The sequence below is a fragment of the Oncorhynchus tshawytscha genome, unplaced genomic scaffold (genome assembly GCF_018296145.1).
Source record: "Oncorhynchus tshawytscha isolate Ot180627B unplaced genomic scaffold, Otsh_v2.0 Un_contig_7015_pilon_pilon, whole genome shotgun sequence".
Taxonomy (NCBI): domain Eukaryota; kingdom Metazoa; phylum Chordata; class Actinopteri; order Salmoniformes; family Salmonidae; genus Oncorhynchus; species Oncorhynchus tshawytscha.
This window is the reverse complement of record NW_024609765.1, coordinates 1-287,284: the sequence shown is the minus strand read 5'-3', so window position 1 is coordinate 287,284 and position 287,284 is coordinate 1. Positions and strand designations below refer to the sequence as shown.

General features: G+C 44.4%; 17 protein-coding genes and 2 non-coding genes across 28 annotated transcripts in view; 12 read left to right on the top strand and 7 right to left on the bottom strand.

Annotated features, from left to right (window-relative positions):
• Window positions 1-29,480, bottom strand: part of srebf1 (sterol regulatory element binding transcription factor 1) — a 31,263-nt gene extending 1,783 nt beyond the window's left edge. The window contains 21 exon segments of the mRNA XM_042317752.1: window positions 1-644; window positions 833-944; window positions 3,071-3,253; window positions 3,618-3,783; window positions 3,956-4,088; window positions 7,534-7,643; window positions 9,229-9,337; window positions 9,658-9,826; window positions 9,989-10,155; window positions 12,046-12,304; window positions 15,595-15,779; window positions 16,001-16,217; window positions 19,302-19,462; window positions 19,924-20,038; window positions 20,702-20,920; window positions 23,139-23,282; window positions 23,529-23,692; window positions 25,030-25,167; window positions 25,170-25,211; window positions 25,214-25,612; window positions 29,149-29,480. The exon segment at window positions 1-644 is cut by the window's left edge and continues 1,783 nt beyond it. Of these exon segments, the coding sequence (XP_042173686.1) occupies window positions 424-644; window positions 833-944; window positions 3,071-3,253; window positions 3,618-3,783; window positions 3,956-4,088; window positions 7,534-7,643; window positions 9,229-9,337; window positions 9,658-9,826; window positions 9,989-10,155; window positions 12,046-12,304; window positions 15,595-15,779; window positions 16,001-16,217; window positions 19,302-19,462; window positions 19,924-20,038; window positions 20,702-20,920; window positions 23,139-23,282; window positions 23,529-23,692; window positions 25,030-25,167; window positions 25,170-25,211; window positions 25,214-25,612; window positions 29,149-29,251 (3,516 nt within the window). The 5' untranslated portion in view covers window positions 29,252-29,480 and the 3' untranslated portion in view covers window positions 1-423.
• Window positions 29,481-34,759: 5,279 nt separating this feature from the next.
• On the bottom strand, window positions 34,760-86,680 carry LOC112226329 (TOM1-like protein 2). Of its 4 annotated transcripts, none has more exons than XM_042317742.1 (16): window positions 86,572-86,680; window positions 73,122-73,206; window positions 60,195-60,273; window positions 59,168-59,317; window positions 58,568-58,702; window positions 56,309-56,500; window positions 55,453-55,569; window positions 50,561-50,694; window positions 50,188-50,230; window positions 47,126-47,333; window positions 45,781-45,898; window positions 45,309-45,387; window positions 44,114-44,185; window positions 39,201-39,260; window positions 38,244-38,286; window positions 34,760-37,724 (listed from the first exon to the last, which is right to left on the bottom strand). In XM_042317742.1, the coding sequence occupies exons 2-16, from the start codon at window positions 73,157-73,159 to the stop codon at window positions 37,579-37,581; spliced, it is 1,614 nt and encodes a 537-aa protein (XP_042173676.1). In that variant the 5' UTR covers window positions 73,160-73,206; window positions 86,572-86,680; the 3' UTR covers window positions 34,760-37,578. The 4 variants fall into 4 exon arrangements, with proteins under 4 accessions (XP_042173676.1, XP_042173677.1, XP_042173675.1 ...); XM_042317743.1 differs by lacking the exon at window positions 86,572-86,680 and adding an exon at window positions 86,046-86,065; XM_042317741.1 differs by lacking the exon at window positions 86,572-86,680 and adding an exon at window positions 85,279-85,404.
• On the top strand, window positions 86,074-101,077 carry drc3 (dynein regulatory complex subunit 3). Its single transcript, XM_042317745.1, has 13 exons — window positions 86,074-86,207; window positions 86,701-86,906; window positions 87,064-87,180; window positions 87,383-87,549; window positions 87,732-87,878; window positions 88,495-88,614; window positions 88,750-88,862; window positions 89,099-89,273; window positions 90,543-90,674; window positions 94,157-94,227; window positions 94,496-94,619; window positions 100,458-100,589; window positions 100,794-101,077. The coding sequence occupies exons 2-13, from the start codon at window positions 86,747-86,749 to the stop codon at window positions 100,899-100,901; spliced, it is 1,566 nt and encodes a 521-aa protein (XP_042173679.1). The 5' UTR covers window positions 86,074-86,207; window positions 86,701-86,746; the 3' UTR covers window positions 100,902-101,077.
• Window positions 101,078-101,524: 447 nt separating this feature from the next.
• Window positions 101,525-107,812, top strand: gid4 (GID complex subunit 4 homolog). The gene is made up of 6 exons (XM_024390742.2): window positions 101,525-101,908; window positions 102,505-102,564; window positions 104,900-105,007; window positions 105,176-105,277; window positions 105,413-105,543; window positions 105,887-107,812. Exons 1-6 carry the CDS (start codon window positions 101,684-101,686, stop codon window positions 105,948-105,950), a joined length of 690 nt encoding a protein of 229 aa, XP_024246510.1. The 5' UTR covers window positions 101,525-101,683; the 3' UTR covers window positions 105,951-107,812.
• Window positions 107,813-130,928: 23,116 nt separating this feature from the next.
• On the top strand, window positions 130,929-135,385 carry noxo1a (NADPH oxidase organizer 1a). The gene is made up of 8 exons (XM_042317748.1): window positions 130,929-131,067; window positions 131,306-131,386; window positions 131,505-131,577; window positions 131,690-131,873; window positions 132,049-132,236; window positions 132,429-132,539; window positions 132,794-132,911; window positions 134,007-135,385. Exons 1-8 carry the CDS (start codon window positions 130,993-130,995, stop codon window positions 134,743-134,745), a joined length of 1,569 nt encoding a protein of 522 aa, XP_042173682.1. The 5' UTR covers window positions 130,929-130,992; the 3' UTR covers window positions 134,746-135,385.
• A 1,603-nt stretch (window positions 135,386-136,988) lies between these two features.
• Window positions 136,989-166,335, bottom strand: tbl3 (transducin beta like 3). The gene is made up of 23 exons (XM_042317749.1): window positions 166,149-166,335; window positions 165,987-166,038; window positions 165,755-165,850; window positions 165,606-165,653; window positions 164,900-165,041; window positions 162,272-162,356; window positions 161,619-161,789; window positions 160,589-160,664; window positions 160,377-160,473; window positions 159,655-159,878; window positions 159,213-159,354; window positions 157,656-157,714; window positions 157,081-157,187; window positions 156,762-156,897; window positions 154,216-154,458; window positions 153,018-153,088; window positions 152,241-152,397; window positions 145,122-145,180; window positions 142,789-142,892; window positions 140,268-140,339; window positions 139,582-139,740; window positions 139,067-139,160; window positions 136,989-137,881 (listed from the first exon to the last, which is right to left on the bottom strand). The coding sequence occupies exons 1-23, from the start codon at window positions 166,178-166,180 to the stop codon at window positions 137,473-137,475; spliced, it is 2,835 nt and encodes a 944-aa protein (XP_042173683.1). The 5' UTR covers window positions 166,181-166,335; the 3' UTR covers window positions 136,989-137,472.
• Window positions 166,336-166,365: 30 nt separating this feature from the next.
• On the top strand, window positions 166,366-171,476 carry LOC112226334 (RING finger protein 151). 2 transcript variants are annotated; one of them, XM_042317751.1, is made up of 5 exons: window positions 166,366-166,453; window positions 166,810-166,914; window positions 167,840-168,009; window positions 169,427-169,523; window positions 170,702-171,476. In XM_042317751.1, the coding sequence occupies exons 2-5, from the start codon at window positions 166,912-166,914 to the stop codon at window positions 171,158-171,160; spliced, it is 729 nt and encodes a 242-aa protein (XP_042173685.1). In that variant the 5' UTR covers window positions 166,366-166,453; window positions 166,810-166,911; the 3' UTR covers window positions 171,161-171,476. The 2 variants fall into 2 exon arrangements, with proteins under 2 accessions (XP_042173685.1, XP_042173684.1); XM_042317750.1 differs by having other exon boundaries at window positions 169,421-169,523.
• A 763-nt stretch (window positions 171,477-172,239) lies between these two features.
• Window positions 172,240-174,462, top strand: rps2 (ribosomal protein S2). The gene is made up of 5 exons (XM_024390747.2): window positions 172,240-172,415; window positions 172,895-172,984; window positions 173,124-173,565; window positions 173,846-173,937; window positions 174,342-174,462. The coding sequence occupies exons 1-5, from the start codon at window positions 172,272-172,274 to the stop codon at window positions 174,420-174,422; spliced, it is 849 nt and encodes a 282-aa protein (XP_024246515.2). The 5' UTR covers window positions 172,240-172,271; the 3' UTR covers window positions 174,423-174,462.
• LOC112226351 lies at window positions 172,583-172,719 on the top strand. The gene has a single exon (XR_002949720.2). It is a non-coding gene; the product is annotated as a small nucleolar RNA SNORA9 (small nucleolar RNA).
• Window positions 174,463-176,621: 2,159 nt separating the features above from the next.
• ndufb10 (NADH:ubiquinone oxidoreductase subunit B10) lies at window positions 176,622-182,069 on the bottom strand. The gene is made up of 4 exons (XM_042317755.1): window positions 181,837-182,069; window positions 181,146-181,284; window positions 179,750-179,889; window positions 176,622-177,213 (listed from the first exon to the last, which is right to left on the bottom strand). The coding sequence occupies exons 1-4, from the start codon at window positions 181,982-181,984 to the stop codon at window positions 177,128-177,130; spliced, it is 513 nt and encodes a 170-aa protein (XP_042173689.1). The 5' UTR covers window positions 181,985-182,069; the 3' UTR covers window positions 176,622-177,127.
• Window positions 182,070-182,418: 349 nt separating this feature from the next.
• Window positions 182,419-193,058, top strand: LOC112226336 (60S ribosomal protein L3-like). Its single transcript, XM_042317754.1, has 11 exons — window positions 182,419-182,515; window positions 183,954-184,182; window positions 186,309-186,501; window positions 186,875-187,043; window positions 187,218-187,353; window positions 188,644-188,830; window positions 189,325-189,485; window positions 190,496-190,597; window positions 191,377-191,472; window positions 191,681-191,800; window positions 192,910-193,058. Exons 2-11 carry the CDS (start codon window positions 184,180-184,182, stop codon window positions 192,970-192,972), a joined length of 1,230 nt encoding a protein of 409 aa, XP_042173688.1. The 5' UTR covers window positions 182,419-182,515; window positions 183,954-184,179; the 3' UTR covers window positions 192,973-193,058.
• LOC112226356 lies at window positions 192,395-192,520 on the top strand. Its single transcript, XR_002949726.2, has one exon. It is a non-coding gene; the product is annotated as a small nucleolar RNA SNORA71 (small nucleolar RNA).
• Window positions 193,059-193,201: 143 nt separating the features above from the next.
• LOC112225806 (testis-expressed protein 2-like) lies at window positions 193,202-232,939 on the bottom strand. Its single transcript, XM_042317753.1, has 12 exons — window positions 232,295-232,939; window positions 206,268-207,911; window positions 201,651-201,851; window positions 201,213-201,528; window positions 200,700-200,890; window positions 199,930-200,091; window positions 197,453-197,552; window positions 196,397-196,538; window positions 196,004-196,156; window positions 195,526-195,735; window positions 195,212-195,332; window positions 193,202-194,807 (listed from the first exon to the last, which is right to left on the bottom strand). Exons 2-12 carry the CDS (start codon window positions 207,624-207,626, stop codon window positions 194,664-194,666), a joined length of 3,099 nt encoding a protein of 1,032 aa, XP_042173687.1. The 5' UTR covers window positions 207,627-207,911; window positions 232,295-232,939; the 3' UTR covers window positions 193,202-194,663.
• Window positions 232,940-236,815: 3,876 nt separating this feature from the next.
• Window positions 236,816-243,553, top strand: slc25a19 (solute carrier family 25 member 19). The gene is made up of 7 exons (XM_042317738.1): window positions 236,816-236,972; window positions 237,734-237,902; window positions 239,826-239,981; window positions 240,367-240,537; window positions 240,945-241,125; window positions 241,392-241,522; window positions 241,662-243,553. The coding sequence occupies exons 2-7, from the start codon at window positions 237,771-237,773 to the stop codon at window positions 241,839-241,841; spliced, it is 951 nt and encodes a 316-aa protein (XP_042173672.1). The 5' UTR covers window positions 236,816-236,972; window positions 237,734-237,770; the 3' UTR covers window positions 241,842-243,553.
• A 43-nt stretch (window positions 243,554-243,596) lies between these two features.
• Window positions 243,597-249,386, top strand: mif4gdb (MIF4G domain containing b). 5 transcript variants are annotated; one of them, XM_024410794.2, is made up of 6 exons: window positions 243,597-243,721; window positions 244,536-244,629; window positions 244,934-245,043; window positions 245,454-245,609; window positions 246,121-246,213; window positions 246,521-249,386. In XM_024410794.2, exons 2-6 carry the CDS (start codon window positions 244,551-244,553, stop codon window positions 246,746-246,748), a joined length of 666 nt encoding a protein of 221 aa, XP_024266562.1. In that variant the 5' UTR covers window positions 243,597-243,721; window positions 244,536-244,550; the 3' UTR covers window positions 246,749-249,386. The 5 variants fall into 5 exon arrangements, with proteins under 5 accessions (XP_024266562.1, XP_024266559.1, XP_042173673.1 ...); XM_024410791.2 differs by having other exon boundaries at window positions 244,916-245,043; XM_042317739.1 differs by having other exon boundaries at window positions 243,605-243,678.
• Window positions 249,382-251,589, bottom strand: mrps7 (mitochondrial ribosomal protein S7). The gene is made up of 5 exons (XM_024390734.2): window positions 251,433-251,589; window positions 250,754-250,945; window positions 250,561-250,624; window positions 250,310-250,477; window positions 249,382-250,012 (listed from the first exon to the last, which is right to left on the bottom strand). The coding sequence occupies exons 1-5, from the start codon at window positions 251,474-251,476 to the stop codon at window positions 249,791-249,793; spliced, it is 690 nt and encodes a 229-aa protein (XP_024246502.1). The 5' UTR covers window positions 251,477-251,589; the 3' UTR covers window positions 249,382-249,790.
• A 75-nt stretch (window positions 251,590-251,664) lies between these two features.
• gga3b (golgi associated, gamma adaptin ear containing, ARF binding protein 3b) lies at window positions 251,665-261,503 on the top strand. The gene is made up of 17 exons (XM_042317736.1): window positions 251,665-251,756; window positions 252,366-252,450; window positions 252,590-252,665; window positions 252,821-252,919; window positions 253,027-253,150; window positions 253,815-253,918; window positions 254,229-254,309; window positions 254,982-255,119; window positions 256,016-256,097; window positions 256,190-256,306; window positions 256,469-256,738; window positions 257,254-257,336; window positions 257,497-257,654; window positions 257,958-258,262; window positions 258,443-258,612; window positions 258,976-259,086; window positions 259,455-261,503. The coding sequence occupies exons 1-17, from the start codon at window positions 251,690-251,692 to the stop codon at window positions 259,563-259,565; spliced, it is 2,181 nt and encodes a 726-aa protein (XP_042173670.1). The 5' UTR covers window positions 251,665-251,689; the 3' UTR covers window positions 259,566-261,503.
• A 230-nt stretch (window positions 261,504-261,733) lies between these two features.
• On the bottom strand, window positions 261,734-275,367 carry nup85 (nucleoporin 85). Its single transcript, XM_042317737.1, has 19 exons — window positions 275,180-275,367; window positions 274,803-274,896; window positions 274,537-274,693; window positions 274,270-274,340; window positions 274,133-274,176; window positions 273,852-273,921; window positions 272,822-272,943; window positions 269,017-269,151; window positions 268,751-268,873; window positions 267,136-267,267; window positions 266,925-267,031; window positions 266,601-266,684; window positions 266,234-266,299; window positions 265,799-265,950; window positions 265,433-265,550; window positions 264,428-264,528; window positions 263,192-263,343; window positions 262,779-262,874; window positions 261,734-261,938 (listed from the first exon to the last, which is right to left on the bottom strand). Exons 1-19 carry the CDS (start codon window positions 275,210-275,212, stop codon window positions 261,840-261,842), a joined length of 1,956 nt encoding a protein of 651 aa, XP_042173671.1. The 5' UTR covers window positions 275,213-275,367; the 3' UTR covers window positions 261,734-261,839.
• A 796-nt stretch (window positions 275,368-276,163) lies between these two features.
• On the top strand, window positions 276,164-281,642 carry LOC112226326 (small ubiquitin like modifier 2). Of its 2 annotated transcripts, XM_042317740.1 has the most exons (4): window positions 276,165-276,319; window positions 278,444-278,575; window positions 280,644-280,715; window positions 281,000-281,642. In XM_042317740.1, exons 1-4 carry the CDS (start codon window positions 276,299-276,301, stop codon window positions 281,060-281,062), a joined length of 288 nt encoding a protein of 95 aa, XP_042173674.1. In that variant the 5' UTR covers window positions 276,165-276,298; the 3' UTR covers window positions 281,063-281,642. The 2 variants fall into 2 exon arrangements, with proteins under 2 accessions (XP_024246508.2, XP_042173674.1); XM_024390740.2 differs by lacking the exon at window positions 280,644-280,715 and having other exon boundaries at window positions 276,164-276,319.
• Window positions 281,643-287,284: the final 5,642 nt, after the last annotated feature.

Genomic DNA, 287,284 nt, shown 5'->3' with positions numbered 1-287,284 from the left:
TCCTGCAGAGGGCGCCAGAACCCCACCCAGTGGACACACTCCGCCACTACAGTGCATTTCACGCAGGGGAATAGAAAATAACCAGAAACGTGAACCTATATATCCTGGTGGATGATGACTAGCTTACATGACAGATCATGTCAACAATGTCAACAGCAACACTTTACTGGGGTGAAGTCCTCCCCTGCTAAACTGTCACTCTGAGAGCTGTCTACTGACAGGTGATATGAAACTAATGGCAGGTAACTGTCAGGTATGTTCATTCGTCTGTCTGTATGCCTGATATGATTCTCAAAGTCTAGTTAGACTGTCTGTACGTCTGTTCGTCAGCTGCAGGCCAAATGCCAAAAACCTCCTTCATCCATTTGTGTGTGTGTGTGTGTGTGTGTGTGGGGCTGGTCTCTCTGCCTCGCTCTGTATCGTCTAGGCAGAGGTGACAGTGGTGCCGCTGCCCAGCTTAATGATCATCTGCTGGCAGTCGTGGAGGGTGCGCTTGTCCCCCAGCTTCTCCAGTGTCCGGGCTGCGTCCGCCAGCATGCCCACCCGCTGGCCCGGTGCCGACAGGAAGGAGGGGGGCAGGTAGCGACACGCCAACATCACCGCCTCAGCCTGCTCCCTCTGGCCAGGACGCATCTCACACTCCTCTGTAGGATCACACACACACACACGTGAGTTGTGGGGATACAGAGAGGGATACTACACAGATAACACTCATATCGCGCCGTGTCCCTTTCGACCTCATTATGAAAGGCTTAAAAAAGGCACAAAAAACCCACAGAACTTCCAACCTTTCTCACACACGCAAACTACAAAAAACCCTCCCTGCAGTTACCCGTCTTGGCTCCGGGGGTGGCTCTGCGTCTGAGCGAGCGGTCCAGGAGCTGATGTGTTCGCGTGGGACTGGCCCCAGCCATCAGCCTGGCGGTTGCCTCATGAAGAAACAACTGAGAGGGAGAGAGAGAACAGTGTTTGATGAGTGAGAAGTCAGAAATCTACCTAGATCAACCTGTGTCCATATACATGTATGTGCCCGTGTCTACATGTGTATGTATGTCTTCCTCCACGTCCTACCCTGTGTCCATATACATGTATGTGCCCGTGTCTACATGTGTATGTATGTCTTCCTCCACGTCCTACCCTGTGTCCATATACATGTATGTGCCCGTGTCTACATGTGTATGTATGTCTTCCTCCACGTCCTACCCTGTGTCCATATACATGTATGTGCCCGTGTCTACATGTGTATGTGTCTTCCTCCACGTCCTACCCTGTGTCCATATACATGTATGTGCCCGTGTCTACATGTGTATGCATGTCTTCCTCCACGTCCTACCCTGTGTCCATATGTATGTGCCCGTGTCTACATGTGTATGTGTCTTCCTCCACGTCCTACCCTGTGTCCATACATGTATGTGCCCGTGTCTACATGTGTATGCATGTCTTCCTCCACGTCCTACCCTGTGTCCATATACATGTATGTGCCCGTGTCTACATGTGTATGTATGTCTTCCTCCACACCCTGTGTCCATATACATGTATGCCCGTGTCTACATGTGTATGTATGTCTTCCTCCACGTCCTACCCTGTGTCCATATACATGTATGCCCGTGTCTACATGTGTATGCATGTCTTCCTCCACGTCCTACCCTGTGTCCATATACATGTGTGCCCGTGTCTACATGTGTATGTGTCTTCCTCCACGTCCTACGTCCTACCCTGTGTCCATATACATGTATGTGCCCGTGTCTATGTATGTGCCCGTGTCCATACATGTGTATGTGTATGTCTGTACCCTGTGTCCCATGTGTGTCTACATGTGTATGTATGTCTTCCTCCACGTCCTACCCTGTGTCCATATACATGTATGTGCCCGTGTCTACATGTGTATGTATGTCTTCCTCCACGTCCTACCCTGTGTCCATATACATGTATGTGCCCGTGTCTACATGTGTATGTATGTCTTCCTCCACGTCCTACCCTGTGTCCATATACATGTATGTGCCCGTGTCTACATGTGTATGTATGTCTTCCTCCACGTCCTACCCTGTGTCCATATACATGTATGTGCCCGTGTCTACATGTGTATGTATGTCTTCCTCCACGTCCTACCCTGTGTCCATATACATGTATGTGCCCGTGTCTACATGTGTCTACATGTGTATGTATGTCTTCCTCCACGTCCTACCCTGTGTCCATATACATGTATGTGCCCGTGTCTACATGTGTATGTATGTCTTCCTCCACCCTGTGTCCATATACATGTATGTGCCCGTGTCTACATGTGTATGTATGTCTTCCTCCACGTACCCTGTGTCCATATACATGTATGTGCCCGTGTCTACATGTGTATGTGTCTTCCTCCACGTCCTACCCTGTGTCCATATACATGTATGTGCCCGTGTCTACATGTGTATGTATTTCCTCCACGTCCTACCCTGTGTCCATATACATGTATGTGCCCGTGTCTACATGTGTATGTATGTCTTCCTCCACGTCCTACCCTGTGTCCATATACATGTATGTGCCCGTGTCTACATGTGTCTTCCTCCACGTCCTACCCTGTGTCCATATACATGTATGTGCCCGTGTCTACATGTGTATGTATGTCTTCCTCCACGTCCTACCCTGTGTCCATATACATGTATGTGCCCGTGTCTACATGTGTATGTATGTCTTCCTCCACGTCCTACCCTGTGTCCATATACATGTATGTGCCCGTGTCTACATGTGTATGCATGTCTTCCTCCACGTCCTACCCTGTGTCCATATACATGTATGTGCCCGTGTCTACATGTCCTTCCTCCACGTCCTACCCTGTGTCCACATGTATGTGCCCGTGTCTACATGTGTATGTCTTCCCTCCACGTCCTACCCTGTGTCCATATACATGTATGTGCCCGTGTCTACATGTGTATGCATGTCTTCCTCCACGTCCTACCCTGTGTCCATATACATGTATGTGCCCGTGTCTACATGTGTATGTATGTCTTCCTCCACGTCCTACCCTGTGTCCATATACATGTATGTGCCCGTGTCTACATGTGTATGCATGTCTTCCTCCACGTCCTACCCTGCGCATGGCGGGCCTGAAGCTCTGGGCCAGCTTCCTGAGGGAGGAGAGGTCCTGCTGGAAGCCGTGCAGCTCGGCTGGGGAGGCCTGCAAGGAGAGACCCCCGGGACTGGAGCTCTGCTGCAGACGCCACACGTTAGTCCGCATCACCAGCAGCAGGTCACACAGCAGCAACTGGACCACCTGGGGAGAGAGAAAGAGAGAGAGAGAGAGAAAGACAGAGAGAGAGATCGAGACAGAGAGACAGAGAGACCGAGAGAGATCAAGAGAGACCGCGAGAGAGAGAGAGACAGAGAGAAGCAAACCTTATGGTGTGCGTATTGAAAATGACATTAGTTTGAAAGGCAGTAACAGTGTGTCAGGGTGTTTTGATGTCTCCTGCCCATTGTGCTGTATGGGGCCCAGCTCTGTCTTGCACTGCAGGAACATTGCACCCAGCTGAGAGACACATGCAATGCAACTACAATGCACCACAGCTCTGGCCATAGCTGCTGTGTTTGTGTGTGTGTGTGTATATATGTGTGGGTGTATATATGTGTGTGTGTACCTTGTCTAGGCTGCTGCTGTGACAGTGTGGTCCCAGGTTGAGGCTGTCTCTCAGCAGGCCGCTGGCCCTCTCACTGTGGCTCAGACTCAGCTGACAGTTCTCTGGTTTGGTCAGCATGGCGCGCACCGCCCGGAACGTGTTCAAAGACGCCTTGGGCAACGGACTCCTGAGGACACATGAACAACTCTTTTCAGAAAGGTGGTGGAGAAGAACTGGGGAAGTGTGTGTGTGTGTGTGGGGGGGGGTAATCTGTATGTCACTCCGGAATGTTCTACTACAGCTTGGTACAGTCCCTCGGCTGTGTGTGTGCGCGCTTGCGTGCGTGCGTGTACACTCACTCTGCAGTCTGTAGACTACGGGGCAGGTGCTCGGCGGCGGGGTACAGTCTCTCAGCCGCTGCGTCGTCTCCTTGAAGCCAGTTAATGATCACCACGGCAACCGACGACCACCATTTGGAATGAAGGTCACAGCCTGGAGGTCCCAGACAAGGTTTACACACAGTCAATAAAGAAAATACACACAGAGACAGGTTATTATTGGGATAGTTCCTGTAGCTGATCTAGAGATATCAACTGTAACTCTGTTGATACACAACAGCTTGCTGGGGTTAAGTTCAGGGTTATGTTTAGGGTTAGGTTTAGGATAAGGGCACGGGTTATGTTTTGGGTGAGGCCTGGGGTTAAGTTTAGGGAAGAGTTTAGGGCTAGGTTTAAATGTATGTTGAAGGTTAGAGGATAGTTAGTTGACATGATGTTGACAGGTTTAGAACATCTATGTGGGACTATGCAGACATGCTGAAACACAGACACATCCCTTCCTTTATCTCTCTCCGTTTCACACATGATCAAATCCAGCTGTTCTCTGGCATGTTCCCCTCTGGCATGGTCACACCCTGCTAATACTGCAGCTATACTGATAGCCACATCTCTCCAAGGGAGAAGACCTCCTTTGCTTAACATTGGGCCAACTCCGCATTCATCAAATCAGATGGCTGATTCATCACAAAACCATTTGATGTTGACAATTATTTCAATGATTACTTCATTGGCAAAGTGGGCAAACTTAGGCAGGAAATGCCAACAACGAACAGTGAGCCATCGTACTCATGCAGAACAAAAACAATACTGAAAGAAAAGCATTGTAAGTTTGAATTTTGTAAAGTTAGTGTGGGAGAGGTGGAAAAATTATTGTCATCGATCAATAATGACCAACCTCTTGGCATTGACAACTTAGATGGTAGGCTGTCATTATAAATGAGAATTTGTTCTTAACTGACTTGCCTAGTTAAATAAGGGTTAAATAAAAAATACAAATGGAAAGCTACTGAGGATGGTAGCTGACTCTATAGCCACTATCTTTCATATCTTTAATCTGAGCAGAGGAAAGTCTTTCTACTCAGGCCTGTAGGGAAGACAAAGTCATTCAGCTACCCAAGAGTGGTAAAGCGGCCTTTAATGGTTCTAACAGCAGACCTATCAGCTTGCTGCCAGCACTTAGCAAACTGTTGAAAAAAATAGTGTTTGACCAAATAAACAAATTAACAACAGACTTTCGGCATGCTTATAGAGAATGGCACTCAACATGTACTCCACTGGCACAAAATAAATATATAAGAAGATTGTGGGAGCTTTACTGTTAGATTTCAGTGCAGCCTTTGATATTATTAACCATAACCTGTTGAGAAAATGTATGCGTTATGGCTTTTCACCCTCTGCCATATCATGAATTCAGAGCTATATCTCTAATAGAACTCAGAGGGTTTTCTTTAATGGAAGCTTCTCTAATGTCAAACATGTAACGTGTGGTGTACCGCAGGGCAGCTCTCTAGGCCCTCTACTCTTTTCTATTTTTCCAATGACCTGCCACTGGCATTAAACAAAGCATGTGTGTCCATGTATGCTGACGATTCAACCATATACGCATCAGCAACCACAGCTAATTAAGTCACTGAAACTCTTAACAAAGAATTGCAGTCTGTTTTGGAATGGGTGGCCAGTAATAAACTGGTCCTGAACATCTCTAAAACTAAGAGCACTGTATTTAGTACAAATTATTCCCTAAGTTCTAGACCTCGGCTGAATCTGGTAATGAATGGTGTGACTGTTGAACAAGTTGAGGAGAGTAAATTACTTGGCATTTCCTTAGATTGTAAACTGTCATGATCAAAACATATAGATTCAATGGTTGTAAAGCTGGGGAGAGGTCTGTCTGTAATAAAAGAGATGCTGTGATTTTTTGACACCACACTCCAAAAAGAAAGTCCTGCAGGCTCTAGTTTTGTCTTATCTTGATTATTGTCCAGACATGTGGTCAAGTGCTGCAAGGAGAGACCTAGTTAAACTGCAGCTGGTCCATAACAGAGCAGCATGTCTTGCTCTTCATTGTAATCAGAGGGCTGATATAAATACTATGCATGCCAGTCTCTCTTGGCTAAGAGTTGTTATAATAAATATTAATGTGTTGGAAATTCCAAATCGTTTGCATAGTCAACTTAGACACAGCACTGACAGACACACACACTTACCCCACCAGACATGACACCAGGGGTATTTTAAGTCCCCAGGTCCAGAACAAATTCTAGGAAACGTACAGTATTATACAGAGCCATGAGTGCATGGAACTCCCTTCCATCTCATATAGCACAACAGCAAACCTGGTTTCAAAAAACAGATAAAGCAACACTTCACGGCACAACAAATAGCTTACAATACTCTACTCAGCAAACTGGATGCAGTCTATTATAAGCCCCTTATACCACCCACCACTGCGACCTGTATGCTCTAGTCGGCTGGCCCTCGCTACATATTCATCGCCAGACCCACTGGCTCCAGGTCATCTATAAGTCTATGCTAGGTAAAGCTCCGCCTTATCTCAGCTCACTGGTCACGATAACAACACCCACCCGTAGCACGCGCTCCAGCAGGTACCTCTCACTGGTCATCCCCAAAGCCCACACCTCCTACCTCCCCACGCCATTTGCACACACTGTATATAGACTCTTTTTTCCCCTTTTTTTTCTTCTACTGTATTATTCACTGTACGCTTGTTTATTCCATGTGTAACTCTGTGTTGTTGTTTGTGTCACACTGCTTTGCTTTATCTTGGCCAGGTCACAGTTGTAAATGAGAACTTGTTCACAACTGGCCTACCTGGTTAAATAAAAAGTTGAAATACATTTTTACAAATAATAATAAAAAAACGCCTCTCCCCCATGTGACCTACTTGTTGTGTGTATGTACTGACGTATGTGTAACTGATAGATGCGCGTACACACACACACACACTTTAAAATGTCAAGTATTTTGTCTGTAATGTATTTTTGGTTGTGTGTCATACCCCAGTAAGAATAGCTCCCATTGGCGTCGGCTAATGGAGATCCTAATAAATCACATCCAATCAAACGCACACTCACACAAAGAGACAGCTATGCTGACTGGGCAATCTAACACCATGACAAGAAAAGTCTCCTTTGAAACGCTCTTCCTTCTCTAGCTACTTCTTCAAGATGATTAGAGGCTTGACAGGACTGGTAGATGGAGCGATGCAGAGGACCATGCCTTTTAACCTCCCATCTCCTCTCAGAGAAAATGAGCAAGAGAGAGAGAGAGAGGTGCTGAAAGGAGCAAGGATATCTGAGGGGGCATCTCAACAGTCTAGAGTGGCTTCCTCTCCTTGTCTTTGATTGCACTGATCTGACAACACAGGGATCAGTGGAAGCAATGTCAGAAGATAGAGACATGTTACTGAAGATCAGTGTGACTGAAGGAAAGGAGATAAGAAGAGGAAGTCACTTTAGACTACAGACACACTGTCAAGTACACCCTAAATGAGAGACACCCAGTATTGTGCCTGAACTGCAGAGGTGAAACTCGGACCACAGCATATAGACACATAAATATAAGGCCAGGAGTCATACCAGTGACGGTGGCCATGTTGGATCCGATGGCGAAGGACTGGGTGTTGGCTCCGGCGGCGTCTGATGCACTAGCCAACAGCTGAAGGTACTCCAGAGCATCCGCATACTCCCTGGGGAATACACACACAGCTTAGTTAGTTAAAAGTATTTAAAAGACTATTAGTTCTCCCTGGGGAACACACACACAGCTTAGTTAGTTAAAAGTATTTAAAAGACTATTAGTTCTAAAAGTATCTATATCCACAGAAAAACGAGTCCTATATTGACATAACCTGAAAGGCCGCTCAGCAAGGAAGAAGCCACTGCTCCAAAACCGCCATAAAAAATCCAGACTATGGTTTGCAAATGAGCATGGGAACAAAGATCGTACTTTTTGGAGAAATGTCCTCTGGTCTGATGAAAAAAATAGAACTGTTTGCCAATAATGACCATCGTAATGTTTGGAGGAAAAAGGGAGAGGCTTGCAAGCCGAAGAACGCCATCCCAACCGTGAAGCACGGGGGTGGCAGCATCATGTTGTGGGGGTGCTTTGCTGCAGGAGGGACTGGTGTACTTCATAAAATAGATGGCATCATGAGGAGGAAAATGATGTGAATATATTGAAGCAACAACTCAAGACATCATTCAGGAAGTTAAAACGTGATTGCAAATGGGTCTTCCAAATGGGACAATGACCCCAAGCATACTTCCAAAGTTGTGGCAAAATGGCCTTAGGACAACAAAGTCAAGGTATTGGAGTGACCATCACAAAGCCCTGACCCCATCCTATAGAAAATTTGAGGACAGAACTGAAAAAGCGTGTGCGAGCAAGGAGGCCTACAATCCGCGGCAGGTAGCCTAGTGGTTAGAGCGTTCGTCTATTAACCGAAAGGTTGCACTATTGAATCCCTGAGCTGACAAGGTTAAAAAATCTGTCTTTCTGCCCCTGAACAAGGCAGTTTACCCACTGTTCCTAGGCAGTCATTGAAAATCAGAATTGGTTCTTAACTGACTTGCCTAATTAAATAAAAGGTAAGAAATAAATAAATAAATAAATGACTCAGTTACACCAGCTCTGTCAGGAGGAATGGGCCAAAATTCACCCAAGTTATTGTGGGAAGTTTGTGGAAGGCTACCTGAAACGTTTGACCCAAGTTAAACCATTTAAAGGCAATGCTACCAAATACTAATTGAGTGTATGTGAACTTCTGACCCACTGGGAATGTGATGAAAGAAATAAATCACTCTACTATTATTCTGACATTTCACATTCTTAAAATAAAGTGGTGATCCTATCTGACCTAAGGCAGGGAATTTTTACTAGGATTAAATGTCAGGAATTGTGAAAAACTGAGTTTAAATGTTTTTGTCTAAGGTGTATGTAAACTTTCGACTTCAACTGTAGATAGTTAAAAGTATTTAAAAGACGTAAAAGGCTTGTTCAAAAAGGGATTGTAGACAATTTAAGACAAAATAAGGCCTAAAATATGAATAAGTCAACATTCTGTATTTTACAACTCAATGTTAGATGGTTCTCCACGCCCTGAAAGTAGACTATGGGCCTTTTTAAAATGTTTTTTTTTTTTTTTTACAGCCACTAGAAACGTCAGCTAACTTTAGCCACCACTGGCTAAAATTCTGTGGGATTGATAAAGGCAACTTTTAAGACTTCTGCAGATAACCTGAGAACACTATTTGGCTGTGTGTTGCACCTACCCCTCTCCATCACTGGGGATCTTCTCCCCCCGGGGCTGGGCCACACAGTATAAAGCCTTCTCCAAAAGGTGTTCCCTAAAGGCCTGGGTCACCTGGGCCAGAGGGTCCACTACAGAGAGAGAGAGAAGAATTAGGGTTAGCATAGTCATGGCAACCAATTTAGACAATGAAAACTTGTTGCCCATATTGCTTTCATCATAACCAGTTTCCATGACAGGTGTTTCCTTTCATAAAGACACAAGCTGTCCACCTGTAGAGCCTCTCAAAGCTCATTCTTCTGAGGGGCTCTTGTCAATAGTTGTACACCATATACCAGGGAATAAGGTGTTATTGGTCACATACACGTGTTTAGCAGATGTTGTTGCGGGTGTAGTGAAATGCTTGTGTTTCTAGTTCCAACAGTGCAGCAGGTTTGTCTACAGTACTGACCTGTGTTCCCTGCCTGGCTGTAGATGCTATCTTTGGGGGTGCTGCGGACGGCCCAGTCCCCATCCACAAAGAAGCGGTGGCCCAGAGGGTGACAGAGCCACTGCATGGCCGGGGGGACACTGCCACTGGAGGAGAGACACGCCTGGCGGGCACTGCTCAGGAACACACGCTGGGGATGGAGAGAGACATGGAGATACAGGAGTGAGTAACGAGTTGAGACACAGAGACAGACACACACGATATACTGAGCAACAAACCACACATTATAGCCAACGCCTCCCCCTCTCTCACAAACACCCACACCACTTGGTAACCTAACTCGGTTACTCACAGAGGAGAAGTGAAGGAGTCTGGGTAGGCTGGCTTTGACTCGTAGGGCTGCAGAGACGTAGATCTCTCCTAGCGTGGCCACGGGGAGACAGGAGCCTGAACACTCTGCCAGGTTTACAGCACTCAGAGCCATGTGAACCGCAGACAGGTGGCTACCGCCCAGCTTACCTGCACACACACACACATTGATTATAGACAGCTTGGCTGAACAAACACAGAAAACACACAGGATTTTCAGACAAAGACTCCTGAAAACACGCATCATTCCTCTCAGGTCTACATAAAGTGTGTAGGAGTAGGGAGCTAGTGGATAACTCTGTATTGGACAGTAGTACTGCAGAGGAGAGAAGGTACCTACTGTGTGATCTTGGGGAAATCTGAATCCATTTAGTGTTTATTTTATTTCCCACTGTATGAGGATCTGAGACATGTTGGTGACAACCCTGAGGTATTCTGGTTACGGGACGAGCAGGGACACGTTGGTGACAACCCTGAGGTATTCTGGTTACGGGACGAGCAGGGACACGTTGGTGATAACGGGACGAGCAGGGACACGTTGGTGATAACGGGACGAGCAGGGACACGTTGGTGATAACGGGACGAGCAGGGACACGTTGGTGATAACGGGACGAGCAGGGACACGTTGGTGATAACGGGACGAGCAGGGACACGTTGGTGATAACGGGACGAGCAGGGACACGTTGGTGATAACGGGACGAGCAGGGACACGTTGGTGATAACGGGACGAGCAGGGACACGTTGGTGATAACGGGACGAGCAGGGACACGTTGGTGATAACGGGACGAGCAGGGACACGTTGGTGATAACGGGACGAGCAGGGACACGTTGGTGATAACGGGACGAGCAGGGACACGTTGGTGATAACGGGACGAGCAGGGACACGTTGGTGATAACGGGACGAGCAGGGACACGTTGGTGACAACCCTGAGGTATTCTGGTTACGGGACGAGCAGGGACACGTTGGTGATAACGGGACAGGCAGGGACACGTTGGTGATAACGGGACGAGCAGGGACACGTTGGTGATAACGGGACGAGCGGAGCTTAACAGGGCATGTTTGAGATTGCTCAGTTTGTTCATAATGCCTGGAGGAGAAGGAGAAATGTATTGTTGGTGTAGCGCGGCTAGATGGTAGCCGGTTGTGTAGCGCGGCTAGATGGTAGCCGGTTGTGTAGCGCGGCTAGATGGTAGCCAGTTGTGTAGCGCGGCTAGATGGTAGCCGGTTGTGTAGCGCGGCTAGATGGTAGCCGGTTGTGTAGCGCGGCTAGATGGTAGCCGGTTGTGTAGCGCGGCTAGATGGTAGCCGGTTGTGTAGCGCGGCTAGATGGTAGCCGGTTGTGTAGGGCGGCTAGATGGTAGCCGGTTGTGTAGGGCGGCTAGATGGTAGCCGGTTGTGTAGGGCGGCTAGATGGTAGCCGGTTGTGTAGGGCGGCTAGATGGTAGCCGGTTGTGTAGGGCGGCTAGATGGTAGCCGGTTGTGTAGGGCGGCTAGATGGTAGCCGGTTGTGTAGGGCGGCTAGATGGTAGCCGGTTGTGTAGGGCGGCTGGTAGATGGTAGCCGGGTAGCCGGTTGTGTAGGGCGGCTAGATGGTAGCCGGTTGTGTAGGGCGGCTAGATGGTAGCCGGTTGTGTAGGGCGGCTAGATGGTAGCCGGTAGCCGGTTGTGGTAGGGCGGCTAGATGGTAGCCGGTTGTGTAGGGCGGCTAGATGGTAGCCGGTTGTGTAGCGGCTAGATGGTAGCCGGTTGTGTAGCGCGGCTAGATGGTAGCCGGTTGTGTAGCGCGGCTAGATGGTAGCCGGTTGTGTAGCGCGGCTAGATGGTAGCTGTACCGGCAATGATCACTGTATGCATATCATTTGTAAAATGTTATTTTGTTCTGTAGTGTCTTGTAAGCCCATGTGGGCTGGGTACCGGTAGGTGTATGACACTTAAATCATATCAATCAACTAGCTGATAACATTGACAAGGTAGACAAGGTTAGCCTTACCCTTAGCATTTGAGCCACAGGTCAAGTCCCATTTCCAATTTCCACCTACCGGTCATGTGCAGCTGGTGCAGGCGGTGGTAGACCAGGGCAGCGTCGCGGCTGCTCATGCGAGCATCCTCCCGGAGCCCCCTGGCGCGGAGCCCCCCAGCCCTGGCAGCCAACCAGCGACCCACCCCTAGTCGCTGGAGGCAGAGGCGGAGCAGGGCCCACAGGGCGGCACAGGCCAGGTCCAACTGAGAGGTGGGTAAGGGGCGACCCAGAGCCTTGAGGCAGGTCCATAGGTTCTGACTGGCCTGGGCAAAGTCTCCCTATTGGGGGAGGGAGAGAGGTGGGTAAGTAACTCTCACAACACCAAATTTGAAAGAGATACAACCTACAGCGGTGTAGTCTAAATGGTCACAGCAAATTAACATTACATTTGTCAACCGTGTAAAGTACAAGTTTATTAAGGTTATAATATTGTAGAGAACAATCTAATGATTCATTCTGTGTAATTTATAATGACATAGGGCAAAGAAAACTGTTTTGACATTCATTTTATAGCAACCTCTTGGATTGCCCCGTTTCTATCTACATTATAGAGTGGTTCTTCCTAAAAGTTGCGTTGCACTGCAGCACAGCTTGCGGGCTGCCGCAGAATTCTATGACACGTTATTTAAGTGTCAGCCATTGTTGCCATTAATGCTAGTTACTGCTAGTTTGACCACCAGAGGGCATCTTTGAGAAGCATTTGACTGTTTTTAATAATGGTCTGTACTACCGAATTTAAAACCGTTTTGTAAGAACATAGTACACGGGATTGAATAAGAAATGTAGCTTAATTCATTTGATTAATATTATGGTGTGTCTATTCCAAGGAAAACAAAAGCCTCTGCGTTTCCATGAGGAAAATATGGCACTGTACAACGTGACCAGTGAATTAAGCTACATTTCTTATTCAATCCCGTGTACTATGTTCTTACAAAACGGTTTTAAATTCGGTATTTACTGTATGCTGCACATTTTGACATTGTATTCCATTTCCAGTGAGACTATTCAAGCCATCGACTCACTGATGGTTGAAGATGATGAGCGATCGGCAAAGGCAGTCTGGAATGTGCTGGCATCATGGCACAACATCAACATCGCTCTAATCACAGTCAGAAGACAGTTGAAGAAACTGGAGTGAACTTACGGAAAGGCTCTGTAAGACACTATTATTATTTATTTTTTTCTTCCTCAGAACATTAACCATGTGTGTTCTCTTGTTTTGACCCAATGATTCGTCTGACAAACAAAGAACTTTGCGTGCTGCAGGCCAGGCATGGATCAAAGCTGGCGAGACATTCAATGACATCAAGAGATATGTTGGACCCTATGTCAGAGAGGTGTTTTTGGGACCACATCATGTCTATTGTCCTGCTAATAGCCCTTGTGAAAAACAAGTGTTGGAAAACATGTTATCTAAGGGGCTTTTATAGAACTATAATGCAGGGTTAATAGTAACAATAATAATCGTTGGATAACAGATGGGCTCTCGGTACTCATTAAGAGGCGGCTTCTATCTTCAATATAATCATTAATTCAGAAGGTTAAACCCTTAGGTTTCAGGCCTGCAGTAGGTTATGGAAACATTGTTTTCAAGTCCTCTGGTGGTTACAGTCCTAACCCTGGAACGTGTGGCACCATTGAAAGAAGCTGGTTTGATGAAAACTGTCAATTTCGTCTGTTCTCTCTGGTCACTATGTCATAGTTTTTTTATGAACACAGTTACCATTAAAAAAACACTATGTTTATCTCTTCCCAACTATTTTACAATCTATATGGCACAGCTGGCATTTTTTTGGTCCTTAAATGAAACCGGTATATATTTTTATTTATCACAATTTTCTTTTACCAATTTTGGTCTTTAAATTGTGACTAGGGGGCAGTATTTTCATTTTTGGAAAAATAATGTTCCCGTAGTAAACGGGATATTTTATCAGGACAAGATGCTAGAATATGCATATAATTGACAGCTGTTGCAGGCGAAAGCCTGAGAAAAATCCAAACAGGAAGGGACTCTTATTTAGAAGGCTCTGCGTTCCTATGCGTCCCTATTGAGCAGTGAATGGGCTATCAACCAGATTACTTTTTCTATGGCTTCCCTAATGTGTCTAGTGTCACAATACATAGTTTCAGGCTTTTATTTTGAAAAATGAGCCTGAACGTCAACATTGCGTCAGTGGTCAGCTGAAGTCTCTCATAGTGTTTGGTGCGTAAAGGACAAATGCGGCCATTGTTTCTCTCTCTCCTACTAAGAAGCCACCAGTCCCAGTTGATATATTATCGAATAGATATTTGAAAAACATCTTGAGGATTGATTATAAACAACCTTTGCCATGTTTCTGTCGATATTATGGAGCTAATTTGGAATATTTTTCGCCGTTTTCCTGACTGCAATTTCCGGGCGATTTCTCAGCCAAACGTGAAGAAAAAAACGGAGCTATTTCGCCTACAAAAATAATATAAAGTATAAAAAATATTTTTTTAAATATATACTATAAAGAACATTGGCTATCTAACTGGGAGTCTCGTGAGTGAAAACATCCGAAGCTCAAAGGTAAACGATTTAATTTGATTGCTTTTCTGATTTCCGTGACCAAGTTACCTGCTGCTAGCTGGACAAAATGCTATGCTATCGATAAACTTACACAAATGCTTGTCTTGCTTTGGCTGTAAAGTATATTTTGAAAATCTGAGATGACAGGGTGATTAAAAGGGCTAAGCTGTGTCTCAATATATTTCATTTGTGATTTTCATGAATAGAAATATTTTCTAGGAATATTGATGTCCGTTGCGTTATGCTAATTACTGTCAGATGATGATAACGGTCCCGTTCACGGGATGGGGTGTCACTTGAGGTTAATGCAGGGCCGACAGACATGTTCCTTACTTTTACCCACTTCCACTTGATAAAAGTTCCAATTAATAAAGTTTTTTTTTTTCTATTAGAATATTTGAGTTTAACCACAATATGATATTTTAGAGATGATTTTGTTTTCAAATAATTGAAAGTGAGAGGTTATAATCTGAATAAAGGGAAAAAGGCCATTCTTGAACATGGGGTGAGACATTCTTAATAATTTGTAAATAAAGCCAGTTTTGTTATTTAGAATGATTTATTTCTGTTTTTAGTGTGAGAGAAACCAAAAGCCCAGCGTGCCTATTTTTGGGAAAATCGTCAGTCCACATGTCAAGTGTAATTCCCTCATTTACCCAAGTTCTCGCTTAACTCCAGGCACACAGCGACAGTTTTTTTGTTGTTGCCTGATGCAGGACTCTAGTGCCAGAGGAGACTCTGACTGAAAACACTTCCATTAATTTAAGAAAAGACAGTCAATTTGTGCCACAGTTTAGACTATCGATAGATCAGCGTTCTAACTCCGCCTTGTGATAGTGTGGCGCAATGACAGAATGCCACCATCTAGCACTAATGGTCGCAGCATAAGCTTGTAACTTTTAAAGGAAGAACCACTGTACAGCAGTGAGTGAACACCATACACCCTATTCCCTACATAGTGCACTATATAGGGAATAGGATGCCATTTTGACGAAATCACATTCTCCATATTCTCACCCGTGCCAGGTCGAGGTCTGCCTGCTTGCGGTGCCTCCAGAACAGCACGGAGGATCCAGAGTGGGGCCTGGTGACTGGCTCTCCATAGACCAACACTCTGACCAGAACCCCAGCCACCAGCACACCATTCAGCAGCCACACCAACAGAGTGGGTAGCACCCAGTCCATCCAGCCCCACGAGTCAGCTAGGAGGAGAACACAGAGAGAGGATGACTTTTGGAGACACCCATACAGAATGACTTTTGGAGATACAACAACACATAACGAGTTTGAGACGTGCAAACACACACACAGACAAAGAGGAGATGGACTTACAAGAAAATACACATGGGAGTATTAGATGAACTCACTAGGAGTAAGATACACACCTCCGCCACCCTCCCTCTTTCCCTCCCTCCCTCCATACCTGCGTTGTCTAGGCCCAGCATGATCCTGCCTGTCCCAGGATGCACTGCTTGGTTGTTAGCGGTGGTGCTGGAGCCCATCCCTCCACACAGCATGGCAGCCAGGGGATTGAGGGAGAGGAAGAGGAAGGTGAATGTGCACAGCGCCATGCGGGAGCGGTCCAGCATGCCAGCACTGCCCGGAGTGGACGAGGACGTCTCCATCAGATTGACCGCCGGCTGGACGGGAGAGGACAGAACACAAGGAGTCAGGGTTAGAAATAGAACTAAAGCAAGAGGCAGAGATGGAACTGGAACTAGAATTGTAATCAGGGAGTTAGAACTAAGAACTGTAACTTATTATCGTAAGTTTACCTTCCATGATAATTGGAGACACCAATGGTTAGCCATTGAACAAAACAACGGTTTAGCTTCTCTGTTTAAGTTTGTCTCCAGCCTTGTTGCTACAGGATGTATGTTGCTAGAGAATTTCCTTTCATAGCGTTCTATTCTAGGTAACTATAGCTGAGAAGTCCAACATCTTTCAAGCTCCTTTCTTAAAGTCACGAGAAGCATTAGTTATGGGTTGGGTTGCAATGGGTCTGAAACTTTCCGGGAAATTTACGGAAATTTTCCATGGGAAGTTAAGCCCTGAAATTTGGGGAATTCTGCTTAAATTCATCAAAAATGTTAGCTTATAACAGTGAACCTTTTTTGTGGTACAAACAAGGCAATTCTAGGTCTGTGGCATATTTTGGATAAACTATCCCCAATTCAATGGAATTCCAACCCTCTGCATGGACAGTGAATTCATCCATCACATGTGCAGTGCACTCTTCCATCAGATATACAGCTAATTCTCAAGATCTTGCACTCTAATGAGATGCTATTGAGCCCACACTACTACACTGTCTGAGCCAAGGACTACATGCTTTCTGGTTAACTAGTAAATAGTAGCCTACAGCAAAGTGTGTTTAAATAATTTATAACTTGTTAACAATTTATGCTAGTTAGTTTCTGCTACCATGTTGGTTTTAATTGCTTGAGCATGCTAACTGAGGAGTGTTATTTCACCTGTTTCCATTCATGTTTCATTTTAAAACATTTATCTTACAAAGGAGTTGTTTAATCTAACTGCTTAACCATTGACCTTTACATGGAATTGTATTTTTTCTCATCTTTACAGGAAAATGCCACGGGCACTATCTGATGTGTGGAGACATTTCCCTGCAGCTAATGTAGAAGGAAAAGCTGTGTACATTTGCAAATACTGTGTCAAATCATACGTGCAGAATGCAACAACGATGCAGAATCATCTGGCCAAGTGCATAAAGTTCCCTCAGCGCTCACAACAAGCAACCTCTGACAAAAGTCCCTCTACTTCTATTCAAGGTGAAAATGATGAATCAGACATCTTATCGATAGCAATAGCTCATGGTCCTCCTGGAATCAGAAGTTTTTTTAACTCAATGGAGGAACGTAGTCAAAGAAATGCTGATGAATGTCTTGCTCGAGCTGTGTATGCAACTGGTTCACCTATGATGCTCACAGGCAATGTGTATTGGAAGAGATTTCGCCCAGTATACACCCCTCCAACCAGATATGCTTTATCTACTCATTTGCTGGATGCAGAGTTCACCAGAGTTCAAGTGAAGGTCAAGCAAATCATAGAGAAAGCAGTCTGTATTGCAATCAACTCTGATGGGTTGTCAAATGTTCGTGGGCAAGGAATAATTAACTACATCATCTCCACCCCTCAACCAGTATTCTACAAGAGCACAGACACAAGGGACAACAGACACACCGGTCTCTTCATTGCAGATAAACTGAAGACAGTCAATGACCTTGGACCACAGAAGGTATTTGTACTGGTAACAGACAATGCTGCGAACATGAAGGTTGCTTGGTCTAAAGTGGAGGAGTCCTACCCTCACATCACACCCATTGGCTGTGCTGCTCATGCATTGAATCTGCTCCTCAAGGACATCATGGAACTGAAAACAATGGATACACTCTACAAGAGAGCCAAGGAAATGATTAGGTATGTGAAGGGTCATCAAGTTATAGCAGCAATCTACCTCACCAAGCAAAGTGAGAAGAATAAGAGCACCACATTGAAGCTGCCCAGCAACACCTGGTGGGTTGGTGTTGTCATCATGTTTGACAGTGTCCTGGAGGGGAAGGAGTCTCTCCAAGAAACAGTCTGCCGATATGGACAGACCCATCATCCTCGTGGATGATGTATTTTGGGAGAGAGTGGTAAGCAGCCTGAAACCTATAGCAGTAGCCATTGCACTGATTGAGGGAGACAATGCCATCCTGTCTGATGTTCAGACTCGCAGATGCAGATGTAAGAGAAGAAATCCGTATTGCAATGCCCACTTCACTGTTGCTCCAAGCAGAGGAAACTGTAGTTTTGAAATACATCAAAAAACATGAAGACTTCTTCCTGAAGCCCATACACGCTGCAGTGTACATGTTGGACCCCAAGTATGCTGGCAAGAGCATCCTGTCTGGTGCAGAGATCAACAAGGCCTATGGTGTCATCACTACCGTGTCTCGCCACCTTGGCCTGGATGTGGGCAAGGTTCTTGGCAGTCTGTCGAAGTACACTTCCAAGCAAGAGCTTTGGGATGGAGATGCAATATGGCAGTCGTGCCAACATATCTCATCAGCCACCTGGTGGAAGGCACTTTGTGGATCTGAGGTTCTTTTCCCCTTTTTGAGTCTGACAACGAGCCATCCTCAACAAGGTTAGAAAGTGATAGTGAAGATGAGGCCTCAGAGTCTGATGTTCAAGAGGTGGACATTGAGGAGGTCCAGGGAGAAGACATGGAAGCTTGAGAGGAAGACAACCAAGGCTTTAGTTTCTAGACTATCATTTTACAGATGTATGTTGAAAACATTTTTGGGAGATGCCATGGATCATTGGGAATCATTCAATATTCCCTTTTTGTTGTTCAGTGAAATCATCCCATGTGAAGAGTCAACTAATTTAATTAAAGTTAAATTAGTAACTAAATCGTTGTTGTTTTTTCTATTGGAAGGATTTAATCATTTGCAATTATGTCTACTTATGATAAGGTAAAAGGTTTATGTTTATGTCTCCATATGATATGGTAAATATATCCAATGCAAAAAACATCTACATTTAAATGGTATTAATATTAATTCCCATATATTCCCGTTAACTCCCACAGAAAGTTCCCACCTCTGAATATTCCCCAAAAAGTTCAACCCTAGTTACGGGTAACATCCAGTATCCTGACTGGCTCCACTCAATGCTTTTCAGTGAGGTTTCACGTCTCAGGTTGTGAAACCCACCTTGCTGTCCTCCCCCATGGGGCTGTCGGGTTCTGAGTCGCTGCCACAGTGGGAGTAGGAGGTGGGAGAGCCCACGTCGGATGGTGGCGGGGTGGGTAGCTCGCTCTTTACGTCCGTCTGTGGGCCATCCACCTCCATGGCAACCAGGTCCTTCAGAGACTCTGGAGAGGAGGGAGAGAGGAGGAGAAAAGAGAGGAGGGAGGTAGAGAAAGAAAGGATCAACCTCACAATAGTTCAGGCCAACCTCATCACTGTTATGACAACTATATCTGTATCCATAAAGTGTCTCAGAGTGCTGATCTAGAATCAGTTTAGCCTTTAAATCATAATGAATACAATTATATGGACAGGGGGAACCTGATCCTAGATCAGCCATCCTACTCTGAGAAGCTTTATGAATACGGGCCCAGCTCTTGATCCGAGCACAACCAGCACTAGCTATCAGACAATGACTGCATTTCACAAAGCACTTCTTTAAGCAATTAAAAGCTTTAGCCATGAAGAATCCTTCTTCTTCATAAAGAATAACAATAGGATCATGATAAAGGGAGGATGGAAGAGAGGAAAGGGCAGGCATAGAAGGAGAAGAAGAGCCAGGGCAGGGAGGAGAATAACCACTCACTGTTCTTCTGGGCAGACATCTTCAGGGCCATGTTCTCTTTTTTCAGTTTCTGGTTGGACTGCTGCAGGTAGCGGATGTAGTCTATTGCCTTCTTCAGAATTGCTGACTTGTTGAGCTGCTTAGCAGATGAAAAAGGTAAATACAACAACTTGTTGAGATGCTTAGCAGAAGAAAAAGGTGAATAAAACAACTTGAGCTGCTTAGCAGATGGAAAAAGGTGAATACAAATTTAATGCAAGATTTTAAGAGCCTCTGATAAACAGTATGCATTTGAATGCAACCAATGAGCTTTTCTTCGATATAATACGAACACAGCATTAACGTCTTGACATTGGAATCCACAAACAAAACAGTGGCCGTGTCCCAATACCCATACTAGCGTACTAAACAGTACGCAAAAAAATATATAATGTATAGTATTTTGATTTTTTTTTAATAGTACTCCAAATGAGTCATCTAATATGCGATTGCGTGGACTCCTGCTATTCGTTCGTTTTGGTACAGCGTGTCAATTTATCTAATTATCAGCTGTTGTCAAACACTCGAGTCGGAAAAGACGAGTGACTTAAACTAGATCAGCCTAAATGAGTATGCAGAATGTAGTACGCTAGTATGGGTATTTGGACACAGCCAGTTACTTTTCTCTGTCAGATGATTCAGTTTTTGAAAGCTCTACTGTATCTCAATGGGAATCTCCTTCTTAATGTATGTTGCAAATAATATTATGCAAATATATATATTTTTTTTTTATATACGTATATATTTCCAATATTAATACCTTGGCCTCAGTCCCGGCCACCAGGTCTTTAAGCTCAAGGATCTTGTCGTTGATGGATGAGCGGTAGCGCTTCTCGATGGCGTTGTGGGCGGTGCGCTTCTCGCCCTTGGGGGGCAGGCCCATAGGTTTACTGCTGATTGTGATACGGTTGATGGGCAGCTTGTCAGAGTCCATCATCACTGGCACTGTGGTCAGGAAGGTGCCACCACTCATCAGAGCCTAGAGGGAGAGAGAGAGAGAGAGAGGGAGGGATTGAGAAAGAAAGGAGGGACAGAAAGAGAGGGAGGGATTGAGAAAGAAAGGAGGGACAGAAAGAGAGGGAGGGATTGAGAAAGAAAGGAGGGACAGAAAGAGAGGGAGGGATTGAGAAAGAAAGGAGGGACAGAAAGAGAGGGAGGGATTGAGAAAGAAAGGAGGGACAGAAAGAGAGGGAGGGATTGAGAAAGAAAGGAGGGACAGAAAGAGAGGGAGGGATTGAGAAAGAAAGGAGGGACAGAAAGAGAGGGAGGGATTGAGAAAGAAAGGAGGGACAGAAAGAGAGGGAGGGATTGAGAAAGAAAGGAGGGACAGAAAGAGAGGGAGGGATTGAGAAAGAAAGGAGGGACAGAAAGAGAGGGAGGGATTGAGAAAGAAAGGAGGGACAGAAAGAGAGGGAGGGATTGAGAAAGAAAGGAGGGACAGAAAGAGAGGGAGGGATTGAGAAAGAAAGGAGGGACAGAAAGAGAGGGAGGGATTGAGAAAGAAAGGAGGGACAGAAAGAGAGGGAGGGATTGAGAAAGAAAGGAGGGACAGAAAGAGAGGGAGGGAGAAAGAAAGAGGGAGAGAAAGAGAGAGAGGGAGAAAGAAAGAGGGAGAGAAAGAGAGAAAGGGAGAAAGAAAGAGGGAGGAGAGACATTGTTTCTAAGAAGACAATCACTAAAGTAGCATCTAGATCAGGGGTGTCAAACTCATTCGGGCTTCAACGACGTCCAGAGGGCCGCAATGAAAATGTGGTAGATACCATTGCCGTCAAAATTTGCAAGAAATTGTTCTCTATCCATCGTTTTTGGAAGTTTGCATTAGTGAGCTGGACAGAGGAAACTGTATGAATGTAGGTCCAAGACCATTTCTACACAGTTTCCATTCAGTTTTAGTCATCATCAAGTATATTAAGTTTGTTTCCCCCTCAAACAGGCAGTATGTTTGACACAATGTCCTATACACCACAATACTTTCTATTCTTCCACTACCATAAAAATACTTTTAGACAATTTTTCATCGGGAAAATGACCATTTATAAATGCTGTTACTACTTTATGACATTACTATTCCTACCATCTCGTTCCTACCTGGAGTGAGTGGGTGGTCTGGGCTGTGGTGGTGGTTCCTACCTGGAGTGAGTGGGTGGTCTGGGCTGTGGTGGTGGTTCCTACCTGGAGTGAGTGGGTGGTCTGGGCTGTGGTGGTGGTTCCTACCTGGAGTGAATGGGTGGTCTGGGCTGTGGTGGTGGTTCCTACCTGCAGTGAGTGGGTGCTCTGGGCTGTGGTGGTGGTTCCTACCTGGAGTGAGTGGGTGCTCTGGGCTGTGGTGGTGGTTCCTACCTACAGTGAGTGGGTGCTCTGGGCTGTGGTGGTGGTTCCTACCTACAGTGAGTGGGTGCTCTGGGCTGTGGTGGTGGTTCCTACCTACAGTGAGTGGGTGCTCTGGGCTGTGGTGGTGGTTCCTACCTACAGTGAGTGGGTGCTCTGGGCTGTGGTGGTGGTTCCTACCTGCAGTGAGTGGGTGCTCTGGGCTGTGGTTCCTACCTGCAGTGAGTGGGTGCTCTGGGCTGTGGTTCCTACCTGCAGTGAGTGGGTGCTCTGGGCTGTGGTTCCTACCTGCAGTGAGTGGGTGCTCTGGGCTGTGGTTCCTACCTGCAGTGAGTGGGTTCTCTGGGCTGTGGTTCCTACCTGCAGTGAGTGGGTGCTCTGGGCTGTGGTGATGGTTCCTACCTGCAGTGAATGGGTGCTCTGGATGTGGTTCCTACCTGGTGAATGGGTGCTCTGGGATGTGGTTCCTACCTGCAGTGAGTGGGTGCTCTGGGATGTGGTTCCTACCTGCAGTGAGTGGGTGCTCTGGGATGTGGTTCCTACCTGCAGTGAGTGGGTGCTCTGGGATGTGGTTCCTACCTGCAGTGAGTGGGTGCTCTCTAGGATGTGGTTCCTACCTGCAGTGAGTGGGTGCTCTAGGATGTGGTTCCTACCTGCAGTGAGTGGGTGCTCTGGGATGTGGTTCCTACCTGCAGTGAGTGGGTGCTCTGGGATGTGGTTCCTACCTGCAGTGAGTGGGTGCTCTGGGATGTGGTTCCTACCTGCAGTGAGTGGGTGTTCTAGGATGTGGTTCCTACCTGCAGTGAGTGGGTTCTCTAGGATGTGGTTCCTACCTGCAGTGAGTGGGTTCTCTAGGATGTGGGTCCTACCTGCAGTGAGTGGGTGCTCTGGGATGTGGTGGTGGCCAGGGAGGTGATGCATGGAGAGGCCACAGTAGTGACCATACAGGGGTCACGGTTCAGGGTGGTCAGCAGCAGAGACTCAGCCTTGATAAACTGGGGCTGGAGCAATACCTGAGAGGAGGAGGAGCGAGAGAGAGTGAGGGAGAGGCAGAGAGAGAGATGGAGGGTTAGACTATAAGCCTGAGGGAGCAGTTCTGTTCCAGTGAAATAACTTAGAAATGAAACAAATACTAGGACAATAATAGGTTTGAATGCAAAGAATAACATTTTTTTTTCTGGTGTGTTGATATTCTTAGGGTTAATGAGTCTCATCAAACATAACACACACGCGCACTCACTCCAGGTGAACAAACTAACTTGTTGAATGTGATGTGATGCGATGGTCTGAGCTGGGGGGCTTGCTGAGGTGGTCAGGAGGGGGGCCGTGGTGGTCAGAGCCTGGATGGTCATTGGCTGAACCCCGGAAGGGGACGACGACAGGCTGACCATGGGCTGGACGGGGCCTCCTTGATGATTGACAGCTAGAAAAATAATCAGGGTCATATTCATTAGGCACCAAACGGAAGAAAACTGCCTGAAACAAGGAGGGAGTACTTAAATATTTGTTTCTGGGTTCAAAACATCCTGCTAGTATGGACTCAATTGTGTTTGAAATAGTTCAAGCTGTAAAACTAAAACTCCATATAAACTGTCGTCACCATAAGTCTTTGGCGAGGCCAAAGTTCACATACATTTTTTGCGTGGCTTAGTAGTGTATGACCTTTCCCCTGGTGAGTGATATCATTATGGGATACTGGCTGAAGCGGGGAGTGTACACTAAGTTTGGTAGCTATAAAGACACTTGAGTCACTGACCGATAACAGTATGGATTATCATTGTAGGAATTACCTTTGACCTCTAGAAAACATACGATATGATGACTGTAGCAGGCAGTGTGTAACATAACAGTACAGGTGGCTGTAAAGACATTGGTCTACACAGAGTCAGTAGGTTTGTAATGCTGGGGCATGGCTGCATGGGGCAGATATCTTACTGTAGTTTCAAATCAAATTCTATTTGTCACATACACATGGTTAGCAGATGTTAATGCGAGTGTAGCGAGACACTGTTGCACAGGTATGCGACGTGGGCAAGGTGTGTATATCTGAATATGGCTCAGAGAGTGTAGACAAAAACCCTCTCTCAGCCTCAGAGACGGTCCTTCACTTTGACCAACAGGTATTAGATTGGGATTTTGACTGATAGTCAGCGGAGGTTGTTGTGTAACCCACTGACTCTCCTTTGGAAACATGCTGAACTACTACTGTTACTGCACCATAGAACACAACTCTACCTCCTCATAACATAACACCAAGTGGGCTTTCTTCAGGGAGTGAGTGTTTGTGCTTTGTATACCAGTTTCCATTGTCAGTCCCTACCTTTCGCCTTGAGAGAGAGACAGAGAGAGAGTGTGTGTGAGAGTGGGTGAGACAGTAGGAGTGTGAGCATGTGTAAACTGTTCCTCCAGTCATGCTCTGCTCTCATCCAGACACAACAGCATGGCCCTGCTCTGCATCATAAATAAGACATCTTAACGACCATGTGGCTCTACTACTAGCAACACATGGTGGGGTCCCTCCTTCCCTCCCATTACCTGGCAGGACAGGGCTGAGCAGGGAGGGCCATGGGGAAACCCCTACAACCATTAAAATAGCTATGTTTCATCTCCACGTGGAAGCGGTTAGGATTAGGGGGAGTGACTCAGTTTTACATTTCCTTGCATTCGTTTGCTCCCTTGGCCTTATTTTCTGACTCTCATCCATCTACTACCAGCATTTCAACTATTAATACAGAGGAATGGAGACAATCTGTTCCTCACCTTTGTAGCCATTTTGGGTGCTGTAGTTAATCCGTATCTGCTGGGTGTGGGCCTGGGACTGCTGGGGGGCAGGAGAGGTGAACAGGGCTTGGGGGGCGGCGCTGAACACGGGGCTCTGGCCGGGTACAGTATGGGGGAGGAGGCTGGGGGAGGAAGCTGGACTGGAACAGGGGCTGGGGGGAGAGGACCGGCAGGGGCAGGTCCACCTTGGGCTGCCTGAGACCCTGAGCAGCCTGGGCTGATGGAGAGCCCTGCTGGGGAGCTGGCTGCGGCCTAGGTAGTGGTACAGGGGTGGAGGTGGTGACTTGGGCCAGGGGCGACTGCTGGAAGGTGGTGGGGTGGAAGGCCTTGTCTGGGGGGGAGGAACTGCGGATGATGGGGGGCCCCAGGAGAGCATCAAGGTGGGGGCTGCTGCTCAGGATTGAGGAGGTGGTGGATGGAGGAGAGGTGGTGGAGTGGGGCAGGCTGAGGGCAGGGAGGTCCTGGGTAGGGGTGACCCCTGTGAACTGAGGGGGGTCAAAGAGACCCGCCATGTCCTGGTTGAACTCCACCATGTCCTGGTTGTTGATGAGCTGCAGCATGTCTGAAGAGAGATGGGGATATAGTCAGAGTACTCCATAGATTGAGAGAAGCAGAGACAGAGAGAGACAGGGGATGCCTTGTTAACCATGACATTGCCACAGAAATCAGGAGAAGAGGGTCAAATAAGGCAAAACTAAAACAAAGTAATCTAAGTTGAAGACTGTGATTAGTTGAATCATGTGTTAAAGCTAGACTGGAACAAACAGCTGTACACACACACACAGCAGAGCCTTTTGTTCACTCCATACTGCACTCATTTTGAACATCTTAAAAACCTCTTGCGTGTAGGGGGCAGTATTTTGATTTTGGATGAAAAACATACCCAAATTTAACTGCCTATTTCTCAGGCCCAGATTCTAGAATATGCATATAATTGTAAGATTAGGATAGAAAACACTCTAAAGTTTCCAAAACTGTCAAAATATTGTCTGTGAGTATAACAGAACTGATATTACAGGCGAAAACCTGGGGAAAATCAAACCAGGAAGTGGCTTCTATTTTGAAAGCTCCATGTTCCCATAGCCTGCCTTCGCTCCATTTAAAGGGATATCAACCAGATTCCTTTTCCTACGGCTTCCCCATGGTGTGAACAGTCTTTAGACATAGTTTCAGGCTTTTATTTTGAAAAATGAGCGAGAAAGATCACATCGCGTCAGCTGGGTGTCCCCAGAATTTCGCTTGCACAAAAGTTTGGAGCAGCCATTGTGTCTCTCCTATTGACGAAGCTAAAGTACCGGTTGATATATTATCGATTATATATTGAAAAAACAACCTGAGGATTGATTATAAAAAATACGTTTGACATGTTTCTGTGGACATTACGGATACTATTTGGAATTTGTCTGCGATGTCGTGACCGCTCGCGCCTGTGGATTTCTGAACATAACGCGCCAAACAAATGGAGGTATTTTGGATATAAAAATAATCTTTATGGAACAAAAGGAACATTTATTGTGTAACTGTGAGTCTTGTGAGTGCAAACATCCGAAGATCAAAGGTAAGCGATTTAATTTATTGCTTTTCTGACTTTCGTGACCAATCTACTTGGCGGCTAGCTGTTTGTAACATTTTGCCGACAGAGAGATGTTCTTACATAAACGCTTGGATAGCTTTCGCCGAAAAGCTTTATTGAAATCTGACACGCCAGGTGGATTAACAACAAGCTAAGCTGTGTTTTGCTATATTGCACTTATGATTTCATGAAAATGTAATATTTTTAGTAATTTAATTTGAATTTGGTGCGCTGCAATCCAGCTGATGTTGGCGTAAATGATCTCACTAACGGGATGGGTGCATCAGCGTGCCTCCCAATGACCAAACCACGTTTCTGGGCCTCTGAATGGAGCAGAGATAAAAACCCTGTAACCCAATCGGAGCGTTTCATGATTGTCAACTAAAGGCTTAAATTAAGACTTGAACCACTGGGTGACTGACTGACAGAGCATTTCTCCCATCTCTCTCGCCACACCACATGGTAATGTGTCACTTAATCTCTGCCCTAACTCCACTAGAAAAACCAAGAACTGGGCTCAAAGTGTCCCAGAGTAGGTGCTGATCTAAGATCAGTTTTGATAATAATGAATCAGATTATCATGAACACAAAAGATCTGATAATAGAACAGCACTCATACTCAGATACTTTGTGGATATGGGCCCTGATCTGAGAAGTAGAGCAGGGCAGTAAATGGGGCCAGCTCAGTTCAGTCCTGGTCAGTAATGCAGTTATTATGGGGCCACTGCAGCAGAGCAGACTGGCTCTATGCCACTCTAATGGGCTTCAAAAGGGCCACAGCGAGACAGGCAACACAATAGACACTATGATCAGTCACACCATCCCAGACCTGCAGCTACTTCACTACTATTCACAGCATTATGATGCACACGGTCTGTCAAAAGGACAACAACCCTGAGTAGGTGAGGATGGAGACGCAAGAAGAATTGAGTGTTGATGAAAAGGGTGATGTTTACTATGCTATGCTGCACCCTCCACGTAAACATGGCATGGTAGCACTTTACATTAGAACATGGAACTGAGTAATAGCAGCAAAGTTAATTACTCACACTGAAAACGTTATTCTCTAATAATACAACAGGCCTTGTTTTAGGGTAATACACTGTATAGCATACTTGTTTTATCAGCTAGAGATGCTCACAAATATTGTCTATAGCTTCTGGATTTCCAATAGAAATAGGCTGTAGGTTAGGCTATCCCAAATGACTTTCAGGCAGCACAGTGAGGAGGCTGTTCCCTGGCAAGGAGAAAGACCATTTTGTTTAATCTTAGACCAAATCATCAAGCTAATAGTCATATGTTATAAGGACTAGGTCCAGTAATAACGGAACACACTTCATGCTTCTGCCTTTGCTCTCTGTCTGCACTGGCACACCAGTCTGACTAGCCTGGATTTGTAAACCAATGTTTTGTATGAGGTGATCGCTGCCGACCAATCAGAAAGTGCCTCAGACACTTGCAATGCAGACCAGCCCCCAAGATAGAAAGAGAGGAAGCACTTGTGGTTTCAATGAGAAGGGGTTACTATGGGACAATTTAGTGCTGGGTTACTCTCGGTCAATTTTTAGGGTAGTGGGTGGAATCAATGAAGGGTGAGATGCTGCAGCAGAGCAGTTGTTGGCAAACAACCAACCATTGATTATACTGACAAATAACATTAGTTAATATCACCAACGAATCTAATAGCCACCATTCAATTTAATACACTGATGCATTAACGTAACTAGGTTCGATATAACTTAACTAATTTAAATATAAACGATTAACATTTTATTAATAAGACTGCAACATATGATTCATTCATACATAAATATGAATTATATATGGATGGGAAAAAAGCAACCATCAGATCATGATTCATGTTATAGACTTATTTCACCTCTTGAAATGAACCCGACAGGGAACGCTCGACATTAACCTCGTCGTGATGTCAGTAGGACAAGTTGGAGGGGGCGGGGCACATGAACTAGCGTCTGTTCCGTTCATCACACACAAGCTAGCAGTCAACTATCAGCTCGTGTAGTATGCACATTGTTTTAACTTATCAATAACATGCAAAATAGCAGATATAAATGTGTCTAGAGTTAGATAAGAACCAAAACGCAAAAACGAGAGCAGCAACAACAGAAAAAGAAGCACCGAACTCAGACAGTAGCTAGCTAGCTAGTTCCATAAGGTTAGCTAGGATTCTCCTCGACCCTGAGAGAAGGAAGCCTTCTCCTACCACATAACGTTACTGTTTGAGTCAAATATATAGCTCGTTAATTTGATTTAAGGTCATAACTAATGTAAGTTAGCTAACTTGCTAACTAAGCTGTACATCATTCTAAATTACTCACTGGGTGCCTATACGTAGTTAATGATACCTCACTCAGTAACGCAGTGTGTACAAGCTGTTTCATGTATGTGTTGCTGCTATTGCTGTCACTTGCTAGCTAACATTCGCAACAACAATAGCTAACGCGTTACCAAGTTCAAGTTGTCCGTTTTGCTAGCTAGTTTACTAGTAAGCTTAACGTTCTTACCATCAATGTCATTGAGCAGAGCCGTGTCAATATCGCTGGGGTCATTTAGGGATATAGTTGGATCCAGATTATCCAGTGACTGATCGTCAAAAGACAAGTTCATTTTTGCTGTCTCGTTATGGTTAGCTAACTCACTGTGGCTAAAAACTTACGATTTCCACTTAAATCGATGTTTGTGTATCTAGCTACATTTGCAATTATTCCAGTGAGATAAACTCTGTTATTGATCTGTCAAATAGTGCCTTCTTCTGTCTTCATATTGATGCCCAAGAGGCACACTTCTCACGCTAAACAGTGCTCATTGAGGATCCACATGCTTAGCCAGCTAGTTACAGAGCGCTTAATGAGTGACACTTGTTCTAGCCAACCCCCGACCACTTGTGAATTCTGACTCCCCCTTCATGGTCTCATACCTTTTTTTTGACTGGCAACTCCAGGACGATATACAGTGTCCATGGTATTTACATTTGTGCATGGCTATTGCAAAGAATAAAAAGCAGTGTTTCTTGAAAACTACTATAATGTAGGATGAACACTGTGGGGAAATACATATCCAAAGTTAATAAGCTTCTTCAAGTGCCAAATACATCAATTGAACGTGGAAATGTCATGTTTTTAATATTTGTTTTGTTTCGTGGTCTGTACTTATATAATGCATTAATGACGTTTTATAATCGAGAAAACAACAGCATGGGTGTTTATTATGGGCTTGTCCTTAACAGCCAATCAACGCCAAGCAGGGGTGGGCTAACAACTGTTCAAGCTTGTGTGGCCCGTAGTGATGACTCTGTCTGTAGAACCAGAGAATTCGACCAATGGGGAACTCGGAAACCGAGTGGGGTGATCTGACATCACGACTTTGGCTCCCGTGGTTACATCATGTATTTCTCCTGGAGTGGTGGAGGGGAAGGGGGAGCAGGCTAAATATATGGAGGGACATAGTACAGTGCCCAGTGCGGCTTCAAAACTTTTAGGGCAAAACGAGATTAACAGGGTTGATTTAACAAAGCTCATGGAAGTCCCCTTTGGTTGGACAATGACATGTAGCATAAAGTCAACGCAAATATTTTCTTCAAAGAATAAATAACAAAAACACATTATTCAAACCATGGTAATTAAGCAATTAACACAAAGTAATGGCTCTCTAAAAAGACCATTCAATAATCAACAATAATAACCTTGATCAAATTATCCGATATGTGGATTGTAGTAGGACATGTGAGCAGTGTGTGAGCTCACCAAAACACAAGCACACACAAAGGGGGCACAACAAAGGTGTGGTACTGGAAAGAAATGGGTCAACGACCGACAGTAGCACAGCTGCAAACTAGTTGTTGAATAGCAAGCAGTGGAGCAGGAGAGATATAGTATATAGGGGCCCGGCCTGCTGTCAGCAGGTCTGCCTTTGTTGCCTGGGGCGATTGTTGTCCTGACTGACATGATGCTCTTTTGAATCTGGTAACACACCAGGAGATCAGTGTGATGCTCAACAGGCAGCCAAAGGAACAGTCAGTTATCAGCATAGATCCAATAGAGAGGTCTATGGGTGTGCACTGTATTCAGTCAGGGAGATCCAGGCAGATCTAAACTGAACAAAAATCTAAAATGTTGGTCTCATGTTTCATGAGCTGAAAAAATAAAAAAACAGAAAATGTACATACAACACAAAAAGCTTATTTCTCTCAAATTGTGCACACATTTGTTTACGTCCCTGTTAGTGAGCATTTCTCATTTGCCAAGATAATCCATCTACCTGACAGGTGTGGCATATCAAGATTAAACAGCATGATCATTACACAGGTGCAACTTATGCTGGGGACAATAAATGGCCAGTCTAAAATGTGCAGTTTTATCACACAACACAATGCCACAGATATCTCAAGTTTTGAGGGAGTGTGCAATTGGCATGCTGACTGCAGGAATGTCCACCAGAACTGTTGCCAGAGAATTTAATGTTAATTTCTCTACCATAAACCACGTTAATGTCGTTTTAGAGAATTTGGCAATATGTCCAACCGGCCTCACAACCGCAGGCCACGTGTAACCATGCCAGCCCAGGACCTCCACATCCGGCTTCTTCTCCTGCGGGATGGTCTGAGACTAACCACCCGGACAGCTGCTGGAACTGGGTTTGCACAGCTGAAGAAGTTCTGCGCAAACTGTCAGAAATCGTCTCAGGGAAGATCATCTGTGTGCTCGTCATTCTCACCAGGGTCTTGACCTGACTGTAGCTCTGCATCGTAACTGACTTCAGTGGGCAAACGCTCACCCCCGATGGACCCTGGCCCGCTGGAGAAGTGCACTCTTCACAGATGAATCCCGGTTGCAACTTTACCAGGCAGATGGCAGACAGAGGGTATGGCGTCATGTGGGCGAGGGGTTTGCTGATGTCAACGTTGTGAACAGTGCCCCATGGTGGCAGTGGGGGTATGGGCAGGCATAAGGTAGACAACAAACACAATTGCATTTTAATCAATGGCAATTTGAATGCAGAGATACCGTGATGAGATCCTGAGGCCATTTATCCGCCGTGTACAACAGCGTGTTCCAGTTCCCACCAATATCCAGCAACTTCGCACAGCAATTAAAGAGTGGGACAACATTCCACAGGCCAAAATCAACAGCCTGATCAACTCTATGCGAAGGAGATGTGTCTTGGTGCATGAGGCAAATGATGGTCACACCAGATACTGACTGGTTTTCTGATCCACGCTCCTACTTTAAGGTATCTCTATTCCCAGTCATGTGAAATCCATCGATTAGGCCTAATTTATTTACTTAAAAATTGACAGATTTTCTTTTGGGAACTGTAACTCAGTAAAATCGTTGAAATTGTTGCATGTTGCGTGAATACATCTGGAGTGTCTGCATGGACATCAACAGGAAACGATTACCTTGGCATGGGAGGGGAGGTATACAGTGGGGGAAAAAGTATTTAGTCAGCCACCAATTGTGCAAGTTCTCCCCCTTAAAAAGATGAGGGAGGCCTGTAATTTTCATCATAGGTACACTTCAACTATGAAAGACAAAATGAGAAAAAAAATCCAGAAAATCACATTGTAGGATTTTTAATTAATTTATTTGCAAATTATGGTGGAAAATAAGTATTTGGTCACCTACAAACAAGCAAGATTTCTGTCTCTCACAGACCTGTAACTTCTTCTTTGAGAGGCTCCTCTGTCCTCCACTCGTTACCTGTATTAATGGCACCTGTTTGAACTTGTTATCAGTATAAAAGACACCTGTCCACAACCTCAAACGGTCACACTCCAAACTCCACTATGGCCAAGAACAAAGAGCTGTCAAAGGACACCAAAAAGAGCTGTCAAAGGACACCAGAAGTTTGCTAGAGAGCATTTGGATGATCCAGAAGAAGAATGGGAGAATGTCATGTGGTCAGATGAAACCACAATATAACTTTTTGGTAAAAACTCAACTCGTTGTGTTTGGAGGACAAAGAATGCCGAGTTGCATCCAAAGAACACCATACCTACTGTGAAGCTTGGGGGTGGAAACATCATGCTTTTGGGCTGTTTTTCTGCAAAGGGACCAGGACTACTAATCCGTGTAAAGGAAAGAATGAATGGGGCCATGTATCGTGAGATTTTGAGTGAAAACCTCCTTCCATCAGCAAGGGCATTGAAGATGAAACGTGGCTGGGTCTTTCAGCATGACAATGATCCCAAACACACCGCCCGGGCAACGAAGGAGTGGCTTCGTAAGAAGCATTTCAAGGTCCTGGAGTGGCCTAGCCAGTCTCCAGATCTCAACCCCATAGAAAATCTTTGGAGGGAGTTGAAAATCCGTGTTGCCCAGCAACAGCCCCAAAACATCACTGCTCTAGAGGAGATCTGCATGGAGGAATGGGTCAAAATACCAGCAACAGTGTGTGAAAACCTTGTGAAGACTTACAGAAAACGTTTGACCTCTGTCATTGCCAACAAAGGGTATATAACAAAGTATTGAGAAACTTTTGTTATTGACCAAATACTTATTTTCCACCATAATTTGCAAATAAATTCATTAAAAATCCTACAATGTGATTTTCTGGATTTTTTTCTTCTCATTTTGTCGTCATAGTTGAAGTGTACCTATAATGAAAATTACAGGCCTCTCATCTTTTTAAGTTGGAGAACTTGCACAATTGGTGGCTGACTAAATACTTTTTTGCACCACTGTATAAGGGGAAAGATTCAGGGCAGGGGAAACATGCAGTGCTATGAATAACATGGTGCAAGAAGTGAGTCTGTTGCATCACTCAGTGGGCCACTACGCCAGGTTGAACTATGAGCTTGTCTTTGCCTGAATTTACCATGTGTGTTCACTATCATATTTCATATACCAACGCCATCGCAAGGACAAATGTAATACACACAAGAAAATAACCATAAACAAAGTGTTGGTAGAGGTCACACGTTGCGAGTGTTTTATTGGTTAATATGTGCATAATCAGGTCACACAATAGAAAGCTGAAACCAAAGTAATGAATTGCAGAACAGCACAGCCATAGAACACCCACATCATCATACAGGACGGACAAGAGTTCTCCTGACCATTTAGTCTAGACCGGAACATTTCCTACTCAGGAAAAACAGCTGTTCCTCAACAGAACACCGGAGAACACAATTTCCAGCTCCCCCATGTCCATACTCAGTGAGCAAAACTGGTTGAAAAAACATTTAACTAGTTTTGCTGTTGAAATTACATATTTCAACCAGTTTGCAGGTAGTGAAGAGATAATGTCCAATGGCTCATTCCTGTTGCAACCCAACAGGTCCACATGTTCCATAGCAACCCAACAGGTCCACATGTTCCATAGCAACCCAACAGGTTCACATGATCCATAGCAAACCAACAGATTCACATGTTCCATAGCAACCCAACAGGTCCACATGTTCCATAGCAACCCAACAGGTCCACATGTTCCATAGCAACCCAACAGGTCCACATGTTCCATAGCAACCCAACAGGTCCACATGTTCCATAGCAACCCAACAGGTCCACATGTTCCATAGCAACCCAACAGGTCCACATGTTCCATAGCAACCCAACAGGTCCACATGTTCCATAACAACCCAACAGGTCCACATGTTCCATAGCAACCCAACAGGTCCACATGTTCCATAGCAACCCAACAGGTTCACATGTTCCATAGCAACCCAACAGGTTCACATGATCCATAGCAACCCAACAGATTCACATGATCCATAGCAAACCAACAGATTCACATGATCCATAGCAAACCAACAGGTTCACATGATCCATAGCAACCCAACAGGTTCACATGATCCATAGCAACCCAACAGGTTCACATGATCCATAGCAAACCAACAGGTTCACACAACCATCTGATCGGAGGACAGCGTAAAAGAGTAAGCATATACATAATGCTTTCTGGTTATAAAAAATAAAAAGTGACACACATAGAAATCAACTGTTTAAAGTGACATGTTATATTTGTTCAGTAACAAAGAATCTTAGTTCAAACATCTCTATGCTTTGTCCAGCCTTAAGAGGAACAGCAACTGTTGATTGTAAAATGTATGCTACTATTTCATAAGAGGTGGAATTAAAGCAACAGAAGACCAACTAGGACAAGAATGAAACAGAGTTAAAGCGCATTAATAACAGTTTATTCTGTTACAGTATTCTAAAACACATTCAAACATTAATGCCCAAGACAAATCATACAAATAATGTACTTGTTTGTAATATCACCCTCTAACATTTATAAATGATTGTTACAAATAATGTTTGATCTGGAAGCAGATGTTTTTAAATAAAATACAGTAAGGTCTTTTTTTACTTATTTGAGTATCTCATTTACAGTATAATACACAACTTTGATAAGTATATAAGGATACTTGTAAGTAAACACATAGTTCCTATTGAAGTGAAACGTCATGGCGTTTTGTAGTTATTCATTTGGTGTTAATTGTAGAAGCTTTATAAGCATTAACTTTGAAAAGTACTGGCAAAAGAGTTGAAATGAAGAACGAACCTCTTTTGCCTCAAAGGTCTGTAGCCCATGTTTTCCTGACAACAGGAAGAGAATGTTATGCCCTCATCTAACTCCATTACCTACTGTAGGTAAGCAAAGTAAAATAGAATGTTAACAGGTTAAAAGGGGCAGTCCCACTAGCAGAGTCACAGCCCACAGCTACCACCCACTGTAATCCTCAAAAATAAAAGACAGGAAGCTTTACCAGACAATTTAGACCACAGTAAAAACACATAAAACACGGTAAAAATAACGTTTTTGGTCATCCTCCCGAAGCACATCCGAACCTATTTCTGTTCCACACATGTATTTGTAAAGAGAGGAGAGCAGGGGAGCTTCCCCAAAGTAGAAAGGATCTGGGAGGAATTCATTTTCCTGCATGACATTACTGTACATATACAACCAGGAGACCAAACAATACATTAATGAGTTAGCCTTTCGACTTAGCGACCTACACAAAAGCTAATAATTCAGTTGGACTTTTAAACATGTACTGCAGGTAATACTCACATATTTCTGATGTATATACACATATTTATGTAAACATACGTACATGCATGTTTGCAATAACTATTTTCTGTGAAGTATGCTACCAATACGCCATCATACATTTACAATTTGATTCGATTTTCAGTGCCATATTTCACCTGCACTATTCCTTTAATTTCCATATCAGGAAAAAGAGTCCGTTTTTCTATTTCCGACTGTCTGTAAAGTCTGCTTTGTAGAGCAGAAAAGGGCTGAAATTTCAGAAAGATATAAAATCATATGCAAATTAGTCGAAGAAAATGTCATGTCCTATAAAAACAGTTCCCATCTTATGAACACAAGGACAAACATACCGAAACGGTCAAGGGTCCAAAAGTGCATGAAGTTCATTAAATTGGTCTCATGGTAGAAGGGGAAGGAAAACATTGAAGAATAGCCCAATATCAGAAGACACCAGTGGAGGCTGCTGAGGGGCTGGAAAGGGGCTGGAACGGAGCGAATGGAAGGGCATTAAACACATGGAAACCATGCGTTTGATGTTGTTGATACCTTTCCACTGATTCCGCTCCAGCCATTACCACGTTCCCGCCCTTCCCAATTAAGGTGCCACCAACCTCCTCTGATAAACAATTACTAAATGAGTTTGTCATTAAAAAGTCTTTGGAAGAACTCAAAATCGCTACACTTACATAGTGTACAGGTAGTCCCAGAGCGGAACGTCAATGCTGCAACTCATACGGCTGTTGTCGTGGTAGTATTAATCACATTCCATTTGTCACATGCGCAGAATACAACAGGTGTAGACCTTACTGTGAAACGCTTATTTACAAGCCCTTAACCAACAATGCAGTTTTATGAAAAATAAGAGAGTTAAGAAAAATATTTACTAAATGAACTAAAGTAAAAAAATAAAAGAGCAACAATAAAGGAACAATAACGAGGCTATATACAGGGGGTAACGGTAACGAGTCAATGTATGGTACCGGTACCCCCTGTATAATATCGATCAGAAATATTTGGTGGGTGTTACTTAGGTTCTGATTGAAAAGACTATTTTGGACCCTTTCCTTCCCTACAGTATGTACACACCACACAGATAACATGGAGGGAAGTTGACAACAGCTTTTCAAAGAGGAAAGCAAATATAAAAGCTGTGTGACAGATGTTTGCTGTGGTGCCATAGGGCTTGAACCTTGACATGGCTGCTTGCAGCTATATTTTTTTTTTCCTTCTCCCTTTTGAAATATGGAGACAGGCAGATACAGGTAAGTAATGTTTGCTATTTGGCCCTGCAGAACTATTGTGCCATAATTGAGTAACACTAGCATGGAGTCTGTCAAACAGTAGTCTTTCCTCATGCATTGCCTTTCCCTGTACCAACATTTCACAACTGTAGAATGGGTAATGAAAGGGTTAAGGAAACCTAAAAAGGAACATGAGTAAATAATAAAAAAGAGACAACTACAGAGTGCAGCGCTAGTACATAGTACAGTACAAACCGTTAAAAGAATAAATGCATAAATTATTCATAAGCTACATTTATTAAAATAACACTGTCCTCTGTTTGTATAGACTATATGCCTCGGTCTGCTTTTTCAGAAGGATTTTTTCGGTTAACCTTCACACCTTCAGAGGAACATAAAGACGAGGTTTTGTCATGTTATCCTCATCCTCACAATGTTAGGTTATATCCTCCTTAGGGTAGCTAGCTGCAGATGAGATACAAGACGACAGACACATCCCACACTGACAGACGGATCAAAACCTCAATAGTAATACATGATGCAACGCGGCTGGGCAGGCAGACAGCAGCATGGTCCTCTGCAGGAGGAGGATTGGTGTTCAGTTCAGTAGCTACACTGCTGCTTGGCAGGAGTGGCGGATAGGGGATACCTAGGTACTGCAGATGCCTCAGAGAGAGAGGTTTCCTGGGGGAGAGTCTACAAGGCAAAGAGGGCATCCTCCGTCCGTTCAGCCTTCTTGCGGGTGCCGCTGGGGGCGCTGAGAGGGGGACCAGGCTCATCACCAGGGAGCGATGGTAAGGAATCGACCACCTTCGCTCGATCCTCCAGAAACTTATCAAACTCTAGAGGAAGAGGAGAGAAAACCCCTGTTAACAGCAGGACATATACAAATGGTTAGTCAGTTGTTGACTTTTTGCGTAGTGATCCTCATTGCTGCACCTTCTGGAGAGGCACAGTACTGCATGTTTTTGCCCCACATATCAGCAGTGAAACACCTGATTCAGCCAATCAATGTGTTGAAGATCAGTAGATTGGTTGAATCAGGTGTGATGGTACTAAGCTGAGACAAAAGCCTGCAGTACTGTGGCTCTCCAGGAGCAGGATTGAGAATAACAGCACAAAGGCTGCGTTTAAACAGACAGCCGGATTCTGATCTGATTGGATTCGTCAAAAGACCAATTAAGTGGCAAAAGATCAGAATTAGGCTGCCTGTGTAAACGCAGCCTAATATATCAAGTACTAAAGAGCTGATCAGAGAATTTTGACACAAATTAGGAAACTGAATCTATGCCACATTTAATGAGAGCTTCTACATGAGACATGCACAGTATCAAGTGTTAGTGCCCTGAATCCATCCATACCTTCACTCGTCACCCCTTCCTCACCATCTAAACCATCGCCTTTCTATTCAGAGGAGAAGAAATGGAAATCAGTGAATCCATAACATTTGTGGGCAAGTCTGCCAGGAGGAGCACACAACCATTAACTCACCAAGATGCCTTACAGTAAATGGACATTGTTAGGCGTCAAAGTCGAAACATTAGTCTTCCCTTCGGTATTGAATAAGTATGGGTTGCAAAATTCTTTCCCAAAATCCACCTGGTTCTCCTTAAATCTCGGAGTAGAATTCACAGATTTCCTGCTTATTCCCTCTTGATTCCAGGAATCTTCCAACAAGGATTTCTTGAAAACCAGGGGATTTTGGGAAAGTTACGGACATGTTACAACCCTACGTACAAGTTGACTAAGCTACTTACCTCCCTGACCTCTACACGACACCATTCACAACTCAGGGAGGTCACTCTCACGCAGTGCTTTTGTACTGACATTGAGGTACTTCAATAACATGTACTTTCCACCACTGTGACGGACCCATGCTTCCACCATACTTCAATAGACCCATCCACTCGTCCATCCAACTTTTCAGAACCTGTTTACTCTGCTATATCCCTTTAAGGACCTGTGAGTACCTTTCACATTCATCAGGGAGAACCACTGTAGCATCACCTGGTGTGATATGATACAATACCAATGTCATCTTTAGACAGGCAGGTTTTATTCTTCACTCCAATAGATTCTCTAGATTTGCATTATGGTAGCATGTGAGAGATAGGTCACAGTTATATCACTCATCATTGGTGGAAAACCATTAGTCAGATAATGAATGGATGGAAGATGGTCAACTAAAGTTTAGAACACTACATGTGATCTACCTGGTTACGTGAGATGGATAGAAATGTGACTAAAGAAAAAGAAACGAGAGAGAAAAGAGAGGAGAGAGAGAAGAGAGCGAGAGAAATCAAGGTAAAGAAGCTCACCACATCAGCACAGAGCCACTCCTCTATGTCATCCATGACAGAGGACTGCGATACGGGGATCTATGGAGCAAAGCCATGGACAAACCCAGCGGACGGCACAAAGCCACACAATAATAAACCCACCGCCACACCGACCCGACAACAGAACAAAGAAATGACAAAAACAAAAGAAAAACAACAAGAAAAGATTCACCGGAGGCTCTGAGAGGAAAATGGCAAATAACAAAAACAAAGCCATCAAACCAAAACCAAGATCAGAGGAAGAGAACACCATGGCAGTAGTCCTCAGACAGTCTGTGTGTGCAGGTTCCTCTTTCATGTTCAACTCATTGATTTATTATGCATAGGGACAGGATTTCTAGCTGACTACATAACCTGACCAGGAAAAAATAAATAAGAAGAATTGGGTCCCTGGGCATAGGCTATTACCAGTTCATAGGCAGTAACCAGTTCATAGGCTATTACCAGTTCATAGGCTATTACCAGTTCATAGGCAGTAACCAGTTCATAGGCTATTACCAGTTCATAGGCAGTAACCAGTTCATAGGCTATTACCAGTTCATAGGCTATTACCAGTTCATAGGTTATTACCAGTTCATAGGCAGTAACCAGTTCATAGGCTATTACCAGTTCATAGGCTATTACCAGTTCATAGGCAGTAACCAGTTCATAGGCTATTACCAGTTCATAGGCAGTAACCAGTTCATAGGCAGTAACCAGTTCATAGGCTATTACCAGTTCATAGGCTATTACCAGTTCATAGGCTATTACCAGTTCATAGGCTATTACCAGTTCATAGGCTATTACCAGTTCATAGGCTATTACCAGTTCATAGGTTATTACCAGTTCATAGGCTATTACCAGTTCATAGGCAGTAACCAGTTCATAGGCAGTAACCAGTTCATAGGCAGTAACCAGTTCATAGGCAGTAACCAGTTCATAGGCATTAACCAGTTCATAGGCAGTAACCAGTTCATAGGCTATTACCAGTTCATAGGCTATTACCAGTTCATAGGCAGTAACCAGTTCATAGGCTATTACCAGTTCATAGGCAGTAACCAGTTCATAGGCTATTACCAGTTCATAGGCTATTACCAGTTCATAGGCTATTACCAGTTCATAGGCTATTACCAGTTCATAGGCAGTAACCAGTTCATAGGCTATTACCAGTTCATAGGCAGTAACCAGTTCATAGGCAGTAACCAGTTCATAGGCAGTAACCAGTTCATAGGCAGTAACCAGTTCATAGGCAGTAACCAGTTCATAGGCAGTAACCAGTTCATAGGCTATTACCAGTTCATAGGCTATTACCAGTTCATAGGCAATAACCAGGGCCCAGAGATTTACCTGGGTCAAATCACATGGTCAGGATTCTGGGAAAACTCTTGTCCCAGACCACTTCCAAGGTATTTATTTTGTCCTCGTTAGTTCTAATGAGTAGGCATGAAACTACCAGCTGATTTGATAGCTACAGTTATGTAACACTGTTAATTAGTCCAGGTCATTAGTCAATTAGCAGATCAGCCAATTCACATGAGTCAATAATTTATTGGAAGGACAACCAGCAAATCACAGGGACCACCGAAGACTGGGAATGAGGACTAATGTCATAATGACACAAGCACACACAGAGCATGAGCAACGCTGGCTGCATGACATCATGCAGTGATAGTGAGAATGGAAAGGAGAAGGTGAGAGGGTGGATGCCATGGTTTGTGTGTCATGTGGAGGTCGGAGTGACTCAGGGTACAGTACCAGCAATCGGGACTGATAGGAGAGGGGTCAATGGTCATGAAGGCTGCCCTAACATTTGCATATATGCACAGGTCTAGGATCAGCTTACACTCCTGGTTTAATGGTTCTGGGTGAAAGTATACCCATATGCACAGATCTAGGATCAGTTTACCTTCCCCAGATCCTAACCTGAACCATTCATTAAAACATCCGTATTACGATGTAACTGAATCCTAGCCGATCTCTTTCAATCTCCTTTTAGTTGCCGATCACAAAGATCCAAGAGACGGAGATACTGAGAAGTTACACAGAAGTACACAAACTAGTGGTGTTGAGAGCAGAACACTATGATGGAGAAGAGATCATGTTCAAGCTGCCAGGCATCTGCATTCACTGATGTCATGTCGACAATCTAGTCTTTAGAATCTAGATTATCTAACAGATCAAATTCCACTGTTGTGTACCGATATAAGAAGGACATAAACGTATCGTGCTCTTAAAGATTCTATTAGCTCTTTTGGGACTTTGACGAGAGATGTTGAAACAAAGAATCAAGGAAAACATCAACAGGTACTGTTGTGTAGGATGCTCCATACACTAGGTCACTAGCGGTAGATAGAAAACTCACTCAAAGGTAAAACAGAGGGTGAGTTACTGTAAGGGAATTCCCCACAGAGTCACGTGATCTGCATAATGATATGAAAGTTAGATCATATGGATTTGGCTGTCTAGCTAGCTAAACTCCTTTCCAGCAACTTCACAATGTATTGTTTTTAAGCCTTATTCACAGATTCCGGTTGTTGAACATTACGCAAAGTCAACTTTGCCAACAGGGTTGACATAGCATGGTCAACAAAGTTGACATACAAAAGTATGTGTACATCCCTTCAAATTAGTGGATTCTGCTATTTCAGCCATACCCATTGCTGACAGGTGTATAAAATCAAGCTCACAGCCATGCAATCTCCAGACAAACATTGGCAGTAGAATGAACTCACTGAAGAGCTGAGTGACTCAACGTGGCACCGTCATAGGATGCCACCTTTCCAACAAGTCAGTTTGTCAAATTTCTTCCCTGATAGAGCTACGCCGGGTCAACTGTAAGTGTCGATATTGTGAAGTGGAAACGTCTAGGAGCAAAAACAGCCCCGTGCACAAAGAAGGGTCCATACAGAAATGGTTTGTCGAGATCGGTGTAGAAGAACTTGACTGGCCTGCACAGAGCCTTGACTTAAACCCCATTGAACACATTTGGGATGAATTGAAATGCCGACAGAGCCAGGCCTAATCGCATGACATCAGTGCCTGATCTCACTAATGTTCGTGGCTGAATGGAAACAAATCCCTGCAGCAATGTTCCAAAATCTAGTGGAAAGCCTTCCCAGAAGAGTCAAGGCTGTTATAGCAGCAAAGGGGGGACCAAGTCCATAATAATGCCCATGATTTCAGAACAAGATGTTCGACAAGCAGCTGTCGACACACCATGGTCAACAGGGTTGACATAGAAGGACCATAATTAAAATAAATAAAAGTATGGTACAATATTGAAGAGTTTTATACCAATCACAACAGCAACCAATGCGTCAGATCATCAACAGTATTGTAGCTAATAGGTGTAATATGTTAAATGGGTTAATGCACTAGTGTTAAAACAGGACTTCTATGCTAGTTGTCTTTAAATATGTATAGTATATTATCTCCACTGAACAAAAATATAAACACAACATGTAAATTGTTTGTCCCATATGTTGGTCCCAAGCTGATTACACGGCATGATCATTACACAGGTGCACCTTGTGCTGGGAACAATAAAAGGCCACTCTAAAATGTGCAGTTTTGTCATACAACACAATGCCACAGATGTCTCAAGTTGAGGGATCGTGCAAGTGGCATGCTTGACTGCAGGAATGTCCACCAGAACTTTTGCCAGAGAATTTTATGTTAATTTCTTTACCATAAGCCACCTTAATGTCTTACTAGAGAATTTGGCAGTACGTCCAACCGGCCTCACAATCGCAGACCACGTGTATGGCGTTGTGTGGACGAGTGGTTTGCTGATGTCAACGTTGCGAACAGAGTGCCCCATGGTGGCGGTGGGGTTATTGTACGGGCAGGCATAAGCTACAGACAACGAACACAATTGCATTTTATCGATGGTAATTTGAATGCACAGAAATACTGTGAAGAGATCCTGAGGCCCATTTCTAAAAAAGGTATCTGTGACCAACAGATGCATATCTGTATTCCCAGTCATGTGAAATCCATGGATTAGGGCCTAATTTATTTATTTAAGTGGACTAATTTCCTCATATGAACTGTAACTCAGTAACATCTTTGCAATTGTTGCATGTTGCGTTTCTATTTTTGTTCAGTGTAGTTCAATAAAAATGTATCTATAGACCGTTAGCTTGACAATGCATCTGACAGAGATGATGATACTTATCGCTACACAGACGTTTGAACCAGGTAAAATCAGCAATAATGATACTGTTGACAACAAATCTGATGTCAACCATAGAAATAGAATCCCTTTTAAAATGGCCACCGGTCTATCCATTCTAGACCGACTGACTTGAATGGGGATTCCCGTTCCAGTGATTATATTTCTATAATGTCAACAGCCATGGCAACATAACACCTGTTGTGCAGCAGTAAAGTATCTGTACCTCTCCTGGGTTTAGTGTGTGACTGTTAGACATTAACTGTTTGTGACTGATGAAAACCCACACCTGGCCCTGGGGACCAAGCAGACCTTTCACGTCATCCATGAAGGGAGGATGAGAGGACCAGGACCAACAGTAGGAGGGACAGAGTGAAGGGAGTCCACATTTGTAACAGTAGGTAGGTGTGTGTTTGTATTCAGAATATGCATAACTCAGATTCACCAGCTCAGAGGTCCTAGGAGTTTAGATTCCTTTCAGAGCACACAAGGACAAATTAAGATTCTAACAGCTTATTTATTCATCATTGTGTGGGTATTGTACAATTGGAGGAGTCGTCTGGCTTTTTCTGACGTGTCTCCATTCTACTGTTGGCGCTAGCTGGTTTAGCAGTGCTGGGATATGGATTGTCAGGGGGATGGATGGGGGGGATGGTGATGAGGGTGCCAGCGGTGTAGGGGGATATGGATGATGGCGTGATTGGACATAGGGGGAGGACACTGAGGATGGAGTCCTCACCATTCCTTGGGTAATAAGCCAGCTGTCTATGGGCAGCTCCAACTCTGGGTTATCATCCCCTATGACCCTCAGCTGAATCAACAACAGAACAACACCTTACACAAGATAGAGGAAGCCCCAGACCAGAGCAACAGAGCACAGAGAGGAAACAGAGAAATCAAATGCAATGCAACAACATAGACTGAAGAAAATATAGGGAGAGGAAAGGATGGGGGGGAACAAACGAGAGGAAAATACCAGAATCATTCCAATTAAAAGGTGATGGGGCAATGTGCATGGGGAAAGGGGGAAGAAAATAAGGATAGTTTGAACTTTGAACCCTCAGCTGATCACTAAGCCCCAGACTGGCAGATACATTCCATCTGAGGCAATCTCAACTGGCACTGGAGGGTGAAGGGTGTGTGTAATCGGTTTGTGTAATCGGTGTGTGTGTGAGAGGGAGTTTAGATTTCATAATACTTTATGTCTGGCCTTACAGGTGTAGAACCTGATTACAAAGTGCTTTGTTAGTACTGACTGACTGTGGTACAAGAAGTGGAATGAAAAAAATAAATACAAGAGTTTTGACAATTTGAAGGAGAAAAGGTGACATGCAAAAAGTGGAATTCAATAGCATGGTTTCCTATGACCTTTGACACCCATAACGTGACAAAATACTGTCTTACAGAGAGCAATGACCAAGACAAGAGGAAAAAAACAACACCAAACACTACTGAGGAATGACAGAATGACCAAGTAATGAGAGTTTATAGTTTAAAATGTCTAGAGAGAGTATTACATGTAGCTCTTTAGAATACCTAGTTATACTAGACTACAAGCCATGTGGTAGTATGTGCTTGTTACTCCAACAGTGTAGTTCACCATACAGAGCTGGCTAGCCATGGTCTACTACTGTATTCATCTGGTATTACTCCTGGAAAGTCAGAGGCCTGTGTCCCAAAGGGCAACCTATTCCCTATATAGTTCACTACCTTTTGACCAGGGCACTATATAGGGAATAGGGTGCCATTAGTGGTACAGAGAGCAGAGGTCAACTAACATCACACTACAGGCCATCACATGCAGAGAGAGGAGACAATGAGCTGAGAGATTAACCTTATCAGCCATTTTAACAGCACGTCAACCACACTCTACACTTCATTGTGGTGGGATGTGAATCTAAACTACATCCTCCAGCATGCCTTGGTGCACTCACCCCTCCAGTGGCGTTCTGTTGTCTGACGTCCAGAGCTGAGGCAAGCCCACCCAGGGCTCGAGGGTCCTCGTACTTCACACTGACAACACACACACACACACACAGAGAGAACACGTTAGAGGTCGTCCCACTATGTGGCATGGAGATGGTTCTGGAAGGCTGAGAGTGGCTTTAGAACAGGAATGGACAACACCACATTCACAACTCTGGTCCTGGGGGACAGCATATTGCAGGCTTTTGTTCCAGCCCAGTTCTAACATACCAGATTACATTGATGTTAGTCTAACTAGAAGACTATGATAAATAGATTTTATAAATCAGGTGTGCCATTGCGGGACTGTGACCAAAAGCCTGCACACACAGCAGTCCGAGTCCGACAGGATCAAAGCTGCAAATCCATAGTAACAGGGTTCTAGAAGTTTGGAAGGGGTTCTAGAAGCCAAGGGGAGAGCTAAGTTTGAGGAAGCCATACTTTTTGCGTTGATCTGCCAGAGAGCTGGTCCTGGTCTGAGCAAACATGTCAAAGTCATCTCCAGGGTTGTGGCCCGACAGAGAGGACAGGGTACCACTGACACTAACCCCACCCACATCTGAGAGAGAGAGAGAGAAGGAAGGTGAGGAGGGAGGGCAGAGAGAGAGAAGGAAGGGGAGGAGGAAGGGCAGAGAGAGAGGCAGAGACGCACAGAGAGAGAGAGGCAGACGAGAGAAAAGAAAGGAAGAGTTGAGAGAGGGTGTAAAGGGGGGTGTGGGGAAGAGAGAAAAATAAATAGATGAGATCTAAATGTCCATAATGACCGTCATCATCCTGCACCAGTCCTCTAGTATCAATGACAGTCATCATCTTGCACCAGTCCTCTAGAATCAATGACAGTCATCATCCTGCACCAGTCCTCTAGAATCAATGACAGTCATCATCCCGCGCCAGTCCTCTAGAATCAATGACAGTCATCATCCCGCACCAGTCCTCTAGAATCAATGAGTCATCATCCCGCGCCAGTCCTCTAGAATCAATGACGGTCATCCTGCGCCATCCTCTAGAATCAATGACAGTCATCATCCCGCGCCAGTCCTCTAGAATCAATGACAGTCATCATCCCGCGCCAGTCCTCTAGAATCAATGACAGTCATCATCCCGCGCCAGTCCTCTAGAATCAATGACAGTCATCATCCTGCGCCAGTCCTCTAAAATCAATGACAGTCATCATCCTTCACCTGTCATCATCCTGGGTTCTGGTCAAAAGTAGTGCACTATAGAGGCAATAGGGTGCCATTTGAGACGCAAGCGCTGTAGAGCAAAGGAGCATATTCTCCCCCTTTCTCTGTCTCAGGCCTCAGCCAGAGCATAGTGCCACGGAGTGCAGCAACATCATTTAGGCTAACAGGCAAGTCATTTACAGAGACGTATAGAGCAGGGCTTATTTCCCATTAGAGCTCTGATTAGAAACCTTCTTACACTCCACTGCCCTTGTGTGTGTGTGTGTGTGTGTGTGTGTGTGTGTGTGTGTGTGTGTGTGTGTGTGTATATATGTGTGTGTGTGTGTGTGTGTGTGTGTGTGTGTGTGTGTGTGTGTGTGTGTGGCTGCATGTATGGGCTATGCATCATTACAGTATAGCGTACCTAGCATCTGGTGCATTTGTATATAGTACACAGAGTATAATTTGTATATAGTACACAGAGTATAATTTGTATATAGTACACAGAGTATCATTTGTATATAGTACACAGAGTATAATTTGTATATAGTACACAGAGTATCATTTGTATATAGTACACAGAGTATCATTTGCGTTCCTAGTGAACCATTCCCCATCCTTACCCAGGCCGGCAAGCTGAGTGGACAGAGTTGAGGGACCAGAGGTAGGGTCTTGGATCAGGGTCCGGGCAGGGGAGGCTGTAGCCCCAGCCCTAGGGGCGGTCACAGGGGGGATGCTGGACGGGGGTGTGGAGGTGGCTCGGAGGCTGACCACAGCGGGCGAGCCTGGCGTTAGGTCTATCAGGTTGTCCTCTGTGGCTTCACTCAGCATCTGGAGGGAGACAACAGAACACAGTCAACACACACAGCGGTGGCTCTTGTAGAGAAAATTAACAGAGGTAGGAGGATGGAGGTAATGGAGATGTCTACTAGTCCAACACATCACTGTCCTCTACGTTAGACTACGGACATCAGAGGGCTTTATGAGAGAGAGGGAGAGAATATTCTAGTTCTCTGGAACAACACCACTATATAAAAGGTTCCATGTGAACATGTCATATGGTCCAATAAGGAGGTCCATACATTACAGTAGTAAGACATGTTTCAACATTCTCCTCATTGACTCTATTCATCTCAAGACAGAGCTGGGATAGAATGGAGTGCTGCCATACTTGCCTCCATTAGCTGACCACGACACAGAGAAACAGAGAAACACACAAAGACATAAAACTGCTGTACACATGCAGCAAATTAACCACAAACATTGACAAATCTAAATCATATCGCATTTCAGAAAATACATTGAGAATGGACTGAAACAAATTACACAATCAAATCAAATGTAATTTGTCACATGCTTCGTAAATAACAGTTGGAGACTAACAGTGAAATGCTTACTTACCTTCCAAACAACACAGAATACAATAACAAATTCTTAGTATAATATAACAAAAAAAATATTCATATACCAAAACTGTAGCACGAGGAATAAATACACAATGAGTGGTAGCTTGGCTATTGGCTACATACATGGGCTACCAGTACCAATCTGATAGGCAGGGGTACGAGGTAATTGAGATAGATATGTACATATCGGTAGGTGTAAAGTGACTAGACTACAGGATAATAAACAGTAGCAGCAGTGTATGTGATGTGGAAGTGTGTGTGTGTGTGTGTGTGTGTGTGTGTGCGGCAACAGTGTGCCTGTGTGTACGTGTGATGTCTGTGAGTGTGTGTGATGTGTGTGTGTGTGTGTGTTGGAGTGTCAGCGTAAAGTAAGCATGCGTGAGTAGAGTGCTATGGTGATCACAACAAACTGACAGATGGTAACATTAATATCCACTCCTGTTGAGTTGTTCATAGATGTACAGTGCCTTGCGAAAGTATTCGGCCCCCTTGAACTTTGCGACCTTTTGCCACATTTCAGGCTTCAAACATAAAGATATAAAACTGTATTTTTTTGTGAAGAATCAACAACAAGTTGGACAAATCAAATCATGAAGTGGACGACAGTTTTTGATTTGTTAAAAAGTTTGAAATATCCAATAAATGTCGATATTTCAAACTTTTTTGAACAAAAAATCAAAAACTGAAAAATTGTGGCAAAAGGTGCAAAATTATTCAGCCCCTGTATAGATCAGTGAGATAATACTTTGTGAGCCGCCACCTTTTCATACCTGCGACACACAGCCTGTAGTTCCATGTAAAGAACACGGGGCATGTCTCATCAGTTTTTCTGCATCATAAAGAACTGAAATTGTTTTGAGACCATTGCTCCTTGCAAAAGTGTAGCTCGAGCTCAGTGAGGTTGGATGGAGTAGGGCATTTGTGAACAGCAGTTTTCAGTTCTTTCCACAGATTCTCGATTGGATTCAGGTCTGGACTTTGACTTGGCCATTCTAACACCTGGATATGTTTATTTTTTAACCATTCCATTGTAGATTTTTCTTTATGTTTTGGATCATTGTCTTGTTGGAAGACAAATCTCCGTCCCAGTCTCAGGTCTTTTGCAGACTCCATCAGGTTTTCTTCCAGAATGGTCCTGTATTTGGCTCCATCCATCTTCCCATCAATTTTAACCATCTTCCCTGTCAGCACTACAGGGGTGAGGACACAGACAGCATGGCTGCTGAAGAAAAGCAGGCCCAAACCATGATGCTGCCACCACCATGTTTGACAGTGGGGATGGTGTGTTCAGGGTGATGAGCTGTGTTGCTTTTACGCCAAACATAACGTTTTGCATTGTTGCCAAAAAGTTCAATTTTGGTTTCATCTGACCAGAGCACCTTCTTCCACATGTTTGGTGTGTCTCCCAGGTGGCTTGTGGCAAACTTTAAACACACACTTTTTGATGGATATCTTTAAGAAATGGCTTTCTTCTTGCCACTCTTCCATAAAGGCCAGATTTGTGCAATATACAACTGATTGTTGTCCTATGGACAGAGTCTCCCACCTCAGCTGTAGATCTCTGTTCAGTTCATCCAGAGTGATCATGGGCCTCTTGGCTGCATCTCTGATCAGTCTTCTCCTTGTAAAGCTGAAAGTTTAGAGGGACGGCCAGGTCTTGGTAGATTTGCAGTGGTCTGATACTCCTTCCATTTCAATATTATCGCTTGCACAGTGCTCTTGGGACGTCCTGTTCAGCTCCTACACACACAAACACACACAGTTTAAAGCAGCATGGCCCTGGGAAATCTTTTTGTATCCAAATCCGGCTTTAAACTTCTTCACAACAAACACGGACCTGCCTGGTGTGTTCCTTGTTCTTCATGATGCTCTCCTGTTCGCTTTTAACGGACTTCTGAGACTATCACAGTGCAGGTGCATTTATACGGAGACAGATTACACACAGGTGGATTGTATTTATCATCATTAGTCATTTAGGTCAACATTGGATCATTCAGAGATCCTCACTGAACTTCTAGAGAGAGTTTGCTGCACTGAAAGTAAAGGGGCTGAATAATTTTGCACGCCCAATTTTTCAGTTTTTGATTTGTTAAAAACGTTTGAAATATCAATAAATGTCGTTCCACTTCATGATTGTGTCCCACTTGTTGTTGATTCTTCACAAAAAAATACAGTTTTATATCTTTATGTTTGAAGCCTGAAATGTGGCAAAAGGTCGCAAAGTTCAAGGGGGCCGAATACTTTCGCAAGGCACTGTATAGATCAGTGAGATAACTCACCCCGTTATTCTGAGCCGCTCTACCCGACCGGTACCTCTCATACCTGCAACACACCACAAGTCCTCGGAGTTCCATGTAAAGAACACGTGGGCATTGGCATCAATCATACATTTACATTTCTGTCATCTATAAAACAACATGAAAGGAACGCTTTGACTTTTTGAGACCATGGAATCTTCAATAGAAGTGTATGCTTCAGACATGTCCCCCGGGGCCCAAGATGATTAACTGTGTTCTTGTAGGGCCTGCTGAAAAAATGTGCTCCACATGCAACATCATGTCACAGCAGATATCCTTGTTCACCAGTGGACTTTGTGTAGCTGTAAGCCTATGAAGTCAAGTAAGCCTAATTGTGTGTGTGTGTGTGTGTTACCTCTCGTATCGTAGGAAGATGTTGTTGAGGTCGTCGTTGACGTGCAGCAGCTCCTCTGTCACCTCCTCGTTGGAGACCCGGGAGATCAGCTCCACCACCCGCTGCTGCATGGCCCTGCACGTCCTGTTCAGCTCCTACACACACAAACACACACAGGGTGAGGACACAGACAGCATGGCCCTGCACGTCCTGTTCAGCTCCTACACACACAAACACACACAGGGTGAGGACACAGACAGCATGGCCCTGCACGTCCTGTTCAGCTCCTACACACACAAACACACACAGGGTGAGGACACCGACAGCATGGCCCTGCACGTCCTGTTCAGCTCCTACACACACAAACACACACAGGGTGAGGACACCGACAGCATGGCCCTGCACGTCCTGTTCAGCTCCTACACACACAAACACACACAGGGTGAGGACACCGACAGCATGGCCCTGCACGTCCTGTTCAGCTCCTACACACACAAACACACACAGGGTGAGGACACAGACAGCATGGCCCTGCACGTCCTGTTCAGCTCCTACACACACAAACACACAGGGGTGAGGACACCGACAGCATGGCCCTGCACGTCCTGTTCAGCTCCTACACACACAAACACACACAGGGTGAGGACACAGACAGCATGGCCCTGCACGTCCTGTTCAGCTCCTACACACACAAACACACACAGGGTGAGGACACAGACAGCATGGCCCTGCACGTCCTGTTCAGCTCCTACACACACAAACACACACAGGGTGAGGACACAGACAGCATGGCCCTGCACGTCCTGTTCAGCTCCTACACACACAAACACACACAGGGTGAGGACACAGACAGCATGGCCCTGCACGTCCTGTTCAGCTCCTACACACACAAACACACACAGGGTGAGGACACAGACAGCATGGCCCTGCACGTCCTGTTCAGCTCCTACACACACAAACACACACAGGGTGAGGACACAGACAGCATGGCCCTGCACGTCCTGTTCAGCTCCTACACACACAAACACACACAGGTTGAGGACACCGACAGCATGGCCCTGCACGTCCTGTTCAGCTCCTACACACACAGGGTGAGGACACCGACAGCATGGCCCTGCACGTCCTGTTCAGCTCCTACACACACAAACACACACAGGGTGAGGACACCGACAGTATGGCCCTGCACGTCCTGTTCAGCTCCTACACACACAAACACACACAGGGTGAGGACACCGACATCATGGCCCTGCACGTCCTGTTCAGCTCCTACACACACAAACACACACAGGGTGAGGACACAGACAGCATGGCCCTGCACGTCCTGTTCAGCTCCTACACACACAAACACACACAGGGTGAGGACACTGACATCATGGCCCTGCACGTCCTGTTCAGCTCCTACACACACAAACACACACAGGGTGAGGACACCGACAGCATGGCCCTGCACGTCCTGTTCAGCTCCTACACACACAAACACGCACAGGGTGAGGAGACAGACACAAGGTGAGGATAGGGCATCACTGATGGATAGGGCATCACTGATGGAAAGGTGAGTCTCTTAGAAGGTGGATGACTAGAATTCTCTAAAATGGGTCTCTAGCCAGCAGGTAGCCATACATGTCCATCATTAGACTCAGTTGTGTTACTTAGTAAGAGAAATCACAACACCTACATTTCATTTATTGAATCACAGTTTAACTGTATTACCTAAAGTCACCTCATAAAACAGTGGAAAGGTCACCTGATTCAACTACCTATCTATCACACCCTCAGTCACTGCCTGGTATGGCAACTGCTCAGCCTCCGACCGCAAAGCACTACAGAGGGTAGTGCGAACGGCCCAGAGCATCACTGGGACCAAGCTTCCTGCCATCCAGGACCTCAAAATCAGGTGGTGTCAGAGGAAGGCCCTAAAAATGGTCAAAGACTCCAGCCACGCTAGTCATAGACTATTCTCTCTGCTACCGCAAGGCAAGTGGTATCGGAGGACCAAGTCTAGGTCCAAGAGGCTTCTAAACAGCTTCTATCCCCCCAAGCCATAAGACTCCTGAACAGCAAATCAAATGGCTTCACAGACTATTTGTGTTGCTCCTCCCCCTCTTTTACACCGCTGCTACTCTTTTGTTATCATCTATGCAAAGTCACTGTAATAACTCTACCTACATGTACATATTACCTCAACTACCCGGTGCCCCTGCACACTGACTCTGTACCGGTACCTCCCTGTATATAGTCTCGCTATTGTTATTTTGCTGCTGCTCTTTAAAAACGTGTTACTTTTAATTACTTGTTACTTTTAACAAGATCAGCATCTAGGGACAACTTCACCCTACACCAACTGTCACTTAAACAAGTACAGGAATATTTGTTGTTCCCCTCTCCTCACCCCTAGAGTGGTGGAACTACTCCCCCTAGAGCGGTGGTACTATGGTGGTACTACTCCCCCTAGAGTGGTGGTACTACTCCCCCTAGAGTGGTGGAACTACTCCCCCTAGAGCAGTGGTACTACTCCCCTAGAGTGGTGGTACTGGTACTACTCCCCCTAGAGTGGTGGTACTGGTGGTGGTACTACTCCCCCTAGAGTGGTGGTACTACTCCCCCTAGGTACTACTCCCCTAGAGTGGTGGTAACTACTCCCCCTAGAGTGGTGGTACTACTCCCCCTAGAGCGGTGGTACTATGGTGGTACTACTCCCCCTAGAGCGGTGGTACTACTCCCCCTAGAGTGGTGGAACTACTCCCCCTAGAGCAGTGGTACTATGGTGGTACTACTGGTGGTGGTACTACTCCCCTAGAGCAGTGGTACTACTCCCCCCTAGAGCAGTGGTAGAGAGGTGGTACTACTCCCCTAGAGTGGTGGTACTACTCCCCCTAGAGTGGTGGTACTACTCCCCTCCCCCTAGAGTGGTGGTACTACTCCCCTAGAGTGGTGGTACTACTCCCCTAGAGTGGTGGTACTACTCCCCCTAGAGTGGTGGTACTACTCCCCCCCTAGAGTGGTGGTACTACTCCCCCTAGAGTGGTACTATCCCCTAGAGTGGTGGTACTGGTGGTACTACTCCCCTAGAGCAGGTGGTACTACTCCCCTAGAGTGGTGGAACTACTCCCCCTAGAGTGGTACTACTACTCCCCCTAGAGCGGGTGGTGGTACTACTCCCCCTAGAGCGGTGGTACTATGGTGGTACTACTCCCCCTAGAGCGGTGGTACTACTCCCCCTAGAGTGGTGGAACTACTCCCCCTAGAGCAGTGGTACTATTGTGGTACTACTCCCCCTAGAGTGGTGGTACTACTCCCCTTAGAGTGGTGGTACTACTCCCCCTAGAGCGGTGGTACTATGGTGGTACTACTCCCCCTAGAGTGGTGGTACTACTCCCCCTAGAGTGGTGGAACTACTCCCCCTAGAGCTACTCCCCTAGAGTGGTGGTACTATCCCCCTAGAGTGGTGGTACTACTCCCCTCTACCCCCTAGAGTGGTGGTACTATGGTGGTACTACTCCCCTAGAGTGGTGGTACTACTCCCCTAGAGCGGTGGTACTATGAGTGGTACTACTACCCCCTAGAGCGGTGGTACTACTCCCCCTAGAGTGGTGGACTACTACTCCCCCCTAGAGCAGGGTGGTGGAGTGGTGGTACTACTCCCCTCCCCCCCTAGAGCAGTGGTACTATTGGTACTACTCCCCTAGAGTGGTGGAACTACTCCCCCTAGAGTGGTACTATGGTGGTACTACTCCCCTAGAGCGGTGGTACTACTCCCCCTACTAGAGTGGTGGAACTACTCCCCCTAGAGCAGTGGTACTACTCTCCCCTAGAGTGGTGGTACTACTCCCCTCCCCTAGAGTGGTACTACTCCCCTAGAGTGGTGGTACTAGAGTGGTGGTACTACTCCCCCTAGAGTGGTGGTACTACTCCCCTAGGTGGTACTACTCCCCTAGAGTGGTGGTAACTACTCCCCTAGAGTGGTGGTACTACTCCCCTAGAGTGGTGGTACTACTCCCCCTAGAGTGGTGGTACTAGAGTGGTGGTACTACTCCCCCTAGAGTGGTGGTACTACTCCCCTAGAGTGGTGGTACTACTCCCCCTAGAGTGGTGGTACTACTCCCCCTAGAGTGAGTGGTGGTACTACTCCCCCCCTAGAGTGGTGGTACTACTCCCCTAGAGTGGTGGTACTACTCCCCCCTGAGTGGTGGTACTACTCCCCCTAGAGTGGTGGTACTACTCCCCTCCCCCTAGAGTGGTGGTACTACTCCCCTAGAGTGGTGGTACTAGAGTGGTGGTGGTGGTACTACTCCCCCTAGAGTGGTGGTACTACTCCCCCTAGTGGGCTAAATGAGTTCCAACACATTTCAGTTGAGCAGCAGGGTGACTACCGCAGGGAAGGTTTAAACTTGTATTTTTAAAACTAAACAGATGGAGCGCTGTGTGTGAATTCCTTTTTTTATGTTGCGTGCAATACACAGCTGTCTCAAATTCTCAATGATGAAAAGCTTCCACAGTTAGGACCAGTGACATATTTTTAGTAGGATGAGGCTGAGGGGGTGTCAGAGAAATAGAATTACTAGACTGAACGCCCCCATTCAAGTCAATGTTATGGAATTCTGAGGGCCTCCCAAGTGGCGCAGTGGTCTAAGGCACTGCATCGCAGTGCTAGCTGTGCCACTAGAGATTCTGGGTTCGAGTCCAGACGACTCTGTCGCAGCCGACCGGGAGACCCATGGGGCGGTGCACAATTAATTGGCCAAGCGTCATCCAGGATTTTTCAAAAATGTTTTAAAATTGTGTGTAATTATATTTCTATGGGGATGTAGTATCTGACCCGGAGTTATAGAAATATAATTACTAGAATGGGCATCCCCATTCAAGTCAATGTTCTATAATTGTATTTCTATGCTGGATGTAGTCCATTTTCTGACCTGAAGGAGTTCCAGGTCCGAGGAGTCCTCCTGTCCAGGCACCATCTCTGTCAGCATCTCTGACATCACTTTGGTGTTTCCCCTCACAATGTCCAGTTCACTGCGCAGCCGGGCGATCTGAGGAGGACACACAGGGGTCAGGGGTCAGAGAGAGAAAGTATTCCCTGATCTGATCAAAGCTAAGTGGAGGCAGCTAAGGTAGTTGTTGTGAAATTGTTAGATTACTTGTTAGATATTACTGCACGGTCGCAACTAGGAGAACAAGCATTTCGCTACACTCGCATTAACATCTGCTAACCATGAAAATCTTGGGCCCTGTTTGAAAACTGTCAAAATACATCCTTCCTTCCTCCCCTCCTGGGTGTTATCAATAAAATGTGACTAATAAAATTTGATTTGATAACACCCAGGAGGGGAGGAAGGAAAGATGTATGTTGACAGTTTTCAAACAGGGCCCAAGATTGTGCATAAAGGCCTACAGGATGCGTCTCAATTCTTTTAATATCCTTTCCTTCATCCTCACTAAACTATTAGAACTTGATAGGTGAAAACAAGTGAGAACCATACTGTATGGCACATATCATGTCATACCAGTGCAGTTGAAGAAGAGTAGGGGAAGAGAGGAGAAGAAGGGAAGAGAGGAAGGGAAGAGAGGAGAGGAGAGGGGATGCCACTTAACATTAGTGAGATGCACTCCCGTATTATGCATATCAAGTTCTTTGACGCAACCCTGAGGACAGGAGAAACTTTTTTTTTATTGGGCAACGTCCAGTCAGTTCTTTTCCGTTTTTGACCTAATGAACATGACTCTGGCAGTAGTTTAACATTAGCCGTCAGAGGCCATCTTTATCCTCACCTGTTCAGGGTTGGCGGTGATGGGGCCCTGTACGTTGGGGATGTGTGGTATCTGTAGGATGGGGGTGAGGGGGGCGGGGGCCGGGGCCGGAGCCGGGGCGGCTGCAGGCTTGGGGAGGGTGGCTGTGGCTGCAGCGTGGGGCTGGATGGGGGCTTTGTACTTTAGTACAGCTGGGTCCACCTCTGGTAGACCCTGTAGAGAGAACACGACATGTAGTTAGTTAGGAGAGCTCTGTAGAGAACACAACATGTAGTTAGTTAGTAGAGCTCTGTAGAGAGAACACAACATGTAGTTAGTTAGTAGAGCTCTGTAGAGAACACAACATGTAGTTAGTTAGTAGAGCTCTGTAGAGAGAACACAACATGTAGTTAGTTAGTAGAGCTCTGTAGAGAACACAACATGTAGTTAGTTAGTAGAGCTCTGTAGAGAGAACACAACATGTAGTTAGTTAGTAGAGCTCTGTAGAGAACACAACATGTAGTTAGTTAGTAGAGCTCTGTAGAGAGAACACAACATGTAGTTAGTTAGGAGAGCTCTGTAGAGAACACAACATGTAGTTAGTTAGTAGAGCTCTGTAGAGAGAACACAACATGTAGTTAGTTAGTAGAGCTCTGTAGAGAGAACACAACATGTAGTTAGTTAGTAGAGCTCTGTAGAGAGAACACAACATGTAGTTAGTTAGTAGAGCTCTGTAGAGAGAACACAACATGTAGTTAGTTAGAGAGCTCTGTAGTTAGTTAGAGAGAGAGAACACAACATGTAGTTAGTTAGTCTGTAGAGCATGTAGTTAGTAGAGCTCTGAAGAACACAACATGTAGTTAGTTAGTAGAGCTCTGTAGAGCTCAACATGTAGTTAGTTAGTAGACTCTGTAGAGAACATGTAGTTAGTTAGTAGAGCTCTGTAGAGAGAACACAACATGTAGTTAGTTAGTAGAGCTCTGTAGAGAGAACACAACATGTAGTTAGTTAGTAGAGCTCTGTAGAGAGAACACAACATGTAGTTAGTTAGTAGAGCTCTGTAGAGAGAACACAACATGTAGTTAGTAGAGCTCTGTAGAGAGAACACAACATGTAGTTAGTTAGAGCTCTGTAGAGAACACAACATGTAGTTAGTTAGAGCTCTGTAGAGAACACAACATGTAGTTAGTTAGTAGAGCTCTGTAGAGAACACAACATGTAGTTAGTTAGTAGAGCTCTGTAGAGAACACAACATGTAGTTAGTTAGTAGAGCTCTGTAGAGAACACAACATGTAGTTAGTTAGTAGAGCTCTGTAGAGAACACAACATGTAGTTAGTTAGTAGAGCTCTGTAGAGAACACAACATGTAGTTAGTTAGTAGAGCTCTGTAGAGAACACAACATGTAGTTAGTTAGTAGAGCTCTATAGAGAACACAACATGTAGATAGTACAGCTCTGCTACTACAGCAGTATAGTCACTGCTTCAGATGATTCTACCTCATTAGCATGGGTTCATGTACGCCTGTGTGTGCGTGTTGGGTCTCGCCCCCTGTGGTGTGTGGATGCGTGTTGGGTCTCGCCCCCTGTGGTGTGGGGGCTGTGCTTTGGCAAAGTGGGTGGGGTTATATCCTTCCTGTTTGGCCCTGTCCGGGGGTGTCCTCGGATGGGGCCACAGTGTCTCCTGACCCCTCCTGTCTCAGCCTCCAGTATTTATGCTGCAGTAGTTTATGTGTCAGGGGGCTAGGGTCAGTTTGTTATATCTGGAGTACTTCTCCTGTCCTATTCGGTGTCCTGTGTGAATTTAAGTGTGCTCTCTCTAATTCTCTCTTTCTCTCTTTCTTTTCTCTCTCTCGGAGGACCTGAGCCCTAGGACCATGCCTTAGGACTACCTGACATGATGACTCCTTGCTGTCCCCAGTCCACCTGGCCGTGCTGCTGCTCCAGTTCTGCATTATTATTATTGGACCATGCTGGTCATTTATGAACATTTGAACATCTTGGCCATGTTCTGTTATAATCTCCACCCGGCACAGCCAGAAGAGGACTGGCCACCCCACAAAGCCTGGTTCCTCTCTAGGTTTCTTCCTAGGTTTTGGCCTTTCTAGGGAGTTTTTCCTAGCCACCGTGCTTCTACACCTGCATTGCTTGCTGTTTGGGGTTTTAGGCTAGGTTTCTGTACAGCACTTTGAGATATCAGCTGATGTACGAAGGGCTATATAAATACATTTGATTTGATTTGTGGTGTGTGGATGGGTGTTGGGTCTCGCCCCCTGTGGTGTGTGGATGCGTGTTGGGTCTCACCCTCTGTGGTGTGTGGATGGGTGACAGAGTGTCCAGGTCAGCCATGGGGAACTCTATGCCTTTCCTCTTCAGCTCCTCATAAATATGGACCACCCCCGTCAGGTCAGGACTACTCCTGAATGCATCTGCCCAGGCCTGGCAACACACAGACAAACACAGAATAAGGGCTGGAAACAATCCCGTTACATCCTGGTGGACATCTGAGAGGAGTGGATAGATGAAGGCCAAATAGTGAGAGCCCAGGTGTTGTGTTGCCGACTTCAGTCCTGTGTGTGTGTGTGTGTGTGTTCAGTCTCTGGTTACCTGCCTGGAGCTGCTCAGGTACAAGGTGTCCTCTCTCCTTCTCTCACTGTATTTAGAGAGATTTGTTTGAGGTGTCTGAACTAATTTTGGATGTAGAATTTTCCTAACTGCTGCAGCCTGGCCTCTTACAGCTCTCTGTCAATTGCCTTAGAGATTTGAGGTTGGAGCTCCACCTTGCGCCCTGACTGGCTTGGTGAAATGTTCACCATGTTGCTTATACCTATCCACGTATCTCAGATGTAAAAGTACCTAGGGATTTCTTATCATGTGCCATGTGATTATTATCATGTGCTGTACCTGGATCAGAGCCAGGACTTTGTCCTGTACGATGGTGGGGGGGTTGGTTTTGGGGGAGATGATTTTGACGAGGACACCATCAATGAAGTCCCGGTTAGCCACGAGGACATGAAACCGGTGGCCGCAGTTCTTTACACACGTCTCCAGCACCTAGAAATGGAAAGACAGAGGTAAAACATCAGAAAGAAAGGTTTACATATATCCTGTTTCCCATGCCAATAAAGCCCCTTAACTTGAAAGAGGAGAGGAGAGAAAACATCAGGAAGTAAGAAAGTATGATAGAGAGCGAGAAACTCCCTGGAAGAAGAGAAGTGTGCTCAGATATTGATAAAGAGCTGACTTCTGTCATCTGACATGGAATAAAGGAGCTTTGATGCAGCTAAAAAAAAAAATCAAGATCCACATAAACAAAATAAAATATGAAGACAGAAAAAAACATAGCAGTTGAGAAATCGCCTGAGGGAGAAGTCACAGTGAGACACAGCAGACAGCTAATTCATGAACGTGTGTTGGTGGCTTTTTGAAGCTCAGGCGTGAAGAACAAGTGTAACGGATAATAGCACTGTCCTAGTTAAGCATGCAGGCGTGTTTGCAAGTGTGGTAAGTGTGCTCTAAATGTGAAAGGTCTATTTGTCTGTTTCTCTTCCCAGAGACCGGTTGTTGTTGAGGGTGAGTTCAGACAATAAGCATCACTTAGATCTAGGCCTAGCTCTGGACGGATTCGCTCCGTCCCTGCTGGTGTGCTCATCCAGTGTTTTCCAAATGTGGGTCTTCAGCGCTTTGTGACAACTGCCGACGTATAATGGGCTTTAGAAAATGCATCCGATTGATTTGATTGGTCACGTTCTACCGCTTGGTAGCAGATTGTGGGCTCAAGACATTCCAAAACATCTCCAGATGCCCTTGGACACATGATCAGTGATGTGACCTGTATGTTCCAGGCTTTTCAACATCACACACCCTCTATTGTTCATCTGAAAAGATTTAGGTGGGTCAACATTGGGAACCCAAGTAGAGCCTGTCTCACCGTCAATCCTAGCATCACCTCCCGGTAGTTCCTGTTCCCACTCAGTCTCTTCTTCAGCGCCCGGATGGCATCTTTAGGCCTGCAGGAACACAACACATAGAAACTTAGCTAAGCACACAAATATCCTGTTAGCGTTCTGTAAGTCATTCTATGAAGCTAATCTTAAAATGTAAAGTAAAAGTATGCCTGGCATTCTTGGATTAACATAGGGCTTTGGTCATGCTATCAACTCAACCCGTTGTTTTTATTGACCGAAACCATCTTAGCCGTGGCGTTGTTGATTTTGTATGAAGCCGTGCACAGGTCTCAGGAGTGTTACCTACCTGGCAGTCTAAACACACACACTCCACTAAAGGCTCAGTGCAGTCAAAACTCAGTTTTTTGTATATTGTACAACAGCTGTTAAAACTAACACTGTAAAAGTTTGCAATAATGTGATCAGTGTTATTTCCTTATAATTGCTGGTTAAAAATATAATTTACACAGGACCTTCTAATCAGCAGGTTTTGCATGGATGGAGTTTTGGCTTGCCTGGTGACATCACTAAGCAGTATACAATAATAGACCAATAACAAAAGAGAGTTCCAAACCAATAACAGATCATTTTGAGGTTACATATCCCTCCCATTAAGCCCCTCCCATTAGGCCCTTTCACAGACCAGCTCCCAGACGATCCTAGCAAAATTCTTGCTTGAGAAATAGTTTTGCTAAAAAAGCTATAGATTTTTTTCTTTCTTACCCTTTTAATTAACAACTTAATTTTTACTCATAAATTATTTGACATTGAGATCAAAATCAGCTGCATTGGGCATTTAAAAACAAATCACCACATAGATCGGAGCTTGTAAGCTCAGCAAAAAAATAAACGTCCTCTCGTGTCAACTGCGTTCATTTTCAGCAAACATAACATGTAAATATTTGTATGAACATAACAAGATTCAACAACTGAGACAAACTGAAAAAGTTCCACAAACACGTGACTAACAGAAATGGAATAATGTGTCCCTGAACAAAGTGGGGGGAGGGGGTCAAAATCAAAAGTAACAGTCAGTATCTGGTGTGGCCACCAGCTGCATTGTGTACTGCAGTTCACCTCCTCCTCATGGACTGCACCATTTTTGCCTGTTCTTGTTGCGAGATGTTACCCCACTCTTCCACCAAGGCACATGCAAGTTCCCAGACATTTTTGGGGGAGAATGGCCCTAGCCCTTATCCTCCAATCCAACAGGTCCCAGACGTACTCAATGGGATTGAGATCTGGGCTCTTCGCTGGCCATGGCAGAACACTAACATTCCTGTCTAGCAGGAAATCAGCCATACTGCTTGTTCTGTGCGTGGTGGCATTGTCATGCTGGAGGGTCATGTCAGGATGAGCCTGCAGGAAGGGTACCACATGAAGGAGGAGGATGTCTTCCCTGTAATGCACAGCGTTGAGATTTCCTGCAATGACAACAAGCGCAGTCCAATGATGCTGTGACACACCGCCCCAGACCATGACGGACCTTCCACCTCCAAATCGATCCTGCTCCAGAGTACAGGCCTCAGTGTAACGCTCATTCCTTCGACGATAAACACGAATCCGACCATCACCCCTGGTGAGACAAAACCGCAACTCGTCAGTGAAGAGCACTTTTTACCAGTCCTGTCTGGTCCAGCGATGGTGGGTTTGTGCCAGGTAGGACGATCAACGTTATTGCCGGTGATGTCTGTTGAGGACCTGCCTTACAACAGGCCTACAAGCTCTAAGTCCAGCCTCTCTCAGCCTATTGAGGACAGTCTGAGCACTGATGGAGGGATTGTGCGTTCCTGGTGTAACTTGGGCAGTTGTTGTTGCCATCCTGTACCTGTCCGCAGGTGTGATGTTCGGATGTAGCAATCCTGTGCAGGTGTTGTTAGACGTGGTCTGCCACTGTGAGGACGATCAGCTCTCCGTCCTGTCTCGCTGTAGCGCTGTCACAGTACGGACATTGCAATTTATTGCCCTGGCCACATCTGCAGTCCTCATGCCTCCTTGCAGCATGCCTAAGGCATGTTCACGCAGAAGAGCAGGGATCCTGGGCATCTTTCTTTTGGTGTTTTTCAGAGTCTGTAGAAAGGCCTCTTTAGTGTCCTAAGTTTTCATAACTGTGACCTTAATTGCCTACCGTCTGTAAGCTGTTAGCGTCTTAACGACCGTTCCACAGGTGAGTGTTCATTAATTGTTTATGGTTCATTGAACAAGCATGTTTAAACCCTTTACAAAGAAGATCTGTGAAGTTATTTGGATTTTTACGTCCAAAAAAAAGGGACGTTTCTTTTTTTGCTGAGTTTATATCTGTCTTTCTGCCTGCCTGTCTGTTTGCCCTATAGAAAGATCAAAGCTCATCTTAATAGAGAACGCTCTCTGTTACAGATGAGGTAATGACCTTCCAGGAACCTCACTCTGGAGCTCTGTGAAGTTTCAGAGGAGAGATGAGTGTGTATATCACTGTCTGACAGCCACGGCTGAGTCTATGCAGTGCATAAAACATTAACGGAGTAGTGCTCAGGCAGTAGTGTCACTGACACTAGTGGATCCTATGGGAGGGAGTTGAGGCCTTCAGACTTCAAGAGAGGAGCTCAGGGAATACTGGTGTGCATGGGTGTTACATCATCTCAAAAGTTCCACTTCCAGAAGTTTCAGGTAGGCAGTCTATGTTTATCTGTCTGATAAGTGGCATTAGTGCAGCTAGCTGGCATTTCTTCCACATCTATGTCCTTGTCTGAACCTAAAGAGGATTGCCTGCATGCCATTCAGTTGTCACCATGTCTGACTTCCTACACTAACACAATACACAAAGCCAATAGTAATTTGCTACTTGGTAGCCTTTACACTCAAATTACACAACACTTCAAGTAGGAGGTGGAAGTTGTAATGGAGGCAAGGGACTGATATATCTCAAAAGACATGGGTCATTTTTTTTCCTGAATTGCACTGAAATAGTGTTCTCCCAGGACTTCAGACAGCTAGCCAGTAGACAGTCATACCTGTTAACCACAAGACACTCCAGTGTTCAGTCAAGCAGAATAGAGTGACTGGGGCTGCGAGTGAGAGTCTGAGTGTCTATGCCAAAGCCTGAGGAGTGTGAGTGAGTGAGTGAGTGAGTGAGTGAGTGAGTGAGTGAGTGAGTGAGTGAGTGAGTGAGTGAGTGAGTGAGTGAGTGAGTGAGTGAAAAGATAGATAAAGGGGAAGCAGAAGAATGATTCGGGGAAGAGGAAAGAATTGTATGTTTGAATCCCTCCAGTTTTTCCTAAAGGTCACAGCACTCAACCAATTTCAGGAGTCAACAACTTATCAAATTAAACTCAAAGAAAAGTTAACACTAATTAGTAAAAAAGGATATTCTCATTCCATTCTATCTGCACTGCAGCTTGACCCTGTGCTTGTCTCAACTGCATGTGTGATGTGTAGAGAGTTTGAGAGCAGAACAGAAGACAAATGTCTGTTGTAAAGTTGTATTGTATTTGTGCACATCATTTGTATGTTATTTTTGAGTGTGTTAAGAGGTTTTTGTTTGTGCGATTGACTTGTTCAGTCAATCAGTAAGGCCAGCCAGCCAGCCAGTCTTTCAGCCAGCCAGCTCGTCTTTCAGTCAGTCAGTCAGTCTTTCAGCCAGCCAGTCAATCAGTCAGTCTTTCTGCCAGCCAGTAAGTCCATCTTTCAGTCCGTCTTACAGTCAGTCAGTCCGTCTTTCAGTCAGTCAGCCAATCAGTCTTTCAGTCAGTCAGCCAATCAGTCTTTCAGTCAGTCAGCCTTTTAGTCAGTCAGTCAGCCAGTCAGTCAGTCCGGCCGTCTTTCAGCCAGTCAGTCAATCCGGCCGTCTTTCAGCCAGTCAGTCCGGCCGTCTTTCAGCCAGTCAGTCAGTCAGTCAGTCAGTCAGTCAGTCCTTCCGTCTTTCAGTCAGTCAGTCAGTCCGTCCGTCTTTTAGCCCGTCTTTCAGTCAGTCAATCAGTCCGTCTTTCAGTCTTTCAGTCCGCCAGTCAGTCAGTCAGTCCGTCTTTCAGTCTTTCAGTCAGTCAGTCCGTCTTTCAGTCAGTCAGTCCGTCTTTCAGTCAGTCAGTCCGTCTTTCAGTCAGTCAGTCCGTCTTTCAGTCAGTCAGTCCGTCTTTCAGTCAGTCAGTCCGTCTTTCAGTCAGTCAGTCCGTCTTTCAGTCAGTCAGTCCGTCTTTCAGTCAGTCAGTCCGTCTTTCAGTCAGTCCGTCCGTCTTTCAGTCAGTCAGTCCGTCTTTCAGTCAGTCAGTCCGTCTTTCAGTCAGTCCGTCCGTCTTTCAGTCAGTCCGTCTTTCAGTCCGTCAGTCAGTCTTTCCAGTCTTTCAGTCAGTCAGTCAGTCAGTCAGTCCGTCTCAGTCTTTCAGTCAGTCAGTCTTTCAGTCAGTCAGTCAGTCCGTTCTTTCAGTCCGTCAGTCAGTCAGTCAGTCAGTCCGTCTTCTTTCAGTCTTTCAGTCAGTCAGTCTTTCAGTCAGTCCGTCTTTCAGTCAGTCAGTCAGTCTTTCAGTCAGTCAGTCAGTCAGTCAGTCCGTCTTTCAGTCAGTCAGTCCGTCTTTCAGTCCGTCAGTCAGTCCGTCAGTTCAGTCTGTCAGTCCGTCCGTCTTTCAGTCAGTCCGTCCGTCCGTCTTTCAGTCAGTCCGTCCGTCCGTCTTTTCAGTCAGTCCGTCCGTCCGTCTTTCAGTCAGTCCGTCCGTCCGTCTTTCAGTCAGTCCGTCCGTCCGTCTTTCAGTCCGTCCGTCCGTCCGTCTTTCAGTCAGTCCGTCCGTCCGTCTTTCAGTCAGTCCGTCCGTCCGTCTTTCAGTCAGTCCGTCCGTCCGTCTTTCAGTCCGTCCGTCCGTCCGTCTTTCAGTCCGTCCGTCCGTCCGTCTTTCAGTCAGTCCGTCCGTCCGTCTTTCAGTCAGTCCGTCCGTCCGTCTTTCAGTCAGTCCGTCCGTCCGTCTTTCAGTCAGTCCGTCCGTCCGTCTTTTTCAGTCAGTCCGTCCGTCCGTCTTTCAGTCAGTCCGTCCGTCCGTCTTTCAGTCAGTCCGTCCGTCCGTCTTTTTCAGTCAGTCCCGTCCGTCTTTCAGTCCGTCCGTCTTTCAGTCAGTCCGTCCGTCCGTCTTTCAGTCAGTCCGTCCGTCCGTCCGTCTTTCAGTCAGTCCGTCCGTCCGTCTCCGTTCTTTCAGTCAGTCCGTCCGTCCGTCTTTCAGTCAGTCCGTCCGTCCGTCTTTCAGTCAGTCCGTCCGTCCGTCTTTCAGTCAGTCAGTCCGTCCGTCTTTCGTCCGTCCGTCCGTCTTTCAGTCAGTCCCGTCCGTCCGTCTTTCAGTCAGTCCGTCCGTCCGTCTTTCAGTCCGTCCGTCTTTCTTTCAGTCAGTCCGTCCGTCTTCTTTCAGTCAGTCCGTCCGTCCGTCTTTCTTTCAGTCCGTCCGTCCGTCTTTCAGTCAGTCTTTCCAGTCCGTCTTTTCAGTCAGTCCGTCCGTCCGTCTTTCAGTCCGTCCGTCCGTCTTTCAGTCAGTCCGTCCGTCAGTCCTTCTTTCAGTCAGTCCGTCCGTCTTTCAGTCCGTCCGTCCGTCTTTCAGTCAGTCCGTCCGTCCGTCTTTCAGTCAGTCCGTCCGTCCGTCTTTCAGTCAGTCCGTCCGTCTTTCAGTCTTTCAGTCAGTCCGTCCGTCCGTCTTTCAGTCCGTCCGTCCGTCTTTCAGTCAGTCCGTCCGTCCGTCTTTCAGTCCGTCCGTCCGTCTTTCAGTCCGTCTTTCAGTCCGTCAGTCCGTCCGTCTTTCAGTCCGTCCGTCCGTCAGTCCGTCCGTCTTTCAGTCAGTCAGTCCGTCCGTCTTTCAGTCAGTCAGTCCGTCCATCCTTCAGTCAGTCCGTCTCCGTTTTCAGTCAGTCCGTCCGTCCGTCTTTCCAGTTCAGTCAGTCCGTCCGTCCGTCTTTCAGTCAGTCCGTCCGTCCGTCTTTCAGTCAGTCCGTCCGTCCGTCTTTCAGTCAGTCCGTCCGTCCGTCTTTCAGTCCGTCCGTCTTTCAGTCCGTCTTTCAGTCCGTCTTTCCGTCTTTCCGTCCGTCTTTCAGTCAGTCCGTCCGTCCGTCTTTCAGTCCGTCCGTCCGTCTTTCGTCTTTCTCCGTCCGTCCGTCCGTTTTTTCAGTCCGTCCGTCCGTCCGTCCGTCCAGTCCGTCCGTCTTCTTTCAGTCAGTCAGTCCGTCCGTCTTTCAGTCAGTTTCAGTCCGTCCGTCTTTCCAGTCCGTCTTTCAGTTTCAGTCAGTCCGTCCGTCTTTCAGTCAGTCAGTCAGTCTTTCCGTCAGTCTTTCAGTCAGTCCGTCCGTCCAGTCAGTCCGTCTTTCAGTCCAGTCCGTCCGTCTTTCAGTCAGTCTTTCAGTCAGTCCGTCCGTCCGTCTTTCAGTTCCGTCAGTCCGTCAGTCTTTCCGTCCGTCCGTCTTCAGTCAGTCTTTCCAGTCCGTCCGTCCGTCTTTCAGTCCGTCCGTCCGTCTTTCAGTCTTTCAGTCCGTCCGTCCGTCCGTCTCCGTCTTTCAGTCCGTCCGTCCGTCTTTTCCGTCAGTCCGTCCGTCCGTCTTTCAGTCTCCGTCCGTCCGTCTTTTTCAGTCAGTCAGTCCGTCCGTCTTTCAGTCTTTCAGTCCGTCCGTCCGTCTTTCAGTCCGTCTTCTTTCCGTCCGTCCGTCCGTCCGTCTTTTTCAGTCCGTCCGTCCGTCCGTCTTTCAGTCAGTCCGTCCGTCCGTCTTTCAGTCAGTCCGTCCGTCTTTCCAGTCCGTCCGTCCGTCTTTCAGTCAGTCCGTCCGTCTTTCAGTCAGTCCGTCCGTCCGTCTTTCAGTCCGTCCGTCCGTCTTTCAGTCCGTCCGTCCGTCTTTCAGTCCGTCCGTCCGTCTTTCAGTCCGTCCGTCCGTCTTTCAGTCCGTCCGTCCGTCTTTCAGTCCGTCCGTCCGTCCGTCTTTCAGTCCGTCCGTCTTTCAGTCAGTCCGTCCGTCCGTCTTTCAGTCAGTCCGTCCGTCCGTCCGTCTTTCAGTCAGTCCGTCAGTCCGTCTTTCAGTCAGTCCGTCCGTCTTTCAGTCAGTCAGTCCGTCCGTCTTTCAGTCAGTCCGTCCGTCTTTCAGTCCGTCCGTCCGTTTTCAGTCAGTCCGTCAGTCGTCCGTCCGTTTTCAGTCAGTCAGTCCGTCCGTCCGTTTTCAGTCTTTCAGTCCCGTCCGTCTTTTCAGTCAGTCCGTCCGTCCGTCTTTCAGTCCGTCCGTCTTTCAGTCCGTCTTTCAGTCCGTCCGTCCGTCTTTCAGTCCGTCTTTCAGTCCGTCCGTCTTTCAGTCAGTCCGTCCGTCCGTCTTTCAGTCAGTCCGTCCGTCCGTCTTTCCAGTCAGTCAGTCCGTCCGTCTTTCAGTCAGTCCAGTCCGTCAGTCAGTCCAGTCCGTCCGTCCGTTTTCAGTTCAGTCAGTCCGTCCGTCTTTCAGTCCGTCTTTCCAGTCCGTCCGTCTTTTCAGTCAGTCCGTCCGTCTTTCAGTCAGTCCGTCCGTCTTTCAGTCCGTCCGTCCCGTCCGTCTTTCAGTCTTTCAGTCCGTCCGTCTTTCCGTCTTTCGTCAGTCCGTCCGTCTTTCCAGTCCGTCCGTCCGTCCGTCCGTCTTTCAGTCAGTCTTTCAGTCCGTCTTTCAGTCAGTCAGTCAGTCCGTCTTTTCAGTCAGTCCAGTCCGTCTTTTCAGTCAGTCAGTCCGTCCGTCTTTCAGTCAGTCAGTCCGTCTTTCTCTTCAGTCAGTCAGTCCGTCTTTTTCAGTCAGTCAGTCCGTCCGTCTTTCAGTCTCAGTCCGTCTTTCAGTCAGTCAGTCAGTCCGTCTTTCTTCAGTCAGTCCGTCCGTCTTTCAGTCCGTCCGTCCGTCCGTCCGTCCGTCCGTCAGTCAGTCCAGTCCATCTTTCAGTCCGTCCGTCCGTCTTTCAGTCAGTCCGTCCGTCCGTCTTTTCAGTCAGTCCGTCCGTCCGTCTCTTCTTTCAGTCCGTCCGTCCCGTCTTTCAGTCCGTCCGTCCGTCTTTCAGTCAGTCCGTCCGTCCGTCTTTCAGTCAGTCCGTCCGTCTTTCTTTCAGTCCGTCCGTCCGTCCGTCTTTCAGTCCGTCCGTCCGTCCGTCCGTCTTTCAGTCCGTCCGTCCGTCCGTCCGTCTTTCTTCAGTCCGTCCGTCCGTCTTCTTCCGTCCGTCTTTCCAGTCCGTCCGTCCGTCTTTCAGTCAGTCCGTCCGTCCGTCTTTCCCGTCCGTCTTTCAGTCAGTCCGTCCGTCCGTCCGTTTTCAGTCCGTCCGTCCGTCTTTCAGTCAGTCCGTCCGTCTTTCAGTCAGTCCGTCCGTCCGTCTTTCAGTCAGTCAGTCCGTCCGTCTTTCAGTCAGTCCGTCCGTCTTTCAGTCAGTCCGTCCGTCAGTCCGTCAGTCAGTCCGTCCGTCTTTCAGTCCGTCCGTCCGTCTTTCAGTCAGTCCGTCCGTCCGTCTTTCAGTCAGTCCGTCCGTCCGTCTTTCAGTCCGTCCGTCCGTCCGTCTTTCAGTCAGTCCGTCCGTCCGTCTTTCAGTCAGTCCGTCCGTCCGTCTTTCAGTCAGTCCGTCCGTCCGTCTTTCAGTCAGTCCGTCCGTCCGTCTTTCAGTCAGTCCGTCCGTCTTTTCAGTCAGTCGTCCGTCTTTCCGTCCGTCTTTTCAGTCCGTCCGTCCGTCCGTCTTTCAGTCAGTCAGTCCGTCCGTCCGTCTTTCAGCAGTCCGTCCGTCCGTCTTTCCAGTCAGTCCGTCCGTCCGTCTTTCAGTCCGTCCGTCCGTCCGTCTTTCAGTCAGTCCGTCCGTCCGTCTTTCAGTCAGTCCGTCCGTCCGTCTTTCAGTCCGTCCGTCTTTCGTCCGTCTTTCAGTCCGTCCGTCCGTCCGTCTTTCAGTCAGTCCGTCCGTCCGTCTTTCAGTCCGTCCGTCCCGTCTTTCAGTCAGTCAGTCCGTCTTTCAGTCAGTTTCGTCCGTCTTCTTTCAGTCAGTCCGTCCGTCTTTCCAGTCAGTCTTTCCGTCAGTCCGTCCGTCCGTCTTTCCGTCAGTCCGTCCGTCCGTCTTTCAGTCAGTCCGTCTCTTTCAGTCAGTCAGTCCGTCCGTCTTTCAGTCAGTCCGTCCGTCCGTCTTTCAGTCCGTCTTTCAGTCAGTCCAGTCCGTCCGTCTTTCAGTCAGTCAGTCCGTCCGTCTTTCAGTCAGTCCGTCAGTCCCGTCTTTCAGTCAGTCAGTCCGTCCGTCCGTCTTTCAGTCAGTCCAGTCCGTCTTTCAGTCAGTCAGTCCGTCCGTCTTTCAGTCAGTCAGTCCGTCCGTCCGTCTTTCAGTCAGTCAGTCCGTCTTTTTCAGTCAGTCAGTCTTTCGTCCGTCTTTCAGTCAGTCTTTCCGTCCGTCTTTTCAGTCAGTCAGTCAGGTCAGTCAGGACTCTTTCAGTCTTTCAGTCAGTCAGTCAGTCCTCTTTCAGTCAGTCAGTCAGTCCGTCTTTCAGAAAGTCGTCTTTCAGTCAGTCAGTCAGTCTTTCAGTCAGTCAGTCAGTCAGTCAGTCCTTCTTCAGTCAGTCCCGTCAGTCAGTCCGTCCGTCCGTCTTTTCAGTCAGTCAGTCTTTCAGTCAGCCTTTTTCAGTCAGTCAGTCAGCCAGTCCGCCGTCTTTCAGTCAGTCCGTCAGTCAGTCCGTCTTTCAGTCCAGTCAGTCCGTCCGTCTTTCAGCCAGTCAGTCCGTCCGTCTTTCAGTCAGTCAGTCCGTCTTTCAGTCAGTTAGTCAATCCAGTCTTCTTTCAGTCAGTCAGCCAATCAGTCTTTCAGTCAGTCTGACAGTCTGAAAGTCCTTCTTTCTTTCAGTCTGTCTGTCCGTCTCTTTCAGTCAGTCCTCCGACTTTCTGTCAGTCAGTCAGTCCTTCTTTCAGTCAGTCAGTTTCAGTCACGGGCTAAAAGTCGGTCAGTCAGACTCAGTCAGTCTGACTGAAAGTCTTTCAGTCAAGGACAGTCTTTCAGAAAGTCTTTCCAGTCTCCTTCTTTCAGTTCAGTCAGTCAGTCTTTCAGTCAGTCAGTCCTTTCAGTCAGTTCAGTCTTTTCAGTCAGTCAGTCCTTCTTTCAGTCAGTCAGTCAGTCAGTCAGTCCTTCTTTCAGTCAGTCAGTCCTTCTTTCAGTCAGTCAGTCAGTCAGTCCTTCTTTCAGTCAGTCAGTCAGTCTTTCCTTCAGTCAGTCAGTCAGTCAGTCAGTCCTTCTTTCAGTCAGTCAGTCCTCTTTCAGTCAGTCAGTCCTTTTCAGTCAGTCAGTCCGTCCTTCTTCAGTCAGTCAGTCTTTCAGTCCTTCTTTCAGTCAGTCAGTCCTTCTTTCAGTCAGTCAGTCAGTCTTCTTTCAGCCAGTCAGTCAGTCCGTCTTTCAGTCAGTCAGTCAGTCCTCTTTTCAGTCAGTCAGTCAGTCAGTCCGTCTTTTCAGTCAGTCAGTCAGTCAGTCTCAGTCAGTCCTTTTCAGTCAGTTAGCCAATCAGTCTTTCAGTCAGTCAGCCAATCAGTCTTTCAGTCAGTCAGCCAGTCAGCCTTTTAGTCAGTCAGTCAGGCCGTCTTTCAGCCAGTCAGTCAGTCCTTCCGTCTTTCAGTCAGTCAGTCAGTCAGTCCGTCTTTCAGTCCTTCTTTCAGTTAGTCAGTCAGTCTTTCAGTCAGTCCTTCTTTCAGTCAGTCAGTCAGTCCTTCTTTCAGTCAGTCAGTCAGTCCTTCTTTCAGTCAGTCAGTCAGTCTTTCAGTCCTTCTTTCAGTTAGTCAGTCAGTCTTTCAGTCAGTCCTTCTTTCAGTCAGTCAGTCAGTCCGTCTTTCAGTCCTTCTTTCAGTCAGTCAGTCAGTCTTTCAGTCAGTCAGTCAGTCAGTCTTTCAGTCAGTCAGTCAGTCCGTCAGTCCGTCTTCAGTCAGTCAGTCAGTCCCTTCTTTCCGTCAGTCAGTCAGTCAGTCTTTCAGTCAGTCAGTCCGTCCGTCTCTTTCCTTCTTCAGTCAGTCAGTCAGTCCTTCTTTCAGTCAGTCAGTCAGTCAGTCCTTCTTTCAGTCAGTCAGTCAGTCAGTCCTTCTTTCAGTCAGTCAGTCAGTCAGTCCTTCAGTCAGTCAGTCAGTCCTTCTTTCAGTCAGTCAGTCAGTCCTTCTTTCAGTCAGTCAGTCAGTCCTTCTTTCAGTCAGTCAGTCAGTCCTTCTTTCAGTCAGTCAGTCAGTCAGTCCTTCTTTCAGTCAGTCAGTCCGTCCGTCTTTCAGTCAGTCAGTCAGTCCTTCTTTCAGTCAGTCAGTCAGTCCTTCTTTCAGTCAGTCAGTCAGTCAGTCCTTTCAGTCAGTCAGTCAGTCAGTCTTTCAGTCAGTCAGTCAGTCAGTCTTTTTCAGTCAGTCAGTCAGTCTTTCAGTCAGTCAGTCCGTCTTTCAGTCAGTCCTTCAGTCAGTCCAGTCCTTCTCAGTTCAGTCCTTCTTTCAGCAGTCAGTCAGTCCTTCTTCAGCCAGTCAGTCCAGTCCTTCTTTCAGCCAGTCAGTCAGTCAGTCAGTCCTTCTTTCAGCCAGTCAGTCAGTCAGTCAGTCCTTCTTTCAGCCAGTCAGTCAGTCAGTCAGTCCTTCTTTCAGCCAGTCAGTCCTTCTTTCAGTCAGTCAGTCCTTCTTTCAGCCAGTCAGTCAGTCAGTCAGTCCTTCTTTCAGCCAGTCAGTCAGTCAGTCCTTCTTTCAGCCAGTCAGTCAGTCCTCAGCCAGTCAGTCAGTCAGTCCTTCTTTCAGCCAGTCAGTCAGTCAGTCCTTCTTTCAGCCAGTCAGTCAGTCCTTCTTTCAGCCAGTCAGTCAGTCAGTCCTTCTTTCAGCCAGTCAGTCAGTCAGTCCTTCTTTCAGCCAGTCAGTCAGTCAGTCCTTCAGTCAGTCCTTCTTTCAGCCAGTCAGTCAGTCCTTCTTTCAGCCAGTCAGTCAGTCAGTCAGTCAGTCCTTCTTTCAGCCAGTCAGTCAGTCAGTCCTTCTTTCAGCCAGTCAGTCAGTCAGTCCTTCTTTCAGCCAGTCAGTCAGTCTGTCAGTCAGTCCTTCTTTCAGCCAGTCAGTCAGTCAGTCCGTCAGTCCTTCTTTTTCAGCCAGTCAGTCAGTCAGTCTTTCAGTCCTTCTTTCAGCCAGTCAGTCAGTCAGTCAGTCCTTCTTTCAGCCAGTCAGTCAGTCAGTCCTTCTTTCAGCCAGTCAGTCAGTCTGTCAGTCAGTCCTTCTTTCAGCCAGTCAGTCCTTCTTTCAGCCAGTCAGTCAGTCAGTCCTCTTTCAGTCAGTCAGTCCTTCTTTCAGTCAGTCCTTCTTTCAGTCAGTCAGTCAGTCCTTCTTTCAGCCAGTCAGTCAGTCCTTCTTTCAGTCAGTCAGTCAGTCCTTCTTTCAGCCAGTCAGTCAGCCAGTCAGTCAGTCAGTCAGTCCTCTTTCAGCCAGTCAGTCCAGTCAGTCAGTCAGTCAGTCAGTCCTTCTTTCAGCCAGTCAGTCAGTCAGTCCTTCTTTCAGCCAGTCAGTCAGTCAGTCAGTCCTTCTTTCAGTCAGTCAGTCAGTCAGTCAGTCAGTCAGTCCTTCTTTCAGTCAGTCAGTCAGTCCTTCTTTCAGTCCAGTCAGTCCTTCTTTCAGTCAGTCAGTCAGTCAGTCTTCTCAGTCCGTCTTCAGTCAGTCAGTCAGTCAGTCCTTCTTTCAGTCAGTCAGTCAGTCCTTCTTTCAGTCAGTCAGTCAGTCCTTCTTTCAGTCAGTCAGTCAGTCCAGTCAGTCAGTCAGTCAGTCCTTCTTTCAGTCAGTCAGTCAGTCCTTCTTTCAGTCAGTCAGTCAGTCCTTCTTTCAGTCAGTCAGTCAGTCCTTCTTTCAGTTAGTCAGTCAGTCCTTCTTTCAGTTAGTCAGTCAGTCCTTCTTTCAGTCAGTCAGTCAGTCCTTCTTTCAGTCAGTCAGTCAGTCCTTCTTTCAGTCAGTCAGGTGAAAGTGTACTGGTGTAGTCTGTTGCTCACCCTTCCTCCGTCTCATTGATGATGTCACAGATCTCCATGTTGAGGGTCCAGTCCTCAGCCTGCAGGCCGCCATCCGTGGCCTTCTCTAGAAAAGACAACAGGAAGTAAACAAACCTGCTCATTGGACCAAGGAGGACACTAAGTAGTAGGAAGTTTCCCCTAGACGAGCGGTGAGCAACACCTAACCCCATAGGAATAATCGGTACAGCCCAAAAAGGATGAACCACCCCTTTGGGACTGGTTCCTACCTAGGTTTCTTCCTTCTAGGGAGTTCTTCCTGGTGCTTTCACTTCTGCTTTTCTTGCTCTGTGGGGTCTAGGCTGGGCAGATTGTGACAACTGCTGATGTCAAATAAATTAAATAAATGAGGCCTAATTGATTGATTGACAAGATGGGAGATGTAAAACAGGTTTTATAACAGACCTAGAGTCAGTACTCTGCCAACCCACTGTCCACTAAGCCTTGGGCTATATTTCAGTCTGACTGCGCTGTGACCTGTCCCCTTACCTCAACAAGCCGCACTAGTTAGCCTAAACTCCATGGCTTATGTAACATTACTGTGGGCATGAGAAAAAGTTGTGTAACCAAGCACGTAAAAAGAGATAACAGTAACAGGTTTTCTATAGTAAGCCAATATGTGTGATGCATTTGAACCTATTCAAACAGGATCATGGGTGTTCTCTGCATTGTCTTAGAGAGGAAAGTAATGGAGGGAAACGTGACAGGATTTGGGCTATTGGCTTTTCAACACAGTAACATTGAAGTTTTATAATGACATAATTGAGCTGACGTCTGGAAGTCCACTACCACTGGTGTCGACCAATTACCGTGCTGAATTCATCCCTCCATGAAACAGGATTAAAGAACTGTGCATGTCCCACATGGAACACAATTCCCTTTGAGCCCTGGTCAAAAGTAGTGCACTACATAGGGAATGCGGTGTAATTTGGGAAGCACACCTAGTCTCACTCCTGTTCTTGGCTGGAAGAAAATAAGGAAACTGAGCCAGCAAGAGCGAGAGGTATTTAGAGTCAAAATACAGAGCTAAGAGTTCAAATGTTTAAAAGTTAGTCATGATGACTAGACTAGCTCTAGGTTAGCTCAGTCACTCAGAACATTTCTACCTCCAGCCCAGGGGCTCAGAGCAGTGTGGCATGCCCAGGCCAGGTACCTCTCTCTGGGGCTATGTGTCCTGTTCTGGCCTTTACCTCCCCTCTCCTTCCAACCCGCTAGATCACAGTCTACCACTGAGGCCAGTGTGAAGGACTAATGCTTTTGGTGTCTGTTTCTCTCCTTTCACACTGCCTCTAATCTAAATATTACTCGAATAATGTATTTCCTGTGTACACAAAGACAGTATTCTGCTAATAACATGTCAGAACATGAGAAGCCAAGGTAAACAGCATGACACGGTGTTTAGCTGCTCAGGCTCAGTGTGTGAACAGCAGAGCATTAAGTGTTAAGTCTTAACCACTGCTATCTCCACTGGCACGCCCCACCTAATCTCCTCAAGTGGATTGGAAAGCGGACAGGAAGGGAGAGAGAGGAAAAGAGGGAGGGAGAAAGACAAAAATGAAAGGGAGAAGGAAAGGATCAGACATAGTTAGGGCTGTTGTGGTCATGAGATTTTGTCCAAAGTTGATTGGGAAGCAAATAATTGCCGGTCTCACAGTGATTGACCGTTAATTAACAAACACATTTAGCATCTCCTGGCTTCCTCACATAGCCTACAACTTGAAGGTCACGCGCTGCTGCGTATGTTTGCCAGTTAGGCTCTACACCCGTTGTAAAGGGGATGAATGTGCTTCATTTTAAGGCGTTATTTGGCCACTTTAGCTGTGATAAAAACCTTAACAAAACATATAGGCCTATGGGCTGGGCTACATGAGGTGTGCAACTATGATTTGAAAAAGTTGCACAAAAAAAGGCATGTGCTGTTTCTTGCCTTACTGCACACAAGCTGGGCATCTTTTACAAGTGATTTCACTACACCCGCAATAACATCTGCTAAAATATGTGTTTGTGACCAATAAAATTTGATTTGAGAAGTGATAATAGATAATTCACAAGTGGTAGGCTAATACAACCTTAAAAACATAGGTGCTGGGCTAATAAAGGATTCTAGTATAGAACAAGAAGGCCTGCACACCTTTAAAGCTCCCAATTCACCACTTTAATCTGAAACGAATCTCCAGCAGGTCAAACACACAGTGTTCACATCCCAAAATATACACATTTCACATCACATGACCAGTGGACATGACGCATGGTAGATGCAAAACACATGTGTATCTCTAATAATTAAATGAGTACATGTAATGGTTCCACAAAATAATATACATTTTAAAATAAGACCAAGTGAGTAACCTGGAAGGCAAGACAAATCAAAGTAAAGGAACATATTCAGGTAAGAAATGGTCTGATACCAAACTCTTGGTTCAGACCTCTAGGAGACACACAAGGTGAAGCCAATACAATCCTCTTCTCAGTCATAGATGATCAGTATCTCCGCCCCTCCTAGGAGTCTTAACATGTTCCATACCAATGTGACTCAAAGAGTTGACGTTGTGACGAGCCTCCATGAAATGAGCAGCCACAGAGTTTTTCTGGTCAAGGGCCCTGATATTACTCCTGTGTTCTGCTATCCTTGTTTTCAGAGCTCGTTGTGTTTTTTCCTACATAGACCACAAACACATTTGATCAGGTATATCACATGTTTTGTGGAACATGTAATGATGCCCTTAATCTTAATGGCCTTGCACGTAATAGGGTGACTGAACATTGTGCATTTCTTCGTGAAGTTACATTTGGTGCATCCGCCACGTCTATAGTTACTGTCCGGCACACTGTCTAGAAAGGTACTGCGTGGCACTGGTGGAAGATCAGACCTCACCACCATTTGACTGATGTTGGGGGCACGTCTGAAGACCTACCCGCGGGGGTTCTTTAAACGTCTTTTCCAGTTGTGGATCAGTGCTCAAGATGTGCCAATGTTTTTTAATAATGTGGTTGAACTGTTTACCAAGTGGGGAGTACTGAAGGATGCATTAAATGCGTTGGTCAGGAGAGCGGGGAGGTTTGGACGTGAGGCTGTCATCCTGGGTCATATTTTTATAACGTTCCTCTGGGTAACCCCGCTGTCTGAAACGCTCATCCAGATGGTCGGTTTGTTTGACATAGTCACACCGTGTACTACAAATCCTACGTATGCGACTGCATTGGCTAATGGGGAGTTTATTTTTTAGGGGTGTAGGGTGGAAGCTGTCTCCGCGTAATAGGGAATTTCTGTCAATCGGCTTCCTGTATAGATCCGTACTAACCATCCCTCTAACTTAAAATGTCAAGAAGACGTATTTCACAAGCAGTGAATTTCAAATGTTCACTGTTGTATTAATGGAGGAGTGGAATCGATTAAGTTCCTCCGCTGTGCCCTGGAATAGAACGAATATGTGATCAATTAAGAGTTTCCAGAGTCTAATATGGTGCAATAATGGATTATTAGGGCTAAAAATCATCTTCTTCTAAAAAATAAGATTGTGAGTAAAACACAATCTGACGTGAGTAAAACATTTAAAAGTGTTAACCCTCGCAAGGCTCCAGGCCCAGACTGCATCCCAAGCCGCGTCCTCAGAGCATGCGCAGACCAGCTGGCTGGTGTGTTTACGGACATATTCAATCAATCCTTATCCCAGTCTGCTGTTCCCACATGCTTCAAGAGGGCCACCATTGTTCCTGTTCCCAAGAAAGCTAAGGTAACTGAGCTAAACGACTACCGCCCCGTACCACTCACTTCCGTCATCATGAAGTGCTTTGAGAGACTAGTCAAGGACCATATCACCTCCACCCTACCTGACACCCTAGACCCACTCCAATACCGCCCAAACAGTTCCACAGACGATGCAATCTCAACCACGCTGCACACTGCCCTAACCCATCTGGACAAGAGGAATGTGAGAATGCTGTACCTATGTGAGAATGCTGTTCATCGACTACAGCTCAGCATTTAACACCATAGTACCCTCCAAACTCGTCATCAAGCTCGAGACCCTGGGTCTCGACCCCGCCCTGTGAAACTGGGTACTGGATTTCCTGACGGGCCGCCCCCAGGTGGTGAGGGTAGGTAACATCTCCACCCCGCTGATCCTCAACACTGGGGCCCCACAAGGGTGCGTTCTGAGCCCTCTCCTGTACTCCCTGTTCACCCACGACTGGCCATGCACGCCTCCAACTCAATCATCAAGTTTAGGGACGACACTACAGTGGTAGGCTTGATTACCAACAACGACGAGACGGCCTACAGGGAGGAGGTGAGGGCCCTCGGAGTGTGGTGTCAGGAAAATAACCTCACACTAAATGTCAACAAAACAAAGGAGATGATTGTGGACTTCAGGAAACAGCAGAGGGAGCACCCCCCTATCAACATGGATGGGACAGTAGTGGAGAGGGTAGTAAGTTTTAAATTCCTCGGCGTACACATCACAGACAAACTGAATTGGTCCACCCACACAGACAGCGTTGTGAAGAAGGCGCAGCAGTGCCTCTTCAACCTCAGGAGGCTGAAGAAATACGGCTTGTCACCAAAAGCACCCAAACTTCTACAGATGCACAAGCGAGAGCATCCTGCCGGGCTGTATCACCGCCGGGTACGGCAACTGCTCCGCCCACAACCGTAAGGCTCTCCAGAGGGTAGCGAGGTCTGCACAACGCATCACCGGGGGCAAACTACCTGCCCTCCAGGACACCTACACCACCCAGGAAGGCCATAAAGATCATCAAGGACAACAACCACCCGAGCCACTGCCTGTTCACCCCGCTATCATCCAGAAGGCGAGGTCTGTACAGGTGCATCAAAGCAGGGACCGAGACTGAAAAACAGCTTCTATCTATTTCAAGGCCATCAGACTGTTAAACAGCCACCACTAACATTGAGTGGCTGCTGCCAACACACCGACTCAACTCTAGCCACTTTAATAATGGGAATTGATGGAACTTGACGTAAAATATATCGCTAGCCACTTTAAACAATGCTACTTAATATAATGTTTACATACCCTACATTACTCATCTCATATGTACAGTGGGGCAAAAAAGTATTTAGTCAGCCACCAATTGTGCAAGTTCTCCCACTTAAAAAGATGAGAGAGGCCTGTAATTTTCATCATAGGTACACTTCAACTATGACAGACAAAATTAGAAAAGAAATCCAGAAAATCACATTGTTGGATTTTTAATGAATTTATTTGCAAATTATGGTGGAAAATGGGATGGGATCCTCCTCTTTTTAATAGAGGCCATCAAATCTCTTTTCTCACACAATTGCATAGCCTACAGAAATGTTGAGCAACATGAGCTCACATGAAATGTTTGATTACATTTTCGATTCAATTTGCATTGATGTCAGAGTGATTAGAGGGACAATGGAGTGCTGAGTACCAGGCAGTTAGCAAGTTTGGTAGGCTACTAATGACAATCAGCAGCATCAGCTCTTGGAGTAGGCTAATTACCATGACTAAACGGTCATGTGGAATTTGACTGCCCTCATGACTCGTGACCACCGGTGTGGCAGTAATATGTTCACCCTAACAGCCCTATACAGAGTCATCCTTTTTGAGGCCTCTATTCATGGAACAAGACAGCCATTACAGCCAGAGCTTTGAAAATAGAAGAGAGACTGATTGGGTGCAAGTTCAACCCAGGCTCCACCCCCTCTCCCAGTGCCATGGAGTGAAACCAGTACAACCAGTCACGTGGCCACACAGGCGGAAGGCTGTGCCATCCACTGCCAACTCCACAAATCTCCATTTCAGATCCCTCTTCGCTCCCCATCTGTTCTCGCTCTATACCCTCTTCCTCAATCCCACCATCTTTTCTCTCCCCCCCCTTTGTCTGTCTTCCTCCCTCTCACTCTCCCCCTCCCTATTCCTCAATCCACTAATGCATAGCTCTGAGATAGACATTTGAAATTGGCTCATTATATGACCCAAACATGTATCCATGGTTACCGAACTATTCCTCTGTCTTATAGTCTTCTTTTCAACATCTCGTCATAGAGGGCTTATTACCAGAGAGTGCTCCAACCCATTAGGGACAAATCCATGGGCCTGCTAGCTACACTAATCCTTCCACTAATGGAGATGGCAGGCAGATTGTTCTGTTTCCTCCAGGATGTGTAGCTGCTTTCCCTCTATGATGGTCTCTGTCTCTTTAGCAGCTAAAAGGAAAGAGATGGAGTCAGCATCTAGGCCAACTGTACTCTGAGACAGAGTAGTTTCACTAGTATCAAACCTCAAGCCACACACAATCCACCCACCACAAACAAACACACCATCCACACAAATATGCACACACACACACACTGCAAACATAAAAACACACTTGCTAACACACACACAACATCCACCAAGCCTCTCCCTCTCTCATCCTGTCCACCCCCTGCCTGTCAGGCCACTTAAGGTAATGAGAAAGGACAATTAAGATTCACAATGCAAACCTCATCAGTAGGGTTGCTGCCTGTTCTGTTGCCCTGTCTCTGAGTGCTCTCCCATTTCCTCTGTGGGAAGTGAACCTGATCCCTTTCCCCTGTCTTGCTGCTGCTGTACTGTGGTGTTGGGTACCACTCTCACCACCAGCACTGTATCCACACGGACAGACAGAATGCCTTTATGGACAGCACAGTACAGTGAGCACTCAACCAGAGAGATAACACAATGGGGCAGATGATTTAAAGCTAGTAGCTCCTAAAGAAATTAAAGATCCACTCTGCTGCTCGCTGGGCACAGTGTGCAGTGACCTGAGCAGACCGCTCTCGGAGCTGACAATGATGATGATGGTAGTAGTGACTTAGCCTAGCTGGTGTGGTGGTGTTCAGCGGTGGCCATCTAGGATGACATGGCACCAAGCTGGCTGGGGAAGCAGGCCAGTGGGCAGGGGGACACACCCTGGCCTGTAGGCTACACTCACAGCAATGAAAGACCCTTCTTCTGCACCTCCTCAGACCAACTTCCTTCTAGCCTGGTCCCAGATTGTGACCATGATGACCAATGGAGTTGATAAGGCAGCACAAATATATCTGGAACCAGGCTAACTTCCTTCCTCCAGAGTATACCCATGATATGTTCCCATTCTGATTTCACACAGATGCATGACTAGGGGCTAATAAACTGTGGCCATTATCAGCTTCAGACATCAATATCTCATCTTCGGAAAAAGGCCTAACCATGAGAAACTGGACTGAATGCATGGGAAACAGTTTGTGCAATCTGCCTGGGTGACATCCTAGGAGATACTCTCAGAGACAATGCAGAGAGGACAGCTTACCCCCCACCTTGTCTTCTGTCTAGTTTGTTAGGCTATACATGATCTCAACTGAGCAGTAAGGATACAGTACTGAAGACCTTTATAACATAGGATAGTTATGGTTGTAGCTAAGGCCTTGAGCAGTAAGGATACAGTACCAGGGCCTAAAATTAACACCTGCGGGTAGATTTTGTCATTGGTGGGTAAAATGTCTATTTCACCAGCCACGTTGGCGGGTTGTCAGGGCTCCACAGTGCAAGCATTTCACTCGCATTTGTGAATAAAAAGTCAAGTTCGCTCACCTTTATAGTAAAATAAATGCTCCAGTAGCTTTTTTCGCCGTTTTGTTTCATAGCTGGTAAATTAAGTCTATGAACTACGAATCCTATATAGCCTATTCCATCTTACGCTGGAGCCCTGGGTGCATGCGAAGAGTTGAGCGAAAGGTCAATTTTTATAAGTAAATTTTTATAAGCGCTGCGCACAGGCATAAAAATTGGTCTAATTTATTTGAAGTTATTACTACTGAAGTGAGACTTGTCCTTGTCCATTTACATTGTGTTGTTCACAGGCTAGGTTGTTTTTCTATGTTTGAGGTTCAATTGCAAGGGAAGAGAAAACAACGCCTCTACTAGCCTCAGGAGGCTGAAGAAATTCGGCTTGTCACCAAAAGCACTCACAAACTTCTACAGATGCACAATCGAGAGCATCCTGGCGGGCTGTATCACCGCCTGGTATGGCAACTGCACCGCCCTCAACCGTAAGGCTCTCCAGAGGGTAGTGAGGTCTGCACAACGCATCACCGGGGGCAAACTACCTGCCCTCCAGGACACCTACACCACCCGATGCTACAGGAAGGCCATAAAGATCATCAAGGACATCAACCACCCGAGCCACTGCCTGTTCACCCCGCTGTCATCCAGAAGGCGAGGTCAGTACAGGTGCATCAAAGCTGGGACCGAGAGACTGAAAAACAGCTTCTATCTCAAGGCCATCAGACTGTTAAACAGCCACCACTAACATTGAGTGGCTACTGCCAACACACTGTCAATGACACTGACTCTACTCCAGCCACTTTAATCATGGGAATTGATGGGAAATGTAAATATATCACTAGCCACTTTAAACAATGCTACCTTATATAATGTTACTTACCCTACATTGTTCATCTCATATGCATACGTTGATACTGTACTCTATATCATCGACTGCATCCTTATGCAATACATGTATCACTAGCCACTTTAACTATGCCACTTGGTTTACATACTCATCTCATATGTATATACTGTACTCGATATCATCTACTGTATCTTGCCTATGCTGCTCTGTACCATCACTCATTCATATATCCTTATGTACATATTCTTTATCCCCTTACACTGTGTATAAGACAGTAGTTTTTTTGGAATTGTTAGTTAGATTACTTGTTCGTTATTACTGCATTGTCGGAACTAGAAGCACAAGCATTTCGCTACACTCGCATTAACATCTGCTAACCATGTGTATGTGACAAATAAAATTTGATTTGATTTGACTGGAGTCGCGCTACCACGGTAACCTCCCACCCTTAAATGGGCAGTTGAAAATGTTTGTCTCTTCTGTGATAGTTTGGTTTAATGACGCAGGTCACAAAAAAATGAAATTAAACAATTTAACACATTATTTCTTACTAATAATACATGTATTGTTTCAGAAACATTACAAAGCATATTCATCTGTTTTTTTGTGTTTTGTTGGTATAATTTTAGCAGGGGAAAAAATCTGAGTGGCTGGTAGAAACTGGGTGGTTCGAGCACTGAATGCTGATTGACTGAAAGCCGTGATTGGCTGAAATTCTTGGGATATCAGACCATATACCACGGGTATGCCAAAACATTTATTTTTACTGCTCTAATTACATTGGTAACCAGTTTCTAATAGCAATAAGGTACCTCGGGTGTTTGTGGTATATTGCCAATAAGGGCAAGGGCTGTATCCAGGCACTCCACGTTGCATCATGCTTAAGAACATTCCTTATCCGTGGTATATTGGCCATATACCACACCCCCTCGGGCCTTATTGTTTAAATCTACCTGCCACAGTGGCTGGTGGACCAAAAAGTGAATTGTATGCCCTGTACAGTACTAAGATCTTCATAACATAGAATAATTATGGTTGTAGCAACAGCCTTGAGCTGTAAGAATACTGCACAAAGACCTTTAGAACATAGGATATTGATATAGTTGTAGCTAATGTCTTTATAAAACATGTATAGCCTAACTATTCTATCCATTGAGCCCTGGTTAGTATTCTGCCATGTTCCATTGTTCGTGCAATCCAATAGTTTTGCTGTGGATGTAGACGTGCTGTTAGATAATCAGTGACTCTATCAATGAAGGACACAGTCCCTGCCTGAGGGTACATAGGCCCAGTATAGTCCTACCTAGCCTCAGCCCAGTCCCATCCAATCATCACAACCACATCTTATCTCAGCCCAGCCACACGCTCCTTCTGGCCAGACTACACTTTATCACAGAGTCTGCACCACCTGGGGTTGGCAACAGTCCATTGTATTACATTTTATTTTATATTATTAACCTTTATTTAATCTGGGGAACCCATTGAGACCAGAGTCTCATTTCCAATGATGCCCTGAGAACAACAGTTGAAGCAATGTGAGAAACCATTCAACCAAATTACAGTTACATTTCAAATGAATTACAATACACTAAAAAGGGCAGTTGTAACAAATATATGCAATCGATAAAAACAAGAGCCCAAAATTCACAATTTGGGACCAAATAATCAAGTTTTAGAGTGACCTGTAGGTCATTCCAGGACAGAGGGCCATAGTAACTGAAAGCAGTCTTCCCTAACTCAGAGGGAACCTGCAGACCCTCTAGTACCAACCAGTCTAGAGACTGAGTCTTATAGTTACCAGATTTCCAATTTAGAAGTGAGGTAGTATGGGACTTTCTGGAGAAGTGCTTTATATATGAGTAATAGCCAATGTTGGGCCCTTCTGGTCATCAGAAACTCCCAAGCAACTATATAAGAGACAATGATGCTTATGGAAATTATCACCAGTGATAAAACGCACGGCTGAATATATAGTCACAGAACTTAAGTTTTTTTTTAAACTTATAATATGGAGGTGCTATAGAAGTTGTCAAATAGCCTAGACCCCCCTCACCTAGAAGTGAAACATTATTCCTGCTTTACCACATCTAGACCAATCCCAACCGCAGGGATCACTCCGTTATTATCCTTCTGTTATCTCCCAAATCACAGGCCGGGAGCAGGGCCTGGAGAAATGTCAACAGACTGAGCCAGTTACACCTGTTGCAGGGGTAAACAAACTAGGCTAACTGAGCTTTAAGATATTATGACTATGATTATAAAAGCCTTAGAGCTGTTCGTAAAGCTAACTGTCATGGTTATTAGTACAGTAAATAGAAGATCTATGCACACTACACAGTGGACCAAGCCTATCAAATCAGGCATCCCCTATCCATATAATTTTGCGTGCCCTACTGTACAAGGCCTCAGTATGAACCTAGCGCTGGTCCAGGGCATTATGTGTGGCTTACTGAGCTACAATAAACCATACAGACAGGGTGGAAAATAAAAGCCTGAAGGTAGTAACAGGTTAGGCTACACAAAATGCAATTTCCATTAGGTATTGGGCTAATCAGGAACACAGAAGAGCTTCTAACATGTTTATTTTCTTATGCCTTTAATGCCCATAAACACTTGTCAATATTTCAGTCCAAATAAACACTGTTGAAGCTGCTCGTCCCAATGACAGTGCAGGAAATTGCCCGGAAAAAGCTATGTCTTTAGGAACTGCAGGAGGGAGGGCACTGATGGGAAGGAGGAACTTTGAGGGAAGCTACAGGGGAATGTCGACTAGCTTCCTCATCACCATTCATTACAATCCCAACTGACCGAACTACCACCCTAACAACGGAGCCCATGGGGGAAAAAAACTGGCAGGTAGCCTAGTGGTTAGAACGTTGGGACAGTAACCGAAAGGTTGCTGGATCGAATCCCGAGCTGACAAGGTAAAAATCTGTTGTTCTGCCCCTGAACAAGGCAGTTAACCCACTGTTCCCCGGGTAGGCCGTCATTGTAAATAAGAATTTGTTCTTAATGGACTTGCCCTCCTAGTTAAATAAAAGTGAAATAAAAATCTAGGTCAGCTGTGTTTGTGTAGTCACTGAAAAGCTGGCAACATAGCCGCCTGTGGTTGACAATGCAAGTCTATCTTCTCGTAATAGAAGTGAAGCTGCAATGAATCATCTTTGAAGGGTGTTTTGCTAATGTGTCATCAGTATTTGTGAGAAAGCTCATTGTGATTTGTCTGCATTTTTCAGCATAGTCAAAGGTCAAATGACGTATCTTCCCGTTTATCCCCTTCCATTATCAATGTCATGCCTGTACCACTGAGTGTGTGTACGGATTTAAAGAATACAGACCAACTGTAAAAAAAAAACACTATTTGGCAAATGAGACCGCACATCGTCATTGATAAACAATTTCAATTGAAAAACTGTTCCCCAGCTGTTGTATCATTGCATTTCAAAACAAAGGTGAATCCAGTAGAAAACTCCCTCGTGAAATCATGTCGCTTCATTTGGAGCAAATTTGTACTTTCCAGCAAATGTGCCACCCTGATTCCAATTAGCTTAGCTAACGTTTGCATGGGCTAGCCGCGAACCGATATTTATAAGGTTACTGTAGATGGTCGATGATGCTACAGCTAGCTAGCTTAGCTCGCTTCTGAATGCCGTACAATAACACATGTAAGTCACCATTCAAACCTTACATTATGGCTTTGTAAGACCTGATTAAACAGTATCTATAGCTGGTAACTTACCTAAGCACTGGCCCACAGGAGTGCTGTACGGATTGCCCAGTAAGAACTCCATCTTTATGACAACAAACAATACCCACAGAATGACAGAAGCTGGAAGAGAGGCGCATTATCTGCAAGTCCCTCCCACTGAGCAACCACATTGGAAGATAAAACTGAGATATCAATCTGTATGGCTGGATTTATTGTCGATCAAAATTAGCAGCTATCCAGGGTATGTTCACCACCAACACTAAAGATAGCTATCTATGCACAAGAGCCAAGCCTTTGCAGGATGTGATCGATGTTAACGTTACTGTTCATGTTATGTATCACCACCTGCAGAGATTGGGAGTCCCATAGGGCAGCGCACAATTGGCCCAGCGTCGTCCGGGTTTGGCCGGTGTAGGCCGTCATTGTACATAATAATGTGTTCTTAACTTACTTTCCAAGTTAAATAAAGGTTACATTTAAAATATATATATATATTAATATTAACAATAAAGTATTGTTGTTTGGGGAAATTACTCTAAACCTTTCCCTACAATCTGTACTATCAAACTATTGTTGTTGTTTGAGTGAATTGATTCTGAATATCCTGATAATTTCTAACATACTGCACTCGATGGGATAAACTAGCTAGATAAACTGTGGGTTACATGGCATATTTCAGGAAATCCTGACCAATACAGCGCTGACCCTGGCTAGAAGAGATAAACATTTATGATTCCCTTGATTCTAATAATTGTAATTTAAGTACATAATATTCACAAAGAAATAGTAATGCTTACATTGGTTCGCATAGTGCATATCGCATATAGCAACTGTATCCTCTGTGAAACTGTTTAAAACTGTTTAGCTTTAAACGTTTCCGTGTTCCATGTAGCCCAGTCCTGCTGCCTGGTTGCTAGGCAACATTATACATCTTTGCGCAGCAGACGTGGGTTTGAAAGGTATGAGGCTGATAACATACATTTATTTTCAAATTACTTTGTTGTTTGGTTTTCTTGTGGTCTCTCAAAACAGCAGCTTGTGTGAGAGAGAGAGAGCAATCTGATACCTTTTTAATTTAGCAGAAATGAGGTTACTCAGCTCTGGCTTGTTGTGTTGTGTTACTGCTGAAAAAGTACTAGCTACTATTAGCTAGCTAACGTTAAGTTACTGTATTATAGCTATCTATATAAACGTTTGTTTACAATATTTATAGCTAGCCACCGTAGCTAACGTTAGCCAGTTAACCTAGCATAAATACATTATACACAGTTTGTGTGTATTTGTTATTGCAAAACAGCCACTCAACTCTACAAAGCTACGTACCTGGCAGGATTGTGATGACACTGAGACTCACTGTTTGTCAATCAGAAAAACATTTGTCAAACCTACAACCACCGCCAGACAGTGGCATTGAATACAGCATTTGATATTGCGCTGCCCTTCTCTCCACAGTAACAGTACAGGGTAGAGAGTCAGGGGATCCAGAGACATTAGCAGGATGAGCAGGCTATATGATACCGCAGAGCCCAGTTTGGTGGACGAGGAGCTACTGCAGAAGGCAGTGGAGGAGCAAGGCCCTCAAGACCAGGCTGGGCAGATTGCCAAGGAGGAGGGCATGCAGTATGATGAAGTCTGCCAATTGCGCCTGGACTACAAGAGTAAGACATTTGACAGATGTTGATGTTCTTCATTCATTTGCATACTTTTTGGTACAGGCATGTCATGTCCATTATCCACAGAGAGAAGGGCAATAGTTGCAGTGGAAATAGTTTTTATTCCTTACTTTGTCCGTATTTTTTATATTTTTGTCCATAGACATCCTGAAGATTGATCACCTGTGGCAGTTCACGTCTCTGACCAAGCTACAACTGGACAATAACATCATTGAGAAGATTGAAGGACTGGGGCGCCTCACTAATCTGAAATGGCTGGGTAAGAAAGCCGTCTCTCACAGACCCTGAATATGTTCCACATACAGTAAATGTTAGACAGATAGTGTATGTGTTAAACTGTATATAGCTAGATCAAGATGACTATATTGTTTGTCACTAAAAGACAAGCCCTTCACTGTTACAAGGCTATTATGGCCTAGCTATCAATATTATCTTTCTCTTTATCTTCTCTTCTCCTCTAGATCTGTCCTTCAATAACATTGAGGGGATCGAGGGGTTGGATTCTCTGGTGAAGCTGGAAGACTTGAGTCTCTACAACAACAGAATCTCTGTCATTGAGAACATGGACACACTTCTAAACCTACACGTTCTCTCTATTGGGAACAACTTCCTGGCTCAGTTAGAAAATGTGAGTAACTTTCATACACTACATACATGTATTGTTTATGTTTCAAATTATGAATGTAAACTCTCAAATTGTATACTGTAGAATATTTGTGACAAAATATGTTATTTTCATTGCATGGGCTGGTATTGCATGTTTGCTGGACACTGTAGGAATTGCAATCAACCATATCCTCTGATTCCCAGGTGATCTACCTCAGAAAGTTCAAGAACCTGCGCACTCTCAACCTAGCTGGAAACCCCATCTGCAAAGAGGACCGCTACAAGATCTTTGTTGCTGCCTACCTTCCAGAGTTGGTTTACTTGGACTTCAGGCTATTGGATGAACAAACAGTGAGTGACGGAATAGGGTGAAATTGCCCCTTGACACTTATATTGAGTCAGTTTTGTAATCCCCCCACTAATGGTTAAGGTTAGGATCGGGGAGGGGAAGCTGATCCTAGATCTGTACCTATTAGAAACACATCCCTGGCATTAGAGCGACAGGCACAGGAGAACCAATGGGCTGACAAGGTTGTACAGTATATATATGTGCTTGTATCCACACCAACATACCATAAGTCTTACAAAACACAAGTCTTACAAAATAAGAGATTTATGCCTAGGCTCAGGGACATTCCTGTCCTGATGAATTAAAGCATTGATGTAAACGAGAGCATTACAAAACGGTTAGTCATGGATTACAAACGTTTCCCCTGGGAATCAGACAGCTGAATAAGCACCAAAAAAGCAGAATCGCAAAACTGCTGAACTGACAAACCTTTACACATCCCATCCATATTGTAACCACAGATTTAAAGAACAGTTCCAAAGGTCTAGTTCATACATTTTTCTTCAAGCACTGCACTGGATATACCATTAGTTTGTATTAATACATGAATACCTTGCTTTTTTTTAACTCTACCAACCATTCGGGCAGGCATTGAACATTAAGTATTTTCTTATGTAGCGAGAGCAGGCGTTTGGAAAATACCAGTATGCCATTGAGGAGATGCGCCACAATGAGGCCCAGGAGAGAAGGGCGATGGATGCTAGGCAAGAGCAAGAGGAGGAGCTGCAGTTGCACAGGGTAACCTACGAAAAACCTACATTCAGAGCAAAGCATACATTCTACATCCATGTGTGCATTGAGCTTGAAATCATTGGGTAACTCTGCCATCTACTGTTGTGTGTGTGTGTGTGTGTGTGTCTTCCCTACTTACAGGATGCCTTTGTGGAGCTCTTGAATGGCCCATATCTGTTTGACAGCATGTACGCAGATGATGCAGAGGCAGCCAAGCTGGCCTACCTCCCCGGAGTGTCTGTACTACTAGAGACATATCCTTCTCCATACTCTGTTCTCTCAGTGTCAGTCTATTTGGAGCATGCCTTCTCCCTTCGACAACTGGCCCTTGATTTGATGGATGGCTAAAAGCAGAGGCAGGTGAAATAATAGTAGAATGATATATCTTGTTGTAAGATAGGGATTTCAAGGAGAGAAAAAAACTGGAAAATAACACAAGTCGATTATTCTACTATTGCATCGAAGGCTCCTTCCTTGACTCTGTTCCTACATACAAGAGCCACCTGGTGGCGCTGTGTGTGCAGGTGTTTGAGATTGGCTTGGCACAGCGCGGCCGGAGGGAAGACGAGGTCAAGTCCTTCTTTGACTGTTCCAGAGAAGCCGTGGACGACAACCAGCAGAGAGCAGCACAGATCGCTGCAGACTTTGAGAAAGCCAGGAGACAGGTGCGTCATGGGACTGTAGCTTTTAAGGTCATGTCAAGAAGGGATGCCGCTAATGTCAAAGTGATGTCAAAACCTGCATATCCGAGTAGCGTCGGGGAGAATTTTAGCATTTTTGCTAACACTAATGTTTTTCCTAACCTTAACCTAATTCTCCTAACCTGCTACATTGATTCTCCTAACCTGCTGCGTGGGTTCTCCTAACATGCTACGAAGAGTAACTTCTGATATTAGCGGCATTCCATCTAGTCAAAACCGGCTTTCACTTGAACTGACAGTGAAATGGTCCTGTTTGAGAGCATCAGTTCAGCGCAGACTGGCAGATTACAAATCTTAATTAGTAGACCAATTGGCAAGTCTAATTGGAAAATGTTGGCCACACAATTGGCAAGTATAATTGGAAAATGTTGGCCACACAATTGGCAAGTCTAATTGGAAAATGTTTTCATTACAGTTCTTCCCTGCTCATGCAACCTTTAGCAATATGTAAAAGTTTTAAAAATCTTAAATTAGCACTCCTACTCTGAGATGCTTTATAATAATAATAATAGATTTAATTTATTTTGCGCTTTTCATTATACAGATCATCTCAAAGATGCTAAAAAACAATACAGAAATACATGTAGTTCTTGGGCTGGACAATGGTCTTCAACAGAGGCTAAATATGAATATGGCCCATAGAATTCAACTGACTCCTATCGGCCCCATCTCTATGGAGGGATATAAGTGTCAGAATACATTTCATTTGAATTATTTTGGAACAAATATTACGTATTTAATGTATTTATATGCACTTCTTGGCCACACAGATAATGTAAGAGTCATGTTCTTTAGAGAGTTTGGCAATTGAGGTTTTCTGCATGATGTGCATTTGCATGACACTACAACATTCTATGGCAGCCATGGTAGTGCTGCATTAAAATAACATGTGGAATATAATGTCTAGAAGGAGCATTGTGATGTATTTACATGAAACTTTCAAATTCTATGGAAGCTATGTTAGCACCCCATTAATATTACATGGGAAATATTTAAATAATGCTCTGTAACTGAATGTCTAGAATAAGAACAATATTCAAAAATATTACTGAAATATATGGCTCTGGATAATGGTTTAACAAACTGCTGAAAGAAAACCTGATAGCAACAGTTTAACAAAAACGGTGCTATTTTTATTGTTTCAAATCCACTGTACATGAATCTTACAAATTACAAAAAAATCATGCAAACCACACATAAATGTTGTGTATCTCCACGTGGCCACACACCCAGGTGATGTCTGAGATACAGCAGGCCACAGACGCACGTCTCCTGGAGGCCCAGCTGAACCACTGCAGTGAGGAGATCAACCAGCTCTGTGACAGCCTCATGACCCAGGAGCTGCAGCTCGTCGACCAGCTGGAGGTGTGTGTGTGTGTGTGTGTGTGTCTGTCTGTGTGTTGTTAAAACTTCTTGGTGACAGGGGGCAGTATTGAGTAGCTGGAATGAATAAGGTGCCCAGAGTAAACTGCATGCTACTCTGTCCCAGATGCTAATAAATGCATAGTATTAGTAGTATTGGATAGAAAACATTCTGAAGTTTCTAAAACTGTTTGAATGATGTCTGTGAGTATAACAGAACTCATATGGCAGGCGAAAACCTGAGAAAAATCCAACCAGGAAGTGGGAAATCCAATATACAGTGTAAATGGGGTCATATTGCACTTCCCAAGGCTTCCACTAGGTGTCAACAGTCTTTAAAACTTTGTTTGAGGCTTCTACTATGAAGGGGGAGAGAATGAGAGGGGATTGAGCCAGGTGTCTGGCTGAGTGCTACAGACTCGTGATGCGAGGTCACAAGAGAGTTAGCTCTCGTTCCATTGCTTTTCTACAGACATAGGAATTCTCCGGTTGGAATATTATTGAAGATTTATGATAAAAACATCCTAAAGATTGATTCTATACGTAGTTTGACATGTTTCTACGACCTGTAATATAACTTTTTGAACATTTCGTCCGACGTTCGGCGGACCTGAACGCGCGTTTGGATTTGTTTACCAAACGCCCTAACAAGAGAAGCTATTTGGACATAAATGATGAACTTTATCGAACAAATCAAACATTTATTGTGGAACTGTGATTCCTGGGAGTGCATTCTGATGAAGATCATCAAAGGTAAGTGAATATTTATAATGCTATTTCTGACTAATGTTGACTGCACAATATGGCAAATATCTTTTTGGCTGCTTTGTTGTTTGAACGCTGTACTCAGATTATTGCATGGTTTGCTTTTCCGTAAAGTTTTTGTTGAAATCTGACATAGCGGTTGCATTAAGGAGAAGTATATCTCTAATTCCATGTATAACACTTGTATTTTCATCAACATTTATGATGAGTATTTCTGTAAATTGATGTGGCACTCTGCAAAATCACCGCATGTTTTAGTACTGAACGTAACGCGCCAATGTAAAATGAGATTTTTTTATATAAATATGCACTTTAGCGAACAAAACATACATGTATTGTGTAACATGAAGTCCTATGAGTGTCATCTGATGAAGATCATCAAAGGTTAGTGATACATTTTATCTCTATCTGTGCTTTTTGTGACTCCTCTTTGGCTGGAAAAATGGCTGTGTTTTTCTGTGACTTGGTGGTGACCTAACATAATCGTTTGTGGTGCTTTCGCTGTAAAGCCTTTTTGAAATCAGACATTGTGGCTGGATAAACGAGAATTTTATCTTTAAAATGGTGTAAAATACTTGTATGCTTGAGGAATTTTAATTATGAGATTTTTGTTGTTTTGAATTTGGCGCGCTGCACTTTCACTGGCTGTTGGCGAGGTGGGACGCTACCGTCCAACATATCCCAGAGTTAAGATCTACATTCTTGGCCGCCCTTAAATCTGAACTGAATAACTTCTAAGAGGTTAGGAGTAGAGGTTTTTACGGATCCACCTGTACCAATCCAAGATACCCGATTAGGGGCGGATCCAGAATTCTAAATAATGTCATGGGTCTGGGTCGGATCTCATATGATTGTCTCGGGTCTCTGGTATGTGTCCTCTTTTGTCATTTTTTAAAATTACATTTTTTACTTTGACCCCTTTTACTCCCCAATTTCATGATATCCAATTGGTGTTTACAGTCTTGTCCCATCGCTGCAACTCCCCTACAGACTCGGGAGAGACAAAGGTCGAGAGCTATGCGTCCTCCAAAACACGACCCTGTCAAGCCGCACTGCTTCTTGACCCGGAAGCCAACCACACCAATGTGTTGGAGGAAACACTGTCCAGCTGACGACCAAAGTTGCCTGGCCGCCACAAGGAGTTGCTAGACCGTGATTGGACAAGGAAATCCAGGCCAGCCAAACCTCCCCTAACCCAGACCACGCTCCCGGTCATGGCTGGCTGTGACAGCCTGGGGTCAATCCCGGGTCTGTAATTAAGCCTCAAGCACTGCGAAGCAGTGCCTTAGAGAGCTGTGCCACTCGGGAGGCCTTGGGTCTGTGTCATTTTAACTGACTTGTCTGGAAGGACCCGTACAGAGCCGAACGTGACTGCTGCAGGTGTTGTTGTTGACCAATCATTAGTCATCAAAGCGTCAATAGGCTACAGTCATATAGGCTCTGTGTGTGGCAAAAGTTAGGAGATATGTAATCATTGGAAGATGTACCTTGCAGTGAAATGCTTACTTACAGGCTCTAACCAACAATGCAATTTCAAAATAAAATACATTTAAAAAGGATGAGAAAGCGCATGCACTGCATCCTCAATTACCCTAGCTAGCTAATGTTAGCTAACTTAACTAGCTAGCTTCTCAAGGTTTGATGCAGTCAAAACAGGTACTGTGTAATCATATTGGATGATAAATAATCTAGCTATGGCAGCTATTTGTTTACTATAGTGCGTTTTGGCTTGTTGGTTGGTTGCTGTCTGTTGTCTCTCCCTCCCAGCTCCCTGTGTTACTCCCTCTCAGTGGCACCTTTCTCTTCCTCCTCTCGAGCTTTATCAGCTCCGGTTAATAAAGACGCTTATAAAATGGGTCTCCATATTTTTTTTAAACATTTTTTTTTAAATGTATGCATATTGGGTACAGGTGGGAAAGCCCAAGGTCCATATCAGAACAGGTCCAACTTCTTTTGGCCCGTGAAGACCTGTAGTTAGGAGGCCCCATGCAGAAACTGTTATCCTAGTTGACCTCTGGGTGATTTCCCTGAGGCCAAGTGCCAATAGCTATAAATACAGCCATCGGGAGTTTCAAACCCAATTGGTCTCGACAACCTTGATTTATGTTGTGACCAGGGTCCCGGAACACTTGGAGAACCAACAGATAAGCAAGAGTATTTATGCTTTACTGCCCTTGAGGAAGTTGGCAGATTGCTACAGAGCTCTCAGAGGAACATGTCTGTCTCCCCATAGGCATATGTCTGTCTGTCTGTCTGTCTGTCTGTCTGTCTGTCTGTCTGTCTGTCTGTCTGTCTGTCTGTCTGTCTGTCTGTCTGTCTGTCTGTCTGTCTGTCTATTAAACCTTTAAATATAGAAGTCATTCGCCTTATCTTTGGGTACAGCATTTTCCACACCTTGAGAAAATCAATTATTCCTGTGTGTGTGTGTGTGTGTGTGTGTGTGTGTGTGTGTGTGTGTGTGTGTGTGTGTGTGTGTGTGTGTGTGTGTGTGTGTGTGTGTGTGTGTGTGTGTGTGTGTGTGTGTGTGTGTGTGTGTGCACGCACGGTTGATGTATATTATAGTACACGTGCAAGAGTTCATATGAAAACTCTCATTTATAGAAGAATGTTTGGGGTGGTTAATTAATTAATTTTAATTTTCCATTTGATATCAAAACACACATTTCAATTTGAGATACGTTATTCATATGTCAATAACTATTCTCCTTTTTTTTCTATAGGACATAATCAAAGATTTTGAGAGGAACATTTCAGACATGGTTGCCGGTTTCATTGAAGTTGTTCAAGGAATATATCCTTTTCTACCTTAGGTATTTATTTCAATATAACTAAACGTTGCATGTGTATTATAATGTTGTTGCAGTGCACTGATGCAGTTATTCAAATCAGGGTCTGTATGTACCAAGCGTCTCAGAGTTAAAGTGCTGATTTAGGATCAGTTTTCCAATTAATAAGATGACATGGACAGGGAGGACCTGATCCTAGATCAGCACTCCTCCTCTGACACGCTTGATATACAGTGTACAGTGTCAGACAAAGTCTCCTTGACACAGACCCACTTTTGCCCAGTGCCGAGACTTAGAGAACCACCATCACGAGAAGCTACTGGAAATCGCTGTGGCAACCCTGGAGCGAGTGGCCAAGAATGAGCTGGAGGAGGATATGCCAGATGATGTCCGAATGGTCAGTGTCAGAAAGTCCCTGTGTCTACAGCAAATCCTACAGGCCATGGTCAAAAGTAGTGTACTATATGTGAAATAGGTGGCTATTTTAGACGCAGTCTAAATAGTGTCTCCCTACCCCTCTCTCAACCCTGTCTCTTATCTCCACAAACATTTTCAAATATTGTCAAGACTCTGTACCAGAGTGCCAAGTCTGGGATCAAAGGGCTCCTACCCCCAAGCCATTAGACTGCTAAATAGTTAACTAAATAGCTACCTGGACTGTCTGCATTGACCCTTTTTGCACTAACTCTTTTTGACTCTATGCAAACACACTGGACTCTACCCACACACTCACACACACTGGACTCTACCCACACACTCACACACACTGGACTCTACCCACACACACTGGACTCTACCCACACACTCACACAACTGGACTCTACCCACACACTCACACACACTGGACTCTACCCACACACACACACACTGGACTCTACCCATATACACAGACATACTGGACTCTACCCACACACTCAACACACTGGACTCTACCCACACACTACACACACTGGACTCTACCCATATACACAGACATACTGGACTCTACACACACACACACACTGGACTCTACCCACACACACACACACACTGGACTCTACCCACACACACACACACACTGGACTCTACCCACACACTCACACACACTGGACTCTACCCACACACTCACACACACTGGATTCTACCCACACACACTGGACTCTACCCACACACTCACACACACTGGACTGGACTCTACCCACACACTCACACACACTGGACTCTACCCACACACACACACACACACACTGGACTCTACCCATAATACACAGACATGGACTCTACCCACACACAGACCTGGACTCTACCCACACACTCACACACACTGGACTCTACCCACACACTGGACTCTACCCATATACACAGACATACTGGACTCTACCCACACACACACACACACTGGACTCTACCCACACACACACACACACACACTGGACTCTATCCACACACACACACACACTGGACTCTACCCACACACTCACACACACTGGACTCTACCCACACACTCACACACACTGGACTCTACCCACACACTCTGGACTCTACCCACACACTCACACACACTGGACTCTACCCACACACTCACACACACTGGACTCTACCCACACACTCACACACACTGGACTCTACCCACACACTCACACACACTGGACTCTACCCACACACTCACACACACTGGACTCTACCCACACACTCACACACACTGGACTCTACCCACACACTCACACATACTGGACTCTACCCACACACTACACATACTGGACTCTACCCACACACACACACACACTGGACTCTACCCACACACCACACACATTTTGGACTCACCCACACACTGACACACACTGACTCTACCCACACACTCACACACACTGGACTCTCCCACACACTCACACACTCTGGACCCCCACACACTCTGGACTCTACCCACACACTCTGGACTCTACCCACTCACACACACTGGACTCCCCACACACTCACACACACTGGACTCTACCCACACACTCACACACACTGGACTCTACCCACACACACACACACACTGGACTCTACCCATACACTCACAGACACTGGACTCTACCCACACACTCACACACACTGGACTCTACCCACACACACACACACACTGGACTCTACCCACACACTCACACACACTGGACTCTACCCACACACTCACACACACTGGACTCTACCCACACACTCACACACACTGGACTCTACCCACACACACACACACACTGGACTCTACCCATATACACAGACATACTGGACTCTACCCACACACTCACACACACTGGACTCTACCCACACACACACACACACTGGACTCTACCCATATACACAGACACACTGGACTCTACCCACACATACTGGACTCTACCCACACACACACACACACTGGACTCTACCCACACACACACACACTGGACTCTACCCACACACTCACACACACTGGACTCTACCCACACACTCACACACACTGGACTCTACCCACACACTCACACACACTGGACTCTACCCACACACTCTGGACTCTACCCACACACTCACACACACTGGACTCTACCCACACACTCACACACACTGGACTCTACCCACACACTCACACACACTGGACTCTACCCACACACTCACACACACTGGACTCTACCCACACACTCACACACACTGGACTCTACCCACACACTCACACACACTGGACTCTACCCACACACTCACACATACTGGACTCTACCCACACACACACACATACTGGACTCTACCCACACACACACACACACTGGACTCTACACACACACACTCTACCCACACACTGGACTCTACCACACCCACACACTCACACACACTGGACTCTACCCACACACTCACACACACTGGACTCTACCCACACACACACACACACTGGACTCTACCCACACAGACATACTGGACTCTCACACACACACTGGACTCTACCCACACACACACACACACTGGACTCTACCCACACACTCACACACACTGGACTCTACCCACACACTCACACACACTGGACTCTACCCACACACTCACACACACTGGACTCTACCCACACACACACACACACTGGACTCTACCCATATACACAGACATACTGGACTCTACCCACACACTGGACTCTACCCACACACACACACACACTGGACTCTACCCACATACACAGACACACTGGACTCTACCCATACACACACATACTGGACTCTACCCACACACACACACACTGGACTCTACCCACACACACACACACACTGGACTCTACCCACACACTCAGACACACTGGACTCTACCCACACACTCACACACACTGGACTCTACCCACACACTCACACACACTGGACTCTACCCACACACATCTGGACTCTACCCACACACTGGACTCTACCCACACACTCACACACACTGGACTCTACCCACACACTCACACACACTGGACTCTACCCACACACTCACACACACTGGACTCTACCCACACACTCACACACACTGGACTCTACCCACACACTCACACACACTGGACTCTACCCACACACTCACACATACTGGACTCTACCCACACACACACACATACTGGACTCTACCCACACACACACACACACTGGACTCTACCCACACACACACACACACACACACACACACTGGACTCTACCCACACACTGGACTCTACCCACACACTCACACACACTGGACTCTCCCACACACTCACACACTCTGGACTCTACCCACACACTCTGGACTCTACCCACACACTCTGGACTCTACCCACACACTCACACACACTGGACTCTACCCACACACTCACACACACTGGACTCTACCCACACACTCTGGACTCTACCCACACACTCTGGACTCTACCACACACACTGGACTCTACCCACACACTCACACACACTGGACTCTACCCACACACTCACACACACTGGACTCTACCCACACACACACACTGGACTCTACCCACATACACACACATACTGGACTCTACCCACACACACACACACACACTGGACTCTACCCACACACTCACACACACTGGACTCTACCCACACACTCACACACACTGGACTCTACCCACACACTCACACATAATTACACTGATACTCCAACACAGACAGCGCTTTCAGACCGTATTCAGAAGTATTCAGACCGCTTGACTCTTTCTACATTTTCTTATGTTACAGCCTTATTCTAAAATTGATTCAATGATTTTTTCCCCTCATCAATCTACACACAATATTCCATAATGACAAAGCAAAAACAGGTTTTTAGACAGATCCTCTCAAGCTCTGTCAGGTTGGATGGGGAGCGTCGCTGCACAGCTATTTTCAGGTCTTTCCAGAGATGTTTGATCGGGTTCAAGTCCGGGCTCTGGCTGGGCCACTCAAGGACATTCAGAGACTTGTCCCGAAGCCACTCCTTCGTTGTCTTGGCTGTGTACTTAGGGTCGTTGTCCTGTTGGAAGGTGAGCCTTCTCCCCAGTCTGAGGTCCTTAGCGCACTGGAGCAGGTTTTCATCAAGGATCTCTCTATACTTTGCTCCGTTCATCTTTTCCTCGATCCTGACTAGTCTACCAGTCCCTGCCTCTGAAAACATCCCCACAGCATGATGCTGCCACCAATCATGTTTCACTGTAGGGATGGTGCCAGGTTTCCTCCAGACGTGACGCTTGGCTTTCAGGTCAAAGAGTTCTTGTTTCTCATGGTCTAAGAGTCCTTTAGGTGCCTTTTGGCAAACTCCAAGTGGGCTGTCATGTGCCTTTTACTGAGGAGTGGCTTCCGTCTGGCCTCTTTACCATAAAGGCCTGATTGATGGAGTGCTGCAGAGATTGTTGTCCTTCTGGAAGCTTCTCCCATCTCCACAGAGGAACTCTGGAGCTCTGCCAGAGTGACCATCGGGTTCTTGGTCACCTCCCTGACCAAGGCCCTTCTCCCCTGATTGCTCAGTTTGTCCAGGCGGCCAGCTCTAGGAAGAGTCTTGGTGGTTCCAAATTTCTTCCATTTAAAAATGATGGAGGCCGCTCTGTTCTTGGGGACCTTCAATGCTGCCAACATTTTTTGGTACACACCCCAGATCTGTGCCTCAACAAAATCCTGTCTCTGAGCTCTACGGACAAGTCCTTCGACCTCATGGCTTGGTTTTTGCTGTGACATGCACTGTCAACTGTGGGACCTTAAATAGACAGGTATGTGCCTTTCCAAATCAAGTCCAATCAATTGAATTTACCACAGGTGGACTCCGATCAAGTTGAAGAAACATCTCAAGGATGATCAGTGGAAACAGGATGTACCTGAGGTCAATTTCGAGTCTCATATTAAAGGGTCTGAATACTTATGTAAATCGGTATTTCTGTGTTTTATTTTTTATACATTTGCTAAATGTTTGCTTTGTCATTATGGGGTATTGCGTGTAGATTGATGAGGATTTTTTATTTACTTAATCCATTTCAGAATAAGGCTGTAACATAACAAAATATGGATAAAGTCAAGGGGTCTGAATACTTTCCGAATGCACTGAACACACTCACTTGCACATAACACTTCCACACACGCGCACATTTGCCACACACACACTTCCACACTCATCATATTGTATTCTGCATTGTTGGGAAGCATTTCACTGTCATTTACGAAGCATGTGACAATTAAAATTTGATTTAATATTGTATGTGTACATGCTCATCCATATTGCACTCAAACACACTGCACACAGTCCAACTGTATTCTGTTCTTACTGCTTTTCCACCCTCACTTCTCTGACAACATTTCCACTGTCACTGCTATTGAAACTACAGATCTGCTATCTTAATTTAATCAGTCTGTTGTCACAGACAATATACCGGCGCAGCAGAAAATTCATATTGTAGTGTATTCAAGGTTTAAAAAGTCTTCTAAAGTTTGTAATTGCCCTAACAAAAAAAAAAGTAAACCAAAACAAAAAATGTATATTTATTATAATCCACATAATTAATATTTCCTGTTTTCTTGTTGTGAGAAGCAGGGTCAAATTAAGATCTGTAGCACCTCAGCAGCACTTTCCCCAGTGGCACTCAGCAGTATTTTGATCCCACTGGTGCCATGGTGAAGTTTCCCCTAGGTACAGATTTCAGATCAGCTTTCCCTCCCTCAATCCTAACCTTGCCCATTATGTTGAGAATGAAAAACTGACCCAAGATCAGTGTCTTGGGGTAATTTCAGCCTGCATCATTCATCTGTGTTACACAGTGTCTGTCTGTCCCCCCATGCAGCTGTTTGTAGACAAGGACACAGTGATCAATGCAGTCAGCGCCTCCCACGACACCCACCTGCTGAAGATCGACAACCGTGAGGACGAGCTGATGACACGCTGCAACAGCTGGATGAGTGCTCTGATGAAATCGGTAGGCAGGGGAATGCATAGAAATAGGATGACATAGATTGTATTTCTATGGGGAATGAGTTGAAATAGGATGACATACATTGTATTTCTATGGGGAAGGCAAGGCATTGCCACAAACACTCAGTATGACAGTTTACAGTTTTCCACCATGAAGAATACCTTTTCATTTGTTGTTGTTTTGTCTCTTATTCGCCTGTCCATGCAGGTACAAGATGAAGAGGTGAAGCGGAATCGCAAGCGCATCTCAGAGATTCACAACTACATTGACTACGTTAGGGATCAGCTGGATGAGATGCAACATGAGCACCATTGATTAAGAAGAGGGGAAAGGAAATATAGCAGAAGAAACCATCCTAACACAGATTCAAGCCTCACAGACAAGCCTCAGGCATACAGCAAATGCCCTTATTTTCATACTTACTTATTTCCATGAACCTGGATTATAAGAACATTGAATTGTGTCAAAATGAAGTTCATTATTTTAATGAATCCTCAGTGTTATTTCCCTTGTGTTCATTTCCAGAAACAGGCAGAAATGTTTGTCTATTCCTAACTGGTTCATATTTCAACTCTCTAGGACAACTCTGCCATCTACTGTGTGTGTTTTGTGTGCGCGTGCGTGCGAGATACACTAACCATGCATAACCATCAACACCCAACCAAAACCATTCAACCAAACATGTTGTTATGTTTAGATTATAATCGTTGTATTCTATAATACATTTCAGAACGAATAGAAAGTAGGGTCCAAATATATACGTTTTCCACCTTAGTACAAAACTGTAAGAACGCTGATCATTCATATGGATATTTTTTAGTGGAAAGTAGCGTACAAATGTGCAACTACATATCCCAGAATGCATTTCCGAAGACTATCCAATTACGTTTCCGTTCAAATGAGGAGTGCACATGTCCAGCCAATCAAATAGGGTGATTCTGAGTCGTCTAAAGAAACGTTGACGTTCTCTTAAAGCCAGTACACGTCCAGAGTGAGCTATCCTAGGGCCGGGGAGGAGTATAGTAAAGTGGCAGGCTTCTAGATACTGCTGGTCAGTAGCCCCTCTCCATATTAAGAACTAGCTCAGTCTGTGGTTCATGACTGTTGCAGTCGGGGATACGCACGCATTAGCGCTCATCATGCCTGTTCGAGCTGAGTGCTGCAGCAGTGCGGCCCTTACATCCTCGGCCTCTCTTATCCCTCCTCCGCCGATCAACACGCACCAGCCCGGGGTAGCTACTTCGCTGCTGTACAGCGGTTCACAGTTTCGAGGACATCAGAAGAGCAAAGGAAACTCGTATGATGTTGAGGTCGTTTTGCAGGTAAATACTCTTGCTTTTAAGAAGCTTGGTATAATGGATGGCATGTTTACTAGCTGACCATGTAAGGTTGTCTTGTCACTGCTGCTAACGTTACTGACTGCCAACCACCACTGACAAGCAACCGATTTAGCAAACTAACCAGGTGAACTAGCTAGTTAGCAAACAAACTAGTTTAACAAGCTTGACAGCAAGCAATCTGTAGTTCGCAGCTAGATGGCCCATTCAAATCGACTGTAAATGTTAGTAAGCCCTCTTGGGCCCCCTAGGGTTGTCGAGAGAGAACAGCCAGCTAACTGGCAGTGAGATGAACATTTTGTTTATGCAAACATTTGGATATATGAATACTGGCATTAACATGCATGATGTATGTTAGCAACTAGGCCATATGTTAAATGACATAGGTGGCTAGATTCCAGACCGCTGACTATTGAATAGGCCTGCTCATTCATTTGACAAAACCGCTGAAAATATCTGAACTCGTTAATAGCCTGGTTGTCATTTGTGAAGGCACCTGATGGGTTCTTGTTGTACACACACTGACATTGTGACCACTGCACTTGAATACCACTCATTGTGAGATTGTTTGTCTCCTGCAGCATGTGACCATGGAGGACTCTTATCTGTGTGGTTACCTGAAGATCAAAGGCCTAACCGAGGTAAAGTGGAGCAGAACTGGATCAGATACAGTGTACTTCTACCTTACCCCTCACATGCAATGAGTAATGATGTTGTCATGGGTCTTTAAGCCCCTTTTGGGAACTTATCAAGGCAGGGGTCAGTGTAAGCCAAGTGCAATGCGGCTTTCCAGCCCCAATTGAAATGTATAGTGGTACAACCAACCAATGTGAAACTGGCATGCATTATGGCAACATGCTAAACAACAAGCCAGAGCCAGCTATTGACCAATTTGTAACACCAGTATGAAGGCCTATCTGTTATGTTGCAAAAGTGTCTTGTCTGAGCACTGTATACTGTATTTGGATGTTTAATCTTACATGGATGTATTGACTGACTGCCTGACTGACTGCCTCTAAAATGGTGCAGACAATCAAAGAACAGGCCTGTGTGCTGCAGCTCTCTGCCTGCATTGTCTGTTTACAGCAATGTCTACAATTCAGAGGGTGTGTGGTACAAAATGTGATTGCTGTGCACTTTCTCTCACTGGCAACACTAAATATCAGGGCTCTTCCCACTCTCTCCTTGTAAATTACACAGATCCCTACTCTGGCTCCGTTCACCTCCTTTTCCTAGAGAATTAGTTGTGAGTGACTCAAAGGGAATGCTCAGGGAAATGGTGCACTTTGTTTACTTAACAAGGTGCTACCTACCACTGATCTGGCACCTTGGCATAGTGTTAGTGAGTTGGGTCGTATTCAATCGGACACACCGCATCAAATTATTTTGCAACGGACAAAGAGAAAACGTTGAGGTTGTCCCTCCCAGTTTTAGTTTTTATGTTCTTCTGTTTGTTGCCTAATGAATATGACCCTGCATTAAAAAGGCATTGCTGTTTGTTATTGATGGCATTCCTGTGTGTGACACTTAATTTGTCACTGCACCAGCATGTGTTCCAGCCAGAAAATCTTCCTAAAGGAACCTTGGTAACCATGACTGTAGAGTCAGATTATGGTAATGGTAAGTGGGAGCACAGCTAGATCCATGTATTCAGGTCTATACCCAGAACATAATTGGTCATATTTACCTACTTTGTTGGACAACTGTTATGTGTGTGACTGTAAGAACGGCTGTTTCACAACCGGCTGTGATTGGGAGTCCCATAGTGCGGCACACAATTTCCCCAGCTTCGTTAGGGTTTGGCTGGGATAGGCCGTCATTGTAAATAAGAATTTGTTCTTAACTGACTTGCCTAGTTAAATAAAATAAAAAAAAGTGAGTGCCGTCTATAACTAAAACACTCTTTGTTAGTGAAAGTCCTTACGGAGAAGGAAACATGGTCGTAGTCTCTAATTCTCTAGGAACCAAAGCAAACGGCAAGGGACTTACCTGAACTTGTCCAATAAACAAAAAGATTAGCTACGGTGTTCACTAATGAACCCAGCTCTTAGTCTGTTTCTGATCCTCGCAGGAGTATCCCACTCTCACCACGTTGTGTTTCTGATCCTCGCAGGAGTATCCCACTCTCACCACGTTGTGTTTCTGATCCTCGCAGGAGTATCCCACTCTCACCACGTTGTGTTTCTGATCCTCGCAGGAGTATCCCACTCTCACCACGTTGTGTTTCTGATCCTCGCAGGAGTATCCCACTCTCACCACGTTGTGTTTCTGATCCTCGCAGGAGTATCCCACTCTCACCACGTTGTGTTTCTGATCCTCGCAGGAGTATCCCACTCTCACCACGTTGTGTTTCTGATCCTATCCCACTCACCACGTTGTGTTTCAGGAGTCCCATCCCACGTTGTGTTTCTCACCCACGTTGTGTTTCTGATCCTCGCAGGAGTATCCCACTCTCACCACGTTGTGTTTCTGATCCTCCCACTCTCACCACGTTGTGTTTCTGAGGGAGTATCCCACTCTCACCACGTTCCCACTCTCACCACGTGTTTCTGATCCTCAGGAGTATCCCAGGAGTATCCCACTCTCACCACGTTGTGTTTCTGATCCTCAGCCCAGGAGTATCCCACTCTCACCACGTTGTGTTTCTGATCCTCCAGGAGTATCCCACTCTCACCACGTTGTGTTTCTGATCCTCCCACTCACCACGTTGTGTTTCTGATCCTCGGGAGTATCCCACTCACCACGTTGTGTTTCTGATCCTCGCAGGAGTATCCCACTCTCACAACGTTCTGTTTCTGATCCTCGCAGGAGTATCCCACTCTCACAACGTTCTGTTTCTGATCCTCGCAGGAGTATCACACTCTCACCACGTTGTGTTTCTGATACTCGCAGGAGTATCACACTCTCACCACGTTGTGTTTCTGATACTCGCAGGAGTATCACACTCTCACCACGTTCTGTTTCTGATCCTCGCAGGAGTATCCCACTCTTACAACGTTCTTTGCAGGAGAGATCATCAGTAGAAAGAGGCCCTTTTTAACCAGGAAGTGGGACGCTGATGAAGATGTGGACCGCAAGCACTGGGTATTTATTTGAAGCTCTCAATGTCATTCAGTTCATATTCCCATTAAAGCGTAGTCATTTGGTGTTTTCTTCTTTTTAACAAACACTTATTGATTCAGTATTGTATTTCAGTTTTTAATTGTCTTTGAGAAAAAGTACAACTAAAACATTTGTTTTGTTTCTTTCCAGGGTAAGTTTCAGGCTTTTTATCAGTATGCAAAGAGCTTCAACTTGGACGACTTTGATTACGAAGAGCTGAAGAACAGTGACTTTGTCTTTATGAGGTGGAAGGTGAGTCCATTATCACCTGACGTTCCATTGATCTCTCTTTCTCTCTCCCTGTATGTACTTGAATCCTTCCTGTCTCTTGTCCATTCTAACATGTCCATCTAGTGACTGTTTTGTTTCTTGTTCTCTCCCTCACAGGAGCAGTTCCTGGTCCCGGACCACACCATTAAAGACATCAGTGGGGCGTCCTTCGCTGGTTTCTACTATATCTGCTTCCAGAAGTCCACAGCCACCATTGAAGGCTACTACTACCACAGAAGCTCTGAATGGTACATAGTTTGGGTCCCAAATGGTAACCTATGGGCCCTGGTCAAAGTAGTGCACTATATAGAGAATAGGATGCTATTTGGGATGCGAACACACTGGAGTGTCAATATTTTAGATGGCTTGTTCAAATCTGATAGATGCACTGTACAGTTTGGCTCTTTGGGATATTCAGATTGAGTACATATTTTGATAGTTGCTAGTACTAAGCATACTAGGTCATGTTAATACATCTTCAGTAGATAGTTAGGTTCTGTACCAGTTGTTTTGTGTGCTGATCTGATGTGAACATACAGGGATGTGGCTACTGGCTAGCTGCTCATTCTTGGTCCCCTTGTTCTCTTTCAGGTACCAGTCGTTAAACCTCACCCATGTCCAGGAACACAGTATGCCCATCTACGAGTTCCGGTGATACCCGCCCGCTGGCAGAGGGGACTTTGATTGGCACTGCCCTAGAGACTTGCTCATGGAGGGGGAGATGAACTGACCAATCATGCCAAGGATGTACCTATCAGTATTCCCTGGCGAAAGGGAGAGAACAATGGAAGGAGGGAGGGATAGACAAAGAACAAGGCCAGCGACCGACAGTTTTTCCCAGCCTGCCTTTCTCGACTTTGCATCAGCTGGGATCAACAGCACTTTTTCTTTGGTTGTTTTCTCTTCCCCACTCTTTCTCCATTCAGCTTCCTGTTTTTGAAGCTACTTTTCCTCTTTCCACCATGTTGAAAACGCTTTCCACTTTTCAGTTGGGAATCCCCCCCCAGCCCCTCTGAAAATGGGTCCCCCAGCAGTCTAAGATTTAAGTACAAAGTTTGATATTGCATTTTAATTTGTCTCAATGAATTGAGGCCTGATTGAGATTGACTGAGCTACAGAGTGGGCAAGCAATCCTGAAAAGATGGATCTCCATAAGGTCTTGAGGTGTGACATCATCAAGGGTGTGCTCAACAGAAGATTGATGGTCAATGATCTGCCATGATGCAAGATCTGCCGGCTTAGGCGGATGACGTCTTGGTGAAGGTTGATATTTGAAGGCAGGGCATAATCAGATGTGTGTTGTGGGCTATTGAAACACATAATACCACACCGATGGCTACTTTAAATCTGTTCTCTCTCTGAGGTGGAGTCGACATCGTCTGACCTATAGAGGGAGTCCCCATGCCCTAGTTCATATTGGCAGACATATTTCCAGGCTGCTGTTACTGCTGCTTTTTGAAAAGCCTCTCCTACCGTTCCCTGCCTCAACCAAGTGAACTGATAAAGTGATTTACGCTTCACTCATTTTTCTATGCAATTTACAAAAAAATGTCTTATCCGGCGCTTACCTACTTTCCATTTTATTTTCAGAAAGGACTTTTAAAAAGTATTATGATGTACATGAGTGATCACACGGCCACCAGAGTATTTATTGAAAATGAATATTGTTGTTAATTTACATATGTGTATAGATATATAATAAAGAGTTGTTTTTATTCACCAGGCTTTTAAACTGCTTTGACACAGCTATTTGAGGGTAATGCTCTGGTGTCTTGAGTTATGTGTGGTGGCTCTGAAGTACTGGTGGAAGAGAGTGTGTTGTGCAGATTGAGCTTGGGCTGCATTTAGACAGATCAGAATTGGCCTGCCTGTTTTTCACTAATTGCTATTTGGACCAATCAGATCTTTTTCAGAGCTGATCTGGTCAAAAGACAAATTTAGTGAAAAATATCAGAATTTGGCTGCCTGTCTAAACGCAGCCAATGAGTTGTCTGTGTGGTGACGCTAATGCTAGAGCGCTACAAATCAAAGTGTGTGCAGTGGACTAAATGCCATGGGACAGATGAGAGTGAGCTAGTATAGAGTTTTGGCTGGATGAAAAGATGAGGTATAGAAATATTATGATTAGAATGGGCACAAGTAAGTATTTCGTAAGACGCTGATGACCAAACAAGATATGGATTTTGTGTTGGTACTGTGCAGTATGCTGCGTTTGAACCTGACTCAACACATGTACAGTATTGCTGACAGTCAATGATTTTTAACGAGGTCGACCCATTCTGTTAATTTTATTTCTACATTTCTGATGTATTGAATGTGGCAGGCAGCTAACTGAGCTGTCTCCTCTGCGTTCTTCACTTTGCCCCTAATTATACCAACGCACAACCGGTGTGTCTCTCTCCTGTATCATTCTGACGTCTTTTCCATTCACAGAATGAGAAATAGTGGTGTTACAAAACCTTGATGACATGTGAAGAAGTGTTTTCTTAGAGTATAAAATAAACTGACAAGAACATCTCTAGTCAAAAGCTTTTGAAAAACCGTATGCCTTAACTGTAATAAGTTTGTACAGAGCCCTGTTTTATAACAACGTTGGAGTTGAGTCATGACTGTGAATTGTTAAAGCATGTTTGTGTGATTTCAGTTGGAGAGAAATGCCACATCAGCCCTCAAAAGACCTTTGAACGCCAGTGAGTGTCCTGGGTCATGTTCATTAGACACCAAATGGGAGATAAAGACTGACACGTGAAGGGACTACCTGGACTTGTTTTCAATTTCTGTTAATGTTTTATAACGTTTCACTATGGTATGCCCTAATGGATATGACACTGAATTAGGTGACATCACATGACGGGTGTCAACCAGGACGTGAAACTACTTAGCCTACCTCATTGGTCAGTTTCATGTTGCTCGAGCCAGCATAAATAACATTACTACACTAAAAAGCTGGTTTAGACATAAAGAATGGCAAATTAATAAGATTTTATAGAAATATGCTATTTAAGAATGTCCTCAAAGACATTTGATAAGTATACTTTCAAGACATTGCTCTGTGGAAGTTGTTTCTTTTCACAAATTACATCTGATTTTAAAATGTGTTAGGAGTTGCTGTCGACTGCACTATGAACTGACTTGGTTTGCTGTCTGGACTGCACTACGAACTGACTTGGTTTGCTGTCTGGACTGCATTATGAACTGACTTGGTTTGCTGTCTGGACTGCATTATGAACTGACTTGGTTTGCTGTCTGGACTGCACTATGAACTGACTTGGTTTGCTGTCTGGACTGCACTATGAACTGACTTGGTTTGCTGTCTGGACTGCATTATGAACTGACTTGGTTTGCTGTCTGGACTGCATTATGAACTGACTTGGTTTGCTGTCTGGCCTGCACTACGAACTGACTTGGTTTGCTGTCTGGACTGCACTATGAACTGACTTGGTTTGCTGTCTGGCCTGCAACTGACTTGGTTTGCTGTCTGGACTGCATTATGAACTGACTTGGTTTGCTGTCTGGACTGCACTACTGAACTGACTTGGTTTGCTGTCTGGACTGCACTACGAACTGACTTGGTTTGCTGTCTGGACTGCACTATGACTTGGTTTGCTGTCTGGACTGACTTGGTTTGCTGTCTGGACTGCACTATGAACTGACTTGGTTTGCTGTCTGGACTGCACTATGAACTGACTTGGTTTGCTGTCTGGACTGCACTATGAACTGACTTGGTTTGCTGTCTGGACTGCACTATGAACTGACTTGGTTTGCTGTCTGGACTGCACTATGAACTGACTTGGTTTGCTTCTGGACTGCACTGGTTTGCTGTCTGGACTATGAACTGACTTGGTTTGCTGTCTGGACTGCACTATGAACTGACTTGGTTTGCTGTCTGGACTGCACTGATTGAACTGACTTGGTTTGCTGTCTGGACTGCACTAACTGAACTGGTTTTGGTTTGCTGTCTGGACTGCACTATGAACTGACTTGGTTTGCTGTCTGGACTGCACTATGAACTGACTTGGTTTGCTGTCTGGACTGCACTATGAACTGACTTTTGCTGTCTGGACTGCACTATGGTTGTCTGGACTGCACTATGAACTGACTTGGTTTGCTGTCTGGACTGCACTATGAACTGACTTGGTTTGCTGTCTGGACTGCACTGACTTGGTTTGCTGTCTGGACTGAACTGACTTGGTTTGCTGTCTGGACTGCACTGAACTGACTTGGTTTGCTGTCTGGACTGCACTATGAACTGACTTGGTTTGCTGTCTGGACTGCACTATGAACTGACTTGGTTTGCTGTCTGGACTGCACTATGAACTGACTTGGTTTGCTGTCTGGACTGCACTATGAACTGACTTGGTTTGGGGTCTGGACTGCACTATGAACTGACTTGGTTTGCTGTCTGGACTGCACTATGAACTGACTTGGTTTGCTGTCTGGACTGCACTATGAACTGACTGGTGTTGCTGTGTCCATGCGCCAGCTCCATTCTCCAGGTAACAAAGAGTGTGACATACATTATTTCCTTTGATCAAGCTACAAGAATGGACAAAAAAGCTAGTTGAAATTGCAAATTAATCTTTGATACGTCAGTTGAGTTCAATTAAGTCAATTGGATTATATGATACAAGAGGAAGAGTTGGTGTGTTGTTCACTATGGTGGCTGTTTTTACTGGTGACTGACTGTCTGAAATCATGCCACTTCTACAGAGATATTTTATGAGAAAGTTTATGGATGGAGGAAATTGAAAGAATGAGGTTCCATCAACATTGCAATAAAACTATTCCCACAAAACTGTCTTTTCTTCTGTGGGTGTTTCTGTCATTATGTTTATATTATAGTTATCCATTATTTAGCGATCAATTGGGTGTTTCTGTCATTGTTTATATTATAGTTATCCATTATTTTGTGATGAATTGGGTGTTTGTTTCTAATACCTGAGTGATAGTTGAGGACTATAGTCTTAAGTAACTGTCCAGTGTTTCCAGATTTCTATGAAATATGACATAATTACTTACAATAGCTAGGTTTCCATCCAATTGGGGACAGATTTTCATGTTAATATTCTAAAATATACCTGAAACAATGAAGTGGTTGTGCCTGATGAGGTAGTGCACATAACTTTTGCGGTTACATTCTCAAGTAGCGAATAAAGAATACAATTTTTTATCCTTGAGTCTATGTAACAGTTTTAAAAAACGATTGAAATGTAAACCTACTGAATCTGCCTATGCCAAACTAATATGAGACTCACATGAACACAATGGTGTTCTCCGTTTTGCTCTACAACCCCCACAAGTGTCACAGTCTGAAGGTAACCCATTCAAAGAAATGGAAGTAAAAAGGTAGTTTTGTGCCAACAAATATAAGGGGTTAAAAAAAGACAGGTTAAATGATTTTCCATCGCATTTTCAACTCTGCTGATGTTTTTTTCACAAAAACTGTTATATAGCAAATGTGGCCACTCTGGTCTTGACACATGCGCTCTAGCCAATGGCTCGCAGATAGATTGCGGGTATAGCCATGAGTTTATTATGGATAAACGCAAGATTATTTGTATTTATCAAACGGCAGCCAAGCATCGCTCATCATGTCTCCAGTATAAGACCATCGATTTATTAGAAAGGAGCATCAAACTCATCACCGTGCACTTTCACCACCCTGTGAAGCTCATTATAACTTATTTCATCTGTATCCTAATTAACTGTATTCTTTCCCGAGTCGTAGTGGGAGGACCACACATCATCAAGTGACTCCAGGTTTACTTCGATGTGATGGTTATTATATCAATATTTGCGCATAAAAAACATTCCCTCCACCATTTCTCACATCATTCATTTTACAAACACAAAAAGATCCCACCTCGTCTACCATATTTTGTTTTGTTGACATTCAAGTTACCTGAAAAAGGTGCTGTTTCCATCAGGCCTGTCGTGACATGTTCTATGTACTTTACTCACATAAAAAGATTGGATGGAAACCAAAAGGTACGTCAAACAGCATTGTGTGGTCGTACTCGTACCACAACAACAGAATTGTGTGCGCATATACCGGTCATTCAAAATATTCATACGAGTAGATTGGCCAGCTCATCCTCCTCTAGACCACTGATTGGCCAGTTCATCCTCCTCAGGAGTATGATGTCATACTGTGAAGAACTAACAAGCATTTTTGAAATGGTCTGTTTGAGGTACAAATTTGAGGTGGGGTTTATGAAGAAAATAATTGCAGTCCTATATCAGATGATTCATGAGCATTAGATATGTACCTGATCATTTTGTACTGAAAGATGAGCCCACTCATATCACCACCACACTCAGTAGGTATATGAAAAGAACCCTAGAAAACATCTTTACCACAGAAGTGTCCAGCACAAGTGTTTTATGTAAAATCAATCCCCATAGCCGCTATTCCCCAGGGGAGTCAAACTAATTTTGCCCTGGTCTTAAACGAGGTCTGTAGGGCCGCACTGAAAATTGGTTATATTTCCTTTCCATCAAAATGTGATACTAGCAAGAGCAGTGATACTAGCAAGGGTAGTGTGCAGGTTTCTTCTTTTTTCTCAATTGTATATAACTGCCTTTAATTTGCTGGACCCCAGGAAGAGTGGATCCATAAATACGAATACGAATACAAATATACATTTTTTTTATTTTCCATGCAAAGGGTGGCTACTTTGAAGAATCTCAAATATAACATATTTTGATTTGTTTAACACTTTTTTTGGTTACTACATGATTCCATGTGTTTTTTCATAGTTTTGATGTCTCACTATTACTGTAATACATGTCATTTTGCAGATGCTTTTATCCAAAGCAACTTGCAGTCATGCGTGCATTCATTTTACATACGGGTGGCTCAGGAATCAAACCCATATCCCTGGCATTGCATGCCTTTACAAACTGAGTCATACAGGACCACTATAATGATGCAATGTTGCACTTGGTTTGTGCTTGGCTCCTGAAACTGTCGTTGCTTATGTTCATTTTGCAGCTAACTGTTACAGATGTGAATCTATTAAGTATGATTGCAAGCTCTTAATGCTTCATAAATGTAGGTTAAAAAAGAACGTCTTAATTGAAAATCAGATAATATAAACAATCTAGCCTACTATTTCCTTCAGCATATCAAAAGAGCTTTGCTTTCTACCATCACATAATGATTTAAACTATTGTTGTGGATCAAATACATCCACTTCCAATCTAATAACTGTCCATATGAATATATATTTAAATTAACATTGACAGAGTATAACATCTATAAATATAAATGTTCATATATCAAATCTACACTGACAAAGTATAAAATATGAAACAATACCCATTTCTCCCCATATACTGGACATGAAATGTTTCTTCTTGACCAATACAAACAAGCATGATAACATATATAAAGTGCTTCCTGTGAAGTCCACCCTGAAAAAGTTATTTTCAGCTCTTATGAATGCCCAATAGGGATCCAGATCAGGGTACCAAATTATATGTGAAAATACCCTAACTGGCTCCTTATTGGGCATATTCATGTGTCTCATTGGTAGATTCTATGGGACAGAGGCAAAGTGTGTCAACTACAGAAAATGCAGGGTAGATGGGCTCAGTGAAAGTGGTGTAAAATGAGAGGAGAGTCACCATGTCAGAGGTGACACTATACAGAGTCAGAGTGCCAGCAGGCCAGTCCAAATACACTCCCACCCAGTTAGAATCTGTGGGAGGGGCACAAACTGGAGTCCTTTCTCTATTATGTCTTGCTGAGAAACCTCCATCATCTGTGCAGTACCAACTCCATGACATTTCATTCCAGCCTAACCAACTTTTGTGCCCGTCCTCCATCTTGGGTATCCCTCTATACGTTGCTGCAATCTTAGTCTTTTTACTACCAAATTCAAGTTCCCAGTAACAGCGATCAGAAAGACTCTCTCTACACAGCACTTGTACATTTGCCAGGCTGAATCTGTCAGGGTGATCGGCGCATCGCTGCACCTCCCTTGTTTTTGCAACGTTTCTTCTATCTTTACTTATTCGCAGCATTTTGTTTGCTGTGTTTGAATCTAGTGTAAGCTGGCATGCATCTGTAAATGAAAGAGGGGTTAGGAAGGACTGGAGTTTCAATCTGTTTACAGATTCAGAGGCAGAGAAAGTTTGCTGGCTGGTAGAGCGTTGATTCACAGATTTAAAACCACCACAGATAAAACAATACAAATATAGCTTACATTTCAAGAGCCTCCATTTTTCCATGCTTGATCTAAGAGGGTCAATACTGAAAGTTGAAAACCAGAACTGTGAGCATATATTTTACATTCAGTTTATCTGGTAAATGTGTGGTTAACATTGGTATTACTGGAATTCCGGAGCCAGAGCACTTTTATTGAAACAATTCACTTAATCACATTTTGTGAAATGTGTTTAGAATGCAACAGTCAAACAACTGAATTATGATCACTGCTCTATATTCATGAACGTGTTTTTAAATACCATACGTATGGAGAGAGTACTAACATAATGTATGGTTTTGTCCCCACTCCGGGGGCGCTCAACATCACCAGTCTACATACCACCGGTCCTGCCAACCCATCTTTACGCACAGAGCTGGGTTGAAATGCCATGGCTTCCTACCTCAGTGCTCCCTCTATTTCGCTCATCAGATGGGAGCCCCCACCACCGAGAGGTCCAAGGTTGACATGGTCATTTCTCTGCTGACTGGACGGGTGTTGGAGTGGGCCACGGCTGTCTGGGACAGAGGAGAAGAAGAGCTGGGTTCCTATAAGCGGTTCATGGCTCTGTTCAGGGGAGTCTTCCACTGTACACCAGAGGGCAGAGAGGGGGGTGAGCGCCTGCTCCAACTACGGCAGGATGGCCAGACCACGGCAGAGTACAGTTTACCCTTTCCCTTTCTTTCCCTTTTACACTTTACCCTTTCCCTGTGGTTCCACATCGGTTGAGAGTCCTGTGGTTGCCCTTCAGCCCAACATCCCAGAGTTTTTTGTCCAAAACCCGCACCACCTGTCTCCCTCCTCATCGCCCATGGAACTGTGCCACCGACCTGTTTTGCAGGCTCTGTGCAGCCGCATCTACCCTCTGTCGGTGGCTGAAACCAAGGCGATGGAGGAGTACATCCAGGAGGCTCTCCAGCAGGGTTTCATTCGCACATCCACCTCCCCTGCTTCTTCTTCGTGGCCAAGAAGGACGGAGGATTGCGCCCTGCGTCGATTACAGAAATCTGAATTACATCACCACGAAGAACCGCTACCCTCTTCCCTTGGTGCCAGCCACGATTGAACAACTCTGTGGGGCCTGGTTTTTCACCAAGTTGGACCTGCAGAGTGCCTACAATTTGATCCGTGGGGGGGATGAATGGAAGATGGCCTTCAGCACAATGTCTGGTCACTACGAGCACTTGGTGATGCCTTTTGGATTAGCCAATACTCCGTCAGTGTTTCAGGCATTCGTTAACGAGGTGTTCCGGGACATGCTTGGATGCCAGGTGGTCGTCTATATCGACGACATCCTGATCTACTCAGCTACCTTGGAGGAGCACATTGCTCAAGTCCGAGTAGTCCTGGAATGCTTCCTGGCCAACCACCTGTACGTCAAGGCGGAGAAGTGCCAATTCCATCAAGAGGAGGTCTCCTTTTTGGGTTACCAGATCAGCCAGCAAGGAGTCATGATGGATGAGAGGAAGGTGGATGCTGTCAGGTCATGGCCAGTCCCAACCACCATAAAGGGGTTACAACATTTTTGGAGATTTGTCAACTTCTACCGACGATTAATTAAAGAACTTTAGCTGGATCGCCTTTCTCACTTCTCTCCTCAAGGGTGGTCCCCGGAAGTTGGGATGGAATTCTACAGCTGACGAAGCCTTCAGCATACTGAAGGGTCGTTTCACCTCCGCCCTGTTGCTTAAACATCCAGATCCTACGCTGCCCTTCATGGTGGAGGTGGACGCTTCAGAAGTAGGTGTTGGGGCTGTCCTGTCCCAACGTCAAGGTAATCCACCGAAATTGTATCCATTTGCATATTACTCAAAAAAGCTGTCTTCTGCAGAGAGGAACTATAATGTTGCCGATCGGGAGCTGGCATTAGAGGAGTGGAGACACTGGCTGGAGGGCACCCAGGACCAATTTCTCATTCTCACCGACCATTGGAACCTGGAGTACATACAGACAGCGAGGTGACTTAACCCGCGCCAAGTCAGATGGGCCCCTTTCTTCACCAGATTCGATTTCACGCTGACATATCGCCCAGGTTTTTTTTTTAAACATCAAAGCCGATGCCCTGTCCTGTCTCTATGATTCGGGAGAGGTTCCTGTTTTGAGTGCACCCATAATCTCGCCCCCTCGAGTCGTAGCCCCCGTGCTCTGGGACGTAGATGTGGACATTCGCCAGGCCCTGGAGAGGGAACTCGCACCTGCCACCTGTCCTCCTGAGTGCACCTACCTTCCCACGGGGATAAGGAATCGGCTATTGACCTGGGCGCACACAGTTGTTGTTGCTGGACATCCAAGTACCATTCAGTCCATCTCTGGAAAGTACTGGCGCAGGATGTCACTCGTTATGTCAACTTCTGTTCCGTATATGTGCCCAATCCAAATCACCCCGAACACTCCAGCAGGGAAACTCCTTCCCCTTCCCATGTCTCAGTGTCCCTGGTCTCATCTGTCCATTAATTTTGTCACTGATCTCCCCTCTTCCGGTGGTTTTACAACCATGTTGGTCATAGTGGACAGATTCTCTAAATCATGCCATTTCATCCCTCTCTCTGGTCTCCATACCACTCTCCAGGTCACTGAAGCACTGTTCCAGCAGGTCTTCCGGCACTAGGACTTTGTGGAAGTTATCGCCTCCGATTGTTGCCTCCAATTCACATCACATGTATGGAAGGCTTTCATGGAGAAGCTGTGGGTCACGGTCAGCCTCACTTCCGGCCTCAGTCTAACGGGAAGGTGGAGAGGATGAACCAGGAGCTGGGGAGTTTTCTGAGGAGCCACTGCCAGGACCGGCAGGGGGAGTGGGCCCGATTCCTTCCTTGGGCTGAATACGCCCAGAATTAATTGCGACACTCCTCCACCGGGCTGACTCACTTCCAGTGTGTTCTGGGTTATCAGCCAGCCCTGGCTCCATGGACTCTTGAGACAGATCGAAGCTCTTGCGGTGGAAGAGTGGTTTATCTGCGCAGAAGAGGTATGGAACGATGCCCACGTGAGACTCCAGCGCGCTATCTGCCATCAGAAAGAGCAGACGGATCGCTACCGCAGTGAGGCTCCCTTATTCCATCCTGGTGATCACGTCTGGCTCTCCACCAGGAACCTCCCGCTCACCTGGGGCTGTTCGAGGTCCTCCGGAGGGTCAACGAGGTAACTTACAGATTACAACTCCCCCTAACTACAGAATCTCACCATCTTTTCACATTTCCCTCCTCAGGCCGGTGGTGCCCGGTCCCCTGGCTGATGCCATCCCCCACAACACCCCTCCGCCTCCCTTGTACATCGAGGGGAGCCCCGCTTATGCCTTCAGATTACTCATGGACTCCCGACGCTGTGGGGGTCGGCTCCAGTATCAAGTGGACTGGGGGGTACGATCCAGAGGAGCGGTGTTGGGTTCCGGTGGATGACATTCTAGATCCCAACATCATCCGAGATTTCCATCTTTGTCTTCTGGACTGGCCCGCTCCTCGCTCTCGGGGCAGTCCTCCTGGCCAGTATCGTCCTGCGGCTGGAGCCATGCATCGGGGGTCTACTAACCACCGGTCCTGGCAACCCATCTTTACGCACACCTGGCAACCATCAGTACACACACCTGTGTCTTGTCAGTCACACCTGGACTTGATTACTCCCTTGATTACCTACCCTTTAAATAGCACTCTTTTGTTATCAGCCACCATGTACTATTGCTTATGTTTCTATGTCAGACACTTCTCTTGAATCATTATTATTAAACTCACTAACTGCACCTGCTTCCTGACGTCACTTATTTGTGCTCAACATGTTTAGTGATTACTCCAATATTATTTTTGCGCAAACTGTATATTCCCTAAAATATGAATGCAGATGATGCATAACTCAGCTCAGTGCCTCTAGTTTACAGTGTGGATCCTCCAGTACAGCAGATAGCTGCTCTACCCCTGATTCCTCTGGATAGTTGAAGCTCAGATCCAGGTCTTTAAAGTGTGTTGAGTTTGAACTCAAAGCCATGGCTAGAGAAACACAGCCCTCGTCTGTAATTCCACAGTGAGAGAGAGTGAGAGCCTGCAGAAAAATGGAGGGAGGATGAAAGTTGGAGGGAGGTTGAGGGCCAGACATTTTCACTGAAGAGCAAAAACAAGCAACCTTTTTTATTTCACATGCTAAAGGACCTTTCACAATCACTTACTAATTTGGCCCTGAACCTTGGCAACAATGTCAATGCAAAATAGTGAATATGTGTAGCAGTGGGGATTAGTGAAACCTCGGCCTGCAATCTCGCCACTTGCACTGCCGAAATGGGACTTTCCCATTAGACACACCATGTCATTTCATCATGGAAATTTGAGTAATATTTGGTAGGGACGTTGATCAATGACATGTCAACCTTTATTCACCCAATCAAAAAGTCAGCCAAAAGTTGAATTTCCAATGTGTTATCACTATGCTTTCAAACATCTAAAAGCACAAGCAAATTCCAATGGAAAAACAATGTCTCATTTTTGGTTTAGTTGTCACTCAAATATCTATCACTGCGTTTTCAACCATTTAAAAGCACAGAAAAGTTCAAATGGGAATACAATGCCAGGTATTTTGTTAATTTACACAACAGATCACTGTGCTTCATCTGATAGCAGAACAACCCTGCCCTGTGCAACTGGGTCCTGGACTTTGACGGGCTGCCCCCAGATGGTGAAGGTAGGAAACAACATCTCCACTTCGCTGACCCTCAACATTGGGGCCCAAGAGGATGTGTGCTCAGCCATCTCCTGTACTCCCTGTTCACCTACGACTGAGTGGCCATGCACACCTCCAACTCAATCATCAAGTCTGCAGACAGCACACCAATAGTGGGCTTGATCACCAACAACGACGAGACAGCCTACAGGGAGGAGGTGAGGGCACTCAGAGTGTGGTGTCAGGAAAACAACCTCTCACTCAACGTCTACAAAACAAAGGAGATGATCATGGCCTTCAGGAAACAGCAGAGGGAGCACTCCCCTATCCACATCGAAGGGACAGCAGTAGAGAAGGTGGAACGTTTTAAGTTCCTGGGTGTACACATCACAGACAAACTGAAATGGTCTACCCACACAGTGTGGTGAAGAAGGCACAACAGCGCCTCTTCAACCTCAGGAGGCTGAAGAAATTTGGCTTGTCACCCAAAACCCTGACAAACACACAATCGAGAGCATCCTGTCGGGCTGTATCACAGCCTGGTACAGCAACTGCACCGCCCTCAACCGCAAGGCTCTCCAGATGGTGGTGCAGTCTGCACAACACATCACTGGGGGCAAACTACCTGCCCTCCATGACACCTACCGCACCCGATGTCACATGAAGGCCAAAAAGATCATCAAGGACAACAACCACCTGAGCCACTGCCTGTTCAAACGCTATCATCCAGAAGGCGAGGTCAGTACAAGTGCATCAAAGCTGGGACCGAGAGACTGAAAAACAGCTTCTATCTCAAGGCCTTCAGACTGTTAAACAGCCATCACTAACATTGAGTGGCTTCTGCCAACATACTGACTCAAATCTCTAGCCACTTTAATAATTAAAAATTGGATGTAATAAATGACTCTACAAGCCACTTTAATAATGGGAATTGATGTTTAAAACCCTGATTACTAAATATATACACTAGCCATCTTTAAACAATGCTACCTTCCATATATATGTTATTCTTATTCATTCCTTTACATTTTTGTATAAGGTGTTATAATTTAATTATGCAATACGCTTTCAGATACTGTAATCTATTTTATCAGAATTTCTAAGATTCTTGTTTGCATAAAATAGACTTATGTCTTTCAATAATATAACAGTAAGTTCACTAGCCACTTTAACTATGCCAGGTAACTTTTGGTTTCACATACTCATCTCCACTATGACAGTTTTATAACAGAAAACCTAGGAATGCATCATCCTTATCTAAAAACCCCAGAACTATCTTGCCAACGTGCTGCTTATTTACACAGTCCCCAACCATCACTTCATTCATGGTGTTCATATCCTTATGTACATATTCTTTATCTCATATTGTTAATCAGATATAATAAAACAAAGTATACACTGTTACAGTTCCATTTAAAATGATTTGTTCAGTAGTTTTTTTCCCAAAAAGGTGTTGTTGTGAAATTGTTAGATTACTTGTTAGATATTACTGCATTGTCGGAACTAGAAGCACAAGCATTTCACTACACTCGCATTAACATCTGCTAACCATGTGTATGTGACAAATAAAATGTGATTTGTTTGAAAAAGTGAATAAAGTGGTTCAGGTACATCTAATTCACAACCGGGGCTCAACAAAGGGCTTTCCCAATAGGTGTTCTCAGTAAGTCACAAGTGGGGATTCCTCTATTGTTCCTTAAGCAAGGGGAGGCCGATGAAATCACGACTTCCCAACAAACCAATTGCTTGAGTGCTGTCCTACTTGAAGTTTGCAGATGTGTCTATAAAACACTATTTTGCTCAAAAAAATTTTTGTTAACCTTTAGCGTGTGTACATTATTGTATTTATACTTAGGGTATCGCTTTTCAACAGGAAAAGTTCCAAAATCACTGGAGGACAAACTGGAGGAAAAATCAAGCCCAAAAAGCAATTTTATTACTGACAGAATGATGTTTACTTGAGGCCATACAATGTGACTGACTGAGGCACTTGAAATTCCATGACATCAAAAATATTCTACGTTAATGTTTTGAAAAAAAATAGAGCCGTTCTAACAGCCTGATCTCACCTCAGAATATCCCTATTGTACTGGACATACTGCATTATACAAGAAATACACACCTTTCCTCTCTGGTCATCATGGAATTCCATGTTGTCATCATAAAATTAAAATAAAACAATACCTCTGACTACTCTACCAGAAAACTTAGTCACACATTGTGGAGGTGAGTTTGTTGTGACCTTAGAACCAGAGCCAAAAGAAGAGATGTCTTCCTCGTTGGTCAGGATGATTAAAAGACTATCACAAAGAAGGAAGGATGGGATGACTGCATGACTCCAACACCATCATTAAATTTGCAGATGACACAACAGTGGTAGGCCTGATCACCAACAACAACGAGACAGCCTATAGGGAGAAGGTCAGAGACCTGGCCGTGTAGATCCAGGACAACAACCTCTCCCTCAACGTGATCAAGACGAAGGAGATTATTGTGGACTACTGGAAAAAGAGGACCGAGCACGCCCCCATTCTCATCGACGGGGCTGTAGTGGAGCAGGTTGAGAGCTTCAAGTTCCTTGGTGTCCACATCACCAACAAACTTACATGGTCCAAGCACACCAAGACAGTCATGACAAAACCTATTCTCCCTCAGGAAACTAAAAAGATTTGGCATGGGTCCTCAGATCCGTAAAAGGTTCTACAGCTGCACCATCGAGAGCATCCTGACTGGTTGCATCACTGCCTGATATGGCAACTCCTCGGCCTCCGACCGCAATGCACTACAGATGGTGGTGTACATCACTGGGGCCACGCTTCCTGCCATCCAGGACCTCTATACCAGGCGGTGTCAGAGGAAGGCCATGAAAATTGTCAAAGACTCCAGCCACCCTAGTCATAGACTGTTCTCTACCACACGGCAAGCTGTATCGGAGCGCCAAGTCTAGGTCCAAGAGGCTTCTAAACAGCTTCTACCCCCAAGCCATAAGACTCCTAACCATCTAGTCAAATGGCTACCCACTATTCACCCCCCCTCCCCTCCCCTCCCCTCCACACCACTGCCACTCTCTATTGTCATCTATGCATAGTCACTTTAATTAACTCTACCTGCATGCACATACTAGCTCAACTAACCGGTGCCCCCGCACATTGACTCTGTACCGGCACCCCCCTGTATATATATTGTTATTTTTTTACTGCTCCTCTTTAATTACTTGTTACTTTTATCTCTTATTCTTCTGTATTTTTTTGAAACTGCACTGTCAGTTAGGGGCTTGTAAGTAAGCATTTCACTGTAAGGTCTACACCTGTTGTATTCAGCACATGTGACTAATAACATTTTATTTGATGGCATGGGGGAAGGAAGGGGAGGCGTGGAGGATGAATCACACTCCATGACTCAAATTATACGGTCTGAAAAAAAAAGGAATTTCCTGCTTCCTTGAATGCCTGCCAGATCTCCATGGGGAAGAAGGCATGGGGTGTGGTGGAAGATGAATCATTCTCGTTACCTTAAATTTAAATGGTCTGAAAATAAAGTTTCCAGTATGAAGCTACTTCCTTGAACGCCTACCGTCCTCAAGAAACTGTTGAACTTTTCCTGTTGAAAAATGATATCCCAAGTATAAATACAGTAAAGTATGGTTGACCAAAACAGTTTTTTAGACAACTGGAAACTTCAAGTGAGATGCATTCAAGGAGTTGGTCTGTTGGGAATCTGGATGTCATCGGCCTCCCCCTTGCTTGAGGAACAATAGAGAACAAAAGAGGAAAGGCCCACCCTCCAGCATTATGCAAAGAATGGTTACAATTACTATAAATATTAATCCACTATACACACACAATGTTAAGCAGTGAACTTGAAAAAATAAAGACAGGTTTCAATGTACACTGAAAAAAAATAAACGCAACAATTTCAACCAAAATAATATTGCCGTATTGTTCAATCTGCAGAAATGTCCTTCTTTCGTGTTGTTTTATTGTTTAGTCTGCAGAAATGTCCTTCTTTCGTGTTGTTTTATTGTTCAGTCTGCAGAAATGTCCTTCTTTCGTGTTGTTTTATTGTTCAGTCTGCAGAAATGTCCTTCTTTCATGTTGTTTTATTGTTCAGTCTGCAGAAATGTCCTTCTTTCGTGTTGTTTTATTGTTCAGTCTGCAGAAATGTCCTTCTTTCGTGTTGTTTTATTGTTCAGTCTGCAGAAATGTCCTTCTTTCGTGTTGTTTTATTGTTCAGTCTGCAGAAATGTCCTTCTTTCGTGTTGTTTTATTGTTCAGTCTGCAGAAATGTCCTTCTTTCGTGTTGTTTTATTGTTCAGTCTGCAGAAATGTCCTTCTTTCGTGTTGTTTTATTGTTCAGTCTGCAGAAATGTCCTTCTTTCATGTTGTTTTATTGTTCAGGGCCTGACCACATTCACACATTATGTGTAACTCTGTATAGTCTTTGCATCCTTACTAGCTTTCTGACATTAGTGTGTTCCCACTGGCACTGTTTAAAAATATTGTGTCCATATTAATTAGCATGTGTCTCAATCCCACTGAACTCTGCTGTCACCTGTCAATGTGTCTGCTAGAAAAAGGTGCATTTAAAGTGGTACTCCAGTCTCCTTTTCACCTCATTGAGCTGTCCTAACAGCCTGATCTCACCTCAGAATATCCCTATTGTACTGGACATACTGCATTATACAAGAAATACACACCTTTCCTCTCTGGTCATCAGGAAATTCCATGTTGTCATCATAATAATTTAAAAAACAATACCTCTAACTGCTCTGCCAGAAACCTTAGTCACACATTGTGGATGTGAGGTTGTTGTGATCCTTAGAACCAAAGCCAAAACAGAAGAGATCTTCCTTGTTGGTCAGGATGATAAGACTATCACAAAGAAGGAAGGATGGGATGGCTTGGGGGAAGGAGGGGTGGAGGGAGAGGATAAATCAGTCTCACTAACTTGAATGTTATGGTCTGAAAATAAGGAATTACCAGTTTGATGATACTTCCTTGAATGCCTGACAGTTCTCTACGGGGAAGAAGACATGGTGGAAGAGGATGAATCATTCTCGTTACCTCAAATTTAATGGTCTGAAAATAAGTTTCCAGTGTGAAGCTACTTCCTTGAACGCCTACCGTCCTCAAGAAACTGTTGGAACTTTTCCTGTTGAAAAGTGATATCCCAAGTATAAATACAGTAAAGTATGGTTGAGCAAAAGTGTTTTTTAGACAACTGGAAACTTCAAGTGAGATGCATGTCATCGGCCTCCCCCTTGCTTGACAAAAAAGGAAAGTCCCCCCCCCCTCTGGCGAAGGGCGGGCGGGGGAAAGGAGGGCAACCTCCCCAACTCTGCCTAGCCACTAGCCTCTGCGTAAAACAAAAAAACAAAAGAGTAAAACTCTTAACAATGGATCACTCGGCTCGTGCGTTGATGAAGAACAGAGATATAAACTAATTTGTGCACAATTTTAGAGAAATAAGCTTTTTGTGCATATGGAACATTTCTGGGATCTTTTATTTCAGGTCATGAAACATGGGACCAACACTTTACATGTTGTGTTTATAGTTTTGTTCAGTATAGCTGTTATTGGCAGAGAATTCTGGAACTCTTTCTTATTGGTCTATTAGTTAATTTACCACCTGGCAGGCCAAAACTCCATCCCAACAAAAAAGGCTGAAATAGATGGTTGCGGTGGCACGTGCCTGTAATCCAAGTCACTGGGAGGCTGGTTTAAGTACATTGAGATGTGGGTCGAGGTTATATTAGAGTTTAGAATGTTGAGATGTGGGTAGAAGTTATGTTGGAATTTAAACTAGGATTGTTTCAAAGTATGTATTGTAGGTATGCCGTGAATGGCCTCACATAACAGTACAGTAGGTGTCAGTGTATGCACCTAAAAGTTCGATGCAATCCGCCAACCAGATCAAGAAGAATAAGCTGAAATTTCAGGCCTTTCAAACACCTCTTACACTCAAAAGGCATTATCATAATTTTCTCAGTATTACTCCTAACTCATAGTGTGGAAATATACAGTGCCTTGCGAAAGTATTCGGCCCCCTTGAACTTTGCGACCTTTTGCCACATTTCAGGCTTCAAACATAAAGATATAAAACTGTATTTTTTTGTGAAGAATCAACAACAAGTGGGACACAATCATGAAGTGGAACGACATTTATTGGATATTTCAAACTTTTTTAACAAATCAAAAACTGAAAAATTGGGCGTGCAAAATTATTCAGCCCCTTTACTTTCAGTGCAGCAAACTCTCTCCAGAAGTTCAGTGAGGATCTCTGAATGATCCAATGTTGACCTAAATGACTAATGATGATAAATACAATCCACCTGTGTGTAATCAAGTCTCCGTATAAATGCACCTGCACTGTGATAGTCTCAGAGGTCCGTTAAAAGCGCAGAGAGCATCATGAAGAACAAGGAACACACCAGGCAGGTCCGAGATACTGTTGTGAAGAAGTTTAAAGCCGGATTTGGATACAAAAAGATTTCCCAAGCTTTAAACATCCCAAGGAGCACTGTGCAAGCGATAATATTGAAATGGAAGGAGTATCAGACCACTGCAAATCTACCAAGACCTGGTCGTCCCTCTAAACTTTCAGCTCATACAAGGAGAAGACTGATCAGAGATGCAGCCAAGAGGCCCATGATCACTCTGGATGAACTGCAGAGATCTACAGCTGAGGTGGGAGACTCTGTCCATAGGACAACAATCAGTCGTATATTGCACAAATCTGGCCTTTATGGAAGAGTGGCAAGAAGAAAGCCATTTCTTAAAGATATCCATAAAAAGTGTCGTTTAAAGTTTGCCACAAGCCACCTGGGAGACACACCAAACATGTGGAAGAAGGTGCTCTGGTCAGATGAAACCAAAATTGAACTTTTTGGCAACAATGCAAAACGTTATGTTTGGCGTAAAAGCAACACAGCTCATCACCCTGAACACACCATCCCCACTGTCAAACATGGTGGTGGCAGCATCATGGTTTGGGCCTGCTTTTCTTCAGCAGGGACAGGGAAGATGGTTAAAATTGATGGGAAGATGGATGGAGCCAAATACAGGACCATTCTGGAAGAAAACCTGATGGAGTCTGCAAAAGACCGGAGACTGGGACGGACATTTGTCTTCCAACAAGACAATGATCCAAAACATAAAGCAAAATCTACAATGGAATGGTTCAAAAATAAACATATCCAGGTGTTAGAATGGCCAAGTCAAAGTCCAGACCTGAATCCAATCGAGAATCTGTGGAAAGAACTGAAAACTGCTGTTCACAAATGCTCTCCATCCAACCTCACTGAGCTCGAGCTGTTTTGCAAGGAGGAATGGGAAAAAATGTCAGTCTCTCGATGTGCAAAACTGATAGAGACATACCCCAAGCGACTTACAGCTGTAATCGCAGCAAAAGGTGGCGCTACAAAGTATTAACTTAGGGGGGCTGAATAATTTTGCACGCCCAATTTTTCCGTTTTTGATTTGTTAAAAAAGTTTGAAATATCCAATAAATGTCGTTCCACTTCATGATTGTGTCCCACTTGTTGTTGATTCTTCACAAAAAAATACAGTTTTATATCTTTATGTTTGAAGCCTGAAATGTGGAAAAAGGTCGCAAAGTTCAAGTGGGCCGAATACTTTCGCAAGGCATTGTATATGCTGTATATATAAAACAAATAAAAAATATAGTTTGACTGAACTGGGACTTTTGAGACTGACATTTGCACCACAAACATTTGTGAACAATCACCAGCAGTGGAAATAAAATAATATGCCTGTCACGCCCTGATCTGTTTTCTTTATTATTTTGGTTAGGTCAGGGTGTGACTAGGGTGGGTATGTTAGTTTGTCTTGTCTAGGGTTTTTGTATACCTAGGGGTTTTGTAAGTCTAGGTGTATGTATGTTTATGGTGGCCTGAATTGGTTCCCAATCAGAGGCAGCTGTTTATCGTTGTCTCTGATTGGGGACCATATTTAGGTAGCCATTTCCATAGGTTTTGTGGGTTCTTATTCTGTATTTTGTTGCCTGTCTGCACTATTCATATTAGCATCACGGTTTTGTTTTTAGTTTGTTCAGTGTATCCTTCGTTTAATAAAGAACGATGTACGCATACCATGCTGCACCTTGGTCTCCTTACGACAAACATGACAATGCCAACATTACTTGGCCTCACGTAGCCTCAGCAGATTGTTTTAATCTTTATCCTGTGCCAAATATATTTATTCAGTGAGTCTAAATGTTTAACATTAGCTAGCTAGGCTACTACAGCTAACGCTAATAGTTTTGTTAACTAGTTATAGAATGAATCCTTCTAGCTAGTTTTAGAGGACAACTAAACTGCTTTTATTAACACAATCTTGTTTTCCATGAAAATGTATCTCTCTCACGAGGCAAGCAATCAGGAGAGGGTTGTCACTAGTAACCACAGTCAAAGTGCAAAATTGGCTATCTTAAAAAACCATGATAACTTAAAATTGCTTCTTTGTCTTAATTTAAGGTTAGCAGTGTGGTTAGGGTCAGGTTTTAATCAGATTTTAAGAAGAGCAATTGTAGAACTAGGTTTAGCCATAATTATGAAGCTGTGGTAACTAGTGAGGAGCCTGAATGAAGAAAGAAACCAAGTTCAGAGTTAATGGGAAAGGGGATATATAATCAGTTGCACAACTGAATCAAAGATTTTTTATAACTAATGCATTTAACCCAACCGCTCTGATTAACCCAACCGCTCTGAATCAGAGAGGTACAGGGGGCTACCTTAATGGACGTTAAACAATGATGTGCTGGTTGTTGAGAGATGTGGTTGATTCGGCACTGTAGGCTTTAGCTAGGAGACCAATAACGTGAAATCAACATTTCACCATGACATTGGATTCAGGTTAAAAGTTGACTCTGCAAATCCAATCAGTTTTACACACCGATTCAACATTATCACAGTTCATTTTTGTTGTTGAAATGTGGAAACAATGTTGAAGCAGTTTTTGCCCAGGGGGCAGTCTCAACCTGCCCGGCTGCCATAAATGCCATAAATTGTCCATCTTTCACTTAAACAATGGGAATGAACCAGAATGATCCATTTTAGGCTACACCTACTGGAATTCCTTACAGTTTTGTTTTCAGTGAAAAACCTTTAGAACAGGCTCAACTTGCCTAACTGCTCAGGTCACTTTCCCCAGGCAATAGGGCAACCTTTAGTCCCTGCTACAACTAAGTTCAGCTACCTCTGCCATAGAAATAGAATGAACATAGAGGCTTGCAACCTCTAACCCTGGCACTTTGACTGGTAAAGTCATGGGTGCACACGCAATGGTGCCAGTGCAATCATTTCCATGGTAATGTAGAATGTTCATTCAAATTATGTTAACTGATGTGACTCGTGGAATATAATGTATTTTTTCTAATGTCAGTTGAGTTTAATCAACAAATCACATTACATATTGATGGGTACACTTTCTGCTTTTACTTCCTGCTTTGCTTCAATGGCAGCGTTTCCCAAACTCCATCCTCACAACCCCAAGGGGTGGAAATGTTGGTTTTTGCCCTAACATCACACAGCTGATTCAAATTACCAAAGCTTGATGATTAGTTGATTATTTGAATCAGCTGTGTAGCGCTAGGGCAAAAACCAAAACGTGCACCCCTTGTAGTACCGAGGACCGAGTTTGAGAAACCTGTCCTATAGGTACATTCGCAATTATGCCATCATTTGATTAACTATCTTTATATGACCTCTGCTTTATGAATACAGGCCATTCCTGGCCTCCTCCCCTACTGGCGGCAGGTAGCCTAGTGGTTACGCCTCGAACCCACCTACAGTGTCATTGCACCAAACGCTATCCAGCACAGTGGAGGCTGCTGAGTGGAGGACGACTTATAATAACGGCTGGAATGGAGTGTTATGATCCGTCCTCCCCTCAGCAGCCTCCACTGACACAGCATCATCTGGATATGTGTTCAACAAAAGTTCAACCTTCACCTTCTGCTACCATTTCTGTCAGGCCGACTTCACATACAGTTTGATGTAATCGTTTGTTAAATCCAAGGTTTTCACCACACGGAACGCACTGCAGCGTTCCAGGGGAAATTAATGTACCTCTGGTGTACCAAATTGCAAAGATGGTGTCCTGTGATCGAGGCATTAGAGCATTGGGCCAGTAACCGAAAGATTGCTAGTTTAATTTGCTGAGCCAAATAGGTGAAAAATCTATCAATCTGTCCTTGAGCAAAGCACGTAACCCTAATTGCCTCAGTGTTGCCGTCAATAATAGCTGATCCCTGGCTGTGACCCCATTCTCTGTAGGATATGCAAAAAAGCATTTCCATTTCACACCAGGTTAATAAGGAATGGGCACAACATGAATCAATGTAATCCCTGGGATATGAGTCCAAAGGTTGACCCAGCATAGGCAGGGAAGAAATGAGGTTCCAAAAACAGGCAGTTAAAGGCAGAACTGTTTTTCTTCTGTGCTTATTTTATATGTCTGTTGTAGCTGTTTCACTGAATAGAGAAGAGGTGGGCCTGTCTACTGTAGTAAAACGACTACTACTTTATCACAAGTAATAAAATGACATGTCACCAAAGCTCAGTAAAAGCAATAAATGCAATATCTCCAGAGAGATGCTGAGTGTGCCTGCAGGCTGCAGGTAGGCATATATGTGTTGCAACCAATGTTCCCTAAAAAAATGTCAAATTTCAGGTCTGCTGAGTGCAAACTTCAACACTGTGAAAATGCAACTTCCAGTGTTCCTGTGAACACTGAGGCTGTACCCGCTTTAAGATCAGTTTGAACAATGGCCAAGTAGGCTACTGTGGCTATTTGATCATAATGTAGGCCTTCCAGATTGGACTACCATCAAAAATAATGGAGAAAATGCATCCCATAACATTTTAACATGGAAATAGCTGTTCTATCATTCAGCCTACAGTAGCAGCCAATGTGTGGTGTTCAATGTAGGCCTATATTCTGAGACTTTTGAAAAAAACATGCAGGGCTTGACATTAACCTGTTTATCCATTTGTCCTTCAGACAAGGTGACTGTTGTTGTTGTTGTTTGATGCAAGAAACCACTTTACAAAATAAAATGCATTATTATACCCATACCATTGTTACAGAAAATCAGATTACCTGGCTATCAGCGGAGCCTTGTCTGGCAGCGAAACACATCATTTAGCCTCATTTACTGCCTTTAAAAAAACATAGCTGATATGGCTGACTTACTTAAACAATTGAGATGTACAAACTATGGCATAAGGGGATGACGAGCGGATAAGAGCTACAGCTAAGATGGACATAGTCAATATAGCTATTTGTTCAGCACTTTTGAAATGTACAGCGTCAGAATTCAGAACATGGACTGTTCTTACAGTATTCTCCCTGTACACCAAGTCAGATCCGTAGGATAAATAAAGGGGGCATATAAGCAGACAATGAAAGCTCTTACACCTTGTTGTGCTGTGCTCACTTGAACAGGAAGGTAGCATGGCGGTACTTGTGTTGTCATCAAACTTTGTCATCAAAGTCTGGTATTCTCTGGATTTATGGTGCTTTCAAGACAACTGGGAATCATCAAAAACAAGGTTGAATCATGACGTCAGTGATCTTCAGGTCTAGAAAGAGACCCGAGTTCCCGACTTGGAATTCCGAGTTGGATGACCGTTCAAAACGTATTTTTCCAGTAAGAGCCCTTTTTGTTTTAGTTCCTAGTTGTCTTGAACTCACTGAAGTCTGAGATTTGCCTGTTCCGAGTTTCCAGGTGTTTTGAATGCGGCAGAAGTCATGCTGGATTGACAGCATGAATGTTTATCCTTTTAAGCTTGGAAAAGGGACCCTTAAACCAAGACTTAGACCACACACCCACTCTACTGAATAGCAGGCTAGAAATTGCTTTGCAACGCTTGCAGTTAGCCGCCACTGATTCCTTCCAAACCACTCATTGTTGAATTTGCGATTTCCAACATGTTGTGTAATGTTTATGAGCACAATACGTTTTATCTATAATTTCTCTTCCTATGACAAGGATTGAAAAGGATTTGCCAGTAGATTGTCAAGTTTATTCATGATGAGGACTTCTAGCTTGCTAGCTAAGGTATGATGTTGACATGATCAGTCCAATCAAACCTACTGTAGATATAACGTGATTTGATGTCATTTTATCTGTGGCCAATGACCTTGAACCTTCTTGAACGGGCACTTCTAATGTAACTCTATGGCAGCACCCAAGGTGCTTGAATTTTCGAGCTCTCCCTGTAGAGTTTGCGGCGACGTAGTGTCCCCATGAGTGACAGAACACTGAGCCAATCACGGCGCAACTAGAGAACATTACCAACTCCATATTTTCCACTGGCTGCCCCACCAGCACAGAAAGCACTGAACTAGGCTGAAACACCTTACTCAAGAAAGCAAAAAAGAGACCATGTTTGTATGCAGCTTTATTAACTAAATTATTATTATATATTGTTTGAAAACTGTTATGTGACACGTATTAATGCCAAAATAACATGCAAAACAGGCAACAACAAAAACATGTGTGTATATATATATATATATATATATATATATATATTAGCTCAACAGATGGGGCTCGAAACAGGGTCTTCCCCGCCTGCCCTGAATGATGGTTCGCCACTGAAATGATGATACACTGGTTGCAACAGTGTAGTTCCCACACTTGCGCCACTACAGCGGGAGCTGCTCACGTGACGCAAATATTGTCCTCCTATTTGTTTGCTTACGTGCCTCTACTGCCACACCTTCTTACTCGGAGAGATATATTAATCTGTTGCCCATTTGAGCTCCAGTCAGTTAGGAATACACATCTCCATAGGACTTTACGCATCTAGGCTTTTTAATGACTAACATGGAGGAGCAACGGTATCCGGTTAATATCCGACTGATTGGAGTAATGCACAAGGAGAAAAGCAAAGTATGGATACTTGATGCATGTAATACTACTGCTGCTGTTATGGGATATTTCTCCAGATTTCTGCATGAGATGTTCAACTATTTTTTATGCCTGTTAATTAATCATTTCCCGAAAATTGTTGATTATTTTTTGCTGTATTTTGTGAGTGCAATTAACTAAAACATTTATTTTTGAATTTGACAGCAATGATTTATACCCAAGATTTAATTGATATTTATAACTTATTTCAAATGTCCAGATGTACATAACATCGGTGCTTTGGTCAGATCAGAATGACATCATTGTTTACAGAACCTTCAAGGACTTCAAGACACTTAATGTAAGTTACATCATCAACTACAATTCAAATTGTCTGATCTAATGTAGGCTACATAAATGCAAAATATAATATGGAGCCATGCTTTTCTTACTTATGCCAAACTTTTTATCCAAAACAGGAACAAATGAAGAAGAAATTCCCACCTGCGAACCCACTTAAAAAATCGGACAGAATTATTCCTAGATTTCGAGGTAGGCCTATGTTTTACTTTTAATATCACGTTGCCGGTTGATGTCCATCATTTGTATCCTTTATATAACTAATAAGTCATTAATTAGTAATCGTCGTATATTCCTTCATCAGACTGGAGGATGAAGATAAACACAAAGAATAATGGTCCAAGCAAGTCGGTGGTCCAGCTCAAGTTTTTGGAGAAATACTGCAGCGAGCTCCTCAGTTGTGACCCGCGCGTCTCACAATGTCCTGAACTCATCCGGTACTTCCACCCCAAGGACCAAGATCTACAGCCAGAGTTTGCCAAGAATAGGTAGATTATAGTGAGAATTACGCACATTGCTTAGGGAATACCACTGTGTCCTGAGCATTACGCACATTATTACGCACAAGTGGATCGACTTCAAATCCAGTGTCCCGTTATGTTTTGGTGATTTAATTCAGTTCAATAAATAGTCATACATTTACAATGTGACTTCGTTCCTCAGTATCATGATCATGCCTTCAGAGGATTCCGCTGGACATGACAAGAGTGTCAACATTGGAAACGTTACGCAGCCGTTTGTAACAGAGGCATACCGGTGCATGGCACCCTATGAGACCAAAGACACCAAGAACCGGCCGTTCAAAGTGGCCGTGGACGAAAACTTGGACGTGCTCATCAAAGACAAAGCAGGTGAGAGAACATCTGCTGTGATTTGCCTTCCATAAAGTATAATGAACATGTATTTTCCTTTGTAATGAACATGTAAAATCGCATCACTTTTAATCTCTGCACGAATGTATTGATTCTGTGACATGTAATGGGTTTGAGAGAGCTGATCATAAATGTCCATCACCAGTCTAACCCCTCTCCCTCTGCTCCCAGGCTGGTGGCTGGTGGAGAATGAGGACAAGCGTATGGCCTGGTTCCCTGCTCCATACCTGGAGAAGGTAGAGGGGAATGAGGATGACGATAGTGACAAGTCCTATGGAGAAAGTAAGAGACCATCATCTCTTATCCCTGACACATATGTATTTATGTTTTCTATAGCCTGGGAGGGGATCATCAGAGGATCATCTGCAAAAATGTTCACATCAACAAATATATAAAACATTCACATATGCACCAGCGTCAAGACATATACACTGCAAATACTGTGCATGTACTGCAAGGTGTGGACCACCACTGACAGTATATTGCCATATATTGATGTTGCACCTATCCTAACATTCTGAATCGCCCACAAATAGGTGTGCTGTACAGTGCTGTCAGAAGCTACAAAGCCACAAATAGAGACGAGGTGTCTATGGACATTGGCTCAGTGGTGGAAGTCCTGCAGAAGTCTGACAATGGCTGGTGGCTGATCAGGTATGTTATTGAACAACACCTGTCTGATTAAACAGGAAGAATACAGTAGCTATAGCTGTAAAAGAGAAGCATGACTTCCAGACTGTCGGAACCATGGAATCAAAATTATTAGAACTCGTACTAATTCTATGGTCAGATGACAGAAAATGCATTGAGAGAACGGAAATTGAAAGGGAATTGAAAGTCATGGTGCAGACAGACATGCAGAGTATCATCGCCCGTCCATCAGATATCATGCGGAAACAACAACGCTGTAATTATCTCACTACATTACAAGTTATCATTAGTTGATTCTGAAGAACCCAATACCAGAGATAGCTGAGCCATTGTCTGCTCAATGCTCTTTTGAGACAACCTCTCAGCGTGTTCTGCCCCTATCATTAGAAAACAGTCGGTAGCTTCCCCTTGGAAGTTGACGTGACTGAATTACTTAGCTGTTATCTTTTCACTGAATAAAATCCAAAGATTTTCTTGACAATGGCCGTGTCATTGAACAGAACAAGGATATGAACAGAACAAGGATATGTCAAGAACCTCATTTTGACAAAAATGCAGATATAACCTTCCAGACGTCAGTTCAACATCTAGTTTTGATTTACATTTGGTTGATTTGTCATCTAATGTGAATTCACCAAAAAATGGTTAAACGTTGGGTGAAAAAAATACAAAATTCCCTTACATTGACTTTTTTCAAATCCAATCAGTTTTCCATGTTGATTGAACGTCATCACATGGAATTACGTGGAAACAACACTGATTCAATCAGTTTTTGCCCAGTGGGTTATAATCTCAAATTCTCATTTTGTTTCTTACTGCATACCTTTTTACTAAACAGTACGTTCAAAATAGTATGTAGTAAGATTAGTACACAGTATGCAGTTTAAGTAAGTAGTAGCCAAGCTAGATTTCGGACACGGCCATTGACTTGTCAATTTAAGTGAAAGCTAGACAGATAAATGTGTACAAAGGCCACAGACTTGTTGTCTATCATTACCTAGGATAACATATTGTACCAAGGCTTTGACAACATTGTGATTTCTGATATGAAATCCAAACTCGTGTCAGTTTCCAATTTCTTCTTTCTCCTCTTGACAGATACAACGGCAAGAGCGGCTTCGTACCTGCCATGTACCTGCAGCCCTACAACAACCCCCGTGTCCGCCTGGCGGCTCTCAACCTGGTCCACAGCTCCAGCTCTGACCACACGCTGGCCGGACACTCCCACGAGCGCAGCCATTCCCAAGGCAACATCCTGCAGCTGCCGGGCTCCCAACCTTCCACACCAAATCAGCTCAAGCCTACCGACAAACTCAAGTCTCATTCTTTTAATGTTCTAACTGTGCCTCAGCCTAGCCCTTCACCTGTGATGGTCACCACCCCCGCCCCGACATACCGTAGCAAGGGCACTCCAACGCCTACTATTATGGTGGAGGTGGACGGGGAGGTGGATAGACGCAAGCGCAGCCTCGCCGGCAGCATGGGAAGTGAGGGCAGCATGGGAAGCGAGGGCAGTGACTTCAGCGACGACCTCAGTTCGTCATCCTGCAGCTCGTCACTCAACCTGAGCCGCGCCGACATGGACGATCGTCTCCGGCGCGCCCGCACACCGCCGCCCATGGTGGCCGACCGCCTCAACCCCGACAGCGGCGTGTTGGAGGGGAGGATGGTCCACGGAAGATCTGACCCAAACCTGTTCAAGATGGCCCCAACCACCCCCAAGGTGCCCCCCAGGCCCAGGGCGCAGGAGATCCTGACACGCTGCACTACAGTCACGCGCAAGAACGCCTCCAAAGCCAAGCTGTCGCCAGCGCCTGCTGTGATACTGAGCCGCTAAATTGGAGCAGTGTTGACCCAAAATGGTGGTGGGTCGGTGGGTTGTGGCCAGGACATGTGGTGTATTGATGGGCTCCAGGAAGAATCCAAAGGCTTAAGCACAGAAAGTCACTGTACTAGAAGCCGGACTGTGGGACTTATCCGTTATGAAGTTACCTGAACATGATTACACTGTTTTTAAAGTGTTTAACTGCCTTGGGGCTGGTCATGTAGCCATGAGTTGTGATATGGGAGGAAGAATCATACATTACTGTAATACTCTGAGTCACATATTGAGTCTTTATTTTTTTAATGTGGAAGTTTACTTCTTGCTCTGTTCATCAGGCCTACTTCCATGCACCTGGAGATGGATACTGATAACTGCATTGTAAACATTATTTTAATGCTGTCTATTAATTCAGGATTTATTTTGTGGATGAACAAATATTACGGTTAGGGGTTTACTGTCATTTGTCTACATTCCTGTTTTAATGAATCATTTCTCTTCACTTAATGTGAAGTCAGGTCATATACTGGTATAATTAAAATATACACTTTTGTGAATAAACATTCAGTAGCAATTTAGATAGAAAAAAAAACAACATTTTCTGTGATTGTCATGAATTAGTGTCTTCTATTAAATCCTAAAATGTGTTTTCATAGTTTCCACTGTATAGCCTTTTAATCTATGGATCTCTATTTTTCCATACTGGAAAACTGAGCAACTATGGTTGATTCCATATCATATTGTACTGCAAACTGCAACAAATTGTAATACATTATTATACTAAAATAACATATCTTGTACTGCAAAAAGCAATAAATTCTAATACTAAAATAACTTGTCTGGCTCTTTGAATGGAGAAAATATCCTGATTTAAACTTAACAGGATGTTGTGTGTGTGTGTGGCATACGCCACTGGTACAGATGACACTGGTTCCATCTCTTTTCATCCATAGCAAAGCACCCAATTTCTCTTTCTTGGAGTCACCATTTGTATCCACCGCTAGCTTACTATGAATTGTACTCTTACACTGTTAAAGCTCTCCCCGAGTCCACTGGTTTATACTGTTAGAGCTCTCCCTGAGCCCACTGGTTTATACTGTTAGAGCTCTCCCTGAGTCCACTGGTTTATACTGTTAGAGCTCTCCCCGAGTCCACTGGTTTATACCACTGTTTATACTGTTAGCTCTCCCCGAGTCCACTGGTTTATACTGTTAGAGCTCTCCCCGAGTCCACTGGTTTATACTGTCCCCGAGTCCACTGGTTTATACTGTTAGAGCTCTCCCCGAGTCCACTGGTTTATACTGTTAGAGCTCTCCCTGAGTCCACTGGTTTATACTGTTAGAGCTCTCCCCGAGTCCACTGGTTTATACTGTTAGAGCTCTCCCTGAGTCCACTGGTTTATAGAGCTCTCCCGAGTCCACTGGTTTATACTGTTAGAGCTCTCCCCCTGAGTCCACTGGTTTATACTGTTAGAGCTCTCCCCGAGTCCACTGGTTTATACCAGAGCTCTGGTCCACTGGTTTATACTGTTAGAGCTCCCCGAGTCCACTGGTTTATACTGTTAGAGCTCTCACTGGTCCACTGGTTTATACTTTATAGCTGGTTTATACTGTTAGAGCTCTCCCTGAGTCCACTGGTTTATACTGGTTTGGTTTATACTGTTAGAGCTCTCCCTGAGTCCACTGGTTTATACTGTTAGAGCTCTCCCTGAGTCCACTGGTTTATACTGTTAGAGCTCTCCCTGAGTCCACTGGTTTATACTGTTAGAGCTCTCCGGGTCCAGAGCTCTCTCTGAGTCCACTGGTTTATACTGTTAGAGCTCTCCCTGAGTCCACTGGTTTATACTGTTAGAGCTCTCCCTGAGTCCACTGGTTTATACTGTTAGAGCTCTCCCTGAGTCCACTGGTTTATACTGTTAGAGCTCTCCCTGAGTCCACTGGTTTATACTGTTAGAGCTCTCCCTGAGTCCACTGGTTTATACTGTTAGAGCTCTCCCTGAGTCCACTGGTTTATACCAGAGATCCCAGACTTTAATCAGATGTGACAGACAGATACACAGGGTGACAATATGCTGGACCAGTCTAATAATGTGGCAAAGGAATGAAGGCTTGACCTTTTCACCCTTTCCTGTGTCGTGGTTTATGCTCCTATGGGAATTTAATGTTAAATAAGTTAAGTCTTCAAACATACTATTTTACATGAACATATTGGTTGATGTTTAAAATGAATACGAACTTATTAAAAAAGAGCACAATAAATACAAGGCATACATTTTATTCCAGATGCATGTGTAATCATGACAAACAAAATGTTTATGTGGAAGAGCAGGACTGCACAACAACATACAAATATAAAAATTCACAAGCACTGGTTTCTGTTGAAGAATGGGGAAGAAGTTACGGGTAGAGCCTCGACAATTTCTGACCTCTAGTAGCAGGCTTCCACTAGGTACCATTAGTAGGCTTCCAATAGCACCCTGAGTTTTTCCCGATGAGCTAACATGGTGAGGAAAAACTTGTGGCACTATTTATGAAAAATGACACGTTTTTCCAAAATGGCTGCCAGCCAGGCCTATTGACCTCAAAACCAGTTTATTATAAAAGGTCATTCAGGACCTGCTTCTCTGTCTGTCAGTGTCTATAAAGCCACACTGTTGCTCCAGGCAGTGGTCCATGCTGAAGGAGACTCCCGCGGGTTCACACTCAGGCATCCTTAGTGGGCTTGATGTCAGACAGTCTGCCATCAGCTGATGATTGCTTGGAGGGGTGGAAGGGACGCTGCAGACAGGAGGATCTTAGCCTCTGTTTGGTCTCCCCGGTCCTCCTCTCTTGAACTCTCCTCACTGCCAGAATGATGGTTGCCATTTTCTTTTCCGTTCTGTCCATTTTCTTCCCTTTGTCCCCTGACTGAGGCTTTCCTGGTGATACTGACTTCATCATCATCCTCCTCCTCCTCCTCCATGTTGGCCGGGCAGTTGGTATCTTCCTCGAGACCACCATCCTCCTCCACCACTCCCTCATTCCATCTCTCCTCTCCATCCCCCTGTTCCTTAGTCCCATCTCCACCCTCACCTGGTCGCTTGTCAATCATGAACAGAGGGTGTGGCACCTGAAGAGAGGCGGTGTCCATCTCCTCATCCTGCGAGTCCATACTGCAAAAGGATATGACATCACACATCAGCAACAAACAACAAAGGAGGTCAAATATCCATATAATTCACGTGTCACACAGACCCATGTTTGCTCTGTCGTATTTCCTGAAGCTGGACTCTAGCTGGATTCTTATTGGGTCTTAAGACCATGTTGAATAATTAGGCTGCATACTTCCTATTACATCATACATTAGGGTACTGCAGAAGACCTCTTTATGCTTGACCCATGACAATGACTTTCTAGATAATGACTTCAAATAATCATTCTTCAAACCTGACCTACAGCCTCATTCTTCCAGACGTTTCAGTGTTGATTTATTGGAATTTACTCTCCATGGTACAGTATGTGATTGAACAGCCTCTGATTGATCTCCTGCTGATTCCAGTACCTGGTTATCACTGTTAACATTCCTCAATAAGTTTGTTATTCATCATTACAGTGCTGACAAAGCTTATAAACGGTGTCCCAAATGGCACCATATTCCCTATGTAGTGCACTACTTTAGACCAGAGCCCTAGTGAAAAGCAGTGCACTTGTATATAGGCAATAGGGTGCCATTTGGGAAGCAGCCATAGAGAGGGAATGTGGTTTCAGAATGAAGTCTACAACAGTACTTACAGAAAAACATCAGTTTGGTTACACAGGTATTGGTCTCAAACCACAGATATGTGAAAGTCATCTCTCTTGCCCAGATACATTCCTATGAACGACAACAGCCATTGTTCTAGACTCAGATTAGATCTAGAGCAACCTTCGCGTGGCATACTGTCAACGCTGATAGGTCGGATGACTGCGTCTTGCTACGAAATTACTTAGAAGGCTACAAGGAAACATGAAATCAAACAATTGAACATGTCTTTCACTTCAGAGAAGCGAATCCTAACAATTGCTTAAGTCGAATTTCCACTTCAGTCAAAGCAATGATATTGATGGAAGACTAAGTGAAACACACTTAAGTGTATGTTAGAATCTGTTTTAGGGCGAATCCTGTCATCGCTATCAATCCCTATTAAAAGAAACTCGAAACAATGAAATGTATGTGTTTTTTATTCTGAATCTTTCTAAAAGCAATGTATTTGAAAAAACATTTGAAAGTCATTAGGCAAGGCTGTGTAGTGTTAGTATAAGCCCTGGATTGTGATTGGTGGGTGTTGTGTTTAAGGCCCTCCCCTGGTCACCCTCACCTGGCTGGAGCTCCTGTCACTCTCATCTTCTGCCACATGTAGTCCAGGAACATGGAGGCCTGCAGCAGACGGCCTATCCTTTGCATGTGCCTCTCTGCGGGGACGAAGTGTCAAATCAAACAAGGGAACTGTATCAACAAACACGTAAAGATGCGCACACACAATCAGCAGACACCATCACTAACACACACAATCAGCGGACACCATCACTAACACACACAATCATCAGACACCATCACTAACACACACAATCATCAGACACCATCACTAACACACACAATCAGCAGACACCATCACTAACACACACAATCAGCAGACACCATCACTAACACACACAATCAGCAGACACCATCACTAACACACACAATCAGCAGACACTTTCTCTGGCATCAGTGGTTGGATTCCTTCACTATTATTCAGAAATTAAAACATCATACATGATCTGCATGGAGGTAGTTGTCACGTCTGGCGTGAGTCTATACATCAATGTGACTAACCCACACACCCCACCTCACCAGTGTAAGGTATGAGTCCCTCCAGGTGTGCGCGTGCTCCTTGGTACTGGAGCAGCTCTTCAGGGGAAAGGTGTGTGAGCATCACCTGGATCACAGCCTGGGCGTCCAGACAGCTCCGGGCATTGGTGTTCCACACAGCACAGTAGCGCAGCATAGACTCTGGGGGGGGGAGGGAGTAGAGAGAGTCAAGGTTAGGATTACACGGACCATTAACATACCCGGAACTTTATCACGGGCCATTAACATACCCGGAACTTTATCACGGGCCATTACCAAACACAGACCTTTATCACGGACCATTACCATACGCAGAGCTTTATCACGGACCATTACCATACACAGACCTTTATCACGGACCATTACCATACGCAGAGCTTTATCACGGGCCATTACCAAACACAGACCTTTATCACGGACCATTACCATACGCAGAGCTTTATCACGGACCATTACCATACACAGACCTTTAACAAGGACCGTTACCATACACAGACCATTACCATACACAGAACTTTATCACGGGCCATTACCAAACACAGAGCTTTATCACGGGCCATTACCATGTGGCTCCATCACTATATTGGATATCCACCAAGCACAAAACGTTTTCAGAATGTTCTGCAACGTAGTAAAAACAATGTTTTTTTTGGGCCAGCTTAGTATATCCCAATCCTTTCTGACCTCACCTTTCTGGTCCTGACGCAGCTTCAGCACAGTCTTCTCCAGCTGCTTAGCACCATCTTCCCCCTGGCGGATCGCTAGAGGCCACACAGGAAAGTCACGAGTTCACAGACAGTACACACAGAGTAACCCACATCAGATATAGAAGCCTATGATCCTGGCACACATAACCAGGGTCATGGCACACCATACATAACCTAAGTTCAATGGCCAGTCTATTAAAGACTTACATTACTGCAACTTTCCCTACAAACTGCATTACTTTTGACCAGAGCTCTATGGTGAGCAAAAGTAGTGCACTAGATAGTAAATAGGGTGCCATTTGGGATGCAGCCTAGTACGCATCATCATGACCTAAGTGACCCATCCCATCTACAACCCCATTCTAGACCCTCTAGTGTCAGTATGACGGTCCATTGTTATGCCAATACAATGACCTCTGACCTTCACGGTCAAACATGGAACCCTAGTCTCTCCCATACAGTTATTTTAATGGATTTTAACACTAGAAGTGCCGAGGCAGTCATTTTAACCACATATGAATTTAAAATGTGTATATACATATGCCATTTTTAAAGCCATTACCCTTCAGTTCTTGACTTGTCCTAAATAAGTATTTTTAACACACGTATATTATATGTTGTTAGAATTTCAATATGTTAAACAGAATGTGTTCGAAGTAGTTCTAAGAGGACATGTTGTTTTGGAGCTGCACTAGTGTGTTGACCATATACACATGATGTTCCAACACCAAAATGCCTAAACACCGAGTACGTGAACACTCCTGTGTTTATAAACTGTACCTTCATTTAGCTCAGAACCTGATCTCTCTCAGGCCATGTTATATAGGCACGAGACAGAAGTAAACGGTCCGAGACGGAAGTAAATGGCCCGTGAGACGGAAGTAAATGGCCCGAGACGGAAGTAAAGGGCTCGAGACGGAAGTAAAGGGCTCGAGACGGAAGTAAAGGGTCGCAGACGGAAGTAAACGGTCCCGAGACGGAAGTAAACGGCTCGAGACGGAAGGGTCCCAGACGGAAGTAAACGGTGTGAGGCGGAAGTAAACGGTTCGAGACGGGCTGGTACTATCGGAACTTGTAAAATAAGAAATATAATTCTTGTTGTGCAACGTTTTGCCCTAATGAACACCACCCAGTCTCTCTCATCCATGATCAATACAAGGAATGTCTAAAACAAGTATGTTGCAATCTTCTTTGTTTCGATAAACAAACACCAAAGTGTACCTATGCACAACTATTTATGTTTTGGCTCAGAAGAAGGTCAATGTAGTGAACATAAAGGCCTGGAATGTGGGTAGAGTGATTTGCTCCATTTAGTCTATTTGCCTCGAAGGCCTTGGTGTCAGACTGTCAGTGGACCTGTCTGTATGCAGGTCACGTCATCCATTAACTTAATGACAGAGAGGTTTAGAGAGTCTGAACTGGTTACTGAGTAATGTTGCTCTAAGTAGTCCTCGTTATGTAGAGTTCCCACAGGTCTAGTCTGGAGGACTGAGGGAGTACTACAGAGGAAACAGTAGGATAATAGGTAGTGACAGGGTGGAAGGTGAGTGACACAACCCCCTTGGGTTGTGCCATGGCGGAGATCTTTGTGGGCTATACTCAGCCTTGTCTCAGGATGGTAAGTTGGTGGTTGAAGATATCCCTCTAGTGGTGTGGGGGCTGTGCTTTGGCAAAGTGGGTGGGGTTATATCCTTCCTGTTTGGCCCTGTCCGGGGGTGTCCTCGGATGGGGCCACAGTGTCTCCTGACCCCCCCTGTCTCAGCTTCCAGTATTTATGCTGCAGTAGTTAATGTGTCGGGGGGCTAGGGTCAGTTTGTTATATCTGGAGTACCTCTCCTGTCCTATTCGGTGTCCTGTGTGAATCTAAGTGTGCGTTCTCTAATTCTCTCTCTCGGAGGACCTGAGCCCTAGGACCATGCCCCAGGACTACCTGACATGATGACTCCTTGCTGTCCCCAGTCCACCTGGCCGTGCTGCTGCTCCAGTTTCAACTGTTCTGCCTTATTATTATTCGACCATGCTGGTCATTTATGAACATTTGAACATCTTGGCCATGTTCTGTTATAATCTCCACCCGGCACAGCCAGAAGAGGACTGGCCACCCCACATAGCCTGGTTCCTCTCTAGGTTTCTTCCTAGGTTTTGGCCTTTTTAGGGAGTTTTTCCTAGCCACCGTGCTTCTACACCTGCATTGCTTGCTGTTTGGGGTTTTAGGCTGGGTTTCTGTACAGCACTTTGAGATATCAGCTGATGTATGAAGGGCTATATAAATTAATTTGATTTTGATTTAATTTGACAACATTAGCCATGTGGAATCCAGCAGCTATTTCTGGAGATGTGAGGAAGAATCTGGATGATCAACATACTGTATGTACAGTGTGGAGAAAACATGTGAGAGACGAGAGACAGAGGGTAGAGAAATGTACCTTTGATGACGTGGAGCCCGGTGTGTGTGTGGATGTGTAGTAGGATATAGAAGAAGCGAGAGAGGACAGAACTATACCTTTAATGACTTTGAGCACAGTGTGTGGCTGGTCCAGGGAGATGGCCAGGCCCAGAGCCTTCAGGTACTTCTTCTCATGAAGCAGGTTAGACAGCTCCTGTTTCCTGCACAACACAACAACACACCACTACATCTGAAAGTAGAAAAAAAACGGGGCTGCGTTCATTACGCACAAAACAGGACTGGGACAGTGAGGGACCACCTGGATCTGTCCAATAAGAAACGCACATCTTTGTTTCCCATTGCAAAACATCTTAAAACGTTAACGTGCCCTAATAAACATGACCCAGAAAAGACGCACAAACACGCGCATGCAACTCCTATGGTCATTGTCATATTATTTCTCTCTCTGGCATCAGTGGTTTGATTCATTCACTATTATTCAGAAATTAAAACATCATACATCATCTGCACAGAGGTCAGTCCATAGGAGTTGCTGTCTTCTCCTAAATGTTAAGGAATCAGATGAAGTGGCAGCGACGTTCAGAAGCAAGATATATTACACGCTCATCGTCACACACCAGCTCTTTATTTAGCCGGAGGCTGTTTCCTTAAGACAGAGGTAGTATTTCTGCAGCCATTAGCTCAGCTGGGTGGTCCATGCACAGAGGTACACTATAGTGTATGAGAAACCAGTGGTGGGTGGACAGTCTTATCAATCCCCGTGGTTATCCTTACATATTGTTCCAGACAACAGGTCGTGACTTTTAAAAGGAACACTAACAGGTGGACCAAAGGAAGACAACATTTCTATGTCTGGACCTACACCACCGTGTGTGTGTGTGTGTGTGTGTGTGTGTGAGATTAGAAGTATGTAAATAGGACATGTTATCCACCTGGACTTCTGACCTCTAGTGTGGTTAGGCAGTGGGCAAACATTGGTCTAACAAACCCTTGATCTGTAGATATTTATCAGCTGTTGGAAGAAAGAAAATGGGTCATAGTGGTTAAACTCAGAATACTAACCCCCTCACCAACCACGACCCTAAACTAAACCAATGACCCTAGTTTAACCACTGACCCTAAAGTGAACTGCTGACACTAAAATGAACCACTTACCCTAAACTGACCACTGAAAGTAAACCAAATTCCATTTCCAAATTGTCCTCATTGAAAAGCATTGAAGAATTGGAATTTCAGTGCATTTGCTGAACCACCTACATGTAAAACCTATATGCACTGTATGTCCCAAGCAAAAAATCAAACCTTCAACCTTTGTCTATCAGCACAATGCTCCAACCAACTGAACCATCTGTATCAAAGGATGTTTTAATGCCCAGTTGATATCTGTATCGAAGGTGAAGGATGTTTTAATGTCCAGTTGATATCTGTATCAAAGGTGAAGGATGTTTTAATGGCCAGTTGATATCTGTATCAAAGGTGAAGGATGTTTTAATGCCCAGTTGATATCTGTATCGAAGGTGAAGGATGTTTTAATGCCCAGTTGATATCTGTATCGAAGGTGAAGGATGTTTTAATGGCCAGTTGATATCTGTATCGAAGGTGAAGGATGTTTTAATGGCCAGTTGATATCTGTATCGAAGGTGAAGGATGTTTTAATGGCCAGTTGATATCTGTATCGAAGGTGAAGGATGTTTTATTGCCCAGTTGATATCTGTATCGAAGGTGAAGGATGTTTTATTGCCCAGTTGATATCTGTATCGAAGGTGAAGGATGTTTTATTGCCCAGTTGATATCTGTATCAAAGGTGAAGGATGTTTTAATGGCCAGTTGATATCTGTATCAAAGGTGAAGGATGTTTTAATGGCCAGTTGATATCTGTATCGAAGGTGAAGGATGTTTTAATGCCCAGTTGATATCTGTATCGAAGGTGAAGGATGTTTTAATGGCCAGTTGATATCTGTATCGAAGGTGAAGGATGTTTTAATGGCCAGTTGATATCTGTATCGAAGGTGAAGGATGTTTTAATGGCCAGTTGATATCTGTATCGAAGGTGAAGGATGTTTTAATGCCCAGTTGATATCTGTATCGAAGGTGAAGGATGTTTTAATGGCCAGTTGATATCTGTATCGAAGGTGAAGGATGTTTTAATGGCCAGTTGATATCTGTATCGAAGGTGAAGGATGTTTTAATGGCCAGTTGATATCTGTATCGAAGGTGAAGGATGTTTTAATGGCCAGTTGATATCTGTATCGAAGGTGAAGGATGTTTTAATGGCCAGTTGATATCTGTATCGAAGGTGAAGGATGTTTTAATGGCCAGTTGATATCTGTATCAAAGGTGAAGGATGTTTTAATGGCCAGTTGATATCTGTATCGAAGGTGAAGGATGTTTTAATGCCCAGTTGATATCTGTATCGAAGGTGAACTCACTTGAGTATCTGGTCTTCCTGCTTCGCCTGCTCCTCTGCCTGCTCCACCTCGGTCACGTCCTACAGGGGTAAGGCACACACAATACATTTATCATGTCACTCATTCAATTGATACAACAACATAACTGTCTGGCTAAGTAACAGTTCTAGATTTGCCATACAAATATACCCCCAGTTTTAAAGACATGTAGCATCTAGTTTAAAACTTAACCTGAATCGCTAGAAGATCTAGGATGGGTGTGACAATAGTTGGAATAGTTAGAGTACCAAGACACTCACTAAGCTCATTTACATTAAATCAGTATTCACACCTTTCATGAATCCTTTTCATAAAGATCTGAAACGCAATGGATATCACGGCCAAGTTCCAAATCCAGTCTGGTGTCATTTCTGAATCGTTCTTGGCATGAAGTGGCAAACGAGGCGTTGCCTGGTTTCATTAGCTTCGAGGAACACTTATGTAACAGGCTGAATTCCCATCTTTCATAATACAGGCAGGTATGCAGCATACAAAAGAATGGGTGACCATCTCCATGACTAGTATTTACCACTGCATCCTGGCAGATGGAGGTGTTATATAGACCGCATGAAGACCTTTATTTATTTACCACTGCATCCTGGCAGATGGAGGTGTTATATAGACCGCATGAAGACCTTTATTTACCACTGCAGCCTGGCAGATGGAGGTGTTATATAGACCGCATGAAGACCTTTATTTATTTACCACTGCATCCTGGCAGATGGAGGTGTTATATAGACCGCATGAAGACCTTTATTTACCACTGCAGCCTGGCAGATGGAGGTGTTATATAGACCGCATGAAGACCTTTATTTATTTACCACTGCATCCTGGCAGATGGAGGTGTTATATAGACCGCATGAAGACCTTTATTTACCACTGCAGCCTGGCAGATGGAGGTGTTATATAGACTGCATGAAGACCTTTATTTATTTACCACTGCATCCTGGCAGATGGAGGTGTTATATAGACCGCATGAAGACCTTTATTTACCACTGCATCCTGGCAGATGGAGGTGTTATATAGACCGCATGAAGACCTTTATTTACCACTGCATCCTGGCAGATGGAGGTGTTATATAGACCACATGAAGGCCTTTATTTACCACTGCATCCTGGCAGATGGAGGTGTTATATAGACCGCATGAATACCTTTATTTACCACTGCATCCTGGCAGATGGAGGTGTTATATAGACCGCATGAAGACCTTTATTTACCACTGCATCCTGGCAGATGGAGGTGTTATATAGACCGCATGAAGACCTTTATTTACCACTGCATCCTGGCAGATGGAGGTGTTATATAGACCACATGAAGACCTTTATTTACCACTGCATCCTGGCAGATGGAGGTGTTATATAGACCACATGAACACCTTTATTTACCACTGCATCCTGGCAGATGGAGGTGTTATATAGACCGCATGAAGACCTTTATTTACCACTGCATCCTGGCAGATGGAGGTGTTATATAGACCGCATGAAGACCTTTATTTACCACTGCATCCTGGCAGATGGAGGTGTTATATAGACCGCATGAAGACCTTTATTTACCACTGCATCCTGGCAGATGGAGGTGTTATATAGACCGCATGAAGACCTTTATTTATTTACCACTGCATCCTGGCAGATGGAGGTGCTATATAGACCGCATGAAGACCTTTATTTACCACTGCATCCTGGCAGATGGAGGTGTTATATAGACCACATGAAGACCTTTATTTACCACTGCATCCTGGCAGATGGAGGTATTATATAGACCGCATGAAGACCTTTATTTACCACTGCATCCTGGCAGATGGAGGTGTTATATAGACCGCATGAAGACCTTTATTTATTTACCACTGCATCCTGGCAGATGGAGGTGTTATATAGACCGCATGAAGACCTTTATTTATTTACCACTGCATCCTGGCAGATGGAGGTGCTATATAGACCGCATGAAGACCTTTATTTACCACTGCATCCTGGCAGATGGAGGTGTTATATAGACCACATGAAGACCTTTATTTACCACTGCATCCTGGCAGATGGAGGTATTATATAGACCGCATGAAGACCTTTATTTACCACTGCATCCTGGCAGATGGAGGTGTTATATAGACCGCATGAATGCCTTTATTTATTTACCACTGCATCCTGGCAGATGGAGGTGTTATATAGACCGCATGAATGCCTTTATTTATTTATCACTGCATCCTGGCAGATGGAGGTGTTATATAGACCGCATGAAGACCTTTATTTATTTACCACTGCATCCTGGCAGATGGAGGTGTTATATAGACTGCATGAATGCCTTTATTTATTTACCACTGCATCCTGGCAGATGGAGGTGTTATATAGACCGCATGAAGACCTTTATTTATTTACCACTGCATCCTGGCAGATGGAGGTGTTATATAGACAGCATGAAGACCTTTATTTACCACTGCATCCTGGCAGATGGAGGTGTTATATAGACAGCATGAAGACCTTTATTTACCACTGCATCCTGGCAGATGGTGTTATATAGACCGCATGAAGACCTGAATTTAGCTGAAGGCTGCTTCCTTTATGCAGAGGTCACTCACGTGCACACAAACACGTGCATGCACACACACCTGCCAACTCCTATGGTCATTGTCATATTTTTTCTCTATTTTTCTCTCTGGCATCAGTGGTTTGATTCCTTCACTATTACTCAGAAATGAAAACATCATACATCGTCTGCACAGAGATAGCGGTCACGTCTGGTGTTACTATGACAATAGGAGTTGTCTTCTCCTAAACATCAAGGAATCAGATGAAGTGGCGGTAACATACTGCACATGATACAGTACACAGTCATTGCCACATCAGCTTTTCACTTGATGTTTCCTTAAGGTACAATATCTGTAGAATAACCACAGCCATGAGGTCAGCTGGGTGGCAATGCTTCCAAATCATCATCATGAAACCTGTCACCAATGCCTAGGGGAGTTATACCTGGAAATGACATGGTACTCACTGAGGTTAACAGGAAGTAATGCAATGGTATGAGCTCTTTCCATGACATAGACTGAAGTGAAGGTTAGTGTTTGATAAGATTAAAGACTCTCTCGGGGAACCACTTCACTCCCTGCTGGCTTCAATGCTTCCTCTCGCTGTGCCTCTCCTTTTCCTCCTTCATTACAGCCTGACTCACCACCGTGTCACTACAAAGAACATTTATTTTGTTATGAAAACTTATAGTAGCCAATCTTTTGATTATAGCTAGGTTCATTTCAGTCAACTACTCCTGCTGGGGGTCAGGCTCTGTTCAACGTTAGCTTCTAACTTCATCCTTCTAGCCAGCTAGCTACCTGGCTAATAACCAGAGCCCTTGCGCTACATAGCAGGCTAGACATCTCACTGAAGTATCAGCGACTATTTACCAGTTGTACACTCATTCTCTGAGTCAGGGAGGGAGGGGTCGTTTGGCGGGTGTCTGTTGACACGGCAGGAGTTGAGGGATGTTAAAATCATTTCCACTGTCAGCAGAGTCTCTCCGCTACGTGCCACTGTAGGTCTGGGCTGAGGTAGTTGATTTCACCTCTCGGCCCATGCTATGTCGTGGGTAGTGTTTCCCGTTGGACAGAGTAGTGAATGAATGCACTGCTAACAAGGCAAATCTGGGGGAGCAGGCGAACATAACGAGCATAATGAATCATTCATGATTCCAGTCGTTCTCACGATAATTACATTTTTAAAAAGGTTATCAAACGCTATTTCACAAATAAAAAGGTGCGTAAACAGTGTTTACCCTCCACTACATCCCTGGTTGGATAGTTTACCCTCCACTACATCCCTGGTTGGATAGTTTACCCTCCACTACATCCCTGGTTGGATAGTTTACCCTCCACTACATCCCTGGTTGGATAGTTTACCCTCCACCTCATCCCTGGTTGGATTGTTTACCCTCCACTACATCCCTGGTTGGATTGTTTACCCTCCACTACATCCCTGGTTGGATTGTTTTTACCCCTGGTTGGATAGTTTACCCTCCACTACATCCCTGGTTGGATAGTTTACCCTCCACTACATCCCTGGTTGGATAGTTTACCCTCCACTACATCCCTGGTTGGATAGTTTACCCTCCACTACATCCCTGGTTGGATAGTTTACCCTCCACTACATCCCTGGTTGGATAGTTTACCCTCCACTACATCCCTGGTTGGATAGTTTACCCTCCACTACATCCCTGGTTGGATAGTTTACCCTCCACTACATCCCTGGTTGGATTGTTTACCCTCCACTACATCCCTGGTTGGATTGTTTACCCTCCACTACATCCCTGGTTGGATAGTTTACCCTCCACTACATCCCTGGTTGGATCCCTCCACTACATCCCTGGTTGGATAGTTTACCCTCCACTACATCCCTGGTTGGATTGTTTACCCTCCACTACATCCCTGGTTGGATAGTTTACCCTCCACTACATCCCTGGTTGGATAGTTTACCCTCCACTACATCCCTGGTTGGATAGTTTACCCTCCACTACATCCCTGGTTGGATAGTTTACCCTCCACTACATCCCTGGTTGGATTGTTTACCCTCCACTACATCCCTGGTTGGATAGTTTACCCTCCACTACATCCCTGGTTGGATAGTTTACCCTCCACTACATCCCTGGTTGGATAGTTTACCCTCCACTACATCCCTGGTTTACCCTCCACTGGTTGGATAGTTTACCCTCCACTACATCCCTGGTTGGATAGTTTACCCTCCACTACATACCCTGGTTGGATAGTTTACCCTCCACTACATCCCTGGTTGGATAGTTTACCCTCCACTACATCCCTGGTTGGATAGTTTACCCTCCACTACATCCCTGGTTGGATAGTTTCCACTACCCCTCCATAGTTTACATCCCTGGTTGGATTGTTTACCCTCCACTACATCCTCCTGGACTACATCCCTGGTTGGATAGTTTACCCTCCACTACATCCCTGGTTGGATAGTTTACCCTCCACTTACCCTCCATCCCTGGTTGGATAGTTTACCCTCCACTACATCCCTGGTTGGACATCCCATCCCTGGTTGGATAGTTTACCCTCCACTACATCCCTGGTTGGATTGTTTACCCTCCACTACATCCCTGGTTGGATAGTTTACCCTCCACTACATCCCTGGTTGGATTGTTTACCCTCCACTACATCCCTGGTTGGATAGTTTACCCTCCACTACATCCCTGGTTGGATAGTTTACCCTCCACTACATCCCTGGTTGGATTGTTTACCCTCCACTACATCCCTGGTTGGATTGTTTACCCTCCACTACATCCCTGGTTGGATTGTTTACCCTCCACTACATCCCTGGTTGGATTGTTTACCCTCCACTACATCCCTGGTTGGATAGTTTACCCTCCACTACATCCCTGGTTGGATAGTTTACCCTCCACTACATCCCTGGTTGGATTGTTTACCCTCCACTACATCCCTGGTTGGATTGTTTACCCTCCACTACATCCCTGGTTGGATTGTTTACCCTCCACTACATCCCTGGTTGGATAGTTACCCTCCACTACATCCCTGGTTGGATTGTTTACCCTCCACTACATCCCTGGTTGGATTGTTTACCCTCCACTACATCCCTGGTTGGATTGTTTACCCTCCACTACATCCCTGGTTGGATTGTTTACCCTCCACTACATCCCTGGTTGGATAGTTTACCCTCCACTACATCCCTGGTTGGATAGTTTACCCTCCACTACATCCCTGGTTGGATTGTTTACCCTCCACTACATCCCTGGTTGGATTGTTTACCCTCCACTACATCCCTGGTTGGATAGTTTACCCTCCACTACATCCCTGGTTGGATTGTTTACCCTCCACTACATCCCTGTTTGGATTGTTTACCCTCCACTACATCCCTGGTTGGATTGTTTACCCTCCACTAAATCCCTGGTTGGATTGTTTACCCTCCACTACATCCCTGGTTGGATTGTTTACCCTCCACTACATCCCTGGTTGGATTGTTTACCCTCCACTACATCCCTGGTTGGATCTGGCAAAACCCAGTCAATATCTTGCCAGACAGGGTTGAATCTACATTTCCCGGCATTTTAGCTATGTGACGTTTGGTGGCGTCTAATCAGTCAGCTCTGTACCTGCCTGGCTAAGTGGCAGAGTTCATTTTACCTTTATTTAACTAGGCAAGTCAGTTAAGAACAAATTCTTATTTTCAATGACGGCCTAGGAACAGTGGGTTAACTGCCTTTTTCAGGGGCTAACGATCTAACCACTTTCAGTTACTGGCCCAACGCTCTAACCACTAGGCTACCTGCCGCCCAGTGTGGGTGGAATGAGAGAGCTCACCTGGCAACCAGAGCACGAGACGGGGATGGAAATAAAACTTGGTAGTCTGCCTGGAAATTAATTTGCAAGACGAATACATTTTCCCAATATTTTTCATATTTCATCATTTTCTGTTCTCCTTCCAGTACCAACTTGAGAAAATGTCATATTTTCAAGGTATTCCAGTACTTCAATTTCAGAGTGCCAAATTCATGTACTTTAAGCACCTTGTGTGAACCTTGTTGGACTCAGCCAGGACACAGGAAATAGACCTGGCAATGCTCCTATCACAGGTTTTTATAGGGGCAATACAGCTGGTTATCTACTAATTGACAGGTTAGAGTCTGACTAATAGCATTTCTAGTAATTCTATTTCTATGGTGTCGGTATAGGCAGATACGTCTCATTCTAAGGCCTCGTCCCTCATGGATCTACCCCAGGCAGATACGTCTCATTCTAAGGCCTCGTCCCTCATGGATCTACCCCAGGCAGATACGTCTCATTCTAAGGCCTCGTCCCTCATGGATCTACCCCAGGCAGATACGTCTCATTCTAAGGCCTCGTCCCTCATGGATCTACCCCAGGCAGATACGTCTCATTCTAAGGCCTTGTCCCTCATGGATCTACCCCAGGCAGATACGTCTCATTGCTGATGAAAAAAGGGCTTTTGAAATAGATTTGACTGACTGGTTGGTGGATTAATTGACTTACAGTATTATGTACTATATTAACCAGGTCATAACATGGTTTCCAACTGGACGAGCTTTACATGCATTTCTAATTATTCAAACTCAAGGGCCAGTACTGACCGTCCACACAGTGATGTTGGAGTCGGCCGAGGCGGTGACAACGCGGTCGTCCTTCCTGGTGGCGTGGAGACCCCACACCTTGTCCTGGTGGGCATCCAGCGTCTTTACACACTCGTTGGTCTTGATGGTCCACAGCTTGACCAGCCCATCTGACCCACTGGAGAGAGAGAGACAGAGAGGGGGGAAGAGAGACAGACAGAGAGGAGGGAAGAGAGAGAGACAGAGAGGAGGGAAGAGAGAGAGACAGAGAGGAGGGAAGAGAGAGAGACAGAGAGGAGGGAAGAGAGATGGGTGGAGAGGAAAAAAGGGAAAGAGAGCGAGAGAGAGGCGAGCAGAGCGAGAGAGGGGCGAGCAGAGGGGGAGAGGGGCGAGGAGGGGGAGAGAGAGGGGCGAGCAGAGGGGGAGAGAGGGGCGAGCAGAGGGGGAGAGAGGGGCGAGCAGAGGGGGAGAGAGGGGCGAGCAGAGGGGGAGAGAGGGGCGAGCAGAGGGGGAGAGAGGGGCGAGCAGAGGGGGAGGGGGGCGAGCAGAGCGAGAGAGGGGCGAGCAGAGCGAGAGAGGGGCGAGCAGAGCGAGAGAGGGGCAAGCAGAGGGGGAGAGGGGCGAGCAGAGGGGGAGAGGGGCGAGCAGAGCGAGAGAAAGAGAGACTCAAAAGATTGCGAGGGTGGGAGAGAGATGTGGTTTAAGGGAAAAAAACAGTATAACCAACACTTGGGATGTGATATTGGCATGCTACCATGAGAAGGAAGGATAAAAAACACAAAATAGTGTGTGTCGTACCTTGTGAGTAGCTGAGTCCCTCTGCTCACAAAGATGAGCTTCAGCACAGAGGCATCGTGGCCTTCAAATGTCTACAAGACACAACATGTCACTCCAGTTTCACCGTCAGAGAATGCCCAGATATAACTTCAATTGATCCCACCAGGGCACGTATTCAAAATGCGTCAGTGAGTAGAAGTGCTGATCTGAGATCAGGTCCTCACTGTCCATATCTTATTCATTACGATCTAAAAGGCAAACCTGATCCAAGATCAGCACCATGAATACGGGCCCACGCCACACGTGCACTTTGAGCAGGTTGCCATTTATTGTGATGACTCATGTACTGGGCAGCTCTGCGGCGTAGTCACTAGCTGGCACTGACACAGACAAATCAGATTTTAAACCTAACCTTTTTACAATATAGTCAATTTTTACTTTTGCCGCTGGCCCATCTAGCGGAAATCGCTCTGTTCTGCCTCCAGGACAAGACGGATGACAATAAACGTCAACCTGCCAACTTTGAGGCCATTCATTTGTGACAGAGCAAAAGGCTATCTTGGATTTCCAGTGAGAGGTTCATTAAAAAGACTAACGGTGGTTTTAGATAACATTAGAAGATACTGTACATAACAAACCAAGGCACGTCATTTCATCAGGTTCTGTTGTTCCTGTGTTCCAGAACAGTTCCATACAGGTGACCATGACTGTTCAAAGAATGTGTCACCCACAAAGGGCAGAAAGGATATCGTGGGAGGGAGCCACAAGTTGTACACAACCTCCCTCCATGAGCCATTATATTAGTGCATAAAGCTACTATGTGGTGATAACGTCATCGACTAACAATTGTCACGATCACTCACAACTAACATTCAATACACATTTCATTTGGTTTTAAATGGTTTGACGAGTGTTCGGGAGTGCCAAGGTAATGGAGGAACTAAAATGGGGATAATTATCTCATACCTACTGTACGAGGGAAATGAGCAATTGATGAGCAACGTAAAACATGTCAATTCTTACAAATAAAAGAATTACAAACACGTCACAAAAACACACACGCAAACTAGCAATCATACACGCAAACTAGCAATCATACACGCAAACTAGCAATCATACACGCAAACTAGCAATCATACACGCAAACTAGCAATCATACACGCAAACTAGCAATCATACACGCACACCGCTACCTCCACCCTCACCACCCCTCACCCACCTTGAGGCAGCTGAAGTCCTGGAGGCTCCAGAGCTTGACAGAGCCGTCGGCTGAGGAGGATGCCAGCACCTGGTCCATGGGAGAGAACTGGACACACCAGACCCCCCGGCGGTGGCCCCGGAACACCCCCAGGAGGGCCAGGTCAGCCCCGGGGGCCCCCAGGGACCAGAGCTTGGCCAGGCGGTCCTGGGAACCAGACACCAAGAGCTTGTCGTTGGGGGACACTGCCACGCTGTTCACATCCTGGGGCGGGAGGGGGAGAGACAGAATGAGAGAGAGATGGAAGGTTATGGGGTCAGTGTGACAGAGCAGGGATGAAAACAAAGGGAAAATTACAAAGTGACAGATGACAAATAGAAAGTGGGGTTAAAAGAAGTAGAGAGGGGTTGGAGAGGAAGAAGGTGGGCAGGGGGAGAGGATGGGGAATAGGAGGGTGAGAGACAGGGAGGAACAAGACCCACCAAACACATAGTCCTTACTTCCTTCTGAAGTATACATTTCACAGAACAGGCACCCACGTTATACATAGAAACCTCAAACCATCTGTGTTGTGAGTGCATTTGTATGACAACAATAGTTCATACAGACAAAGGAGCCCACAACAGGAGACTTTGACTTCCTTATGAGGAAAGCCTTATATATATTCCCATCACAGTGAACAAATCAAGCACCTGAGTCACCAGACAAACAGTCTTATCACTACAGCGTATCTGTCTGTTTACCGACCAGTATGGTGCACCTGTGGACGTGCTTCTAGACACGTGTTAGTGTGTGTACACGCTTGTGTGTCCTTGTGTTTGTGCTTTTGTGTGGATGGGTATTTGTCTGTACAGGTATATGTCCTTGTGTACATGCTTGAATGTATGTATGCATGCATGTATGTGTGTACAGTTGAAGTCGGAAGTTTACATATACTTAGATTGGAGTCATTAAAACTTGTTTTTCAACCACTCCACAAATTTCTTGTCAACAAACTATAGTTTTGGCAATTCGGTTAGGACATCTACTTTGTGCATGACACAAATAATTTTTCCAACAATTGTTTAGACAGATTATTTCACTGTATCTGAATTCCAGTGGGTCAGAAGTGTACATACACTATGTTGACTGTGTCTTTAAACAGCTTAGACAATTCCAGAAAATTATGTCATGGCTTTAGAAGCTTCTGATAGGCTAATTGACATCATTTGAGTCAATTGGAGGTGTACCTGTGGATGTATTTTAAGGCCTATCTTCAAACTCAGTGCCTCTTTGCTTGACATTATGAGAAGATCATAAGAAATCAGCCTAGACCTCAGAAAAACAATTGAAGACCTCCAAGTCTGGTTCATCCTTGGGAGCAATTTCCAAAAGCCTGAAGGTACCACGTTCATCTGTACAAACAATAGTACGCAAGTATAAACACCATGGGACCATGCAGCCATCATACCGCTCAGGAAGGAGACGCGTTCTGTCTCCTAGAGATGAATGTTCTTTGGTGCGAAAAGTGCAAACAATCCCAGAACAACAGCAAAGGACCTTGTGAAGATGCTGGAGGAAACAGGTACAAACAGGTACATCTCCACAGTCAAATGAGTCCTATATCGACATAACCTGAAAGGCCACTCAGCAAGGAAGAAGCCACTGCTCCAAAACCACCATAAAAAAGCCAGACTACGGTTTGCAACTGCACATGGGACAAACATCGTACTATTTGGAGAAACGTCCTCTGGTCTGATCAAACAAAAATAGCCATAATGACCATTGTTATGTTTGGAGGAAAAACGGGGAGGCTTGCAAGCCGAAGAACACCATCCCAACCGTGAAGCACGGGGGTGGCAGCATCATGTTGCGGGGGTGCTTTGTTGCAGGAGGGACTGGTGCACTTCACAAAATAGATGGCATCATGAGGGAGGGAAATGATGTGGATATATTGAAGCAACATTTGCTTAGTCGCAAATGGGTCTTCCAATTCGCAAATGACCCCAAGCATACTTCCAAAGTTGTGGCAAAATGGCTTAAAAGACAACAAAGTCAAAGTATTGGAGTGGCCATCACAAAGCCCTGACCTCAATACTATAGAAAATTTGTGGGCAGAACTGAAAAAGTATGTGCGAGCAAGGAGGCCTACAAACATGATTCAGTTACAGCAGCTCTGTCAGGAGGAATGGGCCAACATTCACCCAACTTATTGTGGGAAGCTTGTGGAAGGCTACCCGAAACGTTTGACCCAAGTTAAACAATTTAAAAGGCAATACACTCAATTAGTATTTGGTAGCATGTAAACTTCTGGGAAACCCACTGAAACCCACATCACAAACCCACTGGGAATGTGATGAAAGAAATAAAAGCTCAAATAAATCACTCTCTACTATTATTCTGACATTTCACATTCTTAAAATAAAGTGGTGATCCTATCTGACCTAAGACCGGGAATTTTTACCAGGTATGAATGTCATGAATTGTGAAAAACTGAGTTTAAATGTATTCGGCGAAGGTGTATGTAAACTTCCGACTTCAACTGTATGTATAATGCTTGAATGTATGTGTGTGCGCGCATGTCATACTTTGTCGTGTGCCTTCTCTGTGACCCGGGAGGTCAGCTGGAACATGTCTCCGTCTGTTTCCGGGATGGTCTCTGGGAGATCCCACACCTTGATGGTGCAGTCCTGACTACCAGACACCACAAACGACTCCTTCATCCTGAAAGAAAGAGAGAGAGAGAAAGACCGATGTAGGATAAGAAAGATCAGAACGTGCACAAGCACAAGAACGTGCATAATGATTAACACATTGGATATTGGCATTCCCAATACAGGAGAAACGTGCATCCACTGTGGGCCTCCAGGGTCAGAACTGAGGAGACCCTGGTGTGTAGTGGTTTACCTGGAGCAGGTGATGGAGCCCACAGCGTTAGCATGGCTGCAGCCCTGGGCCACACAAGACACCTGACCACTGTCTGGATCCTGTCTCCACACACGCACTGACTTATCCTGGGGGGAAAGAAAGTACAAAATATATTATATGTGAGAGAGAGAAAGCGAAAGAGAGGGAGAGGACACAGACTTATCCTGTACAGAGAGAGAGGACTCTGGTTAGAGGGAGTGTGTGTATTATGTGTGTGTTTGTGCTGTTTTGACAACTGGCATCAGTGGTTTGATTCCATCACTATTATACAGAAATTAAAACATCATACATCATCTGCACAGAGGTCATTGTCACATTTGGCATAACTATGACCATTGGAGTTGGAAAAAAGGCACAAACAGATCTGGGACCAGGCTAGGGTTCAATAGTATTGATTAGATGATACTGGTTAGTAGAGTGTGTGTGTAGGTATGCATGAAGGTGTTTGTGTACGTGTGGATTTCATCCTACTGTGTACGTGAGGATTCCATTCGTAAATGAGGAATGGTGAACATTCCTGATGAAACAAGGAAACCGTCAAGCTGTAGCCTCACCTTTGCACAGCTCACAAACAGGGACCCTTTCTTGAACACGTCGAGTGACAGGACGGTATCTGTGGAGGAGAAAGGAAAGGTCAACCCTTCTGAAAGGTCGAGCCAGGTGATAAAAGAACAACTCTCAACGTCAGTCAAACCAGACCGACCAGTTACCAAGCTATCACGGTCTCTAATCCTGAATGGCAGAAACTCTGTCTGACTGCTCAGTTTATCAGGTTTCTTAAGCATCTTGTAAATACCTTCACAGCTACAATTTAATTAGAATCCCTCCAATCGCCAGGGTTTAGAAAGACTTCCATGGTTCACATACTGTATATGTTGCATGCTTTCAGGGTGTAGATATTCTACAGACCCGCTGCAGGGTGTAGATATTCTACAGACCCGCTGCAGGGTGTAGATATTCTACAGACCCGCTTTCAGGGTGTAGATATTCTACAGACCCGCTTTCAGGGTGTAGATATTCTACAGACCCGCTGCAGGGTGTAGATATTCTACAGACCCGCTGCAGGGTGTAGATATTCTACAGACCCGCTGCAGGGTGTAGATATTCTACAGACCCGCTGCAGGGTGTAGATATTCTACAGACCCGCTGCAGGGTGTAGATATTCTACAGACCGGCTGCAGGGTGTAGATATTCTACAGACCGGCTGCAGGGTGTAGAGATATTCTACAGACCCGCTGCAGGGTGTAGATATTCTACAGACCCGCTGCAGGGTGTAGATATTCTACAGACCCGCTGTCAGGGTGTAGATATTCTACAGACCGGCTGCAGGGTGTAGACATTCTACAGACCGGCTGCAGGGTGTAGACATTCTACAGACCCGCTGCAGGGTGTAGACATTCTACAGACCCGCTGCAGGGTGTAGACATTCTACAGACCGGCTGCAGGGTGTAGATATTCTACAGACCCGCTGCAGGGTGTAGATATTCTACAGACCCGCTGTCAGGGTGTAGATATTCTACAGACCGGCTGCAGGGTGTAGATATTCTACAGACCCGCTGCAGGGTGTAGATATTCTACAGACCCGCTGCAGGGTGTAGACATTCTACAGACCCGCTGCAGGGTGTAGACATTCTACAGACCCGCTGCAGGGTGTAGATATTCTACAGACCCGCTGCAGGGTGTAGATATTCTACAGACCCGCTGCAGGGTGTAGATATTCTACAGACCCGCTGCAGGGTGTAGATATTCTACAGACCCGCTGCAGGGTGTAGATATTCTACAGCAGCATTGCAAGGTTGCCGTTTGGGGATCAGTGTTTCACACAGCAACTCTGCCTCCTGCTGGTCAATCTTCAGAACTTCTATTCAGTGATATACTAGATCATTTGGGTGAAATATTAACTATAGGTTGTTGGCATTAATGTTACAACTGGGCTAAAGGGAGCTGCCAGATTCAAAAGAAAAGAACCAGACACTTATTCTGAGAACGTTTATTCTCAGTTTCTAACCTTTTAAAAATGTGAATTAGGTTTCCATTCCATCTTCCTACCTGGTGACCACCCCATACAGACAAGCAGAGAGGTGCTGCCCTCTGTTGGTCAGAGGACTCACCTGTGTGTCCGTAGAGGATCTTACAGCTGCTGGTGGCCAGGTCAAACACCTTGAGCTGGGAGCTGTTGGTCGCCACGACAATGTGAGTGTCACCCTTGCCCAGAAACTTCACATCCAGGACCTCATCGTTGAAGCCAACAAACTGGAGGTGGAGAGAGAATATTAGAGAAGAACACCAGCAACACAAAATCAAGGCTCTTGATCAAAATAAACGATTGGTAATAAACGGTGAAACCATCTGAATAATAAGAACAATCCTAACACCCCCCTCCTGTTGCTGTGTGGTGAAGGAGGGCAGCTTGCAGAGACCCTGTTATCAGTGACCCTCCTGTTGCTGTGTGGTGAAGGAGGGCAGCTGGTAGAGACCTTGTTATCAGTGACCCTCCTGTTGCTGTGTGGTGAAGGAGGGCAGCTGGCAGAGACCTTGTTATCAGTGACCCACCTGTTGCTGTGTGGTGAAGGAGGGCAGCTGGTAGAGCAGTATGTTATGTTCTGCTGTGACTGTGGCCAGCCTGAGGGAGGAGGGCAGGGGGAGGCAGTAGGTGAGGCTCCGGGGGTCTCCATACTCCTCTCCCCCCTCTTCGGAGCCCCCCGCGGAGGGAGGGGAGGGGAGCGTCTGGGTGAACACACAGCGGGCCGAGCTGGCATCCCACACCCTCAGCACACCTGGAGAGAGAGAATCCCTTTAGTGAGGGTCTTTGATTGGGCTTGCTCCCTGTGTTGTTTTGGCTAACTATAAAATGATGATCATCTCTGATTGGCTGCTAAAACTATACACTAGTTTCGTTCAGTATTATCTAATCAAATCCCAAATCAAATTTTATTTGTCACATACACATGGTTAGCAGATGTTAATGCGAGTGTAGCGAAATGCTTGTGCTTCTAGTTCCGACAATGCAGTAATAACCAACAAGTAATCTAACTAACAATTCCAAAACTACTGTCTTATACACAGTGTAAGGGGATATCTAGCTATATTGGTGGGCAGTGGGCCGACTCCTCCACATGCATCCACCATCTAGCCTGGGGATTGGTGGAGTAAGAGAAGACACTGATCTGAATCAGCTTTGAATTTCCCCCCACTACTGGTTAAGGTTAGGGAAGCTGATCCTAGATCTGTACCTAGGGGCAACTTCACCCAGGAGCGGGCCTGTAAGCATATACCTTTGCTGCCTGCTGTGATGAAGTGGATCTCTTTAGTTTTCACCCCGACCTCAGAGAAATCTTCGTCCTCAGGGAGCAGCACAACACTCTCCACAGCCTGGCGAGGGAAGCAACACATTTCATGCAATTAGGCTGATGATACACCAATCAACTTTTAGTTGCAAAAGCCATTCTAAAACAACTCTGGAAGAAAGTAGAGTATGAGAGTTTACCTCATAGACGGGCACTGTCCTCCTGGCAGTCCTGCTCTTCAGATCCCACACTATGCAAATCTTATCCCTGCCAGAGCTGCAATCAAACAACCATCAAACATTCAGCTAGCTCGCAATGAACTGATCAGCTGTGATGAGGTCTAAAGCTATGGTTTTTAACCTGTGGTCTGCGGGGGTACTGCAGGTGAGCCGCAAAATAAATGTTGAAAAATAAAAATCTGCGACTCCACGAATGGTGGTCCTCAAGAGCTTAGATGGTGATTTGATGGTCCCCGGAATGGAAAAGGTTTGGAACCACTGGTCTAGAGTAGTTCCAAACACTAAATTGACGCATTAATTGAATATCTTGGACAACACTACACCAATAGCTCACTGTGTTGTTTTGGCTATGATAGGTAGGTACTAGGTATAGCCTGGTACCAGATCTGTAAGTGCCGTTTTGCCAAATGGCATCAGTGGTTTCTTTCAGCACAATTTTTCAGGAATTAAAACACAAACAGATCTGAGACCAGGCTAGGGTATGATAGGTGTCAGAAGGCAGGTTTCCATTGACCCAGGTCTATTCAACAAAAGCAATGTCGCAAAAAATATATATTATTGCGACATGTATAATGGAAAGGGCAGATATGAGACATTTTCTTAAGATGAACCAAATAAAATATCAGTTTGACTGGGATAGATTTTTCTTTATTGCAACAAATTATGGAAACGGTGTTTTTCAAATATATGAAGATTGCCGAATAATTCCGAAGGTACTTTTTTGGTTTGACGTCATTACTTCCAGTTGTTTTTAAATCGACGCAAGATAGTTAAATGGAAACGCACCCTAGCAGGCAATCATCGCATCTATTTTCTATGTAAACTTTCGAAATGTCAACAACAAAAAGGTGAATGGAAACCTAGCCAGAGAGTGGTAGGAGCTGTCAGCTCAGCTGTCCTACAGTAATAGGTTTAGATCTAGGTCGCTCTACTGTAAAACTCTTTCTAACAACTGTTGATGTAAAAAGAGATTGACTGATTGTTACAGTACCTGACCATGGAGGCTCCATCGGGAGTGAAGGCCAGGGAGGTGACAGGGCTGTAGTGGCTCTGCAGCACGCACAGACACTGGCTGGAGCGCAGGTCCCACATCCTGATGCCACAGTCTGACGCTGAGGAGAAGAGCTGCAGTAGACTTATGTCTGGGTGGAACTCCACCAGGCTGCAGGGCAGGAGGAGGACAACGTGAGTGTTTGAGACCATTGCAGTCAGACTGCGCTTAATCACTGATCTACAAAACACATTGCATCCATAATAACTACTCATTATATAATTAAGAATAACAATTATGTGGCTTGCCTTGATTAAACTGATCCCCTCAAACATGCTGAATCATAATATCAAATATTAATTTCCACACGTCAAACTAGCAACTAGATTTAAGTCATGTCTTGTTGTCAATGTATCAACTTATCGAAGGCACATACATCTACAAGGGTTTGTCCAGTTCCTGAGGAATAGATCTCATTTATATACCATGAGATAAATTGCCCCGTGCAAGTATTCATAAAGCGTCTCAGAGTAGGAGTGCTGATATAGGATCAGGTCCCCCCCTATTCATGTGATCTTATTCATGATCTGAAATGCTAAACTAATCCTAGAACAGCAGTTCAGATCAGAGTAAAGAGGTGGTCAGTAACTTACTGTACGACCCCAGAGGAGCCCTTCAGGTTGTGCGTACAGTACTGCTTCACCACGTCCCACAGCTTTATGGTGCCATCACAGCCTCCTACACACCAACAAGATGACAGACTCATATTACAGACAGGAAGTACAAGGTGAAATCTCAGAGTACCCATTTAAAGTGAGAGCATTTGATTGAGCGCACTCAATGTTGTTTTGGGTATAACAGGTAGCTACTAGGCAGTGTTAATTTCGTCAACAAAAATAGTGACTAAAATATTTGTCAAACACCTATTTTTCAGTGGCAATTGGCGAGACTGTAACTGACTAAATAGATCCAGAAAAAAATATAACTCAACGAAAATGATTTATCATCTCAGTTGACTAAAATGAGACAAGACTAAATTCTCTCTGTGACTAAGATCGGACTACTAAGTGAACTGGACAAGAGCTTTGGAAAGATTGTGCTTATCACTGAAAAGCTCTCAATCAATTTTAGCTAGATGTTGCTACTCTTTGGCTCTCTGCGCTCATGTGTCTGATTGCACATGACATACAAAACAATAGCTATGTAGGCTAAATTAGGAATTTACATGGCCAAATAACTGTTATACAGCACATTCGGCAAGTTACCTTTTCCACATGTTGTTACGTTATAGTCTTATTCTAAAAATGACTAAATAAAACATCTCAACAATCTACACACATTACCCTATAATGACAAAGCAAAAAGGTTTAGAACTGCTTGCTAATATTTACGTAAGTGCTCAGACCATTTGCAGAGACTCGAAATTGCACGTAGGTGCATCCTGTTTCCATTGATCATCCTTGAGATGTTTCTACAACTTGGAGTCCACCTGTGGTAAATTCAATTGATTGGACATGATTTGGAAAGGCACACACCTGTCAACATAAGGTCATACTGTTGACAGTGCATGTCAGAGCAAAAACCAAGCCATGAGGTCGAAGGAATTGTCCATAGAGCTCCAAGACAGGATTGTGTTGAGAACAGATCTGGGGAAGTGTACCAAAATATTTCTGCAGCATTGAAGGTCCTCAATAACACAGTGGCCTCAATCATTCTTAAATGGAAGAAGTTTGAAACCACCAAGACTCTTCCTAGAGCTGGACACCTGGCCAAACTGAGCAATCGGGGGAGAAGGACCTTGGTCAGGGAGGTGACCAAGAACCCAGTGATCACTCTGACAGAGCTCCAGAGTTCCTCTGTGGAGATGAGAGAACCTTCCAGAAGGACAACCATCTCTGCAGCACTCCACCAATCAGGCCATTATTGCAATGTCCAAACGGAAGCCACTCCTCAGTAAAAGGCACACAACAGCCCGCTTGGAGTTTGCCAAAAGGCACCTAAAGGACTCTGACCATGAGAAACAAGATTCTCTGGTCTGATGAAACAAGGGTCAACTCTTTGGCCTGAATGCCAAGCATCAACACTGGAGGAAACCTGGCACCATCCCTACGGTGAAGCATGGTGGTGGCAGCATCATGCTGTGGGGATGTTTTTCAGTGGCAGGGACTGGGAGACTAGTCAGGATCAAGGGCAAGATGAACAGAGCAAAGTACAGAGAGATCCTTGATGAAAACCTGCTCCAGAGTGCTCAGAACCTCAGACTGGGGCAAAGGTTCACCTTCCAACAGGACAATGACCCTTAGTGAACAGCCAAGACAACACAATATCTGAATGTCCTTGAGTGGCCCAACCAGAGCCCAGACTTGAAACCGATCTAACATCTCTGAAGAGACCTGAAAATAGCTGTGCAGCAAAGCTCCCCACCCAGCCTGACCAAGCTTGAGAGGATCTGCAGAGAACAATGGGAGAAACTCCCCAAATACTGGTGTGCAACGCTTGTAGCGTCATACCCAAGAAGACCAGACGCTGTAATCGCTGCCAAAAGTGCTTCAACAAAATACTGAGTAAAGGGTCTGAATACTTATGAATAGTTCAGTTTTGTATTTTTAATACATTTGCAAAAAATTCTAAACCTGTTTTTGCTTTGTCATTATGTGGTATTGTGTGTAGATTAAGGAATAAAAACAATTTAATCAATTTTAGGATAAGGCTGTATTGTTAAAAGTCAGGGGGTCTGAATACTTTCCGAAGGCACTGTCTACTTATGTTTGTCATTTTTCTGCTGTTGGGAAGAGAATGACGTCATACAGGAAAATGTTGGTAGGACAAGGTTGTGTATGTTTGTTCACATGGAAGTCAGTGGTTTATGTTTACTGTAGGTTTGAGGCAATACAAATGTGATGTGACAAAATGAAAGGGCATTTAGTGGACTAAAATGGACCACTGTTTTAGTTCTTTTGACAATAATTAAGACTACAACATTATTCAAATGGTAAAATGTAACTAAGATAATTATATTTTAGTCAAAATATTTAAGACTAAAATACACTAAAAGGTTGCCAAAATGAACACTGTTACTAGATATAGCCTGGTACCAGATCTGTTAGTGCTTTCTTGCCAACTGGCATCAGTGGTTTCTTTCAGCACGATTATTCTGAAATTAAAACAATATACATCATCTGCATAGACCAGGCTAGGGTTTGATGGGTGTGGGACAGATCTGGGACCAGGCTAGGGTATGATGGGTGTGTGAAGTTATCCTATGAGGTCGATCCGCTCACCTGTGGCCAGGAGCGTGGCGGTGGGGTCAAAGGTCATGCTGGCAATGGGCACATTGTGGATGGCCCTCCAGGAGCGTGTGCACTGGGCCTGCTTCCAGTCCCATTGCTTCAGCAGCAGAGCCTTGCTGGCTGTTACCAGGATCTGGGGAGAGAAGGAGGAATGGATGGAGAGAAAGGGTGAGGGGGGAGGAAAGGGGAATAAAGGTGTCCCCATGCTTCCCAGCTGAAACAGTTTGGTAGAGTTTGTAAATATATTATGACAACATTTTTGTGACGTTTTGTTCGTTTTGCACTTTGGTAGTCTTTTTTGGGGGCTGTTCGGGCACACAACATTTTTTCTGGAGGCAAGCTGAAGTTTGGAGGTGAAGTCTTCAGCCCTTCGTCGATGATCAGTCAAGAGTAGGGATTCTTCAAGAAAGTCTAGTCATTCAATGAGTGACGACCTGTTTTCATGAAAAAGGCGACAGCCGAACTGAAGCACGCTCAGCTTCAGGCGACAGCCTTAAGGTAGTCAAACTAAATACTGTGTGTGACACTAAGGCAGTGTTTTCACAGGCAGCACAATTCTGATATTTTTTTGAGTAAATTGGTTTCTTGACCAATCTGATCAGATATTTTTCGACCAATTGGGCAAAAGATCAAAACTGAGCTGCCTGTGTAAATGCAGCCGTAGGTTTGGAACATCATATTATGTCAAATGTTTTACCTCATCATCAAGGCTGAGGGCAAATGATGTAATGTCCTCCTGATCATCCTGCAATTACAACAGTGATGGAAATGAGAATCTGTACAGACATTAAATTAATGTCTGAACTAGCTGCACACGAGTGTTGAGAGAGAGAGAGACAGTCTCACCTGTTCAATACTGTGAACAATCTTCCCTGTAACGATTTGCAAGACGTTGACACGTGTGCCACACGTACAAAATATGAATTTCTCATCTTTACTGATCTGTAACGTAGGAAAACATTGAAATACCATAACATATCTGTCAACGGTATAGCTAGTTAATTATAGCTACAGTAACGTTAGTTGGCTAGCTAACTGTTTTACAGATGGAGGTAACTATCAGTGATAAATAACTTACCTGTACTTTTCCTCCCTTGTAGAATGGTTCGATAGTGCTGGAAACAGCATAGCTACATGAAGAAGAAAAAAACAACGGTAATTTAGCAAGAAGATAGCTCAGATTTGCCCGGCGTTAGCTATCTAGCTAGCTGGCTATCCACGTGAAGTGCGTTCGACTTACTTGGTCTTGAACTGGAGATTGCTTTTTGCCATCTTGCTTTGGAAGACGTGAGTAAACCCCCACAATTTGCAGTTTAAAGACAGCTGAACTTATTTAGATCACTTGTTGTTAGAATTCATTAGCTTTGATCAACAAAATCCCCACATGTGTTGTTCAAAAGGTGGCTTTCGGTCACTCACATTGTACGTCATATGACAACGAGCGTGGAAAAAAACGCACGACAGGGTGATTGGCTAGAATGCACAGCCGAACGTTTTGGGCTTCTTTGCAGTAAGAAGTTCCCGGAGGAAAAAACTCGATACATGGTAAACCATTTTATATTCTATGTGCACCATACACAGAAAGATACAATTATACTGAATATAAATGTATACATAGGGTGCATTTCATTGATGTAATACAAATAAAATGATGAACAAACTGCCAAATGTCCCACACCTGTAACCGTTGACAATACAATCGAGAAGAGATGATAATAGAGAGTAAACACCAATTGAAAACGACAAAAAGTTCTCATTCACAGCTAGGGGACTGACGACTGGTGCTAGAACAGGAGGGAAACGACACGGTCTATTACAATTTAGCCCAGTTCCGTACTTTATATAATTGAGAGGTTTTTGAATATGTCAGTGCGCATGGTCACTCCTTTATGTTACGACAGGAATGTTCATCTGTGTGTGTGTTCTCTGAGTTGCCTCCATGAGTGTGTATGATACGTTAAAAGACAACAGGAATGGATACTTGCTGAACAGAGGTGATTATTATGGTGAGTAAATAACTTAATAACTATATTTGTAACTTGAGCAATCAAAGGTTTAGTATGTTATTGACAATAGGTGTAAATTATTTATCAAATATTTTCTGTTGTACTATAAAATGTTTGTATTTCATGGCTATGTTGTTTTACTATTCGTTTTGATTTATAACTCTTTACAAAGATTGAACGGCATTTGTCAAACTGTGATGTTTGCGGGGCAGACATTCCCTTTTCCTTATGTTTAAAAACAGAGCCACTACCAAAATATACTTGTGCTCTGAAAGCCACTACCAAAATATACTTGTGCTCTGAAAGCCACTACCAAAATATACTTGTGCTCTGAAAGCCACTACCAAAATATACTTGTGCTCTGAAAGCCACTACCAAAATATACTTGTGCTCTGAAAGCCACTACCAAAATATACTTGTGCTCTGAAAGCCACTACCAAAATATACTTGTGCTCTGAAAGCCACTACAGAAAAGATTGCAAGGGGTGGGGGTTAAAAACACACTTCTTTTTTTAATCAGTCATGACAAGCTGAACATTTAAAACGTTCTTAATTATTTCATGTCATTCCTAGTTATGAGAATAAACAGAACTGTTCTTTTTGTTAGTCACATGGTCTGTCTCATATTATGACGTTCCAGAAGAAGTCTGTCACTGCTCATGGGTGGCACTGAATTGTTGACATTATTATGGGCTGGTGGTGGCCCTTTCTTTAGGCTAAATATTCATTATTACAAACCAGAATTCTATACTTTCTCAGATTGTAACATACATACTTCTTTATTCTGCTCTAGTCTCAGTGCACTTTTGTGCTCTGGATAAAATCATCTGTGAAATGCATTTTGCGTTAAAAAAAAGAGAAGAAGAACCTATCAATATAAAGTATAAATAAAGTAAAGACACTTTTCTGTAACTGTTGTGTTCAGGCCGACCCGGACATGTCTTCGCAGAGTGGGGGTCATGATGTGGAGCTGTTCGTAGAGACCCCAGACTATGACCTGATCTGCACCATTTGCCAGGGGGTCCTCAGGTGCCCAGTAAGAGCTGCATGCCACCACATCTTCTGCAAGAAATGCATTTTACAATGGCTGAAGAGGTACTGCCTGTGCCTCAACACAAGCAAACATTATTGCATCCACAGATCATGGTTGGATGAAGAGACAGTTTCCCAGACAGTTTCTCCATTGAAAGTCCCACTGTCCCAAAATGTCTCAAATTCACATTGTCGTAGTATAGGCCTATAGTAATAGTTATTAGTATATTTGTTACTATAGTAAGAAATACATTGGGGCAAAAAAGTATTTAGTCAGCCACCAATTGTGCAAGTTCTCCCATTTAAAGAGATGAGAGGCCTGTAATTTTCATCATAGGTACATCATAGGTACACTAACTATGACAGACAAAATGAGAAGAAAAAAAATCCAGAAAATCACATTGTAGGATTTTTAATGAATTTATTTGCAAATTATGGTGGAAAATAGGTATTTGGTCACCTACAAACAAGCAAGATTTCTGGCTCGCACAGACCTGTAACTTCTTCTTTAAGAGGCTCCTTTGTCCTCCACTCATTACATGTATTAATGGCACCTGTTTGAACTTGTTATCAGTATAAAAGACACCTGTCCACAACCTCAAACAGTCACACTCCAAACTCTACTATGGCCAAGACCAAAGAGCTGTCAAAGGACACCAGAAACAAAATTGTAGACCTGCACCAGGCTGGGAAGACTGAATCTGCAATAGGTAAGCAGCTTGGTTTGAAGAAATCAACTGTGGGAGCAATTATTAGGAAATGGAAGACATACAAGACCACTGATAATCTCCCTCGATCTGGGGCTCCATTTATCGTGAGATTTTGAGTGAAAACCTCCTTCCATCAGCAAGGGCATTGAAGATGAAACGTGGCTGGGTCTTTCAGCATGACAATGATCCCAAACACACCGCCCGGGCAACGAAGGAGTGGCTTCGTAAGAAGCATTTCAAGGTCCTGGAGTGGCCTAGCCAGTCTCCAGATCTCAACCCCATAGAAAATCTTTGGAGGGAGTTGAAAGTCCGTGTTGTCCAGCAACAGCCCCAAAACATCACTGCTCTAGTGGAGATCTGCATGGAGGAATGGGCCAAAATACCAGCAACAGTGTGTGAAAACCTTAACTAACTTACAGAAAACGTTTGACCTCTGTCATTGCCAACAAAGGGTATATAACAAAGTGTTGAGATAACCTTTTGTTATTGACCAAATACTTATTTTCCACCGTAATTTGCAAATAAATTCATTAAAAATCCTACAATGTGATTTTCTGGATTTTTTTTCCTCATTTTGTCTGTCATAGTTGAAGTGTACCTATGATGAAAATTACAGGCCTCTCTCATCTTTTTAGTGGAGAACTTGCACAATTGGTGGCTGACTAAACTTTTTTGCCCCACTGTAGGTTATTATTCTACTGTAGCCTAAATTTAAACCGATGATGACAATTTGTGAGTGAAGATGATTCATTGTTGTTCTTGAGGTGCAGACACCAGACCTGCCCCTGCTGCAGAAAGCCTGTCAACCAGAGCTTGATATTTGTGATGTTCAAGCTAAGCAAGGTGATCGGTCGCCTAAAGATCAAGGTAAGTAAATGTTTTGTTAGAGAAAAAACACACACTTGGAGCAACCTAATCTCTTGCAGCAAACTTCTGCTTACTTGCCCCATGGGTGTGTTCATACTTAATCTCATAGAGCCAGATACGTGTGCCTCTGAATATTGCATATACTCCGACAGTCTGGCACACAAGATTAGCACATGCTAACTTGGTAAGTAAGTATTAATGGATCATCAGATACTATTGTTAAAAGCTGGCATTAAGTATGTAACAAACGCGTTGTTAAATAAAAAGTTACTGAAAAGTCACCAGATTACTCTTTGACCAAATTGAGATCAGGAGCATCCTGTTTCCATTGATGATAGCCCGCTTGGAGTTTGCTCAAAGGCACCTGAAGGTAATGAGAAACAAGATCCCACGAAGATGGAACTCTTTGGCCTGAATGCCAAGCTTCACATCTGGAGGTAACCTGGCACCATCCCTATGGTGAAGCATGGTGGTGGCAGCATCATGCTGTGGGTATGTTTTTCAGCGGCAGGGACTAGGAGACTAGTCAGGAAAGATGACTGGAGCAAAGTGCAGAGATACCTGATGAAAACCTACTCCAGAGCGCTCAGGACCTCAGAGTGGGGAGCAGGTTCACTCTCCAACAGGATAACGACCCTAAGCACACAGCCAAGAAAACATAGAAGTGGCTTTGGGACAAGTCTCTGAATGTCCTTGAGTGGCCCAGCTAGAGCCCGGACTTGAACCCGATCAAAGATCTCTGGAGAGACCTGAAAATAGCTGTGTAGCGATGCTCCCCATCCAACCTGACAGAGTTTGAAAGGATCTGCAGAGAAGAATGGGAGAAACTCCCCAAATACAGGTGTGCCAAGCTTGTAGTGTCCTACCCAAGAAGACTTGATGCTGTAATCGCTACCAAAGGTGCTTCAACTAAGTAAAGGGTCTGAATACTTATGTAGATGTGATATTCATTTATTTTTATTATAAATTTGCAAAATTTTTGAAAAATCAGTTTTTGCTTTGTCATTATGGGGTATTGTGTGTAGCTTGATGAGGGGGGGGGGACAATTTAATCAATTTAGAATAAGGCTATAATGTAACAAAATATGGAAAATGCCAAGGGGTCTGAATACTTTCCGAATGCACTGTACTCCTTACCCTTTGACCTCTGCCCTTCTCTCCCCCATCTTTTTCCCCAGTGTAAAAACAAGATCCGTGGCTGCCCACATACCTTAGCCCTGTCAGAGCAGTACTGCCACAGCATGAGCTGCCTGTTCGAGCTCATTCCCTGCCCCTACCAGGGCTGCCGTGCCCAGCTCCTCCGCAGGGACCTGGATGCCCACGCCAGGCACTGTGAGCACTGGAGCCAACCCTGCCACATGGGCTGTGGCACCGTGCTGTCCCACCGCACCCAGGCTAAGCACAACTGCTACAGGCAGCTGAGGCATGAGTACGAGGCCAGGCAGAGGAACCACCGGGCCATCGCAGCAGCCCTCCAAAGGAAGATGAGGAGGATGCAGAGCACCATGGCTGACATGAAGAGGCAGATCGGCCTGATCTGTGAGAGCCTGGAGGTCATGGACGAACTGGAGGAGGTGGAAGAGGAGGACCTGGGTGAAACCAGTGGGAGTTTCAGTAGCAGTACCAGCAGCTCCTGAGTCCTGATGCAATGTATTTATAAAAATGACTCTCACACACAATTATCTCTGACACTTGAACTGTTTAGGACTATGCAGATTTTATTTTATTCCTAGCACCAAGTATGAAAGACCTGTGGAAATGGAATTTTCAGGGATGGACTGCTTCAAATAGCACATTTAGTCATCATTGCTTTGAGGGTGTGTTGATATTGAAACTTCATATTTCATTTGAAAATGTATAAAGTTAGAACAATTTTGTACTGCGTCCTTTAACATTTTGATTTGTAAAGGATGATATATTTTACAAATAAAGTCAGCAACCTTTAACCTGTGATTTGTGTTATATCATTATGTATATGCACATTCTACATGTGACAATAAAAACAAATGTTTCATCTGTTTGCATGAAATGTTACTTCTAGGAGGTCCAATGTTGGCCCTTTCTGGCTATAATAAACCACTGCAACTATTTATATATTCCATATGGAACAAAGCTCACCAACCACAGCAACAAGCAATTCCATAATAAGACATAATACAACTCCGTCAGTATATTTCAAAATATTTAATAGAATCCAGAAGTTTTATCATACAGATTACAGGGTGTGGAAAATATCGCGAGGTTTGCCCTCATATAAATACAAACGGAACCAGACTAGGGCCTTCTTCCTGTTATACAGAACACGTAAGTAACATGGCGAACAATTCTTTATTCAATGAAATCCACAAGCATCTCTGTGATCTCATTACAGACGTCACTGTTTGATTGTAGAAATCCTTAATTGTACTGTTAACAGTTGATTTAGAACCAAATTGAAAAATGTTTAGGCAATTATTGATAGTTGTGAATGACTGACGGTAACACCAATTCCTAGTTAGCGCACATGGCTACAATACAAAACATCGATGTGGTACTCGTTATGTTTACTGTATAATATGTAAATGTACCGTTCAGAAACCCTAACGATGCGACGCCGATCATTACCTTTATGTTTATCCTATAATATTTCATTCGCTAGCCAGTGCGCTAAGCAATTCCACGAGCCATGATGTTGATTGGGCCTTGGTGACGTGAATTTAGGTAGCTCATCGTTACTTATTCTGACGTTTAATCCTTATTCAACAGCAAATGGCGGACAACGCCGGTGGAGAACGTGGAGGTTTCCGTGGAGGTTTTGGCAGTGGCGACCGGGGTCGTGGTCGTGGACGCGGTAGAGGCCGTGGTCGCGGTCGTGGACGCGGTGCCAGGGGCGGCAAGTCCGAGGACAAGGAAGTGAGTTGACATCCTTGAGCCCTTGCTTTTCTTTCTGGTCACAATGAAGGCGATTACGAATGGAGACTAAACTGGCCTGAGTGACGTTGCATGTGCAATATGGTGGGTTTTATATTAATAATTCAAGTGACTCTTAGTCCAACTTTGAAACCCTACATAAGTTGTTTCTGCAGACCTTTGTCAGCAAGGCTTGGCCTGGAGTGGCTTAGTTCTTTCCTGTAGTGTCTGCTAGAGAGAACTGAGATGGTTTGAGGCCCTGCTGTGCCTCTTCCATGGCAAGGTTATAGGTATATCTCAGACAACTAATAGTTGGTGGTCCTGTGGCTCAGTAGTTGAGAGCATGGCGTTTGCAGGGTTGGGTTTGATTCCCACTTGTGTGAGAAAAAACACTTCTCATGTGCCACATGTGTCGCTTTGTTTACTGTCTACTAAGTGTTTAAAAATATATATTTTTAAATATATTAATGTTTCTCTTTCAGTGGGTGCCAGTGACCAAGCTGGGCCGCCTTGTTAAGGACATGAAGATCAAGTCTCTGGAGGAGATCTATCTCTACTCCCTGCCCATAAAGGTAAATGACAACTTAATGGTTTCCATAGCTGTACATGGTACTAAACTAAAAGCAATATGAGCAGTTCACTCATATGGTGTGTTTTATTATAGTTTTGTTTCCATCCTGCCTCTTCTGAAAGTGTTTTATCATGTTATAGGAGTCTGAGATCATTGACTTCTTCCTGGGGTCCTCGTTGAAAGATGAGGTGCTGAAGATTATGCCTGTCCAGAAGCAGACCAGGGCTGGCCAGCGCACCAGGTTCAAGGCTTTTGTTGCCATTGGTGACTACAACGGCCATGTAGGCCTGGGGGTGAAGTGCTCCAAGGAGGTGGCCACTGCCATTCGAGGAGCCATCATCCTGGCAAAGCTGTCCATCGTGCCTGTGAGGAGGGGATACTGGGGGAACAAGATCGGCAAGCCCCACACCGTGCCATGCAAGGTGACTGGTCGTTGTGGCTCCGTCCTGGTGCGTCTGATCCCTGCGCCCCGTGGTACTGGCATCGTGTCTGCCCCTGTGCCCAAGAAGCTGCTCACAATGGCTGGTATCGACGATTGCTACACCTCGGCCAGGGGCTGCACTGCCACTCTAGGCAACTTCGGTAAGAAACCTACACTGTGTTTGACTAATTTTCAATGGTGTTTTAATGGGTATTATCAGTGCAGCCGCATACCCCTCCTAGCTCTGCTCAGCTTCACCCATAAGTGGTATAGTTGTCGTTAATCAGGAGGTAAACTAACGAGTATAGTAATGCACGGCAGAAAGACTTCCTAATAGTCTCTTCTGTTCCCCCATTCTGTGCTCAACATCCAGCCCCAGTCACTACAGTAGCATAGTTGGGTACATAAAAGTGAATTGATACTAAGTGTTTGTCTTTACAGCCAAGGCGACCTTTGATGCCATCTCCAAGACCTACAGCTACCTGACCCCTGATCTGTGGAAGGAGACTGTCTTCACCAAGTCTCCTTACCAGGTCAGTTCTAAAGCCTTGATGCCCTCCACATTCATGATATCGAGTTTATAAAGCCCTTTTCCGTGTTTCATTGTAAGGATGGGAAGAAAGTTAATGTTGCCTTTGTATTGCCCGTTCATCGTCTCAAAAGTGAATGGGTTACTGAAGGAGGCATACAGTAATGATTGTGGTTATCTTTGAGGGGTGCACACTGAATCCTTTCAATTCGATTAACTGCAACACAACTGTAGCGAGACATGATAGATCTAATATACAAATGGGCAGTCTAGATCTGTGTTGCTGTGGTATGTGATCTATTAAACACTAACAGACCTGGTTCTTATTCACAAATCAAAACTTGGTTAAGTATGTTATTGACACTAAGGAACTTGGATGTGTGAAAGTGTCAATTTTGTGTCCTGCAGGAGTTCACTGATCACCTGGCCAAGACTCACACCAGGGTGTCTGTGCAGAGGACGGCCGCAGCTGTCCCGGCATCCTCCTAAACACTTTTGTACAGTGGATTAAATAAAGGGTTTAACACCATTAATGTCTCCTAAAACTGATGTGCTGTAATGTGACTATAATATGAATCAAGATGTAAGATGCTGATGGCTAGCTAGATCATGTGACAGCAATAAGATCATACTCTATTTTGGGCATTTTGACACCATGGTTAATTATTACTTCAGGTAATGAGGACTTCAAGGGTTTAGTCCCCTCCTTCCAATCTGGATTTAACCAGCACTGCTCTTAACCCCCAGTCTTCCCTAAAAAATCAGATTGCTTTAGACCTTGGGAGACAAGGTGGGTGCAATTATTTAACCTCGTAGGTTAAGATTTGGATTCCTTTGGCTTAGTTGCCGGCTGTTCTGCAAATTCGTACCGATAATTTGTTAGTCTGAATATTTAAAATGATTCCGTTGCCTACCCACAATACCCCAGGGCAAAATGGTATTGCTAGATGTCTTTGCAAATAAAAAATCTGGTAGGTCTTGATTAAGTATGCAAAAAATATACTTAACAAGTTGCATTGACTTGAGTGCAGTAAGTGTTTAGGACTACCTTATTACTGTATCCCACACGTTTTGTAACAAAGCGGTGAATTTCAAGCAAATTAAACAAAGACCAGGGAGATTTTCCAATGCCTCGCAAGGGGCACCTGTTAGGTGGCTTAAAATAAAAAGCGGACATTGAATATCCCTTGCTGCATGAATAAGTTACTAATTACACTGTGGCTAGTTCAATGCACGCAGTCACTGCAAAAATAGTTGTCCTGCCTTAGTTGTGGTTAGAGCGTTGGACTAGTAACCAGAAGGTTGCAGGTTCAAACCCCTGAGCTGACGAGGTACAAATCTGTCGTTCTTTCCCTTGAACAGGCAGTTAACCCACTGTTTCCAGGCCGTCATTGAAAATAAGTATTTGTTCTTAACTGACTTGCCTAGTTAAATAAGGTAAAATAAAAAGCAGGGAACTGCAATTTCACCTTGAGGCCAATGGTGACGTTCATGGTTACGAAAGCTGGATGTCGATGAAGTTGCTCCATAATACTAACCTCTTTTTTTTTTCCCCTTTTTCTTACCAATTTCGTGGTATTTATCTTGTCTCATCGCTACAACTCCCGTATGGGCTCGGGAGAGATTAAGGTTTAAAGTCATGCGTCCTCCGATACACAATCCAACCAAGCCGAACTGCTTAACACAGCGCCATCCAACCCGGAAGCCAGCCGCACCAATGTGTCGGAGGAAACACCGTGCACCTGGCAACATTGGTTAGCGCGCCCGGCCCGCCACAGGAGTCGCTGGTGCGCGATGACAAGGATTTCTCTACCGGCCAAACCCTCCCTAACCCGGACGACGCTAGGCCAATTGTGAGTCGCCCCACGGATCTCCCGGTCGAGGCCGGTTACGAGAGCCTGGGTACGAACCCAGAGTCTCTGGTGGCACAGCTGGCGCTGCAGTACAGCGCCCTTAACCACTGCGCCACCCGGGAGGCCCTGTTGGTGAGTTTTAGGATAAAAAAATCCTCGAACTTGCCTGCATTTCGGCAGGCAAATCACCTAAAACAAGGCCAAATATGAGTTTGCCGAGACCAATGTTCCTGGGTGGCCTAGTTGAGTAATATCTCTGGCAAGACTTGACAATGGCTGTCTAGCATTGATCAATAAACTTGACAGGGCTTGAATAATTTAAGAATATGCAAAGCACTTAACCAGAAAGACTCACTGAAGTGTATTTTAGTGTACTATAAACTGGTTCATTCTGTGAATGCTGACAGCTGTGGTGAATCATAGCGTATACCATGGTTGGTAACCAGTTTAAGAGTAAGACACCTTGGGTTTGGTATATATCCAATATACCACGGTTAAGGGCTGTATCCAGGCACTGCAAATGGTTGAGAAATACATTTAATCCAGTATAAATTCAGGCTGTAACCATGTGGAATAAGTAGGAGTATTAATACTTTCTGAAGGCCCTATGTGGCAACAGCGCCAATGCTCCTGCATATCTCATTACAAGCTTTGGTTTAAGGTTGAGCATCAGCACATCTCTTTAGCACATAGGGCACGCTGATTGGTGTCACCTCATTAGCACGTTACACCTGTGCTAGTTGCCATTACATTAGTGGGAAGGTGTAACACTTGTGCTGGCTCAGGTGCTATTTAAGAGTGACTGGCCCAGTGGACTTGATAATGGAAAAATCTGTTGAAACCATTTTGATTTTATTGAAAAGCCATCTTTCTTTTAGAATCATACAATGAACAGATGTGCTATCATGTAGATTTAATCATGGCTGCTTATTTCACAACGCTGGACTTGAATTCGACCAAGATGAATCCCAAATGAGTCAGATTTCTTGTATTTTGTGTCCCCTTGAAATGAGAATATTCAAGGCTTTTCCACTCAGACCCCAATGCGTTTTGAACAAGTGAGAAGCAGGGACACGCAATCAAATACTTTCAGATTCAGTACTACTTGTGGCAGTGTACTTGCAGCCCAGCGGGACTAGACCACAACAGTTCCTATTCAAGAATGAGTTCTGGAGATCGCTAAAAACTGCTGGAGTCAAGGGTAGATGAAGCTCATTCAAAAGTTGTGTGTTACTACAGCTAAAACAATACAATGAGGACAATTATTTTTTCACAAACATATTTACTCTACATTTCATACATAGGAGAGAGACTTGGAACAGAGTGATTAGGGGTTATTGTTTAAGCTTTTGCCTCAGCCGCCATCATCCTGTCTTTCTGCTTCATCAGACATTTCCTTGAGCTGGCGTAGGCTCCCAGATCCCCATCTACAGAGGAAGGACAACAGTTTGACAATGCAATGGAACAGTAGCCTCACAGCCTTAACATTTCTGCATTCCACTGCAGGAAATTCTTCCCTGGAGGTGTCATGAAATGATTTATATTGAAAAACATTCGGGCAGCAGCACTTAAGTTTCGAAATGTTTACTACTGAACACAACTGACACCAAGTTATGTTTCACTATATTGGATCACTCCGCGGCAGAGGGATACATCCGAGGTGAGGATTTACAGATTTACTCCCGTGTACACCTGTGTCATGGCTGGGGTCCGCCCCTATATATAGACCCCATGACCACGACACTTTATTGCTGAGGTTGCGCTGTCACTCCTTTCTCTCAGGTGGGGTGGAGATGCTAAGGATGTGCCGCTGGGAGCTGGTCAGCACAGACTCCTCCCAATTCGGCTGGGGGGGTGTGACTAAGGGCAGGTTGGCCAGCGGCTGTTGGCTACACCCTTGGAGCGGCAGGCCCATCAATACACTAGAGCTGTACTGCTGGCCCTGCAGTCTTTCCTTCCACATCTGAAGGGAAGACATGTCCTGGTGAGAACGGACAACACCACAGTGGTGGCTTACATCAACCATCAGGGTGGACTGAGGTCGCACTGCCCCTCTCTTATGGCACGGGAGCTCCTTCTCTGGGCTCCGGGACGCCTAGCGTCTCTACGTGCAGGGCACGTACCTGGCATCCTGAATGTGGCAGAGGATATGCACTCAAAGGAGGGCCCACCACCTTGGGACTAGAGCCTACATCCCCAGGTGGTGCAGCACCTGTGGGACAAGTTCGGAAGGGTGCAGGTGGACCCGTTTGCCTCCCTGGACAATGCGCACAGCCCCCTGTGGTAGTCCATGTCGGAGCCACCAGGGCCTCTGTGCTTGGATGCTCTGGCTCACGATTGGCCAGGGCTGGAGATTTATGCATTCCCCCCCTTTTCCCCTGATCCAGGCTGTGCTGGACAGGACCAGGATGGCAGAGCATCATCTGCTTCTGGTGGCCCCGGCGACCCTGGTTCAGCTCGTCGCTGTTGTCTGGTACACCTTGGCAACTTCCCGAGACCAGACCTGTCTCAGGCCGGGGGAACTCTGGCATCGGAGGCCGCACCGCCTCAGTCTGTGGGATTGGCCACTGAACGGCACCAATGGTCCATGTTAAGACTACAAGAGGGTGTAATGAACACCATGCAGAACGCTAGGGCGCCTGCTATAACCGCGGCATACTAGTTGCGCTGGTGGTTGTTCTGCTCTTGGTGCACTAGTATTGAGGTTGGGCCCAAGTCATGCGGGGTGCACTATGTCCTCCAATACCTACAGTCTCGCTTGGATGAGGGCTTCACAGCCTCTACACAGAGGGTATTTGGCTGCTATATCTGCCTGTCATGTGGGGTGGATGGACAGGTCAGTGGGGCGCCAGCCCTTGGTCTCCAGGTTTATGAAGGGGGTTTGTCCCCTGCGTCCAGCTAGGACCCACTCAATGGCGAGCTGGGATCTGGATGTGGTCTTGGCAGTTTTGGCAAAGCCGCCTTTAGAAACGTTGGAGTCTGCCTCCCTGAAACCTCTCTGAAGGTGGCTTTCTTGGTAGCGATTACTTCATGAAGAGGGTGGGTGAGCTCCATGCTCTTTCGGTAAGTTCTGAGTGCTACCAGATGGACCCCGGGGGGAGGAGTATATATCTCTGTCCCAACCCTTCATTCCTCCCGAAGGTTCTGTCAGACAGGCATGTGAACATCCCTTTTATCCTGTCTGCTTATGACCCTCCTCTCCGGCATGCTGTGGCTGCCTATGTGGAGCGGACACAGTCGGTGAGAACAGACCAGGTCTTTGTCTGCTATGACGAGAGAGTCCTGGGGGCTGGGCTATCAAAGCGGAGGCTCTCTCACTGGATCGAGGAAACGATTACGACAGCATATCGCCTAGCTGGGATCTGTGGTGGCACATTCAACACGAGGTGTTGGTGTGTCCTGAGCTCTACTGCGAGGAGTGCCCTCGCTGATATCTGTGCGCTGATATCTGTGCTGCGGCCAGCTGGGCGTCCTCGTGGACCTTTGCTAGGTACTATCGGGTAAATGTGGCACCCCCCTCAAATTATGTAGATAACATGTCACGGCCATGGGATCTATATATAGGGGCCACCCTAGCCGTTACACAGGTTTACACGGGAGTAAATCTGTAAATCCTCACCTCGGATGTATCCCTCCGCTGCGAAGTGATACCAATATATTGGCGTGATCCATATAGCTCACATAACCGTGGTTACATACGTAACCTTCATTTTTCCAGGTTTGGGTCTGTTGACCTTCTCTCTCTGGCATGAGTTTTTTTCCCCATCAGTATTATTCAGAAATTAAAACATACATCTGCAGACTCAATAACGGGTGCTGTCAGTGGTTGGAGGTTCGAGCGACGCATAGGCCTAGCTGTCATTCCTGCCCCGTAGATGCTTGGAACATGCTATCAACAGTGTTACTGCCATATTTACAACCCTGAATTGTAATTGAGGCATGACTGGAGTGAGTGGTACTTACAGCGTGACTGGTAGGCCTTGGCCACGTCTGCAAACTGCTGCAGCTCCTTGGAACAGTTCTGGTGGTAGCTGGTACCCTCCCTCTGCTGGCAGGCCCTCAGACGCTCCTGGACCACCTTCACAATCTCCTGGTCCACCTTACTGGGCGGGCGGGGAAGGACACACACACACAACAGACAGCTGTTAGGGACAAGGGTAGGGTGGTTGTGAATTCACTAAACAGGACAAGCCGATGAATGGTTAAAAGCAGTGGGTAACACGGAACCCAAACCGGCTGCGCGCGTGCGCCATCGTGCACAAATGTATTTTGTCCCCCCCACACCAAATGCAGGTTAAAATATCAAAACAAACTGAACCAATTATATTAATTTGGGGATAGGTCGAAAAGCATTAAACATTTATGGCAATTTAGCTAGTTAGCTTGCACTTGCAAGCTAATTTGTCCTATTTAGCTAGCTTGCTGTTGCTAGCTAATTTGTCCTGGGATATAAACATTGAGTTGTTATTTTGTCTAAAATGCACAAGGTCCTCTACTCCGCCAATTAATCCACACATAAAACGGTCAACCAAATCGTTTCTTATCATCTCTCTTCCTTCCAGGCTTTTTCTTCTCTTGACTTTATATTGCAATTGGCAACTTTCATAAATTAGGTGCAAGACCTTGTTCGTCTTTCAGTCACCCACGTGGGTATAACCAATGATGAGATGGCACGTGGGTACCTGCTTCTATAAACCAATGAGGAGATGGGAGAGGCAGGACTTCTGATCTGCGTCAGAACTGAATTTCTATTTTAGCCCTTGGCAACGCAGACACTCGTTGGCGCAATAATTGAATAACAGATTTCTAAATCTATTTTGCAACGCACGCAATGCGAGTGGTGTAGTTAGCCTGTAACTGTCCTATCATATCTGACCACCGAACATTAATCTCTTGGACAAACTATGTAAGGTCAACTTCCCGGTAACCAATTGATGCGGATTCAGACTTTTCATACAACAGATGTGGAAAGCCTTTAGTGAACTTGCACTTGACTTTTCCCCCCTCTTACTAGCAGACTTTGATGATAGGTACTTTGAGGGAAAATGACTTAATATGACTGGTTGTCCCACCTAGCCATTTGAAGATGAATGCACTAACTAAGTCGCTCTGGATAAGATGGTCTACTTTTTTTTTTTTTACAGTATGTCTTGTCATTTAATCCAGTCAATGGGTTTTTCCTCATGATGAGTTGGTGTAGAGGGGTGTCAAACTTCTGGAGGACCACAGTGTCTGCTGGTTTTCACACATTCCTTTATTTCAGACTGGTAAACCATGACTATGTACTTAATGACCTTCATTGGGAGGAAAGTAAAGCCAGAGGCACTGTGGCCCTCGAGCTTGAAAGAGGAATACTTACTGATCTCTCCTCCACTGCATCTCAGCCTCATAGTAACAGGTGTAGTCTCCCTCTGTGCACTCGGTCAGCTCTGGGACACGGCGGAACTTCTGGTGGTAGTAGTTGTACTTGTTGCCAGAGTGGATACCCTCCACAAGTTCTGTTGAGAGATGAGGGGAACATGTCAAAATGTACTTCTTGTTGATCATGTGGTACAAAGTACTTAAGGAGTCCTATTGCTGACTGATTTCACATGAAAGGATTGGTGAAAGCTATGTGGAACTTCCAGTCCAATGTTAGATCAGTGATATTACTGGAAAGAGGTGAAGGATGCATTTCTAGACCCTGAATTACAGTAATATGATATTTAATGAGTAGTATCTAGCTAGTGTCAAGTGCATTGCGCTGCATGCAACATTATGCACTACACCTGAATAAACTAAAACTGCAACACATAGCTACCGAGCTAGGTAGAAAGCATAACCGCAACACTTGCTAGTTTTGACAGCTAACGGTATCTAGTAAGCTAACTGAAACAATTTCTCTTAACTCCACATCTGTCATTTGAAATCCTCTATCATTATAAATGTTTAATGCCATGGTCTGTCTCCATGTATCTCGCTAGATATCCAACATTAGCTAGTGTTAGCAACCCCACAGATGGGTTAGTTCAAAATAATTGGCAAAACGTTAGCTTAGCTAGCTAGCTCACCTCTGAATGTGGTGACAGGGAGGTCCACGGAATAATAGAAGAGTTTAGTCAAAATGAGGGCTGGGTTGGGAAGGGTCGTCTGCTTGTCCACGATGGGAGTCTGGCGGGGAGGCTCTGGATACGCATCTTTATCATAGTCCGATGGCATTTTGCTGTCTTTTGTTAAAGAAAAAAAATAAACTTCAATTCGACCTCTTCTACGCTTCTGCGCATGCGTAGGAGGAACAACATGGCGTTGGAGGTCAGAAGTAAGTATAACATGTAATATGGTGAACATAAATACAATTTCAGTAAGATTACCAAAAAACGATTTGTACATTTTATTTACACCCTTTATCTCGAATATTACATTTACATTTCTTTCATTTTTCAAGCAGAGGTCGAAGGTAAAAGTTCAGCGCAGAGAAAATGTGTGGTCAGAGAGGAAGAGGCGACCCTGAACCCAAATATGTCCAAAACAAGACCAATTTCTATGGGTTTGTTTTGGACCTAAACTTGCCGCCTGCCTTCCCGCCTTTGGGATCTCGTCATTATATACTGATCTCTGGTGTGTTCTATTCAATGAACTTCCAGTCCACAAGGTGGCATAAAACATCAAATTACGAAAAAACGTTCAGAAAGTCATCAGTGTGCGCAAATCTAGTTGAGGGTAGTGAGCTGAAGAGGATGACTTGTTACAGTAAGTTGTATTAATGAAACTATTAATGATACGCGTTACGATTATCAGATGGAGGTATTTTCCCGCGACTAGATCAGGTAGTTAGTTAGTTATCTAAAGTAGTAAAGAGTTCGACTAAAACAATGGAAATGCCATGAAAACGCTACGCATGTGCCACGTGGGGGTGATAATTTCAGCTAGATCCAGAATCTCCTCGTTGCCGCCAATCCAAATTAGCCTATATTAAGACTTTTTGTGTATTTGACACTCATGTTTGGGTAAAAATGGGAGTAATACTTGTATGGATGTCAACCGCAAAGCTTGTTCATGTCATCGTCACCAAAAAAAACTATTTCTATATGACTAACGTTGCTACCAGTTTCTAAGAACTGGGGTTAGCATTTAGCCGAATTATTTTCTAACCCAGAGAAGGAGAACTTTAAATATTATGCAGCGAAAATAGTCAAGTATATCAGACCCGGATTTTAGTTACCACCTTGTGGTCCTGTTGGAACACACAAATTATGACGGATTTGACCAATATCCACTTTGTTGGCTCAGATTTTGAATTGGGGCCAAAGAACGTGTCCTTTGTTCTGTCCCACACGTTTTGCGTGCCATTAATATTTTTACTGCTTGTAGCTAGCGCGTTCCTTAGATATGTTGTATTGTACTCTACGGTGACCGACAGTTATGTCTCAAAATTGGTAAATAGTTGTCAGGAAAACAATTGCATTATGAAGTCATTTAGCGGTTTGAATAGCTATTGTTATTATCCTATATTTTTGCTATTTTTTTTTTTTTAGCTTAAAAACAATCCCGTGATGGGAAATGATGTAAAATATATCACTAGCCACTTTAAACAATGCTACCTAATATAATGTTTACATACCCTACATTATTCATCTCATATGTATACGTGTATACACTGTACTCTATATCATCTGCTGCATCCTTATGTAATACATGTATCACTAGCCACTTTAACTATGCCACTTGGTTTACATACTCATCTCATATGTATACACTGCACTCAATACCATCTACTGTATCTTGCCTATGCTGCTCTGTACCATCACTCATTCATATATCTTTATGCACATATTCTTATCCCCTTACACTTGTGTCTATAAGGTAGTAGTTTTGGAATTGTTAGCTAGATTACTTGTTGGTTATTACTGCATTGTCGGAACTAGAAGCACAAGCATTTCGCTACACTCGCACTAACATCTGCTAACCATGTGTATGTGACAAATAAAATTTGATTTGTTTTGCACTGGGAAAACATGTCATGTTTATTAGCTCGTAAAAGTGACTAATAAATACCCTTGAACCTTGTCATGCATTCAATCTTCATAAGAGCCTTTTAAGCCTACATATACTAAGTCCTCCTCCCAAACATGTTATGAATTGGTACAGTAACAGTAGATAAACAGTAGATGTCTCTCTCTCCCCACAGATGTCTGCAACCAGTTGTCTGGGCACCCCACCACATGACCCACCACCAGAGGCCCACCATGAGCCAGTGCTGGCAGCCCTGGTCTTGTTTGAAAATGAATACGGCTCCTTAACTGGGCCAGCCACCAAATTAGAGCCCTTGCACAGAGTAACATCTTGAGTATGACTCTGACATCAGCACTTGTTCCTATCTCTTTCTGTCCCTTGCCTGGACGGCACACACAGACATGGTCAGTGGTCCGGCTGTCTTTTCTATATTTCTAACCTGAAGGGCACCTTGGGGTCTACTAACTTCGGTCAGGGGCTCTGTTTGTGTTTGTTTATGTGTGTATGGTTTGATTTTAAGTTTCTGATGTGTTTTGTTGAGTATTAAGACAACTTGTTGAACACGTTGCATGCTCGCTGTTCTTTCTCAGTATGCCATGTGCAAGAGGGCAATGGCGTTGTGCTTTTTGTACATGGCCTCAACATCGGTAATATGCTCATTTCTCTGGACTTTGGCTGTTGTTTCTCGGCTACCTCAGAATCATCTGCAGTCACAATGACTTTTTAGAGACGTTTTCTTTATTTGAGTTTCTCAAGTATTAATTTGTAATGAATGCTGTATAGGAAATATTTCCCATTAGTTGTGCTACTAACTTGGTTTGAATAATGAAGGATTTGTTTTGTGTGGACAGAAATTAATTTATTGACATCAATGCAACACCTTTCCCACAGGTTTTCGTCTGTCTTTCAAATCTCCGATGTGCACATAAATGTACAGCGCTTGCATTATTGGTCCATTTGCAATATTATTTTTTTGCTTTCACAGAAATACACTAGTCTGTTCAGTCAGCTTATGAAGGCATATTTCTAGTGTGGGTATGTTGATCCCTGTAAAATGAATTTTCCACTATTACTCTGCATGTGTTCTGATGGCTAATGAATCTTGATCGTCACTAAATTTCTCAAGACCGTCTCTTTGCCTGTATTAGTCAGTGTATGGGCTGTTCAGCACACAGACACTTGTCTTGAGCAGCCGTTACTGAAGCTCCGAGGTTGACAGGGCACACAACATGGCCATTCATTCTCAGAATGCAGCCGTTAGGCCTCTTCCTGACACCTGTTCTTGGCACCGAGCTAATCTGGACAAGACGTCTGTCATAAACACGTAGGATGTGTGGGTTACTGATGGTACGAATGGGGAGGAGGTGATTTTGGGGATTCTTCAGGGCTATACCCCCCCACCCCTGGGAAGGATCTGGTTCTTCAACTTGTACCCCGAGCATTTCATTTTATTCTGTATGTAAATTCCGAGACACTCCATTTAGTGTAATATTTTACATTTCATATGGTAGGTATTAATTTGTTGTCATCACCCATTTCGTGTAATATGTTACAAATTCGGAACATATGAATTTTAAATTGTGAAACATATGATAGGTTACGAATTCTAGCTAGGTGGCTAAAGTTAGATAGGCAAAGGGTTAAGATATTAGGAATTGGGTTATTTCTATTAACATTTTATTTAATCTTTATTTAACCAGGTAGGCCAGTTGAGAACAAGTTCTCATTTACAACTGTGACCTGGCCAAGATAAAGCAAAGCAGTGAGACACAAACAACAACACAGAGTTACACATGGAATAAACAAGCGTACAGTCAATAACACAATAGAAAATGTCTATATACAATGTGTGCAAATGAGGTAAGATTAGGGAGGTAAGGCAATAAATAGGCCGTGGTGGTGAAGTAATTACAATTTAGCAATTAAACACTGGAGTGATAGATGTGCAAGTAGAGATACTGGGGTGCAAAGGAGCAAAAAAATATATATAATATATCAATAGGGTTAGCTAACATGTTAAGTAGTTGCAGGGTAGTTAAAAGGTTGCTAATTAGCTGAAATGTAAAAGTTGTTTGAGATTTGTACTCTCCACCTTTGGTTTGCTAGACGTTGGCGTTATACACCTAACCCGACCAACCACCCTACTTTCCTGTTTGCCCTCTGTCTTTATGTAACCAAATGTATCATATTGGACTGTCCTGGATTTACATTTAATATGTTATGTCTAGTCTGGGACCAGCCTGTGCTTTGTTTTCTATGTTATTGATAAGTTATTAGTTTATATTGTACTTGTTTTCACTAATCCTTGTAGGTTATTATATTACTAGTTATAGTTCTGTTTAGAGCCAAGATGTAGTAACCCATGTTTGATACTTCAGAGAAGGGTGATATGAATTCAACTGAAATGTTAAAAATAGACATCAAAATCAACTTTATCAAGGGTAAAGCACAGCAATAACCTGGGGTTTTAGAGCCCTTGAAGCATTATCAGAAGTGAATTAACGTGAACATCTGTTTCGCCCCCTCCCAGTCTCACCGTAAATTCCACGCGCCCCGCCATGGGCACATGGGCTTCCTGCCCTGCAAGCGCAGCAAGAAGCACCGGGGGAAGCCCCGCAGCTGGCCCCAGGACGACCCCAGCCAGCCCGTCCACCTCACCGCCTTCATGGGCTACAAGGCCGGCATGACTCACATCCTGCGTGAGGTGCACCGCACTGGCCTGAGTATGTACAGTCTGCCTTACAGTGTGGGATGATGTAAGATTTGGATAGAACAATGTATATGTGAACCAGGAGTAAGAGCCATGAGAGAATTAGACCTGGTCCCAGATCTGTTTGTCCTGTCTAGACAAGGATCTCTGAGAAGACGCTGTATGATGTTTTCATTTCTGAATAATGGTGATGGAATCAAACCGCTGATGCCAGAGAGAGAACATGTGGCATTGACCATAGAGCCCAGCTCTGTTTTCAACCCTAGTCTTCCTCTGTTCTGCTCTGACATTGATATGACACTTTGTCGTTCCTCCTGTAGGCTACACATAGGCCATTTGTCTTTATCATATTTGTGGCAACTGACCCATATCTCCTCTCTCAACAGAGCAAGCCAAACGTGAGTCTGTGGAGGCGGTCACTATCATCGAGACTCCGCCTGTGATGGTGGTGGGGGTTGTTGGGTACATCGACACAGTCCGTGGCCTGAGGTCCTTCAAGACCATCTTCGCCGAGCACCTCAGTGACGAGTGCAAGCGCAGATTCTACAAAAGCTGGTGGGGCACATTGAAATATAGACTGTGACTGACCTCTGTGCAGATGATGTTTGATGTTTTAATTTCTGAATAATGGTGTTGAAATCAAACCGCTGATGCCAGAGAAGGAGGGGGAAGTAACATGTGATCAAGAGATTATTTTTCAATCTCTACCCTGTATGTAAACTCTTCCAGGTACAAGAGCAAGAAGAAGGCATTCACCAAGTATGCCAAGAAGTGGACAGACGAGAGTGGCAAGAAGCAGCTGGAGAAAGACTTTAATAACATGAAGAAATACTGCACATCCATCCGGGTCCTCATCCACACTCAGGTACATAGAACCCTCTTATCAATCATGTGATCCAACAGAAATCCTCCACTCCTATCCTCAGTGAGTTTCTATTGGCTTGTGGTAAGTGACAGCTGGTGGTATCCCTGGGGTTCATCTGTCTCCACCCCAAGGACCTCCCTTCAGAACGGGCACGGCTGTCTGAGTTATAGCCTACCCAGCTCCTACCAGTCACATGGCAACTGAAAGGGGGGAAAAACCTTCCCTAATCTCAAGACCCCCGTTGCGAACAAATGTCTTCTCTCTCTCGCGCGCACACATGCAGAGGAGTACTAGAGTATGGAGTTTCAAATGACAGTTTAAAAATACTCCTGTGAGGAGCAGTACCTCGACTGCACTTGAGGAAAGTTTGTGTTGGCAACAAACATTACTCAATGTTACTGGTTGAATTCAGGGTATTGTCTGTTTGTCGAAGCAGAGAGATGATTACTGTAAGATGTGAGGATAGAGCAATGTGAATCATGTCTCCAGTGAGAGTATTCACCTGGTTCCAGATCTGTTCTAGCGGTCTTGATAATTCTTATGGTCGGTGTCACATTTGGCAGATGTTTTTTCTCTTTCTGCAGATGATGTATGATGTTTTAATTTCTGAATAATAGTGAAGGAATCAAACCACTGATGCCAGAGAGGAAAACATGACCATATGAGTCAAGGCCGCACAAATAGACAAGGCTATCGGAGACCTGACTGATGACTCACAGGACTGTAGGGTGAAGTTGCCTCTACACCAGAGGTGTCAAACATACAGCCCGCGGGTGTATAGATATATTTAAAAAATCATGTTGTATATATCATTTTAGATTTGTGTATGTAGGAAAACAAACTTTAAAAGCTTTAAAATGACTAAAACCAAAACGAAACTGTAGAAATAATAGACCTACATTCATAGTTTCTTGAAATTGTCTAGCTTGTTATAATCTCCCAAATGAAAGCTAGACAGAGTGAGCATTGGAGGGGGTGGATAGAGGATGCATTTTTGCAAATTGGTGGCAAGTAAATATTTTACAAAATTCAGTGCGGCCTTCCGGATGTCGTTGTAGACCGACTGCGGCTCCCGGGGCAAAATGAGTTCGACAACCCTGCCCTAGGCGCTGATCTTGACATTTCCCCCAATAATGGGTAGGATTGGGGAAAGAGAAGCTAATCTTGGATCAGAGACTGAATCCTAAAATAAATCATATTTAGTCAGTGTGGAAGTGAAGGGAGTGGAGGCACTAAAGTTGCGTGTGAATCTTGCTGGCTTCTGTACATTTTATAATTGTGTCTCTCTAGATTCGCCTGCTGCCCCTCAAAGCTAAGAAGGCCCATATCATGGAGGTGCAGCTGAACGGCGGCACCATCTCCGAGAAGGTGGACTGGGTCAAGGAGAAGCTGGAGCAGCCCGTCCCTGTGTCCTCAGTCTTCTACCAGGACGAGATGATAGACGTCATCGGGGTCACCAAAGGTCATGGGATGAAAGGTAAGAGGTTTTAAGGTACTTGGTCGTCGAGGTAAAAGGGTCACCGTAGAAGATATTCACAGATCTCCCACTCATCCATTTGTTCTGTCTTGCTACCAAATGTGACAATGTCCTCTGTGCAGATGATGTATAATGTTTTAATTTCTGAATAATAGTGAAGGAATCAAACCACTGATGCCAGAGAGAGATTTTTGTTGTTGAGAATGACCATATGAGTTGTCACTCAGCCTGGGGATGAGTGTTAGAAATCTATATGGACATTAAAGACATGGCAGTACCATTGGTTATAATATCTCCAAAGTTGAGACATGTCTCTAGATCCAACAGAATGGCTCAAAGACCCAGAGTTTTTCTACCTGCTCATATAATCTAATTAGTAAAAGATGCATGTCAATGTCTGCTGACTGACGGTATATTACTATTCAGCTATTATATTCTATTGGCTGGTCCTGTGACGTAACCCATTTCCTACTGGTTTTCCTATTGGTTGTCAGGTGTGACCAGTCGTTGGGGAGTGAAGAAACTGCCCAGGAAGACTCACAAGGGCCTCCGTAAGGTGGCCTGTATCGGAGCCTGGCACCCTTCCCGTGTGGGCTACACCATTGCCCGTGCCGGCCAGAAGGGCTACCACCACCGCACAGAGCTCAACAAGAAGGTCCGCAGCACCAGGGCTCTAGATGAGATGGGCATGTGAAATTCATTAGATGAGATGGGCATGTGGAATTCATTTAGATGAGATGGGCATGTGAAATTCATTTAGATGAGATGGGCATGTGAAATTCATTAGATGAGATGGGCATGTGAAATTCATTTAGATGAGATGGGCATGTGAAATTCATTTAGATGAGATGGGCATGTGAAATTCATTTAGATGAGATGGGCATGTGAAATTCATTTAGATGAGATGGGCATGTGAAATTCATTTAGATGAGATGGGCATGTGAAATTCATTTAGATGAGATGGGCATGTGAAATTCATTAGATGAGATGGGCATGTGAGATTTATTAGATGAGATGGGCATGTGAAATTCATTAGATGAGATGGGCATGTGAAATTCATTTAGATGAGATGGGCATGTGAAATTCATTTAGATGAGATGGGCATGTGAAATTCATTTAGATGAGATGGGCATGTGAAATTCATTAGATGAGATGGGCATGTGAGATTTATTAGATGAGATGGGCATGTGAAATTCATTAGATGAGATGGGCATGTGAAATTCATTAGATGAGATGGGCATGTGGAATTCATTAGATGAGATGGGCATGTGGAATTCATTTAGATGAGATGGGCATGTGGAATTCATTTAGATGAGATGGGCATGTGGAATTCATTTAGATGAGATGGGCATGTGGAATTCATTAGTTGAGATGGGCATGTGGAATTCATTAGTTGAGATGGGCATGTGGAATTCATTTAGATGACCAAGTGTTCCTTGAAAAATAGGTGTTTTGACCTCAAAGGGACTGACTACTTTGTAAAATAGTTTTCTTCGTATATTATACTTTGTTAATGAACGATCTGTGTGGATGTTTGAGTTGCGTATTCAACTGGAATTAGTTTGGGTTCTGTTGTGACTGTAATTACGTAGAGGTTCATACTGTACTGCTTAGACTGTGGTTCACCACCATCATGCTGTTTCAGTGTTTTACTCTGGTCTACAGATCTACCGTATTGGCAAAGGGATCCATGTCCAGGATGGCAAAGTGATCAAGAACAACGCTTCCACTAACTACGACACCACCCAGAAGACTATCACACCCATGGTAATATAATGTTATTGACATGGTACTGAGCCTGGAAATGATGTGCTATAACATGGTAACCATTCTAATTCTGATTGTTGGTTCAAACTTCTTCGGGATCGTGTCCCATCCACAGGACTGTTGAGCTAACATAGGCTAATGTGATTAGCATGAGGTTGTAAGTAACATTTCCCAGGACATCTTATATGGGCAGAAAGCTTAACAAGAATTTAAGCTAACTGCACTGTCCAATTTACAGTAGCTATTACAGTGAAATAATACCATGCTGTTTGAGGAGAGTGCACAGTTTTGAACTTTAAAGTTATTAATAAACAAATTAGGCACATTTGGGTAGTCTTGATACAACATTTTGAACATTAATGCAATGGTTCGTTGGATCAGCCTAAAATGTTGAAAATACACTGCTGCCATCTAGTGGCCAAAATTGAAATTCCACCTTAGCTGGAACAATACATTATGGCCTTCCTCTTGCATTTCAAAGATGTATTTTATTTTTGTATTATCTTTTACCAGATCTATTGTTATATTCTCCTACATTCCTTTCACATTTCCACAAATTTCAAAGTGTTTCCTTTCAAATGGTATCAAGAATATGCATATCCTTGCTTCAGGTCCTGAGCTACAGGCAGTTAGATATGGGTATGTCATGCAAGATGGGTATATGGCCAGTATTTGCACTATAATAGAGTATGTATTGCAGGTTGTGGCCATTAATGTGGTGTACTACTTGTTTAATCTGTATAATTATTCATCCATCCTCTCCTGTTTTCTGTCTGTAGGGAGGTTTCCCCCACTATGGTGACGTGAAAAATGACTTCTTGATGCTGAAGGGCTGTGTGATCGGCTGTAAGAAACGTGTCCTCACCCTGAGAAAGGTACAGTGCCCATGTGTTAGTGACAACTACCTCTGTGCAGATGATGTATGATGTTTTAATTTCTGAATAATAGTGAAGGAATCAAACCACTGATGCCAGAGAGGAAAACATGACCATAGGAGTTGGGGATGAAAAAGCATGAGATATATTTGACCTTGTGTTGAACTCTAACCACTTGTGTGTGTGGTCATGTGCTTCTCTCTCACAGTCCATGCTAGTGCACACATCACGCAAGTCCAAGGAGACCATTGACCTCAAGTTCATCGACACCACATCCAAGTTTGGCTACGGTCACTTCCAGACCCCCCAGGAGAAGAGGGCCTTCATGGTGGGTACCGGCTGGGTTTGTGCCTGGGTGGAAGGGCCCGCTGGCTGTGGATGGATGTGGGAGTGAGCTGAATCATTGTAGAGGGGAGTGGGACTGATGGACAATGTTATTGATGAAGGGAGGAGTGGGACTGACGGAGAATGTTAGTGATGAAGGGAGGAGTGGGACTGAAGGACAATGTTAGTGATGGGGAGGAGTGGGACTGAAGGACAATGTTAGTGATGGGGAGGAGTGGGACTGACGGACCATGTTAGTGATGGAGGGAGGAGTGGGACTGACGGACCATGTGATGGAGTGATGGAGGTGATGGAGGGAGGAGTGGGACTGACGGACCATGTTAGTGATGGAGGGAGGAGTGGGACTGACGGACCATGTTAGTGATGGAGGGAGGAGTGGGACTGACGGACCATGTTAGTGATGGAGGGAGGAGTGGGACTGACGGACCATGTTAGTGATGGAGGGAGGAGTGGGACTGACGGACCATGTTAGTGATGGAGGGAGGAGTGTGGGTAAGTAAAGGGGAAGGCTGTAGGTTTATGTAGGGACAGCGTAGGTTGGGGTGGAGGCACTGAAGTGTTTGTGTGAAGGCGGACACCCTGTATCGAAAGTGACTACGGCATGACTGTTGTCCTAGTCATTGATAATACAGGAATAGTGATGAAAGATTTTCCCGTGTTTGTTGGAATACCTGTTCCTGTCAAACCCTGTATCTTTCGAACATCTTCAACAATCAATACTTTTAACGTGTTTTTTTTAAAAGATATGTTTTATTTTGCTTGACCCCCTGGTGTGATCTAATGCTATGACAATTGCGAAATTGGATGTGTATTAGCTGGATTCTGAATAGTGCTCAGAAAAATAAGGTCAAGGGAATTGAGATGTGGAATTAAAGGGATGTGGACTGGAGCATGATGGGGAACGAGGTGGAGTGGTGCTCTCTCTAACGCGTTCCAAATGGCAACCATAGTGCTCTGGTAAAACGTAGTGCACTATATAGGGTGCCATTTGAGACATTATCCTCGTTCTCAGCTGACATGACCCATGTCTGGGTGAACCTGTTGCTTTAATACTGGACTTCTGTTGACCCTGCTGTGACTTTTGACCTACAGGGCCCACTGAAGAAGGACGTGCTGAATAAACTGCCCGCCGAACCATTGCCAGAGGAGGCTTAGACGTGATGGTGGTCCACCGTTCTAACTAGCTCAACAGAGAAACAAGTTCTTATAGTAACAGTCTTCTAATAAAACAGTCTTGTCTATCCAGGTGGTGTTTGGCTATTCTTTTCAATTAAGCTTCAGCTTAGTTTAGACTGCCAATGTCCCAAATGGCACCCTATTCCCCATATAGTCTACTACTTTTGTTCAGGGCCCAAATGACACCCTATTTCCTGTATAAATATAGAATGGGCTGCCATTTGGGGGACCAATTTGGATAAGTGACTAATGGTGGCACGGTGATGTATTGGTAAATAAAACTGGTCGTGGGGAAGAAGTAACTCCCTATACTTTCAATGTATCACCTCTTCCCCCCCACACACACACACACACAAAACAAATGATGGCTAAACAAGAGCACTTGTGGCTTCCCTCCACTATACCACTGGTGGCTCACGGTTAAAAACGGAAGTCAAATTTTGGTTGGACCTTGTATGCAATTGACCAATAAAGATGCACTAGATATCTTAATCATGTATTTGTACTGTATTTTTATGAAGTTTTATTATTCCCACAATATCTTGATTGCCTGTCCATTTCTACATGCTTTATTGTCGATGAATGAAGAGGGGGTACGCTGTCCAAAAATCCACTCAAAGCCATTTGATGATGGAACGTTTTAAAGAACCAATAATCTCCTAGGAATCTACTCTGGGCTACAATCACTTTTAAAATAGGAATTGTTCAGGGAGTCCATTTTGTCAGGCCAGTAACATACCACTGTTCTGGCCAGCCCACTGGACAACATGAGTACACCGCTCACCTTCAAGGGTTGAGGACAAACCGATTCAGTATATCACAGCATAGTCATCGTACAGTGACAGTTCATACCAGTAATGCCCATATTCACTTTCCTTCAAGTGAACATATCTACCTATTGCTGTTTTATTCAAAATGGCACCCTATTCCCTATGTAGTGCACTACCATAGCAGGGTCCTGGTCAAAAGCAGTGCACCATATAGCACAGGGGGTTGGTGGCACTTTAATTGCGGAGAATGGGCTTGTGTTAACGACGAATGGAATTGGTGGAATGTTATCGAACATGGTTGCAACCTCCTATGATATATATATGGTGCCAACTGGGACACACTCACTGTCTTCATTACACAGCTTAGTGTATTTTGTTCTGGAGGCAGCTATGCAGAGTGGTCCCTTACTGGCACTGCCACAAAGTCTAAATCTGATTTGAAAACGTATCCTTAACCCTAAACTTAAGACCAAAAAGCCCATTTTTGTGTATGAATTTTTACAATAGTGCCAATATCGAATTTTTGCTGTTCCATCTAGTGGAAATCGTTCTGCCTCACGGAGAAGACTCATCCCAATAAACGTCAGCCTGGTTCATTACAGGACTATCGCAGATCACTTCTCTATTGCAAAGTGCTGTCTAAGTTCAGTCAGTAGGGCTGGGCGCTATACCAGGCTCAATGCGATTATACCAGTCCCTGCTCAGAAAATAACCATGCCACTGTCTCCTGCATGCCACTCTCCAGTCATGCCATGTTGTACATGCCCGCCACAGGCTTCGCTATGACCACCCCTCACAAGCTAGGACTGAACCAAGCCCTATCTGCTCAGAATCCACTGTGGATCCATGCCCACTGGTTTTCCATTTATTTTCTTCTCCATCCACTGCCACAGTGAGGCGCTATTCAGACACGTAGTACTGGGAGTCGTTGGAGGAGCGGCGTGAGGAGTGGGCTGGAGAATGCTGGGCTGCTGGAGGGTTGTCCAGCACGGAGGACATGAGAGGAAGATAGAGGTCATCCATGTTGGGCATCACAAACTCCTTCTGCAGTGGACGCAAGAACAACAAGCAATGCTAAACAAATATACATAGATAACAATACAGAAGATGAAGTCCTAGCAACTTGCAGGATCAACATAACACTGTATGGTGCACCTTAACACTGATGTGGTACCAGATGGCTGGGATTGGATTTATAGTAGTACACATCATTTGGGACAACTGTATTAGTCAAGCTATGTGTAGATATGAGAATAGCTGATGCAAACACTTCTGCCCCTTACCTATGAGTACAGTAAGTCCAGACAGGAATCAAACAACCATTCTGTTGCTACAGTATCATCATGCTTGGACCTACGCTTACCTTGACCACAGCACTATATCATGATGACAGTCTCGTGTATGATGTCATGTTCAGGTACCACCTCACAGGTGGAGGACAGACTGACCTGAAACTCTCGACTCAGCTTCTTCTCGATCCACTCTGTGACGTGTGTGAAGGTGACCTCCCTCTCCCCTAGCATGGGACGCACACGCAGGTCCAGCCTGGGAGGCACACGGAAACTGTACCTGTGGGGGAAGACAGAAAGAGAGAGGGAGAGTCAGGGAGACAAAAATAAAGACAGTAAGAAAGACCTGCTTGAGACTTAAACAAAAACAAGAGCCAATGTACCTTTCAGTTCAGTGTATCTATAGAATGATATACAACCACAGAACTAGAATGATTCTATTCATATGGTTAAAGCTAGCAGGTTTGTAGTACCATATCCTGTCAGTAGGGGGAGGTGGAATGTTGACAGCCAGAGTCCCTGAGAGTTCTAGAACTTCCACAGTGAGCATCAGTGGCATGTTGGAGACCTCAGCGATCTTCTTCTTGATGTACTCGTTCTCCGTGGCCTTCTGGAAGTACTTGGACGAGGCGATCTTGTCCACGAACCTCAGGAACCGTCTGCCGGTGCTCCCACCACTCCCACTGAGAGGAGTCATGAAACGCAGCTCAATAAAAACACTCTCACAAACTTAAAAAGAAATGCTCAACTGTGGAACTCACTTTAAAGGGACAACAACAGTCTCTCATCCAGTGAACAAAACAGTACAAGGGTTAACATCTTGTCATTAAAGAATGTAAAAAATAAATGTCATGACCTGTGTCCCAAATGGAGCGTTATTCCTTCTATGGTGCACTACCTCTGACCATGCCCATAGGGAATAGGGTGCCATTTGGGACACTATCAATTTACCCATCAGTCGCTGGTGGTGGTGGTGGCGTGCCTGTGCTCTTATCTCCCAGAGTTCCCTGGGGTTCAGTAGGCGGCACCTCCTCCTCATCAGACGAGCCGGCACTGGAGGACTCCTCATCACTGTCAGCTAATACACACAGCCTGGGCTTGGAGCTGAGACACACACATACTAAATACTTTAAATACTGCATTTGGATCCAAATGATTGTGAGTCATCATGAGTCATGGTACAACTTCTATCTTCGTTCTAATCAGTAATCAGGGTTACAAAACTGTCTTCTTTATACAAACAAACACATGAACACACACACACACACACAGCATGAGCCCTAACAGTGTATCTGAGATGTAGGCTGATCTGTGGTGTACGAGGACATAGGGATCAGGTCTTACCCTACTTGGCTGGTCTCTGGGATGTGTCCGTCAGCATCCACCCCAATGGACTTCTCCTTCCCCAGTTTACACAGGTTCAACTTCGTCTCCAGGGTCATCTGTAGGCAGCCTGTATACACCACCTCCATCTCCAACCACAGGCCTGGAGGGAGGGGTAGAGAGAGAGAGGTCACGAGAAAAGGGCAACCAGTGAAGAACAAACACCATTGTAAATACAACCCATATTTATGCTTATTTATTTTATCTTGTGTCCTTTAACCATTTGTACATTGCTAAAACACTGTATATATATATAATATGACATTTGTAATGTCTTTACTGTTTTGAAACTTCTGTATGTGTAATGTTTACTGTTAATTTTTGTTGTTTTTCACTTTATATATTCACTTTGTATGTTGTCTACCTCACTTGCTTTGGCAATGTTAACACATGTTTCCCATGCCAATAAAGCCCTTGAAATGAGAGGTCTTTATGAAGGTGATACAGAAGTGAGAGATTTGCACACACACACATACATTTTGGATCAAATCATGATTTCCTATTCGAGACAACCATTATTGTTGTCATGTTATCATAAAGGGAAAGGGAGGTGGCAGATGTAGTATTGTCATTCAGTGTCATATGGCAAATTGAGACGAATGACAATAGGTGCCTGATGGGAAGTAGCATTAGCTTGTTATTGTGTGTGTAGGTAGATCAATGTTAAGTGGATTGCTAATCCTGCGGAGGAAGACTATAGGAAGGATAAGTGGCACCCCATTCCCTTTATAGTGACAGACCTGGTCAAAAGTAGTGAACTCTAAAGGGAATAGGGTGCCATTTGGGACTCAATCTTAGAGTAGGACACAAATTGGATAAAGTCAGCACTGGGTCTGGTCTGAGAAAGTAATGTGTGTGCGTGCTGGATGTCAATCTGAGCAGGGGAAAGATACAGATGCACACACACACACACACACACACACACACACACACACACACACACACACACACACACACACACACACACACACACACACACACACACACACACACACACACACACACACACCCCCCTACCTCTGTGGTCCAGTGAGGGTTTGGAGATGCTGAGCGCCTGAGGTATGCAGGTACCCATGTCCAGATCAGCCAACTTCAGTTCATTCACAAAGTACGGCAACTGTAGGACAACATACAATGATGGTGTTCATAAAATGTATGACGTGTGTGTGCATGGTGTATGTGTGTGTGTGTGTGTGTGTGTGGGGGAGTGTGTGTGCATGTGTGTGTGTGTACATGCATGCATGTGTGAGCGTGCAAGTGTGTATGCATGTGTGAGTGTGTGTGAGATCGGGAGAAAAGCAAGTGATGGGGAGCTGCAGCCAATGATAGAGTGAGCTGACAAGGCATTAACCCTACCCTCTTCTCTCATCCCCCTTTCCACTCTCCAATGTTGATGGCCTGCTGCCCTCATCTAACCTTGTGCTCAACAGTATGACTGATGTACAGTGGGGAGAACAAGTATTTGATACACTGCCGATTTGGCAGGTTTTCCCACTTTCAAAGCATGTAGAAGTCTGTAATTTTTATCATAGGTACACTTCAACTGCGAGAGATGGAATCTAAAACAAAAATCCAGAAAATCACGTATGATTTTTAAGTAATTAATCAGCATTTTATTGCATGACATAAGTATTTGATACATCAGAAAAGCAGAACTTAATATTTGGTACAGAAACCTTTCCTGTAGTTCTTGACCAGGTTTGCACACACTGCAGCAGGGATTTTGGCCCACTCCTCCAAACAGACCTTCTCCAGATCCTTCAGGTTTCGGGGCTGTCGCTGGGCAATAAGGACTTTCAGCTCCCTCCAAATATTTTCTATTGGGTTTAGGTCTGGAGACTGGCTAGGCCACTCCAGGACCTTGAGATGCTTCTTACGGAGCCACTCCTTAGTTGCCCTGGCTGTGTGTTTTGGGTCGTTGTCATGCTGGAAGACCCAGCCACGACCCATCTTCAATGCTCTTACTGAGGGAAGGAGGTTGTTGGCCAAGATCTCGCGATACATGGCCCCATCCATCCTCCCCTCAATACGGTGCAGTCGTCCTCTCCCCTTTGCAGAAAAGCATCCCCAAAGAATGATGTTTCCACCTCCATGCTTCACGGTTGGGATGGTGTTCTTGGGGTGGTACTCATCCTACATCTTTCTCCAAACACGGCGAGTGGAGTTTAGACCAAAAAGCTCTATTTTTGTCTCATCAGACCACATGACCTTCTCCCATTCCTCCTCTGGATCATCCAGATGGTCATTGGCAAACTTCAGACGGGCCTGGACATGCGCTGGCTTGAGCAGGGGGACCTTGCGTGAGCTGCAGGATTTTAATCCATGACGGCGTAGTGTGTTACTAATGGTTTTCTTTGAGACTGTGGTCCCAGCTCTCTTCAGGTCATTGACCAGGTCCTGCCGTGTAGTTCTGGGCTGATCCCTCACCTTCCTCATGATCATTGATGCCCTACGAGGTGAGATCTTGCATGGAGCCCCAGACCGAGGGTGATTGACCGTCATCTTGAACTTCTTCCATTTTCTAATAATTGCACCAACAGTTGTTGCCTTCTCACCAAGCTGCTTGCCTATTGTCCTGTAGCCCATCCCAGCCTTGTGCAGCTCTACAATTTTAACCCTGATGTCCTTACACAGCTCTCTGGTCTGTATAAAAGACAGGTGTCTTTTATACAGGTAACGAGTTCAAACAGGTGCAGTTAATACAGGTAATGAGTGGAGAACAGGAGGGCTTCTTAAAGAAAAACTAACAGGTCTGTGAGAGCCGGAATTCTTACTGGTTGGTAGGTGATCAAATACTTATGTCATGCAATAAAATGCAAATTAATTAATTAAAATGTGATTTTCTGGATTTTTGTTTTAGATTCCGTCTCTCACATTTGAAGTGTACCTATGATCAAAGATTTACAGACCTCTACATGCTTTGTAAGTAGGAAAACCTGCCAAATCGGCAGTGTATCAAATACTTGTTCTCCCCACTGTATAAGTAACAAGCACAGAGCAGTACCCCAGTGCCCGAGTACCTTAGAACCCTAGTGCCCCAGTACCTTAGAACCCTAGTGCCCCAGTGCCCCAGTACCCCAGTGCCCCAGTACCCAGTGCCTCAGTGTCCCAGTGCCCCCGTACCCAGTACCCCAGTGCCCCAGTACCCCAGTGCCCCCCAGTACCCCAGTACCCCAGTGCCCCAGTACCCCAGTGCCCCAGTACCCAGTGCCCCAGTGAGAGTGAGAGGATCATGCACTGTAGTTGGATTCTATAGGACTTACCATGTAGTGCAGAGACATGGAGGATATTGATATTATTTTCTTTACATACAGACATTTCCTCCATTTTTCCATTCTTCCATCCACCCCCCTACCTACCCACCCAACCACTGACCCATGAACCCATCCATCCATCCATCCATCCATCCATCTACCAACACTCCCACCCATCCACCAACCCACCTACTCATACACCCACCAACCCCCATCCCCTTCCTCAACTCCCAGACTCACCCTGATCTTACTCAGCTTCTTCTGGATCTTGTGGGCCACCAGGTCCACCCAGTACTTCTCCCGGAGGAAGTCCCAGAAGATCCTCCCCACCAGGGCATTGACCCAGGCCGGTTGGCCCTCTGCTGGGCAGCCCCCCTCTGCTGATGCCTCCTCACTGGGGAACTGGATAGAGGAGAGAACAGAACAGAGCCGGTTTACAAAACAAATTCACAGTAGGTGTGCTGATCTAGGATCAGGGCCCATCTCACTACTACCTACTCTACAACAGATGCTCACCACACAGGACATCAGAACAGAACACACAGCCAAGCCAGGGTCATATTCTTTAGTGCAGACCGCAGCAAACAAGTCACAACAAATCGGTCAAATTCAGGTAGGTCCCTCCCCGTTTTGGTTGTTTTCTTCCGTGCCCAATGAATACGACACAGCCAGGTACACTGCTCCTATTAATATCCCAGCCAGGTGATATCTGATCCATTTGGTCCACTCAGCATGTATACAGCATCTTGCTGAGTCAGTCAGTATCTATCCTCCTCTCACCAAGGCCAAAGACTGACTGGACTGTAACTGTAACTGTGGCTGTATTGAGGTATTCTAATCAGTGTGAGTTATGTTAAGGATTTTAACGATGGTTAAGGGTTCAGAGGTTAAGAACCCAGATACTGTATGTAGTGTGGTACTTTTGACCAGAGCTGTATGGGGAAGAATAAATGTCTTGGTATTGAAACACCATTGAACCACCAGGTTAATAGTCCAGTCTTGTAGCGTACCCTCTTCCTGGCTGTGGGGCTTCCTTGGTCACTGTGGCAGGGGCTGGGGCTGGGGCTGGGACTGGGACTGCTACCCTCTAAGCCAATGAGGCGGCTCATGTAGGAGCCGTAGTCCAACAGGTCACGCAGGCCAATCAGAGAGGGCAGGTGCTCCGTACTGTCCATACTGGAGCTCCCACTGCATAACACCTCTGGGGAAGAGAGAGAGATGGAGAGAGAGAAAGAAAGAGAGAGAGAAGGAAGGAAGGAAGTGGGGAGAGATGGAGGAAGATAGAGTGAGGGAGAGAGTCAAGAAAACAGGCGGACAGGTCAAGTGGCAGAGGGGGTAAGGAACAGGGGAGGGATTCAATACTAATTATATATGAAAAATGACAAACAACTGATTTCTGTCCAGGGTGTGCACCCTATTCCCTATGTTTTGCACTATTTTTGACCAGGACCAGGACCCACAGGGAATAGGGTGCCATTTGGATGTAACCAACCATGTCAGTAGGGGGCAGCACGGTTTCTTACCAGACTTGGGCACATCTCTGATTGGGCTGCTCTTGAACTCTGACTTCGAGGCTAACAGGAAGTGCTGGAACCAATCCTCCTTCTCTCTTCCTGTACGACCAAAAAGGTAGAGAGTGTCGGGGAGGCCCTGTGTCTGTGTATCTGGGAGTGTCTGCTTGTCTGTTCTCTCCTCCTCCTCCTCCTCCTCCTCTTGCCCCTCTTCCACTCTCTCCTCCTCCTCCTCTCTCCCCACCTCTCCCTCGGCCAGTATGATACAGATAGGGTACTTCTTATTCCAAACTCTCTTCCGTGCCAAGGCAGCAGGCAACAGGGAGACCTGGTTTGAAATAAGAAACAAGAAATAATGAACAACTTACTGTAACAAAGCCTTTATAAACCCTTTATAAAGCCTAGATGCTTCAGAAATCCTTAAGCAAATGTCTATATGGAGACACTGGCCTTGCAGTTGGCCAGCTGGTAGCAGCGCGAGCGCAGGAACACGACTTCATGGGGCGGTTCGTCGAAGGCTGCCTGTCGGGGGATGTTGGTGCGGGGGTAGGCCAGGCGTAGGCGGCTGCCCTCCAGGGTGGCATACACAGAGTGGGTGAGCAACGGGTGGTAGGTCTCTGGGTCGTACACGGGCATCTCGTTCATCCAGCCCTAGAATGCATGGAGGGTGTTATAGTACAGGTTTGGGTTGTGTCTGGAATGGCACCCTATTCCCTATATAGTGCACTCCTTTTGACCAGGGCCCATAGGGGCTTACCGTGAACAACAGCATTTCACCCAACACTTTCCCTAAGAGGAAAAATGGGGTTTCCGTGCTCCAACAGCAGGAGAAGAGGTGGACACCATAAGAGGTAGAGGCGCGACACTCTCTTTATTTTATTGAATACTTCTGTGCTGTTTTTACTTCTGTTTTTTAGTTTTAATACATTTGCAAACATTTATAAAAAACTGTTTTCTCTTTGTCATTATGGAGTATTGAGTGTAGATTGATGAGGACATTGTTTTATTTAATCCATTTTAGAATAAGGTGGTAACTTCACAAGATTTTTCAAATGTCAAGGGGTCTGAATACTTTCCAAATGCATTGTATCTATCACAGGATATACATGTCTTATCTATCACAGGGGACTGCCTCTATACATGTCTTATCTATCACAGGAGACTGCCTCTATACATGTCTTATCTATCGCAGGGGACTGGCTCTATACATGTCTTATCTATCACAGGAGACTGGCGCTATACATGTCTTATCTATCACAGGAGACCGGCTCTATACATGTCTTATCTATCACAGGGGACTGGCTCTATACATGTCTTATCTATCACAGGAGACTGGCTCTATACATGGCTTATCTATCACAGGAGACTGGCGCTATACATGTCTTATCTATCACAGGAGATTGGCTCTATACATGTCTTATCTATCACAGGAGACTGGCTCTATACATGTCTTATCTATCACAGGAGACTGCCTCTAGTGCTCTGGGTTATTGCCTGGTGAGCTTTTTTTGTTTGTTAGTGTTTTTCTCTCACTCTAATAAACTCACCTTATTTTCACTTTCTTACATTGTGTTCACTTGGGCAGTCACAGCTGTTCACTGATGTTTACTTTTGCTGTTGTTGTTTGCAGTTGCTTACCATGAATTTTTCTTAAAGGTGATATGTACATTGACATTCTTTTGTTGTCAGATATTGTGGCAGTTAACTTTCACAGTCAGCAAATCTGTCTCAAATCTGTCTTCCTTCCCTGCTGTAATTGTTCTAGTATAACCCTTCCTAGTATTACCTGAATACTCATTGGTTATTGAGCGCTGTGATTTACCTGTAGTCAAATATATGGCAGTGAAATCAGAGCTAGGGGCAGCTCTCTACTACCATTTTACCCTACTGAGCCAAGTGGAGCTGTACTGGACAGGCATGTTTACACCTCCATCATAGTTGCTGCAACCACGCTGGAAAGAACAATATGAAAATAAAATATTCAAGCCAGACCAGTACAGGTTGGGTCGGCCCTACAGTGTGAATCACGTACGTTTCTGTTCCTCTGAGGCAGAACTCGGGCTTAGAGCTTAGGTAACATAGTCACGCTGTGACATTCATCTGCTTGTTTGGCATGTCTGATTGTTCACCTACTGGACTTGGAAGACACACAGAAATTGATAATAAAAAGATTGTGGGGGCTGTTTTGTTAGACTTCAGTGCGGCCTTTGAAATGATCGATCATAGTCTGCTGCTGACAAAACTTATGTCTTATGGCTTTACAGCCCCTGCTGTGGATAAAGAGTTACCTGTCTAACAGAACATAGAGGGTGTTCTTTAATGGAAGCCTCTCCAACATAATCCAGTAGAATCAGGAATTCCCCAAGGCAGCTGTCAAGGCCCTTACCTTTTTTCAATCTTTACTAATGAATTACCACTGGCTTTGAGGAAAGCCAGAGTGTCTATGTATGCGGATGACTCAACATTATACATGTCAGCTACTACAGCGACTGAAATGACTGCAACACTTAACAAAGAGTGTGTGGTAGGAATAAGTTAGTCCTCAATATTTCTAAAACTTAAAGCATTGTATTTGGGACAAATCATTCACTAAACCATAAACCTCAACTAAATCTTGTAATAAATCATGTGGAAATTGGGCAAGTTGAGGTGACTAAACTGCTTGGAGTAACCCTTGATTGTAAACTGTCATGGTCAAAACATATTGATATAACAGTAACTAAGATGGGGAAAAGTATGTCCATGATAAAGTGCTGCTCCACCTTCTTGACAGCACTGACAACAAGGCAGGTCCTACAGGCCCTAGTTTCTACCTTCTTAACAGCACTGTCAACAAAGCAGGTCCTACAGGCCTAGTTTCTACCTTCTTAACAGCACTGTCAACAAGGCAGGTCCTAGTTTTGTCGCACCTGTTCATTCGTGTGGTCAGGTGCCACAAAAAAGGATTTAGGACCATTGCAATTAGTTCAGAACAGGGCAGCACGGCTGGAGAGCTAATATTAATAATATGCATGTCAATCTCTCCTGTCTCAAAGAGGAAGAGAGATTGACTTCATCACTGCTTGTATTTATTTATGTCGAATGCACCAAGCTGTCTGTTTGAACTACTGGCGCACAGCTCGGACACCCATGCATACCCCACAAGACATGCCACAAGAGGTCTCTTCACAGTCCCAAGTCCAGAACAGACTACATAGAGCCATGACTACATGTAACTCTATTCCACATCAAGTAACTCATGCAAGCAGTAAAATTAGATTTTAAAAAACAGATTAAAATACACCTTATGGAACAGCAGGGACTGTGAAGCAACACAAACATAGGCACAGACACACACACACACACACACACACACACACACACACACGATAGCATAGACACTATACACACACACGTACATGGATTTTGTACTGTAAATATGTGGTAGTGGTGGAGTAGGGGCCTGAGGGCACACGGTCTGTGAATGTATTGTAATGTTTTTAAATTTGTATAAATAATTATTAATAAATACAAATACAGATACTTGCATCTTATGTACTAAGTTGTATACATGCATACTGTAAACTGAAATACAACACTGAATGCAGCATGCAACATTGTATTGGCTTATAGCCTTAAAAGCTTCAACCTAATTTGACTGTTTTGCAGTGTTCTACTGAGCTAATTTGTGTTTCTTATGTCTTGGGGTCAGCTTAGAGCCAACTGAATTAATCAAGACAGAAATATCACAGCTGCTACAGCTAATGGACTGGGAGATGGGACACACACACACACACACACACACACACACACACACACACATACACGCACGCATTTGACCAACAATTATGAAAAACGATACAAAGCACAGAGTGACAACACAGGTGGAAGTCTGCCATGAGGATAGACAGACGTTAAACCACAACCAATCCACAATCAATCCATCAGACTAGCAAGTCAACTGGCCTAGATACAGAGGGTTTTAAACTGGGCTCTGGGGGTTATTAGCACTGCGTAGCTCCAGCTCTAGAAGGCCAAGGGCCAGAGGGAACACAGGGACTTCCTGGGCTACAGTAGACTGACATGGGATCTATCTGGACCGGGCGGCTATAAGCCCCTCATTCCTCACTAATCGAAGGCCAAGGGGCAGAGGATGTACAGGAACTACATGGGCTACAACTGAGGGAGATGGTATGCGTCCCAAATGGCATCCTATCCCCTATGTGGTGCACCACCTTTTAACAGGGCCCTGGTCAAAAGTAGTGCACTACAAAGGGAATAGGCTGCTATTGCGGAAGCAGCCCCATGGCTGTAAGCCCCTCAGTTCTCACTATCCTCTCTAATCAGCACCTGGCCTCATTCACTCACCCATTCACAGAAACAAAGGTCTCTACTCCTCCACTCTATAGAGACCAAGACAGTAGTAATGATTGTTACCATAGATACAGTATGTGGCTCGTGCTTTGGTTCATGAGACAGAAATGTATCAACTATAAAAAATAAAAAATAAATGATGAAAGTCTGTTTTCTTTGTATTTTTAAGGGCTGACCATCTGCCTGCCTGCCTGCCTACCTGCCTGCCTGCCTGCCTGCTTACCTGCCTGCCTGCTTGCCTACCTGCCTACCTGCCTGCCTGCCTGCTTGCCTGCCTGCCTACCTGCCTGCCTGCTTGCCTGCCTGCCTGCCTGCCTGCCTACCTGCCTGCCTGCCTGCCTGCCTACCTGCCTGCCTGCCTGCCTGCCTACCTGCCCCTGCCTGCCTGCCTTGCCTGCCTGCCTGCCTGCCTGCCTGCCTGCCTGCCTACCTGCCTGCCTGCTTGCCTACCTGCCTGCCTGCCTGCCTGCCTACCTGCCTGCTTACCTGCCTGCCTGCCTGCCTACCTGCCTGCTTACCTGCCTGCCTGCCTGCCTGCCTGCCTGTCTGCTTACCTGCTTACCTGCCTGCCTGCCTGCCTGCCTGCCTGCCTATGTATCTGTCTGTCTCTCTGTGACAATCTGTCTGTCCGTCCGTCTGTCTGTGTTGACCTACTGTAACTCTGTCAATCTATGTTACTTGTGTGTGTGACCACTCCCATATCCTCAAACTCACCTCCAGGACTTCTGCATCTGTGCGCGGCCCACCAACAGGGTCCGAGGGCAGTTGGCTGTTGTCTTGGGACCACCGGGCCCCTGTAGTGCCCCAGGGGGGGAAAACTCTGGAGCGCGGACGTGGCGTTAACACCAGGACCACCACCAACCCTAACAGGAACCCACATGCTAGCCCCAGGGACAGCCCAGTCACATAGGAGGGCAGAGGGAGCACAAAGAACCCATAGGCAAGTACGCCCACAAACAAGAGCCAGCGGACAGGCACTGAGGCTACAGGAACCCCAGGAATCCTGCCTCGAGCCTGGGGATGGGTTCCTCGATGCTGACCTCTGGTACCAGCTCCACTGGTTCCGACCCCCTGGACCTCTACCACCTGGATGAGGTCTCCGTTGGTGCAGATCTTGTAGTGGCTATCCCCCAGCTGGCTATGGTGCTCTGGGGAAAGTGAGGGCTTTGGAAGGCCCTTCCTGGGTCTCCTTAGTGGGGTTTCACACACACCCAGTTCACTGTCTGTTCCACGTCTGTATCTTACTTGTGTCTCTGTGCTCCCATCTTCAATGTTCAATGGGGTCCCACTCCCACCACCTCCACAGCTACCAACGGAGGCAGGTGAGTCCCCGCCCCCCCCAGACACCTTCTGTTTGGGGCTCCCTGAGCTCGACTCGTCCCCCATCATTTTACCCCACATGCTCATGGGGTCCTGTATGGCCTCTGAGAACTTCCTCCGCGTGTCCTCGAACTCGGTCATCAGGGAACTTCCTTTGGGCTCCGATGGGGAAACGGGGGACGGGGGTGCCATCCAGCTATCATTCCCAAAACCAGCCTCCTGGAACTTGGGTTGGGTCTGGGTGAACTGCTTCCAGGGGTGCATGTGGAGTTTGGAGTCCGACTTGGAGAGGTAGACCTCGGGCTCGAGGTGGGAGATCTCGGTGGAGAGGGACTTGACCAGGCTGAGGAGGGGTTTGGAGCTTCTCAAGGAACCAGTCTCTTTGCTCTGCAGCTCTGTGGAGGAGGACTTCACCAGGCCGGGGGGTGGCGACGAGGCCATGGCCAGGTCAGCCAGGGAGCCCGGAGAGGAGGGGGAGAGGGGGATGTGGAAGCCCGAGGAGCGGCGTCCCTGGCCTGGCTCCAGCCCCAAACCTAGCCCCAGGCCTGAGTCGGGCCTACTGTCTCTGGCCTCCATGACTCCAGTCTTGTCTTTGGAGAAGACCACTGTAGGGCCCTCCCTGACTCCAGGCTTGTCTTTGGAGAAGGCCACGGTAGGGCCCTCCATGACTCCAGGCTTGTCTTTGGAGAAGGCCACGGTAGGGCCCTCGCCCTCATCATGGCGCTCCAGAAAGATAAGCTCACTGTCTTCCATGCTGTTCTTCTCTCTGCCTTTGACAGTTTGTAAGACTGTGTTTGTTACTTAATATCCACAGCACTCACATTCAATCTGAAATATGGTTCCATCCCTCTCTCAGTTTTCATGTATTGAAGATGTGTATATTTAGCTGCTGTAGCTATGGAGACGTGGTCCCCCAAACACAGTGGTTGGCTGTAGGGTAGTAAGACATGGTGCTGGGGTGGTGCTGGGGCTCAGTGGGTGCAGCACGGTGAGTAGCATTCTCTTCCCCAGTCTGAGTCATCACTCAACCACAGGACTCTGGAGACATGGGGAAGAAAGAAAGGCGACATTGAGTGATATTTTCCTATTCATCAAACATCAATCAAAAATGTTATATAACATAAGAATACACTCATATTAGTAACATCACCCTGGTTGAGGATGATGGATGTCAATCATACACACACACACACACACACACACATCCCTGAAGGAGGACAGTAGAGGTTCTGTCCCAAGTGGAACCAAATTCCCTACAGGATGCCATTTGGGACATAACATCAGTGTCTGGGACATAGCGCCCTGCACATTTCTTCATCCTGGGTATCTGACACTGTCCCCCCACACCGTACAGCACTAGACAGACTGTTCCCCCTACACCATCCAACACTAGACAGACTGTTCCCCCTATACCATCCAACACTAGACAGACTGTTTCCCCCACACCATCCAACACTAGACAGACTGTTCCCCCACACCATCCAACACTAGACAGACTGTTTCCCCCTACACCATCCAACACTAGACAGACTGTTTCCCCTACACCATCCAACACTAGACAGACTGTTCCCCCACACCCATCCAACACTAGACAGACTGTTCCCCCCACACACCATTCAACACTAGACAGACTGTTCCCCCCCACACCATCCAACACCAGACAGACTGTTCCCCCACACCATCCAACACTAGACAGACTGTTCCCCCCACACCATCCAACACTAGACATACTGTTTCCCCCTACACCATCCAACACTAGACAGACTGTTTCCCCCTACACCATCCAACACTAGACAGACTGTTCCCCCACACACCATCCAACACTAGACAGACTGTTCCCCCCCACACCATCCAACACTAGACAGACTGTTTCCCCCTACACCATCCAACACTAGACAGACTGTTTCCCCCACACCATCCAACACTAGACAGACTGTTCCCCCCACACCATCCAACACTAGACAGACTGTTCCCCCCACACCATCCAACACTAGACAGACTGTTCCCCCACACCATCCAACACTAGACAGACTGTTCTCCCCACACCATCCAACACTAGACAGACTGTTCCCCCCACACCATCCAACACTAGACAGACTGTTCTCCCCACACCATCCAACACTAGACAGACTGTTCCCCCTACACCATCCAACACTAGACAGACTGTTCCCCCCACACCATCCAACACTAGACAGACTGTTACCCCCCACACACCATCCAACACTAGACAGACTGTTCTCCCCACACCATCCAACACTAGACAGACTGTTCCCCCCCACACCATCCAACACTAGACAGACTGTTCCCCCCACACCATCCAACACTAGACAGACTGTTCTCCCCACACCATCCAACACTAGACAGACTGTTCTCCCCACACCATCCAACACTAGACAGACTGTTCTCCCCCACCATCCACACCATCCAACACTAGACAGACTGTTACCCCCACACCATCCAACACTAGACAGACTGTTCTCCCCACACATCCAACACTAGACAGACTGTTCTCCCCCACACCATCCAACACTAGACAGACTGTTACCCCCACACCATCCAACACTAGACAGACTGTTCCCCCACACCATCCAACACTAGACAGACTGTTCTCCCCACACCATCCAACACTAGAGTGCCCTGTCCCTGACTAATGGCTTTAGGTTCAGCCCCTTCTCCTCTTCTCTCTCATTTGGTTTGTTTCTTTTCTTTTCCTCTCCCTTCCTGTCTCGTCCACGTCCATCTCTTCTCGCTCCTCTCTTCTTCCCTCTCACCCTCTCCTCCCTTTCCCTCTCACCATCTCCTCTCTTCCCATCGCTCTCCTCCCTTTCCTTTTCACCCTCTCCTCGCCTCTATCCTTTCCTTTCCTCCTTCCCTCTAGGTGAAGAGAAGAGGGGAACTGCTCTGGTCTGTCAGGCAGCATCAGCCCTGACTGTGGATGTAAATATAAATAGAATAGGGGTGGGTGGTAGGCGGCATGGTGGGCTGTTCCCTTCTGAAGCAAACTGTTTGGTGTCTGTTTCTTTCTTTCTTTCTTTCTCTCTCTGTGTGTGTGTGTGTGTGTGTGTGTGTGTGTGTGTGTGTGTGTGTGTGTGTGTGTGTGTGTGTGTGTGTGTGTGTGTGTGTGTGTGTGTGTGTGTGTGTGTGTGTGTGCGCGTGTGAGTGTGCGCTCGTGCATGTCTGCGTGCATGCTTGCGCGTGTGTGAGTGCGTGTGTGTGTGTCTTACAGAGAGAGGAAGAGAGAGATTCCAACACTGGTGAGTCCCTTCACTTTCTGGATTAATCTGAGAAGTAGGACAGTGAACGAATTTAGGGTTTAATCCCACTGTTGTCCAAGGGCGGACACTCCCAATCTCTCATTATGGACCATTACCCCAGTCAGATTACAGGTTTACACACGGATTGTGTGTTGTGTGTGTGTATGTGTGTGTGTCTTAGAGAGAGAGAGGAAAATAGACATTCCAAACACTGCGGAGGATGACGAGTGCCTCTAGACACACATTGACAGCCCGCTACGATAGAACACCATGTTTATTGAAAGCACACACACACATCAAACAGTTTGTTACGCTGCTGACACATTGCAGCAGAGGAAAGAGCCTCGTACATTTTGCCATAATGAGTCAAAGATGAATTGAACCAGTCAGCTATGGTTATGCAAATTCTAGAGAGGGGCGGGTGGTCATTAAACAGAGCTGGTTTCCTTCCAGAACGCTGAGTGCTGCAGTGTGTCCTAAATGGTGCCCTTTTCCCTATATAGTGCACTACTTTTGACCAGGGCCTATAGGGCTCTGGTCAAAAGTAGTGCACTGTATAAGGAAAAGGGTGCCATTTGACACACCCCTGGTGCACTGCTGACATTAGGCCTAATCAACTCAATGGACTCTCCCTAGGGAAATCAGGGAGTCCTGTCGGAGTGGAAAATCTGTAAAAGTGAAACAAGCTTTCACCTACTTGTCTCCACGTGTCAATCATTGTCTTTTAGGGAGATTAGAAATAGAAGGTGATGCTAATGCTATGCTAATGCTAACTCAAGAGCTGAACCTCAGCTGAGTCCCAAACGGAGTACTATTCCCAACCTAGTGCACAACTTTTGACCAGGGCTCATAGGGCTCATAGGGCTCTGGGGAAAAAGAATGCACTTTGTAGGAAATAGGGTGTGATGAGGGACGCAGCTACCATCATCACCATGAGTCACATGCCAATGAGGTAGTTACCATCATCGCCGTGAGTCACATGCCAACGAGGACAAAGTTGCCAACAAGGACAAAGTTACCATCATCACCATGAGTCACATGCCAATGAGGACAAAGTTGCCAACGAGGACAAAGTTACCATCATCACCATGAGTCACATGTCAACGAGGACAAAGTTACCATCATTCACCGTGAGTCACATGCCAACGAGGACAAAGTTACCATCATCACCGTGAGTCACATGCCAACCAGGACAAAGTTACCATCATCACCGTGAGTCACATGTCAACGAGGACAAAGTTACCATCATCACCGTGAGTCACATGTCAACGAGGACAAAGTTACCATCATCACCGTGAGTCACATGCCAACGAGGACAAAGTTACCATCATCACCGTGAGTCACATGCCAACGAGACAAAGTTACCATCATCACCGTGAGTCACATGTCAACGAGGACAAAGTTACCATCATCACTGTGAGTCACATGCCAACGAGAACAAAGTTACCATCACCGTGAGTCACATGTCAACGAGGACAAAGTTACCATCATCACCGTGAGTCACATGCCAACGAGGACAAAGTTACCATCATCACCGTGAGTCATATGTCAACGAGGACAAAGTTAACATCATCACCGTGAGTCACATGTCAACGAGACAGTTACCATCATCACCCTGAGTCACATGTCAATGAAACAGTTACCATCATCACCGTGAGTCACATGCCAACGAGAACAAAGTTACCATCACCGTGAGTCACATGTCAACGAGGACAAAGTTACCATCATCACCGTGAGTCACATGTCAACGAGACAGTTACCATCATCACCGTGAGTCACATGTCAACGAGACAGGTACCATCATCACCGTGAGTCACATGTCAACGAGACAGTTACCATCATCACCGTGAGTCACATGTCAACGAGACAGTTACCATCATCACCGTGAGTCACATGTCAACGAGGACAAAGTTACCATCATCACCGTGAGTCACATGTCAACGAGACAGTTACCATCATCACCCTGAGTCACATGTCAACAGAAGTTACCATCATCACCGTGAGTCACATGCCAACGAGGACAAAGTTACCATCATCACCGTGAGTCACATGTCAACGAGGACAAAGTTACCATCATCACCGTGAGTCACATGTCAACGAGGACAAAGTTACCATCATCACCGTGAGTCACATGTCAACGAGACAAAGTTACCATCATCACCGTGAGTCACATGTCAACGAGACAGTTACCATCATCACCCTGAGTCACATGTCAACGAGACAGTTACCATCATCACTGTGAGTCACATGCCAACGAGGACAAAGTTACCATCATCACCGTGAGTCACATGTCAACAAAGTTACCAACGAGGACAAAGTTACCATCATCACCATGAGTCACATGTCAACGAGGACAAAGTTACCATCATCACCATGAGTCACATGCCAACGAGGACAAAGTTACCATCATCACCATGAGTCACATGCCAACGAGGACAAAGTTACCATCATCACCATGAGTCACATGTCAACGAGGACAAAGTTACCATCATTCACCGTGAGTCACATGTCAACGAGGACAAAGTTACCATCATCACCGTGAGTCACATGTCAACGAGGACAAAGTTACCATCATCACCGTGAGTCAAATGTCAACGAGGACAAAGTTACCATCATCACCGTGAGTCACATGCCAACGAGGACAAAGTTACCATCATCACCGTGAGTCACATGCCAACGAAGACAAAGTTACCATCATCACCGTGAGTCACATGTCAACGAGGACAAAGTTACCATCATCACCGTGAGTCACATGTCAACGAGGACAAAGTTACCATCATCACCGTGAGTCACATGTCAACGAGGACAAAGTTACCATCATCACCGTGAGTCACATGCCAACGAGGACAAAGTTACCATCATCACCGTGAGTCACATGCCAACGAGGACAAAGTTACCATCATCACCGTGAGTCACATGTCAACGAGACAGTTACCATCATCACCGTGAGTCACATGTCAACGAGACAGTTACCATCATCACCGTGAGTCACATGCCAACGAGGACAAAGTTACCATCATCACCGTGAGTCACATGTCAACGAGACAAAGTTACCATCATCACCGTGAGTCACATGTCAACGACAGTTACCATCATCACCCTGAGTCACATGTCAACGAGACAGTTACCATCATCACTGTGAGTCACATGCCAACGAGGACAAAGTTACCATCATCACCGTGAGTCACATGTCAACGAGGACAAAGTTACCAACGAGGACAAAGTTACCATCATCACCATGAGTCACATGTCAACGAGGACAAAGTTACCATCATCACCATGGGTCACATGCCAACGAGGACAAAGTTACCATCATTCACCGTGAGTCACATGTCAACGAGGACAAAGTTACCATCATCACCGTGAGTCACATGCCAACGAGGACAAAGTTACCATCATCACCGTGAGTCACATGTCAACGAGACAGTTACCATCATCACCATGAGTCACATGTCAACGAGACAGTTACCATCATCACCATGAGTCACATGTCAACGAGACAGTTACCATCATCACCGTGAGTCACATGTCAACGAGGACAAAGTTACCATCATCACCATGAGTCACATGTCAACGAGACAGTTACCATCATCACCCTGAGTCACATGTCAACGAGACAGTTACTATCATCACCGTGAGTCACATGCCAACGAGGACAAAGTTACCATCATCACCGTGAGTCACATGTCAACGAGGACAAAGTTACCATCATCACCGTGAGTCACATGCCAACGAGGACAAAGTTACCATCATCACCGTGAGTCACATGTCAACGAGACAAAGTTACCATCATCACCGTGAGTCACATGTCAACGAGACAGTTACCATCATCACCCTGAGTCACATGTCAACGAGACAGTTACCATCATCACTGTGAGTCACATGCCAACGAGGACAAAGTTACCATCATCACCGTGAGTCACATGTCAACGAGGACAAAGTTACCATCATAACCATGAGTCACATGTCAACGAGGACAAAGTTACCATCATCACCATGAGTCACATGCCAACGAGGACAAAGTTACCATCATCACCGTGAGTCACATGCCAACGAGGACAAAGTTACCATCATCACCATGAGTCACATGTCAACGAGGACAAAGTTACCATCATTCATCGTGAGTCACATGTCAACGAGGACAAAGTTACCATCATCACCGTGAGTCACATGTCAACGAGGACAGTTACCATCATCACCGTGAGTCAAATGTCAACGAGGACAAAGTTACCATCATCACCGTGAGTCACATGTCAACGAGGACAAAGTTACCATCATCACCGTGAGTCACATGCCAACGAGGACAAAGTTACCATCATCACCGTGAGTCACATGTCAACGAGGACAAAGTTACCATCATCACCGTGAGTCACATGCCAACCAGGACAAAGTTACCATCATCACCGTGAGTCACATGCCAACGAGGACAAAGTTACCATCATCACCGTGAGTCCCATGTCAACGAGGACAAAGTTACCATCATCACCGTGAGTCACATGCCAACAAGGACAAAGTTACCATCATTCACCGTGAGTCACATGACAACGAGGACAAAGTTACCAACGAGGACAAAGTTACCATCATCACCGTGAGTCACATGTCAACGAGACAGTTACCATCATCACCGTGAGTCACATGCCAACGAGGACAAAGTTACCATCATCACCATGAGTCACATGTCAACGAGACAGTTACCATCATCACCCTGAGTCACATGTCAACGAGACAGTTACCATCATCACCATGAGTCACATGTCAACGAGGACAAAGTTACCATCATTCACCGTGAGTCACATGTCAACGAGGACAAAGTTACCATCATCACCGTGAGTCACATGCCAACGAGGACAGAGTTACCATCATTCACCGTGAGTCACATGTCAACGAGGACAAAGTTACCATCATTCACCGTGAGTCACACGTCAACGAGACAGTTACCATCATCACCGTGAGTCACATGTCAACGAGGACAAAGTTACCATCATCACCTCTAGTCACATGTCAACGAGGACAAAGTTACCATCATTCACCGTGAGTCACATGTCAACGAGACAGTTACCATCATCACCGTGAGTCACATGTCAACGAGGACAAAGTTACCATCATTCACCGTGAGTCACATGTCAACGAGACAGTTACCATCATCACCGTGAGTCACATGTCAACGAGACAGTTACCATCATCACCGTGAGTCACATGTCAACGAGACAGTTACCATCATCACCGTGAGTCACATGTCAACGAGACAGTTACCATCATCACCCTGAGTCACATGTCAACGAGACAGTTACCATCATCACCATGAGTCACATGTCAACGAGGACAAAGTTACCATCATCACCGTGAGTCACATGTCAACGAGACAGTTACCATCATCACCATGAGTCACATGTCAACGAGACAGTTACCATCATCACCATGAGTCACATGTCAACGAGGACAAAGTTACCATCATCACCGTGAGTCACATGTCAACGAGGACAAAGTTACCATCATCACCATGAGTCACATGCCAACGAGGACAAAGTTACCATCATCACCGTGAGTCACATGTCAACGAGAACAAAGTTACCATCATCACCGTGAGTCACATGTCAACGAGACAGTTACCATCATCACCCTGAGTCACATGTCAACGAGACAGTTACCATCATCACTGTGAGTCACATGCCAACGAGGACAAAGTTACCATCATCACCGTGAGTCACATGTCAACGAGGACAAAGTTACCAACGAGGACAACGTTACCATCATCACCATGAGTCACATGTCAACGAGGACAAAGTTACCATCATCACCATGGGTCACATGCCAACGAGGACAAAGTTACCATCATTACCATGAGTCACATGTCAACGAGGACAAAGTTACCATCATTCATTGTGAGTCACATGTCAACGAGGACAAAGTTACCATCATCACCGTGAGTCACATGTCAACGAGGACAAAGTTACCATCATCACCGTGAGTCACATGTCAACGAGGACAAAGTTACCATCATCACCGTGAGTCACATGCCAACGAGGACAAAGTTACCATCATCACCGTGAGTCACATGTCAACGAGACAAAGTTACCATCATCACCGTGAGTCACATGTCAACGAGGACAAAGTTACCATCATCACCGTGAGTCACATGTCAACGAGGACAAAGTTACCATCATCACCGTGAGTCACATGCCAACGAGGACAAAGTACCATCATCACCGTGAGTCACATGTCAACGAGGACAAAGTTACCATCATCACCGTGAGTCACATGCCAACGAGGACAAAGTTACCATCATCACCGTGAGTCACATGCCAACGAGGACAAAGTTACCATCATCACCGTGAGTCACATGTCAACGAGGACAAAGTTACCATCATCACCGTGAGTCACATGCCAACGAGGACAAAGTTACCATCATCACCGTGAGTCACATGTTACCATCATCACCGTGAGTCACATGTTACCATCATCACCGAGTCACATGGGACAAAGTTACCATCATCACCGTGAGTCACATGTCAACGATCAGTTACCATCATCACCGTGAGTCACATGTCAACGAGGACAAAGTTACCATCATCACCGTGAGTCACATGTCAACGAGGACAAAGTTACCATCATCACCGTGAGTCACATGTCAACGAGGACAAAGTTACCATCATCACCGTTCACCATCATCATCACCGTGAGTCACATGTCAACGAGGACAAAGTTACCATCATCACCGTGAGTCACATGTCAACACAAAGTTACCATCATCACCGTGAGTCACATGTCAACGAGACAGTTACCATCATCACCGTGAGTCACATGTCAACGAGACAGTTACCATCATCACAGTCACATGTCAACGAGGACAAAGTTACCATCATCACCGTGAGTCACATGTCAACGAGGACAAAGTTACCATCATCACCGTGAGTCACATGTCAACGAGGACAAAGTTACCATCATCACCGTGAGTCACATGTCAACGAGACAGGTTACATCATCACCGTGAGTCACATCATTACCATCATCACCGTGAGTCACATGTCAACGAGGACAAAGTTACCATCATCACCGTGAGTCATGTCATGTCAATCATCACCGTGAGGACAAAGTTACCATCATCACCGTGAGTCACATGTCAACGAGGTTACAATCATTCACCGTGTTACCATCATCATCACCGTGAGTCACATGTCAACGAGGACAAAGTTACCATCATCACCGTGAGTCACATGTCAACGAGGACAAAGTTACCATCATTCACCGTGAGTCACATGTCAACGAGTTACCATCATCACCGTGAGTCACATGTCAATGAGGACAAAGTTACCATCATCACCGTGAGTCACATGTCAACGAGTCATCACCGTGAGTCACATGTCAACGAGACAGTTACCATCATCACCGTGAGTCACATGTCAACGAGGACAAAGTTACCATCATCACCGTGAGTCACGTGTCAACAGACAGTTACCATCATCACCGTGAGTCACATGTCAACGAGACAGTTACCATCATCACCGTGAGTCACATGCCAACGAGGACAAAGTTACCATCATCACCGTGAGTCACATGTCAACGAGGACAAAGTTACCATCATCACCGTGAGTCACATGGCAACGAGACAGTTACCATCATCACCGTGAGTCACATGTCAACGAGGACAAAGTTACCATCATCACCGTGAGTCACATGTCAACGAGGACAAAGTTACCATCATTCACCGTGAGTCACATGTCAACGAGACAAAGTTACCATCATCACCGTGAGTCACATGTCAACGAGACAAAGTTACCATCATCACCGTGAGTCACATGTCAACGAGACAGTTACCATCATCACCGTGAGTCACATGTCAACATGAGACAGTTACCATCATCACCGTGAGTCACATGCCAACGAGGACAAAGTTAACATCATCACCGTGAGTCACATGTCAACGAGGACAAAGTTACCATCATCACCGTGAGTCACATGTCAACGAGACAGTTACCATCATCACCGTGAGTCACATGTCAACGAGACAGTTACCATCATCACCGTGAGTCACATGCCAACGAGGACAAAGTTAACATCATCACCGTGAGTCACATGTCAACGAGGACAAAGTTACCATCATCACCGTGAGTCACATGTCAACGAGGACAAAGTTACCATCATCACCGTGAGTCACATGTCAACGTGGACAAAGTTACCATCATTCACCGTGAGTCACATGTCAACGAGACAGGTACCATCATCACCGTGAGTCACATGCCAACGAGGACAAAGTTACCATCATCACCGTGAGTCACATGTCAACGAGACAGTTACCATCATCACCGTGAGTCACATGTCAACGAGACAGGTACCATCATCACCGTGAGTCACATGTCAACGAGACAGTTACCATCATCACCGTGAGTCACATGTCAACGAGACAGTTACCATCATCACCGTGAGTCACATGTCAACGAGGACAAAGTTACCATCATCACCGTGAGTCACATGTCAACGAGACAGTTACTATCATCACCGTGAGTCACATGTCAACGAGACAGTTACTATCATCACCGTGAGTCACATGCCAACGAGGACAAAGTTACCATCATCACCGTGAGTCACATGTCAACGAGGACAAAGTTACCATCATCACCGTGAGTCACATGCCAACGAGGACAAAGTTACCATCATCACCGTGAGTCACATGTCAACGAGAACAAAGTTACCATCATCACCGTGAGTCACATGTCAACGAGACAGTTACCATCATCACCCTGAGTCACATGTCAACGAGACAGTTACCATCATCACTGTGAGTCACATGCCAACGAGGACAAAGTTACCATCATCACCGTGAGTCACATGTCAACGAGGACAAAGTTACCAACGAGGACAAAGTTACCATCATCACCATGAGTCACATGTCAACGAGGACAAAGTTACCATCATCACCTATGGGTCACATGCCAACGAGGACAAAGTTACCATCATCACCATGAGTCACATGCCAACGAGGACAAAGTTACCATCATCACCATGAGTCACATGTCAACGAGGACAAAGTTACCATCATTCATCGTGAGTCACATGTCAACGAGGACAAAGTTACCATCATCACCGTGAGTCACATGTCAACGAGGACAAAGTTACCATCATCACCGTGAGTCAAATGTCAACGAGGACAAAGTTACCCACATCACCGTGAGTCACATGCCAACGAGGACAAAGTTACCATCATCACCGTGAGTCACATGCCAACGAAGACAAAGTTACCATCATCACCGTGAGTCACATGTCAACGAGGACAAAGTTACCATCATCACCGTGAGTCACATGTCAACGAGGACAAAGTTACCATCATCACCGTGAGTCACATGTCAACGAGGACAAAGTTACCATCATCACCGTGAGTCACATGCCAACGAGGACAAAGTTACCATCATCACCGTGAGTCACATGCCAACGAGGACAAAGTTACCATCATCACCGTGAGTCACATGTCAACGAGACAGTTACCATCATCACCCTGAGTCACATGTCAACGAGACAGTTACTATCATCACCGTGAGTCACATGCCAACGAGGACAAAGTTACCATCATCACCGTGAGTCACATGTCAACGAGAACAAAGTTACCATCATCACCGTGAGTCACATGTCAACGAGACAGTTACCATCATCACCCTGAGTCACATGTCAACGAGACAGTTACCATCATCACTGTGAGTCACATGCCAACGAGGACAAAGTTACCATCATCACCGTGAGTCACATGTCAACGAGGACAAAGTTACCAACGAGGACAAAGTTACCATCATCACCATGAGTCACATGTCAACGAGGACAAAGTTACCATCATCACCATGGGTCACATGCCAACGAGGACAAAGTTACCATCATTCATCGTGAGTCACATGTCAACGAGGACAAAGTTACCATCATCACCGTGAGTCACATGCCAACGAGGACAAAGTTACCATCATCACCGTGAGTCACATGTCAACGAGACAGTTACCATCATCACCGTGAGTCACATGTCAACGAGACAGTTACCATCATCACCGTGAGTCACATGTCAACGAGACAGTTACCATCATCACCGTGAGTCACATGTCAACGAGGACAAAGTTACCATCATCACCGTGAGTCACATGTCAACGAGACAGTTACCATCATCACCCTGAGTCACATGTCAACGAGACAGTTACTATCATCACCGTGAGTCACATGCCAACGAGGACAAAGTTACCATCATCACCGTGAGTCACATGTCAACGAGGACAAAGTTACCATCATCACCGTGAGTCACATGCCAACGAGGACAAAGTTACCATCATCACCGCGAGTCACATGTCAACGAGAACAAAGTTACCATCATCACCGTGAGTCACATGTCAACGAGACAGTTACCATCATCACCCTGAGTCACATGTCAACGAGACAGTTACCATCATCACTGTGAGTCACATGCCAACGAGGACAAAGTTACCATCATCACCGTGAGTCACATGTCAACGAGGACAAAGTTACCAACGAGGACAAAGTTACCATCATAACCATGAGTCACATGTCAACGAGGACAAAGTTACCATCATCACCATGGGTCACATGCCAACGAGGACAAAGTTACCATCATCACCATGAGTCACATGCCAACGAGGACAAAGTTACCATCATCACCATGAGTCACATGTCAACGAGGACAAAGTTACCATCATTCATCGTGAGTCACATGTCAACGAGGACAAAGTTACCATCATCACCGTGAGTCACATGTCAACGAGGACAGTTACCATCATCACCGTGAGTCAAATGTCAACGAGGACAAAGTTACCATCATCACCGTGAGTCACATGTCAACGAGGACAAAGTTACCATCATCACCGTGAGTCACATGCCAACGAGGACAAAGTTACCATCATCACCGTGAGTCACATGTCAACGAGGACAAAGTTACCATCATCACCGTGAGTCACATGCCAACCAGGACAAAGTTACCATCATCACCGTGAGTCACATGCCAACGAGGACAAAGTTACCATCATCACCGTGAGTCACATGTCAACGAGGACAAAGTTACCATCATCACCGTGAGTCACATGCCAACGAGGACAAAGTTACCATCATCACCGTGAGTCACATGTCAACGAGGACAAAGTTACCATCATCACCGTGAGTCACATGTCAACGAGGACAAAGTTACCATCATCACTGTGAGTCACATGTCAACGAGACAGTTACCATCATCACCGTGAGTCACATGTCAACGAGGACAAAGTTACCATCATCACCGTGAGTCACATGTCAACGAGACAGTTACCATCATCACCCTGAGTCACGTCAACGAGACAGTTACCATCATCACCGTGAGTCACATGCCAACGAGGACAAAGTTAACATCATCACCGTGAGTCACATGTCAACGAGGACAAAGTTACCATCATCACCGTGAGTCACATGACAACGAGGACAAAGTTACCATCATCACCGTGAGTCACATGTCAACGAGGACAAAGTTACCATCATTCACCGTGAGTCACACGTCAACGAGACAGTTACCATCATCACCGTGAGTCACATGTCAACGAGGACAAAGTTACCATCATCACCTCTAGTCACATGTCAACGAGGACAAAGTTACCATCATTCACCGTGAGTCACATGTCAACGAGACAGTTACCATCATTCACCGTGAGTCACATGTCAACGAGGACAAAGTTACCATCATCACCGTGAGTCACATGTCAACGAGACAGTTACCATCATCACCGTGAGTCACATGTCAACGAGACAGTTACCATCATCACCGTGAGTCACATGTCAACGAGACAGTTACCATCATCACCGTGAGTCACATGTCAACGAGACAGTTACCATCATCACCGTGAGTCACATGTCAACGAGACAGTTACCATCATCACCGTGAGTCACATGTCAACGAGGACAAAGTTACCATCATCACCGTGAGTCACATGTCAACGAGACAGTTACCATCATCACCCTGAGTCACATGTCAACGAGACAGTTACTATCATCACCGTGAGTCACATGCCAACGAGGACAAAGTTACCATCATCACCGTGAGTCACATGTCAACGAGGACAAAGTTACCATCATCACCGTGAGTCACATGCCAACGAGGACAAAGTTACCATCATCACCGTGAGTCACATGTCAACGAGAACAAAGTTACCATCATCACCGTGAGTCACATGTCAACGAGACAGTTACCATCATCACCCTGAGTCACATGTCAACGAGACAGTTACCATCATCACTGTGAGTCACATGCCAACGAGGACAAAGTTACCATCATCACCGTGAGTCACATGTCAACGAGGACAAAGTTACCAACGAGGACAACGTTACCATCATCACCATGAGTCACATGTCAACGAGGACAAAGTTACCATCATCACCATGGGTCACATGCCAACGAGGACAAAGTTACCATCATCACCATGAGTCACATGTCAACGAGGACAAAGTTACCATCATTCATCGTGAGTCACATGTCAACGAGGACAAAGTTACCATCATCACCGTGAGTCACATGTCAACGAGGACAAAGTTACCATCATCACCGTGAGTCACATGTCAACGAGGACAAAGTTACCCACATCACCGTGAGTCACATGCCAACGAGGACAAAGTTACCATCATCACCGTGAGTCACATGCCAACGAAGACAAAGTTACCATCATCACCGTGAGTCACATGCCAACGAGGACAAAGTTACCATCATCACCGTGAGTCACATGTCAACGAGGACAAAGTTACCATCATCACCGTGAGTCACATGTCAACGAGGACAAAGTTACCATCATCACCGTGAGTCACATGCCAACGAGGACAAAGTTACCATCATCACCGTGAGTCACATGCCAACGAGGACAAAGTTACCATCATCACCGTGAGTCACATGTCAACGAGGACAAAGTTACCATCATCACCGTGAGTCACATGCCAACGAGGACAAAGTTACCATCATCACCGTGAGTCACATGCCAACGAGGACAAAGTTACCATCATCACCGTGAGTCACATGTCAACGAAACGAGGACAAAGTTACCATCATCACCGTGAGTCACATGTCAACGAGGACAAAGTTACCATCATCACCGTGAGTCACATGCCAACGAGGACAAAGTTACCGTCATCACCGTGAGTCACATGTCAACGAGGACAAAGTTACCATCATCACCGTGAGTCACATGTCAACGAGGACAAAGTTACCATCATCACCGTGAGTCACATGCCAACGAGGACAAAGTTACCATCATCACCGTGAGTCACATGCCAACGAGGACAAAGTTACCATCATTCACCGTGAGTCACATGTCAACGAGACAGGTACCATCATCACCGTGAGTCACATGTCAACGAGGACAAAGTTACCATCATCACCGTGAGTCACATGTCAACGAGGACAAAGTTACCATCATCACCGTGAGTCACATGTCAACGAGGACAAAGTTACCATCATCAGCGTGAGTCACATGTCAACGAGGACAAAGTTACCATCATTCACCGTGAGTCACATGTCAACGAGACAGGTACCATCATCACCGTGAGTCACATGTCAACGAGACAGTTACCATCATCACCGTGAGTCACATGTCAACAAGACAGTTACCATCATCACCGTGAGTCACATGTCAACGAGGACAAAGTTACCATCATCACCGTGAGTCACATGTCAACGAGACAGTTACCATCATCACCCTGAGTCACATGTCAACGAGACAGTTACCATCATCACCGTGAGTCACATGCCAACGAGGACAAAGTTAACATCATCACCGTGAGTCACATGTCAACGAGGACAAAGTTACCATCATCACCGTGAGTCACATGACAACGAGGACAAAGTTACCATCATCACCGTGAGTCACATGTCAACGAGGACAAAGTTACCATCATTCACCGTGAGTCACACGTCAACGAGACAGTTACCATCATCACCGTGAGTCACATGTCAACGAGGACAAAGTTACCATCATCACCTCTAGTCACATGTCAACGAGGACAAAGTTACCATCATTCACCGTGAGTCACATGTCAACGAGACAGTTACCATCATCACCGTGAGTCACATGTCAATGAGGACAAAGTTACCATCATTCACCGTGAGTCACATGTCAACGAGACAGTTACCATCATCACCGTGAGTCACATGTCAACGAGACAGTTACCATCATCACCGTGAGTCACATGTCAACGAGGACAAAGTTACCATCATCACCGTGAGTCACGTGTCAACGAGACAGTTACCATCATCACCCTGAGTCACATGGCAACGAGACAGTTACCATCATCACCGTGAGTCACATGCCAACGAGGACAAAGTTACCATCATCACCGTGAGTCACATGTCAACGAGGACAAAGTTACCATCATCACCGTGAGTCACATGGCAACGAGACAGTTACCATCATCACCGTGAGTCACATGTCAACGAGGACAAAGTTACCATCATCATCGTGAGTCACATGTCAACGAGGACAAAGTTACCATCATTCACCGTGAGTCACATGTCAACGAGACAGGTACCATCATCACCGTGAGTCACATGTCAACGAGACAGTTACCATCATCACCGTGAGTCACATGTCAACGAGACAGTTACCATCATCACCGTGAGTCACATGTCAACGAGACAGTTACCATCATCACCGTGAGTCACATGCCAACGAGGACAAAGTTAACATCATCACCGTGAGTCACATGTCAACGAGGACAAAGTTACCATCATCACCGTGAGTCACATGTCAACGAGACAGTTACCATCATCACCCTGAGTCACATGTCAACGAGACAGTTACCATCATCACCGTGAGTCACATGCCAACGAGGACAAAGTTAACATCATCACCGTGAGTCACATGTCAACGAGGACAAAGTTACCATCATCACCGTGAGTCACATGTCAACGAGGACAAAGTTACCATCATCACCGTGAGTCACATGTCAACGTGGACAAAGTTACCATCATTCACCGTGAGTCACATGTCAACGAGACAGGTACCATCATCACCGTGAGTCACATGCCAACGAGGACAAAGTTACCATCATCACCGTGAGTCACATGTCAACGAGGACAAAGTTACCATCATCACCGTGAGTCACATGCCAACGAGGACAAAGTTACCATCATCACCGTGAGTCACATGCCAACGAGGACAAAGTTACCATCATCACCGTGAGTCACATGTCAACGAGGACAAAGTTACCATCATCACCGTGAGTCACATGTCAACGAGGACAAAGTTACCATCATCACCGTGAGTCACATGCCAACGAGGACAAAGTTACCATCATCACCGTGAGTCACATGTCAACGAGGACAAAGTTACCATCATCACCGTGAGTCACATGTCAACGAGACAGGTACCATCATCACCGTGAGTCACATGTCAACGAGACAGTTACCATCATCACCGTGAGTCACATGTCAACGAGACAGTTACCATCATCACCGTGAGTCACATGTCAACGAGGACAAAGTTACCATCATCACCGTGAGTCACATGTCAACGAGACAGTTACCATCATCACCCTGAGTCACATGTCAACGAGACAGTTACCATCATCACCGTGAGTCACATGCCAACGAGGACAAAGTTAACATCATCACCGTGAGTCACATGTCAACGAGGACAAAGTTACCATCATCACCGTGAGTCACATGACAACGAGGACAAAGTTACCATCATCACCGTGAGTCACATGTCAACGAGGACAAAGTTACCATCATTCACCGTGAGTCACACGTCAACGAGACAGTTACCATCATCACCGTGAGTCACATGTCAACGAGGACAAAGTTACCATCATCACCCTGAGTCACATGTCAACGAGGACAAAGTTACCATCATTCACCGTGAGTCACATGTCAACGAGGACAAAGTTACCATCATTCACCGTGAGTCACATGTCAATGAGGACAAAGTTACCAACGAGGACAAAGTTACCATCATCACCATGAGTCACATGCCAACGAGGACAAAGTTACCATCATCACCATGAGTCACATGCCAACAAGGACAAAGTTACCAACGAGGACAAAGTTACCATCATCACCCTGAGTCACATGTCAACGAGACAGTTACCATCATCACCGTGAGTCACATGTCAACGAGGACAAAGTTACCATCATCACTGTGAGTCACATGTCAACGAGGACAAAGTTACCATCATTCACCGTGAGTCACATGTCAACAAGGACAAAGTTACCAACGAGGACAAAGTTACCATCATCACCATGAGTCACATGCCAACGAGGACAAAGTTACCATCATCACCGTGAGTCACATGTCAACGAGGACAAAGTTACCAACGAGGACAAAGTTACCATCATCACCATGAGTCACATGCCAACGAGGACAAAGTTACCAACGAGGACAAAGTTACCATCATCACCATGAGTCACATGTCAACGAGGACAAAGTTACCATCATCAACATGAGTCACATGTCAACGAGGACAAAGTTACCATCATTCACCGTGAGTCACATGTCAACGAGGACAAAGTTACCATCATCACCCTGAGTCACATGTCAACGAGGACAAAGTTACCATCATTCACCGTGAGTCACATGTCAACGAGGACAAAGTTACCATCATTCACCGTGAGTCACATGTCAACGAGGACAAAGTTACCAACGAGGACAAAGTTACCATCATCACCATGAGTCACATGCCAACGAGGACAAAGTTACCATCATTCACCGTGAGTCACATGTCAACGAGACAGTTACCATCATCACCGTGAGTCACATGCCAACGAGGAAAGTTACCATCATCACCATGAGTCACATGTCAACGAGGACAAAGTTACCATCATTCACCGTGAGTCACATGTCAACGAGGACAAAGTTACCATCATCACCGCGAGTCACATGTCAACGAGACAGTTACCATCCTCACCGTGAGTCACATGTCAACAAGACAGTTACCATCATCACCGTGAGTCACATGTCAACGAGACAGTTACCATCATCACCATGAGTCACATGACAACGAGGACGAAGTTACCATCATCACCATGAGTCACATGTCAGACTGGATTATCTTTAATCCTCCATATTAAAAGAGCTGTATGTCACTTAGGATGTAAATCACAGGGAATACACACTGCCACACACACATAGCCAGACAGACACACATACACATTACATGCTTACACACATATACAGTGCCTTGCGAAAGTATTCGGCCCCCTTGAACTTTGCAACCTTTTGCCACATTTCAGGCTTCAAACAAAAAGATATAAAACTGTATTTTTTTGTGAAGAATCAACAACAAGTGGGACATAATCATGAAGTGGAACAACATTTATTGGATATTTCAAACTTTTTTAACAAATCAAAAACTGAAAAATTGGGCGTGCAAAATTATTCAGCCCCTTTAAGTTAATACTTTGTAGCGCCACCTTTTGCTGCGATTACAGCTGTAAGTCGCTTGGGGTATGTCTCTAACAGTTTTGCACATCGAGAGACTGAAATTTTTTCCCATTCCTCCTTGCAAAACAGCTCGAGCTCAGTGAGGTTGGATGGAGAGCATTTGTGAACAGCAGTTTTCAGTTCTTTCCACAGATTCTCGATTGGATTCAGGTCTGGACTTTGACTTGGCCATTCTAACACCTGGATATGTTTATTTTTGAACCATTCCATTGTAGATTTTGCTTTATGTTTTGGATCATTGTCTTGTTGGAAGACAAATCTCCATCCCAGTCTCAGGTCTTTTGCAGACTCCATCAGGTTTTCTTCCAGAATGGTCCTGTATTTGGCTCCATCCATCTTCCCATCAATTTTAACCATCTTCCCTGTCCCTGCTGAAGAAAAGCAGGCCCAAACCATGATGCTGCCACCACCATGTTTGACAGTGGGGATGGTGTGTTCAGGGTGATGAGCTGTGTTGCTTTTACGCCAAACATAACGTTTTGCATTGTTGCCAAAAAGTTCAATTTTGGTTTCATCTGACCAGAGCACCTTCTTCCACATGTTTGGTGTGTCTCCCAGGTGGCTTGTGGCAAACTTTAAACGACACTTTTTATGGATATCTTTAAGAAATGGCTTTCTTCTTGCCACTCTTCCATAAAGGCCAGATTTGTGCAATATACAACTGATTGTTGTCCTATGGACAGAGTCTCCCACCTCAGCTGTAGATCTCTGCAGTTCATCCAGAGTGATCATGGGCCTCTTGGCTGCATCTCTGATCAGTCTTCTCCTTGTATGAGCTGAAAGTTTAGAGGGACGGCCAGGTCTTGGTAGATTTGCAGTGGTCTGATACTCCTTCCATTTCAATATTATCGCTTGCACAGTGCTCCTTGGGATGTTTAAAGCTTGGGAAATCTTTTTGTATCCAAATCCGGCTATAAACTTCTTCACAACAGTATCTCGGATCTGCCTGGTGTGTTCCTTGTTCTTCATGATGCTCTCTGCGCTTTTAACGGACCTCTGAGACTATCACAGTGCAGGTGCATTTATACGGAGACTTGATTACACACAGGTGGATTGTATTTATCATCATTAGTCATTTCGGTCAACATTGGATCATTCAGAGATCCTCACTGAACTTCTGGAGAGAGTTTGCTGCACTGAAAGTAAAGGGGCTGAATAATTTTGCACACCCAATTTTTCAGTTTTTGATTTGTTAAAAAAGTTTGAAATATCCAATAAATGTCGTTCCACTTCATGATTGTGTCCCACTTGTTGTTGATTCTTCACAAAAAAATACAGTTTTATATCTTTATGTTTGAAGCCTGAAATGTGGCAAAAGGTCGCAAAGTTCAAGGGGGCCGAATACTTTCGCAAGGCACTGTACATAGGCTTACACAGTGACTGACTGGCTGAACACACACACACAAAGTACATGCACACACACTGTCATAGCACACCGTGGCACAGTTGTGACAGTTGACAGTGTGCGTTCCAATGAGTAACCATGCTGAGTGAGGGCTCAGAATATAATAACTGACAAATGAATATCAGGCAAAGCTCTACTTAGCTCGCATAATCCAGACCCAGGGTATTTGGAAGAATCTTTCCTATTTCTATTTCTGTTAAACATGTCAAGTCTGGGCCAGTGACACTCCTGAGTACAGGGACAGTGATCCTCTCCTTTAAATCTGAAACATTGACTGTTCTAACATAGAGATAGGACAACTGGTTTATGTATATGGTTCTAACCTTGTAATTAGAATGAGTAGAATGATTTACCAGTCAAATTGCCAAGATCAGCGCGGTTCCAAGCCCGTTCTATTCATTCTCTTTCTACGGACCAACCACCATTTTCACTGCTTGTCAGACTACATCAGATAAATCCAAACAAATGTCCCACATTCAAAGCTGAATGGAAACCAATTATAGTGCCATAATACATATCAAAGTGGTTATGAATGTGCTCTATATATTGTAGCTATATCAGATTTCCTCAGTCCCAGACCACAGTTCTTGCTGCTCCGCCGATGGGATCATTTGGGTTCTGTCTCTTTTACTTTTGATATTGGCAGTGGGTGAGTCTCAATTATGTATTTGTTTCCTCGGGTCCCTCTCCTTACCTCCTTTGCAAAACCTATTGGAGGATAAGATTTAAGGAGAGGAACATAAGATCTTCTGCTTGAATTGTTATGTTTTTCACCTAGTTCTCCAACTATGGGGGAGGGGCATAATCATAATAATAAATACAATATACACTACCGTTATACATTTTTGGGTCACTTAGAAATGTTCTTGTTTTTGAAAGAAAAGCCATTTTTTTTGTCCATTAAAATAACATCAAATTGATCAGAAATGCAGTGTAGACATTGTTAATGTTGTAAATGACTATGGTAGCTGGAAACGGCAGATTTTTTATGGAATATCTACATAGGCGTACAGAGGAGGATATATATATATATATATTGTATCACAGCTTCCTCTCCTCTTTCTAAAGATCTAATTGAACTGTATATAAGAATATGAGTATATAATAGTGTGTAAATAGTATTTTTGTTGTGTATATACTGTATATACAATGTTATTTCATGTCCTCGTCTATCTGTTCTGTACTTTGTCATGTACAGAGCCTTCAGAAAGTATTCACACACCTTGTCTTTTCCCACATCTTTATGTGTTACAGCCTGAATTCAAAATGGATTGTAATTGAGATTGTTTTGTCTCTGGCCTACACACTATACCCCATAATGTCCAAATGGAATTATATTTTATAAATGTTTACGAATTAATTAAAAATTTAAATCTGAAATGTCTTGAGTCAATAAGTATTCAAGCCCTTTGTTATGGTAAGCCTAAATAAATTCAGGAGTAAAAATGTGCTTAACAAGTCACATAATAAGTTGCATGGACTCACTCTGTGTGCAATAATGTTTGCCGTGATTTTTTTATGACTATCTCATCTCTGTACCCCACACTTAAAATGATCTGTAAGGTCCCTCAGTTGAGCATTGAGTTTCAAACACATATTCAACCACAAAGACCTGGGTGGTTTTCCAATGCCTAGCAAAGAAGGGCACGTATTGGCAGATGGGAAGAAGAAGAAAAAAGCTGAAATGTAATATTTATTTGAGCATGGGGAAGTTACACTTTGGATGGTGTACTACTACACCCACTCACTACAAAGATACGGCGTCTTTCTGAACTCAGTTGGCGGAGAGGAAGAAAACCGCTCTGGGATTTCACCATGAGGCCAATGGTGACTTTAAAACCATTACAGAGTTTAATGGCTTTGATAGGAGAAAACTGAGGATGGATCAGCAACATTGTAGTTACTCCACAATACTAACCTAAATGACAGAGTGAAAAGAAAGAAGCCTGTACAGAAAAAAAAATATTTTAAAACATGCATTCTCTTTGCAATAAGGCTCCAAAGTAAAACTGCCAAAAAATATGGCTAAGAAATGTACTTTATGTCCTAAATACAAAGCGTTATGTTTGGGGAAAATCCAATACAACACATCACTGAGTACCACTCTTCATATTTTCAAGCATGATGGTGGCTGCATCATGTTATGGGAATACTTGTCATTGGCAATAACTTTTTTAGGATAAAAAACAACAACAGAATAGAGCTAAGCACAGGCAAAATCCTAGAGGAAAACCTGGTTCAGTCTGCTTTCCACCAGACACTGGAAGACAAATTCACCTTTCAGCAGGACAATAGCCTAAAACCCAAGGCCATATATACACTGGAGCTTCTTACCAAGACGACATTGAATGTCTCGGATGGCCTAGTTACAGTTTTGACCTTAAATCGTCTTGAAAATCTATGGCTGTCTAGCAATGATCAACAACCAATTTAACAGAGCTTGAAGAATTTTTAAAAGAATAATGTGCACAAATATTGTACAATCCTGGTTTGCAAAGATTTAATCGCTGCCAAATGTGATTCTAACATGTATTGACAGTATTTATGTATTTCTTCATCAAAAAATGTGCCCAGAAAATGTAAAACATGTTTTTACTTTGTAATTATGGGGGAGTGTGTAGATGGGTGAGAGAGAAAAAATACATGTAATTCATTTTGAATTCAGGCTGTAACACAACAAAATACGTATGAATACTTTCTGAAGGCACTGTATTTGTATGTTTTATGTGGATCCCAGGAAGAGTAGCTGCTGCATTTTTAGTAGTTTATGGGGATCCTGATAAACTAAACTAAACACCACTGTCCTTACCTGACCTGTGCATGCCTGTGTAGGCCTCTTAATGTGGGGCCCTGTCAGGAGGGCAGGCAGGCAGAGAAATCTAACTAGTCTGGATTAAACGAATTATGTCTAATTGATGGGCATCCTATTCCTACATCAGACAAATAATCTGATGGGATTATTCTGGAGAACAATAAAGCTGTCCTGACATTAGGGCATAAGGCTACACGCACAAGTGGTTGATGAGTGTTTATCCACAGGTTGCATCAGACGTTTTGTGTTTTGGTTTTGGATATTATTCCCATGACACCCATATGTATAAATGTAATTTCTAATGAGTTTTTGCTATTCAAACGTCTACAGGCCTACATGGAAAATGTAAACATGATCAAACTTCAATATGGGCTAATTCAAGTCCAATTTCAGGGCTCAGCCATGTAGGCTAAATAACTGCTAAACACAGGCCTATATTTTGTTGATAAAACATATATTTATTTCAATATCTTTGGCGATGTCAAAACATAGCCTACCCACTCGAATTTAGGGCTACTCACCTGAACACCATCAAAACGACAATGAAGGACTCATAATGTAGGCTATAGTCGATACCGCTATCCCCGTTGATTGACAGGTATGGAAAAAGACCCAAGTCACTCTCATTAAATTCAGTCGTCTTTCGATTTCGCTCTCAAAACTCTGTCAAAGCCGCAGTCTGACTGCAGAGCAGAGCGCAGCATTCTATATGTCCGTATACTGCACAGGGATGCACTGCAGTGGACTGACTAGAATAGAAACCCTGTTAAAATAACTTTGCTCACGTTTTGCATAGGGACGCGTTCGACTTGCCTTGCATGGCGTAGAAAAAAACTTCCAATCGATTTAATAGCACGGATAGCCTCTCGTAGCCTCACTTCAGAAGTGCAGATCGCCTGAACCAGCATGAACAGTAACGGTATGCGCCGAGACACCGCCATATAACCGAGGAGCCCTTGCTTTGCGTCTCCATCATCTTCTCCCCCTTGAAGAAGCGCCAAGCGAACTCTGAATAATCGGATTATTAGAGTCCTGGCCAGAGAGAGAAACACTAATCCAGATGAAAACAGTCGTACAGCAGCACCTATGTTGTTCTCGGCTCAGTATTAAAATACTGTCACACTTGTCTACAGGATAGGATCTTCACTCACACGTGTTTTGGTCAGCCTCTCAAACCATCACTTCTAAAAACGCATCCAGGTCTTTCTAGCAGTGCAATGAAGTAGAGTTATGTAAATGCATGGATTAAACTGAAGGTAAAACCAATGTAGAATAACATTTTAACCCCTCTGTGAATACTGTACACCACATCAAAAGAAATCCAATATCACCATGGGATATTTTCCTTTCAGACTCATACTGGTTAAAAGTGTCCATCGGGGATACTGATTTATCCAACTGATGAACCTACTATGGTAGTTTTCCTTGGACAGGTGAAGTTGAATGCTAAACCACAACCAATGTATTCTCCATTACAGGAGCAATCTGGAATTGGTACATACATTTTTAAAAAACTTTTACATGAATAATATATAGCCATTGTTTCTAGTAAAATATAACTTCACCACTATTTTTCAACCATCTTGCTGCTGCTTAATTCATCCCTCTGTTTTTATCCATCTACATCCAGTGGGGGGTTTGTTCATCTGCCTCCCCATCCATCATGCCTCATAGTGTGTGTGTGAGCACAGCTGGGGCCTGGCAGGATGTGTGTATATGTGTTTGGTTGTGCTTGCTTGAGTGTATGTATGTATGTATGTATGTATGTATGTATGTATGTGTGCAGCCAGGTCGCTCATGATCCACTTTGACATCTGACATCCGTCCAGGTACCCAAAACTGGACATTAAAGGCAACAGTGAGCGTTGTGGACCGGGGTGGCAGATGGGTGTAAACTGCAAGCTCCAGCTCTGAAGGTCGTATGTTCAGTCCCAGTGACAGACACTTGTTTTAAATGTTTTTGTTGTAACCCTTTCCCAAACCTTAACCATTCAGACTGAAGGCCTAAACTTAACCGTGGGGTTGTTTTTGTTTTATCCCATTCCCAAACCTTAACCATTCAGACTGAAGGCCTAAACTTAACCATGGAGTTGTTTTTGTTTTATCCCATTCCCAAACCTTAACCATTCAGACTGAAGGCCTAAACTTAACCGTGGGGTTGTTTTTGTTTTATCCCTTTCCCAAACCTTAACCATTCAGACTGAAGGCCTAAACTTAACCGTGGGGTTGTTTTTGTTTTATCCCTTTCCCAAACCTTAACCATTCAGAATGAAGGCCTAAACTTAACCATGGAGTTGTTTTTGTTTTAACCCTAAGCCGCGAACTTCAGCTCCGAGGGTGTGTTCAAAGCTAAGTATAGGCACTCCTTTGATTTTTTTTTTTACCCTATTCCAAACCTTAACCCTTAACTTAACCATTCAAAATGAATGCCTAAACTTGTGACAGCAGGGGTTCAACCTGTGGTGTCCAAAACGAAATTTGACATTTGGAGCAACTTCAAAATGTTTGACGTTTGGAGAAATGTGGACAAACAGCGGAATCTGAAGTCAAATTGGTCAAACTATGAGGTCTTGTGTGTGTGTGTGTGTGTGTGTGAGCACAGCTGGGGCCAGGCTGGACAAAACTTTGGGACACAATGGATTACACGAGTTCCTGCATATCTCATTTGGACACTGCAGGGGGCAAGGAGAACAGACCAAACACTGGCACAGACACAATACATTGACCTTCAGCATTTAACAGTACAATAAATGATCATCAACATGGCATTATGTTCATATAGTCTACAGTATATGTAGTATTATAGACTATGGTTATCTTGCCAAGAGGTTTTTTTCATGTCTATATGGTCCTGGACTTGCACATACAGTAGGGAGAACAAGTACTTGATAACCTGCAAAATCTGCAGTGTTTCCTACTTACAAAGCATGTAGAGGTCTGTAATTTTTATCGTAGGTACACTTCAACTGTGAGAGACGGAATCTAAAACAAAAATCCAGAAAATCACATTGGATGATTTAAGTAATTAATTTGCATTTTATTGCATGACATAAGTATTTGATCACCTACCAACCAGTAAGAATTCCGGCTCTCACAGACCTGTTAGTTTTTCTTTAAGAAGCCCTCCTGTTCTCCACTCATTACCTGTATTAACTGCACCTGTTTGAACTTGTTACTTGTATAAAAGACACCTGTCCACACACTCAATCAAACAGACTCCAACCTCTCCACAATGGCCAAGACCAGAGAGCTGTGTAAGGACATCAGGGATACAATTGTAGACCTGCACAAGGCTGGGATGGGCTACAGGACAATAGGCAAGCAGCTTGGTGAGAAGGCAACAACTGTTAGCGCAATTATTGGAAAATGGAAGAAGTTCAAGATGACGGTCAATCACCCTCGGTCTGGGGCTCCATGCAAGATCTCACCTCGTGGGGCATCAATGATCATGAGGAAGGTGAGGGATCAGCCCAGAACTACACGGCAGGACCTGGTCAATGACCTGAAGAGAGCTGGGACCACAGTCTCAAAGAAAACCATTAGTAACACACTACGCCGTCATGGATTAAAATCCTGCAGCGCACGCAAGGTCCCCCTGCTCAAACCAACGCATGTCCAGGCCCGTCTGAAGTTTGCCAATGACCATCTGGATGATCCAGAGGAGGATTGGAAGAAGGTCATGTGGTCTGATGAGACAAATATAGCTTTTTTGTCTAAACTCCACTCACCGTGTTTGGAGGATGAGTACAACCCCAAGAACACCATCCCAACTGTGAAGCATGGAGGTGGAAACATCATTCTTTGGGGATGCTTTTCTGCAAAGGGAACAGGATGACTACACCGTATTGAGGGGAGGATGGATGGGGCCATGTATCGCGAGATCTTGGCCAACAACCTCCTTCCCTCAGTAAGAGCATTGAAGATGGGTCGTGGCTGGGTCTTCCAGCATGACAACGACCCGAAACACACAGCCAGGGCAACTAAGGAGTGGCTCCGTAAGAAGCATCTCAAGGTCCTGGAGTGGCCTAGCCAGTCTCCAGACCTGAACCCAATAGAAAATCTTTGGAGGGAGCTGAAAGTCCATATTGCCCAGTGACAGCCCTGAAACCTGAAGGGTCTGGAGAAGGTCTGTATGGAGGAGTGGGCCAAAATCCCTGCTGCAGTGTGTGCAAACCTGGTCAAGAACTACAGGAAACGTATGACCTCTAATTGCAAACAAAGGTTTCTGTACCAAATACCAAGTTCTGCTTTTCTGATGTATCAAATACTTATCTCATGCAATAAAATGCAAATTAATTACTTAAAAATCATACAATGTGATTTTCTGGATTTTTTAAAAGATTGTCTCTCACAGTTGAAGTGTACCTATGATAAAAATTACAGACCTCTACATGCTTTGTAAGTGGGATACACTGCCAATTTTGCAGGTTATCAAATACTTGTTCTCCCCACTGTATGTGTGAGCGACCAGGTATTCAACCAGGTTCATCTGCATGGCTCAATACCACCCTAGCCCACTGATCTAAAGGCACTCTGGGAAATAACATAAGTCTTCAGGTCTCAACCACCTCCTTCCACACTCTATTGAGACAGAGCCAACAAAGTAGACATTGTTCTTTCTCACCAGCATTGACTCTGTAATGATTATAATAAACGTCACCATCTATATGACCTTGGGATTCAAACAGACTTTCAGCTCTGATTTTATTGTCCTAATGTACTTTAACATGATGTGATTGTTACAATATAATGAGTCTTGGTCACAGACTGTTTAACATTTTTTTTTTCTACAGTCAATAAAACGGAAAATTGTGCAGTAAATCAATGTTATTGGACCTTTAACAATATTGTTGTAGAGCATCAACCTTAGGCGGTCTTGTTTTTGTTTATTTGATGACTTTTGTACAATATACTTTACCTGAAACTATGCAGACGTTGTGATACAGTACTGAATGTTGAAACTGGTTACTTAACAACAGTGACATCTCGTGTCATAAGGGGGAACACATGTAGTGCAACTGGGATTGCAGGGTCACGTGATCCACCCCTCCATGCGGATTGGTTCGATTTGCACCATTCTCCAGTCTCCAGATTGGTTTGAGTAAGCTAAATTGTATGAAAAGAAGAAGTACATGTAGCCTTATCAGTCCTTCACTAACTATTCTTTCACACATTTCCATGGAAGAGCAGCACATAAAAGTGAGTCGACAGTTCTACACATTTTAGCTATAAATTGCGAGCTAGATTGAAGTAAACCAGATTGAGTGGCTACGCTAGCTAACCTCATAGTTATGCCAAGGTCCTGTCCTCTATGGTATTTTTTGAAGAACGTTAATACCTACTGTATTTACTATGAATAATCACTGCAACTAATGTACCGAAGAATAGGACGTGATCATCAATTGCAGTCAACGTGTGTGATCCCCACATGTGTCTGATTAGGAGGAAGGGCTGATCAATAACTTGGTAGTTAGCTAGTTAGGCAACTCAACAACAGTAAGTTACTGTAGCTATCAGCTAGATGCAGGTGTCATGTCAACATCAGCAGAGTCAACTTCCATCACACATGATTGATCAGTGGAATTTGCCTGATGACTCTTTTATACAGCTAATAACTATCTCTAGTGGCAGTGATGCACAAATAAGTGATACAGAATTGGCTCCCAATAAAAATAGCAACATACTGAATCGTGAATCACAAATCATAGCCTAAGCCTATCCATATTTACAGTGACTGTCTCTCAGAGAAACTAGTAGTCACCCTGTATACAGTGGAGGCTGCTGAGGGGAGGATGGCTCATAATAATGTCTGGAACGGTGCAAATGGAACGGCATCAAACCATGTGTTTGATGTATTGAATACCATTCCACTGACTTCGCTCCAGCCATTACCACAAGCCCGTCCTCCCCAATTAAGGTGCCACCAACCTCCTGTGCTGTATAACATGTTCTCTCCCCAGACCTGAGGTCCTCTGGTGAGGCTGCCGTGGAGTCATCATGGTGGGCTATGACCCAGGGTCTAAGGGCGCTGCTCTAGCCCCAGAAGATGCAGCCCTGTCTGGGTCAGCCGCAGGCATGGTGACCCGAGCCCTGATCAGCCCCCTGGATGTCATCAAGATAAGATTCCAGGTACAGTAAGCATCAGATGGATATTATTGTGGTGCATGTTTTAGTTGCATGGCCACGTTGGACCCTAATCTACTACATAATTAAATGCAACATAATGTAAGTTGGAACTACAGTGCCTTCAGAAAGTATTCAGACCCCATTACTTATTCCACATTTTGTAACATTACAGCCTTATTCTAAAATGTATTATATAGTTGTTTCCCTTAATCTACACACAATACCCCATAAAGACAAAGCAAAAACAGGTTTTTAGACATTAGCTAATTTATAAAATACAAAACTGCAATATCACATTTACATAAGTTTTCAGACCCTTTACTCAGGGCTTTGTTGAAGCACCCTTGGCAGCGATTATAGCCTTGCGTTTTCTTGGAAATGATGCTACAAGCTTGGCACACCTGTATTTGGGGGAGTTTCTCCTTTCTCTGCAGATCCTCTCAAGAGTTGTCAGGTTGGATGGGGAGTGTTGCTGCACATTGATATGATATGTTCGATCGGGTTCAAGTTCAGGCTCTGGCTGGGCCACTCAAGGACATTCAGAAACTTGTCCCGAAGCCACTCCTGTGTGGTCTTGGCTGTGTGCTTGGGGTCGTTGTCCTTTTGGAAGGTGAACCTTCGCCGCAGTCTGAGGTCCTGAGCGGTCTGGACCAGGTTTTCATCAAGGATCTCTCTGTACTTTGTTACGTTCATCTTTGCCTTGATCCTAACTAGTCTCCCAGTCCCTGCCGCTTAAAAACATCCCCACAGCATGATGCTGCCACCACCATGCTTCTCCGTAGGGATGGTGCCAGGTTTCCACCAGATGTGACGCTTGGCATTCATGCCAAAGAGTTCAATCTTGGTTTCATCAGACCAGAGAATATTGTTTCTCATGGTCTGAGTGTCTTTAGGTGCCTTTTGGCAAATTCCAAGCGAGCTTTCATATGCCTTTTACTGAGGAGTGGCTTCCGTCTGGCCAATCTACTGTAAAAGCCTGATTGGTGGAGTGCTGCAGAGATGGTTGTCCTTCTTGAACGCTCTCTCATCTCCACAGAGGAACCATCGGGTCCAACAAGGTCCTTCTCCCCTATTGCTCAGTCTGGCTGGGCGGCCAGCTCTAGGAAGAGTCTTGGTGGTTTCAAACTTCTTCCATTTAAGAATGATTGAGGCCACTGTGTTATTGAGGACCTTCTATGCTGCAGAAATGTTTTGGTACCCTTCCCCAGATCTGTGCCTCATCACAGTCCTGTCTCGGAGCTCTATGGCCAATTCCTTCAACCTCATGGCTTGGTTTTTGCTCTGACATGCACTGTCAACTGTGGGACCTTATATAGACAGGTGTGTGCCTTTCCAAATCATGTCCAATCAATTGAATCTACCACAGGTGGACTCCAAGTTGTAGAAACATCTCAAGGATGATCAATGGAAACAGGAGGCACCTGAGCTCAATTTCAAGTCTCATAGAAAAGGGGTCTGAATACATTCCGAATGCACTGTTTTTGTGGCCAAACCCTAGTGGTTCTGGTAAACATACAACGTGGTTATTTGTGCATGATAACCGCTGCCCAGGCTTTTATGACTCGAACCAAAAAGCTCAGTGTTGTGAGACTCACTGAAATCAAGCTTTTTTTGTCCTGAAGAAGTTTGTTTCATTGCTACTAACCATTGTTTGGTTGTGCTGCATTCTGTTGATGTGAGTCACAGCACCACACCCAGACCCTCAGACACCACTGGGCATGCTCAGTTTCTCACAACACACTGGTGGCCATGGCAACACACACTGATGATGTGCTCAGCATTTGCTAGGGAATGACTTACAACTGTGTGTGTGTGTGTGTGTGTGTGTGCATGTGCATATCTGTATTTAGTTCTACACAAGAATGTCTATAGCAGAATGTCCTCTTTCCCCTGTCTGACACTACACACCCCTCCTTGCGTACACAGTTGCAGATAGAGCGCGTATCGTCAAGGAACCCTGAAGGGAAGTACTGGGGTCTGTTCCAGGCATCACGTTGTATCCTGGCAGAGGAGGGGCTGCCTGCCTTCTGGAAAGGACATGTCCCTGCCCAGCTCCTCTCTGTCTGCTTCGGGGCAGTACAGGTAGGGAACATACACTGGGGCACAGTGTTGTGGTTGAATGAGTTGTTTTCTGACTCAACTCTTTGTCCCTAGCTAGCCTTTGCCCTGTAACGCCTCAATAGCATCTCTCACATGGTAGTGGGTTGATAGATTATAATATATAGTCATGTGCCTCACTTTTTTTTTTCTCTCTCTCTCTACAAGCATTTCGCTACACTACAAGCATTTCGCTACACTCGCATTAACATCTGCTAACCATGTGTATGTGACAAATAAAATTTGATTTGATTTGATTTGTTTTTATCCCTGTGGTCTCCATTCATGGCTGTGCTGTATAACTTGGCACTGTTGTCTGAATTTTGTGTTTTCATCTGTGCTTTAAGGCTGTGTTTTTGTCCCTCCATAGTTTGCCAGCTTTGAGTTCCTGACTGAGATGACCCACAAGAGCACCGCATATGACAGCCAGACAGCAGGGGTGCACTTTGTGTGTGGCGGTCTGGCCGCCTGCTCTGCCACTGTAGCCTGCCAGCCACTAGACACACTGCGAACACGCTTCGCAGCTCAGGGAGAGCCCAAGGTGAGAGACAAAGAAAAACATACAGTATGAATCTATCGAAAAGCATTAGCTTTATTGTACCATTATCAAAAGCAGTAATAGTCCATTAACTCTGCAACCCATAATTTGCCAAGCACCAAAACGACAACCACACAATTTCAACCAGTAATTTATTATTTATAAACTAAATATAAATTTATAGTAAACTAGGTATAATAATTAACTGTCACACTACTTAACCCCTTAAAAGGATCATTTAGAAAAATGTAACATCTTTATTTAGATATTTGTTTCCTTACCTTGAAGGCAGTCTATGGACAAGGAGTGACTGCAATCCACACTTTGGCTTTGTTAAAGTGTTATCATTGAATCTTTGGCTTGTGCTACTGATAGCTATTAGCTAACCACAGGCATCATCTGTAACACAGGTGTATGGCAGCCTGAGACATGCTGTGTCCACCATGTACCGCACTGAGGGGGCCCTGGGGTTCTACCGTGGCCTGGGCCCAACACTGGTGGCAGTGTTCCCCTACGCAGGCCTGCAGTTCTTCTTCTACAAGGTCCTCAAGAACCTCATGGGACCACCGCCCAAGGACAGCAACGTCGGAGGTCAGTGGCCAGTGTAGGGATGGTCATGCCTTTGATAACATGACACTGTTTAAATACACAACACTGTACACATAGCAATGACTGTTAAGGGTATAGGGCCTAGAAACTAGAATATAACCTCGGCTTGGCTAGCAAACAGGAAACTAACTTTGTAACTAGGGCCTGGATAGTGCCCAGTACCACTGACTGAACACAAATACATGACTTTGAAGGATAGTGGCCTAGAAACTACCTGAACATTACTGCTTGTTTCCTTTCTATTGTAGGCAACCTCAGAAGCTTGGTATGTGGAAGCTGTGCTGGAGTCATCAGCAAGACAATGACCTACCCCTTTGACCTCATCAAAAAGAGACTGCAGGTGGGAGGGTTTGAAGAAGCCAGAGTCCACTTTGGACAGGTACGGTAGACATCTTATTACTTTGTCTCATTCAGTCATGTGCCTGACAGCAGGTCTTATATTAGAGCGAAGATGGCTGTCATACGGGGCATCCATCTACATGACATTGAAGTGTGTTGTTTCTGCTTACTGTGTGCAGGTGCGGAAGTATGGTGGCTTTGTAGACTGTGTGTCCCAGATCGCCAGAGAGGAGGGTCTCCGGGGCTTTCTCAAAGGCCTATCTCCCAGCCTAGTGAAAGCAGCTGTCTCCACGGGCTTCACCTTCTTCTGGTATGAGTTCTTCCTTAATGCCATACAGAACCTGAAGGGCAGCCAGTGAGCAGAGGAGCCCTGGGTAGAAGTTGCTTTTAGGCACAGATCTAGGTTCAGCTCAACCGCTCCAAATTCTAATCTCAACCAATATGGGGAAAATGTGAAAATGGACCATAGAGCAGTGTCTAGGGCAGCATTTCCCTAACTCGGTCCTCGGGATCCCAGGGGGTACACATTTTGGTTTTTGCCCTAGCACTACACAGCTGATTCAAATGATCAAGGCTTGATGATTAGTTGATTATTTGAATCAACTGTGTAGTGTTAGGGCCAAAACCACAACGTCCACCCGGGGGCCAGAATGGAGTTTAGGAAACCCTGGCTTAGGGGCAACTGAAGAAGCAGAGGAACTGAAAGCACTGGAAAAGAAAGGAGGGAATGGTAGGGAATGGCAGAATCACGCACATCTACATCGTACATGCCATATCCCCCTCCCACTGGTGATAGGAGTTAACATTGCTGTTTACCTATAGTGAATCTTATAAGTTGGGAAAGTCATGGTGTGGTGCTGCTCTGGACCTTCCACATAAGGAATGATGTCACCTCACCTTACCGTGTGTTTGTTGTCAGTGTCCAAACACCTTGATGTTAGTATGTCTATACTGGAACTCTTTGCTGTTGTTTATACACTATACTAATGGTTTGTGGTGCACCGTCTATATTGAGGACATGAAACCTGTTACTTTTAAAGACTTTTGTAATTTACCAAAAATGGCCATATTTGTAACCGCTATCGTAACAATGTGTTCTGTTTCAACTACCTGCAGAATTGCCTTATTTGATGGGCAGCATAAGGAGGATATAACCATTGTCTTAGATCATGTACTGAGAATATACCTCTGGAAGTGTTCTTCTGTGTTTTGACAGCTGCGGAAGGGGGGGAAATCACTTAAATTCTCCATTTCAATGTTTTGTGTGTTAAATTGATAAGCTCAGATGGTTGCTCTTGAAACCGATAGATACCATGGAGCGAAGGTAAAGAGATGCTTGATCTTGGCTAAAATAAATAGTCAGAACCTGGTCAAAGTTGATCCTATCACGGAATGCTCTTTAATAGGGACGATTCAATCAATTTCAGCTAAAAGTTGTGGTGTTAACTAATGTGTTCGCATAGACTCAGTTATCATGCATTCTAAATGAGGTGCAAGGGTTTGTTGCTTTCTGTGTGGAATGTGTTTCAATATTTAGAACCATTTCTATATGGTTGGTAATGCTTATTTAATAACAAAAGTACATTTACCATCTATGCTGTTTTCAGTTTGCTTTTCTTTGATGTACTGTACTTTAATTTCAAGTAACCTGTTGTAACAGCTTTTATGGGTCAGCATTGGATTTTTTTGCTAAATTCTCTTACTGGCACTTGCTCAGTGCTAAATTATGACTAAAGAAGCATGACGGTGTATGTTAGTTTTAAATATATGACCAACTGAATAAGAGAGTCTGCTAAATGATTAAAATGTAAACGTCTAAACACAGCATATCTAACACTGTATTTAAAATTGAATATTTATTCTAAGTATGTTTAATGCTGGAAAGATTGCACTTGGTGGGACAATTTCGTGTACTATGTGTAACATTGTGTCGGCTACTGATGCACTGTACAAAGTGGTGGCAGGTGTGTCAGTCTATATTTGGGTTTTTATTTAAAACGCATTGTATCGTACTTACCCATGTTTTGTTATTTTGAACTGTTTTTGAATAAAGAAAATGCATGCAAATGAACCTGTCATTGGAATGATATAGTCAGAATAGAACAGATTGTAATAATGTGGGTTTCGTTGGAACACAGCGCGTGCGCAGAAAGCACTCAGGAAGTGAGGAACAAACTGCACAGCACAGTGGAGGGTGTATGTACAATGTAATCACTGCTTCAAACTTAACTTTAGGAAAGTAAGTCTTGATTTAAGTTTATATTTAGAAACCTGAACGAACATAATTTGAGCTCTTGTAAATCAGACTTGGCAAGTCAGTTAGCTTAGCTAGCTAGCCACTCAACAACTCATTTTCAAACATATTCGCTTGGTAACTAACGTTATCTGTGTAACAAGTCGTTAACTAGCTAGCTAGTTGTTTCGTTACTAATTCTAGTTTGATAGCTAGCTAAATTGTACCGACTTTTTGCATTAATTGCGTGCATGTTTAGTAGCAGCCAATTTTTTTTAGGTAGCTCGATCCAATCTCGTATGGTGAAATATTAATACCGCTAACTGTTACCGGTATTTATTGCTGGGTTGGCATGTAGTGCAGTTTGATGCAACGGGACAGGTTGTTGCTAGTCTCGTGCACCAGACTTGCTGCCCTTCCATATCCTGGGAACGAGGTTAGGCTGCTGCAAAGGTTTCGTTTGTTTGAAAATGCAACTCCTGACCCAGTAGAAGTCATGCAATTTCATTGTGACTTTTTACAATGGATGGGTGGGAAATGCATCCTCTAAGATACAAATGGCAATTAACTATTGGTATTTGAAGATATGATAAATCTGTTTCTACATTGCTTGTATGCAAACGACCTTTTTATTTGAGCAATATTAGAGGAACTGTGTATGTTGGCTTAATCCCCCATATCCCCCTATGAAAGAGGCCTGGGGGGCAGCCAGATTGATGACAACAGCGTTAGACAGCTTTGTGCTGAGACAGTTCTGTCTAATGAATTTCGCTTGAAATGTTTGAAAACATAGTCTGTCTGTATCCATGGTCTTTTTCAGTATCACTTGTAAAAAATGGAAAACTGTAAAGAGGACTACAAGATTCAGTCTTTTGATTTGGAGACCCAGAATCTGCTGAAAACGGCCCTGAAAGGTCAGTCCCTAATGTAGTGATTCTGTGAAGATGTATATAAAGGTCTGTGTGAAAAATCAACACAGTCAGATGGATAATGTTTTGTTTTTACAATTAAGTACATAGTACAGTGTCATGTTCATTCGTGCAAACCGTAGCAATAGATTTCAAAATCTAGAAAAAGAAAACAACTTTGTTATTGGGCATGCTCAGATGCAACCTTGCCGTTTCAGAGCGTTATTGTCAAATTTTGTGCCTATTGAACGTGACCCAGTAGCAAGTGTAAGTGTGGCTGTCTTTGGATTAGCCCTCTCTCTGCCCTCAGAGCCCAGCACGGTGGACCTGGAGAAGGTGTCCAATGTCATCGTGGACCAGTCTTTGAAGGACCAGGTCTTCAGCAAAGAGGCAGGACGCATTTGCTACACTATCGTTCAGGTATGGTAATAATCACCTTAAAACTACTTGCCTTTCTGGCTGATAGTAATGGTGGTAACAACAGTAAGGGGAATAATCTTTGACTAGGGCTTCACAGCTAGGCCTAGAACATGGTGTGAACTAAAGCTGGAGTTTGACTGTAAACAAGGTCAAATGAGCTCCTCTCTAGAAGCTCAGATCTAAGATCAGCTTACCGTCTTCAAATCCTAACCATTTGGTGGGTGGGCAGCTTAGGGGTGGTGGGGATCAAGGGGTTTATCATTGTCAAATGGCAACTCAATCCTACTCAACCCAATCCTACTATTTTGCTCCCCGGGATCAGTGCTTTAACTTCCTAGTTGTATATATCCATAGACTGGAACCATACAGATGCTTATGGCTGTGTGTGATCTCTCTACCACACCTTGCAGGCTGAGGCCAGGCACAACAACGGAAACGTGTTCCGGCGGAATCTGCTCAACCGGCTGCAGCTGGAGTTCGTGGCCCGGGAGGACACACGGCTTCGCTCACCGCAGGAGTGGGTCTGCTTCGTCACCTTCATCTGCAACGTCTTCGACTACCTCAAGGTATGAGCCAAAACATTCCAGAATCCCTATTCATATTCTAACTGGAGATATCTAACAACCTATTCACAAGACTGAACTGAGCCAAGCTGTGCTGGGCATCCATCATAATTGCTGGAACCGTACTGGAAAGAACATTGTGCAAGGACAATATCCAAAACCTGCGCAGTACGGTTCATCCCTATAGTGTGAATCGGGCATCGTACTCTCCAGTTTTATTTGAGCTATTTCTTCATGGAATTTTTTATTTTTTAATCTTTATTTAAGTAGGCAAATCAGTTAAGAACAAAATCTTATTTTCAATGACGGCCTAGGAACAGTGGGTTAACTGCCTTGTTCAGGGGCAGAACGACAGATTTGTACCTAGTCAGCTAGGAGATTCAAACTTGCAACCTTTCGGTTAGTAGCCCAACGCTCTAACCACTAGCCTACCCTGCCGCCCCAAAATATATACGCATAGAAGCTTTTCTTATCAATGAAATGTTAATAGGTCCTTGTGTTTTCACCTCCCCAGGTGAATAACATGCCTATGGTGGCTCTGGTGCATCCTGTGTTTGACTGCCTGTTAAGGCTGGCTCAGCCTGACTCGCTGAACAACGAGGAAGAGGTGGGTCAAATATGGCACAGCACCTTTTTTAGTATTTCAACTGAGGACATATTTCAATTGTCTCTCACTTCTTAAAGTGCAATATGTTGGTTATTTACCAAACATACATTTCAGATTAAAGGGAGAACCAAATGTAAATGTTTTTGCTAAAATGTCCGGCTTTATATAGTGGCTACTGTTTGAAATCTGAAAACAAATGTACATGCTATAGCCTGAGTACATCTCTGAATGTGATTTCCCCTTCTCTGATAATGATATGCGTTTGTTTAATATTGGTGCTCCTTTGCTTCTCCTTTCCTTCCCCCAGGTAGACTGCCTGGTGCTCCAGCTGCACCGCATCGGGGACCAGCTGGAGAAGATGGACGGACAGAAGATGGACGAGCTCTTCTACCTGCTGCGGGACGGCTTCCTACTGCAGGAGGGCCTGAGCTCCATGGCCCGTCTTCTGCTACTGGAGATCCTGGAGTTCAGAGCCGGGGGCTGGATGCTCAGCGACACGGCCCAGAAATACTACTACAGCGAAGTCACCGACTAGACTGAGGCTAGGCCAGGCTACAGTAGGTGGGTGGTGTTCAATAGGAACAACATGGGATTGGACGAGCTCGGGTTGGAATCTCCCGTTTCGTGTCTACTGAATGTGACCCTGAATGATAGTATTGGGAGAGGGGCTGCATAGTGAATGATTCCAGAAAGGACACTTTTTTTGCTGGGCTTTGCCATGGGGTAGCCACTAGTCAGTCTGGTTAGCAGCAGGGATATTTCCACTAGCCAGATAGTCGGTTTGAAATGTGCAATTGTAAATGGTTGTTAAAAGGGTTTATTTTGGCGAGAGGTGTATTTGAATTGGATTGGTTTGAAGCAAGTTTGACTGAAATTCAGGATATTTTGTGGGTTTCGAATTGCAGTTTTTACTCCAGTCTAATTATTTATTATCAATCCCTTTGCTTTCTGACATTCCAATGTTATGAGACATTTCACTATTCTACATAAGTAGTTCAGATACACATTCCAGTCACGTGGGCTTGACCATGATTGAGTTAATCTTATAGATCTTCTGCCAGTCGTTACTGATACTGTTTTCAAAGGTGATGAACTTCGTAAATGTTTCTACAAAGAATCTTGAGAGGTCTGCAGAACTTTTCGAGAGCTTAGACATTCATTAGGCCCAAGTGAATGTATGGATCTTACAATCAATGCTTTACAAAATAGGCTGCTTTTACATAGACAGCCCAATTCTGGTCTTTATTTTGTTTTACCAGTAATTTGTGTTTTTACCAATCAGATTAACTATTTTGCCAATAATTAGGTGAAATATCAGAATTGGGCTGCCTGTCTAAATGCAGTCATAGGGTCCAAATCAATTGGACAAAATACTTTACAGTCAACTTTTGTTTTAAACGCACCTGTTGTTTGAGTGGTAGATTAAAATGACTGAAAAGCATTTTGGCTAGAGTTGAGGGATTTTTGACAAAATCAATCAAGCAAAAGATTAACACAACGCATGTAACTCCATGTGGGTCCACCCTGCTGCCAATGACTCTTAAGCCTCTTCGTTTCCTCTAAGGTCAAAAAGCACATGACAAGAGAGGGTGACAATTTGGTATTATTAGGATTTGGGAACAAGAGATTTGTCATAAGTAATTTGTAATATTTCCTTTCTGAAAATATCAATATATTTGACTTTTTATGGTCTGAATCCTAGTTTCTGAATTGTTAATATCACAAGTTTATCTGAAAAATAGTTTTGTAGTACATGTGATGCCAATATAGACAGTAATATCGTCAAAGCTGGAAGTTATAGTCAGTTTTTGCTGATTATAATAAGAACAACTAGTTTTGCAGATGTTTTTGTATTCACAAGTCTCTAAGATGTACTGTACCTCTTTTAAACGACATAGTCCACACTTTGGTGCTACAAAATGGATGCTGGCTTTTTGCTTTCGGCTTGGGAAAACTGCGCACCACAATGCAAACATTTATTCAGTTTGGAAGCTGAGAATATTACTGCATTATAGTGACTTTATAAGTTCTGTCTGACTGTTCACTACTCGTTGCTGTTAGATTTTCAAAACAGTAGTACGTCTGAGATTCATTCCACCAGCACTAAGCTTTTACCAGCTTCACTTTATTGAAGAAGTCCACATCTACTAGTTTTTGTAGTTCAGAATATGTACGTTTTATAATGTTACACTGTGTGCTGACCGAGTGCTTTAATACGCTCACAAAACCAAACACGGTGTCTTGGAAAAACCACTGCACACAATCAAGCAGCAGACTATTTCTAGGTCCTGTTCCAATATCTTTAACATTCATCTATCCTTCCTTCCTCATAGTAATCACTGATCTAATGTGATCCATTGCAGATATTTTTCCTACCCTAGTTATGTCAGCTCAGTGATTACTGCAAGAAAGTGAGGGAGGCATGGGGAATCGTTGATAATTCCAGCAGGGACATTGACTGAAACTCTTTGAAGAGGGAAGAACCATATAATTTTTTTGAAGATATGATCGCAAATATTGTGTTAGTTAGTAGGCTATTTTAGTAACCTCTGTTGGCCCTAATGAAAAGTTTATTTGGTAATAGTAGTTGTGGAATCGGAATAGTAACACTTGGGTGACTGACATAACTTTTCTATTGTTTTACATTTAGTTCACTAGATCAGTGTTTCTCAACAGTTTTCATTCAAAACTGTGGTTTTCAGTGTACATTAAGCACTAAAATAAACCTGTTGGTCATCCACTAGTTTGAGCATATTTGATAGGGCCATGATGTTGAAAGAAGATTATTGAAGTAAATGTGTATATGCTATAGGGCCTATTTATTGCTACATAAAGACCAAGTATTCAAAGTAAAGTCATTCAGTAGAAACCTAATTTAGACAGGAAGTGCAGCACTCACAATTTACCGACTAGTGATTTGCGTACATGCCATTTGTTTTACACAGAATTACCAAAAAAGTTTGAGCATTTTGTACATTTATCTACCCAAGTAGATATATAGAAAGTTTGAGTTTACTGCGTGAAGACAGAGCTCAGTGTATATTTTCCTATAAATATTTCCATTACTGTAGTTGGGTATCTGTTCAAATGTCAGAAGTACCAACATTGGTCAATTTCATTTTTGCTACTGCTGTACATTGACTGAAGATGAATAAAATCAAATTAAAATAAAATCGACCTAAGCTTTTATTTATTTGAAGATGTCACTGAATGCACCTATATTCTAAATACAGTATGTGATGTCATTTGTAATGTTTTCACAATCATTCTTTATTGAACCATAATACAATGTTAGTAAAAGAAGCCACATTTACAAGTAACTGTATTTGTGGTCAGTATACTTGGATACACACCATTCCAAATATTTCACAATGGAGTCCAAGAGATTTATATTTACATAGCCTGTCAATGCCCTACATTGAAGACAATCTCCCATGATGTGTTGCACAAATGTCCATGATGTTTTTATTTTCCAACAAGGAACTCCATCTCAAGTTTGACCAAAGGGACAATGGATTGAATTCCTTCCAGTCCAAAAGGTCCCATTTTGAATGCTGCACTCAGACTTCAAAGTCGACTACCACCAGCGATAGTGGGCGTAGGCTCTGTTGGATTCAGCCATCTTGTGCAGTTCGTGTTTCCGTTTGACCACGTTTCCCTCCTTGGAGAAGGCGGCCAGCAGTTCCTGGGATAGTTTTTCGTACATTAGTGTGCGTCTGTGCTTGTTGTCCCGGCACTCTGTGATCATCCACTTCATGGCCAGGAAGCGCCGCCTGTTGTCTGTCAGAGGTATGGGCACCTGCAGAGTGGAGAGGGACAATACAGGATGTCATTACACATACTGTATGACACTAAAGATACATTACATTTGTCATGTCTATTGTGGAGAATAATGAGTTGATGTATATTTTTCTACAAACTAAAGGTTGTGTTCATTAGGCACCAAAGACAAGAAAAAGACAAACAGGGAGGGACTACCAGAACCCCTGTTTTCATTATGTTGCAGAATGTTTTGCTACGATGCAAAATGTTTTGCTACGTTGTGAACTAATGAATAAGACCCTGGTGACTCCGTAGAAATGGTGAGGGTACTGACCTGATAGAACTTGCCCCCTTTCTGAATGCTAGCCAGGCCAATAACAGGCTTGCAGTTCTCCAGAGCCTGGTGGAAGATGACGTATGGATTACACTCGATCTCTGCCTTCTTTACCTCGGGGGCTTTGTGGTACTTCTCCACCTGCTTTCTCTTCATGTTCTCCAATGTCTGAGAAGAGAAGGATGGGCATTAGTGTATATTTACATTACTTGGCAAACTATATCAAACAGTTCCAAAGAATCCCACTATACCTGTGTGATGATACCTTTGGCAATAATCTTGTCACCATCTTTCATCATCATGTTGACAAACTTGCTGTGAAGAGAAAGAATAGTGATCAGCTGTAATTCAGACTTGACAGGGTAAACACACAACCACATGACTGAGCTACATGTATTTCAGTGTTTGTAGGCTTATGCATTAATGTGTGTTGGGGTTAGGTACCTCAGCACAGGGTCGTTGAAAACAGAGCTGGTAACAGAGTTGGTGGCTGCCTTTATGGGCCTGACAGATTTCAGCTCCCTCTCCTCTTTCTGCTCAGGTGTGAGCTCAGTCTCTGGGATGTGGTACACCTCTTTCCTAGGCTCAGGCTCCAGGTAGTAAGGGTTGTACCTGCTCCATCTCACCAGGAGTACCCTAGAGAAGCATGAGCAACAGAAGATTATGACACTTCATGTTTAATAGTCAAATACAATGCAATGGTTATAGCATATCATGGACAATATCTATACCTGATCATTTAACCATCTAATGTTGTTTGCAGAAACATATGGGGTAACTAGTGTTTCTTAACTCTGGTACTGTCACCTCGCGCCCTGGATCAGAGCTACAGTGTTTGTGCTTGTTAAAATCTACATGAACAAATCGTAGCCAGCCACACTCACTCACACTGATTCACAAACTTGTTCTTACAGCACGGGTGATTTTGTTACAATGAATACAGTGGGTGGCATGTCTCTAAATAAATACTAAAAAGTTTAATGTAAATGTTACTGACTGTAGGTAGCTGAATTAGCTAACGTAGTTGTAATAAACTTGTGCAATGACAAGTGTCATACTAGTGCAGTATCACAGTGTTAAGATACACATCCATAGCGTCGTTAATCAGCAAAATTATAATTACCTTGGTGTCCAAGGTTTTAGTAAACCTGTGACGGAGGCAGCCATCTTGGAAAGTGTGGTGCGAAGACCCCTGGGTAAGCTCCCTGGTAGATGCCATAAAGCAAAACTAATTTCTATGATTTATTTTCCAAAATAAAGCATTATTCAGCTAAATATTTGAATTTCTAAATTTCACACCAAACAATAAATGCATATTTTTCTAGGTTTCATTGAAAACGCAGACTGCGTGATTCTCGCGCATAGTTGCACACATTGGTGATGTCATCACGCGATGTTTCCAATGCTATGGCGTACCAGGAAGGGGAGACGCTAGAATCCTGGCTCAGTGAGTGAATTAACCTATGTATCCAGTCAATTCATTTATATTATTAGCATATTGCATTGAATGAATGGAGTGAATGTATGAATGAAGTAATGAAGAGTGCAATCTGTTGAACTGTCTGCAATCCTCCAGGGCTACTGCCTTCGAGGCATCCCCGTTATAAGATCTGTGTTAGCGTTGTCGTTCGAAGCAGCCGTTTCAGGAAAGCTGTGCACTGAATCTGGATCAGTTGTGGGAGGCGGACATTCAAGCATAAACCCAGGGGATGTGGCCACTGCACCTCAGCTGAGCTCCCTTTTGATATCGAGACAGCTAAATTGAGGATTTTGATATCAAGCGCATATCTTGTGTTGGTTGACAGATATAATTGATAGCCTTTCGAGGAACTGGTGGCACAGATAAAACATCTTTGGTGGTGGCTTCACTGCATGTATGCGCTTTGTGGTACAGTAGCCAGTGCAATGTGGATGATGACAGAGGATGGATGACAGTCGAATTCTTTACTGTCAGTGTCCGGTTGCTCACATGTGTTGTCCTTTCAACCAGTCGGTCAACTCTCAACTGTAAAGACATGTGTTAAACAGGTTTTATTTGTATTTGATCTCACTATAGATAAAGCCACCCATCCAACAAACAGACAGGAAGATTGGGAGTACATCATCGGTTTCTGTGACCAGATCAATAAGGAATTGGAAGGGTATGTTACTTCCTGATTCACCTGATACCATTCAGTATGTATTAGCTAATACAGAGATTCAGTATGTATTAGCTTCATTTGACCCATTGCTATAGTATGTATAGGAAATGGGCCAATTTAACCCAATCTCTTTGTGCAGTCCCCAGATATCTGTCAGGTTGCTGGTTCACAAAATCCAATCGCCACAAGAATGGGAGGCGCTTCAGGCTTTAACAGTGAGTATTGTTTGTTTGTACTATTTAATTTCATCCACTATTCTGTTCTAGTCCTGAGACATAGCTGTATGTACTCATATGGTGTATACAGCCTTGTCTCAGGGCTACCTATGTGTCCATGTGTTTGACCAAATGTCCACGTGTAATTCTCCAAGGTATTAGAAGCATGTATGAAGAACTGCGGGAGAAGGTTTCATAATGAAATCGGGAAATATCGGTTTCTGAACGAGCTGATCAAAGTTGTTTCTCCTAAGGTGAGTGGACTTGGTATCCTGAATGTGTTATTCTATTCTTCTTCTATTTTCCTATTGTTCTGTGTGTGAATACATCAATGACAAAGATCTGGTACACTTCTATCTAGTACATGGGAGACAGAGTACCAGAGAAGGTAAAGACAAAGATTATTGAGATGCTGTACAGCTGGACAGTGGCTTTCCCCAACGAGGCCAAAATCAACGAAGCATACCAGACACTAAGGAGACAGGGTAAGACCTGGTTTCCACTAGTTACCACAGCCACTATGGCTGGGAATTACCAGGGACCTCACGATACTTAGCTGCCGATACGATATGTATTGCAATTCACGCGATTAAATACTGTGATTTTATTGCGATTCGATGTTCCAAACATATTGCTCACCATATGTCTGCTGCAGAGGAACAGGAAAGCCATGACAACACGTTTTGATCAGTCATGGAAATAAAATAGCTCATAACAAATTTGCTCCCTATTTAAAAAGAAGATGGAGAACAAGCTATGAAGGAAAAATATGTGAGTTTTGGTTTTATCTACAGTAAACTAGCACAAAAATAATATTTGGATTGTCAATAGAATACGATATATCGTCAAATTATATCCTGATACCCGTACGGGAGTTGTAGCGATGAGACAAGATAGTAGCTACTAAACAATTGGATACCACGAAAACGGGGTAAAAAAATATAATTATATCCTAATATGTCACTGTATCAATAACCGCTAGGTTTCCTGCTTAATACCATTTAATTTCAATTCAGGAAGTAAACTGATATTCTTCCTCAATTTTCCTCATTGATTTGAAATGGAACTCTGTTTGTGATGAATAGTCTCATAGAGTTATTTTGAGTTATTTTTAAAAATCTTATCTGTGAACTACCTTCCGTTCTTCAGGCCTTGTAACTATGGATCCTGAGCTCCCAGTGGACAAGACTCTGATTCCTTCACCCCCCACACGTCCCAAGAACCCTGTGTTTGACAATGAGGACATGGGCAAGGTGAGACACTGGGTTCAGACTGAGTGTATCCACAGTACTGGTCTTTAATCCTGATCCTGGTCCTAGAGAACCACTGTATATGTGGTGTGCAGTCTTTTGTTTCAGCCTAGCACTAACACACCTACTTACAACAAATCACTGAAACCTTGATTTGCTAAAACAGGGGTTATCAGACTGGAACAAAAGCCTGCATTCCTTCTAGGTCTCTAGGACCAGCATTGCTGACCACTGATGTACAGACAGAGTCAAACCAGCAGATGTCAGTGTCACCATGGTGATTTCACAGAGACATGCCTTCATGTGTGTTTAGCTACTAGCAGAGCTTCTGAGGAGCAAAAACCCAGAGGACCTGCAGGAAGCCAACAGGCTCATCAAGAACATGGTGAAGGAGGTGAGAGACAACGACATGCCCTTTAAGTGCTTATAAAGGCGGTTGTAAAGAGCCGTAAGCTGTTGTGAATGCTCATACTCAGCCTGTGACATACCACCTGTGTGTTTATAGTCATAATGGGTTCATAAGACTGTTCTAACTAGCTTTGAGTGGTAATAAATGCTTATAGAGTATTTTATCAGCCCTGAATGCTGATTGGCTGAAAGCCATGGTATGTGAGACCACAGGTACGAGGAAACATTTATTTTTACTGTTCTTATAGACGTTTGAAAACGGTTTATAATAGCAATAGGTCACAGAGGGGGTTGTGGTATATGGCCAATATACCACGGCCTATGGGCTGTATCCAGGCACTCCGCGTTGCATTGTGCATAAGAACAGCCCTTAGCCGTGGTATATTGGCCATATACCACAAACCCCCGAGGTGACCTATTGCTTTAATAATTCATCATGGGATAATAAATACACTGTATAATTACACACAGATGGAGCTTAGAAAATGTGATCATAGCCGATCATGCGTCCATGTTAGTAGTTTTCTATAACACTTGTATTGTTCTGTTTCCCAGGACGGCTGAATGCATTTACAATATAACTGTTGCGCATGCATATAAGGCTTTTATAGCAATGTGTAACAAGTCTTGAACATCTTATTAACCCTCATTCTCCCAGGACGATGTCAGGGTTCAGAAAGTGACCAAACGCATCCACACCCTGGAAGAGGTGGGCATCAACGTCAAGCTGCTGAGTGAGATGCTGTCCCACTACGACAAGGACAGGTCCTCCCAGTCAGACAGAGAGATCATCAAGGTGTGTGTTCCGTTCAGACTCCACACACATCACACTTAGCTCTAGTTCAAACACCGCTCTATCGCCGCACCAAACTAAAGCATTTAACTTTCTCTTTGGGAGAGCAGGGATAGAGTGCCTTGTGAAGCCACAGTGCGCCTCGTCTGACTTTTGACAATAGTTGGTCAGCCTCTGCTGCTCTTTCGGCGCGGTGCGGGTGAGGCACGCCTCTGTTTCATGCAGTTCTGCCAGAGCAGTTCTTCCACTGTCAGGAAAAATGGTCATGCATATTAATAGATGTTAATTGCGTGCAAATAAAGGTTGCTTGGCTACCACACCCACAACGGAAGCACAGTCATGGCTGATACGCAGGTGGAGGACATCTGAGAGGTGACTGTTATGCCTGAATTCAACCCAAAAGCAACGAGTATGTCTGCAGTGTTGAGAGAGCGGTTGTATGAAACCAATTGGTATGTCACCAGAGTTCTCAGCCATGCCAGCCCGTTCTTCAGGTCTATTCAGTTCTACTTGCCAAAAGTTTGGCGTCTGAACTGTGTGTTACTTAGATACTTGTCCTCTTTGCTTGCTGTGAGGCATTAAGGACCTTATGTATCACCTCAGGCTATAGCCAGTCCTTAACACAGTTTTACAGCTAGTCCCAATTTGTTCCCTACCACGTCTGGATTGGTATAAGCAGTGGTGGAGCTTCTATCATATTGCTAACTCCTTACCTATCTGCAAACACCAAAGTGTTAGGACCAATGGGAAGGGGACGGGAAAGGGGTAGGGAGCGAATTAGGAATGGCTGCTAGAATGATACGAGCGTGGTAGACTTTGATGTTATGTGAAATTAATTAGAATTGTAAACTGTCAGTGGCTGATTGAAGCATGTCGTCGTACATTCCCTGTAATACCAGGAACTATACGACCGCTGCGACAAGTTGAGACGGGCTGCTTTCAAAATGGCCACAGAGACTGAAGATAACGACACAAGTTTAGGTGAGGAAATACATTTGTTATTCAAATGTTTTTCAACCTCTTAGATTGTTATTTGTTGTTCCATCTCTTAACCTCTGACCTTTGCCCTCTAGGTGACATCCTGCAGGCCAGCGATGACCTCTCACGGGTCATCAACTCCTACAAGAAGATTGTCAAGGGACAGACTGTGAATGGAGACATCGAGGATCCTAGATCTGCAGCTGGTGAAGGTGAGTGATGGCACGTAATGTATACACACACACACACTTTCATATCTTTTCATATCACTTTCAGAGCAAACTGTTTCCTTTCTACCTCCTTCGATTTCAATTCCTCTCTCTGCTTCCTTCTACATCTCTCCACCTATCCTTCTTTCCCTCTCTATTCTACAGAGACCACAGTGAACAGTGACAACACAGAGACCTTGATTGACCTGGCTGGCATTGACGTTCCAAACTCCACCTCTCCTCCGCCTGCCCCTCTCCCATTGGTCTCCGATCCCACTTCAGCCAATCACCTGGGGTTCCCAATCCCTGTCTTGCCTCCTCCTCCAAAAAGGTTGGCCGGGTTGCATGCCAGTCAGAACAGCAGCCCCAGCCACCCAGCCACCGACAAGGCCCTCAACGCTCTCTCTCTCCTTGACGATGAGCTGCTATCCTTAGGTACCTCACTGACCTTGCATTTTATGGAAGTTATGTGTAAATGTATTCTTGTTAAATATAGGCCATATTTCCTATTTGATTTGTATTCTAAATGTATTCATCACCAATGTTCAGACAATGCCCCATGGTACTTAATTTCATTATGCCAGCAGCATCCCACTGCTGGCTTGACTCTGAAGCTAAGCAGATCCTTGGATGGGAGACCAGATGCTGCTGGAAGGGGTATTGGAGGGCCAATAGGGGGTACTCTTACCTCTGGTATAAGGGGATCACAATGCCCCAGGGCAGTGAGGGGAACATTGCCCTGCATCTGGTGCAGTCCTGGCTAAATTCCTAATTTAGTCCTCATACCATCATGGCCACCTAATCATCCCCAGCTTCCAGTTGTCTCATTCGTCCCGCTCCTCCCCCCTGTCACTATTCTCCAAGTCGTTGCTGTAAAAGATAATATGTTCTCAGTCAATTTATCTGGTAAAAGAAGAGTCAATACTCATGTCCTTTGTGTGTTTTTTCAGGCCTGAACGATCCAGTTCCTTCTCTGAACAGCCAATCAAAACCAACGCTGAATGAAATAGCGAATCCGTGGACCTCCTTAAAGGTAGTTCTTCCTGATGAGGACCACAATGGTCAGAGCATTAAAAAGCATGACTTTTTTTCTACTGTCATTTCCTGTGTCTTTACCAGTGAGGAGTTTTGAACAACTCTTGTGATACATTGGGTAGATTTGTGATTGTCTCCTCCATTTTAACCATCTCCAGGCTCCTGACCCTGGCCTGGACTTGTTTGGCACTATAGCAGGGCCAGGCCCAGTATTTCCCCCAGTCCAGCCAGCGCCAGCCCCCGCCACGGCCCCTGTCACCCACAGCCTCCAGGACCTCCAAGACCTGGCCATGCTGGACTTTGGAGAGCCAAAGAGGTGCTCAACTAACCTTACTCCCTTCACTTCACTGGAAATATTGTAGATGACTTCAAGGTATTATATTACCCACATTGAATTAGATCAGGTGCTTCAGCGCATGGATAAAGTGAAGCAACACTTCTGAGGTAATCCGAAGTCTCAGGGTTGTCATTAATAGTGTGTCACATCATTACATTACCAGATGCTACTCAACATTATCCTGAATATGGTACAAATCAACATGCTCTTGATTGCACACTTGCCTGTTTGATTTAGTTATTTTTCCAGAGAGAGCTCATGTTGTTTTTCTGTCATTTCCAGTTTGCGTGTTGGCAGCGGATTCGGGATGGCAGCCTCTATGGGGGCTGTAGTACCACCCTCCTTGGGGGCCATGGTACCCCAGGTCCCCCTCTACTCGACCTCCCTCCTCCCTGGCCCCATGCCTGGCTCCCCTGCGTTGTCCCACACCAAAGCCCAGACGCTGAGCTCTGCCCCAGGCAGCCCCCTGTTCAGCTCCCTCTCCCCCTTCCACCACTCCTCCTTCCAGGGGGGCAGCCCAGCCAGGGGGCTAGGACCGGAGGCCTCCCTGGGCAACGTGCACGTCCCCCTGGAGGCCATCAGACCCAGTGAGTACTGGAGATAGGGGGGAGGGAGGTAGAGAGAGGGGAGTGTGCAAAGGGAAATGGGACATGCTATATATCCTCCTGTGAAATTGAACGTTGTTAGTCTTTTTTAACCATTTGATGTCCACAGTACACTGTCTGGATAACATTGATATAGCCTCTCACTGCCTCTGTCCCCTCCAGGTAAAGGGCTCCCTGTAACGGCCTATGATAAGGATGGGGTGCGTGTGCTGTTGAACTTTGCCTCAGACTGTCCCCCTTGCAGACCAGACGTGCTGGTGTTAGTGGTGTCCATGCTGAACACTGCACCACTGCACGTTCAGAACGTGGTCCTTCAGGCCGCCGTGCCCAAGGTAACACACAGGTGCAATATACACATGGTACACACACACACACACACACTTTGTTCACACTTGCTCTGTCTAGGTGCCAAAGGAGCCTACAGCCATGTCTCAGGGCAATGTGTACACATGCACTCGTATAATACTTACACATGTGTCCACTCCTGTATACTTACTCACTCAAACATATATATATCATTTCATCCAAACAAAAGGTGATGGGGTCCTCACTCAAAAATATGTTGCCTAAAGCTTCATTTTTGTATTTATTTGTATTACTTTCACTGCATCAGGGATCGAGTACACGGGCTTTGCAGCCATCTTCAGTGTGTAACTTTCACACACTCCTTAACCCCTCCTCTCCTTGTCCTCCAGTCCATGAAGGTGAAGCTACAGCCTCCGTCAGGAACAGAGCTGCCTCCCTTTAACCCCACCCTTCCCCCGGCCTCCATCACACAGGTCATGCTGCTGGCCAATCCCCTGAAGGTAAGAGCAGGGCCACGAGTATTTCATGGTAAGTTCACATGGTCAGGGAAAAGTCATATGATCTTCCTAGGGCCCAGAGGTTCTCTGATTCAGGTCACGTGGTTAGGGAGCAGCCCACTTCTCTAATACACAGGCCAGAGTCACTGTAGGACTAGGGCGCTAATCTCCTCATCTTTTCAACAGTATTGGAGGTTCAAGGTCCCTCCTCTCTGACTTTCTTATCCAATGTGGTTTGTGGAGACGAAGAGAGAGGATTTGAGGAATTAAGGAAAGATTCATTGAGAGGCTAGGTCTTTTTGGACCTGATGGGCTTCTATCCTCTTTGTGAAACCACTTGCTGACCCTCTTCCAACGTTTGCCTCTTGCAGGAGAAGGTGCGTCTGCGCTACAAGCTGGCGTTCACTCTCGGAAACAGGCAGTGCTCAGAGGTGGGCGAGGTGGACCAGTTCCCCCCGCCAGACAGATGGGGTCACCTATAGCCACCCCCATACACCAGAGCCGAGCCAGGACGGGCCAAACCAACACTCCATGATGGGGGTGTTAACCACACATACCCCAGAGAGAGAGAGAGATGAGGATAGGGTGGGAGAACTGTGCTGCAATGTTACAGTACCAACATAGTGCTACCTACCAGCCAACCATTCTGTTTCTTTTAGATTGTTTTGATATTTACCGTCTTTGTATTTGCCCAGTTGCTATTGAGACAATTGTAACTTTGTAAGCATAATATAGCATACATTGCATACACTGAAGTTCAAGCCAGTTTTACAATAGCTTCCAGAGCTTGAATATTATTGCAGGACAGTATCTCAACTGAAGGGATACAAGTGCTTTTTCCATGTTTCAGAAATTGATACAAAGATGCACCAAGTGTCACTCTTTATTTGTTATTAAGTGTGTTTATTAACTGAGAACATCTACAAGGTATTTTAGCAGGCCAGCCAGTTGTCCCTTATATACAGCACTGCAGGACATTTCCTAACAAACGTAGTCCCGCCCACAAGACTTGCTGGCAAAGGAAATTTAACTAACACTACATCCATTATTATGACGAGATACATACATACAGCGTATATACTGTGTGTGTATGTATGTATATATGTATATATATATATATACACAGTATATATGTCAATGTTTATACCACAGCATTGTTGAATGCTTGTTTCTAATGGGCTAGAAGGGCATTCTAGTAAGGACATTATTATTCAGAGTTTATAACTAGGGAAAAGTGATTGATTAATCCTATAACTGGAATAAAATTTGGTGAAATCCGGTAATCTTATCCGGAGGACTTGCTAGCTAGCATGTTAGCTCAGAGTAGCTCATACTTAAAACTTGAGTCAAGATACAGAAAGTAATGTTGATTAGATGTGGGTGCTAGCTGGCTGTTGACAAAGGCCTCGAACATGATTCCATGAGGTGTTTCAATATTTCTTCAGTGCATATCCAGTGATCATGCTTATTAGACATAATTGTGGCAGTTATTATTATGACATTGTTTTAAAGTGATGTATATTGTATTTCTCAATGATATTAGTTAATGGGTTTTCTGGAACTTCTAGGTCTTACTACAGAATAATATACAGCTACTATTTTGATGACTGGGTTTCCTAGCAACACTGTAATCAATATTGTGGTTACTCCTGGCGTGCTTCTGTAAGTTATCATAAATGCATACCGTAGCTGGTTTTTATTCTTTGGTTTAATGTACGGGTTCTTCTTATGCTCCCTCTGATGCTCGCCATCTGGTTTAACTATGGTGTTTAAGCTTTCAGTGGTCTGTCAACCAGAGTTAAGATATCCATTAGTACTGAGTTTTAGGATGTGTATTATTTTCTCCATTGTCAGTATTGAAATTGTATTTTTTTATTTATTTCAGTTGTATTTCAGTGCATCACTGAATTGACCAAGCTTAACACTGGCTTAAAGTGTCATCTGACACAAGTTGGAACTAACATGGAGGAAGGTGAAGAAACAATGAGGTCAAAATCATCCAGTAATATTGAGCCCACAATAGGGCAGTAATTTAATACTTCGTCGATGGTGAAAGGTTGATTCGCTAACCTTCATCCTAACATTCAAAGGAATGGACAGATATGAGAATATGGTGGAAACGTCTTACCCATGCTTGCACTAATACATTGCTTTTAAATCCACACTTCAGGAAGGTTAGGGAATTGGGAAAACAGCCAGTTTGCCCCCTTCCTCCCCATGTCCTCTCTCTGGTTGTCCCTGACTTGTAGCATTGTGAGAGGCACAATAGCTCTGTACATAGGTGTACTTATCGTCTGTAGTCAGATGTGTAGAGGTCAATGTGGTGTGTAAATGTCTTGAAAGAGGTTTTACGATTGTACATACTGTGCTATTTGTTTGTTGCATGAGGAATTAAAGGATTTTTGATCTGGTGTAATTTAGCTTATTGTACTCTTTGGTCTTTGTTGTTAGGGCATTGCTTTTCTATTCATACCTTAGGCTAGTAAATCAGGTTGACTTAAAGGTCATACTTATGCCGGCATCCACAGCGTTTACTGTGAATTTGATTTGAGCGAATGTCAAGGAAATTGTTGACAGTGCAGTGTGCTTGTCGACAATGCACATTTGAATCCAGGCCAGTGTTCATGTCAAGTATTTCCACAGAATCAAATTCAAATAATGAAAACATTTATTTATTATCAAATAGCACATTTTGATCAGACTTGATTTGTTTTATGTACAGTATAAAAAGATAAGTGCTTGTCTTTAAATGTTGGTCAAACTTCCACTGTCCCCTCCTTCACTATGGCCATGGCCAGGTTACGAGCTAGCGCTAGCCGCAGGAGCTCGATCTTTGTCGTCTCGATGTCCTCATCCTGAAAACGCACAGGGAAACACATTTAATGGATCCTCATCAGAATGTTTTTAGTGATTCCATATTCAATGATGTAATGGTGCAACTGGGCCTTCACACTTCAGCAAACAGGAAAGGAGGGCTGCTAAACAACAATGACAAATCATGACAAGAGTTTACCAAGAAAAACTTCCAAAAGGATTAATTCGAAGTAGAAAGGAGCACTCAAGAGAAAAGTGAGCTAAAATAAATATCAGTTTTTTTTTGTTGAGTGCGCCAACTACTACTTTCTACCTTGAATTAATCCTTTTGGAAAATGTTCTTGGTAAGCCCTTCTCATAATTATATAATACTTGATGTTAATGAAACCAACAGTCACTTTTCTGGAATACAATATTCAAATTAGGTGACAATGGAACTGTGCGATTGGCTAGCTATGAAAAGTCTGTGCTAACCCCTCTCTGGAGCAGGGCCAGTTTAGCCCTGGGCTAAGGTTGATGTTAACCCATTTTAGAATGTGCAAGTGTGAATAGTCTATTAGTCGTGGGCTAAGGAAGCTCTTAGTGCAGTGTGAACAGTTGCTTAAGCTGGGCTGAGGAGGCTCTTATTGCAGTGTGAACAGTTGCTTAACCCGGGCTAAGGAGGCTCTTAGTGCAGTGTGAACAGTTGCTTAACCTGGGCTAAGGAGGCTCTTAGTGCAGTTGCTTAACCCGGGCTAAGGAAGCTCTTAGTGCAGTGTGACCAGTTGCTAACCCCGGGCTAAGCAACTGTAGAGATTAGAGCATATTATAAAACAGTGTATTAGGAGATTGAAAGGGAAACAGACATTAGATAGAGGGTAAGGGGGTGTGTAACCCAGTACCTGCATGGGTCTGTCTGGGGTGGGAACACTCTTCCCTGAGGTCAGCTCCTCCAGACAGAACATCAGCTCATGAGTTTGATCAGCAGAGAAGATCACCTGCAAGAGGACAAGCCCAGAGATTAGCCAACTGACTGCAACAAAAGGCTATTAGCCTAAAGAGGCACCATCTACAAAACTACGAGCATATATTCAGACCTACAGATCTGATAGGAATCAATAAGGTAAGGAGATCTCTTAATTTAAATAATATTTATTACATAATATAATCCATTTTCTTTAAGATTACAAAGATGTTTCGCAGTTCATATTTAGTTAGTAAACCAAAAAAAGGAAATTCAATCTATGGTATATGCTACACACTAGGTAAGTAGAAAGAAGTTAAGGATGGAAGTTAATGTTGTGGGCCAGTTGACCTCTTTCTGCTCCAGCAGGGGCAGGGCGTCGGTCAGCAGAGTCATCCAGAAGGAATGTGGGGCGATCTTGGCCGTCATCAGGGAGAGGAGGAGCTTGGCGGCATCCGAGAAACGCTTCTCGCCATACAGCCGATGGAACTCACGGTACTTCCCTGCAGACAACAGGATCACATCCATCAAGGCAAAGCGTAGCAAAAACAGTTTCTCTACAGAAAGCGGTAACGCGCATTTCTTAATGGACAAGTTCAGGTAGTCCATCCTGTTTCCTTCCGTAAATGGTGCCTAATGAATATGACCCAGGCCAGGAGGGGAACAGAATGAACTAATGGATACAATCACATGATGCTCTCTCATTGGTTACACAGACACAGTATCAATGACATAGTATGGTGTAAAATGTATTTGCCACAGTTTTAAGTATAGAACTGAGAAGTGCACTGAATTCCCAGAAATGATGTGAGAACCATCTATCAGTCACACATGATGCCAGTTGGGACACCCAATATGGTCACTGTAGAATTGTTTAGAAATTGAATTCTCATTCTATTCGCTACAGAGCACTGGTAGAACTTGTATGGCCTAAATGTAAATACACCGTGGTTCCACTTGATTGTTTAAGAACAAGATAACATTATATACATCATAGTCACTGAACAGTTAGTTCTGCCTTCATGAGTGACTAATTGTAAAGTGAGACATTACACTCACGTTACATTTTCCCCAGCTGTAGGTTATCATCAGCTGTTACAACAGCATTAGGCCACAGACTGCAGCCTTATATGGACCACTTTTCTCCTACGTGAGAGAATCATTTAATAGAAAGGCCAAAATATATCATGGGTCTGATCCAGTGTGTGTGTGTGTGTGTGTGTGCGTGTGTGCGCGCGCATGTGAGTGATATGTGGCTGACTGAATGTCAAGTTAACATGCAAGACCAAGCAGGGCTCTACAGTGCGACCATTTTACTGGCATATGCACCCAAATATTTTGCTGTGCGACCTGGAATTTTAATTGAAGAGCACCAGTGTGCCTAGAAAAACATACAATTCTAACTTTATTACCTCAAATATATCTAGATTTGTGCTCCTGAATTTCTTTGTGTGCACCTATATTTTTCAACTTTGCACACGTGCTCCTTGTAAAACAGGACAGCTTAGAGCCCTGCCAAAGAGTGTTGGCTTGTTTGTGTGTTCACAGTCCTTCATGTTTGTGTATGAACACGTTTGCACTCCATACCTAGAAAAGTAAGCCTGTCACTGAGCAGCATGGCTGGACCCAGGTTGTCAATCAGGTCCAGATCAGAGAAGGTCCCTTTGGCACAGTAGTCCTGGAGAAACCTGAGATACAGACCATAGAGATACATCTATAGACCAGAGAGACACAGTATATCTAGGATACAGACCATAGAGATACATCTATAGACCAGAGAGACACAGTATATCTAGGATACAGACCATAGAGATACATCTATAGACCAGAGAGACACAGTATATCTAGGATACAGACCATAGAGATACATCTATAGACCAGAGAGACACAGTATATCTAGGATACAGACCATAGAGATACATCTATAGACCAGAGAGACACAGTATATCTAGGATACAGACCATAGAGATACATCTATAGACCAGAGAGACACATCTAGGATACAGACCATAGAGATACATCTATAGACCAGAGAGACACAGTATATCTAGGATACAGACCATAGAGATACATCTATAGACCAGAGAGACACAGTATATCTAGGATACAGACCATAGAGATACATCTATAGACCAGAGAGACACAGTATATCTAGGATACAGACCATAGAGATACATCTATAGACCAGAGAGACACAGTATATCTAGGATACAGACCATAGAGATACATCTATAGACCAGAGAGACACAGTATATCTAGGATACAGACAGGGTTAAACCCACGGAGGGTGGGGAGTGAGAGAGTGAGCGACTACAGGGCGGTCTGGTAGCTAGTGGTGTGGAAGCAGATGTCATGGGGGGACATCTTTGCTGCCCTTCTTGAAGTAATTCCAGATCTAACGTGGTGACTCCACTACGTAGCTTTCATAAACCCCCTCATGTTAGATCAGTGGTTACATCAAGGAAAGGAGGAAGGAAGAAGGAATTTTCAAAGTATTGAAAACAGGCCGACGACTATCCAGCAAATAAAAACAGCATTCCTGAACAGGTCACATGGTCAGGATCAGTAAAACCTCCTGTAGACATACAGCACCTCTCTGATATGAGGGTGGCGAAGGCAGCATCTTTGGCTCTGATGCTCCAGGAGAGAGCAGAGCCCAGTCTGTTGTTCCTCAGGGCCTTCTTGGCCATGATCTTACAGATGCTCCTCACTGCAACACAGAGAGACACATTATACCAAAGAGTTAGGGGTGATATCCACAACAGGCATGACAGAAATCAGGGGGAGTTTGAATGTATTTTCCATGTGTGTTTTAGTAAGTGTCCATGTTGCGATTGAGGGAGTGAGACAGAATGTGGGTCTCAGTGAGAGCTTCATGCATGAGAGTAAGTTGGACAACTGTTTTGGATAAGCGCGAGTGAGTATGCGTGCGTACGTACGTGTATGCATCATATCTACCTTGTTCAGTCATCTGCCTCTGCTCACAGATCCTGATCACCTTCAGGGCCTTGCGCTCCGTGTCCAGAGGAACACGCTCTATCTGTAGCTCCAGGTACACACGGCCAAACTCTGGACAGTGGTCAAAGTAGTCCACAGCCAGCTGCCACAGGCTGAGGACCAGAGAGAAATAGCTGGTTAAATCATGCACAGCTTAACCGATCATCCAATAGGAGCAGCACTGGAGCAGGTCAAACAGGGGAAGAGGCCTACACGCGTAGCCGACAACACTCTCTAGAAAAGATAACTACTGAACACAGTGGACCTCAGCATGTGTAGTTTTGCAGACGTGACTATATATGTGACAGTTATCTATTAGAAAAACAGACATGTTGGCACTGGGAGTTATGCATATAGTCCAATCTATTACTAACCAGACTAGTGGGTCTGTCTCACCTGTGATGGGTGAAGAGTCCTGAGGCGTACTCCAGCAGTAGAAACTCTCTCAGGTTGGAGCCAAAACTACATCAACACAGAGAACACATGTTATTATGGTCAACGGTGATGAAGGCTGCCACCATAACACCTCCGTTTGTTCTGACCTCTGCTGCTAAAAAAACACTAAATATTTCATTGACTGTGGGTTCTTCCTTTATTTCAAGTGTATGCCCTTTGAATCCGGCACTCAAATACTTCCTGTTATCACAAACATTTGAGCTGAGCACGCCAATTTCACTTTCTATGATTCTGATCAATGTTACCATGAGAACAATATTGGCAGTTAATGGCAACCCTTTGTGGGACAGTAGTGTCCTTAACTTACTGTAGGTTGTGAGACTGGAGCAGTTTACAGTGGTCCAGCAGGTCAGTCAGATGCCCCACAAACCACCAGTTGTTGAGAGCAATGCTGGAAAGCACAAATAACATGTCATAAATATCACAACATATGAAACTGAACAGTAGTTTACATGAGTGACAGAGGGGAAATCACATTGTGTGTCTAGCCCCCACATTTATTTCATCTTATCCACATTAACAGTTACTGTTACCTTAGCAACAACACAGCTACTCTCCCTGGGTTCTATACCATAGAAATATAATTCCTTTGGTTTCTGTATTTCTATGGTCGATAGACGCTCCTCCTCACCTGCAGTCCTTGATGACCTGGTGGATGTCAAACTCAAAGGCTGCCAGCAGGATGCTGTCCAAGGGCTCTGGGACACTCCTCGTGTCCAGGAACATGTGCATGCTAGACTGGAACACACACACATAGGACAGGACACTTACTCATAGTGTTGTGGTAAGTCCCAGGGCATACTAGTGCAACTCTGTATCATGTATAGTGTAGTAGTAAGTACCTGTGCGTAGTAGTGCAGCTCTGTGGGCTTGACAGTGGGGTGGGAGAACAGCAGTCTGGTGACCAGGAAGTGATACCAGGTACTCAGCAGCTCCTTGTACTCCAGGAGAACATCCTCATCACCAACCAGGATCTACATGGATAATTAGGAGGGTATGGATAATCCATGGATGGATACTTATTTAGGAGGGTATGGATAAACCATGGATGGATACTTATTTAGGAGGGTATGGATCATCCATGGATGGATACTTATTTAGGAGGGTATGGATCATCCATGGATGGATACTTATTTAGGAGGGTATGGATCATCCATGGATGGATACTTATTTAGGAGGGTATGGATCATCCATGGATGGATACTTATTTAGGAGGGTATGGATAATCCATGGATGGATGAATGTATCAACAGGTAGAACATATGGATAGTAGTTGGAAGAGACAGACAGCACCAACAAGAGATTATTTTAGCTCCTAAACAGTTCACGCTCACACAGATGCAGGTACAGAGCCAAAGAATGGACTCTACATGTACAGAGAGTTACTTTTGGCTAAGGTATACGTTGTATACTACAGGTAGCTACACTGACGACCAAACATTTAGCTCTTTCTATGACAGACTGACCAGGTGAAAGCTATGATCCCTTATTGAGGTCACCTGGTTTGCCAGCAGCATACCACCCTGCATACCGCTTCTGAAGCGAAGCAGGGTTGGTCCTGGTCAGTTCCTGGATGGGAGACCAGATGCTGCTGGAAGTGGTGTTGGAGGGCCAGTAGGAGGCACTCTTTCCTCTGGTATAAAAAAATATCCCAATGCCACAGGGCAGCGATTGGGGACACTGCCCTGTGTAGGGTGCCGTCTTTCGGATGGGACGTTAAATGGGTGTCCTTATTCTCTGAGGTCATTAAAGATCCCATTGCACTTATCTTAAGAGTAGGGGTGTTACCCCGGTGTCCTGGCTAAATTCCCAATCTGGCCCTCAAAAAACCATCACGGTCCACCTAATAATCCCCAGTTTACAATTGGCTCATTCATCCCCTCCTCTCCACTGTAACTATTTCCCAGGTCGTTGCTGTAAATGAGAACGTGTTCTCAGTCAACTTACCTGGTAAAATAACAGATAAATAAAAAATAAAATAAAAACTTCAATCAGTGTAGATGAAGGGGAGGAGACAGGTTAAAGAAGGATTTTTAAGCCTTGAAACAATTGAAACATGGATTGTGTCTGTGTGCCATTCAGAGGGTGAATGGACAAGACAAAACATTGAAGTGACTTTGAACAGGGTATGGTAATAGGTGCCAGGCGCACTTTGAGTGTGTCAAGAACTGAGTTTCACGCTCAACAGTTTCCTGTGTGTGTCAAGAATTGTCCACCACCCAAAGAACATCATGACAACTTGACAACTGTGGGAGTCAACATGGGCCAGCATCGCTGTAGAATGTTTGACACCTTGTAGAGTCCATGCCCAATGAATTTAGACTGTTCTGAGGGTAAAAGGGGGTGCAACTCAATATTATGACAGTGTTCCTAATGTTTTGTACACTCTGTGTGTACCTGTCACCACACAGATGCAGGTAAAGTGTGCCAGGGCAGGTATTGGGCAGTTCCACTGACCTTACAGATGTCCTCCAGGTGGCGGTTGCTGGCAAAGGACTGGTCCTGGAGACAGTGGTCCACCTCCTCGCGCCAGTGTCTCCACTTTACATCAAACTCTGTCAGGGTCTGAGTCTCACCAGGCTACAGTAAGATGTCATAGAGGAGAGAGCGCTAGAGTTACAACCATAGAGATACATATAATATACATCTTCTACTTGATTCTGTGGTTAAAACTGGGTGCTGTTCAGGAGGTTGAAACGTTCAGATAGAAATGCACTATGTACATTGAAGATGGGCATCTTCATGAGCAGGTTGTCCAGCAGCTTGAACATGACCCTGGCTGCAGGCTGCAAAGCTGCCTGTTTCACCAGAACCTGCCTGGCCTCGTCCATCCGGCCCTGCAGCACGTAGCTGATCACCTGGAGACACAGAGGGGGGTTCAATAGGGGACAAAGAATATCTGCATACAGACTAGTGCACAAATAAACATGAATAGCAGATTACACAGACATAAGTTAAAGGAGTTAAACTGGGCAAAGAAAGTCTGCACAGATAAAATACATAGATACAACGAGTTTATTTCAACCACATTGGAAGTAATCATGGAGAACCATTTAAAAAGGCAAATTCACTGGAGGTCTTGAGGATCCACTTAATTAGTTTTGATCAAACAGGGCTCTACGCTGACAGTTTAATTTTTTTTACGAGCACAATTGAAAAATGTAGGAGCACACAAAGAAATTAAGGAGCACAATGAAAGTATTTGAGCAAGTGTTTTTATGATAAGAAATTAATAAAAGTTTAAGAATAAAAGTTTGTTGGAGTGTTCCATACTCAATCAATTACAATGTACGAGAGGTAGACCGATTAATCGGAATGGCCGATTAATTAGGGCTGATTTCAAGTTTTCATAACAATCGGAAATCGGTATTTTTGGACACCAATGTTTTTTTTTTTACACCTTTATTTAATCTTTATTTAACTAGGCAAGTCAGTTAAGAACACATTCTTATTTTCAATGACGGCCTAGGAATAGTGGGTTAACTGCCTTGTTCAGGGGCAGAACGACAGATTTTCACCTTGTCAGCTCGGGGGATCCAATCTTGCAACCTTACAGTTAACTAGTCCAACGCTATAACCACCTGCCTCTCGTTGCACTCCACACGGAGACGGCCTGTTACGCAAATGCAGTAAACCAAGGTAAGTTGCTAGCTAGCATTAAACTTATCTTATAAAAACAATCAATCATAATCACTAGTTAACTACACATGGTTGATGATATTACTAGATATTATCTAGTGTGTCCTGCATTGCATATAATCTGACTGAGCATACAAGCATATAAGTATCTGACTGAGCGGTGGTAGGCAGAAGCAGGCGTGCGTAAACATTCATTCCAACAGCACTTTCTCGCGTTTTCCAGCAGCTCTTCGTTGTGCATCAAGCATTGCGCTGTTTATGACTTCAAGCCTATCAACTCCCGAGATGAGGCTGGTGTAACTGAAGTGAAATGGCTGGCTAGTTAGTGCGCTCCAATAGCGTTTCAAACGTCACTCGCTCTGAGCCTGTGGTTGTTTCCCTTGCTCTGCATGGGTAACGCGGCTTCGAGGGTGGCTGTTGTCGTTGTGTTGCTGGTTTGAGCCCAGGGAGGAGCGAGTAGAGGGACGGAAGCTATACTGTTACACTGGCAATACTAAAGTTCCTATAAGAACATCCAATAGTCAAAGGTTAATGAAATACAAATGGTATAGAGGGAAATAGTCCTATAATAACTACAACCTAAAACTTCTTACCTGGGAATATTGAAGACTCGTGTTAAAAGGAACCACCAGCTTTCATATGTTCTCATGTCCTGAGCAAGGAACTTAAACGTCAGCTTTCTCACTTTTACTTTCTTCTCCAACACTTAGTTTTTGCATTATTTAAACCAAATTGAACATGTTTCATTATTTATTTGAGGCTAAATTTATTTTATTGATGTATTATATTAGGTTAATATAAGTGTTCATTCAGTATTGTTGTAATTGTCATTTTTTTGTTGTTGTAATGTTCTAAAAAAATTATCAAAAAAAATTAAAAAATTGGCCTATTAATCGGTAGCAGCTTTTTTGGTCCTCCAATAATCGGTATCGGTGCCGAAAAATCATAATCGGTCGACCTCTACAATGTACCCTCCAATATGAGTCATTTAGGCGAGACAATGTTCAGCTGCCCCTTTGAGTTCCACGACATCTCTTTGCTAGCAGTTGAGCAAGCTCAAACTAACATTGAAAAACCACATAGCATGTGAACAAAACAATGTAAATAGCCAAGAAATATGAGAAGATATTCACACTTTAGTAGACTTTCAGGTGAAATCAACCAACTTCTACGCTGTGCGCTTCTAAAAATGTATTTTTTCAGCACTTCACTCACAGTGCTGCTCGAGGTGGGAAAGCTAAACTCAGCAAAAATAATACTTTCTGTCAACTGCGTTTATTTTCAGCAAACTTAACATGTGTAAATATTTGTATGAACACAACAAGATTCAAAAACAGACAAACTGAACAAGTTCCACAGACATGTGACTAACAGAAATTGAATAAATGTGTCCCTGAAAAAAGGCGAGGGGGGGGATCAAAAGTAACAGTCAGTATCTGGTGTGGCCACCAGCTGCATTAAGTACTGCAGTGCATCACCTTCTCATGCTTCTCATGGACTGCACCAGATTTGCACGTTCTTGCTGTGAGATGATGTTACCCCACTCTTCCACCAAGACACCTGTAAGTTCCCGGACATTTCTGGGGGGGAATGGCCCTAGCCCTCACCCTCTGATCCAACAGGTCTCAGGCGTGCTCAATGGGATTGAGATCTGGGCTCTTCGCTGGCCATGGCAGAACACTGACCGTCCTGTCTTGAAGGAAATCAGCCATACTGCTTGTTCTGTGCGTGGTGGCATTGTCATGCTGGAGGGTCATGTCAGGATGAGCCTGCAGGAAGGGTACCACATGAGGGAGCTGATGTCTTCCCTGTAACGCACAGCGATTCAACGATAAAGGCGAATCTGACCATCACTCCTGGTGAGACAAAACTGCGACTCGTCAGCGAAGAGCACTTTTTGCCAGTCCTGTCTGGGCCAGCGACGGTGGGTTTGTGCCCATAGGTGACATTGATGCCGGTGATGTCTGGTGAGGACCTGCATTACAACAGGCCTACAAGCCCTCAGTCCAGCCTCTTTCAGCTTACTGTGAACAGTCTGAGCACTAATGGAGGGATTGTGCGTTCCTGGTGTAACTCGGGCAGTTGTTGTTGCAATCCTGTACCTGTTCCGCAGGTGTGATGTTCAGATGTACCAATCCTGTGCAGGTGTTGTTACACGTGGTCTGCCACTGCGAGGACGATCCACAGTCCGTCCTGTCTCCCTGTAGCGCTGTCTTAGGCATTTCACTGTATGGACATTGCAATTTATTGCCTTGGCCACATCTGCAGTCCTCATGCCTCCTTGCAGCATGCCTAAGGCACGTTCACGCAGATGAGCAGGGACCCTGGGCATCTTTCTTTTGGTGTTTTTCAGAGTCAGTAGAAAGGCATCTTTAGTGTCCTAAGTTTTCATAACTGTGACCTTAATTGCGTATCGTCTGTAAGCTGTTAGTGTTTTAACGAACATTCCACAGGTGCATGTTCATTAATTGTTTATGGTTCATTGAACAAGCATGGGAAACAGAGATTAACCCCTTACAATTAAGATCTGTGAAGTTATTCGGATTTTTACGAATTATCTTTGAAAGACAGGGTCCTGGAAAAAGGGACGTTTCTTTTTTTGCTGAGTTTATATGGTATTTGTAGTGCTGTGTGTGATTAGCTACCAGCTATGAAACAAAAACAGAAGGTTTACTTTGAAAATAGCTACGGCAGCATTTTTTGTGTTACTATGAATCACATGCTCGCTCATACATTACTTTTTCAGTTCGCACACATCTATTTTTAGGCACATTTGAGTAAAATGGTCACGCTGTAGAGCCAAAAATCAGTCTGACGTATCTACGCACTGGGCCAATAGCGTTTTTAAAAATGCAGAGAGAGACAGGAGAGGGGTGTATGTGTACGTACCACGTCCCAGTAGGCCTGGTGCTCTGCGGGGCTCTCACTCGCCAGCACCTCCCTGGCCTTCTCATCCACGTCAGCCTTGTGCAGCCTCACCCAGTCGAGCAGGTGGAGCACCAGGGAGCCAGCTAGAGGGTCACATACAACAAACAGGGTGCAGAAAATATTAAAGTTCTGTTTACACCATAGAGATAGATGACTCATCATGGATATAAACCCTTTTAGCGTGGACAATGAGGGCTTCCACCATTTAAGTTGTCAACTGGGTGGGGATTTATACGAGATTGGACAGGGGTCGCGTTAGCTTTCAGAAATCAGCATTTTCAAAACTCAGACCATAATTGTTTTTGCATTTTTAACCATTTAACCTGCGTTTCATATCGAAAGTCAACCGTGCTTTTTGGCTTCACTAGAGTGATCAGGGGCTTGCAACTATTGTTTCTTTACACAAAATACATTAGTGCAAAATCGTTTTCATCAGCTGACAGAGGTGCAACACTATTTGGCAAACAGCCAGACATAATTAAATTAGCCTACAATAAAAAAGTATTTTTGCAAAGACGATGCATGGCCATCATATTTCTAATGTTTCGCTTGAAGTTAATACTGCATTTTAACTTGCTACTGGAGAAAAATTTAACTGTCAGCCACTGATGATCCAATGACAAGAGCAAATATATTTCATCCAAGTGGAGAAGTGGAACTGAAGCACAAAATTAGTAATTTTACAAATCATGATTATTTGAGCAAACCTGAAGCCTAGCAGAATTTACAATAAGAAGCATTTTAGATCTGTGTGAAAAATGCAGAATCCTACGTTAACGCGACCCCTGTGGGAGTAATCGGCCAATGAAAAATAAGAAAATGGATTACGTTAAAATGGAGATAGCCTCAATGGTGCTGCCCATGCTATCACAGACACTGTAATGGCACAGATACAAAGATGAGTCTTCTATATAGCTCTATGGTTCACACCTAGATGATGCTTGTGTGTCCAAAGCAACATCAAGGTTGACACACAAAACATAAACTCTACCTGGAGCTGCATCGATGAACAACACTTCACAAAGATTCCAGATCAGCTCTACTGCCAGCAGGATTGACACCTATCATGAAAAACAGGTGATGATACATGATGATACATGATACACTAAAACAGTCTGAGTTGTATAACATTACAACGGTGTTCATTTTCATCATTGATGCAAGATCATTTTCTCACGTTTGCTGATTCAATGTTATATTACTTGGGTTATGTTCCCTTGACATAGGGGTAAGTGGTTAGTCGAACTGAATAGGCACAGACAGGTACTCTACCTGATTTCCATACTGTGTAGCCAATGCTGCATCTTGTGTAGAAACTGCAAAGTGAGAGGAAATAGCATGTTACTTAAGTCTGTCTATGAACTGCATTGATAAACATATGATTGTTGAAATGTTGCCATATACTATACCTGCAACTTGCTGGAGTTCCTCCATGCATGCTCGAATCACAGACCTGTAGTTCTTGCTAATACTGACGAACCTGAATAAATAAGTGAAATTGATAAACGAGCACACCCATTACAATGCTAAACATTTAGATTACTATGAGATTAAGTCACACACATCACCACTGTTTGGTTATATTTAGAACCGGGAGTTTTTCCTGACCTCGTGACAAAGGAAAACTCAGAGCCCTAGTTTGAATTACAAGAGAAAGTAGTCTATCCCATCCTTACTGGGGTTTCTTGTTCTTGCTGGGCAGATCCTCTCTGATCCTCTGCAGACCAACAAAGATGTGATGGGACTCATTGAAGAGTTTACGCAAAATAGGGGAATAGATGTCCTCATCTTTCCTGACCTCATGGACAAAGGGACAACCCCCTGCAGATCCACCTGAAGAGACGCACAGGGAGAGTGGGTTATAGAGGAGGATGCTTTGTACTTTGACATGATTTGAGTCATGACTGTACTACCAAGTTATACATTCAACTCTCCTATCTACCTGATGCTTTGTAAATGGTCTCATAAACCAGGATATCTCCAGGACCCCACACAAATCCCAAGTGTTTTTGGTTGCTGTCGAACCCAGGGATAGGCTGAAAGAGAAACGTCTCGTTAGTTTATTTATGTGGACATAGCTAGGTGATTAACCGTCTAGACATTATTCTGCCTTGCTGCCAGTATCTTTCAACCCACTGAAACGAGTCATCACAAATGACAAATAAACATTGTGCAGTGATGCCAGTATTATTGTGGACACTTGAGCTCAGAGACGTTTGAATGAAGTGTCAGCTAGTTAGCGAACTAACGTTAGCAAGTTGCATAGCCTGCCCTGGACACATTTTGATTCCACAACAACAGAGCACGAGCGGTACTTACAGTAGTTGTTGGCTCCACATCTACCTCCTCCATTACCACCCACTTTAATCAAATCAATAAGGTGAATCAATAAATATAACTTAATCCACGAGCGATACAAATACTGACATTTCAAATAATATAATACAGAAATTAGGCGCTTCAACCATTCAGCTGAAGGACCCCAAAGCGTGCGTATGTCTGATATCATAGGTATTCTGTGTCGTGCCTGACTAGAAATGCAAGCTTGCACTAAAGGGGACACAATTACTCAGTTGTCAATTTGACAAGTAATGTCACCATGAGAATATATTATTCCAATGAATAAAATGTACTTATACCAATATCTACCAATTATAATGTTTTGGTACTAATTTGATCAAAGTGGGAAGAACAAATGGCCACCAGATGCAAACAGTTATTTATTTACCCTAATGTGCAGATTTTAGTCATAATTAATTGTCGAATGAAATGCTCCTCATAACATTTAGGCTATTTTCAATGGCATAATAGGGAAATATGGCATTTTTACAATGTTGCACCATTCTGGACCTTCAACAACATCCATCTAATACTGTGTGGGCAACATTAGTTTCTTGCTGGATCATGTCTATTTTGGTACAAGTACTGTACAACCAAATATTTCATTGTTCCATCTGTGGTACAACTGCATAATTTGTTGGCTGAATGTTATGGTCTATAAAAACAAGATGGCTACTGAGGATCAGTCCTCTCTTCCATGACAAAATTCCAGAATGGTTTAAATTCCCAAACATTGACCTTTCAGTACACTTTCTTAAATAACCTGATTTTTATTGCGCAAATGTACAGCAATGGCACGGTTAACATCAAAGCATTAGGACGTTTTTGGTGAATATTTTCATAAAACAAAACAAAAGGGAACGTGTTATAAATGCGCGTGCACGTGTTACAGAAACGCGCATTACGACATTCCCGCCCTCTGCCAGCGCTCAACATCTTACCCTGTGACCAAGGTTGGCCAATGAATGTGAAGTACAGGGCACGAGCATGTGTTTGTGATCGCGCACGTAGGGCCGGTATTTTAATCGGGAGCGGGTACGTGCGCGTACACGTATATTTCGTTGTGTGGCGGCGTAGAGAAGCGCAAATAGAGTAACCATGGCTGACGAGAAACCCAAGGTGAGTTGCTTGAAAATATGCTTACATCTCATCACATTTTTTTTTACATACATAACTCAAATAGAACTAAGGAAAAATGTACATGTAATATTTCCTTACTTGAGATCTTAGTAGACTCAAGTTTTGAAAATGCAAGTACTCCATTGGAGACACCGGAAGACCTGTGCACGCGCCTGCATGGGCGCGTGGCTTGCTGCTTGAATCGCAGCCAACTAGCGTTTGCTAGCTGAACATGACAGTAAGCAATGCATTCACTCTCTTCAGTTCTTAATCTTTTGTATTTGCAAATGTAATCTGACAAACTCAGTTCAGATCCAAGTGGTTGTATCAGTCATCACTTTGTCAATTTCTTCAGTTACAAACTTGTTACATTCATTCATGGCTACAGCAAGGGTCCCTCTCATCTGCTTATGGAGCCAGCTATCACAGCATGTTACAAATGAGTGAAATGGTGTGACTGAGACAGTGTTAAAAACCATGTTTTACTCCTATGTGTTTTCATGTGTAAAAATATGATCAATATTTTGAAATGCATCAATCGTGTGTGTGTGTGTTGACCAATGATCAGATGTTTGACACATACATGTTTAATATGTGTCCTCATTTGGATGAATTCCAGAATGTGTAAAGCACCTATCCTTGTAGTCAGCATGATAAATTCCACTCTGTAGACTAAACATTGTCCAAAAACACTTCTTGTCTCATTACATTGCCACAGCGCCATGACTTTTAGAACAAGTAAATAATAGTCAAGACAGATTAACTTGTATGTCACTGCTGAACTATCCAAGGCCCTTGTAAGTGTTCTATAAAACTTTAAATATTTGGTCTATTTTCACTGTTCAGAAACTGCTTATATTCAGACAGTACACTGCTGACAAATACTCTGTGTAAATGTTTCTGCTGGCCTAAAATCAATGATGGTCATATCAAGGTTGCCATTAGCCTGGGACCTGACTAATAATTTGCTTTGCATCAACTGTATCAGCCAAGCAACATTTGTATCTGATCGTCCCAGGCAAGGTTAACATTAGCTGCTTTTATCAACGCTAGTATTCACACACTAGTATTCACACACTAGTATTCACACACTAGCGTTACTAGGAATTACCTTGCAAAAAAATGGAATAGTCTGCAAGAATACAGAAGTTAAATAAAATTCAATTTCAACTTACTCTGTTGATTGTCTGTAGGGCTGGTCTTTATGCAGAGGGGACATTGAGGAAAAAACATCTAATAGAACATTCAGAATTTCCAAACGTGGGTCTATTGTAGACCCAATTACTCTCCCCTTACCTTGTGTCAAAATAAAAGTCCTGCACGTCCCCATACCAGCACAAAAGATAGCAAGAACTTTTATTTTGACATGAGGTAAGCAGAGAGGAACTGACCTCGCTGAGGAACTGCATGGGTCGACAACAGATCCACGTTTGGAAAGTGTTTCATTATACGTTCCATTAGATGTTTGTTTTTTCTCAAATTCCCCCCAACATAAGGTCGAAGCCTACAGACAATCGGCAGAGTAAGATGAAAGTTAATTTTATTTAACTTCTGGCTTTTGGCGGACTATTCTGTTTTTTGCAAGCGAATTCCCAGCAACCCTAGTGTGTAAATACTAGCATTTCTAAAAGCAGCTAGGTTACCATATATTGTATTCAGTGTTTGTCTATATGAGCTAGCAATGTTTAAAGCTGCAATATGTCACTTTTTGGGTGACCTGACAAAATTCACATAGAAATGTGAGTTATAGATATGTCATTCTCATTGAAAGCAAGTCTAAGAAGTGTTAAATCTGTTATATGTGTGCTATTTCTATGCTTCCCATTCTTCAGTTTAGTTTTTAGTCTTTTACTTTTGTACACCAGCTTCAAACAACTGAAAATACTATATGTTTGGTTCTGGAAAAGATATTTCACAGCGGTTTGAATGGTACAATGATTCTCTACACTATTCTTGCTTTTGTTGTCACTTAAACTGAAATTAGGTGGACTATTTGTCTTTTAACAGACTTGATTATTTGTCACATGTAATAGTGGGTATCATGGTAATTCTAGACATTACATTTATACAGTGTCTGCGTTTCATCTCACTGAATACACCCCCAATGTTTGTTGTGTCCATCAGGAGGGAGTGAAAACAGAAAACAACGACCACATAAACCTGAAGGTGGCGGGTCAGGATGGGTCGGTGGTGCAGTTCAAGATCAAGAGACACACGCCGCTCAGCAAACTCATGAAGGCGTACTGTGAGAGACAGGTGAGTCTGACATGGCAACCATGATGATGCCACTGAGTGCACAACATCAGCAGCAGTATCAGAGGGCAAGGTTGAACTACTACCATATTGGTTATACCTATCAAGTCCTTTTGAATCTGCATAATGTGCCGAGGGGGTAGAGGTGGTTTCTGGACAGAGGCCAAGCCATAAGCAAGTAGCAGCAACTCTACCCTATACATAGGGCCAGGGCCAGTATTCATAAAGTGTCTCAGAGTGGAAGTGCTGATCAAGGATCAGGTCCCGCTCTGTCCATGTCATTTATTCATTGTGATCTAAACGGGCCAAGTCAAAACTGGTCCTATGTCATCATTCTCCTCCAGAGAGGAAGAGGAATGATTAATATTCCTGCACAATGTCTATTTAGAATTTATTATCGCACACGGTATTGCACAATTCCCTGGCACATTTGTAAATATCCTACTTCAATTTGTTTGAGTGCCTCCTTGTATCTTAGTAACATTTTAATCCTCGTTCTTATTTATTGAGTTTTCTTTTTAGTAGTCTTTTATTTACTTAATTACTTTTCTATTGTCGAGAGGTGAACCTGTAATTAAGCATGTATTTGCACTGTGTACTCCACGTATGTCATGTGTACAGGTATATGACTAATAAACTTGAACTCTGAGATGCTTTATGACTATGTGCCCACAAACTTTTCCCTAATGACCTGACCTGAAAAAAGTCCTGACCCTAACTATGGGAATACAGGGATTGATGAAAGATGACAGCTCATATTATCCATTGAGGACAAGGAAACTCATTGAAGAGAGAACACAATACATGCACCCTTTTATACACTTGTATCTCTTTGATCTGTTCACTGTCAGATGTAGTCTACATTGTCTGTGACAGGAGACGAGCGCTATAGGCTGTGTTGTCTTCATCATATTATCATCTTCCTTTTCATCGTCCTCATTATTCCAATGTCCAGCTCTATTAATGGTTAAGACCGTTGGGCCAGTAACTGGAAGGTCGCTGGTTCGAGTCCCTGAGCTGAATAGGTGAAATATATTTTTGGTGTCTTTGAGCAAGGCTCTTAACCCTAATTGCTCCTGTAAGTCGCTCTGGATAAAAGCGTCTGCTAAATGACTCAAATGTAATTTAGTAATGACTCTGTACTGTCCACTCTTCTGATTTTAGTTCTTGAAAGACGTTTTATTTGGTCAAATACCCTTTATTTTAATATGCACCAAATGTACTTGTCATATTCAATGCAATGTGCATTAGTAAGGCTTAAGCTTAACTTGCCTATCTCTCTGGCTGTAGGCTGATTAGTAAATACTAAGCCTTACTGCTGGATCATTATGGCCAATCTGATCTGTGCTATTTATGAGCTTACAGGCTAATTGAGGGGATTTACACTGCATTACCTAATAAGTACTTTTAAAATAGGGTTCTTGGCTTTGGATTCTCCCAACATATCAAAGGTCTTTTTGTTCTCTTCCCTTGTGTACTTGGAGCTGTTCTGTTCTACATGTCTTTTTGAATGATTGTGTTCATGCTGCTTGCACTGGCAAGTACAGAGATGTAGAGATGGAGGCAGAGATGTAGCAACGGAGCCTTTGCTCTCTAGTGCTAGGCCTGTCTTATCCAGGCTTGCCCAGGCCTAATCTCAATGCAGTGTGTGCTTGTGTGCGTGCCCATCCATAATGGATCTTGTGTGTCTCTTTAGACCAGTGAAGTCATGGAAGTAGGCCAGGCTCTACAGGCTTTGTTGAGTAGAAGCCACTTCCCTCCCTATCCTGTTGTTTCTTCCTTTATCTGATAAAAATGAGTTCGGCCAACGTGGATATGGAGTGGCAATATAGTAACGCCCTTCCCTATCTCCTTATCCCTTCCTTTCTGCAGTGTTTTCATTCACAAAGTAGAGAAGCGACAGGAGTTTTTAAAGGAATGGCTAACCTTGCTTCCTCAGTGCCGTACACTATTAATGGATTGCTTGGCAAGGGTTGGGAAAACGTTGTTTTCTTTGGACATTTTACTTGGAGAGATTGTTTTGTGCCAGACAGTTTAATGGAATTTAGTATCTGTGTGTCTGTGTCTGTAGGGGTTGACAATTAGGCAAATCCGGTTCCGGTTCGATGGACAGCCTATAAACGAGACAGACACACCTGCACAGGTAATCCAGGAGTCTCATGGGAGGAACTGATTTGTTACATCAATTCACTCTATTTCGCTTGAACAACACCATTCCAGCAATAATACATTAGACGTTCCTCCCTGTTTTGAGAATACCAATGAACATTTGTGCATGTCAAAAGAATGTTAAATGCAAAATGTCTTCTAATGAAAGTTTTCCATTCACGGCTAAATTTATGTACATTTTTGTCATGAATGCCATGTCATCTAATGAAATCAGGTTTTATATCAAATTGACTTAATTTCCTCCCTTTTTCCTGACAGTTGGAAATGGAGGATGAAGATACGATCGACGTTTTCCAGCAACAGACAGGAGGCCTCTACTAGCATGTCAAGTACTCCCCCACATCTTCCTCCACCCCCCAGACGGCTGCTTTGCAGCTTGTCCCATTTTCCACCACAGAACCAATACCATGCGGAAGACTTCCTGCTCACAGTTATACATAACTGTTGATGTATAGTGTTTTCATTATTGCCTTTGTTTCCTTCCTGTTTTGTACATAAACAACCTCCTCTAAAACAACTCAGATTTGAGTAACATTCATACAAGGTGTGCTGCGAATAAACGCTGCAAGATCCAGCTCTTAAAAAGTCCATTGTTTTGGTGACTTGTTGGTTCACTTATTCAGAGATCAAGAAAAGCTATTTTCCACCTGTTCACTGTTTGCGAATAAGACTGGTTTGTTATTCAACTTCATTTTCTGTTGTCGGTTTCAGAAAATTGGTTTTATATCTTTTTTATATGGTAGTGGTTGTGTAGAATGAAACATGTCTTGAACATAGTTTGACTAGGCCATGCTTGTAATAAGGAAACCCTGAAGAGATGTTTTAGTCCAGGTAAACATCTGTATTGTCTCATAAATGTCTTGTTAAAATAAAGTTATTCTCTCTTTTTAACCAAACTCAATTTATTTAGTCTCTGTTTCGTGGGTGACTGGGTCATTAAAACTGGTGAAAATATTTGTAATCATTCATTTTAAGAGTGCGTCCTTGTGCGTACAACAGCTCATGCTCACCAATCCCCCTTTTCAATATGAAAACATAATTATGGAGATTTTATCAGCGAAAAACCACCACAGTGATTGAACTGTAAAGCTTGATGATCTCCACTGACTGTATAAAATACAACGTAGCAATGTTGGCACTGTCAGTGTAAAGAGTCACTCAAAATGGGGAAAGAGGATGTTAGGACAGTGGGACTATTGTATGAAGACAAGCCAAACAAGTATAGTAACTCTTGAGTAACATTGTGTCCATACTCATCATCATTGGATAACATATTGATACTGTAAAGATACTGACAGCATTTTTATCTAAATCAAGAACTAATATAAGATACAGAATGGGAATGAAACTGGTAGTAAATAGCACGTAATATGATTTAAGGTGACTTTTTGAGACAATTGCTTCGCACAGGGGGGAGAATGTTGCCTTTCAAAGAAAAACGATTGACGTCGACTGGTGGTATGTGCCACCAACCAGAAAGAGGGTCGGTAAGGGTCCGTCCAACCAGAGCGAGTGGAACTGAGGTGGGCTGGGCCTTATGGGCTGGGATAACTTGTCGCTGCGCTCTTCCTTCTGGTCTCTCGGGCGCTCAGTCGGGTGGAGTCAGTATTTCAGTTTCTGTGTGTCCTGCGGATGATTTAGAAAATCACATTTTTGTAGTTTATCGTGTTACATATCGAAATACGAAAGTAGTGAATTAGACAGTCGAAATGACGACGACAAAAACATTTCAAGGGATGGATCCCGGTGCGAAAAGCAGTTCCAGGTAAAAATGAAATCCGAAATCTTCATGGACAAACAAAAGAAAATGGGACCCACTTACCAGCCAGTATTGGAAGCTAACCGTCCAGTTGTTGGGCGGGTGATTTTTCCTGATTTAGCTAAATTGTATTAATGGCACAATTTGTCTTTGTAATTAGCTGATATGATGGTGTGAAGAGGGCATTTGGGCTAGTAGCGGCATCAGCGACCTGGTTACTGCTGCTAGCGATTCCATCTACCACACCAGAGGCCCGTGGCGTTAGTGGAAGTTGGGATTTAGCTTTGAAAATGAGCTGTTTAGTGTAAAGGACTCGGCATCAGAACACATTTAAACAGAATGGACAATTTGAGGACAACTTAGCTAATCACATAGCTATCTATAGTAGTTGTCTGTCTGGACTGCAACTTGTTTTGTTAACTTGTCTACTTCGCTAGCTAGTGACTGGTATGGATTGCTAGCTCACATTCTGACTAGCAGCAAGCTCAGCTGTCGCGTAACACGTTTATTTGCAGAAACAAGCACTTGCTCTTCGTTTGCAAGCTTCAAACCCTATAGTCTGTAGGCCTCTGCTGCTCCAAAACTGGGTAACTTGTTAGTTAGGTAGCTAGATTTGCCTACATGCCAAGTTTAGCTCCTTTTATGGATGTTTCTAAGAATACGGCTGACCCAAACAATTTATTAGGAGTTAATTAAATCATTTAAAAATATGTATTGTCTACGTTTTGAGGACTTATTTGAGGCCAAGGGTCTGCACGCATTCCACTTTGTTTCACTGCCAGAAAAACTGATGCACCGCGTGCATTCATGCTATAGTATGGGACCTCCTGCCTTTGCGGCGGCTGGATGTCATGGGGAAGAAAAATAGTCCGTTTTATCAACCCGTGTTGCGTTTCGGGCAGGCCGGACAATAAGCTATTTCGTTAACCCAAAACGTGAGCTGTAACCGTTTTGGGCTGGATAGTTTTGCTACAAGTAGTCGAACGGTGAAATCATAACCATTCTTTCCCGTATTTGTATTCCAGCTAGCTACGTTGTCGACTAATTGGTGGCTAATGCGGGTTTTACTTGGGTGGGGGGCTTAGCTAAGCCTGCAAATCTTTGCTCGGTTCATCTTTGCTTTAGCCATCTTGGTCGGCCCTACTGCTGACCAGTCTAGAAATGCAGGCTTTCCCGACAGCAGCAATCCAACTTTGGCAGCCTTTGGTAATAGCAGATAAGGTCATCAAAGGCTTTCAATATATGTGACAGCTTCAGGCTCGCTATCTTTTCAATCGATCTAACGTTACTGTTGAACAACTGTCGAGTTGTCCCACTTTTCTAACCACAGTGCCTCTCACAGGAAATATTTGCCGTTTCATTGTTGGGTGGGGTCTCAAATAGCCTTTTCTCTTTTCAGCCTAGTGGAAAGCATGAGCTCATCTTAGCTATCACACAAGGGTTAACAAGTCTGCTTTGGACATTACATGAACTAATCGTGGCATACATACAGCACCAGCAATAACCAAATCCAGTTCTTTCATCTGGCCACTGTCTTGTTTTTTTTTTTACCCCATGGTGGGAGGGAAGTTGATTTTTGTATCCCGTCTGCCTTTGGACAGCTGCCTGGTGTCAGCTGGTGCATTCAGCAGTCTGGAGCTGAATAGAGGGGAGGAGGGGTCGGGGAATGGCTCTGCAAACGCATCAATTCCTCCACCCGACTGTCCTTAGTCAAGGGGGAAAAAGGCTTTCCTTCTCATTCTTGTGACCCTTCTGTTCGCTAGGAGGAAAGAATGTCGGTTTGGAAGTGGGCTTTGTGGGCTGTGGTTATCCTCTCTTGCCCTTTTGCTATTCAGATCACATATTAAGTCTATCTGATGTCTTCTTTTACCTTGACATTGTTCCATGTGCTTAAGCGCATGCCATGTCCAGCCATGATCTAGCTTAGATTTCTCCAATCAAATGTTGGAACGGCTATGCTGTGTGGAATGATAGCCATCCCATGTGTAACTGCTGCGGAATTTCTGCCGAGCTCAAATCAGCGACTGTCTAGCCTGGCAGATTGCAGGCGCGTGGAGTCAGCTGTAGCCAGGAGAGATTGTGAGTATCCCTCGGTCTGACAGCTGGGGCTTAGGGAGTGGACCCTACTGTGAATGGAGAGAAAGAGGGGACTGGAGCAATCAGGTGTCTGTGTGGCCTCAGAGCAATATGTTTGTATTTGTCGTGTAATGATTTCAGCAGTGCTGCCGCTGATCACTAGTGTGTGACGTGGTCTTTGTGTATTTAGCATGTCCTGGGAGAGGGGGTATCAGTTCAATAGTGTGTGTGGCAGTCAGTCAAATGACAGTCCTGACCCTCCCTTTGTTGTCCTGCAGGGTGCTGCGGCCGCCGGGCGGGGCCTCCAACATATCATTCGGCACAGACGAAACCCCCCCTGTACGCAAGAACAAAATGGGCTCCAACATTTTCCTAGAGCCCGACGATCCCCACGCCCATCGGAGGAGCAACCCACCCGGTACTTCCTAGCTACTCACATTGGTTCAAAACCAGTGTACGCACACATCCAACAAACATCCACTGGGGCAGGGTACAAAAATGTGGCATGGCAAAAGAATACCCACACACATTGAGTGCTCGAACAATGGGCCCAAAATTGGAATCATGCTGACAAAGACCCTTTGGGGTAAAACTATGTGGGCATTCATTCAATCAGTGTCCAGACTCCAGTCAATCACGTTGGATAATGTGCATAGTGTACTGTTTTTCCACCTGACCTACATAGACTGACTTGTAGTACAGCAGGGCCTTGATGGGGGAGCCACCTCTGTCTGTCAGGCTGGATCTGGCTGACCCTCCCTGGCTCTAGTAGTGTACACCTACACATGTAAAAGAAGGGTGTGGTAGGAACTGATCTCACATGTTTTCACAATCGCATCAACTCTATGTAGTAATCCATTTACTGTTGTAGTGGCATATCTGTGCCCATGCATGAAGTGTGGAGAATGTGGTGTGCATGTGTGTTAACTGTAACCTCTGACCTTCGGAGTCGACAGCTGCATGCAGTGTTCACACTCTGCCTTCCTGCTATTCCACATTGTCTCAGGCTGGGTTCAAGTTCAGTTCAGACAAACGACCGGTGTCATGGTATGCACATTTCAATGGATACACCTGGATTATTTGGTTAGGTTGGCTTCAGTGCCGTCTCGTCTGGAAGTTGAGTACTTGGTCTAGGCTAGCCTATATTTAATTAAAATTGCATTAGTTGATATATTTCCATGAATATACATGGATTTTCTGGGTGTGTTTAGGTCGGGATATTCTTGGATTGCATGCACTGTTTTCTCTGTTAGTAGGCTATAGGATGTCGTCTTAGGTTGCTGTTTGCCTAATGACATCACAATCTGGAAATGTAGCCAAAGAGATTTCTCTTGGCTCCGTGAATGTAGAAGATAGCCAACAATGTATCGTTGTTTCTTTGGTCTTCAACTTCAAGGATAGTCACGGGAGGTCACTAACCTTGAGGTTAGAAGGCATGACCATGCATGAATATATACTTAAAGGAGTAGTTCACTATTTTACAACTTTGTTAGATGGTTCCTTTCACCCTGAAAGTAGTCTGGGCCAAGACAAAAACATTAATCTGTTAAGTTTTCTTTAAACAGCCACTACAAACTTCAGCTAACCTCAGCCACTACAAAATGTCAAAATCACCTGAATTCAATTCAAATCAACTCTACATTTTGTTTGTTACCTAAAGGTGATTTGGCCTTTTAAAAAATTATACAATTATAGAAACATGCTTGCATGCCCCCATCACTTCCATTGCTTGTGTCTGTCTAAAGAACTGAACCATGAATTAGTTTCTCCTGGCTCATAGACTACTTTCAGAGTGAGGAACCATCTAACGTCAAGTTGTAAAATGGTGAACTAGTCCTCAACATGTATGATCATACTTACTTTACACAACCATAATGACATATTTGGTTGTGAAGTTCCACCCACTTGGTGTAGTAGAATAAATGCCGCGATGTAGCATTGTGGTATTTAAATTCAGCCGTTGGCCTCTGCTTACATTGCTTTTGCCATAGCCTTTTCTGGTGATGCCCGGTTAAATGATCCTTAGTGGGTTTTATTCAAGGGCCAACTCCCAGCCCCACACAAGCCATTCTGCAGTCAGAGCAGTACCATAGGCCATCATTGTAAATCAGAATTTGTTCTTAACTGACTTGCCTAGTTAAATAAAGCACTGAGCTTCATAACAATCCACTGAACCAGTGTGACTTATCTCTGCCTGTTTATCTTTTAGCCTCAGAAATGGGAACTGTGACACACATATTGGAATTACACTCCATAAAAAATAATCCAGGTGAAGATTTGGTCATTTAGTACCTCCTACATAATGGCCAAAAATCCAGCTGTTTTGAGCTTAATATTGTACAGCAAGATGTATGTCTATATCAATCTCAATGTTTAATTTAAATGTAATGGCACTATAGTCAATTAAAGCATCACTTATTGGCCATGTCCACGGTTTATGTCCCATTACCAAGGCTAATGTAAAAGCAGTAAAGCAGTCATTCAGCAGGGCCTGATAAACAGATGCAGAGCCATAATAAAGGAAACCTTGTCGAGTCACTGTGCCATTACTTCACAATGCTTTCTCCTCTCACTTCATTAACAAGCAGTGATATATTGACCAAGAATCATCCCTTTGTCTGGCTTTGTTCCTTCTAGTCATAGATGTCAGGTAGACCAATCTGTTGACGTCCCATTGTTTCTGCTCTACAGTTGTTGCTCAGTGGGAG

Bases quoted from the DNA above. Each gene is read 5' to 3' on its own strand.
- gga3b (XM_042317736.1), top strand. From the start codon at position 251,690: ATGTCATCACGCGATGTTTCCAATGCTATGGCGTACCAGGAAGGGGAG. The intron at 255,120-256,015 runs GTGTGTGTTCCG...CTGTAATACCAG, and splicing joins CAGACAGAGAGATCATCAAG to GAACTATACGACCGCTGCGA. The intron at 256,307-256,468 runs GTGAGTGATGGC...TCTATTCTACAG, and splicing joins TAGATCTGCAGCTGGTGAAG to AGACCACAGTGAACAGTGAC.
- mif4gdb (XM_024410791.2), top strand. From the start codon at position 244,551: ATGGAAAACTGTAAAGAGGACTACAAGATTCAGTCTTTTGATTTGGAG. The intron at 244,630-244,915 runs GTCAGTCCCTAA...TCTTTGGATTAG, and splicing joins GCTGAAAACGGCCCTGAAAG to CCCTCTCTCTGCCCTCAGAG. The intron at 246,214-246,520 runs GTGGGTCAAATA...TCCTTCCCCCAG, and splicing joins CGCTGAACAACGAGGAAGAG to GTAGACTGCCTGGTGCTCCA.
- rps2 (XM_024390747.2), top strand. From the start codon at position 172,272: ATGGCGGACAACGCCGGTGGAGAACGTGGAGGTTTCCGTGGAGGTTTT. The intron at 172,416-172,894 runs GTGAGTTGACAT...TTTCTCTTTCAG, and splicing joins GCAAGTCCGAGGACAAGGAA to TGGGTGCCAGTGACCAAGCT. The intron at 173,938-174,341 runs GTCAGTTCTAAA...TGTGTCCTGCAG, and splicing joins TCACCAAGTCTCCTTACCAG to GAGTTCACTGATCACCTGGC.
- drc3 (XM_042317745.1), top strand. From the start codon at position 86,747: ATGAGCAGGCTATATGATACCGCAGAGCCCAGTTTGGTGGACGAGGAG. The intron at 94,620-100,457 runs GTCAGTGTCAGA...CCCCCCATGCAG, and splicing joins TGCCAGATGATGTCCGAATG to CTGTTTGTAGACAAGGACAC. The intron at 100,590-100,793 runs GTAGGCAGGGGA...CTGTCCATGCAG, and splicing joins TGAGTGCTCTGATGAAATCG to GTACAAGATGAAGAGGTGAA.
- nup85 (XM_042317737.1), bottom strand. From the start codon at position 275,212: ATGGAGGAGGTAGATGTGGAGCCAACAACTACT. The intron at 274,177-274,269 runs GTATAGTATATG...CTCACTTTGCAG, and splicing joins GGAACTCCAGCAAGTTGCAG to TTTCTACACAAGATGCAGCA. The intron at 263,344-264,427 runs GTATGGAGTGCA...TGTTGTCTGCAG, and splicing joins TGACAGGCTTACTTTTCTAG to GGAAGTACCGTGAGTTCCAT.
- LOC112226336 (XM_042317754.1), top strand. The intron at 187,354-188,643 runs GTACATAGAACC...GTGTCTCTCTAG, and splicing joins GGGTCCTCATCCACACTCAG to ATTCGCCTGCTGCCCCTCAA. The intron at 191,473-191,680 runs GTACAGTGCCCA...TCTCTCTCACAG, and splicing joins GTGTCCTCACCCTGAGAAAG to TCCATGCTAGTGCACACATC.
- LOC112226326 (XM_042317740.1), top strand. From the start codon at position 276,299: ATGGCTGACGAGAAACCCAAG. The intron at 276,320-278,443 runs GTGAGTTGCTTG...TGTGTCCATCAG, and splicing joins TGGCTGACGAGAAACCCAAG to GAGGGAGTGAAAACAGAAAA. The intron at 280,716-280,999 runs GTAATCCAGGAG...TTTTCCTGACAG, and splicing joins AGACAGACACACCTGCACAG to TTGGAAATGGAGGATGAAGA.
- gid4 (XM_024390742.2), top strand. From the start codon at position 101,684: ATGACTGTTGCAGTCGGGGATACGCACGCATTAGCGCTCATCATGCCT. The intron at 102,565-104,899 runs GTAAAGTGGAGC...TGATCCTCGCAG, and splicing joins AGATCAAAGGCCTAACCGAG to GAGTATCCCACTCTTACAAC. The intron at 105,278-105,412 runs GTGAGTCCATTA...TCTCCCTCACAG, and splicing joins TTGTCTTTATGAGGTGGAAG to GAGCAGTTCCTGGTCCCGGA.
- noxo1a (XM_042317748.1), top strand. From the start codon at position 130,993: ATGACTAACATGGAGGAGCAACGGTATCCGGTTAATATCCGACTGATT. The intron at 131,068-131,305 runs GTATGGATACTT...TCAAATGTCCAG, and splicing joins TGCACAAGGAGAAAAGCAAA to ATGTACATAACATCGGTGCT. The intron at 132,237-132,428 runs GTGAGAGAACAT...CTCTGCTCCCAG, and splicing joins GCTCATCAAAGACAAAGCAG to GCTGGTGGCTGGTGGAGAAT.
- tbl3 (XM_042317749.1), bottom strand. From the start codon at position 166,180: ATGGCAAAAAGCAATCTCCAGTTCAAGACCAA. The intron at 159,879-160,376 runs GTATATGCTTAC...CTCTCTCTCCAG, and splicing joins CATCACAGCAGGCAGCAAAG to GTGTGCTGAGGGTGTGGGAT. The intron at 156,898-157,080 runs GTAAACCACTAC...TCTTTCTTTCAG, and splicing joins GGCTCCATCACCTGCTCCAG to GATGAAGGAGTCGTTTGTGG.
- ndufb10 (XM_042317755.1), bottom strand. From the start codon at position 181,984: ATGCCATCGGACTATGATAAAGATGCGTATCCAGAGCCTCCCCGCCAG. The intron at 181,285-181,836 runs GTGAGCTAGCTA...ATCTCTCAACAG, and splicing joins CCCTGTCACCACATTCAGAG to AACTTGTGGAGGGTATCCAC. The intron at 177,214-179,749 runs GTAAGTACCACT...CTTCCTCTGTAG, and splicing joins CAAGGCCTACCAGTCACGCT to ATGGGGATCTGGGAGCCTAC.
- mrps7 (XM_024390734.2), bottom strand. From the start codon at position 251,476: ATGGCTGCCTCCGTCACAGGTTTACTAAAACCTTGGACACCAAG. The intron at 250,946-251,432 runs GTAATTATAATT...ATGCTTCTCTAG, and splicing joins CTAAAACCTTGGACACCAAG to GGTACTCCTGGTGAGATGGA. The intron at 250,478-250,560 runs GTATAGTGGGAT...TTCTCTTCTCAG, and splicing joins CCAAAGGTATCATCACACAG to ACATTGGAGAACATGAAGAG.
- LOC112225806 (XM_042317753.1), bottom strand. From the start codon at position 207,626: ATGGAAGACAGTGAGCTTATCTTTCTGGAGCGCCATGATGAGGGCGAG. The intron at 201,529-201,650 runs GCCAGTGTCTCC...ATTTCAAACCAG, and splicing joins ACCAGCTGGCCAACTGCAAG to GTCTCCCTGTTGCCTGCTGC. The intron at 197,553-199,929 runs GTGAGTCTGGGA...GTTGTCCTACAG, and splicing joins AGAAGCTGAGTAAGATCAGG to TTGCCGTACTTTGTGAATGA.
- slc25a19 (XM_042317738.1), top strand. From the start codon at position 237,771: ATGGTGGGCTATGACCCAGGGTCTAAGGGCGCTGCTCTAGCCCCAGAA. The intron at 239,982-240,366 runs GTAGGGAACATA...GTCCCTCCATAG, and splicing joins TCTGCTTCGGGGCAGTACAG to TTTGCCAGCTTTGAGTTCCT. The intron at 241,126-241,391 runs GTCAGTGGCCAG...TTTCTATTGTAG, and splicing joins CAAGGACAGCAACGTCGGAG to GCAACCTCAGAAGCTTGGTA.
- LOC112226329 (XM_042317741.1), bottom strand. From the start codon at position 85,330: ATGGAGTTCTTACTGGGCAATCCGTACAGCACTCCTGTGGGCCAGTGC. The intron at 60,274-73,121 runs GTGAGCAACAGA...GTGTTCCTGCAG, and splicing joins ATCAATGAGACGGAGGAAGG to GCCTAAAGATGCCATCCGGG. The intron at 39,261-44,113 runs GTGAGGACTCCA...TTTGCTCCATAG, and splicing joins GGCTTATTACCCAAGGAATG to ATCCCCGTATCGCAGTCCTC.
- LOC112226334 (XM_042317750.1), top strand. The intron at 168,010-169,420 runs GTACTGCCTGTG...GTTGTTCTTGAG, and splicing joins ATTTTACAATGGCTGAAGAG to GTGCAGACACCAGACCTGCC. The intron at 169,524-170,701 runs GTAAGTAAATGT...CTTTTTCCCCAG, and splicing joins TCGGTCGCCTAAAGATCAAG to TGTAAAAACAAGATCCGTGG.